At 51.5% G+C, this 285,238-nt stretch overlaps 3 protein-coding genes, 2 long non-coding RNA genes and 1 other non-coding gene across 55 annotated transcripts in view; 2 read left to right on the top strand and 4 right to left on the bottom strand.

Annotated features, from left to right (window-relative positions):
* Window positions 1-80,276, bottom strand: part of Ece1 (endothelin converting enzyme 1) — a 102,140-nt gene extending 21,864 nt beyond the window's left edge. For 2 of the 5 annotated variants that reach the window (XM_087551457.1, XM_087551455.1), the window contains exons 1-7: window positions 31,929-32,225; window positions 24,192-24,333; window positions 18,402-18,614; window positions 9,769-9,890; window positions 7,842-7,988; window positions 7,242-7,307; window positions 5,810-6,001 (exon numbers count right to left, since the gene is read on the bottom strand). In XM_087551457.1, the coding sequence (XP_087407583.1) occupies window positions 5,810-6,001; window positions 7,242-7,307; window positions 7,842-7,988; window positions 9,769-9,890; window positions 18,402-18,614; window positions 24,192-24,333; window positions 31,929-32,201 (1,155 nt within the window). In that variant the 5' untranslated portion in view covers window positions 32,202-32,225. 5 annotated transcript variants of the gene reach the window in all.
* Window positions 80,277-80,457: 181 nt separating this feature from the next.
* Window positions 80,458-107,873, top strand: LOC134487019 (uncharacterized). 7 transcript variants are annotated; one of them, XR_015621258.1, is made up of 5 exons: window positions 81,123-81,220; window positions 98,015-98,236; window positions 99,087-99,216; window positions 107,111-107,252; window positions 107,620-107,873. It is a non-coding gene; the product is annotated as an uncharacterized LOC134487019 (long non-coding RNA). The 7 variants fall into 7 exon arrangements; XR_015621260.1 differs by lacking the exons at window positions 81,123-81,220; window positions 98,015-98,236; window positions 99,087-99,216 and adding exons at window positions 80,747-81,109; window positions 83,180-83,360; XR_015621261.1 differs by lacking the exons at window positions 81,123-81,220; window positions 98,015-98,236 and adding an exon at window positions 80,890-81,109.
* LOC120103369 (U4 spliceosomal RNA) lies at window positions 102,539-102,679 on the bottom strand. The gene has a single exon (XR_015621520.1). It is a non-coding gene; the product is annotated as a U4 spliceosomal RNA (small nuclear RNA).
* Window positions 107,874-129,217: 21,344 nt separating the features above from the next.
* Window positions 129,218-152,191, bottom strand: LOC148006116 (uncharacterized). The gene is made up of 3 exons (XR_015621269.1): window positions 152,126-152,191; window positions 150,340-150,524; window positions 129,218-131,693 (listed from the first exon to the last, which is right to left on the bottom strand). It is a non-coding gene; the product is annotated as an uncharacterized LOC148006116 (long non-coding RNA).
* Window positions 151,500-206,565, top strand: Alpl (alkaline phosphatase, biomineralization associated). Of its 5 annotated transcripts, NM_001429380.1 has the most exon segments (13): window positions 151,500-151,578; window positions 173,877-174,021; window positions 187,044-187,192; window positions 192,047-192,166; window positions 192,638-192,753; window positions 193,718-193,892; window positions 194,999-195,174; window positions 198,296-198,439; window positions 200,129-200,198; window positions 201,327-201,461; window positions 204,283-204,474; window positions 205,017-205,136; window positions 205,613-206,565. In NM_001429380.1, coding segments are annotated over 11 exon segments (1,575 nt in total). In that variant the 5' UTR covers window positions 151,500-151,578; window positions 173,877-174,021; window positions 187,044-187,131; the 3' UTR covers window positions 205,879-206,565.
* Window positions 206,566-218,674: 12,109 nt separating this feature from the next.
* Rap1gap (Rap1 GTPase-activating protein) lies at window positions 218,675-283,614 on the bottom strand. Of its 36 annotated transcripts, none has more exons than XM_087549413.1 (27): window positions 283,505-283,614; window positions 263,994-264,029; window positions 243,180-243,273; window positions 237,276-237,311; window positions 236,496-236,543; window positions 235,677-235,715; window positions 235,153-235,338; window positions 232,224-232,327; window positions 231,907-231,985; window positions 231,480-231,533; window positions 230,595-230,678; window positions 230,309-230,409; window positions 230,056-230,185; window positions 228,946-229,101; window positions 228,614-228,685; window positions 227,994-228,080; window positions 227,582-227,719; window positions 225,984-226,115; window positions 224,110-224,187; window positions 223,154-223,263; window positions 222,354-222,467; window positions 221,211-221,334; window positions 220,530-220,632; window positions 220,406-220,444; window positions 220,163-220,266; window positions 219,959-219,999; window positions 218,675-219,653 (listed from the first exon to the last, which is right to left on the bottom strand). In XM_087549413.1, the coding sequence occupies exons 4-26, from the start codon at window positions 237,291-237,293 to the stop codon at window positions 219,991-219,993; spliced, it is 2,109 nt and encodes a 702-aa protein (XP_087405539.1). In that variant the 5' UTR covers window positions 237,294-237,311; window positions 243,180-243,273; window positions 263,994-264,029; window positions 283,505-283,614; the 3' UTR covers window positions 218,675-219,653; window positions 219,959-219,990.
* Window positions 283,615-285,238: the final 1,624 nt, after the last annotated feature.

Raw genomic sequence — 285,238 nt, 5'->3', positions numbered from 1 at the left:
CTTGAAGAAGTAGAAAATATCAAGCAGATAAAAAAAAAAGTGAGTGACACCTAAGCTGTCAAAGTCCTTTCTGTTGGAAGAGTCAGGTGACACCATGATGTCCCCCTGTAACATCAGAGCAGCACAGCACACGGTGAGCTGATTAAAGCTCCCAGCCAGTTCTCAGCCAGGGGCTGATTTGAGCCATTGGTTGGTGAGTCTTCCCACCAAGGCTGACTGTACTGGGCTGGAAACAGCACAGTGGGCGGCCAGCTAGTGTGTCACAGTACATCCCTGCTGCCCAGCTGCCTGGGAGTAAGAGAGATGCGAGCTGAGAGTGAGCAGACGTGAAGGGGTCTCCAGCAGGAATCAGCTTGGGGATTCAGATCCACCTCACAAGCTTTCTCTAACTTGGAGGAAACCTCTCGCCTCCCAGAGCTGCCTGCTTTGTCCTCTGGAAATGGCCCACTGTACCAAGCATCCTTGCCCTCTGGCTTGCCCTCCCTGCCCTCCTCTTGGCAGATCCTCTGTCTCCAGGTGACTAGGAGGTTGAAAGATACACTCGTGAGATCTTAGGGTCGCTTGATGACAGGATCCTGTGGCCAAGATCCCGGGAAACAGATGTGTTTACAAATGTCACTGCTCACATAATTTGTGAGAACCATGTGTCACTGGAACTCTCTGACAGAAATATCAATGGTGAAAACCACCAGGGTCTCTACACAACCTGTTCCTATAGGGTGAGCAGATGTTCCCCTCCGGAAGTGCCCTGGCTCTGAGGTAAGGAGGTTTGATGAACGCTAGGGTTTTTAAATTTCCAGCCTCAGGTCCTTCGCTGATTCCTAACTTAGCGTGCTTCCACGGAGATGACTGTTTTAGTCGACTGGGCCATTCTGCTGTGACTCAGTCCCCCTGAGGGCACTGGTGAGCTCTATTTTCCACACTTGAAGCCAAGGAGCCCTACTGAGTACCAACTAACTCAAAGAGCCTTGGGAAGTGAGAGAGGGCAGCAGTGTGGCACACATCCCTGGCACTGGGGAGGCAGAGACAGGAGGAACACGAGGTTTGAGCCCGTATATAGACCCTGTCTCAAAATTACCAAGGTCGAGAGGGTGATATCTCGTTTATGGCTTGAGCTCATGCAGGGGCCGAAGCGGTGTCTTCTGGGACACGTTAAAGCTCTGGACTCGGCGGCACTGCAGCTGTGGCTGCCTGCACAAGATCAAGGCAGTCGACGCTCCAACATGGAGGGAGGGGCTCCCAAGCCCCCACCCCTAGCTGGGGAGGACTGACTTAGGGAAGAGGGAGTCAATTTTCTTTAAGGCTTTGATCCTTAGTAGGTCGACCATGCTCCAGTGGACGATCCACCTCTATGAGTACATGGGCAGCGCAAACTAGACTTGATAGGTTATTTAAAAAAAAAAAAAAAGGATGGCATGAAGTTGGTGTAAGTGAAAGGTGGATGTGGGAGGAGCTAGGGAGAAGCAAACTGGATATGGGAGGAGCTAGGGAGGGGAGCAGAGGATGTGGGAGGGGCTAGGGAGAGGAGAGGTAGATATGGGAGGAGCTAGGGAGGGGAGAGATGGATATGGGAGGGGCTAGGAAGGGGAGAGGAAGATGTGGGAGGGGCTAGGGAGCGAAGATGTGGATATGGGAGGAGCTAGGGAGACTAGGGAGAGGAGAGGTAGAATTTGATTAAAGCACGTTGTCTAGTCAGTCATGGTGGCACATGACTATAAGCCCAGCACTTGGGAGGCAGAACCAGGTGGATGTCTGCGAGTTTAAGGTCAGCCTGGTTTACATAGCAAGTTCCATATTGTGTAGACTGAGGCCAGCCTGTGTTAGTTGTATAAATGTCTGGGTCTGGAGAGGAGTCTCAGTGGGAAACAGAATCCAGGCTGCTTTTGTAGAAGAACCAAGTATGGTTTCATTGTGCCCATGTCAGGCTAGTAGGTGTGCATAACTCCAGCTCAAGGAGCTCCAACTCCCCCTTCTGGACCCTGAGGGCAATTGCATGTGTGCACATTCAAAGGGACACCCATGTATGCACACAATTTAAAAGTAATAAAAATAAATCTTTAAAAAAACAAACTGAGGGGGCTGGAGAGATCGCTCAGAGGTTAAGAGCACTGACTGCTCTTCCAGAGGTCCCGAGTTCAATTCCCAGCAACCACATGGTGACTCACAATCACCTATAATCAGGTCTAGTGCCCTCTTCTGGCCTGTAGTTGCATACATGCAGGCAGAAAGCTGTATGATGTATACATAATAAATAAATAAATGTTTAAAAAAAAAAAGAGCACTGACTGCTCTTCCAGAGGTCCTGAGTTCACTTCCCAGCAACCACATGGTGGCTCACAACCATCTGTAATGAGATCCGATGCCCTCTTCTGGTGTGTCTGAGGACAGTGATAGTGTGCTCATACATGAAATAAATAAATCTTTAAAACAAACAAACAAAAAGAAACAAAACTGAGACTGGGTTGTGGCTCAGTGGTAGACCAATTGCCTAGATGTACAAGGCTCTGGGTTCAGTTCCCAACACTGGAAGTAAAGGAGAACAAGAAGACACTCTAAACCATGGGGAAACAGGCAGAGGAGGAAGTTTACTCCCCAGTGACCTTTGACCCAGAAGTTCCCATGAAGGAAGGGAACAGTGTCTGCAGAAGCAATGCTGGATGTATATAATTCATTGAACACAGCCTCTATTCTGGGCTAACCTGGAGCCATCTGATTACGGCAGCTGGGCCAGCCGAGGACCCTATACTGAAGCTGGCAGTGCCTTTATTCAGGGTTTGGAAATAAAATTAATTGTTACTATTTTACTGCTGGGGACCCAGGTAGCACTGCTCGTCACAGAAACAACCATCAACATTTTACCTACTCACTCCTCTGTGCCTAATCACGTCAGGTGGGCGGTTGGGGAGAGAGGCTTAGTCCAGCCTCGTGGGGCTCAGGGCTTCCCTGTGGTTAGACATGTTTTCTTGTACCTGTCTATCTGCCCAATTCTCTTGGCTAACACTCCCTAGGAGCTACTCTACAAAGACTCCGAGAGTTAAAGTTGAAGAATCACTGTCCCTTGTGTACGCCGTTAACCTCTGTGCTCCCACCCAGAGTAGGACTCAGGGGATGGGCTTCTTTCCTAGGAAGGAGACTGAGGCTTAAGGGGTTGGGTCATGTGACCCACATCAGCTTGAGATGGAGTAGGGCAGTGCCATGTTCTGAGCCCAAGCCCAGGCTAGCCCTTGTAGGCTGCTCCTCTGAAGGACCCTTCTCACGCGAGTACCAAGGAGCAATGGGTATGTAGAACCAACTGTCTTTCTTCTCCCTTATTCTGTCTTAGGATAACTCAAAAGTTCAGGGGAGAGGAGATAGATGAATCTGGTGACCACTGGCTGATGTGCTCAAGGGCTACCGTGCCCCCTGGGCATCAGTTGCAGAATCAGACTACTGTGGAGCCACCATGGTAAGCCCCGAGAGGCTGGAGCAAACTAAATTATGCCATGCAAGCATCCCCTCAACCTTTTAGCTTCAGAGCAGAAAACAGTGCCAGATGGTGCCCGGCACACTACCTGTCTCCATAACAACCGGTTGGGCACCACTTCCCCTGGGAACCTGCAGGCAGCTGGCAGCTGCGGGAGGCCTGAGTGGGGTGTGGCACCTCCTGGGACCCTTAGCTTAAGTGGGCCAACCATTCAACCTGAATGCACCCCTAGCCTTTCTTGCCTGGCTTCTCCTTCTCAAAGCCTTTAGCAGAGAGACACTGACTGCTTCCTATGAGGCAGGCTAGCTGGTGTGTGTGTGTGTGTGTGTGTGTGTGTGTGTGTGTGTGTGTGTGTAAGAGCAAGCCCATGTGCACTGAAGGAAGGAACCTGTAAAACATAGTGTCCCTTCTTCAGAAGGGACAGACAGATGGGAGGACTATGGAAACATGGTAGTGAAACTCTGAAACAGACATGGTGTCCCTCCAGGGGTGAGAGCAAGGCTCAGTCAACAATGCCACCTGACAGAGGTCCCTCTCCCCTTGTACCTGTCTATCTGCCCAATTCTCTTGGCTAACACTCCCTAGGAGCTACTCTACAAAGACTCCGAGAGTTAAAGTTGAAGAATCACTGTCCCTTGTGTACGCCGTTAACCTCTGTGCTCCCACCCAGAGTAGGACTCAGGGGATGGGCTTCTTTCCTAGGAAGGAGACTGAGGCTTAAGGGGTTGGGTCATGTGACCCACATCAGCTTGAGATGGAGTAGGGCAGTGCCATGTTCTGAGCTTAAGTGGGCCAACCATTCAACCTGAATGCACCCCTAGCCTTTCTTGCCTGGCTTCTCCTTCTCAAAGCCTTTAGCAGAGAGACACTGACTGCTTCCTATGAGGCAGGCTAGCTGGTGTGTGTGTGTGTGTGTGTGTGTGTGTGTGTGTGTGTGTGTGTAAGAGCAAGCCCATGTGCACTGAAGGAAGGAACCTGTAAGACAAGGCTGGGGGTCTAAGACAAGGCTGGCCAGCAAGGCAGATGGAAACAGAGAACCCATCAGGGCATCAACTGAGGATCCCTGAGCCCCAAGCAGCCACGAGGGATGGGGGGAGGCCTAGAAGGGGACTGAGTACAGAGCAGATAGTAGACCTCTAGCTCCCTCACACCAATCAGGTCTGAGGGGCAGTTACAACCCAAGGGCATGTCACAGTCCGGGGAGCCAAGCCCGAGGGCCAACCAGCTCCTCTGCTACTCGGGAGCCTCTGGTCCTAACCACGGCACTCGGCTGCCCTGCTCAGAAAAGGCTGAGATGGAGCTCAACTGGTAGAACACTAGCCTGGCATGCAGGAAGTCCTGGGTGTATCCTCATCCCATTAAAAAGTAGTGAGCCGGGAGGTGGCGGTGCAAGCATTTAATCCCAGCACTTGGGAGGCAGAGGCAGCTTGGTCTATGGCATAAGTTCCAGGACAGCCAGGGCTACACACACAGAAACCCCATCTCAATAGAACAGAACAGAACAGAACAGAACAGAACAGAACAGAACAGAACAGAACAGAACAGAACAGAACAGAACAGAATAAAAGGAAGTGACGTGGTGCTGCACACCTGTAACCCCAGCACTTAAGAGATAGAGGCAGAAGCTGGAGAGATGGCTCAGCGGTTAAGAGCACTGGCTGCTCTTCCAGAGGTCCTGAGTTCAAATCCCAGCAACCACATGATGGCTCACAACCATCTGTAATGCCCTCTTCTGTTGTATCTGAGGACAGCTACAATGTACATTATATGTACTAAGTCTTTAAAAAAATTAGGGGCTGGAGATTTAGCTCAGTGGTAGAGCGCTTACCTAGGAAGCGCAAGGCCCTGGGTTCGGTCCCCAGCTCCGAAAAAAAGAACCAAAAAAAAAAAAATTAGAGAGGCAGGAGGACCTGAAGCTCAAGGCTATATGGCAAGTTCAAAGGTGGCCAGTGAGATGTAACACCTCCCTCTCAAAACAGTAAAGTAAATGAAATAAACTCTGTAGGGTTTTTCATAAAAAAAAAAGAAAAGGGAAGCACTGTGGCCCACATCTCTGTCGTGCTCCATGTGCAGTGCTCCGTGACCAGGATGGGGAACACGGTACAGGAGAGGGTGGAAATATTACATCCGTGGGAGTTGTGATCACCGCCACAGTCTTCCTACCCTCGTGGTCTTTACTGGGTCAAAGGTCTCTCCCTGAGCCTGTCTTTCCATCCATGACCAGGCCTTCACGGATGGAAATCCTTATCAGGTCGCTTCAAGGGTCTGGTAAGGTGAGTCTGCAGCTTGGGTCCCCAGAGCTTCCATTGAAGCCCAGCAGCCGACGCATCTCGACGGGCAGCTTACCTGCAGCTCAGCAGCCGTGACTTTGTGGTAGATGAGCTCTTCATCCCGGCGCTTCTCCTGGGGGATGGTGATGTTGGCCAGAGCGGTCTCAAAATCCAGGATCTGCTGCATCTGGGGCCGGATGGAGTCCTCGTCCCCACCACCCAGCAGTTTCCCCAGCTGGACCATGTAGTTCAGATAGCCAGTCAGTACCTGTGGGATCAGCTCTGTCAATGGCGGGCGCCTGCGGTCCTCTGAGCTAGAGGAGGGCAGAACAGGCTGCAGCCCAGCACACGCAGCTGAAGGTTCTACCCAGAAAACCCACATTTTATTCATTTCACTGCGACAGGTCTCACTGTGTGCCCTGATGGGCCTAGAACTCACAGATCTGCCTGCCTCTCTTTCCCTAAAGGTGCGTGCCTGGCTTGCTGAGACAAGGTTTTACTCTAGGCTGGCCTGGGACTCAAGGCCACACTGCTTCACTTCCTCAATGCTGGGTTACAGGCTCGTGTCAAGCCAAGCTTCTGAAGCACAGCTTCCAGTAGGGTGCTGAGTCTGTCCACTTCAGCCCTCAGGGTTAAACTGAAATGCTTGCACAGGTCCTAGGGTGGGATTGGTGGCGCTGCTACTCGGGCTCCATCTCTGCTCATTCCAGAATTGATCTTTGTGTGCGGGTGCGCACAAGCATACACACACACACACACACACACACACACACACACACTGACTATTAGTAGGTACACACTCCATGGTGCGTCCATACAGGCCAGAGAACAGTTTTTTGGACACAGTTTTCCATTCTACTTTTATGCGGGTTCTGGAGATCTAACTCATGTTGCCAGGTTTGTGGCAACCATCTGCCTGCTAAGCCATCGCTGGCCCAATTTTTATTCTTAGAGTCGGCTCTGAGCCACCTGCCAGTGTGTGTCCCCTGATCCGATCACGTTCACTCTCTTTAGCTGCCCCTCCACTAGCTGCTAACTGCATGAGGCTGAGCCTCTAGCTGGGTGATCAGTCAAGTGAGGTTTGCCTCTCAACAGAGGTCCCTGGGGATCATCTCCCCATCATTGGGAACTGGGTGGGCACAGGTGGAATAATGGAGCTGGCTCTGGGTGTGCGACACACTTAATGGCTGTGTGGTTGGGAGCAGTCACTGAGTGTCTCTGAGCCTTACAAGGCAAGGTAAAGTCTTATCAGTGGTGAGGCCCACAAAAGGCCCAGGACCTACCAATGGTGGCGGGTGTCGCCACTGTCTTTAGAGAAGGGAGAAATGATGCCCCTTGTGCCTGCAGTGGCTGACTGTGATGCTGGACATTTGGGGACACCCTCCCCTGCACTCCCTCCCCAGGGTTGTCTGTCAGCATTCAGGAAACTGAGTCCTCTGTAAAAGCCAAGTTTTTGAGGCGTCTGGGATCTCCGCGTGTGCACAGCGGGGTAGACCGGGCAAGCTTACCTTTTCATTTTCCGTCTTGTTCAGGTAATAGTCTCTGGAGGGCAAGCCAAGGCCGGACTGGTCCACCTGCAGAGGGAATGGGTGAGCAGGGAGCGGGGAGGTTCCCTGCTTGTCCTCTACTCTCTCTGAGACAAATGCCAGCAGGAACAGAAGCTGAGAGCTACCAACAACGGTACGTCCACCCATGGACCAGGGATGAGACAGGCACGTTTCCCAGTAAGGGAAATGGCAGCTACCCTGAAGAACTGCAGGGGGAACTTGTGGAGACAGTGCTGGTGAAGAGCCTTCTGAGAGTTGGTGAGGGAGGGGAAGAACATTCCAGAGAGCTAGCACAGAAGCCTTCTGGTCCCATCTTGACATACCTCACTTTAGGTAAGAGTGTTATACTGTGTTTGGTTGACAAGGAAATTATAGTTCAGAGAGGCTGAGCCATTTGCCTAAGGTCACACAGCATGGATGGGTGAGGCGAGGTGAAAGCAAGGAGAGATGGACTCAGATCCATTGCAACCAGAGCTACAAAGGTCAGGGACTGCGGCAGGGGAGCAGAGGGTGTCACCAGTCATGTCTGGGAGGTCATATCACCTCCGTGACTCAGCCTACCTGGATCACATTGCTGTTGGAGTTCTTGGAGTCGGCACTGACATAGACAGAGAAGAAGGGTGAGGTGCGGTAGTGCGCTGTGACCACCTGCAGCGTGTCCTGGAAGTTGTCCTTGGCCCAGGGTCCTGTGATATTCCAACCTCCGAGCTGTGGGGAGAGAGCAGACGTGGTATGTTCGTGAGCACGTGTGCATGGGTGCGTGCGTGCATGTGAGTGTGCATGCAAGTGTGAACAGTGTGAGTGCATGTGTGTGTGATGTGTGTGTTTAGGGATGTGGGTGGTGTATGTGTATATGGGGGTGTGTGGTGTGTGTATGTACATGTGTGTGTGGTGTGTGTGCAGACATGTGCAAGAGGTGTTTGTACGCATGACTATATGTGTGTGTGTGTGCTTGTGCGCATGCATGTGTGCACAGGTGTAGGCATGTAGCTGGTGGATGGTGCACATGCATGGATGTGGGTGGTATGTACACATGGGCATATGTACACAGGTGAGGGTAGTGTGTACATGTGTGTGTATATGCAGGTGTGGATGGTGTCTGTGCACATGTGTGAGTAGTATGTGTTTTCAGGGGTGTGGGTAGTGTATGTGTGCATGGATGTGTGTGGTGTGTGTGTATGGACATGCGTATATGCGCACATGTGTGTGTGCAGACATGTGAAAGAGGTGTTTGCATGCATGGGTGTGTGTGTGTGCGCACAGGTGTGGGCATGTAGGTGGTGGATGGTGTACATGCATGGATGTGAGTGGTGTGTATACATGGGTGTGTGTACACAGGTGTGGGTAGTGTGTGTGTTCAGGGGTCTGTGTGGTGTGTATGTATATGTAGCTGGTGTATGTGTGTGTGTTTGCTCAGGGGTGAGCCTGTGCTGAGCTGGTGTGAGAGCCCCAGGCAAATCACAGCCACGTGCTGTCGACCCTGGAGCAGTCAGTCCTCTGAGCTCTTTTTTTTCTTTCTGAGATAGGGAGTCTCCGTGTAGCCCTGGTTGTTCTGGAACTCACTCTGTAGACCAGGCTGGCCTTGATATCCTTAAGTTTGCTAAGAACACACAAGGTTGCTGATTCCAAGTGACTAGAAGGGAGATGGACGGAGACTCTGCCAGGGACAGAGTTTCCTGAGTCTCATAGAACTCCAAAGGTGTCTACAGGGAAAAGGTTGAGAAGCCACAGGCGTCTTATGCTACAAACTGGTAATGAGCGCCTGCCCCACAACCACGGAAGCCTGAGTCTAAATTCCCAGCACCCACAATAAGAGCAGGGTGCAGCCTCAAGAACGCCTTATGACCCCAGTGCTGTGGGGAAAGAGGATTGTGGGGCCTTCCTGGTTATCAGCTTAGCTCCATGTTCAGTGAGGAGACCCTATCTCAAGGGCATGAGGAAGAGATTGACAGAGCAGGACTCCTGATGCCCTCCTCTGGCCTCCATGTGCCCAAACACACACACACACACACACACACACACACACACACACACACACACTAAACACACACACACACACACTAAACACACACAAAACAAAGAAGAAACAGATGAGCGACTTATTAATAATCAGTTAATAATCAGCAGGGTCCTCCTCTTGCAGAGAACTATTCCAATCAAGAGTCTAGGGTGCTTCAAGACTCACACACCCCTCTACATACTCACAGGACTGGAGGACTAGTCAATGCAATCCCTGCCCCCCACCTAGACACACACATGCGTCTCCCCAGCAGATGCAGACACACACCCTATACCATCCACACAGACAGATCCGCCCACACAGAGCCATGCACACACATGCTCAGGCAATCCCAACCCCCGCAGCAGACAGACAGGCTCTGAGTCCTGGCTGGGCATGGTGGCTGGAGGTATGAGGTGGGGAGGAAGCTGGAGGGGAGGGCAGGAAGCTGATCAGAGGGAGACTGGGGCCATCCACTGGAACACCCACCTTCTCAATCAGCTCCATCAGGGGCTTGGCCCGAAGCTCCTCGATCCTAGTTTCGTTCATACACGCACGGTAGTACACTTGCGCCTTTTTCTCTGCCTCGCTCGCGCTGGCCGTGGAATTTTCTAGAATGCCAAGAAATAACAGAGTTGTGTCCCAACTGGGTGATTTCTTCCTGGATTCTCAGCACTCCCAGCTGTACAAAAGTACCACGGCAAATTACTGCCCATGGAGGAGAAGCCTTGTCCTGGGGCTGTATTCAAGCGCCTCTGTGTCCTGGGTTTCTTCCCTCTGTAAGATGACCTCACAGATGTGGCAATGTGTGCTGTGCTGCATAGTTTTGTGTCAATTTGACACACGCTAAAGTGATCTGAGAGGAGTGAACCTCACTTAAGAGAATGCCTCCAAAAGATCAAGCTGTAGGCAAGCCTGTATATAGGGCATTTTCTTGGTGGGTGGGGTCACTCCTGAGCTGGTGGTCCTGGGTTCTTTAAGAAAGTAGGCTGAGCAAGCCATGAGGAGCAAGGCAGTAAGCAGGACCTCTCCATGGCCTCTGCATCAGCTCCTGCCTCTAGCTTCCTGCCCTGAGTTCCTTCAAATACAAAGCTGAATGAACCCTTTCCTCCCCACACTGCTTTTGGTCATGGAGTTTCATCACAGCAATGGTGACCCTAACTAAATCAACCACCATGTGGCCCCAATCCCTTGTCTGGAAGGTGGGAACCCCGCCTGGGTTTTCAGCTCTCTGATGACCTCACCTGGGAGTAAAGGCAGGAATCAGAAGTGGTTTGAAAGAGTGTATTCATTGCCAACTGACTTCCCGGCTTCCTCCTGAGAGGGCTAGATGTGTTTGCCAGACTTACAAAGGGCTCAAAGGGCTGTTATCCATTTTCCACCCTGGTGGCTCAGGCTAGGGCTGTATCTCATCCTACTGTGATGGGGGCTTAGAGCTGCTCAGGTACTCACGAGACTCCTGACTCCTACCACCACCACCTCTTCCTCCTCCTCCTCCTCCTCCTCCTCCTCCTCCTCTTCTTCTTCCTCTTCCTCCTCCTCTTTCTCCTCTACTTTCTCTTCTTCCTCCTCAGCACCAGAGGTACATACTACCTGCTAAGGCCACAGGCCTGAACATATGGCCTAGAAGGTTCTTGACGCACCCAGGGTAGTCATACCTCTTTGTGCTGCTCAGACCCCCAAGGAGTCTACTATGCACTAAAGCTGCTGTCTGATGTCTGAGAAAGTGTGTGTGTGACACACACACACACACACACACACACACACACACACACACACACGAGAGTCCAGCTTCAGGGTAGACTCTGTAACGCTGTGGCCATTTTTCCTCCTTTTACTTTAGTTTCTGACCTTGAAGCCTTTTCCTCTGTCTCCTTCCAAGATCTCCCCAGACCACTGTCCTCTGTGAACAAGTCTCTGGTGGGACTCTGTGCTGTCATTCACCAGGCAGACATCAGAGGCCGACTCTGTACCACATACTGTGTAAGAGTTGGAATACCGGGGGCTGGAGAGATGGCTCAGCGGTTAAGAGCACTGACTGCTCTTCCAGAGGTCCTGAGTTCAAATCCCAGCAACCACATGGTGGCTCACAACCATCTGTAATGAGATCTGAGGCCCTCTTCTGGTGTGTCTGAAGACAGCTACAGTGTATATAATAAATAAATAAATCTTAAAAAAAAAAAAGAGTTGGAATACCAAAGGCAAGGCCCCTGCTCCATGGGGCTTCTGCACAGGACCCTGTGAGAATCTGGCTCAGCTCCGAGGCCTTCTTGGAGGCTTCATTCCAGGGCTTCAGCACACTGGGCATGGCCTGGAGGCCAGACACCGGGTTGCACGTGAAGTTTTACAGACAGACATGGGACCTGCTTCTTGAGTCCAAAAAAGCTCATGACATCCCTCTGGATGGGATACGCACAGAAAAGCCTGCATGGTCAAAGAAAGTGATGGCTCTGCCTTCAGTGATGAGATCCCCGAGGTGCCACCATGCTCTGATTATACACTGCTGGTGTCAAGCCCAGGGCCCTGCACAGGCTAGGCACTGCTAAGCAGTCTACCAGCTCAGGCACTTCCCCAGCTCCAGAGAATATTCCATGCAAGCGGGGTCTCAGACAGGATGGGGTAGGGGTAGGGGGGAAAGGACAGTCGAGGACCAAGGAAAGGAACATAAAGGGACAAGTTTTCAGAAGAGAGAGAGTCCTTGTCACAGGCAGGTGATGCCAAGGGCATGAGTCATTTCCTGGGAAAAGTGTGTGTGTGTGTGTGTGTGTGTGTGTGTGTGTGTGTGTGTGTGTGTGTGTTGCACCCGTGGTTTTCCGAGACAGGGTTTCTCTATGAGGCCCAGGCTGTCCTGGAACTCTGTATCAGAGTTCCACCTGCCTCTGCTTCCCAAGTGCTGACGTGAAAGGCATGGTTCCTGAGAAGTCTCAATGAGCTGCTGCAGCGCTCACCTCCAGAGAGTCCCATTCCCCAGCCTCACCAGACATGGCTCCAAGGCTGTCACTGATCAGAGTCTCAAAGCCACAGAAACAGCCTACAAATGGGGTAGGCATAGCCAGGGCCTGGTGGGATGGTGGGAATGGAAAAGACACATGCACACACACACACACACACACACACGCACTCACACACGCACATGCACACACGCACACGCACACACCCCTGGAGACCCTGGGGAAACACCTGGGAGCCCTGCAGGCCCCAAGGGAGTGAGGGGAAGAGGCCTCTTGTAGAGCAACGGTGGAAACAGAAGAGCCCGAGACTCAGGCTGGAGCTGCGAAGCAGGGATAGGAAGGAGGGAGAGGGCTCCACACCCAGGGCCTCATCTCCATGGCCACGCCTCCTAGGAGCTCGGCTCTTAGAAGGGAAAGCAGAACCACCAGGGGACAGTCAGGCCCCAGAAACTTTCTCTCACCATCCATACCTGGCTCTGGCCATGACCCTAAGGGGCCATGGCCAGCATCAGAGGCGGAACTCTGAGCTCACGAATGAGCCTGGCATCTCAAGGCCACCGAGATAAAAGACCTCGAGACAGGCTCCCCAGGACAGCCTGGCTGTGCTGGTCACAGTGTGTTCTGAGTTCCAGCTAGAGGCCACTGACTGACTCCCTTTCCCTGGCATCTGGAGGGAGAGAGAGCACTTGCTTCAGGGACAGCTGCTCTCTCGCCCATGCTAGGAGGCCTCCCGGACCAAGCTCAGTTTCTGCGGCCATGTTCCTGGCTTTTCCACAGCTAATCGTTCAGCTCCCAGGGTTGGCAGCTGCTGGGCTGGGTGTAAGAGATGCAGGGGCAGTGACAAGAGCATCTTGGTACACGCTGGGATAGAATGGGAGGAGAAGCTTCAGGTTAGCCCACAAGGATAGCCAGAAGAAGCCCTTGCTCTCGCTTCAGGCTGAGGGGTGAGAGCAATGAGAATCCAGAATAGGGTTCTGGCTGGCCTGTCTGCCTCACGTTCTGTATCTTAGCAGTCTTTGTGTCTCCTGGGACCAGGCACACAGTAGGTCCTCAATGGGATGTGCTACAACAGCAGAGGGGTGAAAGCAGTGAGAATCCCAAGCAGGGGCTGTAGCTGGCCTGCTCACCTCACATTCTGTATCTTAGCCATCTTTGTGTTCCCTGGGACCAGGCACACAGTAGGTCCTCAATGGGATGTGCTACAACAGCAGAGGGGTGAGAGCAATGAGAACCCCAAGCAGGGGCTGTAGCTGGCCTGTTCACCTCACATTCTGTATCTTAGCCATCTTTGTGTCCCCTGGGCACACAGTAGGTCCTCAGTCCCATGTGCTACGACAGCAGAGCTGTTCATGTAGAATAAGGCAGAACGTCATGTCTGGGAGAGGGAGTGATGAATGAAGGGCTCTAGCAGGTCTAAACATGGCAAACATGGCACCAGCATGGTTTGCCCATCCCCCATCCCCCATTCCTCTCCCTCGTTAAACCCTTAGATTGCATTCCTAAAGCAAGCCCCCGAAGTCTATTCCCTTATTTGGCCACCGACTCCTTTCTGAGACTAAACACTAAGATCCAACAATCAACATTCAGTATTTGTCCACCCTGGCTAACCTGTCCAATCAGGACCTACCAACTTATCCTAGCACAGACTTTCCCCTTTCTCTTCATAGAAAACAAAACAAAACAAAAAACAAAAAAACAAAACAAAAAAAACCCCATCAGTCTCCCCCACAAAAAACCAGAAAAAAACAAACAAAAAAAACCAAAAAACATCTGCTGTTGCTGCTTGCCGTTTGCTTTTGTTCAACCCAGAGCCATCCCTGCTGCTCGCCCCTCCTGGGTAATAAATAAATCTTCTTTGCGTTAAGAATTTGGCATCTGGGTGTGTCCTGTACTGTCTTCAAGGGGCCCCAACCCCTAAAATAAGGCCAGTGCCAGGCTGAGATCTATAAGGAGAGGAAGGGAGACAGGATGTATGGGCGCCATGTGGCATAGGCATTCATATCTCTGCCAGGCTTCTCTCACCGTGTGCTAGTGTTGCCCTGGTTGGGGCAGAAGCTCCGAGACAGCCTGAGGCACATCACCCTCCTGCTTCCTCCTCATTCAGGAGCAGCTACGACATTGCAAGCTCCAGAGGGACCTCAAGTTAGCCGTACAGAGCTGGGGAGTTGGCTCAGTAGGTCCAGTGCCTGCTATGCAAGCATGAGGCCCAGAGTTCAAATCCCCAGCACGCTGTGAGAGCTGGGAACAACTACACAAGCTTGTAACCACAAGGCTGGAGGGCAGAGGTGGGGGCATGGAGGAGGTAGACCCCTGAACTAATGAACTCTGGGTGTGCACATGTACACACCTCTGAAATGCACATGTACACACATGCATACACCTGTGAAATGCACACACATGCACACACCTGTGGAACGCACACACAAATGCACACACACACACCTATGAGATGCACACACACATATGTACACCTCTGAAATGCACATGCACCCAATGCACACACCTACAAAGCGCACGCCCGCACACATGCACACCTTTGTAAAATGCACATGCGCGCACCTGTGGGAGAACACAAAAAATGGCTGCCTGAGTGGTACTTTAATGGATCAGGTGAACAAAGACAGGTCTTGGGCTAGACAGGCAGAGAAGGGGTGAAAGGCACTTGGAAAGTGAAGGAAAGAAAGCTGAACTCTGAGCTTGGCTTCTTCGACAGCTGCTACTACTGACTGGGGTGTAAAAGCCCGGAGAACATTCTAGTGGGAAAGGAGACCTCTCGGTCTCTAATGGTGTAGAAATCATTTGGCTACATGGGACCAGACAACAGAGTTTCCAATTGCCTAGTTACTTCCTTCCAAGGACCCCATGTTCCAGAAACTCCTGCAGTCATTTCCCCAAAGCCCCAGTGAGGAAAGACAGCACACGTTTAATCGGCCCTCTTTTTCCTCTGGGAGTTTTTCTTGGATCTCTTTCTCACATCGCTGCTGGTGTTAGGAAGCAAACGCCCAGGCATCCAGGGAAGCAGAGGCTGCTGAGATGGGGCTGCAGGGAACCGGGTGCCTGGGAAATCCTCAGGCTCCTGGGCTGCCACAGCATTGTCTGGGCAGAAGCATGTAGGACCTGGAGTCTCCGTCAGGCAAGGCCAGTGTTTGTTTTAGATAAACCACAGACTGCTCCAGGCCTCAAGAGCTCCATCCAAGAAGCGGGAAGAGGGGCTGATATGGGAGGCGCCCAGCTCTTTAGGACAGCACCATTGTCACTTCCTGGTGCCGAGTGCAGGTCAGGGGTCAGGCCCTGCACTGTATCAGACAATACAGGAAGATGGATGTGGTGTTACCGGCCAAAGAGAAGGAAAGGGAGCCCAGGAGAGGGAAGGGACCTGCTAACAAAGGCAGATGAATGAATGAGCGTGCTGGAATCTAAACCCAGGCATTCTTAAGCCTCCCTGAGAAAGTGGACTGGCTCTCAGCACGTGGGCGTGGCCATGTGTGCAACTTGTCATAACATTTCCCCACAAGCGGCTCTTTCTTGGATCATACCCAGTGTACAGACAAATGACTGGGTAACTCGTCCAAGGTCACATAAAAGTGGCGGGGGCCAGGGCAGGCCCTCTAGTCTTTCTGTTTCTTGTTCCTTCTTGCCAGTCAGTGTGCTGAAAAACCAGGCCAGAAGACAGTCCACCCACCCCCACCCCCAGCCACTAAGCGGTCCAGGCCCCACCTCCCTGACTGAACCATCAAATTCACCAAAACCATTCTTCAATGGAAGTGGTCCACTGCTGTGGACACTGCACCAGGGGGAAGTGTTTTGTAAGGCAAACAGAGGGCAGCAAGGGGAAACCGAGACGGTAACATCGGGAAACTATAATCAAAATGGAAACGAGAAGACATAGGACTGTACAGTTCATGCCCAGTGACCAACAGAAGCTCAGCTCAGGAGACTGGAATGTTCCATGTTCTCAGAGAGACTGGTATGAGGGATACAGAAAGGAAGGGAGATAACTAGCCACCCCCACTTCCCCTGTACACTACCCTGTGTAGCACCTCCCACCTCCAGCTCTGGTTCTGGGGGTGGACCCTGGGGCTTGTGCGTGCCAGGCGAGCGCTCTTCCCCAACCTCTCTCCCCAGCCCCGATAGCTAACTGTTCTTTATGGAATCTGTGATGCTTCCATGGTCACGATAAGCTTGCGTTAAATATCGTCAGGATCGATCCTTGTTTTGCTTTTGAGAGCGGTTTTCATACAGCCCAGGCTGACCTTGGACTTGATGTATAGCAAAGAATGGCTTTGAACTCCTGATCTTCCCAGATAACTGGCCCAAGTCATCCTGAGACACAAGATAGTCTATGATTTTGCCTTCCTCTGAGGCCTCGCTGCATCCTTGCCAGTGACCTCTGTCATCAGGCAGCTCGGAGGCCCCTCTGTCATCAGGTAGCTTATGAGGGACAAGACCACATAGAATTCACACAAAGACACCAGAAGGGCAGCTGTGTTTCTCTGAACTGAGGTTGGGCCCCATGTTCACCCCTAAACCACTGTAAGGAAGTCTACACTCACGGTGACCACTCACAGTGACCTTCTGTGTCGGATGGCACTGAGAGTCGGGTTTGACAGAGCTGAGAACTGTGGCGTACAATAGACTCCTGGACAAGCAGCCACAGTTTGTAGGGGACTTATTTGGCGTTTGAGAACCCTGTAGTGTGAACCTGATGCCACCAGGCCCTACTGGTTACCCATGTCAAGGTCTTGATTGGTTGTTACTGCACAGGGTGGATCCTACCATCATCCTTACCTAGAGGGACAGGGTAGATAGGAAGTCATAGTCCAAGACTGGAGGCCACTCGCTGTGGACCTGACAGCGTAGTGGGGGCAGATAAAGCAAGCAGACTCAACCTGCATCGGATGGGCTGAGGGGTCCTGCTGAGGAGCTGCTGGGGCCTGTGGGGGAAAGGGTGTGTAGGGAGCCTAGCAACAGCCATGGTCTGAGGTTGGAAAAGGAAGGCGAGGTGTCCTTAACCCACTTGCAACTGAAGGACTTGGCTGCCTGAAAAGCAGCTGTTAAAACCATTTCCTATCTCCTGAGACTTCGTTGTCGCTTAGAGAGGATCTGCCCTCTTTTAAGCAGCTACTTCTGTGTCACTTACTCCTCAGTATGATGAAGGGCTTTAAAAAGCCTGACAAGCTAGATGTTATACCTGTAATCCCAGCACTAGGGAACGGAGGCAGGAGAATTACTTCAGGTTCGAGGGCAGGCTGGACTACACAGGGAGACCTTGTTTCAAAAATCCAACCAACGGCCAAGACAGAGTCAAGTATTCATGAATCTAAGTGGCATCAGTGACCGATGGATTAATAGATTTTTCACTCTCTGGCCTTTGCCCAGTTTTGGGAGCCCCAGGAGAGGGAGCTGGAAAGGGTTTCTGAGATCACTGGTAAGGATCCAGCGAGGGATTAGAGGAAGGCAAAATCGCAGGTCAGTACATGTGGTCCAGCACATGCTGGGACTCCTGGGAGAGAAGACACTGGGTGGGTAGGATCTTGTATATTAACCAGGAATATAGCAGCAGGCAGGACAGACTCGGGAGTCTAAGCATGGACTCCACGGTCAAAAGAACTTTGTACAGTCTTTTTCATGGCTGATCACCAGGAGATCAGTTCCTATAGAGTAACGGACTCTCAGATTTCTCTTTCCTTTTTTCTTTTTCTTTTTGACATAGGATCTCATGAAGCCTAGGTTAACTTTAAACTGAACTTTTGATCCTCCTGCCTCTACCTCCCAGTACTGGGATTGTGCTGATACCACACCCGTTATCACTCAAGCTGGGGACTGAACTCGTGGCCTTGTGCATGCCAGGCAAGCATTCTTCCAACTGAGCTATGACCCGTGCCCTCTGTGACCCCATCACTGATCAACACATACAGTCTGAGCTGGAGTGTCTGATCTCAATTCTTTTTACTGAGGATACTACAAGCTCAGCCAGTGCCAGCCAGGAGTGGAGTGAGCTGTGCCCTGAGAGTCGAGGTTTGAAGCTGTGTACTCTCTCAGTGACAACCATCCCACACATGCTCTTCTGATCTCATGTTGCAAACGAAAAGGCTAAAGCTCCGAGTTAACCAGTTCACTCCGGGTCACACGGTAGGGGACACCACCCTCCCCAACCCCTTTGTCACTTACCCAGCAGATGCTTAATGATGGCTTGGTTGTGCTCCCAGAGGTTGCTGAAGGTCCCCCAGCGTGAGTGACCGTCGGGAACGGGGTTGGCCTTGATCCAGCCACCACAGGCGTAGCTGAAGAAGTCCTGGCAGGGGTCTACCGTGGGGTCCATGGAGTTTAGGATGGAGCTGGTCACTGAGACACAGGCCTCAGTCAGACATACCGGAGGCGTTCCTGAGGGTCAAGGACAAGAGGCCAATGAGAGGTGAGCAGTGCAGGTGGCCTGAAGCCCAGGTGTCCAGGGGCCAACGCCCCACCTGGCCCTGACTTAGCCGGGTGGCTACCAGATCCCTCATGGGATACAAGTTCAGTAGATTTAGAGTCTCTTGGCACACAGAACTTAGGTTAACTGCATAAACTCCCTTCCATGGCTCAAAGAACTCAGCACTAAGCCAATTTTCTCTCAGTGATCTTTCCTTCATGACAACTTCCGATCTGATGTCAACGGTTCATTTTCCAGTCCGCACATTTATATTTTCAATAAAATCAACACTGAATCTTTTCCAGGTTCTGTCTGCCTGCCTGCCTGCCTGCCTGTCTGTCTGTCTGTCTGTCTCTCTCTCTCTCTGTGTATGTGTGTGAAAGAGACAGAGAGCGAGAGAGAGAGAGAGAGAGAGAGCGAGAGAGAGAGAGAAAATATTGTACAATGTGCATAGCCTACATGTACATGTGTGTTCATATGCCATAAACACACCATACACATGTACGCATGCATACACACGTGCACACACATGCACAATCACACACAATTAGGGCAGAGAATACAGCTCAGTTAGTAGAACCCTGGATTCAGTCCCCAGTACCACGTAAATCAGAGCGCGGTGGCTCAGGGCTGAAGTCCTCACTTGGGAGGTATAGGCAGGAGGATCAGAAGTTCAAAATCACCCTCGACCACAAAGAGTTACAGGAAGGTACGTGAGACCCTATCAGAAACAAAAACCCCTGAAACAAGATTATTGTGCTCTTGGCATTTGAATGGAAAAGAATCTTTTCCAAGGGCTGGGAACGGACCCAGGCCTTGCACATGCCAGTCAAGTGCCCTCCCACTGAGTCACAGCTCACAGAGAGCCTTTCTGTGGCAGGAGTGACGGTGCCACTTACAGGAACACTACATCAGATCCCCTTAATCAGAGTTGCACACCCAGGTTCCTGGCTGCCAATTCCTGGCCACCGGGGAAGGCCAGAACCTTATGAGGGCAGAGAGAATGTCTGCGTTTGAAAAGGCCATTCACTGTTAGGATATAACTCCATATTTGGAGAGAGGAGAAATAATACCTATTGTTTTTACTCAGTAAACTGCAGGAAGTCAAGTCTGACAAAATCTTGTCTGGAAATGCCTACAAGACAGACACACAGACAGACAGACAGACAGTAAGGGGACTTGGGCTTGAAAACAACACGAGGTGGTGGCGCAAACCTTTAATCCTAGCACTCGGGAGGCAGAGGCAGGAGGATCTACGGTGAGTCTGTGGTCTACAGAGTGAGTTCCAGGACAGCCAAGGTCACACAGAGAGACGCTGTCTTGAAACGCCCCCTCACCCACAAGAAAAAAAAAGCCAACAAAAAGCACCCCCCTCCCAAAGAAACAAAACAAAAAACCAAGCCAAACCACATCAAATCAAGCCAAATATCTCTCGCCCATGACGAACTTAATGTCTACTTGATTGAGTAGTGAGTGGTTTGGGTCCCCAACTGACCAACTGATAGTTCGTGGCCCCCTTGTCTAAGTTCCCTGCTCCCTGGAAACCTTAGGCCCTCTCTGTATTCCTTCCTGTCTTGGGCACCTGCAGCCCTATCGTGGACTGTGCTGTGTCACAGCCATCTCCCTGTCTAGTTTCCTGTTAGAGGGTGAACGGCTTTCACACGTCCTTTCTCCAGCTCTGTGCTTGGCATCCACTGTGCAGTGGGTGTTTGTGGAGTGCATACATGTCCCGCCGAATGACTGAATGAAAGTGTCTTAAGACCCAGCCACCTCCTGGAGAGGTAGGTGGTAAATAGCCCTTTGCTCTGAGACACACGTGATCGGTGAGAAGGCAGCAACCAGCTCAGATGTAAATTACTCATCCGACAATATTTGCCCTCAGTGTCATCCAAGAGGCTGGTGTGTGTGTGTGTGTGTGTGTGTGTGTGTATGTGACTGTGTGTAAATGTGTGTGAGTGAGTGTGTGGAGTGTATGTGACTGTGTGTGTGAACGTGTGTTTGTGTGAGTGTGTGAGTGTGTGTGAGTGTGTGAGAGTGTGTGAGTGAGTGTGAGTGTGTGAGAGTGTGAGTGAGAGAGTATGTGTGAGAGAGTGTGAGAGAGTGTGTGAGTGTGAGTGAGAGTGTGTGTGAGTGTGAGTGTGTGAGTGTGAGTGAGAGAGTGTGAGAGTGTGAGAGAGTGAGTGTGAGTATGAGTGTGTGAGAGTGTGAGTGTTGAGTGTGTGAGTGTGAGTGTGTGAGAGAGAGTATGTGAGTGTGAGTGAGTGTGAGTGTGTGAGTGTGAGTGAGAGAGTGTGTGAGTGTGAGTGTGAGTGTGTGTGAGTGAGAGTGAGTGAGTGTGAGTGTGTGTGAGTGTGAGTGTGTATCTGTATCTAAGTGTGTACTGTGTGATGATTGTGTGCTGCACAATCTATAGGAGTCAGTGCTTTCTTCCTTCTACCATGCAGGTTCTGGGTTAGAACTCATGTCACCAGGCTTAACAGCAAGCGCCCTTACCCACTTAGCCTTCTACCCGAGCCTTACAATGCATTAAAATGATTCGTAGAACAGGGGTAGGGAAAGGAATTAAGTCAGTAACCCCAGAACCCATATACAAATAAATGCCAGGCACACACTTGTAAACCCGATGCTGGGAAGATGGAGACAGGAGGACCCCTGGGCTGGCTAGTGAGCTGGTGGAACACAATAGGTAAGTTCTGGGCCAGCGAGAGACCCCATCATAATGGAGGTGGAGGTGAATGGCATTGCGGTGGATGACATCCAAGGGCTGTCCTCTGGCCTACTCACACGCACATGACCCTACACACACTAAAACAAAACAAAACAAAACAAAAACCCAACTTCCAGCTAGAAAGATGGCTCAGTGGTTAGAGCACTGGCCGCTCTTCCAGAGGACCTGGGTTCAATTCCCAGCATCCACATGGTGGCTCACAGCCATCTGCAACTCTAGATCCTAAATTCCAGTATCTTCTTCTGACCTCTGCAGGTACCAAGCATGCCTGAGATTCCCAAACACACAGGCAAGATGCTTGGATGGATAAAACGAATAGATTTTTTTAAGTGTTAAAAACAAATAATAAAGAAGCCTTCCCGTGGGGTTGGGGATTTAGCTCAGTGGTAGAGCTCCGAAAAAAAGAAAAAGAAAAAAAAAAAAAGAAGACTTCCCGGAAGAATTTTGTGTTAGTTTTGCTGCTGTTTAGAAAGCGGCTGCAAACCTCTGGGAGGGGAGGCCTAAGCAGGGAGGCAGGTCAGAATGTCCTCGAGGGCCCAGACTCTGCTTAGAGGTGGGTCTTCCAGAATTGTCTGAGGAGCTGCTCTGCCTGGCCTGGTGTTTACTCAGATGCGGCCAATGTCAGGGCCTGCAGATGCATAATGAGGTTCTGCCAAGACCCAGGCGGCAGCTGCTTTTACAGGTGGTGCACGGGTCACCTGATCCTTAGCCCAGCTCCACCCTGAGGCAAGAAGGCCATTCTGCTCCTAGGTCTGGACTCGAGGCAGGAAGAGGAATGGGCCAGAGACAGACACTGGAATCTGCCTACACGAGTCCCACTTGGTAGTAACAACTGCTGTTTGAGATCTGGGGATCAAACTCACGTTGTCAGGCTTGGTGACAAGTAGCTTTAACCACTGAGCCATCCTGTCAGCCCCACGATGCATTTTATTTGGGGGCCGTCCTTTGGGAGCCCTCTTTGAGTCCTTGGGGAGCGTGTTAGGGTTCTTAAGGGGAGTCCCAGGGCAGCCTGTTCTCCATCCTTGGGCCAAGAGCTGGGCAGACAGTTCTGGGCTCACCCTGCCTGGCTGGATGCTCTGAACTGAAGCTGAGTCAGGATGGGGAATACCTCACTTGTGCTTTGTTGATGAAGTGGACACGTGCACATGCTCACACATACACCTCCACACTCACACGCACACACAGACGCACAGGCTTGGTAGAGAAAGGCTGTTCCTGGTTCCACTGTTCTCCCTACGCCTTTGGCCACCCAGCCATTTCCTCAGCTTCTACACACCCATGGCATTCAATGCTGGTCACAGGGTTGAAGGCCCAGAACTAAGTACTTAATCAGTAAAGTATGAGTTCAGTGTCTCTGAGCCAGGCACACTTGGAAAAGCATCTCTGTAAACCATTAGTCAGCCAGCTAAATTATCAAGCAATTATTTCTCAAGCGCCTTGTAGATACGTAAGCCAGTCACATAGGAAGCACGAACTGTCTGAATAAATGACTAAGTGTCCCACGCAGAAAGGGCATGTGAATGAAGCCCTAGCCCTACCTAAAATGTCCCCCATCCCATGTCAGGATAGCTGCCCTCAACCAGCTTCATAGTGGAGAAGGCTCAATGCGGCCATTATGCTGGGGTGAATCACAGTCAGTGGGTGGGACCACCTCCTTCGGGGTTTCTCTGATTGATAAGAAAGTAGATAGTCAGTTGTGGGCAGGAGACTTGATCTACACTTGGATCCATTCTTCCCAAATCCATTCTTCTCGTGACCCCATCATGATAGTGGGGTCAGAGGAACCCATCAGAACAGAGTCGGAGGGGCCTATAAATGCAGGAAGGTTAGAGGGACCCACCATGACAGCAGGGCCAGAGGGACCCACCATGACAACAGGGCCAGAGGGATCCACCTTGACAACAGGGCCAAAGGGACCCACCACAACAACAGGCTTAGTGGGCACATTATGAGAGCAGGGTCGGAGGGACCAGCCATGACAACAGGGCCAGAGGGACCCATCGCAACAGGTCAGAAGCAGCTGGTATGTGACGATCCAGTGTGGAGGAGAGCCATGCATGCAACAGAAACACACGAAGGCTCTAGGGCATGAAGTGCAGGCCTTCCGGGGTGCTGACATGCGCTGGAAGTGAACCCCGATTATAAAGAGAGGCGGGGCCTTGGCTCTGGATTCCTCTGAAACCTGGGGACCTGTGAGCAAATGCTACCTCTGCACTCAATCCCCCTGGCTTGCAGACTGGGGTGAGTCAGTCACAGGGCTCCAGGGAGGAAGAAATAAGTTGCATGTGTGAGGAGAGGTCCACGGGAAGTAAACGGAAGTCATCACTGCTGTACTTGAGACCAGGGAAGGCAGGTGCCCATGCCTTCACAGTAACAGATCCAAAGCTAACTGAAAGGTCTTTGGGGACACCAGATACACAGGTCATTAGAGCCATGCCTCAATTGGGCACTTCCCCCACATTCAGAGGAGAAACAGGGAAGTCAGTTCTGGAAATTAAGTGCCATCTGACATAGCCTAGGAAAGCTTTGATCTCATGAAGTAGTCCAGGCTAGCCTTGAAAGCCTCATCCACCTGCCTCAGTCTACCAGGGTACTAAGATTATAGGCTTGAGCCACTGCACCCAAATTTGTCCTTCTGATTTCAAAACCTTTGTATCCCTCACTCTACCAACCCATCTGTCTGGACCCTGAACCCTGAAGCTTCTCTCTCTCCGGCTTTAGAGGCCAATCCCGGTTCAAACAAGGACCTCTGCCTCTTGCACGGAGTGACAGAGCACGACGAATGATGGTTAAATCCATCCCAGTTCCCAGATGCACCTACTTGTCCGGTACTGGATGCCTAGGGCTGCCAGGCAGGCCACCAGCCCTGCTGCCAGAAGCGTCACCAGAACCACCAGCCGCTTCTCCACCGAGGTCCGAGCTGCCCAGCACCTCTGTCCACTCCGGGGGCTGCGGAAGTTCACCTGCAGGGAAGAAGCCAAGAGGGGCAGCGAGACCGTGAGACCAGGGCCCTTCTTCCCCAAGAAGAAGGAACTCCACTGCAGGCCCAGACCCTGGGGAGGCCTCAGGCTGCCCATCTGTCTCAGGGGTGGTCCAGTTCCCACAGAATTTGCCCTAATCCAGGAAAGGAACCACCGCCCTGGCCAGTAGCTTCAATTTACTCTCGGACATCAGCGCTAGCAGCTCAACTCAGGCGGGCTTGTGTTTTCTGTGTTATCCGATACCGGTAGAAGAAGAAAAAAAAATCTACAGCTTTTCTATTTCTCCAGTAAGGAGCTCAAAAAAAAAAAAAAAAAAAGAAAAGAAAAAGAAAAAAGAAACAGGATGTTTGGATTTGAAGGCATTCAGAGGGCGGCCAGCTGGGCCCTCCTCAGAGCCCCCGCATCTACAGAGCCAGAGACAAGCATGACAGGACCACAGCCTTGCCCTCTCCCTGCAAGTGGGGACAACTCAGCCCATTTGGTCCTTCTAACCCTCTCAGGGCTGCTTTGCTACTTCTCTTCGTACATACGATGAATCGGAGGTGCCCGGTCACTTTCCTCATAGCTGAATGGGTAGGGCTGAGGTAGGAAGTGGATTCTAGAGCCCACCAGAGGGTGAGACGCTGCTCTTTAGGAGAGGGTCAGGGAAGACTAAAAGCTCCATTCACGAAGGTTCTCTAAGTGTAGCGGAATGTGCCAGGCCCCTGTAGTCTGGCTAAACAGGAAAGAAAGCACAATGAGGGGAAATGGAGGGTGTAGCAGGCCCTTGGGGGCAGGGGACCGGAGGGGACAGGCCCTGCACTCAGGACCCTCAGCTCATGCTTTTCACGCCCAGAGCCAGCACGGAGGTGGGGGTGCAGGAGGCCTCTTCTGTTCCAAGAGGAACTCCCTGCAAAAGCCAGCAGGGGCACAGGACAGGAAGAGACTCCAAAAGGTGAGGCTGTTCAGTGACGTCACCCTGTCCAAACATCTGGGTACCAACTCAAGAGGGAGAAAGTGGAGTCCTTTGCTCTGAACTGCTCACAGCCAGGAGGGAAGGCAGATAGTGAGCAGATGGGTGGACTGGAAAGGTTTCCTGGAGTAGATGTCTGGGTTAGGTGTGGACAAATGAAAGGGGATGTGTGCCAGGCATGGCTCTGAGAAAGAACAGGAAATCCATCCCAAGGACTGGAAGAGACGTCACTGAGGCACCGCCCTTCAGAGTGGATGAGGAGGAAGGAGCAAGAGCAGGAAGGAACAAGAACAGAATGGAGTCCTTAAGGGGTCCCCAGCATACCGGGGGACCTAGGGATACCCAACTCTGTCTCGCCACATCCCACAGAGATGTGCAGAGGGTGTCCCCCAGAGCAGGTCAGAGCCCAGCAGGCATCTTGCGACTGGCCCACGAGATCTGAGATGGGTTAACCTAGGGAAGGGCCATCCTGGGGTACCTCCTGGGTGCTAAAAGGGAAAGCGGAACACAAGACGAAAAATTGGGATCTAAAACCAAGAAAAGGATGCTGAGGACTTGAGGCCTTCTGTGAATGCCAGGGGGGTGCGGACCCCATGGTGGTAGCTGGGAGGTGGGGGAGGGCGCTGGCGCTGCCTGAGGAAATCCCTTCTGTTTACTTAAACAGGAAGAGGTAGAGGTTTCTAACCTGTTCAGAGACAGCCTGGGACACATGCTCCCATAGACTGACACCCTTCGGCCATCGTTTATCTTACTCAAGTTTACCTCAGGTTCTGGCGTAGAGAGAGGTCCCAAGGCCTTCAGCCAGGTCCAGCCTTGCCAGGGACACTGACATCAGTGCCCCTTCTCGTGGTTGTCCTGCTCCAGGACTTGTCCCAGCCTTTCTCTTTACCTGTGACCTCTCTGGCTGACGGTTACAGCTCAGTTAACAGAGCCATGGAAACCCTGGTTTAAGAGGCTTCCTTTGCCTGAGGGAGCTCTAGGGAGCAGCTAGGACAGACTGTTTCAGCTTTGGGGAAAAGGAGGGAAATGCCACTTTGGAGGGACACTGGAGTGCTGTGGTGAGTGGGATAAGGAGGCAAGCAGATACAGAGACAACAGGGAGGTGAAGGAGAAGGAAGAGGCGGCAGATAAAAGGAACCCGGAGGGGTTGGGGATTTAGCTCAGTGGTAGAGCGCTTGCCTAGGAAGCGCAAGGCCCTGGGTTCGGTCCCCAGCTCTGAAAAAAAAGAACCAAAAAAAAAAAAAAAAAAAAGGAACCCAGAAGGAAACAAATGACTAGTGACCTGCACGTGTCTGACGGCTGACTTTTCTTTTTTCCTTTTTGCGCCGTGCTTGTGTGAGCTCCAGAGGAGGCACAGCTAGTGGGGGCTTATGGGGCAGAAGTGACAGCACAATGAGACAAGCATCTCCCCAGATTGCCCAGGTCCTGCCCGTGAGGCCCCACTGACCCCAGAGAGAAAACAGGCAGGCAGGGACATCACTGTTCTATGTCAGACTAAGTGTTGAATTTAAACAGATGGCTTCCGCTGTGGATTAATTTAGAATGAAGTCAGAATGGAATTAAAAAGTCTCAGTTCCCACTAAGAACTGCAAACGAGATTTGAAAATGGGGTCAGTAACCTTTGCCATGTTCCCTGTTTGACTTTCGTTGCTGGGCCAAGCGCTCCTGGGTTTCTGGACAAGCCTTGTCTCTGAGGGGCTAAGGGAAACAGGAGCAGCTCCTGGGGGCAGCCATTACCTCAAAGCTTCAGGCTGGCACCAGAGTGAGCTGGGCGAATCCCAGTGGACGGGTCTGGGTGGTATCAGGGTACCATTCTGCCCCTTCCCCTGAGCCCCACCCCCAACACCTGCACCCTGGGGAGGATCCCACGAAATGAGGTCACAGGGAATTGTGTGTTTTCATGTTTTCTTTTAGAAACGAGGGCAGGCTAACCGTCGGAGACGAGGCTGTGGTGGCTTAGAGGGCAGTAGCTTAGAGGTGGACATCCCAATTCATCTTGAGAGAGCTGACTGGGAAGTGGCTGTTGGCCAAGGTACAGAGCTGATAACCCAAAGGTGGAGTTAGAGCCACTTTGGACCCTCAGTCCATTGGCAGGCTTAGAGTTATTTAACGCTGTCAGGTGGAGTCAGAAAGTAAGGGGTGGTGATAGGAGAGCGATGCCCTCAGAGGGGAGGGATGAGGAACAGGAAGAGGGATGGAACTAGAGACAGCAGCAGAAAGGGGGAGACAAGAGTGGGAGGGAAAATGCAGAGGTATCCAGCCCTGGCGTTCCCAGGGTTTGCAGAGCTGCGGAACAAAGCCCATTACAAGAGAGGATAAATATTCAGTTACAGAAGTGAGTGCCTGGCTCACCTAGGCTTACACCAAAAAACGAGTTCTGCAGGTGAGGAGGGGTGCCTGCCCCAGGGCCCAGGAGAAGAGCCAGCAGCACAGGGGTGGGAACCAGGCTAAGTAAGCTTTCAGAGTCTAAGGGCCCCCGACAACCTGGCTTCATGGGCCAGCAAACAGGGGTTGTCTGCCAAAGCGCTGGCTGAGATGCCACCCCTTACAGTCCAGAGGGTTCTGTGCCTCAGACTCAGCCTTTCAGAGGAGGCAGAGCGTGACAGCTCAGCCTCGCAGGGGGCCCCTGCCTCCGTGGGGGGTGCCATTTTGGGCAAGTTCCTTCCAGTAAAGTTTCCATGAGGTAGACTTTTGGCTGAGACCATAGGGTGAACCCTGAGCAGAACTATGATGTCTCCCCAAATGTCCCACCTGACACCTGCCCATCCATGCCTGACCCTGAAGGAACGGTGACAACCTTTAAGAGGAATCAGTCTTGGGAAATATTTGTCTTCCCAAAGGAATAGCCAGCTCTCCAGCATGGAGGAGAGGAGACCAGCCAGGACGCTGAAGGGTGCACAGAGGCAACCCCAAGCCTGTCTCCCAACTCTAAATGCTAGGAAGCTGGGGTGAAGTCCCCAGGTGTCCGTGACCACTTCAGATTCTAGAACCCTCTGCCCAAGAGTCTTACGCCATGACTGGTGTACAGAGCTGAAGGTCCCATCCTGCAAGGGGAAGTTGTTTGAAAGTCTTAAGAGGGTCTGTCCTTCAAAGCACTCCCCAAAGACAGTGCTCTGCAGACAGTAGGAAGGTGAGGGTCTCAGATTTTTGTATCTCAGTTTTTCCTGCTGCTTAATTCCCCCCCCCCACCCCGGAAGTAACCAGATGTGTTCAGTAGACAGATGTAGTTTCCCAGGCTGGCTGCAGGTGTGATCGCCAGTATTTTCCTCAAGCTACTGCAATCGGTGTGTGTTTCTGTCTAGTGTGTCTATGTGTATTTGTCTGTGTCTGTGTGTCTGTGCGCCTTTATGTGTGTCTGACTGTCTGTCTGTCTCTGTCTCTCTCTGGTATTTATAAAGAAGAGCTTAGGAGGGAAAATACTATTTTACCTGGGGCATCACTGAGGTATTAGGCACAGTAAGCATCTGTAACAGCTAATTCCATTTTCAGAGCACTAGATAGACCTTTTCTTTTTTTTATTTTTAAATCATTATTGCCTCATCTGAATCTTAGCAGCAGCTCTGAGAGGCGGCTTAACAGCAACAATGCATCTTGTAAAGAAGGCCGTATGGGTGAGGTGCTTTTGGGTCTCAAAAGCTCCTGACCGACTGACAGGGCCACATAGCTTTAAACTGTGTGCTCAGAGGGTTGGAGCAAAGAGCTCAGCAAACAGTGAGCCCTGGATTTGGTCCTCAGGCCTGCATACAACAGAGTGTGGAAGTGCATGCCAGGATCCCCAGGGTGTGGGAGGCAGAAGAGGGATCATAAGTTCAAGACCATCTTTGGCTACACAGTAAGTTCATGGCTTGCCTCAGCTATAGGAGACCCTGTCTCAAACAAAACAAAACAAACAAAACGATGACAATCAACAAAAATGTAACAAAATGCAAACACACAGGCCAGGTGTGGTGGTGTGACGGGGAGAACAGTGGGGGGATTTCAAGTCGAAGGCTGGGCTGGTTTATAGAGTTGAGAGTCTTCTCAAAAAAAGAATGTGGGGGTTGGGGATTTAGCTCAGTGGTAGAGCGCTTGCCTAGCAAGCACAAGGCCCTGGGTTTGGTCCCCAGCTCCGAAAAAAAGAAAAAAAAAAAAAAAAGAATGTGTGTGTGTTTGTATGTGTGTGTATTCAAGGCAGAAGCTGGCAGAGCTCATGTTAGCAAAGGGTCCTAAGTTAGATACATCCCCCCAAAATACACACACACACACACACACACACACACACACACACACACACACACACTTAAATATATAAAATACTAGAACTCATTATTTATAAGTGGATTAGTTTCTTTTTAAAGCCTCTGTGTGGGGCTGGGGATTTAGCTCAGTGGTAGAGCGCTTACCTAGGAAGCGCAAGGCCCTGGGTTCGGTCCCCAGCTCCGAAAAAAAGAACCAAAAAAAAAAAAAACCAAAAAAAAAAACAAAAACAAAAACAAAAAAAGCCTCTGGGGGCTGGAGAGATGGCTCAGCGGTTAAGAGCACTGACTGCTCTTCCAGAGGTCCTGAGTTCAATTCCCAGCAACCACATGGTGGCTCACAACCATCTGTAATAGGATCCAATGCCCTCTTCTGGTGTGTCTGAGGACAGTAACAGTGTACTCACATACATCGAACAAATAAATATATCTTAAAAAAAAAGCCTCTGTGTATGTGTGTGCATGTGAGTGTGTATGTGGGGGGGTGCGCGCGTGTGTGTGTGTACAGTGTGCATGCACCTGTGTGTGTAGATGTTGTTAGAGAACCATTTCCAGGGTCTTAAGCATGCAAGTCAAGCTTCCTTACCAATGAGTCATATCCCCAACTCCTTAAACCCTTTTTTTACATTGGTCTTAATTGGCCAATAAAGATATAAAACATTTATACTGAATTAAAAACCCAAAAGACTTAAAGCGTTAAACTATGAGAGAACTCTGCCTCATAATACAGCCAGGTCTGGTGTACACATCTGTAATCCTGGCACTAGGAGGTTAAAGGTCTGGAATTAGGAGGAAGCTTGGGTTATAATGGAGAGGGGGAGATGGGAGAGGAGAGAGTAGGGGAAGGGAGGGGAGGGAAGGGGAAGGAAAAGGAGGGGAGAGCAGGAGACGGTGGCTCTTAGCAGAGTGAGCCACCAGCTAGCTGGTATTTACTCTGGGGAACTCATGGAGGCTTGGAACAAGACCTGCAGGGCATCCACAGAAACACCCCCAAATTCTCATCAACCTTCCTGCATTTTCTGCATAGACAGGCAGCTTGCTGTGGGGACACCAAGACTGAATGAGGTTCATCCCACACAACAAGGATGCTTCATCCCCTTCCAGTGCCTCAGCTTTGGCACCTGTGGTATGGGTACCACATGGCTACTGGCCCTTACCTCATGGGTCACAAAACAGTGACGCCACCGTCACTCCATTTCCCTTATCCTACCTTACAGATGAGGCCTGAAGAGAGAGAGACAGAGAGAAAGAGAGAGGGAGAGGAGGGGGGAAGAGGGAGGGGGAGGGGTAGAGGGAGAGAGAGAAATACATCTGTGCTCTGGGGATGTTGCAGGGAGGGGGCCACATTCCAGTGAGTGACTCGGGGACATTTGGGAGAAGAAGCTGGCTGAGAGCCCCTGTACTCTTATGTAAGGCACTAACCAGAGGACCCAAGATTGGAATTTCCACCATCCTACACCTGTGCTTGACAGGAGCTGAGCCTGGTATGCTGAGGCTCCCCTCCTGTGCACAGCCGTGAGATAAGTTTTGAGTAAGTGACCTTCACAAGGTTCCCAAGACTCTTCTCTATCCCACCTTTGGCCGAGACAGCAGAAATCCCCTTGGTTCTAGCTCACCCAGGAATGGTTTCTCAGGAGCTGGGTCACACAACTGCCCTGGGTGTTCCTATTCAAAACCTAGCTTACCCACCCATGTATAAACCTTACCCAAGTTCTGGCTTGGCCAGAAAGCTCTGCTCCAGGCAGAGGAGAGGAGAAAGTCTGGGCACACCCCACCCCACCCACACCCCCGTCAAGCCAGAGATTTGATGTCACGTCAGTTTCTGGAGATTCCCAGAGGGGCAGACCCTAAAGGGAAGAAACCAGGCTTCCTCTGGAGTAAGCTGATAAATGACAGAGAGGACAGAAGGCCACCCTACTCCCCACCTCACCCCACCCCCCCTCCCCGTTAACTGAGGTAGTCAGAGAGAAGAGAGAGAAAAAAGGGGTAATGTTTCAGAGTTAGGACACTAGGGAGGCCGGACCCCGCCAAACTGAAGCTGGGATAGCTTTAGATTGTGGGTGCTGGGGGTCCCTATAACCCCGAGTGAGTTCCTCCCCATCACCATTCCCACCACCTTAGGCTGTTCCGTGAAAAGTTCAGGGCAGGAGAGTTCAGGGCTTCAACTCTGCATCTGAGTTGTGGCCCAGGTCTTGGGATGGATGGGGCTGAAAGTGGGATGGAAGCCAGCCTCAGAGCACCGCTGCACAGGAAGGGGTCCTCTGGGACACAGCTGCTGGGTGCACGACCCCATCATCTCCTTCCCCTATGGACTGATGCGGGGAGGAGACGCAAGACTGCGCATGCCCGAACCGGGACACTGCTGAACCAACAAGGGTCAGAGTTCCTACCTGTAGGCCATTGGGGTACACATCGCCCTCGGAGAGTGAGTCCACCAGATCCTCTTCGTCCAGCGTGGCCCGCTTGTAGGATGACATCTGCAATGCCAAGTGCAGTACGGACTCCCTCAGCGTCTCCATTGCCCAAATGGGGAAGCGGGCCCCGGCGCCCCGCCCCGGCCACCCGAGATCAGCCCACGGATGGATGGCCCTCCCCTCGCGCCACGCCCGCCTCACCCCCAGAGCGGCCAGCGCGGCGGCCAGAGGCGGCCACACGGTCCGCATGTTGCACCCCGCGACGCCCAATCTGGGTCGGGTCCCCTCGAGCTCCTGTCTCCACGCGCCGGACTGCTGGGGGCGGTTCCCGCTGGGAGGTGGGCGTGGCCTGCTAGGCACGTGCCTCTCCCAGGCCTTCCGCGAGAGTTGGGGTGGGGTAGACTAGCTGGCAGGGCAGAGCCTCATAGAGGTTTCTTTCACAATGAGGTCCCCAATGGAAGGCTAGCACGGAAAGGTAAAGCCAGGAAACACCCCCGCCCCCTCCGCTCATCTCGGTTCCTTTTCCCTCTTAATTTGGGAGTTTTAAAGCCTGAGTTCTGAATGAAGTTCACACGATTCTAAGAAAGTCCTCTGACAGGATGAAAACTGCTGAGTGAATTTGGAAGTCTGCCACCCTCCCTCAAAGGACATAGCCCTCCCATACACATCCAGAATCTTTGCTTCATGGGCCAGCCAGATGGCTTAGCCAGTAAAGTGCTTGCATTTAAATCCGGGCATCTGAGTGCATCTCCAGGATCCATAAGATGCAAGGAGAGACCAAGTCTCTCCCACAGGTTGACCTTTGCCCTCTACATGTGTTTTAAACATACACTCATGGATATGTGCGCGCGCGCGCGCACACACACACACACACACACACACACACACACACAAATAATGATCTAAGTTCTAGCGAAAAGGGGGGAGGGCATGGCTGTGCACATCTTTTCATCCCAGTACGTGGAAGACAGACATGCAGATCTCTGAGTTCAAGGCCAGTCTGGTCTACATAGTGAACTCTTAAAAAAAAAAAAAAAAAACGAAGTGGGGGTGGGGTGGGAATCATTGCTTTGGACTGTGTTGGGAGATGTGGCTCAGTGGTGGCCCACTCCCTCAGTTTCATCCCCAATATAGCAAAAGCAAATAAAACCTCATAGCTTTGGAGCAGAGCAAAAGTCATGTTACTTTAAACATACTTTAAAGAAACCCAGGTAGGTAAAGCCAGGTTTCAGGAGTAGAGAACTCTTTTAAGTGTCTCCTCCCTTGTCAGGGGTATCTCCCGTGACCACCATCCAGTGGTCTCTGACAGGGACGATGCACCAGATATCTCCTCTCCCACCTAGGGTCCCAAAGGTCTAACCTAGTTTCCCAAAAGGTACCAGTCACTTGTATTAAGTCACTCAAACACTTTCAGTTTTCTAAAGAGACATTTCTTTTCTCTTTTTTAGGCTTTAAAAAAAAAGTGTGTGTGTGTGTGTGTGTGTGTGTGTGTGTGTGTGTGTGTGTGTGTCTGTGTGTGTTTGTCTAGGTATCACATGCATGTCTGTCTGTCTAGGTATCACATGCATGCATGTCTGTCTGTCTAGGTATCACATGCATGCATGTCTGTCTAAGCATCATATGCATGCCTATCTGTCTGTCTAGGTATCACATGCATGCATGTCTGTCTGTCTAGGTATCACATGCATGCATGTCTGTCTAAGCATCATATGCCTGCCTATCTGTCTGTCTAGGTATCACATGTATGCATGTCTGTCTATCTAGGTATCACACGCATGCATGACTGTCTGTCTGTCTAGGTATCACACACATGCATGTCTGTCTGTCTGTCTAGGTATCACATGCATGCCTGGTGCCCATGGAGGTTACAATAGGGGACTGGATCCCTTGGTAGTGGAGGTGGGGGTGGAAACTTAACCCAGAGGAGCAGGCAGTGCTTTAACCACTGAGCAATCCCTCCAAAGCACCATTCCTGCTCTGTCCCAACTTGGCTCTCACTGTTGGGCATATATGCAAGAGAGCCAGTGTGGAGGGGTGAGGTGGTTGTCCCAGGCAGGGGGAGGGGCCAGTGAGGAAAGTGGCTCCAGAGGATTCCTATGCTTGGACAGCTCAGCCGAGCTTGAAGAACCATTGAGTTATCCCCAGGACTCTCCCTCTGACAGCCCACTCGACCACCGCCATAGTCAACCAGCCATTCTAAATGAAATTCTCATCACACTACCCCTGCTTCAAAGGCTTCTGTGTTCCCTAACCTTTTGCCAGGCTCTGGGCTGCCCATTTCTGACCTCCCCCTTCAGATGTGACCCACCAAGGCCCCAGATCTCCCCTATGGCTTTCATTTAGATCTGCAGACAACTAAGTTGCTCATTCTTAGCCAAGTCCTTTGTAGCTGCTCCCTCCCTCCATCTGGAACATTCTTTCCTAATCTTTGCTCCTCCCACAGCCAGTTTCAGACACTCAGATTAAAGGCCACCTGCTTAAATGTTCAAATCACCCCAAGTAGCTCCCCGAATTCTCTTACAGCAGCCTTTTACTTCCTTATAGTTCTTATCATCTGTTAGGTTTGGTTTGGCTTGGTTTGGGAGGAGGGTCTAATCATGTAGCCTACGTGAGCCTGGAACTCACAATCCTCCTGCCTCCACTCTCCAAGGTCTGGGAGGGCAAGTGTGCACCTCTACATTACATCTGCCAGCACTCAGTTAATATTTTGGGTGTTTATTGCTTGGTGCTCTCTCTGAGAATCACAAGCTCTTCCTACAGCTCCTGGGCCCTTGTGAAAGCCTCCCCATCTCCAAGCATGGAGTAGGGGCTTAACAACACTTCCTAAGCTGAATGGTGGAGCCAGTAGTGTCGAGGCCTTGAAGTGCCTTCAAATTCCCGTGGAAAAAAAAATCTGGTGTTTAAAAGCGTTTGCTGCTCCCTTGCAGAGGATCCGGGTTCAGCTCTGTAACTTCAGTTCCAGAGGTTCAGATGCCCTCTTCTGGCCACAACAGGCACTGCACACATGTGGTGCACTTCATGGTGGGTGCTGGGAGCGGAACCTGGGTCTCTGAGAGCAGCCAGTGCTCTTAACCACCAAACTTAACCAAACTCTTGAATCTTATGGCCCTCTCCCCAGTGGGTGGAGGAGTTCACTCCAGGGGAGAGAACCATCTAAGGGTTTTCCAAAACCAGAGATTTGGTTACATTGACAGGTGCTAATCAATCACCAAGGAAAAGAGTTCTGGTTTCCCCCAGCACCTCCCCTGGGACCTAGGAGGACCAGGGAAGTGAAGACCACTGCCCCCTATTTTGTCCTCTCAGCCTGGTACCCTTTCTCTTTTATAGGTTTTCTTGGCCCCTCTCACGCAGAACAAAACCGGAACTATGGGAAACAGCTGGCGGTCAGGTTAAACAATGGCTCCTCCCTCACTTCCAGTTCATTTCAGAGACTTCTCCTTCTGGGAAACCTCCTGACCACTGACAGCATCTACCTCCCACTCCCACCCCCATCCCCCACCCCCATGTGTCCCTCCAGTCTCCTCCCCATGCTGCCTCTCTAAACCAGGCATCTCTTCAGATAGGGGCGTGCTGAAAACAGAGCCTGCTCTACTCCCTCAAGCGCCCAGTCTGGGGCCGTGGCCTCTAGGTGCTTGAGCAAAGGTGCAAATGGACAACCACATCCCATCCACCCCACCTTGGCTATTAGTGGCTAAGTGACATAAGAGGACCAAGTACCTCTCAAGCGAAATAAACATTGCAGAACGATTTTTCAGCCCACGAAAGCCACGCCCCATTCCTGCCACCCAAGCTAGCCCAGCAGGTGAGTCTTCCATCCACAGAGAAAGGGGCGGTGGTAAGCAGCCCCTTCACCTACTGGGTGTCACTTAAGATGTGTCTCTCTTGTTTCAGAGCCCTTTGGCCCTCTCAGCCAACATTTTTATCTCTACTCAAATAGATGACCGAGGGTCAGGGAAGATTCACCCCTCCAGTGCCCTGGCTGGACTCTGAGGTAGCTGGAATATTAGCTTTCCTACCTACCTGCAAACCAACCCATTCTGGCTTCCTTAAGCTGTCCCCCAGGAGGCCAGGCCACATAGCAAGTCAGTCAGGATCAGAGTCAGATCACAAGCCTGCCTCCTGGATACCAGGGTCTGTGTTCTCTGTGGCAGGCACAACTACTTCCGCTGGGCACTTCATGGAGTCTGGATGCCCTGGGAAGACTAGGCCCTGGGCTGGTGGAACGGCCAGGGCTTGCTTTAATGGCCTCATTTGTGGTCATACGGGTGCCACACCCTGCCAGAGCCTCAGGAAAGCAGAACTGCTTTATGGGGAGCCCCCCCTCCCCAATCTGGGCTGCATCTGGGCCTGGAACTCACAAGAAGGGCTTGGCTGAGATCAAGAGCGGTGAAGTGGGAATGGCTGCTCCCTATGGAATGTGGGTCCTGGGTCTCCAATGCCCAGCTGTACAGGGAAAGTGACAAGAACCAGATGAGATGGTGGCAGACCTAGAAACTCTGCGGTGGCCATCATGGGTCTGGGTAGAGCACAGGCAAGACAAAGATGCTCTCATGTTTCTGATGACAAAGGCCTGGTGGTACCCAGAAATCCCACGGGCCCCAACAGCTTGAGTCACTCACATGGCTCTTGTGGTTGGTTTGCCCAAGGCAGGGATCTGTGGGGAATCTTGGAGCGTGTCGGGGGCAACAAAGAGAGTGGAGTTCCCAGCCAGGGCTGGGAAGCCACACCCTGAGCTGTTTTCACATTCTAAGTCTCCATTTCTCCGGGGGCGGGGCCCCCCTCGTGGCCGAGCGCCCATCATTTATCTCTGCCAGCAACAGGCTGGGATACGTGAGATGTTACGTGTCACCCAGTACACGCTCATTCAACAGGCGTGAAGATGGAGCCTGCCAAAGCGCTCACTTCAAACCTCGGCCACCTTCTGGCTGTGTGAGCTTGGTCCAGAGACTGTCTCTGTGCTTCAGTTGTATCATTTGGAAAACTGGGTTATTAACATGCTACACACACACACACACACACACACACACACACACACACACACACACGCATGCACGCACGCACACACACGAGTGTTGCGATACATAATGAGGTAACAGAGATAAATGAGTGCTTAGATCAGGGCTGGCTCCACGGCAGGTGTCTGTGTTATTTGTATTGTTGTCCCACAGCATGTGTGCACATGTGTGGGCGCATTCATGCGTGCACATGTGCATGTGTGTGCATGTGCGTGTGTGTGCATGTGTGTGAGTGTGTGTGTGTGTGTGTGTGTGCATTGAGCCTATGTGAGAAGGCACATACACTGTCTTAACCAAAACAATAAGCAAATATAACTGACCAAGGCTAGCGATAGCGCTCAGTCATAGAGTACCTGCCTTGCATGTCCAAGGCTTTGGATGATGATGATGACGATGATGATGATGATAATAACAACAATAATCATTATTATTATTATAAGTGATAAGCCACCCCCCAAGTCACTGACTCTAACAGCACCTAGGTCCAAGGTTCCTTTATGGCTTAATCTTACTCATGTCTATATGATCCCTTTGCGGGGCCAGTCCTGGGACACCCATTTCACAGGTTTGGAGATGGAGGCCTGCCAACGAACACAATTAAGACTGGACCTCGAATTCTCCTCATCTTCTTGAGGCCTCTCTCTTCCTTCGTTCCTCCTTTTCTTGTGGCTCCTCACCAGGGACTAGCTCTGAGCCAGGCTCTTTGGAGGTCACAGGGCACTCCATCTGAGCTATGGGATAGAGGGCTAGAACCCAGTAGGTTGGGGAAGAAGAGTTGGCTTTGAGCCACCAAAAGTTCTCACGGCGCCAGCATGCGAAGGGAATGGGGATGTTGTGCAAGAGGCGGAAGAGGGGTGTGGGGTGGGGTGGGGTGGGGTACTAAAGCCTAGGTCTAGGGAACCACCCAAGGTTAGAATACACAGGGGAGGTTGGCTCCCTCTGAGACACACGGCAGCCCTGCTGGAGAGTGGGTCACTGTGTTCGTGTACAGTATGACAGTGACTACGCATGCCCCCTTGGCCCCTGTTGACTTTCGGACCTCAACCAGGAAACCACCCTCTCCGGAGGCCCAGCAGGAGGTCCCCATCAGTCACCTCTGGTTTCCAGTCACAGCCCCAGCGGCTCAGCTCCCCCAGAAAGCCATTTCTACTAGCCTTCTAGTCCCTGAGGCTCATCTCCTACTGAACTCTGGGTACAAAGATGTAAATTTACCGACAAGATCCAGCCCGTCTCCTGATAACAGACTAACTTCCTGGGGGTACAGAATGCAAACTGCCGACTGGCACCTTCACAGAGGACGGCCAGGCCTGGGCCACCTTTACCATGGGCACCAAAGCAGCTGACAGTGGCTCCCCTCAGGGTCTCCTGGGTTTAGGTGTGCAAGTCAACATGGACCAACTGGGCATGTGTTGTACCAGACTCTTAGCATCTCTCCTGCTTCACTCCTCACAGATCCACACCCATGCACACAGGAAACAGAAAAACACAGGGTCCAGCCGTCTAACACACAGGTTCCAAGCCTTTGCATGTCCACAACCAGCTAACTCCTCAGCTCAAAACTCTTCCTCCAGGCAGCCTTCCAGGGCTTCACCAGGCCCCCTTTCCGCTCCTCACAAACCTGCCTTCAGTGTCTCAATCTAAACACAGCGTGGCTTTGGTATCTCAGTCACTTCCTGTACTTTGGGTTTCATCATTTCATGGGGATGGGAGAAGGACCTAGCACGCAGGGTCGTTATGTGTGCTGGGCTAAGGAAGGCGCTCAGTTCAGAGCCTAGCAGGAAAGTGGCATTCAGTCACTGTCCCCTTGCAGGTGGCATGCTGGGAAAGGGTCAGCTCTTCAGGAGGGTAAAAGGAAGACTATGGGTAAAACTAAAAGGGTGTCCACACAGTGGGTGTTCAAATAGAGGGTGCTCACACAGGGGGTGCTCATACAGGGGGTGCTCACACAGAGGGTGCTCACATAGGGGTGCTCACACAGAGGTGCTCACACAGGGGGTGCTCACACAGAGGTGCTCACACAGGGGGTGCTCACACAGGGGGTGCTCACACACGGGGTGCTCACACAGAGGTGTTCACACAGAGGGTGTTCACACAGGGGGTGCTCACACAGAGGGTGTTTGCACAGGAGTGCTCACACATGCCCAACAGCCACACATCTGGAAAAACCACTGAGTCTGGGTGCCATCCCTGGGGGTTCTATCACACAGCAGACATTTCTACCACAAGAGCAGCCAGCACCTCCCGCCTTCCCTCTTCCCACCTGTTTGTTCCTGTCCACCTCAGGCATCATCTCCCAGCCTTCTCCGAGCACTGTGCACAAGGCAGAGCAGGGAGCTAGCCCTGAGTCCAGAGTCACAGACAGACACCTGCACCTTGGTGCTCCAGCACCCTTGTGAGGGACAGCCAGGCTGTGTCACAGGCTGAAGAGGCCGAGGGTGCTGGAACAATTTGCTGATCTAATCATGTAAAACTCAGGACAAAGCTAATCTGTCTGGTTTAATGATATTTACAACGTGACTGACCTGCTCCATAATTAGGTTCAACCAGGAAGCAGTCTGTGGAAGTGGTGGTAATTAGTATTTGTGTTACCCTGGTGGGCAGGCTGCGGCTGGGAAGAGGAAGAAACCGATGGGACGGGAACTTATGCACACCCAGGTTTCTGAACCCTGAGACAACCAACTTCTGTGGTCGTTCCTGTCAACCCCGACTGAGGTCAGAGGTGGGTACAAGTCCTTCTCAAGGTTGAGAAGGAAGCTCAGAGAGGCCCATTCCCTTGCCCAAGGACACACAGCCAGCGAAAGACAAACGTTTCTTAGTCCTCAGGCAGCAAGTGATGACTAAGGTGATGGCTGGGGGACCAGAAGGTGACATGGTGACATGACAGATCTCACATCAACTTGCCCTTTAACACAAACAGAGGTGCTGGAGTGACTGAGGGTGTGGCTCAGTTGATACAGGCTTAAGAAGCTCTGGTTCGACTCCCAGAACAGGACAACAGATACTGTAGTGCACCCCTGTGAGCCTACACGCGAGTGAGGGGATAGGCAACAGGAGTAGAAGTTTAAGGCCATCTACAGCACCATACTAAGCTGGAGGCCAGAGGATATAAGGGACTATCTTAAAGAAAAGAGAGAGAGAGAGAGAGAGAGAGAGAGAGAGAGAGAGAGAGAGAGAGAGAGAGTCAGTTCGGGGCTGGAGTAATAGTTCAGTGGTTAAGTGGTTAAGAGCACTGCCTGCTATTGTAGAGGTTTGATTCCCAGCACCCGCATGGTGACTCATTACCATCCTCCAGTTCCAGGGGATAGAAACCCTCCTCTGGCATCTGCAGACACCAGATACACACGTGGTACACAGACATACATACAGACAAAACGGTTGTAGGCTTAAAATAAAGTAATTTAACACAAAATTCAGCCAGCATCCAAAATATAAAGGCCTAGGAAAGGTGGCCCAGGAGGATGAGAAGTTCAAGGGTATCCTCAGCTACATAGAACTGGAAGATAGCCTGGACTAGCAATATAATACCCTGTCTGAAATGAACAAAAAGGTCCGATGAGGCCCGGTGTCTCTTTTATGGGGAATTCTGGAATGCAGATTAAGCTCCACTGAGCTAGACTGGGGACCTGTCTGTCCCCGTCCTTAAGAGACCACTGCCATTTCACAGCCACCTCACAGAGGTTCTGTGAATATGCACTTTAAGCTGGGCCTTCCTTGCAACCTGTCAGGATAGGCAGGGCTCTTTCCATTTCACAGATTGAGAAACCGAGGCTCCAAAAACTTCAGAGTGAGGGGACACAGCCAGCGTGAGGTCTTTCCCAGACCACAGCATTGGCACCCAGCATTGCATCACAGTTTTCTGAGAGGTAGAGCCCTGGGCCTAGCCTCTGGCCCATGCCCCAGGCTGGCACTGACTACCCTGTATACTTCCTTCCCACCAGCTACCACCTCTAGCCGTGTGACCCTGTGCCTCTCAGAACTCTGGGTAGAGAAGCCAGGCATGGTGGTGCACACCTTTGATCCCAGCACCCGGGAAGTAGAGGCGGGTGGACTTCTGAGTTCAAGGCCAGCCTGGTCTGCAGAGCGAATTCCAGGACAGCCATGCCTACCTAGAGAAGAAGCCCTGTCTTGAAAAACCAATAGTTAACAAGAACAGTTCTGGATAGTGATAACATTGCACATCTCAAAAGTGAGATGCAAACTGGGAAATTCAGTTTAAACAAAACAAACAGCAAGCGCTTATTCAGCACCCACTGGATACCCACCCACTCAGGGACTCGAAGGCAGGCTAGGGCCACGGGGACACATCTGCTAGCTCTTCCATCATCTTCCAAAAGCTAGAGACTACAGATGTTTTTCTCCCTGGAGGACCCACAGACCCTGCAACAAGGACTCTGGAGTGAGAGTCGGGATGGGACTCCATTTTTAGCACTCCTCTGGGACGCAGATGGTTACCCTGCCAGCGATCCTTATCCTCTGCTTCTCCAGGTAGCAGGCTTGTCTCAACACATCCCCGGGAAGTGTGGGTGCCCGGCCCCTAGCACCCCTGAGGCAGCAGCACATCCTGGCCCTGTCTGATTCCACCCTTGCCTTCCTGGGCTGGGCCCCACTTCATACCTCCCGCAACCTCTCATCAGGCATCTACCAGGCTCCCAACCTCCTCGCCTCACCCCACTGCCATTCCTGCACTGCTAAAGTCGGGGTCCCATCACCTGCCTGCTAGGAAAGCACCCACATGAGAAATGGGTCCATGCCAGGGGCGTCTCAGTGGGCAGGGTTCAGGCCCTCTCAGGCCTCTCCAGGGACACAGCACCTCACTGGCTGGCAGAGCTGCCCCTCAGGGGGCATCACCACACAAAGAAGCATCATCTTCCCTGAATCTTCAAAGGAGTATGGGTAATGGACAGGAAGTCAGTCCCTAGAACCTTCAGGGTTCAAAACATTGGTCATCCTGGGACTTGGTCTATAGCCCGGGCCAGGCTCTCAATCCCTGCCCGTGGCTAAGCCAGCTCAACTGTAAGAAGGATTTATTAGAAGTCATTACAAGGATTAAATGAGTTCACAGGACAAGGACCTGAGACAAAGGAAGGAAGGGCTGGACCAAGTATCAGCTGTTCCTGTCAGTGCCGAATACAGGCTCCCATTCACTGCCAGCTGGTCAAATCTGGCCTTCGGACGTGTCAACCTTTTTAAAATACCAGCACAGAAAGGGTTTTACATTAGAAATCAATATTTTAAATTTTTTTCTCTGTTAAAAAGAAAACAGAAACACAGGAACACTGCTAGGTCCCCATTCTCACGGAGCTGAAGGACAGATGCCTTCAGTGTCAGGCCACAGGTCCCCAGGGCATCACGGCCTGGCCTCACTCCTCCCAGTTCTGAGGTCCAGGCCTGGTGGCTCCTTTTCACCATGTTGGCGCCATGACACAATCCAAAGAGAAAAGCCGCCTCCTGCTAGGAGCCTCTCTGTCAAATGTGGGAAAATGATTCACGTGAGGCTTGAAGCCAGGCCAGCTAATCAATGGTGACTGATGCTCTGGAAAGTGGTAACATCAGACTTCCTAGAATGGAGCAAGATTGAGAACTGGAACATTCCGGAAGTGTCCCATCTTGACTTCACTGCGGTGTTTTGAACATATGTGTGTGCTTGTCGAAATACATCCCGCTGTCACCTGCAAGTTTTACCCTGTGCAAATGACAGGCGCCTCCGTAGAAAAGAAACGGGTAGGGAAGCCTGGTGGGGAGGGGCTGGAGGTCCCAGCAGGGCCTGAGTCCTTTGGGTGTGAGGATTCAGCCTGTTAAGTGCGACACAGACGGGTGAGCTGTTTCCCCGGCAATCAGTTGGCTCTCCTTGCCCAGGGCAGGCCACACGGCAGAGATTGAGACCCAGAGTGTAAGGCTGTGAATGGTTGATCTTTGAAGAACTCTACAGACCCAAGGTGTCCATAGCAGAAGCCATCAACTGCATGTGGCAAGTTAAGTGTGTTAAAATGGGGCTAGGGATGTCACCCGGTTGGTAAAGTGCTTTGTCTCGACTCCAGGGTGCTGTGCATCCCGTCCCCAGGACCATGTAAACTGGTGGAAGTGGGGTACACTCAGAAAGTAGAGGCAGAAGGACCATCCTCAGAGATAGTGAGTTCAAGGCCAACCTGAGACCCTGTCTCAAAAAAATCTTTTTAGGGGTTGGGGATTTGGCTCAGTGGTAGAGTGCTTGCCTAGCAAGCGCAAGGCCCTGGGTTCGGTCCCCAGCTCCAAAAAAAAAAAAAAAAAAAAAAAAATCTTTTTAAAGATTTATTTACTTTATTTATATGAGAACACTGTAGCTGTCCTCAGACACACCAGAAAAGGGCATCGGATCCCATTACAGATGGCTGTGAGCCACCATGTGGTTGCTGGGATTTGAACTCAGGACCTCTGGAAGAGCAGTCAGTGCTCTTAACCACTAAGCCATCTCTCCAGCCCTACCCCACCCCCTAAAATTTTAAAAATAAATTGTTTTGTTTGTTTTATTTTGTTTTCAAGACAGGGTTTCTCTTCTATGTAGCCCTAGCTGTTCTGGAACTTGCTCTGTAAACCAGTTTGGCTTCAAACTCACACAGATCCTCCTGCCTCTGCCTCCAAGGCGTGTACCACCACCACTGCCTGACTATTTTTGCTATTTTTTTTTTAATTTCTAAAAACGATGCATTTTTCTTTCATTTTTGTGTGTATGCCCATGTGCCGGCTCCCATTCTTGGGCATGGCCAGGGAGGTCAGAAAAGGCATCAGATCCCGGGAGTTACAGGCAGTTGTGAGCCGCTCTATTACACCGGAGGGTAAAGCCACTTCTGGCCCTCACCACTGTGGGGTATCCAACAGACTTGTCCCTCAGGCGTCGATGACCTCCATCTAGGGGTAACGTTATACCTCCCCCTCCCTCCTAAGACTGTGCACAGCCACTCATGTTTCTAGGGTGCACAGGGGCTAAGAAAAGCTTGTAGGAGAAGTGCTACGTCAGCAGCCCACCCCAAACTTGTAGAGCGGGGAGGCACAGGAGCAGTGTGAGGGCCAGTGGGGACGTTTCTATTACTGAGGGTGTGGAAAATGAGTGGGTGGTGGAAAACAAAAAACCCAGTTGCTGAGCACAGGGGAAGCTCGCACCAGCCCCCGTGCCCGGTGGTTGGAATAGGATCTGGGAGCAGCGCTGAACAGCACCAGACACTGCCGTGGTCACACCGGGGCAACCGGAAGCTGCGTCCATCTTTAGAGAGGTTTCTCTGCCTGGAGGGCTACGGTACCCCCATCGGGACAGGCGGAAATGAGCCCGCCATAGAGGCTGCTGGGAATAGAGACCTGGCAGAGCTCGGAGCTCCTTACAGTCAGATGGATCTGTCTCGCCGACTCCACTCAAACCTCCTCGGAACCTCCTCAAAGCACAAGAGGCTGGTATTCAACTGCTCGATCACTCATTCATTCATTCATTCATTCAGTCAGTCAGTCAGTCAGTCAGTCGTCCTGCCCCTGCCAAGACCCAGGAAAGGAACCTTTTACTGAAAGTGAGTCATCGAACGAGACACAGTCCTCACTCCAGGCACAGGAATGGTGTGGGAGAAAAATAAACAACGTGGCTGAGACAAACACATCGGACCATTTATTCAGTGCTTGCTGGCTACCAGCCAAACGCTCCTTGCCAAGTGCTTTAAATGCTCCCATTAATCCTCAGCAAAACAGCGGTACATATCCTTACTGATTCTCTTTGGGAGCGGAGGGGACCTGAATGATCCAGCCCTCAGGGGTGGGGTTGGGATCTAAAGCCAGGCAACAGGACCCCAGTTTGAGTTCCCGAACTAACAGTGTGCTGGTGGCCTCATGAAAGAAAGGACAGCAGGGAGGGGGGTCAGGCGGGTGTAGGGAGAAAATGGCAACACATATGGACACATTGTCTGAGACCAGAAAGACCAGGATGAGTCAGGAGAAGCTTACTCCAGGCCCTCTGAAAGGCAAGGCTCCTGAGGCAAGAGAAAGAGAGTTTCAGGAGGCGGGTCAGTGTCAGTACGGTGGGGTGGGGAGACCCTGAGAGAAAGCCCAACCCTGTGGGGCAGCCCAGCCAGAGATACAGTCAGGAACAGACTTCCCTGTCAAGCTGCCTGCGCCTCCCACAATGCCCTCGTGTCAGCTTCCTCAGTGCTAAGAGCTCAAAGCTGAGCCAACTTTGGGTGCAGGGTGACAGCCCAGCCAGGTGGTCTTTGCTCCTTCAACCTAGGCTCTGCCTTTCTGCAGAGTGCAGTATGTGTCTCCCTCAACCCTGTCCAGTTGTGGCTATGTGATGCCAGCCACCGGCTTTAGCATTCCTATGTCAGGTCAGCACCCTCTTCGAGGTTGGGCCACCTGGAAATTGTGATAGGGCAAGGAGGTGAATGCTAAACCCAGAGCACTTCCATTTTCAGAACCTCAGTTTCTCCCTCTACACAGGAGGTCAGCAGCTCCTTCCTCACAGGGCTTCTGAGGGAGAAAGGACCCTGTGGGTAAGGTGCAAGCACAGTGGCTGCCTCTGAGGGCTTTGGGAAATCAAAGTTTAAACATCACTGGCGTAGTCTAAGGACTTCAGCCACACGAGAACCCTGGGGAGACCTTACCATGAACTGCAAAAGCCATCCTGGTTACCTACCCCCACCAGGTTTGAGGTCATGGATTCTTCATACCTCAGCAAAATAACCCACGGCAGGAAGTGGGGAGCTGGGACCCAACAGCCAAGAGAGTGAACCGCATGTGCCCACGCAGACGGGTGCTCTGAGCACTGGGCTCTAGACAGGAAATAGAAGGAGAGAGGCAGGCCTGCAGCATGGAGGTAATCAGGCAGAGGAGAGACCCAGTCTGCTAGAGGTGGGATCCCACCTCCAGTATCTCTCTTGCATGCTCAGTGTTTTCTTCTTTTTTAAAAAAACGATTTATGTATTTTATTTATGTGTATGGGTATGTGGCCTGTGTGCACGTGCATGTCCGGTGCTGGTGGGATGGATCCTCTGGAATTGGAGTGACAGACGGTTGTGAGTTGTCAAATAGGTGCTGGGAATTGAACTCAGGACCTCTGGAAGAGCAGTCAGTGCTCTTAACCTCTGAGCCATCTCTCCAGCCTTGCTCACTGTTTCTTAAGCCTGCAGCAGGTCCCCGTTTGTGTCCTCAGGAAGTCCAGAACAGGCCACTTTGTAGAAAGCTGGCTGGCCTGCTCTTGGTAAGGAGCCGTGACCAAGCCCTCTTACCCATGAGGCACTGGTACACCCTCCCCTTTGGGACACTGTCTCCTTCCCTGGAAGGAGCCTACGCATATGTGTCAGCATAGGGGAAGCGTTTCCCAACAGCGTCATCTGAAGAAGACCTGGATCAAGTCCTACCTGATGCCTGATCCTCTGTCCCATCCCCACAATGTCATCAAGAAGTCTGCAAAGAGCCAGCTAGAGTGGAGGTTATGTCCCTTTTCATACCCGAGGGTCCCAACTATGGAGGCTTCCCAAGGTCCTGTGCCGGAAGCTCTTGGCCTATGCAGCAATGGCAGACAGCTGTTGTGATAGCGGGCCTGCCGAGGATGATGTCTGGGCGGCAGCGCGTGAGCACGTGAGCGCTCATCCACTCACCCGTCCATTCAGGCTGCCTTCCGAACAGTTCACAAAGAACTGATTATCCTCCCAGCAAGCCGGGACAGTGGACACTTATTTTGGCACTTCATAGGTATGAGAACAGGCCCGAAATGCTTAAACTGCTCACTCGGGGTCCCACAGCTAAACTTGAACTCCACACAGCTTGGCTCCCCCGCCCTCACCCCCACCCCTGAGTCTCTGTTCTTAACCAAGAGTGGGATGTGAGCAGACCCAATCCAGCCCAGAGTTCCGTCCATGTCTCCTAGTCTGGGTTGCGGGGTGATGGTGGTGGTGAGGCTGCTATGCCCATGGCTGGGATGTGATGGGGAAGTAAGCCGGAGAGCTGGCCCCACGAATTCTCTCAGAAGGAGAGCAGGACAGTGGGGTGCAGTCCTAGTCACTCGCCAGTCCAGGCCGACATGGAGCTGGTGCCAGGCTCCTGCCAGGCACCCTGCCATCCTGCAGGCTCTGATGTGATAATCTCCTGTGGTGAGTGATGGGCTTTGGCTAGGCCCCGCTGAGCCCTCTGCGGGAGGCTGGTGACTTTAAGAAGCCCTGGCTGGTAGCCCAGCTCTGGAAAGTTTTCAGCAGCTCCAGCTAGGGAAGCTCTGAGCAGGTGGGAGGGGGGAGTGTGCACTGAACGATGCTGTGTGTGCAAACGGGAGAACACAGGAGCCCCGGGGACCTTGTGCAGCGGCCAGGCCTCGGCCTGCCCTCCGTGCCTGGGCACCTCCCGAATGCTTTTTTTCCCTCTCATTCAAAGGCTAAAGCCTGTTTACAAGGGAGAGGTGGAGGCTCAGCCAGAGAAAGAGTCTTCCCTGAGGTCACACAGCCCATCTGCCAGGCTCCATGTCCAGGACTCTGTAGGGCCTCCTGGACCTCGCCTGGTTGGCCTGTCTCTGACCTGAAGGGTTTCTGGAAGGCATGCCAGACAGGGGTAGGACCCCTCAGTTTTCCCAGCCCAATCTCAAACACCCTTTTCCAGAGAAGGGATCTTCCTTGGTGACATTTGTGAAGGGGGACACAAAAGCCCAGGAATGCATACTTAAGTGGCCTGTGAGGCTGAGGATGGGGGCTGAGGTTTCCATTGTCCCCCACTGACTGGAGCTAAGATATCAGGTCAGTCGGGCTTGGAAGCTTCAGTGACAGAAGCCGCTTGGCTCTGGAGCAGAAGAGACTCTGTAGAGCCAGCGCTGGAAGTTAGGGCTTTGCTAAAAGAGGAGTCACAACGAGTGACAAGAGGAGCAGCTTTAAGTGAAGATTGGGACCCAGGGATGCTACCCTCCCCAACACCCGCCTCCCAAGATCAGACACCCTGCCCAGTAGGGGGGCCAGCCAAGCTCACTTGTGCCAACCCTAAGACCCTTCTCCCTGCCTGGGCTGAATGAGTCCAGGAGAACTCGGGTCAGCCAGGCCTGATCTGTGTGCCCTGCTCTGTGACAGTGGGGATGGAGTCCAATATTGTGTTTGGCAGCCTAACTACTAACACGGGGTGAGTTCCCAAAGGGAGGGAGATGATGCTATTGGTGGAGAGGATGGGCAGGGAACCACACACAGTTGGACAGAATCAAGTTCCTCTTGTCATCCGTCCACTGCAGAGCCATCCATAGACACCATGGTGCTGCTCGAGATGACTCTGAGACCCTTCTGCTTGCTCCCAAGAGCAGGGAGTCTCAAAGGGTCAGGTTCTGGTCACCTCAGACACCCTTTCATCCCCCACCCGTGCCCAATTCAGGAGAAAATCTTAGCTTGGGGTCTTCCAAGCCCTGGAGCCTCTTCCCTCCATTCATTCCAGAGCATTCCAGAAACCCCACACGACAGGAAGAAGGCTATGTGGAAACAGGAGACCGGCCACCGTGTCCCATGCAGAAGACGGGATCTAGGCTCAAAACAAGCTTCCTCCACTGATACCCTGCAGCCCCGGGCATTCTGGGAGTTGGAACTCTCTGTCCCTGGGCCACTGCTGAATTCTCACACCAGCAGCTTCCTCCTGTGCCACACACATGTGGGCCATCCACAGCTCCGTTAATAAACATATCCGTCCTGTGCTGCCTACCCAGCCACACCGTGAGCTGGCTTCATGTGTTCTCACAGACGTGTGTCATAGATGCAAGAGATGGGCACACAGCTTGCGGGACACTAGAAAGCGAGACTGTGTAGCAGATGAGTGTGTCATTGATGTGCACAGGCTGCTGACGGCCTGCATTTAAATCCTGACTGTCACCTGCTGCCTCCGTGACTTGGGCAAGTGATGCCATCTTCCTAGGTCTGACTCTTGGTTTTTTTTAGATGTTCATTTAGGCATTTTGGGGTGTGTGTGTGTGTGTGTGAGAGAGAGAGAGAGAGAGAGAGAGAGAGAGAGAGAGAGAGAGAGCTGAAGACACCTTGCTGGAGCCAGGAGTCACTCTTCTACCCCATGGGCAGTTCTGGGGAGGCCACCAGCTTTTGCAGCAAGTGCTTTTAACCCAGCCAACCGTCCTGTGGGACTTGCGTTGTTTGTGCTCATTCGCTAGTTTGGAGATGGGGGGTTTCACTGTAGCCCAGGCTGGCCTCAAACCCATGTTGCTCCTCTTACTGTAGGCTCCCAAGTGCTGGTGACAGGCATAAGCCACCAGTTTGGGCTTTTTTTTTTTTTCCTTTTGGAGGCTGGGTAGCCCGGGATGATCATGAACCTCTAGTCCTCCTTCTTCTACCTCCCAATCACCAGCCCGGGGAGCGGGGTCACTGGGCCTGTTTTATGTGGTGCTGGGGATGGAGTATGGGCTTTGCCCATGCAAGGCAAGCACTCTACTAAGTGAACTACGCCTGCAGCCTGTGAGACCTTTCTTGGCCAGAGATAAGAATCCCACAGTCGCATCTTCTGATGAAAACAGGCTGCTGTGAACAGGCAACGTGTTAGGTACTTGTGCTGTTCATTGGATCCCCACACACCCAGAAATCAGTGCTGTCAGTGACCCCCAAGTTTGCCGACCTACTCTGGCAAGAGAGACTCAGAGCCAAGTCTGCGTGGCTCCAAACGCCCGTGTCTCGATCTGCTTCCCTTCCCGACCATCCCATCCATGAGGCAGAGCCTCCCCGTCAATATGAAGGGCTGGTCCCGGCTTCGCACAATGCCTAGGCCTCTCGAGACACCAAGGCTCCAGCCACACTGTCAGCCCCAGCCAATCAGAGTGGATCCTCAGTCAAATGGGCTCCTGAACTGCTGTTGCCTTGGTGACCAGGAATGTCTGCCTCAGGAAGCCCACCCAGGCTCCGCATCCCAGCAGGTCCCCAACACTCCACCCACCACCACCACCACCACCGTGACACATGATCACATTGGGTAGGAAAGAGCCCAGAAGGAGAGGCCTTGGAGGGGCTCCGTCCTCCTAACTGCAGTGGAAAGAGGGCTGTATTGGCTCAGAGGACTTATCTTGGCTCAGAGTGGTCCCCAAGTACAGGAGTTTGAGCGAGTACTAGGCTCAAAGAAAGAGATTGGGAGTGAGCGCCAGGCTGGGCTTCCTTGAGAACCAAATGCTTCCCCAGTCTTTGAGGAGGAAGAGCTATATGAACCGTGCCGTGGGTCCCTGTGATTGACTGCTCTGTGGCTCTGGACAAGTAGGCTCACTGCTACGAGTACACTGGGCCTGGCAGAAAGGAATGTGAGGACCCAGGAAGAGACACACCAGAATCAAGTGCTGCCTCCCAAGAGAGGCACTCCCAGGACACTTGCTTGTGATGCTGGATGCCACCGTGACCACACAGGAATGTCCCGGCCAGAGAGATGTAGCACAGAGAGCTGGAATGTACTCTTGAGTTCAACCTGAGGACTGCAGAGAACACTGTTGGTCTCTGCAGCATGGCATCTAGAATAGCAACAAAAGCCACTGCCCGAGGGGTGACTCAGTTCTGAGCCAAGCAGGTTCTAACGCAGCCACCCCAGCAAAACCTCTTCGAGGCACAGAGAGGGTAAACACCCAGCCCAAGGTCACACAGCTGGTGTGAGGAGGAGATCACGGGTCTCTGTAACAGTTAGGCACTATGGGACACTGCCAAGTGAAGTGTTCTGGGAAGGGTGTCTCCGCCTGGGATACTCACACAGACGACATTCCCAAACCCCCTCTTGGGTCCCCGAAATGATGGCTCTGTAGGCACTCAGCCTGGGGTTCCCCTCCCCTCTAGGGCTTGGCTCTGCTCAGCCCAGTTCCAGAGCCAATTTGCAATTGCATAATGGACAATTAGGAACAAGCTTTCTTCTCTTCCAAGGGAGCAATCAGCCTGACGACCAGCAAGGACAGAGCAGAGAGGACCCAGGAAGCTTGTCCCCTCGTCCCTGCCAAGATGGAGAATCCCTCTCCTGATCTAGCCTAACTGGAAAATCAGGGCTCACTAGAGTGCTCCCCCGACTTCTTATCTGCCTCCTATCTCCCCTCTAGGAAGACATCCTGACAAGGCTGGCCCATGGCTTTCCTGTGACACTGTGACGCTGTGTCATCGGGGCTGTCTGGTTGGTGACGTCTGGTCTGTCCCGCCTGCCCCACTGTGATTCCTAACTATTTAGGCACCATGATGAGAGCTAACATTATGCTTGCTAATTCTACATCAACCGGCCACTCAGTCACTCCACAGTCTCACTTCACAGCAAATGGCCACACACAGCCAGCAAACAGGGCAGCTCAGACTGCAAGCAAGGGATTCTCATCATCAAGCTTCAGTCGCTGGCCTGGTCCGAACCTCTGCAGTTCCCTCTGCACCAATCCCAGACACAAGTCTCCCCAACGCCCAATCAATTCCCCGCAGTCTCCTAGGTCAAAGGTGACCAGCCAGCTGGCTCCACTCAATCTAACAACTTCCAGAACACTTCAGAGAGCCCTGCACACTGACTTCTAGGCCACCAGGCATCTAAAGCCTATCTGGTTCCCCGGCATCCCCACCCATCTACACAGCAGCTTCAGGAGAGAAACAGCAGACCTGGGGGATACAAGAGAACGTGAGGGAGGGGAGGAAGGAGAGGGGAGGGTAAGGATTAACTGTTCTCAGAGGTAGGAAAGGCTCTCCTTTCAAAAGTTTAGGCAAGTCCCTGAAAATGTTCTCCAACATCTGATACAAATCAATCAATGACCAGATGCCCGTACAGACCAGACACCGTTTCTGGGTGCCGTTCATCACCGGCAGATCGGAGCCTTCCCCAGTTCCTCTCCCTAACGCATACCTATCAATACGCATCCCCTTGGAAGCTGCCACAGTCACCAGGAGCCAACAGGGAAACGTCAGAGCAGCAGAGGCTGCATGGACCCCAAGGACAGCAAATGGACACAACTCAGACCCAATAGTTAGGGGCAGGCCAGAGACAGAAGTAAACAGCCTGTGGTCTGTGACTCATGTGCCTTGCGTTTAGTGTACGAAGCCACAAACACCCAGGACAGGAGATTCCCCAGCAGAGGGAGTGGCGAGCCATGGGTCCCCAGGGCCACAGGGGTGTATCTCACTGTACAGTCTGGAAAGTCCTATTTCAGAGGCTGATGGCTTCTCTGCCATCCCGTAGTTTCACTGAGGTCTGCACTTTTGGTGGATCTCAGGTACCTTGCTATACACACACACACACACACACACACACACACACACACACACACACACATGGCTTTGGAGGGAGACACATGTGGGGTCTCTTAAAAAGCACAGCGGGCAAGGGCTGGTTCCACAGGCTTCAGATGAAAGCCAGGCCCAGCCTACAGTGATTACAGTGATGTTCAGCTGGTGACATGCGAGGCCTCAGGGTATTGGGCAGTCTTGGCTTCCCCGTCATGGGCCTGCAGTGTCTCCTCCAGCCCTGCTCCACATCTCCAACTTCTGTCCCTTACCTGGGGAGGAGCGTCCGGACCACACAGTCCTTTACCCTCAACAGACTTCCTCTCTACTCAGGCCTCCCTTTGCCCTCCTGAGACTCCGCTAGTCTGGACCCAAATCAATCACCTTGGCGGTATGTCCACGTCTCCGGCTAGAGTAGGACTATTCAAGCAGGCGCTGCAATGGCCCATGTCCTGGCTCAGAGACAGACTTGGATGGGACCCGAATATTCTCCAGCCGAACTGGCACCAATGTCACCTCTCTCAGCCTGAGGTGTTTCCTGGACATGTCCAGATGGCATCTGGGTCCGGGTCCCGTCCGTGCACAGATCAAATGTGACCCTCAGCTCTGCCACCGCCCTAGTGGGCTCTCTGTGGAACTGAAAGGTGACCAGGGGAAATGTGGCAGAGCACAGTAAACCTCAGGTCTGGGAAGAGAGGAGCAGAAGGCCCTCATGGAATGCCCAGTGCCTGAGTCACTAGAGGCTGTGCTGGACACACGTGGGGGGCTTATGTTCCCTCATCTAAACTCCAGCTTTACCTGAACTAGTCCGTGAGTCTCTCGGGCAGACTTTCCTTTTCTAGGCTTCAATTTCTGCCCACCTCATGATGGGTGGGATGAGATCTAATGTCCACCCACTCCTTTTTTTTTTGAGACAGGGTCTCACACTGTAACCCAACGCAGCCTCAAACTCACCACCATCCTGCTTCAGACCCAGGGGTTAGCATTACAGCTAAAACCCCAATTTTTGAGAACTTCAAGTTACTGAGCCTGTCTGAGACCCAGTCCACACACCTAGGCTGCCAGAGTCGGTGAGATCTTTCTTCCTGGTGGGAAGAAAGAAGGCACAGGAAGCTTCAGAGACACGAGCTGTTTCCAGACAGTCACCCCTGCCAGATCACTCTGTGGAGACCAGACTGGCCTGCATCTGACAGTCACCCTGTCCCTCACCCTGTGACAGAGAAGACTTCGCATGAAGTCCTGTGGCAGAGCACGCACTTGCCCGTCATACACAAAGCTCTGTGCTTCAGCCCCAACACGTGAGTAAATGATCAAAACCAATTTGGTGAACCTGGGAGAGCGTCCACAGCAAGAATCAGAGTAGGCAGATGGAGAGATCCCTGAGGTGGGGGCGGGTGGTGCTGAATAAGGGTTGGAAGGAATTCAGTTTGCCTGGGAAGTGGCTCCGTGGAGGGAGGCTTGGGGATCCTGTCTGAGCTACACGTTATATTCATCCTCTGCTGTGGTTTAAATGTGTCCCCCCAAAGTTTGTGTGTTAGAAACTTATACTCCAGACTCACATTGGTGTAAGGATGTGTGTGGCCTTTGGGAAGGAAGTCACTGGGACCGGATGTGGCCATGAGGGCGGTCGGGGCTTCGTGGTGTCATTAGCAGCTTTCTCAGAAGAGGAAGAGAGGGCCAAGTGTGGTGGTGCACGCTTTGAATCCCAGCACTTGAAAGGCAGAGGCAGGTGGACCTCTGTGAGCTCAAGGCCAGCCTGGTCTACACAGCAAGTTCCAGGCCTGCCTGGGTGACACGGTGAGACCTGTGATTCTGTCCTCTTGCCCTCTGGGAATCAATGCCCTGGATCATATATGAAATGGCAGGAATGTCCTCACAAGTCAAGCACTGTGTTCTTGAGCTCTGCAGCCTCCAACACAAATAAACCTCTACTCCTTATAAATGATCTGGTCTCATTTATTTTGTTATAGCAACAACAACAACAAAATAGAGTCCGGGAAAACCAAACTTTGTGGTTTTCAATGGAATTAGGTTAGCACAGCTAACAGTAATTTGGTTTCTACATTAGCTAAGTAAAACAATAAACCAGGCCACACAGTGTACACTGTTTGCAAATGGCCAGGCACATGAAGTGTACGGTAAATGTCAGCTCCATGGCACCTTCTCATCCATTCACCAGGACACCCCAGTGTCAAACAAGGTACAAAAAGACACTGGCAGCTGGTCCCTGGTTTGCCTTTGTCCTCCACTGAGCTGACAAGTGTCCGGATGTTTACCCTAGATGGTCCAGGGCTCCCTGCCTGTCCAGGACAGGCTGTATAAACACATGTGGTCCCACGGCGCCTGCCATAGGCTTCCCACGCACACACCACTCACCTCCAGGCTGGCCTCATTTTTGTGGTGCGCCTCGCCCAGTCAGACACTCTGCCTGTAGGCACCTGCTGTGTCCTGCTGGTCCCTGCAAGATATCCTGACCAGGTCCACGATCACCTCAGATAAGGATGAAGTGAGAGAGCTGAGCTCTGCCGAGCCACAGGCTGGGAGGTTCTGCTTCCACATTTATAAAGTGGGGGTGACAACAGAGTTAGCCCCAGAGAATGGTGACCCCGAAATGATGTAATATGGCAAAAGAACTCCAAACAGTGCCTGGCCCAAGGAAGGAGCCAGAGAGATAAGAGTGAACAAAATGTATTATTGCTTCGAGAAGAGCGAGTATGGCCAAGAAGTCATGGAGACACTGAGAACACATCCTAAGTGCAGTAAAAACTCACAGCTAGACTATGCCAAGCACTTCCCTGATGACAGCTCACCAACTACGTACAGCAACTGTAAAAAGGAAGCCTATCTCAGAGAGGTCAAGTCACTTGTGGGGGGGTCACACAGTCCCACCACATCACGATCCTGTAGAGATTTGTTTCTGGGGCTTCCTGCTCCATAGCTCTTTTCATTCGGAGAAATCTCACAGGGGCCCTGCTTCCTCCAAGCCAGCGGTTCTCAACTTGGGGGTCACTATCCCAGGCTGGGGTTGACCGACCCTCTCATAATGGTCGCCTAAGACCACCAGAAAACACAGATATTTACATTACAATTCACAACAGCAGCAAAGTTACAGTTAGCAATGGAAGTGATTTTACAGTTGGGGGTCACCTCACCATGAGGAACTGCATTAAATGGGTGCAACATTAGGAAGGCTGAGAACCACTATTCTACCCCATCTGGATAGTGGAAGCTTCCTGAAGCCCAGGGCTCAGCTGTCAGACCATCCTAGGCCACTGCCTGAGGCCTGCCGCTGCTGGGTCTCTTGGTTTGGAAAGAGGAAGAGGGATGGCCGCCTTCAATCACATCACTCATACATCCACGTAACCCTCATAGCCACCCAAGGCCACAGGTGTTATTGGACCCTCTGACAAGGGAAGAAAATGAGGGCCCAGGAGACAGTCACTTGCCCAGGGTCAGGCCAGGGACCCAGCTTAGCCAACAGGCTGCTTAGATGTCTCCTAGGAGACCCAGGACAAGGACAAAGATGCCGGATGGTGGCAGGACACAGTCTTCGGGCTCCTAAAGAATCTGTACAGCACATAAAAGGGGTCTCCCCACCGGGAGGAGAGTCTCTGAGATAGACCCAGAACCTCCTGGGAGCCAGCTCTGACCCATTCCCTGGACAACCTTCCTAAGGACAAGATACTGACAGCAGTTTGGGTCAGGCGTGGGCTCGAGGTGCCAGCTACCATCTGACTCCATTTTCTCAGAATTTCATTTTAGAGAAGAGAAACTGAAACTCAGGAGCCAGGAGTACTCATTAGGACCACGCCGATTAGAAGGTCCAAATGATATCCATTGGCCGTGTTCCCCCCTCTCCCTGGAGACCCCTGAGTGTGGCTCCTGTGACTATCGGGCAGCTGGGACAATATCCGAGGTCAGGGTTAGCTCCCTGTCTTAATTACCCTTCCCATCATTGTGACCAAACACTTGACAAAATAAACTTAAGGGGGAGAGGTTTATTCTGGTTCCCAGCTTGAGGGTATGGTCTGATGTCGCAGGGAAGTTGGGGCGATAGGAGTGTGAGTGACCAGTCACAGGGCACAGAGAGAGAGAGAGAGAGAGAGATAGAGAGAGAGAATGATGATGATGATGCTCCATTCACTTTCTCCTTTTGGTTCAGATTGGGACCCAGGGGACCCACATTTGGGGTGGAGCATCCCATCTCAATGAACCCAGACTAGAAACTCTCTCACAGGTGTGCCTGCCTCCTGGGTAACTCTACATTCTGTCACACCCCATCGCACGCAGGAGGAAACAGAGGCTGGCTTGAAGAAAAGTCTCAGGGTGACTTTCCGTGAGGTGTACAGGGGATGTGTTGCACATAGATGAGCATGGGCCACCCCAGGGCTCGGGGAATGTCCCAGGCTAACTGTGGATGCTCAGTGACGCCCCACCCACCCACACACACACTCTGTCTCCCGACAGGACCTTCTCTTTCTATGTCATGGACCCCCCAGCAAGGAAGATTTGATAGCCCTTTGCAAGCTGAAGCCAAAGCATCCACCCTGTGCACAGTTGCCACGGAAATACCAAAAGATGCTCCCAAGGTGAGTGACCAGTTAAGTCCTCTCACCTAGTCAGCACATAAAGCAGGCAAGGGCACAGACTGGGACTGTGCCAGGTCCCTTCATCCCACATCTCCCATCCCAAAGCCTTGGGACGTGTGACAAGGATAACAGGCTCCAGTTGGTCCGGGACTAATGGAATAGCAAGAAGGTAGCATTTGTTCTGGGCCCCAGTTGTTGAGAGTTGAACTAAGCAACTACCCAAGTGAGTCAGACAGAGGGGCACAGAGATAAGGCCAGGCGCTGCAACACACGGCAATAATCCAGCACTTGAAAAGCAGGAGGAAGTAGGAAGATCTAAAATAGCTATCCTTGGCTGTATGACAAGTTTGAGGCTAGCCTGGACTACATGAGACCCTGCCTCAAAAACTTCAGTAACTTCAGAGGACCTTCTCTGTGTCCTTCACCTCTAAGACCAAGAGAAGGGCACCTCCCTGGGCTCACTCCTCATCTGCAAAGGCTGAAGACTGGTTATTTGTGCCTTACATGATCCACGGTGGCTTAAGCAAGGTCACAGCTATGGGCTATGGATGCAGATGCTTAGGGAGAGGGGAGCATAACTCACCCAGAGCACGGCACCATGCTGTTTTGGAGGAAGTCAGGTGAGCTGATGATGGTTTATGAGAATGAACAGCTCTCAATCCCACCCAATGATGAAGCCAGGCCAACAGGCTGCTCCTGTTGCCCATTGGTCCAGGTGGGACTGGGAAGGGCTGATCATGAGGATATTAGCACATCACTGACTAGAAGACAGAGTGGGTGGGGACAGATTAGATGGGGCAGGGCAATCAGAGAACAATGCCTATGTCCTAGGGCAGAAGTCAGTGGTGGACAGTGGGGCTAAAGCCCAAGTTCCTGGGATGAGAGAGAAGGCTGGGCTAATCTGGAATAGGGGTTTGTTAAGGAATCTTAGCAGCCTGGGGCCATGGGTGAGGTCAGAGAGAAAGGAATTTTTCTGGCATCCTCACGGGGAGCCCTAGGAGTGTGCATCTCTACTTCATGTTCTCCCCCAGAGTGACCGTACAAAGCAGCTGGGTCTGTCTGCATTTTACAGATGGGTAACACAGGAGCTGAAGCTTCAGTCCTAGGTGTTCAAGGCCACACAGTGGGAAAAAACAACCCACAATTCGTCCTTCCCTTCCCTTCCCTTCCCTTCCCTTCCCTTCCCTTCCCTTCCCTTCCCTTCCCTTCCCTTCCCTCCTCTCCCCTCCCCCCCCTCTCTCTCTCCCCCTTCTCTTCCCTACTCCAATCTGTGCCACTCCATATATTCGGGTGTTTTATTTACCTTTCTGAGAAGTTTCTTATGTCCCCCAGGCTGGCCTTGAACTCCTGACCCTCCTGCCTTCACCTCCCATGTGCTGGCATTACAGATGTGCACCGTCACATCTGGTTTATACCACACTGGGGATGGGACCCACGCCTTTAGGCATGCTCAGCAAGCCCTCTACCAACTAAGCTACATCTTCCTTCAAACCCTCTTCAGGGGTCCCCTACTGCTCGGAGAACGAAGGGAAAACTCTCAACTCTGGTCTTCAGTCCACGAGAATCTCAGGCTCTGACCCTGTCCCCCTGCTCAGCCTCATTTCACAAGCTGCCCCCGCCCTGGTGACACTGTGTCCTAGTGACTGTTTTTGCTTTGTCTTTGCCTTTGGACAGGAGAAAGCAAGCTAGATAGCATCCCCACATCTGTGGAATGTGGAATCCAGGGTTCCAGGGCAAGAAGTGAGAAAGGCATGACCCAGGCAAAGGGGGGGGGGGGGGGCGAGAAAGCTGAAGCTGTGTTACAGGACTTCCTGTCTGTGGGAAAGACTGAGGCTCTCCCTAGGGTAAAAGGCAGCAAGAGGGGTTTTTAAGCGGGCGGTGTGGCCTGTCTAGGTGTAAGTGTCAGAGATACAGGGGGGTTATGAGGAAGAAAAGCAGGCGGGAACAGGTTGAGGCTCCTCCTTCATCCAGGTAGGCGTGTGGCCTGGCCTAAGCCAAGTACTAAACAGGTACAGAGAAGGGGAGACAGAACTGGTGGGAGTGGGTCACAGATGGAGAAAAAGGAGCTTCTGTGGACCCCTCAGATCCCACATTGACGATTGTCAAGGCTACACGCAGCGAAGCTGCTGCCAGGGCCAGGGTGTGGGCAGAAAGGTGGGCAGAGAGGAGCCTTCGCCAGGAAGATATCATGGACAGGTTGAGGGACATTCCCCCAAACCACCAAGGCTGTGAAAAACAAGACAGGTTTGAGAGATTGTCACAGCCAGAGGAGGCGAAAGGAGAGTGACAGGCGAATGTCACACGATATCCTGACAGGATTCTAGAAGAGGGGGATGTGGTGAAAGGCCGTGCATGCAAAAGCCTGTACGAGTGTACACTAAGTCTGGTGCAGAAATGGAGTGTCTGAGGTTTGACTGCTGCGCCTTGAGAAAGCGGGTGAGCCTCATCAGGAGAGCTGGGAGAGAAGAAACTGGACGAGTGTGCACATGTGTATCTTCCAAAACCAAACGTTCATTTCTTAACGCATAACGCAGGTTTCCTGGTCTCAGGAACTAACAGCAGAGAGAAAGGGAGGCGGGTCTGAGTCCTACAGGCGGCACAGAGGGATTGGGCCGAAAACCCCTGGCTTGGGGTTTTCTCTGGGACTCAGGAGTTGAGCTCATTTCCAAAACCAAGAAGGCTTCCTGTGCTTTCCCCAGGTGCCTTGGGGTCAGAGATATGACCTGTGCCTGGTGGACTGGGGGACACAGCGAGAGCCTTGGCTGAGTCTCCTTTCTGTCTAAAAAGCCTACTGACATTCCACTCTCAACATCGGCTTCAGATTTTTTCCGGTCTAAGTGCTCGCTCTGTGCCCGAGGGCAATCCCGTGCCCTGCTGTGAAAGCAGAAGTAGGAAAATCGAGGTTGAAGCCTGGGGGGGGGGGAGCAGCTGGTGCTGAGCAGGGGGAGCAGGACTGAGGTGTACCTGGCCCTTACCCAGGTTCGACACTGCCGGCTGCTCACAGCTACCTACCCATCCATCGCTCGTGTACACACTCATTTCTCCCAACTGCTCCTTCTCTTTAAGGATTCCTCTTTCTATTATTTTAATTGTTTGAGACTGGGTCTCTCTATGTAGCTTTGGTTGTCCCAGAAGTCTTTATGTAGAGCAGGCCGGCCTCGAACTCGCAGAGATCTGCCTGCCTTTGCCAACCAAGTGCTGGGATTAATGGTGTGTGGTGCCACCGTACATACCCAGACTGAAGATTTTATTCCCCCTGCTCTGAGGACTGAACTCATGGTCTTACCTTTGCTAGGCAATCAATCAGTCTACCACTGAGCTAAATCCCCAACCCCAAGATTTCCTTTTCTATTTAAAAAATATAAATTTTATGAATGTCTTGCCCTTATGTATGTATGTGTACCACATTTGTATGTGTCTGGTGTCCACAGAGGTCAGAAGAGAGCATTGGATCCCCCGTAACTGGAGTTACAGATGGTTGTAAGCCACCGTGCAGGTGCTGGGAATCGAACCCAGGTCCTCTGCAAGAACCACAAGTACGCTGAACCACTGTGGCATCTCTCCAAGCCCCGCAAGAATTGCTCTTTCTTTTTATTTACACAGGTATGTATGGGGTGGCCCTCAGAGACAGGAGGCATCAGATCCCCTGGAACGGTGCCCTGGATCTTCGAGGGCTACCATGTGGTTTCTGGGAATTAAACTCCAATCCTCTGCAGGAGCAACAAGTGTCAGCCACTTCTCCAGCTCCTCCCTCCAATGACGCACTTCCTCCTCTTACACTGTTTATTCATTGTGTCTGCACATTGTGTCTGTATACATTGTGTACCACGGTGTGTATATGGGAGCTGGAGGACAGCTAGCCAGAGGCGCTTCTCGTCTTTCACAGCAGCTTCCAGGGATAAAACTCAGGCTGTCAAGCTGGTTGACAAGCGCCTTTGCCTGCTGAGCCATCTTGCTGGTCCCCTAGTTACTGATTTTGCAGATACCCGCATGCCTACTATGTGCCAGCACTGTCCTGAGTGGGCTCCACAGGGGACAAAGCAGATACAGCCCTTGCCTTCATGGGACTTCCATGCTGGGAGGAGGTGGCAGAGAAGAGAAATAATACAGTCAGTTGTGGTGAACACCAAGAAGAACTAAACGGGAGGGCGCCAGACAGGAGCCCAGTGGCACAGGCCTCTAATCTCATTTCCTCAGAGGTGGAGGCAGGAGCATGGCAGTGTGAGGTCTGCTTGAACTAGAGTGAGTTCCAGGCCAGCCCAGGCCACTTAGTGAGACTCTGACTCATAACACAAAGTAAAAGAGGGCTGGGGCGGGAGCTCAATGGTAGAGTGCTTACACAGCACCCATGAGAGCCTTGGTCTCAGCTCTTGCGCTCTCTCTCTCTCTCATACACAACACTCAGTCACACAAACACACTTATATACACATATACACAAACAGACTCATGCAAACATACACACTTACACAAACACATACATACTCACACATACACCATAGTCTCACACAAACACACATACTCACCATACATACATATACACACAAACATGCAAACACAAATACACATAAACATACAAACATGCACTCACATAAACACGCTCTCACACAAACACTAACACAAACACACACACACAAGCACACATACTCAAACACAAAGAAACACACACACACTCACATACATCCATACACAAACACACACATCCATACACAAACACACACAAATACACATACTCACATACATGCAAACACACATGCACACTCACACATCCATACACAAACACACATACTCACATACTCACATATATGCAAACACACACATGCACACTCACACAAACACACAGCATGAAGGGAACAGAACCTGGGAGGTGAGGGCCAAGTTTGAATCCATGCCCAGAGAAAGCCTCTCTGAGGTGACCCCTCTGAGTATAAGCTCAAAGGAAATAGCTGCTGTGCAGATGTTTTCACAGCTGTGACTGGCGCTCACTTCTCCTGCCTTACAGATGAGAAGTGGGGAGGTCTGAAATAAAATGGCTTGTTTCAAGTTACCTCGGAAATGCCGGGGACCATGGACAGGTACTAGGCTGTACCCAGGCCTGGAGCCTGTCGCTAGGGACACTGACGCAGCCATCCTTGACTGCCTGACATCCACCTTGCTTCTCTCCCTCACAAAAGCCAGATTTCTAAAGTCCCACAATAATCATGGGTAAGAGGGTATGGAAGGACCAGGAGGAGGAGGGGGCTGGGGAAGGCATGGTCAGGCGTACTGTTAGCTCACTCAGGTTTAAGAGAGTACAAGGATGGGAGTTCTACATGCCCCTATCCTAAGGATCTTAGGTGGTCAGAGGAAGGGGGAAGGATCTATGCCCATCAGCAAGCCCACAAGACAGATACCATCCATGGAGGACCAAGGAGAATCCTTATCTACTCAGCCCTACCCAGTCCTGTACAGGCAACCGGATGCCCTCAGAGCTGGCAGCCACTGGCACTATCAGTTCTGGCAACAGTGGCCCTACTGTCCTTCCGTGGGTGGCTGAAGTGTTCCTCAGAACTGAGAATCAAGTTTGAAAGGAAACCAAAGGGGACTGTCCCTACCCTACCCTTTCCCCTCCCCTCTTGCCATATAAAGGGAAACATCTCCTCGTTAGAAAAATGACTCATTTTCCTCAGAGGGCTAAGTCAGGCTAAAGGGACTAAATCCATTCTCCACCCACCTCAAGCTGAGCTGGCTCTGGGCCTCAGGAAGACCGAAAAGAAGGAAGGTACAGAGAGAGAGAGAGAGAGAGAGAGAGAGAGAGAGAGAGAGAGAGAGAGAGAGCTGCCTCGACTCTTCCGCCCCCACCAACATCACCTGTGACACTGGGTGATGCTCAAACTGCTCGATTAGAACTGACTGAAGAAAAACTCCTCAGGACTTTCCCGAGTGAGTTCTGTGGCTGACTCACAGAGAGAGCCGGAGACTGCCCGGCATTCACAAAGCACCAAAGAGGGAAGAGTCTTCCACGGTTTGCAAGTTCCTTGGTGGAGGGCCCACGGTCCCAGGAGATCCCAGGCCCAAGAAGTGCTGTGTTTGGGAATCTGCTTTCTGAAAATGCACATTACGGGCAGCTAATGGCCCAGTGGTAAAGGTGCTTGTTAAGCAAGCCTGATGCCCTGAGTTCAAGGCCTGGAACCCACGTATAGACAGAAGAGAACTGTTTCCACCACACAAACAACACATAATCTTTAAAGCCTTTTAAAATGCAGTGGTCAGGGAGCTGTGGCATTGGCTCACCGGTTAAGTGCGCTGGTTGCTTCTTACAGAGCACCTGAGTTCAATTCCCAGCACCTACATAGCTGCCCGCGACCATGTGGAACTCCACTTTCAGGGGTTCTGATATGTTTGAACGTATGGGATGCATGAATATACATGCAGGGAAAACATTCACACACAAAGTAATATAAGATAGATACATCTTTTAAGCCAGGTGGTGGTGCCGCATGCCTTTAGTCTCAGGAGACAGAGGCTGGCGGAGCTCTGTGAGTTCGAGGCCAGCCTGGTCTTCAGAGTGAGTTCCAGGATAGCCAGGGCTGCTTGAAACCCTTGAAATACCAAATAAATAGATAAATCTTTAAAGAAAGGAAGAAAGGAAAGAAGGAAGGAAGAAAGGAAGGGAAGGAAGAAAGAAAGAAAGAAAGAAAGAAAGGAAGGAAGAAAGAAAGGAAGAAAGAAAGAAAGGAAGAAAGAAAGAGAGAAAGAAAGAAAAGACAGCCAAGGGCATTTTGTAAGTTCTTCCTACTCATTAGCTAATACTGAACCTTTCGAAAGATCTCTCTGGTGACCCACCATGTGAATATGAGTAAGCACAGGATTGCCCACTTGCAAATGGCACAGCCCTACCAGGGGCTCCCTTCCTCCCTTTCTCCTTCCTGAACGCAAGTATGTAGCCAGGACATAGGCTGTGTCCTTTGGGAAGTCCCTGTCATTCTGAAGGAGAAAAGTTAACAGTCACTGTGGAAGAGCAGGTGTGCCCTAAGAGCTTGGCTACCTTCTCCCTCAGCGCTGAACTTAGGACACACCCCCACCCTCCTTGCCACGCCCCCATCCCCACACTCCCCACCCCCATTGGCTACCAGGCAGCCTTCTCCTCCCACTGCCCTCTCAGCTGTGGCCTTTCTGAGACCAAGCAAAACATCATGGGATGCTCCCAGGGCTTGACAAAGCAGAGAATCATTGAGAATCCTGCCACCTCTTGGCTGTGGCACTTTGGCCAGTTCCTTCACCTCCCCCGGCCTCGGTTTCCTCGCGTAAGTATGAACACAAGCCAGGCGGTCTCCGTTTACTCAGGAAGCCGAGGCAGGATTTGCTTGAGCCCAGGAGTTCAAGACCATGCCATGCATTACAGCAAGAGCTTTTTATTGGGAGGGGGTACAGTGGGAGCCATTTCTTTTGGGCTATCTCTATATGGAACGAACCAATGTATTTGCTACTCAGCTCGGGCTTGGCTCAGAGATAATGCCTAATAAATCACGTTTCCATTGGAGCAGACAGAGAACAAGACAGGGAGGCTGGTAAGGACAAGTGGCATTAAGGGTCCTGGCTCCTGCCTTCCTGGTGCCTGGTGAGGTTCAAGGACACCTTGGCTTCTCCGTGGAGCCATCTCTGTCCACCCTCTTTGCAAACTTGACATCCTTTGCCCCGACGCAGTGATTCCCACAACAGAGCCATTTAAATTTGTGTCCCCTGGCCCCCCAGGGTATGGGGACATAAAGCTAGGGGACACTGAGCCTTTGGTGTTCTTCTTGCCCCTCAGCCTCATCTCCCCGCCCCCCGCCCCCTCCCCCCAGTCCTCAATAGCCAACAATAGCTACTTCCCAAGCCAGTTGCCAGGTACAGTTCCCTGAGCAGAAACACTCCCGTGGTGAGGAGGCGAGTCTTCGGAGTGGGGGGTAAGGCAGAAGAGGGATTGGGGGTTGTTTTCTGAGCACTTACTAAGCATTAGGAATACAGGACCTGGGAGACTGAGGGAAGAGCGGTGATGGGCTCCAGATGTTTAAGCAAGTAGGGAAGGTGGTTCCCAGAGCATGGGAGCTGTGTCCAGGGACTGGGACAATTCCAGTGGCTAAGGGACAGCGGCCTAGAGACCTGGTGAGTTAAAAGCGGGGGTGTGTGGGGGGATGGGGGTGGTAGGTGCAGAGAGAGCTGATGCAGGGGATTTCCAACGGTTTGGCTACTGCGGGAAGCAGGTAGAGGCAGAGTCCCAGGTGAACATTCTGATAAATGGGCCCAGAGATAACACTGACCAAAAAGAGGCAACCCAGAAGACAAAAAAACGGGAACACAAAAGTAGCTGCCGGGAGCTTCCAGCTCAGATTCATCAGATGGGGGACTGTCTTGGCTTCTGAGGAGACCCCATAAATCAGGGACCCAGACTTTAGCCCTGCAGCCCCCTTCTGTGACAGAGATATCCTTACAGACCCCTAGGACCCCTTCCCATGCCCCAGGGAAGGGCTTTTTGAGCACTGTGGATCTAGTAGCCACCCCCACCTCTTGTGGACCTCCCGGGTCCCAAAAGCCTGTGTCTCTCCAGGGTCACAGAGGTCACGGGAAAGAATTTGGAGGTCAGAGTGCTGCCCCGCCCCCACTGGATGCTTCAAAGACAGAACCTCAGCAAAGCAGCCTTGAAGTTCCAGGCGCCGCAGGCATGCAGGGGGTGGGGTTGGGGTGGGGGGACAGCCGCCAGAGGCCTGGAAGAGAACTCCAGAAACGCAGCTGCCAGCAATGAGGAGCCCAGTCAAGGTTTGGCTGGAAGGGCTTGGGGAGGGAGCAACTTCACCCAGCATCTGGGCTCTGCTGCTTTGGCTCTGGCACCAGTGTCTCACACGACCCTTGCGGGCTCTGTACTGTCTGTCACCTGTCAAAGCAGTGGGCTGGTTCTCAGCCTGTCTCCATCAATCACGACACCCCGACAACTCCATCCCTCCATACCTGTTGCCTCTCCCTCCTCTCCCTTGCCAACCCCAGGCATGACCCCCCCCCCCAAGCCATCTCCACCCAAGGGCCTGAATGGGCCTGACAGAAGGTAAGAGAGATCTTGGCACTAACTCAAGGGCAACTCCACTCTGTCAGCTACCAATGTTGCCTCATCCTTTCAGGGCTTACGTACGACTTTTGGCATGAAAGAAATAAAGTTCGGCTTGAATGTACACACACAGTCCTGCGGCTCCACATTCATTGCTCTGGGGGATTAGGGTCAAAGCTCTCACCTGGATTTGGTGGCTCCGCAGGGCCCCAACCCCTGGCCACCTCCTGTTTTCTCACCCTTGCTGTTGATTCCATACAACGATACTACGCAGGTCATCCAACCTCACGGCTTTTACACACATGTATTCTCTTGGCCAAGACTTCTCTGTGAGCCATCTCTTGTTGACACTTACCTCATTCACCCTACTTCTCCAAGCAGGCTTCTCCCCTCTGGGAACAACTCTTCCACCTGGGGACAGCATGGCTCCTCAGCCTTTAGACTTATAGCACACGCTGCTCTTAATCAGACAGCATATGTCTAGCTCGTAATGTGTGCTCAATAAACGGTAGGCACCATCGCTGTCGTGATTTATTTATTTATTATTTATCTGCATGCGTTTGTATGTCTGTGTAAAGGACTCAGTTCTCTCCTTATACCGCCTGTATCCCAGGCATAGAGCTCACACTGGTGTGGTGACAAGCGCCTTTGCCCACTGAGCCATCTTGCCTGCCCTTGTCTGACACCACTGGTCTCCCTAACAGCAGTTGGCAACTTGGAGCCTCTCATCCAGAGCTTCTAATGCAAGGAGGCAATACGGTGCTGGGAAGAACGTAGCCTCTGCAGCTCAGGGATGCAGGTTCTAATCTCACGTCAGCCACTCTACTAGGTACATTTCCTGATGTTGAGATCAACTGCCGGGGGTGCAGGGGAAGCAACATAAGGGAGGCTTACAGTTCAGGATGGGATACAGGACTCAGAAGGCTCAGTGGTTAAGAGCATGCATTGATCTTGCAAAGGACCCGAGTTCTGTTCCTAGCACCCATGTCAGGCAGACATCTGTAACTCCAGCTCCAGGGTGAATCAACATCTCTGGCCTCTGTGGGTACCTGATGCAGTCACACACACACACACACACACCATGGTGGGGAAGGCAGGAGGCAGGTGTCGAGGGACACATGGCGTCTAGTCACACTGTATTCAGGGTCTGAAGACTGGCTCAGCTTTCTCTTTCTGGTTCAGTCTGGAACCTCCAGGCCTTGGAATGAATAATGCTGTCCACGGTCAGGTCAGGCCTTCTCACCTCAGCTAATCCAGGGTAGAAACTCTCTAACAGATGTGCCCAGAGGTTAGCCTGCTAGGTAATTCTACGTCTTCTCACGTTGACAGTCAGTATTAAGTATTGCAGACACTTTAAGCTGGCTTTGGGCACGCTGCCCAAACTCCCAGAGACACCATTTCCTCCTCTGATTGAGGATTCCCAAGGCTGCCGTGACTGTTTGAAAGAGAATCTCAAGATTCCCCAACCTCTTTACATTGATTTCCCCAACGGAATGATATTCTGATGGTGGAAATGACAAAACGGAATGCCAGGGGACAGTGCTGGGTCACCCACAAACAGCTGTACCAGGTGGAATTTCCCAAGTGAATATCTGCCACCCTCGCAAGGTGAAACTCAAGGAGTCAGCTGGAAATGCAGGTTTCTGAACCCCACTCAAAACCTAATGAGTCAGGATCTCTGGAAAGCAAGTAAGGATTGCCCTGGTAGCCAGTATCCCTCTTGGTGGCTCTCCCACACACCCGAGAACCTGGAGAGCAATGCAATACAGTCTGTTTCCATGGCCCTAAAATCTCAGGGTGGGGTGGCATAGGCTGACACACTGTCACTAGAAAGGTGTGTAGGGCTTGTCACATCCCAGGCTGTTCCTACCAGCTTAAAGGCAGGACACAATCTTCAGAGTTGGACCTGTCCGTGTGCAGATTCCAGTCCTTCCACTCGCTTAGCCTGTGAGGTTAAACATCCACTAAGAGCAGCCTTCCCTGGGTCTCATGGCAGCTAATGACCTCAGAGTTGTTGCTATGCGCAGAGGAGGCCCTGGTTGTGGGGCAGATGGTCCCCCAGAAAACAGAACAGGAAATGCTTCTCTGCAGGCCTCCCTGCATCACCTCAGTAGCAACAGGCACCCTGAGGATGGAGTCATGCGTCCTGGAGACATCCCAAGTTCTAGGCATCTACAGAGGCAGAGACACTCCCTGGTGGAGGGCAGAAGTTTACCAAGAGAAAGCAACTGTCTACGGCTCTGTGGAGAGGCCAGGACATAAGCTGTCACATCTCCAGGAGCAGAGGTGCAGGGCAGTGGAGCTGACATGCCATGTGGGTGACAGCTCAGACTCTGCAGCCAGGCTGTCCGGGTTCACTTCCGGCTCTGCCACTCCCAGCTCTGCCCGACTGGTACACTTCAGGAGCAGCTCCAACAGCAAGTCCCCGGGTCCAGTTAGCTGCCCCATTCCTCTGGTTCTTTAAAGGTTCCTGCCCACACGCCCACACAAGACTATGCACCATCTTCTCTGCTGGAGTGTCTAGCTCTCCCACAGGCCTCGCTTGTGCTTCCTGGAGAGCTCAGATGCCCGGCACCAGATGTTAGTTCTGTTAGAATCCCACCATTGTCTGCCTTCTGAGTCCCCTTCCTCCCCCTCCTAACTACATCGGTCCCAATTCCCATTCCTCCCTCTGATGCTGCCCCCGAATCTGTAAGGGTTCAAACTTTTGGATTTGTTTTCCTGAGGGTCTCAGTTTGCTCATCCCAGAGCTGTGCTGAAGAAAGACTTCGGGGGACCTACTGTGACTTTTCTCCCGGGGCAGATGAAGCACAGAGTTGCCTCAGGAGGATGAGTGTGTGTGTGTGTGTGTGTGTGTGTGTGTGTGAGTGTGTGTGTATACGGTGTGTATGGTATGTGGGGTGTGTGTGTGTGTATGGTGTGTATGGTGTGTATGGTATGTGTGTGTGTGCATGGTGTGTATGGTGTGTATGTTGTATAGTGTGTGTGTGTGTGTGTGTGGTGTGTAGTGTGTGTGTGTGTGTGTGTGTGTGTGTGAACTGAAGGAGAGTAATAACTAAAACACATGGTGCTTAAGAACTTCAACTGGAGACCATGAGAAGGCTCAGCCTCCACACACAGGCACACGCACAAAGCACTTGGACTCTGGAACCAAAACACCCAAGTTCAAATCCAGTTCCCGGAACTAGAGAGATGGCTCAGTGGTTAAGAGCACCGACTGCTCTTGCAGAGGATCCAGGTTCAGCTCCCAGCACCCACATGGCAGCTCCCAACTGTCTGTAGCTCCAGTCCCAGGGGATTCAATGCCCTTTTCTGGCCTTCTTGGACACTGCACATACCTGGTGTATATACCTACTTATATATACACATATATGTGCATATATACATATTATATACATACCTACATGCAGGCTAAACATTCATATACATAAGATAAAAATAGATAAAATATTTTAAATCCAGTTTGATCGCCTTCTGGCTATGAGAGACCAGTAGCCCTCTGTGTCTCAGTTTCCCCAACTACAAAATCGAAACGATAATAAGTGTCTTCTATAGGCTGATGGGAGGAGCCAGGAATGTCTACCACAGCATGCTTAGTCCTGTGCCTGGCACCCTGCAACCCCTCAACAGAATCCATATTATCCCAGAACTGTGAAGGTGGGTGACCCCCACAGAAAGAACAGGGCCCTGAGGGAGAGTCACTGGGCAACCTCTCAGTGCCTCCAACCAAGCCCCAAGCCTTCTCTGGAGTGACTCGGCCTGGCTGTCCTCATATCCTTTCTGTCGTTGTGATAAAACATCCTGATGAAAAGCAATCTAGGAGAGAAGGGTTTGTTTCCACTCAGAGGAGACTGAGCAAGAAGGAGAAAGGAGGGGAAGGGAGGAGGAGCGGCCATAAGAGGAGATGGACCATGGGCGCGTGGCCAGGAGAAACAGCAAGGGACACTTGGCTGGGATGTAGGTTAGAATAGCTCTAAACTCTGTCCAGCCTAGGCTGACAGCGTATGAATAAAATGCCAGACTTTTATGTCATTCGTAGGGCCTACCTAGAATATAGAAACTTAGACTCTCTAAGACGGGCCGACCTCAGGAATCTCCCCACCCCACCTACCCACAATCCCTCAGGACTGGAGAACGGCACGAGAGCGACTGCAGCCCCTTCTGGCTCTTCAAAAGACTTAAGACAGGGCCTTGGGAATAGAGTTTGCCTTACGAGCCAGAAGAACTGGGTTCTACCTCAGAACCCACACAAGAAAAGCTGTGGGCGGGGTTGACTGAAGACTCTTGCAGAGGACTGGGGTTTGGCTTCTGGCACCCCTACCAGGCGGCTTAGGACCACTTGGAACTGCAGCGCTAGGGGATTCAGCGCCCTCTTCTGGCTTCTGTGGGCACTGCATGCAATGGAATACACAGACTATGGTAGGCACATAGAAGACAGACAGACAGACAGACAGACAGACAGACAGACAGACAGACAGACCTGTCTTTAGTTAAAGAAAAACTGGGCATGGTGATGCATACATGTAATGCCCAAACCAGGAAGTCAGAGACAGGCAGATCCCTTGGACTGGATGACCAGGGGTACTAGCTGATGTGCACACACGTACACACTCACATGTATCACACATGTACAATACTTAGGACAGAACCACCGCAGCAGCAAATAGTTCCCATTATTATTTTTTTTTCTTTTTTTTTCGGAGCTGGGGACCGAACCCAGGGCCTTGCGCTTGCTAGGCAAGTGCTCTACCACTGAGCTAAATCCCCAACCCCAATAGTTCCCATTATTAAAGACTCATCCTGTGCACCACCTCCAGGCCTGGGAACCTGTCATCCGTCTGCAGTCATGCCACACAGTGGAAGGTGCTAGCACTCATCCTAGGCCAGAGATTCCCATTCACCAAAGGACCCTGGCTGGGACTCTGTGACAGAGGTGAAACCCTTGCCTGTGGGCCCCAGAAGCGACACTCTGAATAGAAATAACACAGGATCAGGGATTGTTTAAAAGTTTGGTGTACACCTGTGTGATATTGATGGTGCACACGTGTGTGGTATGTGTGCAATATACGTACATGCTCCCATGTATGTGTGGAGGTCAGAGAAGGACATCGAGTGTCCTACTTTATCAGGCTCCAACTTCCCCCTTGGGGCAGGATCTCTCACTGTACCTGGAGCTAGGCTGGTAGCCAGCAAACCCCTGTGACCCTCTTATCTCTGACCCTCACAGTTAGGAGTGTGGCCACGCCCATCTTTTTTACATGGTGTTGAGGATCTGCAGTCAGTCCCACATGCTTGAGCAGCAAGCACTCTTATCTACCGAGTTATTTCCCCCAACTCCCTTTCTATTCTTTGTCTCCCCAAGAGGAAGTAAGGCAAGAGGGCGCCTACATTCCATTTCCAGAGACTTCTGTTGAACTCTCTTGCCCTCTTAGTTTCCCTCAGCCTGCCCACTGTTCCTAGAAGCCTGGAGGAAGAAGTGCCAGCCAGGAACCACAAAGCCACAGAACTGCCTCCAGTAGGGCTGTAGTCGAGGGCACACAGCTGGTGTCCCTTGACCTCATTTCTCAGTAGACAGGGGACGTAGGCTCGGGTCCTCTGGGTTCCTGGGAGCTGGGTGGTGAGAACTGGGTCACTGGGAGAATGGCAAGGCTGAGCTCAAGGGTTGGTTTGAGGTGGGTTTGTCCAGCCAGTGACGACACCAAGCCTTCCTACCAGGAATGGTGGTCTAGGAGCATTCTGTATGGCCACCTCTACCCTTCTCCACCCCTACAGCAGCTAAAACCCAGCCTCAGAGGGGCACGAGCACAGCCACACCCTTAGGTCAGGACACGTCTCTTACTGGATGGGGTTCCTCTGCCTCTCTCCTGCCCCCTACAATCTATCTGACACATAACAGCCAGGGCTTTTCTGAAACAAACCCAAAGGAGTCACTACACTAAAGATCTCTGGGGACCTGGTATCACTCTTAGAATGAAATGCCAATTCTTCACTTCCTGTCCAGATAAGGGCTCCCCTGACCAGCCCCCTTCCTGTCCATCTCTTCCTATTCCCGCCCTCAATGCTGACACTCAACCATGTTAGCCTCCCTCCACTGCAACTCCACTGTACCATGCCAAGTCTCTGGCCCCGGCAGATTCTGTGCGCCTATTTCTCCTCCACGTCTTTACCCTGATGCCCTCCTCCCAACCGTCCTCCTCTGGCCACCAACTAGAGCCTCTACATCTCGGCCACTCTCCCAAGTCCCCCATTTTGCTTTCTTCCCTCTGACGTGACGTCTCTGGCTGCTGGCTTTGCACATGGTGTCAGATTTCCCCCTCACTGGACCTGAGCTCCTGGCAGGCTGGGCGTTGATGACCACAGAGATCTTTGGATGAGGTCTTATAACTCTGTAGGTGAAGACCGACTGGACTGCCCAAGGCCGGAGCCAGGGAGTTGTAGAACACACACCCAGGCTGGCCTGATGCCAAGGCTGTCTCTTCTAAATCTGCTCGGGTGGGGCAGATGCAGGAGGAGGCCATCAGGAAGGGGATCAAGGGAGAAGAGCCCATCTTCTCTCCTAGGGCCTTCTGTTGAAGTTTAGGGCAGCTGGGATTGAGGTTATCTTGGCCCAGCCCTGGAGGTAGGAAAGCCCTATGGATGGAAGCAAATAGATCCCTGAATGAGGGAGACCAATGATGGAGACCTTCAACGTGATGCTTGGCAGAGAGTGGAAACCCAGGGTCAGGGAGGGGAAGGTATGAGGCTAAGCCATACGGCCAGTAGCAGGATATGCCCAAGGGTGAGGGGTCCCCTCCAGGCCCAGGACCCCTTCCCTAACCTGAGGAACACCAGGTAGAGTGGAATCTAAATCTGATAGAATGCAGCTCAGGGTTGGCCAGGCCTGGAGGGTAGGGGCGGGGCTGTGGAGGAGGAGCCAGGGCCTGAGACAAACAGGCCCTGGAAGCAGGTTCTAAGCCAAGCACTGGGCTGGTGACAGGGAGGGGAATGGTATGCTCTGAAACGGAACACCCACGTCAGAGGACGGTGTGGCAGATACACAAGTCAGACACGTATGGACACGATCAAGAATGTCATGCTGGCCCCAAACTGAGAGCAGCCCAAACATTAGTCACAGATATTTACACGTTTATCTACCCAACAGGACACAACTCAGCTTAACAAAGAGCAGATTCTAGAACAGGCACCAGGAGAGGTCCCTCAGAGACACTTGGTGGTGACCAAAGCTGATGGGAACCAGGCCCCGAAGAGCTGTCGGGTGTTAAGAGTTGACGCTGTACAGACACCCACAACCAAACAGTGGATGGAGCTCGGGGATTCTTACGGAAGAATAGGAGGAAGGATTGTGTGTCCCCAAAGGGGACAGGAACTCCACAGGAAGACCAACAGAGTCAACTAACCTGGAGTCTGAACCAACGACCAAAGAACATACACGGGCGGGACCTAGGCCTCCTCACATATATGTAGCAGATGTGCAGCATGACGTTCATGTGTGAGGGGCTATCCCAAAAGCTGTGGCCTGCACAGGGGATATGGTCTACAAGCTGGGCTGCCTTGTCTGGCCTCGGTGGGAGAGGATGTGCCTAGCCTCACAGAAACTTGAAGTGCCAGGGTGGGGAGAATACTCAGTGGAGTAGGGGAGGGGGAAAGGACTGGGGAGGGGGTGACTGGGAGGGGGCAGTGAGGGGGATGTAAAGTGAATAAGTAAAAAAAATTAATTAAATTAAAAAAATAAGATTTGACACGGGTAGGGCTGGAAAGATGGCTCAATGGTTAAGAGCACTGAGGTCCTGAGTTCAAGTCCCAGCAACCACATGGTGGCTCACAACCATCTGTAATGAGATTTGATGCCCTCTTCTGGTGTGTCTGAAGACAGCGACAGTGTACTCATAAAATAAATAAATAACTCTTAAAAAAAGATTTGACACTGGTAAAGTTCACACCAGGCAAAGGGGCAGCCTGCCTGTGGTGGGGAATGATCGGTGGGCCTGCGTGAGCTGCAGAATCGGCACCTACCTGGGTCCAAACGTTATGGACTGTTGAAAGCAGGCCGCATGTGCCCTGGGACCACTGCTCACACTTATGGTAGCACAAGATCTCTGTCCTAACGTCATCTAATCACAGTTGGGCATAGACAGGTGGGCTCTATGGAGCCCCTAGATTCCCCAGCACTGAACTGGGCTTCTGAAACAGGATCTGTTCTGACTCTTGAAACTATTGTCCAAAATGAGTCCCAACGGTTCCACATTAAAGAGGAAGCCAAGCTCAGAGAGAAGGCACAGAGTAAAACGTTGACATAGCAAAGAGGGTCGGAGCCATAGCTCAGTGGGTAGAGCGCTTGCCTAGCATGCACGAAGCCCTGGGTTCAATCCCCATCCCTGCATAAACTTAATGTGAGACTTCCAATCCCAACACTTATGAGGTAAAAGTAGGAGAAGTAGATACCCAAGGCCCACTTCAGCTATACAGAGTGATCAGGCTACATCAGAATGATCTAGGGCAGCCTGGGCTACATGAGACCAAATCTCGATTGTTAATTAAATAATTAATTTTTATAAAGAGATGAAACCAGACTGGGAGGTGGTGACACATGCCTTTAGGCCTGGCACTTGGGAGACAGAGGCAGGCAGATCTCTGAATTTGAGGCTAGCCTGGTCTACAGAGTGAGTTCCAGAACAGCCAGGGCTACACAGAGAAACCCTGTCTCAAAAAAAAAAAATTAGGTCCTGGGTTTCCTAGACTCCAAGACCCACTCCTGAGACTCCAGTCCCCAGGGCCCTGTTTGCCCTGTCCTACCCTCAGAGGCTTTTTGCCTTAGAGCCCGCCGGAGCCACCTGCAGTCCCTTCTTCTGTGGGCAGACAGGACTGGACAACTCATGTGCTCAATGGACTCCATTCTGCAAAATAATTGCTTAGGAAATGAGTCCTTTCTCCCTCCCCCACGAGACGCCCCTACCCTCTGCACCCCCTCCCAACCACACATCAATGGGGTCACTTCAGTCCTGGACCTCAGCCCCATTCATCAGGAACTCTAGCTTCTGACTGGGGTGGGGGTGGGGTGTCCTCCTCAAACCCTGGCTTTCCAAGCCCAGCGCCTGGCCCCAGAGCACTGGGAGGCCTTGAGGTTAGAGTCCCCACCCTTGGCACAAGCCAGCATCGGGATTCGGAGAATCATAAAACATTTCTTTGGAATAACAAGGGCTGCCACAGCCGTGTCTCCATCTTTTCCAGAGCCAGCTCTCTGCAGAGCAGGCCCTCACTGACCACCCAAAACAGGGGCTGTGCAGCCCCCTCCACAGGGCACAAGGCCAGTACTCAAGGATCACATGAAATAGGCCACTGTCACCTGACAGACCCACACATGGTCAAGGCTGGGCCCAACGTGCTCACTGCTCTGCAGGAGGTGCACGAAAAACGGCCGCTGACTGTTCCAGTCGTGTCATTTTGCAGATGGGGAAACTGAGACCTGGGAAGGGAGAGCGTCTTAGTGGGGTCTTTGCACTTGGCCTTGCTTCTCCTCATCAGCCTTGTCTGGGGCACCTGCAGGGGCAGCAGGTGGGAGGGGGAGGCTCTGGCTCCAGGCAGAAGTAAATATTGACGGCTGTGTTTACACTGTAATCCGAGTCCTCCTGGCTGCCGCCCACACCCACACCCACACCCGCACAGCCTTTGCACCCGAGCCAAGAAGGCTAAGGAGCGGGCCAGGAGGTGGGCTTGGAGAAGCCTCTTCTGGGCCGGGGGCTATGCCACCTACACACAGGAGGCATTGGGTCAGAAATCCAAGGGCACCTCCAGTCAGGGTCCTAGGCAGTGCCAGACTTGGAGTGATTGTCACTAGAGCCAGAGAGATGGGAGTTCAGATTGGGGTCCCTTTCTAGCTCAGCGCTCATCAGCGGTAGGACCCGGGAATACAGAGCAAAGGTGGTTTTGTCAACAAAACAAAAACGAAACAAACACCAGGCCACCAGTCTTTCAGCCTGGCCAGCACCCTGTCCTAGAAGCCCCCAACAAGTCTTGTTGCTCTCTATCTCCAAGGGCTTTCTCCGGGAAGGCTAAATGGAGTAGCAGCTAGGGGCCAGAGTCTTTTGGTGTCCAGCTCAAGCCCTCAACTCCCAAAGCAAACTCTGAACATCTGCTTTCAGATGGAAGGGAGACTCAAACCGTCACGTGGTTCTCCCTGAGGGCGTCTGCTCTGGCCAGCTGCCAGACACCAGCCTGGGCACACTGTGAGAGCGAGAGCGAGCCCAGAGGCCAACCGCCGGTCCTGCTTGCCTTGCCTGCGCAGCTCCTATGCCTGAAGCCCCGCCCCGGTCCCACTCAAGCTTCTGTGTCGGTGGCGGCGGTGCTCAGACCGAGTTTTTGGTTTTCACCATGTACTTCTGGCAATCCTCTCGCCTCTGCCTCTTCAAGGTGGGAGTACAGGTTTGTATTACAAATCCGGGCTCCACTCATTCATCCCTCCCGCTGTGGCTTGAAGCTCGAAGACTGCAGGTCTCACCGAGCCTCTGAGGATAACCCCGGCCAGGTTCCTCATCCCCTCCCCACCCCCACGTCTCCATAGCAACAGGAAATGCGCCTGTCACTTCCTGCCCATCGGCTTGCCTATCAGACTGTGGCAGAGACCTGTCAATCTCAGTCACACTGACCACAGTCCAGAGGCTCGTGCTGTCCCGAACTGACTTCTTGGATGCGTGCACTGACGATGGGTGGCCAGGAGCACACGGTCACTGAAGTGGACCCTACGGAGCAGACATTCAAAAACTATCTATTGGCTGATGGTTTCCCTCCTTGTGGGCACCTCCTGTTCTCCAAGCCCTCCACTCCTGAAAAGGTGGAAGTCTCCGTGATTCCTAGAAACTGGGCTCATTCTTTCCCAGAAGGCTAAAGGATCGTTCTTTACTAAAAACTGGGGCAACACAAGCAAACCATTACTGAGTGGCTACTCAGCCATGAACAAGAGTAGAAAACATGAAAAATCCAGTATAACCCAATTTCCAGGACAGGCCTGCTGCCTAGGGCAAGGTGGTTGTGACCATACTCTCAGAACACCTCACCTCCTATGTTCAAATAATAACGCCGCCCTTGTACTTTTTTAATAATGTCCACATGTTTCTATGTCAGTACCCTCACGATAACATCCTCAAAACCAGAAAACGTCTGTCTGTCCCACACGAGAAAGGAAGCACAGAGAGGGTGGATGCCTGACCTAAGGCCACACAGCAAACTCACGGGACACTGGGATTTAAATTTGGGCCCTGAATCTGGTCTTCAATCCCCATCCATTCAGCAGAGGCCCAAACACAGTCACCCTCCCCTGTGTGGAATGTGGAGGACTAGCTCCCCGAAATGCGGTAACCAGAACAGTGTGGGAGTTTGAGCTGTCTCCCCCTCAGCCCCGCTGCCTGGTTAGTCCTCTTAGCACCTGGCAGGCTCGCGCCTTCTCCACACTGCCTAGCTCTGTGCCCCTGGACCTCCTCCTCCCCATCTCTGTCCCTGCTGCTGGGTGGTTTGAGGACACTGGAGGTAGGAGATATAAAAAGTCTCTCGGGAGCCTTCATCCTACAGCTTGTGCTGAGGGCGGACAGAGGGAGGAGTATGCAGAGGTGGGGGGGTGGGGGGGGGGCTTCCGACAGGAGGTCATTAAGAATATTGCTGATTTTCTGCCAAGAGGTTAGGGACCTGGGTGGAGAGCTGGGAGTACCAGGGAGATCCAGCGCCAACAACAGGAAACAGCCTGGACAGGGTAAAGGAACCCATCAGGAACCTGGGGGACAGAGGAAAACTTGGGATCTCTGCTGGTGGGGTGGGAAGGAAACTGGATTTACCATTCAGAGTGGAAGAAGCCCTGAATGCTGGCCCCTCTTGGGAACAATGGCAAGAGAACCAGCATTAGGGGAGCCCAAGGAGGCCTGACGTCAGCCCTCACCTCACCCACTCACAGTGCATCAACACTGTGCGTCAGCAGACTACATTGGGCTGCCGCCTCCCTCCCCAGGCAGGCCAGTAGAGGCCTCTATTCTAGGTACCCCGCTGTTTCCCATGCCTGCCTTGTCCCCTCTTGCCTGTTCCCACATACTTGTGGTGAACCAGCCCTTTTCTGGTCCTGCACAGAATAGTGGCCTCACACCTCTGGTCTGATATCACCCAGGTTCCCCCTACGTAGAACATGTTTTCTTATTCAGATTACATCAGCTAAATGACTCTCCCACCTCTCCGCCAGAAGGGAACACTTGCTGGGCATGGCATAACTGACTCCCTAAAGGACATGTCCCTTGGTCTGAGGACATTTAGGGACAGGTAGAAGCCCCGATCACACAGTTTGGGTCTCTTCTTCTTGCCTTGTACAAAGTCTGGCAGAGAACAAGACTTCCTATAAGTCTCCGTTAGACAAGAAATAGAACACTCTGTTTAAATCACCATCTCCTAAACAGGGTAAGTATGAACATGAATGGTTCTTTCAGACTAGCAAATAAGTTGGATGGTTAGCAGAACTTCCCAAGGTTGTAAAAGAAAGCAAATGGTGTTCGAGCCAAATACTCTCACTTGGATTTATCTCAACCTGATCCCCACACCAACCCGAGAGATAGGAACCATTATCTATCTCTTGATGGGGAGAGCGCACAGTTGGGGATATACAATCTGACCAAAGTCCCTGTGGGGAAGTGAAGGAGCTGGGATTAGAACTCAAATCTGTTCGAGGCCAAAGTCTAAGGTCTTTCTGGAGGGCTGGGAAGCTTTTCAGGTCAGAGACGGTTCAGCTAGTTAAAAGCAGTTGTTGCTCTTACAGACAAGCCCCAGGGTCAGTCCCAGGCACCTAGGTCATGGCTCCCATTACTCCAGTTACAGGAGACCCAACCCTCTCTTCAGCCCTGCACAGGGACTGGGCACACATGCAAGCCAAACACTCATACAAACAAATTTTTTTTTTTAAAAATGCTTTTAAATGTTCCCAGGGCAGAGGGGTTGTCAGTTGGTTTGTTCAATCTCAGGCTGCCCTTGGACCCAAAATCTGCCTGCCTCGGCCTCCCAAACACTTCGATCAGAGCATTCAAGACCACATCAGACTTTCTGCTGCTTTGTAAGAAGGAAAACGTCCTCTCTGTGAGCAGCTCAGGCCAGGGTGGGGTACAGAAAGAGGATGTTTGACTTCGAAGTCTCTCCCTATTTTATAGCTCTCCCACATCCTCAAGCTTTCAAACAAGAGGTGACCATTCCCTCGCTGTGAAACTACCCAGGCAGGCAACACATGCCTGGGAGATTCTTAATGAGGGAAGTAAGTCAGGTCCAAGATGATCTCTGGGCACATTGTGGGGGTGGGGGGCGAGAATTAAGTCATCTGGCTCTAGAGAGACAAATCATGTCTCACGGGAAAAATGCCAGTGGGTAAGAGAGAAAAGGGGTGGGGGGGGACTTAATTTCTGATCAGACAAGGGTTGGTCCTGGGGCTGGCGCTGGAGCATCTCCAGCTCTCAACATGGTGCCCCTCCATTCCTCAGTGAACCCCTCAGGCTTGGAAGGGACATCACAGATATAGGCAAATCCCTGAGACCCAAAAGCAGAGAACCCAGGCGGATCGCTCTCCTCAGGTCACACAGGGTGTCCTGGATTCAGTGCACACGGCAAGAGCCCAGCTCTAGGGGAGGCAATCAGGTCCGCAGGGAGAGAAGCAAATGGGTGTGATGGAGAGGTGACCTGAGGCCTTGGCTCTGGGCCAAAGTCAACTGGCCACCCCAAAGCTCCCAAAAGCAGCCAGGTCTGGATTGGATGGATGTCAGGCTTGAGGCTTGAGCCCCCCAAAAAATCCTCTTCCTCAAGGACCCCTTTACCCTGGTGCTTTTGCCCACAAGAGGCAGCACTCGGGCCCTCCTCTGAGGATTCATTATTGGGAGATGCTGGGAACACCAGATAACCCTCGGAACCTCATGCTATCCCCTCCTCTCTGAGCAATCCCTCCTCTTCCCGTAAGCCTGGCAGCCACTGCAGGGTCAGTCGTAGGAGAAAAGTGCCCACGATGTCTAAAGCGTTCTCGAATCCCAAACTCACTTGAACTATGCGGGGCGTGAGCTCAAGTCCAACTGAACCCCGACGTCTCTGAATCGACCCGGCCTAGCTGCCCACGGTCTCCACGCCAAGCCAAACCAAGCTCAGGGATTTGCACACCCCAAACCTATCTCACCAACTGTCCCCCCAAATCCAGCACGCGATCCCGAGTCTTCCATGCCAGGAGCCGACCAGCAGCCCAGAACTAAGGTCCTCGCAGACCGGACACCCCCCAACTCTCGCCCGGGTCCAAGCTAGCGAACAGCGGGACGCGGGCCTCAGCAGCAGGGGACGCCCAGCTCGCCACGAACCAGCCAGGATGCCACCGCCGCGCGGCTGCCGGGGCTGTCGGGGCTGCGTGGAGCCGCAGGACGTACTCACCATCGCTCGCGGGCTCCGAACGGCCGGGCTTTGGATGCACCTCCCGCTAAGGCTCCGGCTCCCGGTGCTCTGCGCTGAGCTCTACGCTCCGACCGCACGGCTAGCTGCCGGGGCGGCGCGCGCGGCTGGGGCGCCCAGGCCAGAGGGCGGGGCCCGCCGCGAACCAATACTGAAGCGAGGGGGCTGCGGGCCCCAAAGAAACAACCAATCAGGCGCGTAGGTTGGACTCCCCCCACCCCGCGGGCTCCTTAACCCTTGGTATGCTGGAGCGCTGGATACTCTAGCTGCCCCGAATACCGGTGGGTCCAGTGGTGAGGGCTCGAACCTCCAGCTTAATCTAGATCTTGCTGGGACCCTCGCTAGGGACAGACGGAGCCTGTGTCAGGCCCACCTGTGCCCATTTCGGGCTCTGGGAGCCTAAGCGACCTTTGTCTCCTGCCTGGCGCCTGCAACTGTAGTATGACCCTGGGCGCTGCAGCTGTGGGTGTGTTTGTGTGCAAGAAGGAAGAAGGGCAGAGAGGAGGAGACAGAAAAGGGGGAAGGGATGGATTTCACATGCCTGTGTGTTTATGTGGAAAGACAGAAGACTATATTTGGGGATTAGTGTGTGTGTGTGTGTGTGTGTGTGTGTGTGTGTGTGTGTGTGTGTGTTTACCCGCGCAGGCGCGCGATTCAGAGAGGGGCAAAAGAAAAAGAAGTGGAGTGGAATGGATGCCCAGAAGGCTGGGCACTTACACCTCCAGTAGAGAAACTTTCTCCTTATGCCTGCTGCCCAAGTGCAGAGAAGGGAAGAACAGGAAACTATGTACTGGGTGAGCCGTGCATTTGTGACCTGTTGAGCACACATGTGGGCGTGGCAGAAAGAGTCTTTGTGCCCCTGCTGTGAAAGAGCAGACGGTAAGTTCCGGTTAGTTCCGTTTGGTGTACATGTACATTCGAGCATGCAGTTGAGAGACACGGCAGAGATTTACCAAAACGTTGTGGATGGCTCAGTTTGAGTACAGAGAGGTCAGTGTGGCAAATATGTGTTTTTGTTTGTGTGACTTTGTTGTGTGGCTGGTTTGTTTTTGTTTTTTAAGATAGGCCTCAGGGTTGGAGAGATGGCCAAATGGTTAAGAACATGTATCGCTCTTACACGGGTAGGGGGAGTGGAGGGTCCCAGCACCAGTATGGTAAGGCTCATAACTGCCTGTAACTTCAGCTGCAAGGAATCCAATGTCCTATCCTGGCATCTACAAACACCGGCATTCACATGTGCACATACTCCACCCCAGGCAAATACATACACGTAATTAAAAACAAACAAATTGCCAGACAGTGGCGGTGGCCTTTGCCTTTAATCCCATCACAGAGGCAGGTGGATCCCTGAGTTCAAGGACAGCCTGGTCTACAGAGCAAGTTCTAGGACAGCCAGAGCCTCATAGAGAAACCCTGTCTCTGTCTCAAAAAACCAACCAGCAAAAGAAACAGAGATGGGTCTCAGTAACCTAGCCCAGGCTAGCCCAATCCTACCACTACCTGGAGTGCTTAAGGTTACAGGTGTGCCCACCATGCCCCACCTAATTGACTCTGGTCATTCCTTATGTTTGTATGATACCAAGGAAAGAAACTAAAGTATAAGGGATGTAAGATTTGTGTTCAGAGACAAAGACATCCTGGAGGATTTGAGATGGTATTTGGAGGGAAGGAAGGAGGGAGGGAGGGAGGGAAGGGAAGGGAAGACTTGGGAAGTCTTGCCTACCATCCACAAAGAGGGAATGAGGAGGAGAGGGCAGAGTGGCTGAAGATAGTGGTGGGTTTGGGAAGAGTGGGAAAAGCTGGATGAAACCACCTTTCAGGGCCTGTCCCTGAGTGTCCCTTGACACACCACAGAAAGGAAGGCCAAGCCGAGGGTTTGGAAGCCAAGGGGACTGTCTGCTCTTCCTGTGTGTCTGTGGAATCTTGGTGGAATGGGGGATCCATGGAGTGGACAGAGTGCTCCGCAGCCCCCGCCACTTGGCAGCACTGAGTTTCCACTGTGGAGGTACAGGGGCAGGCAGGAGGCCCCAGAGTTGGTCATCGGCAGCAGCAGGTAGGATTCATGGGCAAGAGGCAGGCTGTGCTGTGTTGTACATGCGTGGGCCTCAAAGATGACTGTGTCTGACATGTCAGAGCTCATCTATGGAACACGCAACCTATACATACCACCAGCCCTGACCCATGTCTTCTCTTTCTGGTTTTGTTTTGTTTTGTTTTTTGGCTTTGTTTTGTTTGCTTGTTTGTTTTGTTTTGCTGCGTTTGAGCCATTCCTTGTATAGCAGATCATGGAAGGCGTCTTGGGACTTCTGATCCTCTTCCCAAGCCCAGAGGTTACAGACACTCACCACCATGCCCTGCTTATAAGGTGTTGACTTTGTGCATACTGGGCAAGCATGCTACCAACTATGCTTCAGTCCCAGGCTGGCTGGTTTCAGCTTTTTGGCTCCTCCCCAAGTGACTTCCCAGAAGTCTCAGTGTGCCACTTGGAGAGATCTCTTAAATCCAGGAAGGTGCGAAAGCCTACCCAGTTACCCCAGCTCTGTACTTGTTAGTACATGGCTATAAGGACTCTCTCCTCTCTGAGCCTTAGTTTCCTCCTCTGTGAAAAGGGGTTCCAGCCTGTCTCATTCTACCACTGGGAAAGCTCTACTGAGCATGCTCTGTCGCCCGCTACAAAACCTGAAGTCCACTTATTTACTAAAAAATTCAGAGGTTGTGTGTGGCGACACATGCCTTTTATTCTGGCACATGAGAGGCAGGGGCAGGCAGACCTCCGTGAGTTCACAGCCAGCCTGGTCTACATCGTGAATCCCAGGCTAGCCAGAGCCACAAGGTGAGGCCCTTATTAAATAAAAAAGAGGCAGAGAATTGAGGACTGAGCAGAAGGAAGCTGTGCTGTCAGAGTCACATTTGTGTCTGCTTTTTTTTTTTTTCCTTTTCTTTTTTTAGGAGCTGGGGACCGAACCCAGGGCCTTGCGCCTGCTAGGCAAGCGCTCTACCACTGAGCTAAATCCCCAAGCCCCGTTTGTGTCTGCTTTAAAGGGGGGAACAACTGACGGGTATCGCAGAAGCTTCTGGTCTGCTCTGTGACGTCATGGCTTAGGGACAGACGCAGAATGAATGTGCTCAGGTAGGAAAATGACCTTGCGCAGTCTCATAGCCTCTCTGTGTGTGTCCTTTGTTCTCCAGGACAATCCAACAATAAATTTCAAAAGGGTGTGGCGGTGGCACAAGCCTGCAGGCCCTGCACACAGGAGGTAGAGGCATGAAGGCTAACTTAAGCTATGTAAGCTAACCTGGGCTACACGAGATCTTATTTTTAAACCAAAAAAGAAAAAAAAAAAAGGAAATGGTTAAGTCTCATGACCACGTTTTTGCCCACACATACTGTAGACATCCCGGAAAGTTCTATCACTGGAGCAAGACATGGGCCAGCATAGCAAGGTGTGGTTCTAGTTCTGCAGAGATGGGGAGAGGGCCTGGCAGGATGGCCCGGTGGGTAGGGTGTTGGCCACCAAGTCTAATGACTTGAGTTTATTCCTGGGAACATACGTGGTAGAAAGAGAAAACGGATTCCCACAAAGCATTCTCTGACCTTTTTCCATGTTCTCTGTGACATACATGTACACACACACACACACACACACACACACAGATACATGGACACACACAGACATACAGACACACATAATCTCACACCATACACAGAGACATATACACACACTCACACACACAGAAAGACATACAGACACAGAGAGAGGCACACACACATACTTTCGCGCCATCAAATCATTCTCTGATCTTTTTCCATGTGCACTGTGACACACACTTGTGTACACACACAGAGACACGGACATACATACATACACACAGAGACTCCCATTTGCACACACATACACTCACATACACACTTTCACACCACAGACACACAGAGACACGTGTACACACACGGGCACTCACATACTCTCACACCACACATGCGCACACGTGCACACATGCACACACACAAACACACAGACACAGTAAACACATACGTACATAAGAAGGCAAAGGAGAGGGGCTGGGGATTTAGCTCAGTGGTAGAGCGCTTACCTAGGAATCGCAAGGCCCTGGGTTCGGTCCCCAGCTCCGAAAAAAAGAACCCCCCCAAAAAAAAGAAGGCAAAGGAGAGGGACTGTGTCTGCCCCGTGCTTACAGAGCATGTGGATGGGACAGGATGTGTCGCCTGACAAAGCTACAGTTGGGCCAGCACTGAGACCAGGAGTAGACCATGGAGATTTCCTGATGCCATGACTAAGGCCTGTCCTGTAACACCCTGCTGATCTAGGGGAGGCCACTCTGGTCCTTACAGAGCTCAACTGCAGCGGCCGGTGGCGGGAGGGAGTGTCACTGTGAAGAGCTTCTGGCACCCCGAGCATCACCCGGGGATCTTGAGGTCCTCTCCTCCAGAAGGCTTTCTGAGAACTCAGGGATGCCGAGTGTTTTACCGTGAGCCGGACACATATCGGTGGGCTGGTGCTCTGTGGGGTCGGCTAAACAACTCTGTCAGCTCTGAAGTGGAGAGACTGTGATTCAACGCTTCCACATCGTCGCTGGTGAGAGAATAAAAGAAAGCAGCCAGTGTGCCTCCACACCAGCACACGCCTGGAGCCGGGCACTTGGGAAACAGAGGCATGGGGATCAGAATTTCAAGCTCCGGCTCTGAGAGGTGGCTCAGCGGTTAAGTGGCTGCTTTTCCGGAGGAGCCCGGTTCTATTCCCAGCACTCTCTGATGGCTCACAACTGTAACTCTGGCGCCCTCTTCTGGCCTTCGTCAGTACCAACAAAACAAAATTAAGTTGGATGGTGATCGGCACTGGGGAGACCGAGGCAGGAGGATCTCTATGAGTTCAAGGCCAGCCTGGTCTGCACACTAAGTTCCAGGACAGCCAGGGCTACATAATAGAGAGAACTTAGCTTGCATTTTTTTCTTTTAAAATAGCAGAGACTCCATCCCCCTAACTGCTGAAATGCGTGACTTCCTTACTATGCACCCAGCACTGGGCCAGGTACTTTTCTTTACTTTTCTTTTTTTTTTCTTTTCTTTTTTTCCGGAGCTGGGGACCAAACCCAGGGCCTTGCACTTGCTAGGCAAGCGCTCTACCACTGAGCTAAATCCCCAACCACGCCAGGTACTTTTCTGTGAGAATCCATTCACATCTACAGTAGCTCAATGAATATGGATGTCCCCATTTCACAGATGAGAAATCGAGGCTGGAAAGGTAAAACCACATCTTTAAGGCCACACATGGGAAAGCTGGCACGAAACGACTTGTGTATTATTTTTAATCTGATAAATGTATTTTCCTACCTTTTTGCGTGAGATGCTTCATGTCCTCTTTTTGCCTGGGTGGGGATTCATAGTAGGGGAAGGCAGGCCTGTGCCACCATGTGGCCACCTTCACAGCCCTCTTCTGCATCGTCTCCATTCTCTGCATTGAGCAGCTAGTTGCAGCTGGGAGCTATGGGTTTGTCATTCCGCCGGGAGAATTGAGTTCAGTTTGCTGGAGGAGTCATTGGTGAGACCCTTACTGTGTTGCAAACAGCCCAGAGCCACTAAGTAACCGAGAAGGCTGAGAAAGCAAGCAGACCAGGGAGTATCAGGCCCGTGGGGGTGATGTGGGAGAGTAGAGTTAGCAGGCAGGGGGGACCAGAAGGGGTGGCTTGGAACATCACCTCCTCTCGTGCCCTCCAAGACTGAGGACAGCAGCCTTTAAATAGGACCCTGCCTGGTTGAGGGTCTAAGGATGCTGTTCCAAGGAGCCAAGTCGTCCTAGAAACAGTCTAGCAGAATCCCGTGTATCAGCCTTTTTGTCTCGGCTGCTAGGAAGTTCTTAGACTAGTTGTCCCTTTTGATCTCAGTAACTAATTCAGTCTTTATTGATTTGTTTGTTTCACGTAGCCCAGACTGGCCTCGAACTCCTAAACCTCTTGCGTTTGCCTCCCTGGTGCTAGGACCACAGGTGTGTGGGCCCACCACCACTTCTTTAAATCTTTATGTGTTTATTTCAGTGGGAGGAAGTGCCAGGCCTTCGAAGCTGGGGCAAAGAAAATGCCAGCAGCTGAGCGTCAGGGAGGGCTGGAGAGTTCACCCTGGGCCATCCATGGACGACTGTGGTTAGAGCTTTCGTGGAAAAGGAGCCTCAGAGGCAAGGTGAAGCCTGGCAGTCCCAGGGCCGGGCAGGGGCTCCACTGGGAAGCCATTGGCTGCTGCTGTGGCTATGGCTCCAGACCTTGGGCTGAGGAGGCGTTTGGAGAGAGGCACCAAGCTCTGCGCCCTTGAAACAGAACCAGGTTTTTCTGCCTGCTGAGTCCAGAGCATGGGAAAGGTCAAGGCCACCCTGCCAGTCCCAGCCCAGGGTGAGGGCTCAGGGCTTCTGGCAGGACTGTCATCTTGGCCAGAGTCCCTAGAGCTTGAGGCAGACTGGCTTTGTTTGTTTGTTTCTTTGTTTGCTTGTTTGTTTGTTTTGAGCTTTCCTATATCTAGGCCTCTGAATCTTGCAGCCTCCCTCCATTTCCCCATCTCTGTCTTGTCCCTCGATGTTGAGCTCCAGACCCCTCCCCTTGTTTCTTTTCCTTCCTTCTCTTCCTCTTTCCTCTTTCTTCCTTCTCCTCCACTTCTTCCTCCTCTTCCTCCACCTCCTCTTCCTACTCCTCCTCCTCTTCCTCCTCCTCTTCCTCCTCTTCTTCTTCTTCTCAGGTGCCCAGACACCTCCTCTTTGAGACAGGGTCTCACTCTGTAGCCTGGAATTCTCAGGATCCCCCTGCCTCAGCTCCCCCGGGTACTAGAATTAGAGGTGAGCACCACAATACAAGTTAAATCAGACTCCTTGCTCCCACTCACTGAACTGACCCAGGGAAGTTGCTTTACTCTCAGGATTTGGGCTCTAAGTTAAGAGTGGTTATCTGCACTCCAGAAGAGCGCTTGGAAGATGAGGTTGACTTTAAAAATGGGAAAGACGGGGCTGGAGAGATGGCTCAGCGGTTAAGAGCACCCGACTACTCTTCCAGAGGTCCTGAGTTCAATTCCCAGCAACCACATGGTGGCTCACAACCATCTGTAAAGAGATCCGATGCCCTCTTCTGATGTATCTGAGGACAGCTACAGTGTACTTATATATAATAAAGGAATAAATCTTTAAAAATGGGAAAGACGGGGTTGGGGATTTAGTTCAGTGGTAGAGCGCTTGCCTAGGAAGCGCAAGGCCCTGGGTTCAGTCCCCAGCTCCGAAAAAAAAGAACCAAAAAAAAAAAAAAATGGGAAAGACGCACCATAAAGCCATCAACCAAAGTTCATTCCTTGTATCTGAGAAAGAGACCCTGGATACAGCCATTCCTGCTGCTGACCCCTCTGGATTAGTTTAAGCCTGCAGCTTAAGCTACAGAAACAGCAGGGCGTGGCCAGATGGTCTTCAAGCCTGCATCAAGCCTCAGAGCCTTTGTTGAAGCTGTCCCCTCCTCTAGAAAGCCCCTTCTCTCAGCTGCTAGCTGCCTGAGTCAAGACAGCCCCCACGAGCCCTTCCTGACCAAGTAGATCTAACAGGGAGCAGGTCGGGTCCTTACCCACCTCAGCTCTCCTCCGTGTGCCCTACCTTGCCAAGATGGCTTCCTCTGGGGGTTCCTCTGCCTGACCCCAATGCTGCAGCCCATTTACAGGCCTGGCACACAGTGCTCCAGAAATGTCAATCAAACTCTTCTCTGCAGGGACTATTGCCTTATGCTTCATAGGACCCCCATTTACCAGAAAACACCCTGGGGGGCCAGATGGGTAGATGCATACCACAGCTCCATAAGGCGTGGCCCTGGGGTAGGGAGAAAGCTATGAAGGATCTCCAAGCCTCACTCGGTCTATTGGCTGTGAAATGAAAGGCTGGGCCTCCAGTTTTGGGACCCCACTGGTCCCTTTGCACCACCTGGAGAGCTGTGAGAAGTGCCTGATGGCTGATCCATCCTGGCCAAATGACTCCTAATCTCTAGGGAAGAGGTCCCAAACCACAGAAGACCTCTGGGGGGCTTTCATGGATAGAGAGCACAGAGCTAGCTCTAGGTAGGAAGTCACTCTTCCTGGCAGGATGCAAAAGACCAGGACATAGAGCTGTGTAGAGGATTCTGGTCTTGACCTACCCCTTCCTTTCCCAAGCCTGGAGTGGATGGCCTCGTTCAGTGTGTTGTAGGTCACACAGCTGGAGGATGGCCTTGTGGGCTTTCATCCAGTTCTGTTGCTAGAAGCTGCAGGCCCTTGAGGGAAGGTCCTGGGCAGGTACAGGAGTAGGCAGACAGGTCTCCTCTCAGCCTGGAGTTCTACCTTCCGGGTTGGCTAATGCCCCTGTGTCCTGTCAACTGTGCTGAGATCCCACGGCCCCGAAGTTCTCCAACGGCATGACTCACCCTTGCTCGGGTTGCTGCTGTCTGTGGAAACACCATGAGGTCATTGTATCTCAGCCACTTCCTAGCCCAGCACGTGCCCGAACACCTCCGCTGCCCACTGAGGTCCAAGCCCAGTTGTGGCAGGCCACAAAAGACATGTAGTCAGTGAGTATGGAATCCTGGGCTGCGGTGGAGCAGTGCAAAGCACAACCCTGGGGAAACCGACACCAGACATGGACAGACCCCACGTCCAGTACTCACCCCTCATTTGTGTGCGGTCTAGGGACAAACCCTCAGCTTTCCATGAGCCCTACAGGTGGTGTGTGTGGAAAAGGGCTCACAGCCAAGTGTGGTGACACATGCCTACCGCTTAATACCTGAGAGGCATAGGCGACGGGATCAAGAGTTTGAAGCCAGCCTAAGCCACAGAGTGAGTTCTATTTCAGCCTGAGTTACCTAGTAAAAACCCTGTCTCAAAACCAAAAGGACAAAAAGTAGAGTTCATGGGTCCAGCAAGACTGGGTTCCCACCGGGCAAGCCCAGAGAGGCCAGCCCTCACCCGAGCTGCCTCACTTCCTGCTCTATTAGGTCTTAGTCCACAAGGTATTACTTCAAAAAGGTCCTTGTGTGACCTGGGGAGGGTCCCCTTCCTCCAGCCACCTGACCTCATGTCTTTACTGCGCTTACCAGAGTTCACACTTAGTTGTTATTTTGTTTTTGAGACAGGGTCTTAAGTATCCCTGGCTGGCCTTGAACTTGCTATGGAGCCTAGGATGACCTTAGAAGCCTGATCCTCCTGCCCCATCTCCCAAGTGCTGAGATTATAGGTGTGTACCACTGCGCTGGATTTTCTTTTCTTCTTTTTTTTTTTCCCAGACAGAATCTCTGTATGTAGCCCAGGCTGGCCTCAAACTCATCATTCTCCCACCTCACCCACCACCTTAGCACACACAGTACATAGCCTGCCTTGATCACAGATTTTAAGTATACGACTCAATGATTTTTTGAGTAAATTCCCAGAGCTGTGTAACAGTCAGAACAATCTGTGTGGGGAGTGTTGATATCTCCCGGGAACTTTCCTGCTTGCTTTCTTGCTGTCACCAGGGTCTGGGACACAGACACAAGTGCAAGCATGCACACATGCACACACATGCGCACGCACACACACACACACACACACACACACACACATACACACACATCCACTTTCTGTCTCCACGGTTGTCCCTTTTCTAGAAGCTTCTCAGAAATGGACTCTGACAGTTTGCAGCCACCCCACCTCATCTTCTTCCCCTTGGTGTGTTGGTCTTGACTCCTGTCCAGGCCATCCTGGGGCCAGTGGTCTCCCTGTATAGTGCAGAGGTAGTCTGCCACAGTCACGGTTGTTTCCTATTGCTCTCTTGAGCTGCGGGTGTCAGCTGTTTCCATTTCTGCCTTTACACTTTTGGGGTGGGGAGTGTGCCACACAGCCCATGGGGGATGTCAGGAGATAACTTGGAGGAGATGGCCCTTTTCTTCTACCGAGTGGGTCCGGGAATCGAACTCGGATCATCAAGGTTTTGTAGCAAGTCCCTTTACCTGCTGAGCGTCTCCCTAACTTCTGGCTTTTGTCTGCGGAGGAGTGCTATGTCACAGCTAAGTTTGGCCCTCGTGGGGACAGAGAGTTCCATTTCAATGGATACCAGGAGTGGTTTGCTGGCGGCACTCGACATGTGTGCTTGATGTCTTGGGAAACTCTAAACTGTCCTCCAAGGTGGCTTCTTTGTCACAGCAGCTACTCCAAGCAGTGAATGAGGCGGTACCACATCTGTGATCTACCAAACTTCCCAGGATTCGGGCTGAGACCCAGGAGACCGTTAGTGCTCAGCACAGAGAGTCGGTAGGAGCTGGGGGAACAGGACAGCAGTGAGCCCTTTCTCTGAGCCTGCTGGCCACAGCACTTAAGAAACTCCATGTCATACAGGGAAGCCCCTGTCCCCTGGGGCCATGACATTAAGCCATCAGAACACTTGCCTCATTCCAAGGCTGTGATGATGGATGGCTCACCCCTAAGGACTCCGTGTTAGCTGCTCCGGGTTAACAGTTCAGGGAAGGAATGATTCTTTTTGGCTCATGATTTTCCAGGCTTTACTCTAGGGTCTTTGCTCTGTTCTTCCAGGCCTACAGTTAAGGAGGGTAGCACGGTGGCAGAGACTGCTTATGTCATGGCAATGGGGGGGGGGGTAGAGAGGGAGGAAGGGGCTGGGGACAGATGTACCCTTCAAGGGTACATTCCTGCTGGTTCCCTTTTCCCACCAAGGCTCTACCTCCCAGGCTCTACCACCTTCTGAAGGGGCTGTCAGATGATTGGACAGATCGGCTGATCTGAGCCACAGCTATTGGGATCCAAACATCTCTGCCACAGCTTCCCCTGTGTGTGCTGCCTTGGAGACCAAACCTTCCACCTATGTGTCTGGGGCAGGAGCATTTCATATCCAAATCAAATCAGGTCTGCCCTGCCCTTACTGAAATATAGTAATATGTGCTCCAGTATGGTGCCCTCCTGGAAGACGGTGAAGCATTTACCCCAAGTGGAATGGGACATGGGTGACTTATTTAAAAGACATGTCAGCCGGGCTGGAGAGATGGCTCAGTGGTTAAGAGCACTGACTGCTCTTCCAGAGGTCCTGAGTTCAATTCCCAGCAACCACATGGTGGCTCACAACCATCTGTAAAGAGATCCGATGCCCTCTTCTGGTGTGTCTGAAGACAGCTACAGTGTACTTATATATAATAAATAAATCTTTTTAAAAAAGGGGGGGGGTTGGGGATTTAGCTCAGTGGTAGAGCGCTTGCCTAGGAAGCGCAAGGCCCTAGGTTCGGTCCCCAGCTCCAAAAAAAAGAAAAGAAGAGAAGAGAAAAAAAGACGTGTCAGAGACTGTCCACACAGAGTCACCTGTGTGGACTATTCTTCCTGTGCCTTAGCACTGGAAAAAAATGAAAGGGGGCGTTTCCCAAATGAAATGGCCTCTTGTCCTTTCATTGTGAGTCCAGGGACAATTCATTATATCCCCCTCGCTGCTTTGCCTGAGAAGGTGTTAGAGCAGATTTCAGAGGACTAGAAACTTCTGGAGACTGGAGTCGAGGCTGCCGACCTCCAAGCCAAAGATCCTGCTCAGCGGACTTAGGGTGGGCGGAATGGAGATGTAACATTCTCAGCTTAGAATAGTTTATAAAATGTTCCCCCCACCACCACCACCACCAAGGGCTAAAGAATTGATTAGGCAGTTGGCTGAGCTTGCTGCTCTTTCAGAGGTCTCCGGGTCAGGCAGCCTTCAATAGCCTGTAACCCCAGATACAGGGAACACACTGCCCCCTGCTGGCCTCCACGGGTACTAACTTATGTGTACCATGTGGGACACGTACAACACAGGCAGGTCCACACACATACAGATACGTTTTTTGGGGTTTTTTTTTTCTTTTTTTCGGAGCTGGGGACCGAACCCAGGGCCTTGCGCTTCCTAGGCAAGCGCTCTACCACTGAGCTAAATCCCCAACCCCACAGATACGTTTTTTAAAAATTTACTCAGGGTTGGGGATTTAGCTCAGCGGTAGAGCGCTTGCCTATCGAGCGCAAGGCCCTGGGTTCGGTCCCCAGCTCTGAAAAAAAGAAAAGAAAAAAAAATTCACTCAAGGTGATTTTATTGCTTGTGTACACAACAGGATTTATGCCACTAGAGCAAAATCTGGGGGGGATTGGGGATTTAGCTCAGTGGTAGAGCGCTTGCCTAGCAAGCTCAAGGCCCTGGGTTTGGTCCCCAGCTCTGAAAAAAAAAAAGAAAAGAAAAAAAAGTTCCAAAATCTGGGGACACACATACATTTTTCAAAAGTTTTTTTTTCCAGTGATCTTTGTTTCCTAGTAGTACTTTATTGTGGATGCTGCAAATGTCAATGCCGGGTGAGGTTTGACTACATAGTGAATCTGAGGCCAGCTTGGCTCACACTCGACCCTGGGCCTCTGAGCATAGCTGTGAGGGATTGTAGTGATTATGAAAATCGATGTGGGAAGACCCATCCCATCTATGGGTGGCATCATTGGGATCCTGGACTGTGTACTTGGAGAAAGCGAGGTGAGCAGCAACAAATGTTCACCCTTCTCAGTTCCCTGATCATGGATGCGCTGTGACCGGATGCTTCACATTCTAGTTGCCTTGACTACCCCTCCACCACGAACTGTACCTTGAACTTCAGCTAAAATGAACCCTTTCTTCCTTCAGCTGTTTTTTTTTGTTTGTTTGTTTGTTTTCCTTTGGTTAGGGTGATTTATCATAGCTTCACGAAAAGAAACCAAGATAATTTGCTTCACAAAACAGTTTGCGTGTGCGTGTACATGTGTGTGTATGTGTGTGAGTGTGCAGGTGTGCGCATGTGCATGTGTGTGCAAATGCATGTATGTGTGAGTATGTGTGCATGTTCACATTCGTTGTGTGTGCATGTGTGTATATGTAGATACAGAATATTCCTTCACAAAGATTGTAATAGAGAAAAAAAGACACTAATTCTGCCTATTGCAGCTGTGTTGAGAATTTTTTTGGCAGAGCCTCTAGAGCCATGATAAATATTTCGATGTGGTATATTTATTGAAGTTGAGAAACACTTATGAGCCCTACCACTGAGCAATTTATTTTATCTCTTTACCCCAGAAAAGTGCATCTTCCAGACATGTGGAAGACTCCTAGCACAAAGCCCAAGTCACGGTGCACAGTCAATGGGAGTGACTCACAAGCCCCTCTTCAGGGGACTCTTTGTCACACAGTCTTGTGAGTGGCATACAGACGAACAGACTTGGGTGATGTGGGCCAACATGAGCACACACCTACAGTGGCATGCCACACTCTAAAAACAAGGTGACAGGATGCATGCCATAGGACACCATCATTTAAACCTGAATGACTCTCAGGAGGCAGGTAGATCTCTGAATTCCAGGCCAGCCTGCTCTACATAGTGAGTTCCAACACCGCCATGGCTACACGCTGAAACCCTGTATCAGAGACAAACAAAAACTTGAATGGAGCTTAGCGTGCAAACTATGTGATGGAGAAACCTCTAACTGAACCTAAGACTGGTCCATTCTGGGAAGGGGTCAGAGGAGGGGCTGTAAGGGGCTACCCAGGGGCTTCAACCATTTCTGACAGTTTTTACTTTAAAAGGAAAGAGACAGCAGGTGTGGCAGCATGTGTCTGTAACCTTAGCAGGGGCAGAAGGATCAGAAGTTGAATGTCAGCTTTGGATCCATAGCAGATTTTGGGGTAGCCTAGGCTATGTAAGACTCAAGGGCAGCCTTGGCTATGTGAGACTCAAAAAACTAGAAAAGAGAGGAAATGAGTTGAAGGAAGTCTGTTAAGATGTGAAGCTGTGTGGACCCTGTCTGTACATGCGTGTACACTAATGTTTTCCATGGTCTTTACATTTTGATGATAGAAATATGTGCATGGAGGAAGCCACACTCAATAACCATTCAGTTGATCATTGTTGCTTCTGAATGGCAAGGTCACTTGTTAGTTTATCTTTTAAAATATTAATATGTATTAGTTACATGTACCAGGTTCCGTTAGTACATTTGCATATGCAAATATCGTGTATTTCCATCCCATTTTTCTCCCTCCATGACTCCCTCTCTTCCCCCCACCAACTCCTGCTGATCCCCTTTTCTCTTAGTTACTGTTCTCTTGCTGTGAAGAGACACTATGACCGAGGCAGCTTACAGTGGAAAGCATTTAACTGTTGGCTTGCGTACAGTTGCAGAAGAGGGGAGACTGTGGCCATCAAGGTGGGGAGAATGGCCACAGGCAGGCAAGCATGATGCTGGAGCAGGAGCTGAGAGCTTATACCCTGCTCTGAAAGTTGGGCAGAGTGGGCATGGGCACTGGCTCTTAAAACCTCAAGGCCCTGGGACACACCTGCTCTACCAAGGCCACGCCTCCTAATCCTTCCCAAACAGTTCCACCAACCCAGGATCGAGCATTCAAAGATATGAGTCTATGGGAGCCATTCTTGTTTAAACCTCCACACCTTCCTTTCCCCAAATAGTCTCCCTCTCCTTTTATATAATTTTTTATAACTAAGTGAACTTAACTAGTTTCTTACCTGTGTGTCACCTTAGCAGTGACTGTAACACTGAGGGAAATTATTCTCCCGCCTTCTAGATTATTCCTTTTACTCCTGTTTTTTCTTTCTGCTGTTTAAAGATTTATTTGTTTGTTTTACGTATATGAGTACACTGTTGTCGTCTTCAGATACCAGAAGAGGGCATCAGACTCCATTACAGATGGTCGTGAGCCACCATGTGGTTGCTGGGATTTGAACTCAGGACCTTTGGAGGAGCAGCCAGTGCTCTTAACCGCTGAGCCATCTCGTCAGCTCTATTTCCTTTTTTGTTTAATTTTTTCTATTCTTTTTTTTTTTTTTTTTTTTTGGAGCTGGGGACTGAACCCAGGGCCTTGTGCTTGCTAGGCAAGCGCTCTACCACTGAGCCAAATCCCCAGCCCTTTTTGTTTAATTTTTAATTTACCTGCATTGCCTGTGTGTGTGTCTGTGTGACGGTGTTGGATCTTAGAGTTACAGAAGGTTGTGAGCTGGGATTTGAACCCAGGACCTCCAGAAGAACAGTCAGTGCTCTTAACTGCTGAGCCATCTCTCCAACTTCTCCTCTGTCTTCACTCACTGTGTAATCTTGTTTTCTATAGTGAACACGTGTAACCTGTGCACTCTTTTAAGACATAAATATATCTGAAAGAGAGATGGGGGAGGGAGGAGGAGAAAGGAAGGAAGGAAGAGAGAGAGAGAGAGAGAGAGAGAGAAAGAAAGAAAAAGAAAAGAAGGGAAGAAAGAGAGGGAGAATGGGAGGGAGGGAGGGGGGAGGGAGGGAGGGAAGGAGGTGGGAGGGAGGGGAGCAAACTCTGCACAGCCAACAGGGGCACAGGCCTGGCGATGTAGAATCTGCCAGAATGTTGGTACAGGACAGGGAAGCAAGGGAGAGGTCAACACACCACAAAGGGAGGGGGAACAGCAGCAACGTTGGACTGTGAGTACCAGGCCAGAGAGCTGCATTTGACCTTGTCGGCCACAGAGCCTCACACTGGTTCACGTCTCTGGAGAACCTCATGCAAGTCCGAGAGAAAGGCCTCCACTGGGGTTTTCAGATTGAAGGTGTTTCCCCATAGTTTAGGTTAGCAAAGGCCCCTGAGCGGACCTTGCTCCTTCACAACAGCCCAGTTCACTGCCCGGAACTGCCTGTCCTGAGCCGCTCTGCTTGGCCTCATCCCCTATTGGAGCTGTCTTGAGTGGATGAGGAAATCGAGAAGTGGGACTCAGGGCGGCTGTCTTCTCCAGTGTGGTGAGCTCAGCTCCAGGGCTTGGGAGACGTTCAAGGGCCTGGAGGATGCTTCCAACTTGAACTAAGAATTTCAGTGTTGCTAAAGTAACCACAGACACCGAAACAACACGCTCCCAACCTGTGACCAGAGATCATTTCAATTGCAAATTGTAAGAATAGATGATTCTATGAAGCAAAGCACTCGTATTTGACGCGGGGAGTGCTATGTTTGAATACATTTCATGAGAGAATAGCCTGTGAAGGCTGGCACACACCAAGGGCCTTTGATGGTCCATGATGGCTCTATGTTTAAAACAAGAGCAGGGCTGGGGGCGTGACTCGGTGGTCAAACAGGAGCCTAGCGGAACACATGGGAGGCCCTGAGACAGGAAAAGCAGAACAGAATAGACAGGAACGGAAGGACAGGCTGTGTGCAGCTCAGGAGAGGACGGACATACATATACAGCAGGGGATACCATGGGGCAAGCCCATGCGCTCCCCAACCCAACAGGCAGGAGCAGGTAAACTGAATCAAACCCAAGGGAAAGCCAAGACCACAGAAACATCACAGCATCTCAGACGTCAGGAGTTCAGAGTCATCCTTGGCTATAGAGTGACTTCCAAGCCAGCCTGGGCTACATGGAACCCTGTTTCAGGAAACAGTAATACGGCTGGGCAGTGGTGACGCACAACTTTAATCTTGGCACTCAGGAGGCAGAGGCAGGCAGACCTGTGAGTTTGAGGCCAGCCTGGTCTATATAGTAAGTTTCAGGACAGCCAGGGACACATAGAGAAACCCTGTCTCAAACATACATACATACATACACACACACACACACACACACACACACACACACACACACACAGGGGGGCAATAATGCTGGGGTGTGGTAGTGCACATCTTATCTTAATCCCAGCACTCAGAGGTAGAGGCAGAGGGATTACGATCTAACCTGGTCTATATAGCAAGTCCCAGGCTGGTGAGACCCTTAGTGTAGGTGGGGTGTGCCCCAGTGGGCCCACCACAGATTTTCAGTGCCTCCAAACTCCTTTGTACATAGCTAGGTGTGACAGTCACAGTGTTATAGTTGCGGACAGTGTGAATGTCCCTTGGTTTACAGATAAGTGAGTAAACATGGCTGGGAAGGAACATTACTCACAAAAGGCCACTCACCGGATGACTTCACCCACACAAAATGTCTGGGATAAGGAAGCCGCAGAGGCAGACTGCAGATTAGTGGTAGCCAGGATTGAGGGGGGTCAGGAGCACTGCAGAGAGGGTGGGGAAGAAGAGGGGAGATGGAATGCTCTAGAATTAATGGTAATCCTTTTGTAACTTTGTGATGATGTAAGAACCGAATGGTTCACTGAGGACAAACATGCCCAGTTTGTGGTATGTGGATGATGTCTATAATCTTTAAAAGGTGTGTACACACACACATCTCTAAGCAGCCTTATTTACAACAGCCCCCAGACAGAAAGAACCAAATGTCCCTCCCTGATGAATGGGTAGTGAAAAGGTAATCTGAACATCCAATGGAATATTACTCAGCAATGAAAAGGCACAATGTAGCAATCCAAGATACAATGTAGACGGCCCTTGAAAATGTTACATTAAGTGAAATAAACCAGATGAGCAGATGCCTCTAGAGTGAATTTATATAAGGAGTGGTGGATGAACAGCAAGATGGCTCAGCACTTAGGTGCTTGCCACCAAGCTGGACCACATGGCTTGGGTTCTTGGGACCCTCAAGGAGAGAAGTGATTCTCCCGAGTTGCTCTCTGACTGGTCCATGCTGTGGTACAGGAGGGGCCCCTCGTAAGTAAAACGGTAATGAAAAGGTATCAATTGTCTCCAATAATAGGTAAATCTGTAAAACGGGGGGGGGGGGTGGCCTAGGAGGGGAGAGGGAAAACAGAGAGCGGGACTGCGAATGGCCTAAAGTGTCTTCAGGGCGAAGGCTCTGAAACTCAACTATGGCGATGGGTCACAAGGACAATGTGTTGTTTGCTGAAAATTATAGGTGAGTCCACGCTTGGTGACATACATCTGTGATCTCCTCACTTGGCAAGGGGAGGCAGAAGGCTCTGGCGTTCGATGTCATCTTTTACTTCATAGTTTGATGTCAATCTGGACTACATGAGACCCTGGATCAAGCCCTCCCCCTCACACAAAGAAAACACTGAAACTGTAGATGAATGAATGAATGAGGGAGAAGAGGAAAAAGCCAGGAACTTTCTCACAGGTCTGGGTAGAACTGACTCCATAAGATATCAAATTGGGGTTCGAGGACAGCCTGGTTTACAAAGTGGGTTCCAGAACAGCCAGGGCTGTTACACTTAGAAACCCTCTCTTGAAAAACTAAATAATAATTATTATTATTATTATTATTATTAAAGCAAGTTGGGGTGCAAGCTTTTAATCCTAGCACTCAGAAGTCTGAGGAACTCTGTGAATTCAAGGCCAGCCTGCTGTATCCAGCAAGCTCCAGGCCAGTCTGGACTAAATGGGGAGATCTTGTCTCAGAAAATAAACTAACAAACAAACAGGACACTCGAGTTGTGAAGCTAGGATCACTTTTTCGTCTCTTTTTTTCTGGTTTCCTACTCTTCTCCCTTTCCAAGTCTGAGAATCCAAGAAGAGACCCACACTGAGCGGCAGGAATGGACGATTGGCTGCTGGAGTGGAGCACGGCTGCCCTCTGGTGGCGACCTGGAGTGAGCCCCTGGGAATGGCACGTGGCGAGGGCATTAGCGAGCTGGGGAGAATGGAAGAAACTTCTAGGTTTCTGGTGGAAAGAGACAGAGACAGAGCAGGACATCAGGCACACTGCTTTGGCCTCTCCACCCAAACACAAATACAACACACACACACACACACACACACACACACACACACACACACACACTCACTCTCACACACAATGCAATTCTGATTCTGGTTGGTTTGGAACTTCGCTAAGAAGATAAGGCTGGCCTTGAACTCACAGAGATCTGCCTGCCTCTGCTTCCCAAGGGATTAAAGGCATAGGCTACCACTTGCAGTCCCCAACTGTTTTGTTTGTTCGTTTGGTTGTTTTTTGCTTTTAAATATAGAAATACAATCAAGCTGGAAGTCCATCTGCCAAAGCTACGGTATGGTGGCTTTTCTGTTTTAAAGCCAAAAGTCATGTCCCTGCTTGTCTCTGGAAGCCTAAGACGTCTTGGAAGCTGAGACAGAAGGATGGTGAGTTCTGGAGAAAGTATTTTTTTTCTGTCCTAAAACAAAACAAAACAAAACAAAACAAAACAAAACAAAAACTGCCTTATACACCTGTAATCTCAGTACTCAGAAGGCTACAATACGAAGGTGGTAAGTTCAAGGCCACCCCGGGTTACATGGTGAGACCTTATCTCAAAAAACCATGGTCATCACAAAACCAAACAGCTCAAAGTAACATAAAGTAAGAATAAACCTGAAACTAAGCAAAAAGGAGTCTCTCCTCTCCCAGATGGAGTTGGGTGTTGACTTGCTTAGGGCAGACAGAGGTGGACTATAGGGAAAGTGACCCAAAGTCCTGGTGCTTGGGCAGGGTGGTCTGTCACCCCTGGCAGTGTGCCTGCCTCCCACAGAGGTCCATCTGGGAAAGCCATTCAAGATGTTTGCAAGCATGGGTGTGTGAACCTTCACTGTCACAGTGCCAGCAGTTTCAAATGACAACTGGTCACTTTTGGGGCTCTCCTCTGGAACCTGCATAGTATGCCCTCGAAATCTCCACGGAAGTTAGAGGAGCAGCAGGATCGAGGACTCACCCAAGTCTTCCCAAGGCAGAGTGTCTTGCCAAATGGTTACTTAGCCTGCTTGGGAGAGTGCATGGAGCCTTACATCCCCACCATCATGTAGACCTGAGAGGTGGAGGCAGAAGGATCATAAGTTCTCACGCATCCACAGTTACAGAGTGAGTTTGAGGATAGCCTGGTCTACCTGAGACTACGTCAAAACAAGAATAACAACCAAGTTTCTAGGACACTTGAACACACAGACACACGAATATACACACACATACACATGCGTAGACACCTCCACATACACACATACCACACACACATGCACACACACAAAACACACATGCTCATGTGCATACACAAACACCCACACTGGGGAGATATTAGTCAGAAAGTACTTGCCTCGTCAGCACAAGGAACTGAGTTTGATCACCAAAGTCCACATTAAAACAAAACAAAACCAGCAACAACAAGAAAACACAATCCAGGGCGAAATAGATTCACTATCTCAAAAATTAGGAAGGGAAGGAAGGAAGGAAGGGAGGGAGGGAGGGAGGGAGGGAGGGAGGGAGGGAGGGAGGGAGGGAAGGGTGTGGAGATCCACTCTTGTTACCCAATCCCAGTGTTGGGAAGGCAGAAACTGGTGGGTCCCTGGCTCTCCCTGACCAACCAGTCTGGCCTATTTGGTGAACTCCAGGCTAAATGAGAGATCCTGGAGAGAGGGGAAGGGAGGGAGAAGGATAGGGGGAGGGGGAGAGGAGGAGAGGGGGAGGGAGAGGGAGAGGAAAAGGGAGAGAGAACACTGGCTGGATCCAGGCCCCCCACACTACGTAGCAGATGTGTAGTTCTGTCTTCGTTTGGGTCCCCCAACAAATGGAGCAGGGGCTGTCCCTAAAGCTATTGTAGTCAGCAGAATATGTTCCCCTAACTGGACTGCCTTGTCTGGCCTCAGTGGGAGAGGATGTGCCTAACCCTGCAAAGACTTGATGTGCCAGAGTGGGAGGATACCCAGGGGGACCTCCACCGTCTCTGTGAAGGGCAGAGGAGAGAAGGGAGGGACTGTGTGAGAGGGGGACAGGGAAAGGGGGCAGTGATTGGGATGTGAAGTGAATAAAAAAAGAAAGAAAAACAAAAGAATTAGTGGAGGGGGAAGAGGAGGGAAGAGGAAGGAGAAGAAGGAGAAGGAGAGGAGAAGGAAGAGGAGGAGGAGGAAGTAGAAGAGGAAGAGGAGGAGGAGGAAGAAGAAGAGGAGGAGGAAGAAGAGGAGGAGGAGGAGGAAGAGGAGGAGGAAGAAGAGGAGGAGGAGGAAGAAGAAGAGGAGGAGGAAGAAGAGGAGGAGGAGGAAGAGGAGGAGGAGGAGGAAGAAGAGGAGGAGGAGGAAGAAGAGGAGGAGGAGGAAGAGGAGGAGGAGGAGGAGGAGAAGAAGAAGAAGAAGAGGAGAAGAAGAAGAAGAAGAAGAAGAAGAAGAAGAAGAAGAAGAAGAAGAAGAAGAAGAAGAAGAAGAATCAGGAACAAGAGGGTGCCCTCTGGCCTCCATACACATGCACATGTACATACCCACACATGTACCCGTGTGCCAGCCTACCATGAATACCACATACGTGTCACACAACAGAAAACTGCTGTGTACAGACAATAGGTTGTCATGCCTGAACAACAACAGAACCGGAGATGCTGACATGTATGGGTCCTGTGCCTATGCTCAGGGTGAGAAGCAGTGTGCACACAGGACCATATGTTCCTGCTCAAGCCTATTTCCTGTTGTTTGTTTGTTTTATCTACAACCATCATGCATTGCTTCTGTAATACAGGAAGAATGGGAGCTGGGCCTTGTGCCCAGGCCCGTGATCCTCACTACTTGGGAAGTTGAGGCATCAATTCAAGATCAGCAAGGGTTATAGAGTCAGGGGTGTGTTCAAGGTGATCCCAGGCAACCTAGTGAGACTCCGTTTTGAAATAAAATTAGAAGAGGAAGAAGAAAAGGAGGATGAAGAGAATGAAGAGGAAGATGAGGAGGAAGAAGAAGAGGAGGGGAAGGGGGAGGAGGAAGAGGAGGGCTGCGGTACAGCTCAGGGATGATGCTCTGACCTGGCCTAAGTGAGGCTCTAGGTTCAGTCCTCGGTATTGGAAAAAGGGAAAAAAAAGTGCTGAGGGTGGTGGTGCACACCTTTGATTGCAGCACTCAGGAGGCAGAGGCAGGTGGACCTCTGAGTTCTTCGCCAGCCTGGTCTACATAGAGAACTCCAAGCCACCCGGAGCTACATGGTGAAATCCTGAAGAAAGAAAGAAAGAAAGAAAGAAAGAAAGAAAGAAAGAAAGAAAGAAAGAAAGAAAGAAAGAAAGAAAGAAAGAAAGGAAGGAAGGAAGGAAGGGAGGGAAGAAGGAAGGAAAGAAGGAAGGAAGAAAGAAGAAAAGGAAAAAGAAAAAAGGAAAGAAGGAAGGGAGGGAGGGAGGGAGGGAGGGAGGGAGGGAGGGAGGGAGGGAGGGAGGGAGGGAGGGAGGGAGTTAGACAGAATGCCCTTCCAGGAAAAGGTGGATGACTTAGGTACTACATGTAAGGTGCATGTTTGTGTGTTATGTGTGTAGATGCCAGAGGACAGAGAAGGACATCAGATATCCTGATTTTTGCACCCTCCGTAGCATTGGGGGTACAGACATATATGAGGCTGTATCTGGTTCTGATATGGGTACCAGGAGATTCAAACTCAGGATGCCATGATGCTTAGGCAGAAAATCTTTTTTTTTTTTTTTTGGACATCTACTTTTAAACAAGCAATATTCAGTCTCCGTAGAGACTGTCAAAAATTGCCAATGCCGACTATATTTCAAGTCGTCATGGCGGGGTATTGGGAAAAGTTTTCAATTAGCAATAATCGCGTCTCAGATAAACCTCATTGGCTACGATACTGCCACTGCGCAAAGCTTAGGCAGAAAATCTTATACACCACCACTTCCCAGCTGACGTCCCTCTTCCTTTCAAGACAGGGCCTCTTACAGGCATGGAAGCCACCAAGTAGGCTAGGCTGTTTGGCCAGTGAGCCCCAGGGACACTGGTGTCTGCCTCCAGAACACTGGGATATATGCCAGCATGTCCAGATTTGTACATGTGGGTGCCTCAGGTCCTTGGGTTTGTGGGATGAACACTTTACAGACAGAACTGTCTCCTTGGCCCCTGGATGCTACTGCGTTTATGTCCTGTGTATGCACACTCTGCTTTCATGTATTTGTTAGAGCCCAAAACAGGGCATAGGATTACCTAGAACCGGAGTTACAGTTATGACCCACCATGTGGGTACTGGGAATCGTACCTGGGTCTTCTAAAAGGGCAGTCAGTGCTCTTAACCACCAGGCCGTGTCTCCAGACATACCACTACTTCTTGAAGCGACTCACTATGTGGTCAGATGGAAAGGCTGGGTTCGCTCACTTTATCCTTCTACTATGGTAGGTAACCCCACCCCCCCAGCCCTGAGGTCCTAAATGCTCCTGAGCAAGCACAGATGTGTGCCCACCCAGGAACAAATCAGGGGGACGTGTCAGAAAACATCTGGAGGAGTGAGGGATTGCAAGATGAATTGTGTTGGGAGAAAGAACAAAGCTACTTCAGAAGGGTTGTCATCATACTTGACCTGTCCTCAGGGTCATCATGTGGCGCCTCCCTTGAGTTGAGCTCTGACAGTTAGGAGCTAACTGGATGAAGGGAGGGGAGGAGGGAGGTCCAGGTGACCAGTAGAAGTAGAAGTTCTGGGGCAGTAGGGAGATTGTGGATCTGGCCATGGTGCTGGAGTGCCTAAGAAGCAGAAGCAACGGGGGCCAAAGTATGTGGCCTTGCAGGCTGCACTAAGGATTTAGATCTTGATCCAGAAGAAAAATGACTGCCCTCTGTGTTTCAAATAGAATGAAGTCACAGTCAAGTGCATCAGTCTGATGCTGTGTGGTGAACATACTGAATGGGAACTGTTGGAGACAGTGCCAGTGTTGGGAACTGGTTCTAATGCCGTCTTATTTCAGATCCCAAAAGCCACACTTTCCGACCTGAGGATCCCTGCTCCCAGCTGCCTTCAATTGAAAGAATTGCCATAGAGGCAATGGCTGGGCAAGGAGACGGGGCGGGACTTTTAGATTGTGTGGGCAAGGGACCAAGAGAGAGGAGGAGGAGAGAGAATATCCAAGACTCGAAGGCAGAGGATCAGATTTAAGAGCTGCAGGAGAGAAACCATCCAGCAATGTAGGTGGAAAGGGAATGTGGCCCTATGGGGAGAGGAGAACTTCCCAGAAGGTAATAGGGCAGCAAAGATAAAATATAGATTTAGAAGGTGCTAAGCCAGGAATACTGGAGGGAAGTGTGAGCTAGCCATAGGAAGGTTTAGATGTACCCAGCCATTGAGCTCGTCAAGGCATATCAAAATTAGCTGGTGTGTGTGTGTGTGTGTGTGTGTGTGTGTGTGTGTGTGTGTGTGTGTGTGTGTCTTTCACTCGTGAATCCAGAGAGGTCTTGGGTGGGCACAGCACATGCTTGATCCGCCAGGAGCTAACATGGTTTATAACTAATTCACTACAATAGATGGCGCCTAATGTGAGGCAAGAACTCACTATGAAAAATTATTTAGAGATTCTCGGATGTAATACACACACACTCTGTTGTTAGTTCATGATTTGGGGAGAATTGGCTTCTTAGCAGGCTACAGATTTTGTCACGGGCGGGGGGATTTCTTCCTGCAGTTTGGAACAATACAAAGAGTTTGGGCTCAGAGGCGCTGGGAGCCACTGCTGTGCAAAGAGACAGGCTGGTCGCTCGGAGGCAGAGAGTCAGATGGTTGATGCCGACTGATTCCTACCTGCAAATAATCAAAGGACAGAAACAAATAAAAGTTGATTTAATTGTTTTAAAGATAGAAGGGAGTGTAATGACAATTATTTAAATGTTCTTAAATGGGGCTGGAGAGATGGCTCAGAGGTTAAGAGCACTGTCTGCTCTTCCAGAGGTCCTGAGTTCAATTCCCAGCAACCACATGGTGGCTCACAACCACCTATAATCAGGTCTGGTGCCCTCTTCTGGCCTGTAGTTGCATACATGCAGGCAGAAAGCTGTATGATGTATACATAATAAATAAATAAATGTTTAAAAAAATGTTCTTAAATGGACCTGCAATAAAAAATCCAGGCCTTTGATCTCAAACGTAGGAAATAGAGACAAGGAAAATGAACAGAATGCATAAGAAAAATGCTTTAAAGAAAATTTGAAAAAAACTATGCCGAGGTAGCTCTGGGAATCTTTGAACATGGTCTACTTGCAATTTCTAAGATTATTCAGCCTGATATGACTACAATTAGAGCCTCAAAATAGGCTTATACAGCAAGTAAAAGGGAATTTATTTAAAAATTAAATAGATAGATGAATAAATACTTTGAGGCTTTTGATCATAATTTGTAGGTCAGGAGAAGGGGATAAACTTATCTGACAGATAGTGGAAGCTTATGTTAAATCAAGTTATATAAAGAGATAGGGGACATATGTATCCATTGAGATATTAATCCCCATAGAAGGGGGATTTAAATATAAATAAATAAATAAATTGATCTCATTAAGGTCGGGACAGGAGATGATGAAGGAACTGTCTCAACAGATAATATTTGTTTAGATTGGGGTTGGGGATTTAGCTCAGTGATAGAGCGCTTGCCTAGCAAGCGCAAGGCCCTGGGTTCGGCCCCCAGCTCCGAAAAAAAGAAAAGAAAAAAAAATATTTGTTTAGATTGTTTTAATTGGTTTGATTTTTTTTTTAATTCTTTTTTTTCAGAGCTGGGGACCGAACCCAGGGCCTTGCGCTTGCTAGGCAAGCGCTCTATCACTGAGCTAAATCCCAACCCCTGGTGGTGAGATTATTTTTTTTTTTTCTTTTTCTTTTTTTTCGGAGCTGGGAACCGAACCCAGGGCCTTGCGCTTGCTAGGCAAGTGCTCTACCACTGAGCTAAATCCCCAACCCCGGTGGTGAGATTCTTATACTACAGAATGAACAGCTTTGGCAAGATTCATCCTTGGGATGATGGAATGATCCGCTCGTCCAGCCCCCTCTCTCCTGAAGCTGTTTCCAGGACAGCCTCAGGAGTAACTGATAATTCCAGATGACCTCGCCTCATCCAACCTTCCAGACGGATATAGTCAGAACTTCAATCAAGCTCTAAACCTTCCAGACCTGCAGAGACTGGATAACAGATGCTAAAACTAGCTTTCTTAAGTCTGACCAAGTTTTCTAATTTTCCTACCCCTCCCTGCCCCTTTAAAGAATTTCTCGTCACGCCTATTCAGCAGGAAGATGTTACAGAGGGTCGTCATTCCAATCTGTTGGGTTTGGGTGTCTGGTAATGGTTATTTTATAAATTATAGATAGGTTGTCATTTTAAGGGATGATTTGGAAATGGTCATTATTTTGAACAGGAAGGAAATAGCTGGGATGGATTATTAAATTTATTCTTAAGCAAAGTGATAAAAGTTTTTATAATTGATGCAAATTGAAGTTATAATTTTATACTGGTATAGAATGTATAGATTGATACAGATTTATCATTGATATAATTTCTTTTTTTTTTTCTGGAGCTGGGGATCGAACCCAAGGCCTTGCGCCTGCTAGGCAAGCGCTCTACTGCTGAGCTAAATCCCCAACCGATATAATTTCTTATATTGATACAAAATTTGAAATTAATATTGTTACACTTAGATAGGCATTGTGCCTATGCAATTCATCTAAGAATACAAGGTTTAGATGCAGTCCTTCTAATATCTGTCACTACAGACTATTTAGGACGATTGAGTAGTGCAAGTGAAGGGCCAGGTAATAAACTCCTGGTTATATTAGATTCTGATCTAATTATATTAAGATGCTTTCTACAATATTCCATTAGAAATAGCTAAGAGTGGTTAATGTTCAACAATTCAGATTACATAGTCTTTTTTTTTTTTTCAGAGCTGGGGACCGAACCCAGGGCCTTGCGCTTGCTAGGCAAGTGCTCTATCACTGAGCTAAATCCCCAACCCCACATAGTCTTTATATAGTCTTCAAAAACATCGGAAATCCACAGAATATGACATTTAATATTAATTCATTATCAAAGATCATTTGATTAGGGACATGTCTGCTCCTGACAGTACCCACTTCTTGGTCCAAAGAAGAAATTGATCATCAAAACCTCCACATGGAGTTGCTCCAGCTATGGCAAAATAGCCTCTGGACAAAACTTACCTTATTCATCTATGGACAAAAAATATAGCCCAAGAGAGGACACATGATGTGGGATAGTCAACAGCTCAGCTCTGCCAAGACGGAGTAAACAATCCCTCATAGTTCCTGGTTCATTTCAGAGTCTGTCAGATGGTTCTGGGCCAGAAGGCTGGCGACTGATACTCCAACGTTTTGAGGAATGAGGGACTGTCCGAGTAGTCATCTGTCTCTACAAATTGGTTAAGTTTTGGAAGCTATGGTTTGTGCTCCCCATATCTTCAGGTAATATTTAATTCGTTCTCAGATTTCTGATGAAATTAAAGACTAATTATCATCTCATACTCAAACTCATGCTGGTCAACATTGAGGATGATGATATAGAAAGGGTGGTTTTCAGATGGTAATATGAATTCAAGTCAGAACATAATTCAGATATAAAATTATAAACTCTTAAGTTCAGGATAAATAGTAGAATACTTTATCTAATTGACAAATATGATAGATGAGATGTTAATTATATAGCATACTTTGTAATTTACATAATTGCTATGGTTATGTTCAATTTGTATCTGAAAGAAGAGCCTTTTTAAAATTTGAACAGAAAGGAGGAGATGCTGGGAATTGGTTCTAATGCTTGGTTTTATTTCAGCTCCCAAAAGCCGCACTTCCAGACCCAAGGGTCTCTGCCCTCACCTGACATTGATTGATAATAAAGACTTGCCATGGGCTGGAGAGATGGCTCAGCGGTTAAGAGCACCCGACTACTCTTCCAGAGGTCCTGAGTTCAATTTCCAGCAACCACATGGTGGCTCACAACCATCTGTAAAGAGATCCAATGCCCTCTTCTGGTGTATCTGAAGACAGCTATTAGTGTACTTATATATAATAAATGAATAAATCTTTAAAAAAAAAAAGACTTGCCATACAGCCAATGGCTGGGCACAGAGATAGGGCATGACTTTTAGACAGAGGGATCAGATTTAAGAGCTGCAGGAGAGAAACCATCCAGCAATGCAGGTGGAAAGAGAATGTGGTCCTATTGGGGGGAGGGGGCTGCCCAGAAAGTAACAGGGCAGCAAAGAGAAAATATAGATTTAGAAGGTGTTAAGGCAGTGGGGAGGTTTAGAAGTGCTCAGACATCGAGCTAGTCAAGGTATATCAAAATTAGGTGGTGTGTGTGTGTGTGTGTCCCTCCAGGAGCCAAAATGGTTTAATTAATTCACTGCAACATGCCAGGATGCCCAGGGCTGCTATGGAGACCGTACAGGGGAGGCTTGGGAGAGATGCTGAGATGGGTGGGTAGACCATGGTATGGATGGATGGATGGATAAGGGCAAGGGAGAGAGAGGTTTTCCTGATGAGTACTGGGTTTATGGTTGGAGTAGTGTGTTACCACGTGAGATCTCAGTTGACAGGCCGAGAATGAGGTGTGTTTACGGTGCCCATGAGGATACAAGTGCAAGCAGCTGGATGCCCCTCTTGGGGTCAGAGGAAAGGCTAAGCCAGAGTGAGGCCTTAGTATCCCTGCAGGATTAACAGGTGGTTGTACCACCTTGAGGACCGCAGCACACCCCTGCTGTGGAGGTACCTCACAGAGGTGGCATTCATGGGAGAGCTGCTAGTACTTTTATGGCCACCCCAGGAGAGAACAGGATGGAGGGGAGGGTCTGAGACAGGGTTGGGGAGTGCCAGTGCTCTTCAGAGGAGGCTGAGAAGTAGAAAGGGGGGGTAGCGAAACCAGGTGGAGCTCTGACCATAGAGGATGCATCTGGGGGAGGCTGAGGGCTGCCAAGGAAGAGGTCAAGTGTGCTGAGTCAGCAGAACATGGGCTGCTGGGTTAGGGAACATCTGGCCAGCATGACTTGGCAAGCATGGGGCAAAAATTCAGAACAGCCCGTGCTGAAGGAGAAGGAAACAAACAGGCAGTCCTCCCAAAAGCTAGCTTGCCTTTTTTGCCTTTTTGCTTTTTTGCTCTCTCTCTCTCTCTCTCTCTCTCTCTCTCTCTCTCTCTCTCTCTCTCTCTTTCTCTCTCTTTCTGTATTTATTTATTGGCATCAGGTACCAAACTCAGGGTCAGTACTCTACCATGGACCTATATTCCCAGATTTCCACCAACCCCCACCCCAGTATAAGACAGGGTCTCATATAGTCCAGGTTGGCACTGAATTTCATATGTAGCTAAGGATGATCTTGAACTTCTGATCCTCCTTCCTCTAGAGGGTTGAAATTTAAGTAGATGATAGACAGACAGATGATAGATAGATGGATGGATGGATGAATGGACGGACAGACAGATGGATGGATAGATAGATAGATAGCCCAGTTTTTGTTTTTTGTTTTTTTTTTTTTTGGTTCTTTTTTTTCGGAGCTGGGGACCGAACCCAGGACCTTGTGCTTCCTAGGCAAGCGCTCTACCACTGAGCTAAATCCCCAACCCCTAGATAGCCCAGTTTTGCTTGGGGTTCAGAACTGCCCCCAGCTCCTTAGAAACTGAAACTTCCCACTCTCCCAGAACTCTATTCCCAAACAGCTTGCCTGCTCTTTTCTACTCCCAGTGGGGCACCTTCAGTCTGTCCACACAGCACAGAAGGCTCTCTGCACTAGCATCCTGCTTCAACATCCCTTCCTGAGACAGCCGTGGTGGCAACCCACCTACAATCCCAGCCCTTGGAAGGTGGAGGCAGACAGATCATAAGTTCAAGGTCATCTTTAACTACAGAGCCTCCGAAGTCCATCCTCCCAACTATCTGTCCCCCATAGCCTCCCCTAAGCGCGCGCGTGTGTGTGTGCGCGCGCGCACACACACACACACACACACACACACACACACACACACCCCCAATCCCTCCCAAGTAGCTCCTCTTGGAAAATAAAAAAGCGAAACAGAAGAGCCTACCTTGCCCTGATCCAAATTGGAACTGTCTGCCTATTCCCTTAAGAAGAAAATCCTTAAGGGAGAGGGGGCAGGGAATATAGCTCATGCCATAACTCTGTTGGTAGACGCTTGCCTAGTGTGCATAAATCCCAGAACCATATAATCCAACCATGGTCAGTTTATCATCTATCTACCTACCATCTATCTATCATCTATCAACCTATCATCTATCTACCTACCATCTATCTATCTATCATCTATCTACCTACCATCATCTATCATCTATCAACCTATCATCTATCTATCTATCTATCTATCTATCTATCTATCTATCTATCTACCTACCTATCATCTATCTCTTTGTCATATTGCCAGACTAGTCTCTAACTCCTAGCTCAAGCCATCCTCCTGCTTTAGATCCCTGAGTAGTTAGGTCTACAGGCACAGGCTTTGGCCCTAAATGCTCTGGTTTTTATTTTGTTCTGTTGTTTTGTCTAGCTCTATCCCTTGGTAAAGTGGCTTTATCTTAGTATCTTAGTTTCCAACCTATAAAAGAGGAGACAAACACAGCCCCACTCGTTATAGTTCTGGTTCCTGGATCTGGTCTGGTCTGGCTATCACCCCCCCCGCCCCGCCCCCCATGTTGAATGTTGGGAAGGGTGACTTAGTGACCTGGAAAGCTGTCGTTGTTTATAACAAACTGACCAGCAGGGGCAGCAGATACTCACACAGGGAGCACCCGAGCTGCCTTGAGCTGTGGTACCCAGAGAGCAATGCTGGGGACAGGGCTGGAGTCGCCACCTGGCCGATCAGGAATCAGAGAGTGGAACGGGAGTAGGAATGAGACAGCTTACCCTACCCCATCCCCCAACCCAGACTGGATGGAGAGCGACCAGGTCCAGCCCACGGCATTTGAGCCAGAAGGGAGATAAAAACCACACATGGCGAGGGTTCAGGGGCTCTCTGGAGCGGAGAGCTTGGATGAATGGGGCAGGGAGGAGAAGGAAGCCACTTGTCCAGGGACTGATAAGACAGAGTCTAGGCTGAGGTGTGGGAGGGGCTAGGGAATGACACAGGCTGGCAGGGCTACCTGGGCTGGGGGTTTATTGTTGGTATCAGGGAGTAGGGCACAGAGGAGGGGGAGGGGCAGGAAAGGGGAACTGGGAGCTGCCAGAGACCCAGAGCCTTCCCTGTAGTATACGGCCTGCGGAGGACTGGGAGACCCTGGGGACAGTGGCCCATCACATTTAGCTCCCTTGGCCAATTCCCTTTCCTTCTCTCTTCTGGTCCCTTGTGGTCCCTCCCTGTCATCTCAGAAGTCCCAGAGCCTTCTCTCTCAGAGATGCAAATACATTGCAGACCACAAGTAGTCTCGCTGAGCTCTCAGACCCACAACAGTGACAACATGCAAGGTGGCCCGAAGCGTCTGAGGGCCCACGATTGCCAGGGCTGAAGAGGTTCCCACATTCTTGTACCCAATGCCACATTTTGCGGAGGAGGAAACCAAGACAAAACTCCCCTGTGGCCTGGTGAGACCGTATTGGAGATGCAGCTGTTCTCCCCCTCAACTCCCCTATGGACGGCATCATACATAGATAGCCAGGCTGTGGCCAGCGCTACCTCAGCCTGGAAAATCCAGGCTCATGACACCTTCAAGGGGAGACTTTTAGGACAAAAAATGTTGCCACGCCTCCTTGGGAGCCTATAAAATCCCACGTCTCAAATCTAAAGCAAGGGGTTCCGAATAAAGAGGGTGTAGTTAACGTCTTTAATACGACAGGGCAATCTTACTTTCGAAACTGAAATCAAACTTGAGGGAAGGCAATTATGAGCTCTTCTCCCGCTGTACACAAAGGTGAGAAACATCGGCAAAAACAGCAGTTAGCGCAATCCTGTGTTTATTTTATTTTTTAAAGCACCACCAATTGGGGCTTATCCTGGATAAGGAGGAAAATTAACCTTCAGAAAATGCAGCCGCTAAATTCTCACGTTAATCAACGGGCTAAAGCAGAAAAGCCCCGAGAGCGTCTCCGCTCAGGCGCATGCTCAGAAGGAAGCTGTTCAGAAAAGTCACACCTAATTGCAGTTTCAAAATCTTTAGTAAACCAGGAGTAGGAAAAGAAAAAAGAAAAAAAACTTATCAACAGTTATAACGGGGCTGGACACATGGCTTAGTAATTACAGCACTGGCTTCTTTTGCAGAGGACCTGGAGCCAGCACCCACATGGTGACCTGGGTTCAAATCCCAGCACCCACAAGGTGGCTCACAACACTCTCTCTCTCTCTCTCTCTCTCTCTCTCTCTCTCTCTCTCTGTGTGTGTGTGTGTGTGTGTGTGTGTGTGTGTGTGTGTGTGTGTGTGTGCAGTGCTGAGGCAGGGAGGGTCCAGATTCCCCTGGAACTGGAGACGCAGATGGTTATAAACCACCATGTGACTGCTAGGAATTGAACCCAGGTCCTCTGCAAGGACAGCTGGTGCTCTTACCTGCTGAGCTATCTCTGCAGCTCATTAACATACATATTTTTGCAGTATTTGGCATCAAATCCAAGACCCTGTGGCATGCTGGGACTGAGCTTTACCCCCAGCCTAAATATCTTTTGTTTGATTTTTCTTTTGAGGGTCTCATTATGTAGCCCAGGCTGACCTTGAATTTCCATTTTGATCTCTTAAATATTGATTGTACAGGTATATTATATGGTGTGACTCAAATATATATTTTATTAATATCATCATCAACAACAACAACAACAACACCATCATCATCAACAGGGTCTCACCATGAAGCCTTGGGTGTCCCAAAATTCCCTATATAGACAAGGCTGGCCTTGAGCTTTTAGTGATCCTCCCTCCTCTGTCTTCTCAAGGCAGACACTGCAAGTGTGCATTTCAATGCCCAGATCCCAAATATATACTTTTTTGTTTTTCAAGACAAGGTTTCTCTGTGTAGTGCTGGCTATCCTGGAACTCTCTCTGTAGACCAGGCTAGCCTTGAACTCATGAGCTCTGACTGCCTCTGCCTCCCAAGTGCTGGGATTAAAGTTGTGCCCCACACCACCCAGCCAAAAATATACTCTTAAAGAAGACCAGGAACATCTGAAAGATGCCCAATATTGTAATTACTAATTCGCTTTACTCTCAGGTTCTTGCTGACGTTATGAAAAAGTGTAAGGGTGGGAAAATAAGAGGCAAAATGGTCATTACCTACAGATTACATAGTTACCAACACAGAAAAAAACAATACAATAATTACCAGATCAAAGACCCACTTAGAAAGCTCTTCCATGGCAGCACAAGTAACTATAATACACAAAGGAAAACAGAGAAGTGCCCAGGGGGGTTGGGAATTTAGCTCAGTGGTAGAGCGTTTGCCTAGCAAGCACAAGGCCCTGGGTTCGGTCCCAGCTCTGAAAAAAAAGAAAAAGAAAAAAGAGAGAGAGAGAGAGAGAGAGAGAGAGAGAGAGAGAGAGAAGTGCCCAGGAACTGACTAACCTCTTTCTTCTCTTTTTAAATTCCTTTCCAGAAAATTCTAGTCCTAAAGTTGTCAGGTGGGCATTTGTAAAGAGGGTTGGTCCTCCAGTAGAGAGTCTGGAAGCCTGGTCTGAAAGAATGGTGGCCAGGCAGGATGGCAACAGGGGATTCACACTCCCTAGTTCCTGCCACCAAGAAGGGATGAGATCCTGGTTCTTGAATACTGTTCACCACCAAAGGGCCCTGGTCTCCATGAACAAATGATGGATCAAGATTGAGACAGAGAATACAGAAGGTGACCTTGGGTCATCTTGCATAAGAGAGCAAGAACGTGCACAAAGAATGAAAGGGTTAGCAGTTGATGGCAGCTAGGGGAGGGAGGGTCAGTTTAGTTTAAGCCTGCAGTCCATGGTAGGTTGACCGTGCTTCAGTGGATGACCCACTCCTGGGAACACATGGACAGTACTAACTGTACTCAGAGAGTTAATAAAAAACAAAAGGAAGAAAGGAAGGAAGGGGGCTGGAGAGGTGGGTCTGCAGATGAGAGCAGGACCAAGCTCCTGGCACGCACAGCCATCTATAAATCAAGATTTAGGATATCTAGTGCCTTTTGGTCTCTGTAGGCATGCGCATACACATAGCATATGTGCATGCATGCCCATGCACACACGTGCACACACACACACACACACACACACACACACACACACACAATAAAACATTTTAAAGGAAATAAGAGGACCTTGGAAAGGGATGAGTGGGGACCCAGGGGAAGTTGAAGTACTTCGCACGCACAAAGTTCTGAAAGAATAAGTAAAAAAATGTTGTATAGGGGGCTGGAGAGATGGCTCAGCGGTTAAGAGCACCGACTGCTTTTCCAGAGGTCCTGAGTTCAAATCCCAGCAACCACATGGTGGCTCACAACCATCTGTATGGGGATCCGACGCCCTCTTCTGGTGTGTCTAAAGACAGCTACAGTGTACTCATATACAAAATAAATAAATAAATCTTAAAAAAATGTTGTATAATAATGAAAAAAGAGACGGCTCAGGGGTTAAGAGCACTGGCTGTTCTCCCAGAGGTCCTGAGTTCAATTTCCAGCAACCACATGGTGGCTCTCAACCATCTGTGATGGGATTTGGTGGTGTGGAAAGAGCACCTATATACATGAGATAAATAAATAAATCTTTAAAAACTGATGGGGCTGAGTTATAAGAAAAGATCCACGGGGCTCTCGGCTGATGGAGACTTGGGGACAGGATTGATAACGATAGGATTAGGTTGAACAGAACAGAAAGCTAGGAGCCTGGTTGCAGCTGGATGAGACTAGAAGAGGCAACGGACCCATCACATAATTCCAGGGCACCACGCCACAGGCCAGGGAGACGGCTCAGTCATCGAAGTGCCCAGTGAGTGGGAGGACACAGGGTTATCTACGGTGGCCATGGGAAGAGCCATTGTGGCAGTGCAGATCGGCAACCCCGGGGAAGAACCCAGGGCTCTACAGCCAGCCGAGCCTAATCAGTGGGCTCCAGTTCAGTGAGAGACCCTACCTCGAACAAACCGAGAAAGTGGAAGCCATCTGAGGAAATACTACTCTCTGGGTCCCATACATACATGCACATGCACAGACCCACAAGAACATGCATATAAAACACACACACACACATATACACACACATATGCACGCGCGCACACACACACACACACACACACACACACACACACACACACACGATGAAGTTTTTTAAATGGTGGGATGAAACAATAAAAAGTAATTAAAAAAATAGAAAACCGGGGTCCGTGTTGAAACAGGGTGAGAGCATGGTGTCAGAACTTTAAAATCATCCCACGGAATAGTTTTAAACACCAAGGAGAAAGGATAATCCCTTGGCTGAGCCCGTCAGGTGCTGTGCCCATCCAGTGATTAAAGCAGATACAGTCAGCGGTGGGACACACAGAACGCGCCCTCTGATAGGAGCCGTGGGAACCAAGTAGCTCTCAAGGGCCGGGGTTAGAGGCAGGCATCACCATGCCCTGCCAGATTCCTCGGGTGATTTCTGTTTGGATCAGCAGGTTAAGACACTTGCCACCTACCCTGATGACCTGAGTTCAACCTCTAAGACCCACACAGTGGCAAGACAGAGTCAATTCCTGCAAGTTGCCCTCCTATCTCCACACTTACACACACATGCCCACAAAATCAATCAAGAAAAATACTTAGGAAAAATATTAGTTTTCAGGAAGTCGAGGAGTTTCCGGGTTTTTTTAATCTTTTTCTTTTTTTTTTTTCTTTTTTCTTTTTTTCGGAGCTGGGGACCGAACCCAGGGCCTTATGCTTGCTAGGCAAGCGCTCTACCACTGAGCTAAATCCACAACCCCATCTTTTTATTTTTTTTAAACATGTATGGGTGTTTTGTCCAGATGTCTGTATGCCTATGTACCACACGCATGCAGTGCCTGTGGAGGCCAGAAGAGGGCGTTGGACCCCCTGAAGCTGGAGTCACAGATGGCTGTGAGCTGCCACATCAGTTCTGGTAATGTCCTCTAGGTCCTCTGCAAGAGTAGCTCTTAACCACTGAGTCATGTCTGCAACCCGAGCTCCTGGTAATCTTGTGATCGTAAGCATCGTCAGGATAATTTCAGTTTTTAAAATGACTCAAATGACATCTTTTCTTTCCTTCAATTTATGTAGGTGTGTATATGTGAACGCAGGAGTTGTAGGGATTGCGAGCTCCCTGGTGCGGAGGCTGGGAATTGAACTCAGGACCTCTGGAAGAGCAGTGTGAGCTCTTAACCACTGAGCCATCTCTCCAGCCCTGCCTGACATCTTTTCAAGAAAACATGCAACTTTCACCAAAACAGCATATACTAGACCATGAAACACACAGACGCACGCACGCACGCACACACGCATGCGCGCGCGCGCACACACACAGAGAGAGAGAGAGAGAGAGAGAGAGAGAGAGAGAGAGAGAGAGAGAGAGAGAGAGAGACTGAGACTCCTCCCTCTCTTTTAATCCCTGGCTATGAGGAGAGTGGTTTTGCCCTGTGTTACTGCCAGGAGGTGCCTGCTTGACTAAAATAGGAGTCCAACCAGTCACAGACTGACACCTTTAAAGCTGTGAGTCAGGACGGACCTTTCCTCTTTATAAGATGACTCATTCCTTCAGCCATTTGTTATAGGAACAGAAAGCTAACTGATACACACTGAACAGCCTGGCATCAGTTCAGGTCACCTTTGTGGTGGCTGCTTTTATTATGTTAATTTGGCTCTCCAAAATTGTTTGCATGAAAATCCGCACAGCTGCACGGAAGACAAGGTTCTGATTGGTAAATAAAGTTGCCAGCAGCCAATGGCTGGGCAGGACAGACAGAGGCGGAACCTTTAGGATTTGCGCGGGTGAGGGACCCGAGGAGAGAGAGGAAGGAGCCATGTAGCGGCCATTGTAGGAGCTGGGGATGGCGGCCCCAAGAGGACTGCCGGACTGGGTCTAGCGCAGCAAAGATGGAGTATAGGATTCAGTAAGTAATAACTTGGGAATATCAGAGGGAGGTGGAGTAGCCACATGGACGTTAGGAAGTAGCCCGATCGGCAACCCAGAACATTGGGGTGGGTAGTGAGGAACGCCGGCCACCGGGATCAATTTATGTACTTAACTGGGCACTACTACGTACATTTATCCATGAAATCAATTTGGGAAATGTTGTATAGCAGTTTCTCCACAATTAAACCCTTCTATCTTAGAGGAAAACACACACACACACACACACACACACACACACACACACACACACGGAAAACTATAGTCATGACCATTTTGTTGTTGTTGTTGTGGCGCCCTAGACTAGCAGCCTGGTCGTCAGGATCCCCTAGTCAATGGATGACCTATAGTTTCGTCAGGGGACTCTGCAAGGTGAAAAGCTAGAGTAGTTTTCTCTACAGTCTTCTATAGTCTATCACATCCGGGAGCCCACCCCTGCCTCCTGTTATGAACACCTGCTTTTCAGGGACCAGGAGATGGCTCAGCGCATAACAAGGCTCACCGCCCATGCTGACAACCTCAGTTCCATCCCTGGTGTTGTGGTAAATATTAATTGGGGGTTTATTTATTTATTTATTTATTTATTCTACGTATGGGAGCACACTGTCGCTGTCTTCAGACACACCAGAAGAGGGCATCAGATCCCATCACAGATGGTTGTGAGCCACCATGTGGTTGCTGGGAATTGAACTCAGGACCTCTGGGAGAGCAGTCAGTGCTCTTAACCACTGAGCCACCTCTCCAGCTAATTGGGGGTTTCTAACCCACCCTTGGTCATATAGTTCCCAAATAAAAGACACAAAAACCTTTATAACAAGCCTTAAAGCACCAGAGCTGGGCAGATATCAACTCTGTGATACAAGTGGCCATGTACCACCTGGGATGCTCTAACAGCAACTGGCTGGCCCTCATGGCTGTTCTTATGGTTCACCTAACCCATGGGTGTCTTCTCTATTTCTCTTCTCTCTTCCTGGTCTCTTCTCAGACCCATGCCTGGAACAGAAGCTCTGCCTCCCTCTCTTCTGCCCGGCTATATTGCTTATAGGTATCTTTATTCAATCAATAGTTTTGAATTAAGGAGCAAGGTTACATAGTATCATTTGGTGTAAGTGAGGAGCTGCTTTTTTTTTTCTTTTTTTTTTGGTTCTTTTTTTTTTTGGTTCTTTTTTTTCGGAGCTGGGGAGGAGCTGCTTTTATGGGGCAACCACATCTTGAGAAACCAGTAGAATACAAGCAGCATCAGACCAACCCAGTACACCCTGGAACCTATGTGGTGGAGAAAGAGAAAGGACACCCACAAGTTGTCCTCTGACTTCCATAAATACACCGTGGCCCCCTCAAAAATAAATAAACAAAACAAAACACACACACACACACACACACACACACACACACACAAATGTAACGATTAAAAGTCATTTGCTTTGTGCTTGGACCAGAGCTAAGATCCTTCTGGAACTCCAAAGGCTATCTCCCCTTCTCAGTTTTTTTTAAACAGGTGCTTGGTTCAGGAAAACCAAGTAAGGAGATACAAAGTTACACTTCTAATAAAGCCCAGAGCAAACTTTACACACAACACTTTAACTCCACCATCTCTACCCAACCATGTCTCTTTAGGGCCAAAAAGAGCAGCCCGCCTTCTACACATAACTCAGCTGAGACAGAAGGTACAAGGAACTGGGTGGTTGAACAATCAGAAGAAACCGTTGGACAGTGGTCTGGAAGTTGCCAAAGCACTTGAACTGTCATGGTGACGAAAGGAAGTTCCTGAAGACTATCACCCCCATCACCGCTTTCTTCACCACATTTGCTCTCTGGGTTTGCATACCCCAGCACTGGCTCCTAGAACTTTCTCTGTGAGAAAGGGACCCTTAGGCCTGCATGGCCCAGGACTGTGACCACTGGTCCCAGGAGGCTACTGGACACTTAAAATGTGGCTATTAATGGGGGAATAGCATCTTTGTGGCATTCATTTTTAATTAATGTAAATTTATGCATAAATCATTGCCTGTGGCTAGTGGCTTCAGTGTTGGACAGTACAGCTGTGTGACCTGAGTTTTTCTAAACCACATCGAAAAGACGCTACAGACCGATGTCGGACACATTGCCCTCAAAAGCTTAGGTTTCTATAGTCGGATGGGGACCCTTTCCCTGTCTCACCACACTCAAAAATTTATCCCTAAAGATCTTTGCACAGCTTCTTAAAATTTTTATATCTTTATTTTTATTGTATGACTGTGTTGCCTTCATGTATATGTATTTGCTACTTATGTGACTGGTTCCTGTGGAGGTCAGAAGAAGGAATCAGATCCCCTGGAATTTCTGGTGGGGGAGGGTTGGGCACTGGAAATCGAATCCAGGTCCTCTGCAAAAAGCAGCCCATGCTCTTAACCACTGAGCCATCTCTCCAGCCCCTGATCCTCACATAATTTATGTCTCCAGTGTTGGGAACAGTGTGACAACGATAGACTTCCTTATAGCACAACTATTAATACTGATATTGATAATATCAATATTATCTATTAAGATAATTTACAGCCCATAAAACTCATCCATTTAAAGAATAATATATTATATATTAGAATATATATAAAGAATATAATATATAATATATTATTCATATATAGGCTTTAAGGATATAGGAAATTAAGGATAACACACACACACACACACACACACACACACACACACACAGGGTGTTTGCTGCTCTTGAAGAGAACCCATGTTTGGTTCCCAGCACTCGTGTTGGGTGGCTCACAACCGTCTGGAACTCTGATTCCAGTGGATATGGTCCCCTCTTCTGGTCTCTACAGATAATGCATTCATGTGCAAACACACACACACACACACACACACACAATTTCAGATAAAATAAATCTTTAAAAAAGAGGGAGAGATTACATTTCTAGGCCAAGTGTGGTCTAGTAAGACCACATGCCTGTGAACTCAGCATTTGTGAGGTGGAAGCAGGAGGATCAGGAGTTCAGGGTTATCCTTGGCTACATAGCAAGTTCAAAGCTAGCCTGGACTACATGAGACCCTGTCTCAAGAAACCAAAGAAGAAGAACAACAACAAAAATAGAGTTCTACACGTTTTTGTTATTTTTACAGAGTTCTGAAAACAGCCCAGTTGACGTGCAGACATTTTTTTTATCCCCTTGAAAAGAAGCCCAAGCCACTGGCTGTGTCTCCCCCTTCCCTCCCTAGCCATCTCCTCCTGTCCCCCCCCCACCCCAGGTAAACATAGTCTGTTCCTGACTTCATGGGTTTGCATGTCCCGAAGAGTTTCCCTTAATGGACTCTCTGCCTGTGAGGTCCTCAGGCTCTCCCTCTGTCTGCACGTTTTTAAGGTCCATACATTTTATAGCATGCATCTGCATCAGTGCTTGAAAAAAATTACCTGGAGGTAAGGGCCTGAGGGTGTGGCTCAGTACCTGCCTAGTGTTCGCAAAGTCCCAGGTTTCATTGCCAGCAAGGCACAAACTTGGAATGGTGGCACAGGAGATGGGAATTCAAAATTTAAGGTCAGCTGGGTTAGGTGCCCTCTTAGGGTTCCTATTGCTGCAATGGACCATGACCCAAAAGCAAGTTAGGGAGGAAAGGGTTTATTTGGCTTATACCTCCCCATCACTGTTCATCGTTGAAGGAAGTCAGGACAGGAACTCAGACAGGGCAGGAACCTGGAGGCAGGAGCTGATGCAGAAGCCATGGAGGGGTGCTGCTTACTGGCTGGCTCTCTGGGGCTCACGCAGCCTGCTTTCTCATAGAACCCAGGACCACCAGCCAAGGGATAGCTCCACCCACAATAGGCTGGGCCCTCCCCCATCAATCACTAATTTTTTTTTTTTTGGTTCTTTTTTTCGGAGCTGGGGACCGAACCCAGGGCCTTGCGCTTGCTAGGCAAGTGCTCTACCACTGAGCTAAATCCCCAACCCCAGCCACAAACCTTTAATGCCAGCCCCTGAGACAGAAGCAGGCTTATCTACATATCCACTTTTAGGCCAGCCACGGTCCTAATTCCAAGGTCATCCTAGGCAACAAAGAATTGGAAACCAACTGGGTGAATTGTTTGAAGCCATTGATGAATTGTTTGGCGCTATTCGAGCTCATCGAGGAGCTGGGCAGCTTCTGGTCCTTTTCAGTCCTCTCAGCAGGTTTGTCTCCGGGTCCTCCAAGGCCCGTCGTTTGGGGCTGGGCTCCCCAACTTTAGTAGGGAGGACAGAGCAGACTGAGAAGGGAGGCGCTGTGCACTAAGAACATGTTTAGGTGGTCAGCTGGAGGGCGAAGCTTTCCCAGCAGAGGGGAACACTGATTATCTGTAATCCATAAGAGTTCGAGCAGAGGGAAAGAGGATTTGGGATCTCTGCCGTGGACAGGAAGCTCACTCAGGGGCTCCAGTGTCCCGCCTCAGTTTTCCCCATTTGTTTCGGCTGGATGCTTTGAGTTCCCAACTTGATTCTATCTTGTTCTCTCCCTCCCCACCCCCCATCTCTTCCGCTGTTTATTCTTTCACTTTGGCTTGCTGTATACTTAATAATTCACTCATTCAAAGCCGAAAGTGTGGGTTCATAGATCATTCTCTGGGCTGTTCAGAACACCCAGGGTACGTGAGATCCTCTCTGAATTAAAAGCAACAACAAGAAGAGTCCTTTTGGAGGTGAAATTCACCCAACACAAATTTGCCTTTTAAACTACTTTACAGTGTGTACACATAGTTCAGTTACCTCCAGGCGTTTCCATTGGTGGGCAGCAACTGTCTTAGGCAATCCTTGCTGCTATAACAAAATACCTTAGACCAGGTAATTTATAAGCCACAGCAAGTCTTGGGTCAGGCACAAAAATCGCTTTGGTGTCTGGCAAGGACCTGTTTCTTACTGGTGGTAGTTTCTTTAAGTCTGCAATGGCAGAAGGAAGCCAATGTCTCCTTCAGACCCTTTATTAAGGGTGCTAAAGCCTCTGTCTTAGAATGCCTTTGTCTGCCCCAGAAGGCTCCCTGCTCTCATTAAACAGTCACAAAGCCCCATCCCCCTGCTCTCTGCTCTGACCGTGAGCAGACTTTCTTCCTTTTGGGCCTAACGTCCTGCCTCACACTGAGTACAAATAAAGGTAGCATGACTTTTTTAGGCTTGACTTCCTTCCTGGTAGCACAGTTTTCAAGAACTTTCCAGCCAAAAGTTCTGGTGCACCCCTGCAATCCCAGTGTCTGGGAGGGAGAGGCAGGAGTTCAAGGTCGTCCTCAGTGACAGAGGAAATCTGAGGTTAGCTTGGGACCCTGACTGAGAATACACAGTCAGAAAGATCTTTCCCCGGTGTAGCAGTGTGCTTCATTCTGGATAGCACACTGTAGTGTGTGTGTGGTATGTGTGAGAGTGTGTGTGAGTGTGTGTGTGTATGCGTGTGTGTGTGGCGTGTGGTATGTGTGTGTGTGTGAGTGTGTGTGTACCACCTTTTACTGTTTCATGAGCAGACGGACAGGACATTTGAGCTGTTTCTATCCCTTGGCTGCTATGAGTGGCGTTGCTCTCAACAAGCCTCCTTTAGCCTTTGGTTTTGTGTTTGCATCTTTGAGACAAGTCTCCCTTATGTAGCCCAGGCTGGCCTTGAACTTGTGAACCTTCTTCTTCACCCTCCTGAATGCTGGGATTACAAGTGTGCACCACCACCATGTCTGGCACCAGTACATTACTGTTTAAACCAATGGTTCTCGGGTAGAGAACTCAGTGGTAGAGCGCTTGCCTAGCAAGCGCAAGGCCCTGGGTTCGATCCCCAGCTCCAAAAAAAAACCAAAAAACAAAACCAATGGTTCTCAAGCTTCCTAATGACTCTTTAATAGCGTTCCTTATGTTGTGGTGACCCCCAATTATAATTGTACTACTGATAGGAACCATAATGTGAATATCTGATATGCATGGTATCTGATATGTGACCAACCTCAGCCCCCCCATCTCCCCCACCCTTACCCCCGCCAAAGGGGTTTTGATCCATAGGTTGAGAATAACTGCTTTAAATGTTTGTGTGAACTCTTTTTTTTTTTTAAGATTTATTTGTTTTTTGTGTGTGAGTACACTGTAACTGTCTTCAGATACACCAGAAGAGGGCATCAGATCCCATCACAGATGGTTGTGAGCCACCCTGTGGTTGCTGGGATTTGAACTCAGGACCTCTGGGAGAGCAGTCAGTGCTCTTAACCACTGAGCCATCTCTCAGGCCGTTGTGTGAATTCTTTTTTTTTTTTTCTTTTCTTTTTTTTTCGGAGCTGGGGACCAAACCCAGGGCCTTGCGCTTGCTAGGCAAGCGCTCTACCACTGAACTAAATCCCCAACCCCCGTTGTGTGAATTCTTGATGGTCCATCAGGAGTGGTGACACTGGGCCACAGGGCAATCAGGTCTTTCAGATTCTGAGGAACTGCAGCCCAGCTGTCCTGGGCTCTGAGTTACTGGCTTCCAAGCAGAGATGGCTTCCCACCTCATAGGACTTCAGTTATCGCCATCCCACAGTGGGACGTTGTTCATCCCACCTTGGTCTTCATTTATATTTCCTGGGGGCTAAGGGTGTCGGTGTTTACCCACCATTTGTATATCTTTGGAGAAATGTTTATTTAGCCATTTCTCCTTTACCATCATTCGGATGCTGATGTGTTGAGAGCAAAGGTCAAGAATCTCAGGTTGCCATCAAATTTACTACGTAGCTAAGGATGACCTGGACCCCCTGACCTTCCTGCCTCTTCTTCCCAAACACTAGGATTATGGGACGTGTTACCTCACCCATCCTGAGATTCCTCCACATATTTTAGATACTAGTCCCTTACGAATAGCTCTATTTTTTTCATTTTTATCTTTCATGCTGCTGGGCCACATCCCAGCCTGTAGAGCTCCTGAGATCTATTCTATAAACCTTTACTCTGTGGGCCTTGATTTCTGTGTCCTCTGCTGCATGAGAATTTTTTTTTTTTTTTGGTTCTTTTTTTCGGAGCTGGGGACCGAACCCAGGGCCTTGCGCTTCCTAGGTAAGTGCTCTACCACTGAGCTAAATCCCCAGCCCTGAGAATTTTTTTTAAACTGTGAAATGAATGCTTTAGATTTGTTGTACAACTAATTCATGACGAATTACCACACGGATTTGATATGTTCCTGAGGACCGGGGTTTGTCGATGACTTCAACTCCTTTACCATACATTTGTTTAAACTTAAAAAGCTCTCTGTCCAGATACTCTGAGCCAGTATCAACAGGTCCTCCAGATGCCTGTCACTCTGATTTGTATTCTCTTATCTTGTCCACGAAGAGTTTCTGTACAGGATCAAGTTCCTTATTAAACGCCACAGCTGTAACACCTTAAACGCACAGAGACTGCTGACCGAAGGACAGAGGAGAGCCTGACGATCCTCTGAAGAATCGTGGTTGAGTATCTGGTACGGGTAGGAAGCGCCTTGAAGAGAGTCTGCGACCAGACGCCTCCGCATGAGAATTTTTAATGTCAAAGAAATTCCCTTTGTCGACTTCCTGGTCTGTAGTCAGTTGCCTCTGGCGTCATATGTAAGAACCCATTTCTACACCAAAGTTCACGGTCAGTAGGCCTTCTGTTTCTTTTCTTTTCTTTCTTTCTTTTTTTTTTTTTTTCAGAGCTGGGGACCGAACCCAGGGCCTTGTGCTTGCTAGGCAAGCACTCTACCACTGAGCTAAATTCCCAACCCCAGGCCTTCTGTTTCTTGCCTAGAACTTTATGGTTTGACTTCGTACATTTTGGCCTCTGATCTCATTTCAGTCAAATGTAGCATAGTGTGTTAGTTAGGCTTTTTGTCACTGTGACAAATTCCCAAGGGAAGGATTTATGCCAGTTTCTGAGGCTTCCTGCCAAGGCCAGCCGGATTTATGCTTTCAGTATGGGGCAAGGCAGGGCTCCAGGCAGAGGGTGTAGCAAGACTGCTCACTTGTTGGCTTCCAGGAAGCAGAAAGAGACAAAGATACTTGAGATAAGATACAACTTCTAGGCCTGGTGGCTGTGGTGAACACCTTTAATCAGGTGTTCAGAGGTAGGATGAATCTGTTCGAGGCCAACCTGGTCTACAGAGTGAGTTCCAGGACAGTCAGGGCTACACAGAAAAACCCTATCCCCATTTTCTACACAGCCCTGGCTGTTCTGGAACTCACTCTGTAGACTACACTGAGCTTGACTTCACCAAAATTCACTCGTTTCTGCCTCCCAAGTGCTGGGTTTAAAAAGCTGGCGTTATCAATGCCTGGCAAAGACTCACTTATTTTTATTTTATGTACATGGGAGTTTCCCCCGCATGTATGTTCGTGCACCGTCTGGCTTCCTCGTGCCTGCAAAGGCCACAAGAGCTAGTCAGATCGCACGGGACTGGAATTACAAATAGTTGTAAGCTGCCATATAGGTGCTGGGAATTGAACCTGGGTCTTCTGCAAGAGTAGCCGGTGCTCTTAACCATTGAGCCATCTCTCTAGCTCTGTATCTGATCCAAAACCCTTTCAATGACTACTCCTCCCCCAGTTGGGGATCAAGTGTTTAACATACAGTCTTGTGTGCGTGTGTGTGTGTGTGTGTGTGTGTGTGTGTGTGTGTGTATGTGTGTGTGTGTGTGTTGAGGGGTAGGAGAATCATGTCTACACAATAGCACACATGGTGTGAGACAGTGTTCCATTTCATCTCCTGCTAAGTCATCTCACTGGCCCCAGAAGGAATTTTTTTCTTTTCTTTTTTTTTTTTAACATTTTTTAAGATGAATTTTTAAAATTTATTTTATGTATATGAGTACATTGTAGCTGTCTTCATCCACACCAGAAGAGGGCATCAGATCCCATTACAGATGGTTGTGAGCCACCGTGTGGTTGCTGGGAATTGAACTCAGGACCTCTGGAAGAGCAGTCGGTGCTCTTAGCCGCTGAGCCATCTCTTTAGCCCCCCTGCACTCCCGAAAAAAATCTTAACTGGACTTCCTTACATAACTAGGATGGAAGTCTGCAGGAATCCGTTGTTACAAAGCCTTTCTCGAGGGACGTCTTCGGGTAGGCATGGACACTAGACACCAGGACAATCCAAAAATAAAACCAGTCATACCTTACCTTTCACCTAGGGAAGACTTAGCGTCACCCTTCCTCCCCACCTTTGCTTGGTGCTGCATGAGGATCCGGTGGCATCTATGCAGCGGGTTGTCCCTGAGTGGCACCGTGGACACGTGCAGCTCCCATGAACTTGTGTGTGGGTGGTTAATTTCCAGACCCTGATTGCTGGATTCAAGTCAGAAGAACCACTTACATGCATAAATTCTCTTCCTCTGCCTGCTCCTCTCCCTCGTCCTCCTCCGTTTCCTCCTCCTCCTTCCGGCCCTCCTCCTGGTTCCCTCCTGATCTCCTGCTTCCACTTCCTGAGTGCTAAGATCATAGATAAGCAGCAGGGGCGGAGCCCGGGGCCTTGTGAACAATGGGTAAGCGCTCTACCATCTCTGTTTACACCCTCAGGCCCTTCAAAAAAATTTTTTTTAGGCGTTGGAGACACAACACAGCGGTAGAACACTTGCCTGGCGTGTGACAGTCTGGGACTCAATAACCTGCATAAGGGGGTGGGGTGGGGGAAATACAAGACAAGACTAATGCTCTCAGGGACTCAGGATTCTAACAACCAGATCCTACAAGCTGTCCTCCACCTTTGTGCGTGCTTGCATATGCACCTAATATACATATGCAATAAATAAATAAATTGCAATAACATTTCTTATAATTAACTGGAATTGAAATTAATATTTTTTTTTGTTTTTGTTTTTGTTTTTTTGGGGTTTTTTTGGAGCTGAGGGCCGAACCCAGGGCCTTGCGCTTGCTAGGCAAGTGCTCTACCACTGAGCTAAATCCCCAACCTGAAATTAATATTAATATACCATAATTACAAATGAAATGTAACAAAACAAATTAAACAAAAAAATTTTTTTAATGTTATTTATTTATTTATTTATTTATTTATTGTCAGTGAGTGTCCAGAAGAGGGCATCAGATCCCATCACAGATGGTTGTGAGCCATCCTGTGGTTGCTGGGAATTGAACTCATGACCTCTGGAAGAGCAGTCAGTGCTCTTAACCACTGAGCCATCTCTCCAGCCCCCAACAAAAAAAAGTTTAAATTTTTTTGAGCAGGTTTAGGCTTGTCGCAGGGTGAGTGCAAGGGACAGATTTCTCATGTGCTCCCCGATATGCATGCGTGCGCACACGTGTACACACACACACAGAGACACCCCTCTCTTTTATTCCCAGCCAAAGTGACACATCACCTCCCAGTGTCCAAAGTATGCAGAGGGCTCGCTCTTGCTGTGGCCCACACTCTGGGTCTGGACAGGCATCTACCCTTGTGCTGGTACGTGGAGCCGTTTCTCTGCCCTAAAGCTGTCCATCCTCTCATCTCTCCACGCTACTTCCACTTCCTGCCCTGCCAACGACTGATCTTTCTTACTGTTTACATAACTTTGGTTTTTTTCCCCAGAACATCACAGTTGGCACTCTGTAGAAGGTGACATGGCCACAGTGTCAACTTTCATGGTAAGATAGAGTAGAGGCTCTTTCTGTGGCTTAACGGCTAATTGCTTTTCCACACTGAATAATATTCCATTGTCTGAAGGCGACGGCCATTGTATGGCACGGTGACTGGTTGCCGCCGGCTGAAGGATACCATTGGTTACAGTTCAAAGCTCCTATAGACACTCGTGCACAAGCTTTTGTGTGGACTTCTCAGCTCCCTGGGCTCACTGTCAAGGCCCTTTGGGTTGGGCCTTCAAAGTATGTTTGGGTTTGTAAGAAATGCCAAGTGGGGGCTGGGGATTTAGCTCAGTGGTAGAGCGCTTACCTAGGAAGCACAAGGCCCTGGGTTCGGTCCCCAGCTCCGAAAAAAAGAACCAAAAAAAAAAAAAAAAAAAAAAAAGAAATGCCAAGTGGGGGTTGGGGATTTAGCTCAGTGGTAGAGCGCTTGCCTAGCAAGCGCAAGGCCCTGGGTTTGATCCCCAGCTCCGAAAAAAAGAAAAAAGAAAAAAAAAAAAAAAGAAATGCCAAGTGGTGTGTACTACATATCCTTGTCAGAATCTGGGTGTGTGTGTTGTCAAGGCCTGAGCAAGAGGAACGATAAACCTATTGAGAGCTCACAGAATGCAGCCTAGTACCTGATGGGTGTGCTCAGAGAGGCAGAGCCCTGAGGACTGCCTCAGTTTACCCTGACCTGTTGAAACTGGCCTTTGACAGTGTGTGTATGTGTGTGTGCCCTTGCTCACACACAGTGCACACACATGTGAGTACATATTTGGCTATATATATATTCCTATGTACACACTCATGTCTTTGTACATGTGTGTACATGTTCGTGTGTACACGCTCATGTCTTTGTACATGTGTGTACATGTTCGTGTGTACACGCTCATGTCTTTGTACATGTGTGTACATGTTCGTGTGTACACGCTCATGTCTTTGTACATGTGTGTACATGTTCGTGTGTACACGCTCATGTCTTTGTACATGCGTGTACATGTTCGTGTGTACACGCTCATGTCTTTGTACATGCGTGTACATGTTCGTGTGTACACGCTCATGTCTTTGTACATGCGTGTACATGTTCGTGTGTACACGCTCATGTCTTTGTACATGCGTGTACATGTTCGTGTGTACACGCTCATGTCTTTGTACATGCGTGTACATGTTCGTGTGTACACGCTCATGTCTTTGTACATGCGCGTACATGTTCGTGTGTACACGCTCATGTCTTTGTACATGCGCGTACATGTTCGTGTGTACACGCTCATGTCTTTGTACATGCGCGTACATGTTCGTGTGTACACGCTCATGTCTTTGTACATGCGCGTACATGTTCGTGTGTACACGCTCATGTCTTTGTACATGCGCGTACATGTTCGTGTGTACACGCTCATGTCTTTGTACATGCGCGTACATGTTCGTGTGTACACGCTCATGTCTTTGTACATGTGTGTACATGTTCATGTGCATACACACATGTAGAGGCCAGATGTTGACTTCATTGCCCTCTACCTTATTTTTTGATACAGGGTCTCATCGTTGGCCTGAAGCTCTCTGATTGGCTAGAATGGCTGGCCAGTAGGACCCAGGGACCTTCCTAACTCTGTTTCCTTAGGCCAGCCTGTTCTACAAAGTGAGTTCCAGGACAGCCAGGGCTGTTACACAGAGAAACCCTGTCTCAAAAACCAACCAATCTAGGGGATTTAGCTTAGTGGTAGAACGCTTGCTTAGCAAGGGCAAGGCCCTGGGTTCCGTCCTCAGCTCCGAGAAAAACAAAACCAACCAACCAAAAAGATGAAAGTGTTCAGGCCAATTTGAGCAACAGAGTGGTGTTGTCTTTTTTTTTTTTAAGATTTATGTATTTATTTTATTTCTATGAGCACACTGCAGCTGCCTTCTGAACACCAGAAGAGGGCATCAGTTCCCATTACCGATAGTTATGAGTCACCATGTGGTTCCTGGGAATTGAACTCAGGACCCCTGGAAGAACAGCCGGTGCCCTTCACAATAGGGTGACATTTAAGAAGTCTCTGAGTCCGACATGGGGAGATGGCTTGGTCATCTCTGATCTGAAATCAGATCTTCAGCGTAAGAACAAAGAGAAGCCAAAGTTTAGAGGTCACCGACTCGCCAACATGAAGGTTTTCCTTGGCTCACGATTCAGGAGCTGCAGTCAGGGTTGTCCAGGGAGACAGAACTGATAGACTGAATCTGTATTACTCCATATCTATGTCTAGACAGGATGTATCAGAGTGGCTTACAGATGGCGGGCCAGCTTTTACAAGAATGTCTACCCATGGGAAGTCCAAGCACTCAGAAGTTGCTCAGTCCATGGGTGTGGATGTCTCAAGTCTTCAGCAGACCTTGGAATCCTGAAGAAGCAGGTTCTAATGCCAGTGAAGAAATGAACTTGTCATCGAGGCTGAGGGCAAGCAGACGGAGAGCAAGCTTCCTGAGTTCATGTCCTCTGTATAGGGGGACAACAGAAGGTGTGGCCCAGATTCAAGGTGGATCTTCTCACTTCAAAAGATCTGGATTTAAGGTGGTTCTTCTCGCTTCAAATTAGAAAAAAAAAAATACCTCACAGATGCACCCAGCCTCTTGGGCTTTAGTTAATTCCAGATGTAGTCAAAATGACAACCGAGAACAGCCACCACCACTCCACCCCTTGTCAACTTGACGCACCATCATATCCCCTGTGTCATGCTTGATTTCCAAACAAAAGTAATAACCCCAGCTCCTAATTATGCCTGATATGAGATGACCATTTCACATACAGTCACAAACACCTTTAAAATAGGTGACAATGTTCCTTTAGAGACATTCCTTTAGTATCTCGAAACTTAAATATAATTACTGATATTCTCTCAACTGACAAACTGACCAAAGAAATCACATATATCTGTACTAATAACTCTTCACAGATCAGTCGTAATCCTCATTTCTGCAACTCCCTTCCTCTCCTGCCTGTTCTCCATTTCCTCATCCCTCGGAAGCAGTGCAACAGGTCTTGGCTCTTTGGCTCTTTATGTGGAAGGTCGACCCATTCCTTCATTCCTGACCAGTCTGTGCCTTTGTCGTCCTGCCCGGATTAGGCTATTGTAGTTTCCCGTTGACACTGATCACAGGACACGGTTGTAGCAAGAGAACCCCGAAGGTTCCCCTGCAGTCCAGACATAAATCTCTCTTAGCTCCATTGTGAAGACGCAATCCAATTTCCCCTTGGTAATCTGGATCAATCACCCCTCCTAACACTGGTATTCCTTTCTTGGTCTGTCAGCTAAAGGCGTCACAAGCCCAAAGTGACAAGGAAGTCAGAGCCTCCAGTTCAATGCAATGTTTGTTGTGGCTCCTGGCAGGAACATTTACTCCTCTCTCTGGTTCCAACACTTCTAGGCCAACAGAACTGAAGGTTTTGGGAACAGAATGACTCTAGCTATGTAAATCTAGCCAGCACGGGAGGCTTCAGTCCATAGCCTCTTGTTGTTCTGTTGCTTTTGGACCATGGTAAATTAAAGCCCAGGAGAGAGGCGACAATGTCCCACTAGGTCCTACCTCCCAAAGTTTCTACTGCCTCTCAGTACTGACACAGGATGGGGACAAAGCCTTCAGCCTGTGGACTTAGGGGGACATTCAAGATCTAAACTAGAGCATTGGCTTCTCAGCACGAGTGTGACCGATACACAGTGTGTCCTAAAAGGGGACAGCAGTGTCATCCTGAGACAGCCAGAAACCTCACAACCATTCTGTTGAGGAGCTGGCTGCCTGGTGGTGATGGAGACAGAGGGGATGTCAGGATTCAGCCCTTTGAAGCAATTAGTAAAATTACCAGGAGTTGGGGCTGATCTTGGACCTGAAGAGAGTGGAATGAGGAGAGCATGCAGGTGTAGGCCTGGTCTGTGGACTGAATGGACTCTACCCAAGAATGACAAGACTGAGACGCTAGGGGGTGGCAGGCTTTAGATAGTGATTCTCAACCTTCCTAATGTTGTGCCTGTTGACCTGTTGATACAGTTCCTCATGTTGTGGTCACCCCCTGTGGTGGAGCAACTATTTTTGGCCGGAAGGGAGGGGTACTGTTAGGAGGTGTGGCCTTGTTGGATCAAGTGCATCCCTGTGGAGGTGGGCTTTGGAAGTTGCCTCCTATGCTCAGGCTCCATCGATTGTAGAAGAGAGCTTCCTCCTAGTTGCCTAAGAATGCCAGTCTCTCCTGGTGGCCTCCTGGATGCAGAACTCTCAGCTCCTCCAGCACCATTTCTGCCTGGGTGTTGCCATGCTTCCTGCCATGATGATAATGGACTGAGCCTCTGAAACTGTAAGCCAGCCCCAATTAAATGTTGGCCTTTATAGGAGTTGCTTTGGTCATGGTGTCTGTTTACAGCAATGGAAATCCTAAGACACCCTTCCAACCATAAATTATTTCATTGTTACCTCAAAACTGAAATTTTGCTACTGTTACGAATCACAGTGTAAATGTCTGCGACCCTAAGGGAATCAAGACCCACAGGTTGAGAACTGAGAGCCTTATTTTGAATTAAGAGGCTCAGTTTCTGCAAGGGATAAGGTGGCTTTCGTTGCTCAGAACACCTGTACTTCCGGTGGGGGAGGGGCGGGCGGGGCGGAAACCCTCCCTTGCTGGAAACCTTCCCCCATCTCCCATGGAGGTGGAAACACAGCTCCATACACTTAAGAATGGCATTAAGAACCCTGTAGTGTCACTCCCAATCTTGGGGTGATGGCGACAGGCAGGTCCTTGAAGCTCATTGGCCAATGAGCTTAGCCTAGATAAAGTTCCAAGCCAATGAAAGGCGTTGTCTTTTTTTTTTTTAAAAAGGTGTTACCTGAAGACATCTTAAGTTGTTCTCTGGCATCTACATAGATGTGCACACACATGTGCGCGCGCGCGCACACACACACACACACACACACACACACACACACACACACACACACACACACACAGACTTAACAGATTTATCTGAAAGGCAAGTGACTTTCCTCAGGCTTATCACAAGGAAACTGAGGTTCAGAGAGGGAAGTACTTTTGCTCACCCACACCCAGCTGACTCCAGTCCCAGCTGCAGCCTGGCCCATTGCTCCAGTCCCCTGGGGATGACACATGAAGTAGAAACCCAGAGAAAGAGATTGAACCTGGTCCTGAAGCTCCCCAGGGTGAAGAGACCCCACAGAAGGTCGCAGCAAGGCTGGATTTTAGTGCCCTAAGCACTGCCCACTGCGGGGGGCGCTGTAAAACTCCTCAGCTAGGGAAACGGCTGGAGCCTGCTGCCTACGCTAGGTGCTGAGTTTCTCAGAAGTCCTGGGAGAAGTGACTACAGGGGAACATTTTTTGAACTGTGGGTATCAGTGCTGTCAGTCTCAATGGGGCTTTGCACGAGCTCCCAGGGTAGGGATGGATCACCGCTCCTCTCCACAGGGATCAGAGTCAGGGGAGGGTGAAGTAAGGAGACCCTTCACCCCCACATCCGTGATTATGAGATCCTAAAAGCCAGCAGCAGGTGCTGCTCCCCAACACACAAGACCACAGACTACACCCCCACTCCATTAGAGGTTGCGGGTCTCAGGGTTGGCCTGTCAGAGCCTCCTAGGCTGTCCTCATGTTCGAGACCACCCCCCACCCCACCATGCTGTGCAGGGAGCATTCACTCACTTGGCGCTCTGAATTTACAAGATTCGGGGAGACACTTTGCAGGGTGCTCACCGCCTCCCTTGCTGCCCAGCACAGACCCAGATAAGCTCTTAATGACCCCAATTTAGCAGGCCCAGGAGGGTTTTTCAGTGTTCAATTTTCTCTCCTTCCTTCCTGAATCAACACGCGGTCAGCGCACCGCTCCCCGCTTTCTGCTAAGAGCCCGCTCTAGGCAACAGATTGGAGCTGGAATTTACTAATGCATTTTGTATTCATGGAAACCCAAGCTCACGATTGCCTTCTATTTATAGCAAGTGAGATTGGCTTTCCAGTTCTTATTTAATTCTAAAATAAATCTATCGGTTTTTTTTTTAAAGCCATCAGAAGCAACACAGCAACTAAGCGTTGGTTCAGGTGATGCGGAGAAGACACGCCAACCGCAGAGCCTGGGAAAAACAGCTGTCTAGAATTTGAAAGAATTTTCTAGAAGAGGAAGTGCATCACCTCCCACTCAGTGTCACAGACTGGAACTCACTTCTTTCCAAAATACTCCAAAGATCAGAGAACTTTCCTTTTGGCCTGTGACCAACTGGCAGAGACCTGTTGGGATCAGGGAGGAATTAACAACGTGGGCATTGTTTTCAGGGGATGCTTCCTGCCTGCTGCCCTGGTCCCTAGGAAATGAAAATATATAAACAAAATCGCCAGGACTCAGTCAACATTGGTGGGTTTGAACACTGTCTCACAGTACTGGGCTCAACATGGTTCCAGGGACAGTGATAAAGCAGAAAAGGTCTGAGAAGGAAAGGGTATGCACGTATGTTTGTATGTATGTTGTGTTTGTGTGTAAGCATGTGTGCATGCATGCATGCATGTATATATGCATGTGTGTATGTGTGTGCATACATGTATATATGCATGTTTCTATGTATTCATGCATGTCTGTATGTACATGACTGTGCCTATGCATATGTGCATCTGTGTATTATGTATGTGTGTATGTGTTTTATGTATGCACACATGTATATGTTTGTATATATGTATGCATGGATGTATGTACATGCTTGTGTGTATGTATGTGTATATCTGTGTATGCTATGCTATGTATGTATGTGTGCATGTATGTGCATTGTATATGTATGTGTGCCTTAGTGTGAGTGTGGAGGTCAGAGGACAACTTGCAAGAGGCTCATTTGTCCTTCCATTGGTGGGTCCTAGGTCCACATGAGCCATCTTGCTTACCTGGCACACATATTTGCAGAGTGATCTCTAACAGCTGAGAGAGGGTAGGGTGAAGGCAGGAGAAGGAGAGGGATTGGCCCAGTCCAAGAGCTGCCGATGTACCTCCTTGTGTGGAAATGTCTGTCTCCTGTCTTTGTGCTGTCAGACTTCTGGCCAGTGAGTCAGGAACCTCTCCTGCTCCCCACCTCCAGCTGGATTGTCTGACTAGTAACTCGAGTTTGTTCCACACGAGCCCCCTTCATGGAAGTGTGGGAGATCTGGACAGAGAATGTGTTCCTTCACAGGCACAGAAGATGGCTAAAGAATAAAGAATACAGTGAGGGGGCTAGAGAGACGGCTGGGCAGTGAAGAGCCCTTGCTGCTCTTGCAGAGGACCTGTGTCCCATTCCCAGCACCCACATGGCAGCTCACAACTGTAGTGGCAGTAGTTCTAAGGGATCGGATGCCCCTTTCTGATCAGCAGGCACTGCGTGCACATGTTATACTTACATACATGTGGGCAAAACATTCATAGAAATAAAAATTAAAACAAATAGAATCTTTTAAAAATGAGTGATGAACGGGGCTAAGGGATATAGCTCGGTGGTAGAGTGGTCCACTAGCTCATAGGTAGCCTTGGGTTCTATCTAAGTCTGCTTAAAGGCAGATATGCTAGCACTGGAGAGGCAGAAGCAGGAGACTAGAAGTTCAAGGTCATCCTTGGCTATATAGTGAATCTGAAACCAGACTGAGATACCTGAGACCTTATTTAAAAAGGGTTGGGGGCAAGCCCAAGGCCCTGGGTTCGGTCCCCAGGTCCAAAAAAAAAGGGTTGGGGGACCAGGATGGGCTGCCATCAGCACACACATAATGGGAGACTTTCTAGACCAGCAGCAGGCAGGGCAAGGCCCCATACCTGTTCAACCTTGTCCTTTGAGAAATCAGGAAATACAAGTTCACAGTTACCTGTGGCTCTCGTAAAAGACTGAGTGAGTGCATGACTGAATTATGGACTTGACCTAGTACATAGCAGGAAAGGAAGTCGTTATCAATTTGGAAGAAATCTTTGCTGTTGTAAGAGGAGAGGCGGGCTTGCAGCTGTGTCTCAGGGGACCTGCGTGGTCTCCGCAGGCTTGGAGAAAAATGGTAAAAGAGAAAATGAGACTCGGGTTTTCAGGTGCTTAATCCTTAAGGGCTGTCATCCACCCAGTTCCTCTCCTGAATGGACTCAGCCTGTCTCTCTTTCCCTTGCCATGTCACAAGGGAAGAGCCACCAAGTATAGGAAAATGCTAGTCTGCCTCCAGGGACAAACCGGCCATCTATCTGTATCTTATATGGGAGATCCTCCCAAGCCACTAGAACAAAAATTCTAAACAAGAGAAAATGTATTATCTTCCTGGTTCACAAGCCCCAGACTTCTCCAAGAACAGCATCAAATGCCTGATAGCCTTCCTGTCCACGGCAGCCTGCATCTCCCCACCCACAGGGTCACCATTTTCTTTCCAGATAAAAAGTCTTAGTTCTTTTTCTTCCTCTTCCTCTTCTCCTCCTCTCCTTCTCTATTGACTCAGGTTGTTACGTAAATCCAAGATGGACAGGGAACTTACTACATAACTGAGAATGGCTAGGCTGGCCTTGAATTCCTGACATTACTGCCTCCTTCTCCCTAACGCCGAGGTTGCAGGAATCTTGGACTCTTGTTTTTATAATCGTCCCTTAGACAAGTCCTAGTCTGGTATCTGTGATAAGGCAAGGCAGAAGAGCAGGGCACGTGTCCTTTAAGCTGAGGCCGATGGGCTGTCTCAGTGAAGGAATGGGCGCCTGGTTTGAAAGTGGCTTTCTGTATCCAATCAAATGCAGAAGCACCGAGATCAGTATTTGGGGATAGTGTTTTTCAGAAAGCCCTGCTCACGCTGTGCTTTGACATGTTTTGACCAGCCTGGCTCTGAGGCCCGGACAATCCTCCCTGGCTCCTGCCCGTAGGATACAGTGCCCACGCTCTGAAGTTGGCAGCCACACGATCATTTCTACCGACCTTTTAGGGCAGGTTACCATCGGCTTGCTCTCTTCTGGCAGAGGTCAGGCAATGCGGGGACAAGGATAGTATTATGGTGTGGACCAACCACCAGAGTGTCCTTAAATGGCTCTGAGCATGCTTCAGGCTCAGGCACCACCTCCTGCGTCCGTGTCTACAGGGTCTCCCTCAGGAGAAGCACAGGGGTAAGTGGGATGTGGCTTCTCCCTCATCTCCTCCTATCTCTCCCTATACCTGTCACTGCACGTAGGCTCCCTCACATTCCCGCAACATTGATGAAGTGGGATGTGGCTTCTCCCTCATCTCCTCCTATCTCTCCCTATACCTGTCACTGCACGTAGGCTCCCTCACATTCCTGCAACACTGATGGTTTTATTACCCTGCCCACCCGTCTCTCTGAAAGCTGCTTCTCCCTCTTACAGACTCCTTTCTAACTATACACACTCAGTCATACATAAATGCACATGTATAAAAAAAATTAGCCCTTGGCAGCCAGGTGTGGTGGTCCACGCCTTTAATCTCAGCTGTCAGGTACAAAGGCAGGAGGCTCCCTGTTAGTTTGAGAGAAGCCTGGTTTATACAGTGAGTTCCAGGACAGCCAGGGCTATCTAGAGAGTCCTTGGGTCAAACAAACGAAACAAGGAAACAAAAAAACCCCACCACTGATAACAACATTGGCAGCTGGGATCACCCATGGAAACATGCATTTGCCTTTCTAACCCTGAGTCAGCTCACTGTCAGGTCCCATCCGGTCTCCTGAAAATGCCATAACTTCATTTTTCTGTACGGCTGAGTAAGATCCCACTGTGCATAGGTCCCACAGTTCCTTCATCTGTCCCCCGACTGAGGGACATCTGGGCTGATTCTACTTCCTGGTTACTGTAAATACAGCATCAATGAGCAATGAGTGTCTCTGCGGTAGGATATAGTCATCAAGCATATTCTTAGGAGTGTAACGGCTGGGTCATAGGATATGACATATATGTATCATATATCATATGTACCATATATCATATCATATGTATCATACCATATAGCACCATATATATCATATAGACCATATCATGTATATCATATCACATATATAATATCATATATAACATACATCACACCATATATCATATACATCATATAATATCACATACATCATAGCATATATAGCATATCACATATATATCATTATACCATATTATATATAATATATCATATATCATACATATCAGTTATTTACATCTATAATTATATATAGTATACACACACACATTTGTTTTTTAAAGAAATCTCCACTTTAAGTCAAGCATGGTTGTGTACCCCTTTAATCCCAGCACTCAGGGGGCAGAGGCAGGAGGATTTTTGTGAATTTGAGTCCAACGTGGTCTACAAAGTGGGTTCCAGGACAGCCAAGGTTATACGGAAAAACCCTGTCTCAAAACAAAACAAAACAAAACAAAACACACACACACACACACACACACACACACACACACACACCCTCCACTCTGATTCCCACAGAGTCCACACCAGTTTACACCTTTGCCCGCAGGGAATAAGGATTCATTTTTCCCTATGCCCCTGACAACACTTGCTGTCATTTCTTTTTCTGAAGATAACTAATCTGTCCGGAAAGATGGATTCTGAAATCAGAAAACCAGGTTTGATTTGCACTTCCCTGATAGCTAAGGATGTTGCAAACTTTTAGAAAATCTCCTGCTTTTTCTGATGTATAATTTTTGTAACTTTTCGAGTCACCTTTTCTGGGCAGGACCCTTTTTGGTCACTTGAAACATCAGGGTGGAGGAGTTTGAAGACTGAGGGAAACGCTTAGGAAGTTAAACCCTCCTTCTCAGGTCCTCGAAGTGGAAACTGGAAACGGGAAGGTGAAAAGGTGGGGCTTCAGCTACTCTTGCCTCAGTTTTTCCCTGTGCTCCCATTTCCCCAGCCCCAGCAGTGGGCTCTGCTTCCTCCCTGGATCAGCTTGGCTCCAGCACATAGGAGACCCTGACTTGTCAACTTTCGGACACCCTCTTAGTTCAGGCTCTGATTGTAGACATGGTTGGTACACTCTTCTTTTTTAAAGATTTATTTATTTATTTATTTATTATGTGAGCACACTGTTGCTTTCTTCAGAGACACCAGAAGAAGAGGGCATCGGATCCCATTACAGGTGGTTGTGAGTCACCATGTGGTTGCTGGGAATTGAACTCAGGACCTCTGGAAGAGCAGTCAGTGCTCTTAACCTCTGAGTCATTTCTCCAGTCTCTGGGTACCACTCCTCTTTGTGTCTGGGGACAAGTCCAGGGAGTGGCTGGACTTGTTGGCAGTGTGGTGGCAAGGCCACAAGTGCACATCTTCATTGAACAACAAAAGAGGAAGTGTCATTTGTGACCTCAAGAATGTGGATGATTGAGTCTAGTTTAGGGCGTTGCACTCCAGTCATAGGCCAGTGCCTCATCTCTGGTTGCTGCCAGGTTGGCATTGCATAGCCCCATCCAAATCCATGGTTGGCTGTACCAGGAGTGGGATGTGACCCAATTGGGTCAATCCAGTTCTCTTTCCTGGGCTCAAGCGTTGTGATCCCTTGATGAGGTCACAGGGAGAACCCCAGGGAAATCTTGTCAAGCTACATAAAGCCAGAGAGGAGGAAACTGGTTGGAAGGAGCAGGAGAGCAGGGCCTTGCGCTTCCTAGGTAAGCGCTCTACCACTGAGCTAAACCCAGGAGAGCTTTTCAAATGCTCTCCCAAACCTTTGTTACTGTTGACAGGTGATAAAACACCGGGAGTGCCAGCTACTAAATCCAAGGGCTAGCCTGTGCCCCGTATTCTTCCAAGGGATTCAGAGGCACAGAGTGAACCACATGCTCAAAAATTGTTCAGCTAGTAGTGTCCCGTTTGAATGTGGCCTGTCACTGGGAACCCTAGATGTTCAGGGCCTCCAGTTCATTCTGGCTTACTCCAAGCCAGCCAAGACTAGAGGGGCAGCAGACAAGCAGTCTTCCCAGACTACTCCCACTTCCTGGAGATGAGGAGAGAGTGCCACATACCTTACCCTATCCCTGCCCTGAACTCTCCAACCCAGGGGCCTTCCCTATATAATCCATATATAAGACCACTTTGCTTGTTTCTTCTCTCTGGGCCTCTGGGCTGCTGCACCTGACTCCCTCTCTCCCCTCTCCCTTCCCTCCCCTCCCCCTCTCCCCACGTAGCTCAGGGTCATGTCCACTCTGGACTGCCTCAGATGTCCCTGCCTCTGACTATGTTCTCTCACATGTTTATGATAAACCTCCTCCCCCACACCTAGGAGCGGTCATGTTCTTGCTTTTTTTTTTTTTTTCTATTCAGAAAGGACCCTGGGCCAGCTGGAAGAATGGCAGTTGAGTACTTGACCTTTCACCCCTTGTGACCATCAAAGTTCAGGGTCACTTATTGGCACTATTTGGATAAGGTTTGGGGGTCAATTAATTATGTGAGTGCACTGTTGTCTCTTCAGAGACAACAGAAGAAGAGGGCATTGGATCCCATTATGGATGGTTGTGAGCCACCCTGTGGTTGCTGGGAATTGAACTCAGGACCTCTGGAAGAGCATGTATCTCAGGTCAGCTTTAAGATCTATAGCAAAGGATGATCTTGAACTCCTGATCCTCCTGCCTCTACTTCCTGAGTTCAGAGTTTTCAGGCATGCGCTGCCAAACTCAGTTTATGCAATGCTAGAGCTCAACCAAGACCTCGTACATGCTAAGGGAGCACTCTGCCAGCTAGCCTGTCTTAGTTACTGTCCTATTGCTGTAAAGAGACACCCTGAGCAAGACAACTTTTATAAAAGAAAGTTTTGTTTGTTTGGTTGGTTTGGGTTTTTTGTTTGTCTGTTTGCTTTGTTTTGTTTTCCAAGACAGGGTTTCTACGTAGTGGGTCGGTCTGATGTGACTTGTATTCTAATGCTAAATTCCGGTTCCTCAAGATGTGATCACAGATCCTCATGTATTCTAAGTGATGCCATGCGAACTTTCTCCCCAGTTTCTCTGGTCAAGAAAAGGCTAGAGCCTGTGATTGGGCAAGGAAGGGAGAAAGGTGGGACTATAGGGTCCAGCGAGGGGTTTGCAGGTAGAAAGACAGAGGAGAGAAAGATGGATGTCTTAGTTAGGGTTTTATTGCTGTGAACAGACATCATGACCAATGCAAGTCTTATAAAAGACCACATTTAATTGGGAATGGCTTACAGGTTCAGAGGTTCAGAGGTTCAGGCCATTATCATCAAGGCGGGAACATGGCAGCATCCAGGCAGGCGTGGTGCAGGAGGAGCTGAGAGTTCTACATCTTCATCTGAAGGCTGCTGGGAGAAGACTGGCTTCCAGGCAGCTAGGATGAGGTTCTTATAGCCCACACCCACAGTGACACACCTACTCCAACAAGGCCACACCTACTCCAACGAGGCCACACCTCTTAATAGGGCCATCCCCTGGGCCAAGCATATACAAACAATCACAATGGAGAAGAAGCCACCACGGACCAGAACTGCATAGCTAGGAGAAATAGCAAGTAACAAGGGACCCACAGCTGGGGAGTAAGTTAGATCTGCCCAGTCTAGGCTTATGGCTTGTGAATAAACACCTGGGTTGTGTGTCTTTTATATGGGCTGGTTAAGATTGTAAATTCACACTACATTTCTCCGTGTAGCTCTCACCTCACTCTGTAGACCAGGTTAGCCTCAAACTCAGAGATACACCTGCCTCTGCCTCCCAAGTGCTGGGATTAAAGGTGCACATCACCACTACCGGGCAAAAGAAAGCTTTTAATTGGTTTCAGAGGGTTATCCATCATCATCATGGTGGGAAGCAGGCAGGTAGGAAGCTGGACCTTTATATCCTAGTCTGCAGGCAGCAGGCAGAGAGAGAGAGAGAGAGAGAGAGAGAGAGAGAGAGAGAGAGAGAGAGAGAGAGAGAGAGAGAGAGAGACTGGGCCTGGTGTGGCCTTTTGAAACCTCAAAGCCACCCCCAGTGACACATCTGCTTTAACAAGGCCACACCTCCTAATCCTTCCCAAACAGTTCCACCAGATGGGGATCAAGCATTCAAACATGAACTTCTCATTCAACTCACCACACAGCTCTATCTGAGGCCCATGAATAGATCCTTTCTCTTGGAACTAGGGTGCCAAGGCCAGGAGCCTGTTAGCTGCTGCTGGCCGACCATGTCTTGGCCTTCAAGCGTCTGTTTCATTTTCTCTGCAGTGGGGACCATGCTGGCTATCAGAGAAATAAATGGGATGTGTGTCTGGGCAGAACGCTGCACAAGACTGAGAAATGGTGTATGTATCCCATGGTGCAATTCTTTTAAAGTTTTTCTTTTTTTTTTTTTTTTTTTGGTTCTTTTTTTCGGAGCTGGGGACCGAACCCAGGGCCTTGCGCTTCCTAGGTAAGCGCTCTACCACTGAGCTAAATCCCCAACCCCTAAAGTTTTTCTTTACTGTATAAATTAACTTTAGAAAACTATTACCAAGGTGTTCCATGGGGCACCTGTATGTATTGAGGTTGCAGGCAATTTACCTTTTCTTTAAAATAATTGGGGACTTTTTGGGTGTGTTTTGGATGTATGTTTACACATGTGTGCAGAGGTTAAAAGAGGGGTCAGGTCCTTTGGAACTACAATTACTTATGGTTGTGAGCTATTAGGTGGGTGCTGGGAACTGACCCTGGCCAATCTGCAAGAAATGCTCTTAACTGCTAAAGCACCTCTCCCACCCCTACGATCCTTCTTTTTGCATTTAAGCTTCCCCGCCCGAACAGAGTGACTCACACATTATCTTAGTTGGGGTTTCTATTGCTATGACTGATAAAACGCCATGATCAAAAGCAGCTTGGGGAGGAAAGGGTTTATTTCAGGTCATGTCCCAGTCCCCATCTGTCACAAAGGGAAGTCAGGGCAGGAACTCAATGCAGGAACCTGGAGGCAGGAACTGAAACAGAGGCTATGGAAGCATGTTGCTTACTGGCTGGCTCATCCTGGCTTACTCACCCTGCTTTCTCATAGCGCTCAGGACTACCTGCCCAGGAGTGGTACCACTCACAATGAGCTGGGCCCTTCCACATCAAGCACCAATCAAGAAAATGCAGTACAGACTTACCAGCAGGCCAGTCTTATAGAGGTTCCCCCCCCAATCAAGATCCGAGCTTCCCAGATACATTTCTAACTGGTGCAAAGTTAAGAACCAGCCAGCCCATATGTTTAAAAACATGTTGGAGCTGGATAGTAGTGTGTTGAGGTTTGGTCTGTTGCTATGTATTGTAGACTGGACCTCCTCCCCAAGGTCTTTATTCCAGGAACAAAGAGATCCTCACGTATACCAAGCGATGCTATGTAACCTTGCCCCCGGGTTATCCCTGATAAAAAAGCCTATAGCTTGTAGCTGGGCCAAAGAGAGGTAGGCAAGGCTTCAGTTCCCTCACTTGGTGTCTGAAGCACAGAACACAAGGGGAGAGAGAGGAGACTGAAGAGAGAGGAAGACATCATGGGGTAAGGGATTGTGAGAACGAGCCATGAGGGCTGGCCAGTCAGAGTTAGAGTGGCCCAGGCTGAACATGACAAGTCATATCTCTGGGTTACTGATTGGGAAGTAGACAAAATAGCTTAGTGGGTGGATGTCTGCCCAGCTCTAGTGCATTAAGGCTTATTATAAATATGAAAGTTTGTGGTCTTTTATCTGAGAACTAAATGATCAAAGGCATGGCAGAACCCCTCAACTGAGATTAAATACCTACTACGATGGTAGTGTCTCAGGCCTGCCTTTATCTCTGTACTCTGGAGGCAGAGGCAGGCGGCTGAGTTCAGGGCCAGCCTGGTCTACAGAGTAAGTTCTAGGACAGCCAGGGCTACACAGAGAAACCCTGTTTTGAAAAAACGAACAGGGGCTGGAGAGATGGCTCAGCGGTTAAGAGCACTGACTGCTCTTCCAGAGGTCATGAGTTCAATTCCCAGCAACCACATGGTGGCTCACAACCATCTGTAATGAGATCTGGTGCCCTCTTCTGGCCTGCAGTCACATATGCAGGCAGAATGCTATATGTAAAATAAATAAATAAATAAATATTTAAAAAGAAAAAGAAAAAACGAACAAATGAAACAAAAACAACAACAACAACAACAGCAACAATAAAAAAAAGTTGAGCTTTGTACATATAAAGTATGGCTATTACTTTTTTGGATATTTTAGGGCAGGGTCTCGTGATCTCAGGGTAGCCTTGAACTCAGCAAGTAGCAGATGATAGATTTAAACTCTTGGTCCTCCAGCCTCCAGCCCACATACTGTGATTACAGGTGTGCACCACCACAGCTGGTTAATACATTGCTGGGGTATGAACTCGAGGACCCCGTGTGAGCTAGGTTAGCACTCTACCAACCACATTCCAGCCCTCTGGTTTGGATTTATTTTATTTTTGATACAGGATCTCATGCCGTGGCCAAGGCTGGTCTGGAAGTCACTCTGTGGAGCAGTCGGGCTTTGGAATTCGTGGCAATCCTTCTGCATCAGCCTCCTGTTTAAAATATTGTTATTTGCCTCCAAGTAATTTTCTCTGGCAAATATAGAATCTCACCGAAGCAAGAGAGTGGAGAACTGTCTAACAGCTGAAGCTACTGTGTGTGGGCTTCCCCAGTACCCACGTTTCTCTTCTCGTTTAGGGGAAAATGTGTGGGCAGGATCTGCCCATCTCCCTGGGTGGGCCAGCACCGGCCTACATAGTTACTGCGGTGACTGGTTAGGAAGCCATGGAGGAGCTAGAAGACTCCTCCAGTCCAAACTTGTATTTTTTTAAGGCAATAGATTAATTTTTTTCCTCTTTCCTTACTCTCTTCCCTCCTTTCCTATCTGTCTGTCTTAAATGTATTTATTTATTATTGTATTATAAATAATAACTTATATAATAAATGCACAATACATAATAAATAAATTACTGGGGCTGGAGAGATGGTTCAGTGGTTAAGAGCACTGACTGCTCTTCCTGAGTTCAATTCCCAGCAACCACATGCTGTCTCATAACCATCTATAATGGGATCTGATACCCTCTTCTGGTATGTCTAAAGAGAGCAACAGTATACTCATATAAATTTTTTTAAAAATCTAAAAAATAAAAAAGTAAAAATATACTTATTATGTAATTATATGCTTATATAAAATATTATTAATGATAAATAATGTAATAAAATATTGTTTATTATTGTATAATTATTGCATTTATGATATGATATTCATGTTTATGAGGGCATGAGATTGCCATGGTACTCAGGTGGTCAGAGTTGGTTTTCTTCTTTTTTTTTTTAAGATTTATTTATTTATTCTATATAAGGTCACTGTAGCTGTCTTCAGACACACCAGAAGAGGGCAACAGATCCCATTACCGATGGTTGTGAGCCACCACGTGGTTGCTGGGAATTGAACTCAGGACCTCTGGAAGAGCAGTCAGTGCTCTTAACCACTGAGTCATCTCTCTAGCCTCTGATTCTCTTACTTTATGTTGGTTACAGGAATTATTACCAAGTGAGCCTTCCTTCCATTCTCCCTTCCAGTCTCTTTCTTTTCTCTTTGTTTCTTTGTTTCTTTTTTGAAACAAGGTTTCTGTATGTATCCTTGGCTGCTCTGAAACTTGCTATGTAGAGGAGGCTGGCCTTGAACTCACAGAGATCCACCTGCCTCTGCCTCCCAAATCCTGAGATTAAAATCCTTGCCTGGCTCTTTTTTTTCTTTCTTTGAATGTGTGGTATTCAAGTCTATATGTATGCATGTTTTCGTGCACACATGAGTACAGTTGTGTGAGCATGTGTTGTGTGTTCGAGGGCACGGAGGCCAGAGGTTGACATTGGGCGTCTCCCTCCATTACTAGCTACTTTGTTTACTGAGTAACTTTGTTTACTGAGTCCCCACTGCTTTATTACTGAGCCACCTCCTGACCTCAATCTTATTTTTGAAATATTGAAAGGAACTACCATGTGTCCTGAGACCTCACCTGGTTGGAAACAGAGAACTAGAACAAGAGAAACTGGGTCCTGAAAACATCAAGTCACCCCATTTAGTGAGCAGAGAACTTCCTTAGTTTTTAAACCTGTTTAAGGAGTTGATTTTTTTTTTTTTTGTTATTAAGGACAACTCCCTACTAAAGAAACTGGGAACAGAAACAGTGTAGCACGCTACAGGCTCTGTCATGCCCACCTTAGAGAGCTGTGGAAGTGGGTACCAGAAGGTGAACCCGAACTGGGAAGTCAGCAGCCCCACACAGCTGACAGAGGATGCATTAGCTGCCCTATAGCCTGGCGACTGTGGGATTCAAACTTGTACGTACATAGCTGGCTTGTGGGGAACTTTAGTATTCTGGGATGGTCAGCCACGTTTTTTGCTCATTGTTAACTGCCAGCAAAAAAAAAAAAAAAAAAAAAAAAAAAAAAAAAGCAGCTCCGTCTTTGAGCTGGGCTTGTGTATGTTGGGAGGAAAATGAGCTTTGTTAAGAGGGAGGACTATCACAGCCTCAAAGCTGAATTCAAGACCTCAGACTATATTTAGAAGCAAATGCTGGGAGGTAGGAGGCTTAGTACATCAAACAGCAAATCTAGGCTCCTCCCAGCAGTCCAGTTAAGCCTTTGTTTAACAAGGAGAACCACCTCCTGGTCTCGCTACACTAAGAGGTGGACAATGGGCCAGAGGCCAATTAGTGGTGCTCTTTGACCCCACCTCCAACCCCTTGCTAGAGGTCATCTGTGATCACCATGAGGATGAGGAGATTCACAGACCCTAAGGTCATTTTCTTTGTAAATAACTTTGTAAAGATTTATTGTGTGTGTGTGTGGTGTGTGGTGTGTGTGTGTGTGTGTGTGTGTGTGTGTGTGCATATACCTGCAGATGCCAGAAGAGAGTATCGGATTCCCCTGGAGCTGTAGTTACAGGTGGCGGTAAGCCACCAGCACTCTGTGGCAAAACGGCAAGGAGAAATGGGAAAATTACTTGGGAAACTTACGGGCTGGCCAGCTTGGAGTACACAGTGTGCTATGGACACTAACTATGACTCTCCCTCAACAAGATGGAAAGAGAGACCCAATTCCCAAAAGTTGTCCTTTAACCTCCACAGGTATGCCATGACATCTGTGCCCGTGTATGCGGGCTTGCTCCTCCCCCAACCCCCATTCTAAAAATGTATATTGCTACTGCTGGGGCCTGCCTGGGTACATGCTTAACATGTGTGGCCCTGTCCAATCCTCAGGACCAGCTGTATGTATGTAAGTAAAGCTATCCCCATTCTGGTCCATATTGAACTGCCACACTTAGCAGGAAGTGATGTCCCACTCAGAGGAGCATCTGCACGGCCCATCTCCTATGGATTCAGGGAAGACAGAGCCATGGCGGACAGACAGAGATCCTTCCTTGGCTGTCCTGCACACAACCAAGCCCTCCCACTACTGATAAGAGGGTACTGCTTTCCTGACTTACTGTGGCAAGGGCCAGCTGCTGTGGCTGCCTGAGTCTGCCCTGGCCTCTGGAATCCGGCTCCTAGAAGGCTGCCTTGACCTTTTGCTCTTGGCTTGCAGCCTTTTCGGGGCTGAGAGTAGGAAGCAGTGTGCTCCCTCTCCCAGCTTGGAGTCCTGCTCACAAGTCCCTTGAGAAATAAGGACAAAAATGGGCACACTGTTTGGTAGACAATGAGGTTTTTCTTACAGGGCGGGCTCCTCTGGTCCTTTGTCAGAAGGACTTCCTCACAGGGCAGTTGGGGCTGGAGGACAGTCTGTGGGCCAGGAGCTGGGAGCAGGGCTGACATGCTGGGGCCTCGGGCTGGGGAGTAGAGTTGTTATGTGTGAAGGGACTGGATGTGGGTCTGCCCATGATAGAGAAACGGGATGAGCGAAAGAAGCCAGAGATGAGATTAGCTAAGTGAGGGGCTGAGGCAGGATCAGGTTAAGCTTAGGACGGGTTGAGATTTGGTCCTGGGAGGGTATGTTACATACTGTGTAAGAGCCGAGGTGGTAGACGGATTCTCCTTCCTGTCTGAGTGTCCTTGGACAGCTTTCTCTTCTCTCCCTTGGGCAACTGCTACTGTTGGCCCCTCTTCAGCACACCGGGATCTGCTCTGGCTTCCTGTTCTGGTCATCATAGTTACCAAGTAATCTATTCATTTATGATGTGTATTGTTTCTGTCAGCCGACTCCTGAGAGTGCCCCTCCCCTTCACCTTGTTAGCGTGGGGCCGCACTTCCTCGAGCAGCCTGGACCACATTAGGTATCTAATAAACCTCTGTGGAGTGCACACAACTGCTAGCCTGTCCTAGCGGAGCTGAATGCTTCCTCCTTTGAAAAGAGAATGGAGTTAAGGATGTAGCTTAGTTAGGGGACCGTTTGCCAAACAAACGCAAGGCCCAGCACTTCATAAACTGAGCAAGATGGCCTCTTCCTGTAATCTCGGCACTTGGGTGGTACAGGCAGTAGATTGGGAGTCTAAGATCATCCCCAGTGGGGCTATGAATATAGTTCAGAGGGTAGAGTTCTCACGTAGCATCCATGAGCCCTGGGTTCGAACCCTAGCCGTATATACAGATATGTGTTAGCACATATCTGTAATCCCAGCATGCAGGAAGTGGAGGCAGAAGGACCATCCTTGACTACATATCAGATTGAGGCTATCCTGGGCAACACAGTGCTTACTCACTCTCTCTTTTGTTTCGTTTCGGTTCGGTTGGTTTGGTTTTGTTGAGACCAGGCTGGCCTCAAACTCAAATATCTGCCTGCCTCTGCCTCCCATGTGTTGGGGTTGAAGTCGTGTGTCACCGCTACCCAGTAAGAACCCCCCCCTCGGGGGCTGGAGAGATGGCTCAGTGGTTAAGAGCACTGACTGCTCTTCCCAAGGTCCTGAGTTCAAATCCCAGCAGCCACATGGTGGCTCACAACCATCTGTAATGGGATCTTATGCCCTCTATATAATAAATAAATATTAAAAAAAAAAGAACCCCCCCTCCTAAAGAGAGGGTTGGGGAGAGGTGTTAGAGAGGCTGCCTCCATGGTTACAAAATGAGTCTTATTGTGTCTTATTGTGACGAGAGCTTTGAATCATGTGGACAGGCACAAAGGAAGTGTTCCTCAAATGACAACTCACAGTGGACTTTCCTTTCCCAACTGTGAATTCCCCATTCTCTATGTAGGGCTGCTCTGAGCAGCCTGACTCACTAGATGGAGTCAGGAACCCTACAGCAGGCCCCTCCTTCGGGATCTCCAAGTTCATTTTCATACTGAGTTGAAGGCGGGGCCAGAGGGGACCCAGAGAGTCAAGAACTGAAGCTTTGGTTAGGCCTAAGCTTGAAATATAACCATCACACCTGTAAACATCTACGAGAGTTCAGTCTTTCCTACCCCCACGGGCCACACTGCCTCTGTCAGTCGTCCCTTCTCCTTTGTCCCTCTCTGTCCACTAAGGTCCCTACTCTAAGCTTTGGACTCCTGGCTCTTACTTGAGCCCTCTATCCCCACACCATCCGGTTTTTTAAGACATGGTCCCTCTCTGCAGTTGTTTGGTCTTGGATTTGCAATCCTCCTGCCTCGGCCCTCTGAATATTAAGATTATAGGGGTGCGGGTCAACTGAGCCGTGACTAGGAAACTTGGGTCTTATTTCAAGCAGGGAGCTCATGGCATAGAGTCAATGTGGACAAAGAGGAAGGATACAGAGCTCTCAGGCATGGGGGCTTGGAGGTTGACTGGTTCTGTTTGCCCATTTCTTTCATCTTGGAATTGTACCCTGGAGACCATGTATGAAAAGATGGTGTGATATCTATATAAGGAGCTGCTTCCATTCACTGAGCAGGCCAGGCATCCGGACCAAACAGCTGCAGGGAATCTGGGTCTTTTTTTTTTTTCTTTTTATTCAGAGCTGGGGACCAAACCCAGGGCCTTGTGCTTGCTAGGCAAGCGTTCTACCACTGAGCTAAATCCCCAACCCTGGGAATCTGGGTCTTAACCAGAGATACTCTGTCAGCTTACCAGCCGGCTAGGACAAGGCTAGGGCAGGGGGTGGTGTGGATTCGGGCTCCTGATGTGAAGGCCTGGCCTCCTCCTGGCTTTTAGGCAGCATCAAAAGTGGTACCCAGGGGTTGGGGATTTAGCTCAGTGGTAGAGCGCTTGCCTAGGAAGCGCAAGGCCCTGGGTTCGGTCCCCAGCTCCGGAAAAAAAAGAACAACAACAACAACAAAAAAAAAAATTGGTACCCAGAGATCAGGGAAGCAAGGCATGCTGGGAGACACCATCTCAGTTGATTGCTTACTTCTGTGCTGAATCTGAGACCCAGGGTCTCGTGCACATAGGCAAGTACTATACCCCACTGATTACATTCTTCAACTGAATTCTGGAGGGTCAGAGACCAACAACAGGGAAAGTGTGCAGTGAAGAAGGTGGGGGGGATGGGGAGTGGGGAGGGGGAGATAAGCAGCCACACCAATCCCTTGGAGAGCGCTTGTGATTCTCCATGAAGACAGAATGGTCTCTCACGGGGCAAACCAGAATTGCTCATTCCCAATGGATGGTATTGGGGGCCTGGGAGGTGGGGGAAGTTCATGGTAACAGACAGAAACCGTCCAATTCCTGCCGCTAGCTTCAGCTTCTCAGCTCTGCCCATGTTGGGAAGGAAGACCTCCTGTGATGCGGATGTCCCTTGGCACACAGAGGCTGATATTATCTCAAGCCTTTTGTAATCCCGAGCCGTTTGGCGCTAGCAAGCAATTGCCAAGCGCTGTGTTCTGAGCTCACGGCTGTCTTAACTCTCGGCTTCTTATAGACAAGGACGAGAAACGTCCAGAGCTTCATTTGTTCATTGCCCCCATGACTTTTGCCACCGTGACCTCACTACGAAATACACAAACAAAGGAGTAGTTGATCCAATACTTGGGTCTCACTTTGTAAAAACATAAACTTATTTCTTAAGGGAAATTTTACAGCACTACAGTAAATAAACAGAATCAGTTATTAAAATGCAAGACCAAAGGGAAACAAACCCAGGCATTCTCGGTTTTTGGCATCAGACTCCGGCTCTGGCCCTGAACTTACCAATGAGTCATACGTTGTCTCTGGGCCTTGGTTTTCCTTCTGTACATTGGGCTCAATGGTAGATCTCATATAGAAGAAGCCCGGACCTACGACGGAACTTGAGGCTAGAATTGGTCAATCCTGGGGCATAGGCGCTGAGGAAGATGGAGTTCAGGGATGCATGATCCTTACTTTCAAATCTCTGGCTGTTGGGGATTAGAGACACAAATAGTTTCAGTCAGCTTCAGTAGCTGTAAGACCTTCCTCTTAGGAGAAGGATATGAGAAGGGATTCAAACGGTGGTGACATTCAAACCGACCTCCAGGAGTTCACAGCAGGAAATGGATCAGAGACTTCCAGAACCCAGACTGGCTCTCACGGGAAGGGAGGTGATGGCCCCTGGGGAATGGAGTGAGGCCTGTAAGCACCCAGCGGTTGCCTTTCCTCTCCCATTGATCTAGAATTTGTTTCCTGTGCATTTTCCCAACACGGCGGTCTCTTATAACTCCCTCAATAACGGGAAGCAAGGGAAACCAGGGGATAGTGTCTGCCGGTTATAGAGCCTTGGGCAGCCCTCCGAGGTCACCAGAGCAGGCTTGTGGGCCTGGACAGTCTGTCTCCACTGCCTGGGAAGTGGTGTGACCCGGGCAGGTCCTGGGGCCTCTGACTGGGACAGACAGAATGTCCTGAGTCCCTATTTCTGAAGGCATTAGGGAGGGAAGGCCCTGCCGGAGGGATCTCCCTCTGCTTCCTACTGACTTCGCTAAGGGCGAAAAAGAAAGTGGCTAGGAAAGGGGTAAGGGTGAGAGGCTCAGAGGCGCACATGGTTACAGACAAGGATGTCTAGGCAGAAAGATAGAGACTTAAGAGAAGCCAAGTGGATTCATAGACGCGCAGTCAGGCACAGGAAAACAACCATCAAGGGACAAACATTCCTACAGAGAAATCAAACCTAACGACACGCCAGCCCTGAGGCCAGGATGAGCAAGGCGGGCTAACCTGCCTGTTGCAGCCCTACGGGCCGGGTCGAGGGCCGCGCTCCCGGCAGGGGGCGCCCTGGCAACGCAGAGGCACCAGCCTGGGGCTCCGGGTGCGGGCCGGGGGCGGGGCGGCCGGGGGCGGGGAGGCCGGCGGGTGCTCGGCCGGGCCGCCTTCATAAGCAGGCGGGGGAGGTGGCCGCCAGAGTAGGCTCCCGCCACGGCGCTCCTTAGGGCCACCGCTCGGCGCGCCGGGACAGACCCTCCCCACTCCTGCCTGCAGGTAAGGAAAGCATGCTGCGCCCGCGGCTGGTGCGACTCTCACGCGCGCGCTCCGCCGGTCCCGTAGTGACTGTCCCAGCCACTGTGGGGAACGTGGAAGGTCAGGCTCCCTGGGGACTCACGACCTCCCGCTCCGGACCCCGCGTGCATCTCTTGGGGCCTGGCAGGATGACGGTCGTGTCGCCCGCGGAGCCGCTACTCAGGACCCTACCCTGGTGCTAAGCACCTGCTCCCGGTGCCCACGCGGCGCCGTAATCCACAGCTGCGCCCTTCGTGGTCCCAAGCCACTCTGTCCCGTTGGTGTCTAAAGTAGTTGGGGAGCAGCTGGGAGAAGGCACGTGCTGAGATCTTTGGCGGGAGAGATCGGAGACCGCAAGCTAGTGTCTGTCTGGGAGCGGGGGAGCCCAGGAAACGGAAGGAGCCTGCGAACGGCTCCGGGCTGCGTGCACGTGAGAGTGGGGCTGCTGCCTTGCCCTGCGTGGGTAAGAAAGGGTTAAAGGCACAGGCACAGCGGCAGGACCCAAGGCAGAAGAAAACCTCATTCTTACCCCACATTGTCCATGGTAATCCTTTTCAACACTAATGGGCCTGGGGAAGGAGGCCTTGCAAAGGACTCTGGGTATGCCTGTGAATCCTGATTAAAAGAGAGGGCTGGCGCGGTGATGCTGGCAGTCTGGAGGCTGGGGATCTCAGTGAGTTCGAGGCCACTCTAGCTATCTAGGGAGATTGGGTCTCAAAGTCATGCATACATATATATATACACATACATACATATGTGGGTACATGCACACATGCATACAAGAGAGGGATGCTTGCTTCTCAGGCCTGGAAGGAACTTTGGCTCTAAGAAGAACTTAAAGACCCCCTCAGGCAGACTCAGATTCTCAGTCTTGTTGAGAATTAGTGAGGAGGACACTGTTTATTGAATGCCTACTATGTGCTAAACACTGCTTTGACACCTGACAGAAATCTCATCTACAAATAGGGACAGTGAGTTTTAGACAAGGTAAGTGATGTCAGGAATTGAACCCTGTTGCCCATTCTCCGCAGCCCAAGAGATGAAGGAAAGCCCCTCTCAGGTTTCCCTTCATCCTCCAAGCCTCCCTGGTCTTCCCAGCCAGCTCTTTCCTCTCCAACCTTAACTCCTTGCCCATCTCCTCTCTGTCCTTTTCCCTGTCCTGAACTATCTCTGATTCCGTTGGGGGAGAACACAGCTTCTCAGAAACCTACTGGTGGAGTGAGACAGGTCTAGGCTGGTTGCCATGTCCTGTCTGTGACAGTCCCATCTATATGTTAGGGCTACAGTGAACCAAAAGACCGGACAGGCCAGAATGGTGGGTGTCTTTTATCCACACATCCTTACCAGGCATCAGCTGTGTGCTAAGAGGTGCCAAGAGTGGCACTGTCAACACCGGGCCCCCCATCCTGTTGAGGTGAACCTTTGCATAACAAATTCTTTTCAGGCTTTGAAAATTTGAGTGTCGCACAGTAGAGTCAAGATGAAGTAGTTCCCAAAGAAAGGGATAAAGGTATCACACCGTGTCACAGGGAGCAGCCAGTACATGGTCCTAACGAGATGGGGCATAGCTGTGTGACCAGGGCACAGCTCTGGTCTCCCTGTGTCTCGGATTCTCCTTGAGGGTATACAGGAACTGGAACTCATCGTTCTGTAGACCCTCTGGGTAGGGAGGGCACTGTACAGCTTGCAACGTGTTTTGCAGGTTCATGTGCTATAGAAAGCAATGACTGTCCCCCACTCCAGTGTCAGCAGAAATTGCATCAGAGTGTACAGGGTTATGTCATTGCCTCTGAACCCTGCGATCCCGTCAACCACCTTTGTCCAGGCTCTGCCCACTCCCTGATGGGCAGGAAGCACTCGGCCTTCCTACTGTTACTCAGATGTAGCTCCTCCCTCCCGGACTGACACAGCTCAGCCCGGGAAGGGAGCCTGGAGCTCCAGGCTAGGAATAACCCAGGAATCTCCTACCATCCACCTCTACCTCATTGTCCATGGAGCAACCCAACACCAAACCCTTTCCTGTTCTATCCTGCAAAGACAGGAGATGCTATCCTTTCCCGCATGCGAAGAAACCTCTTGAAGGGACAGCTTGAAGGGACAGTGACTTGCCCTGGGACATATACAAGCCACTTGGGGCTCTGGGGCTGGGCTTAAGGACCTACAATTTTTGGTCCTGTGATAGGTCCAGTGATCTCCCTGCCAGAGCGTCTGTGGGCTTCAGGCTTCTGGGGGAAAGGGGACATGGGGGTGAATCCAGGATGCAGAATCCAGGGGTAGAGTTTAACGTTCTCAGCCTGAAGTTTATCTGACTGGGCATATTAAGACAAAAACCCTGAAGCTTGAGAAGAAGCCTTATGGGGAGCAGGCAAGCTGGGCTGAGAACTTGTGCTCAGAATTCTCCACTTGGCCACAGGAATGCTGACTGAGCTCCGGAGCACAACAGCCCATCGTCACTGGCACACCAGGGCTGGGCTGTGTGGTATGTGTGTTATTTTGGCTCCCCCCGCCCCCCTCCGCCTTCTTATTTCTGGAGCTGTGCTAACCTTCGGAAGACAGTGGGAGACGGTAGATTGAAAACTCATTATCTGTACTGCTGTGTGACCCTCGACAAGCTTCTCTGCCCTCGGACCCTCTGTTTCCTCACCTGTGATGTGTCGTAATAAGCATGGGTACCAGTTGCTGAGGGCCGGCAAGATCATAAGCAGTCTACCAACCTTAGGCTTCAACTACCTGGGCTGTAAGAGTCAATACCTTAAGCCGGGCTGTGTTGGCACACGCCTTTAATCCCAGCACTTGGGAGGCAGAGGCAGAGGCGGGTGGATCTCTGAGTTTGGGGTCAGCCTGGTCTACAGAGTGAGTTCCAGGACAGCTGAAGCTATACTGAAAAACCCTGTCTCCAAAAAAAAAAAAAAAAACCCAAAATCAATCAATCAATCAATCATCAATCAATCATCAATCAGTACTATGGTTCCAGTTCTCAGCTGGGTGACAGGAAGCAAATGGCTTTCCCTCTCTTGAGTGACAGCTCACAGTGGTCCCCAGCATCAATATCGATTGCTCCGTGGTCCAAAGAACATGCCAGAATGCTTTCTCTATTTATCTGCCTTCTCACACCCCCTGCCCCAAGATTTTGTAATTGCTCCCAGAAAAAGCCGGTGCTTAAAGTTTCCCATGCTTCAAACCCCAGCCTCGATGTGGCATGAAATCAATTGTTTGCATTTGATTTAACTTCTCAAAGGAAGGGGTAACATTTGAGATGAGAGTGGGGGCTGCGGGGGGTGGGGATGAAGTTGAAGTAGATGTGTTTTTGTTTAACTGGAGGATGGTGGTTAAACCACACCCCCACACCCCTGTGTTATTACCATTGCCCCTTTTGAGTTCCAGTAACCAAGAACTAAGAGTCAGGTTTCTCTAAAAACTGTGGTCTTTTCTGGCTGGCGTAGACAACTTGCTCTCCCATAATTATTATTATTATTGTTATTATTTTTATTATTATTTTTTTGCTTTATGGTCATTGGAGGGGACTCAGAGATGTCTAGAATTGTAGGCTAGCCAGGCTCAGCCCCTGGCTGTGTCCATTGGTAATTTTGAGGCCCAGAGAGGAAAAGTAGCTTGCCCAGGGGCACACAGCTGTTTACGCTCAGCCTCCTGCCTCTTTGGGTTTTCCAAAGGTGACCCTCCCCCACACTCACACAAGCCATGCCTCTGGTGGACTTGGCGTGTTGGCGTGTCACTTCCATGGTGTGTCCTTAATTTACTGTATTTATTTATTTATTTGAAACAGGGTCTTATGTAGCCCAGGCTGGCCTTGAAACTTGCTATGTAGCAAAGGATGGCCCTCAACTTCTCTGTTCCTCCTGCCTTCACCTCCCGAGTTCCGGGAGTACAGGTGTGTGCCTCCAGGCATGCTTTGCATGCTGGGAATAGAACCAAGAGCTTCATGCATATTGGGCAAGCAGTCTACCAACTGAGACACATCCTTGGCCCCAAGCTTACCTTTGTTTGAAAAGCTGTACCCGCTCAAGAGAGGATGAAGACGCTGTGGGTGGTGGGAGAGAACTTGGACAAGTCCCCTCCTCTCTCTAGCCTCAGTTTCCCCATCTGTAAACCAAGATGCCTGAGGAGGAGAGACGATGGGATTCCCTGAACCTTGGAATGGGTCAGGTATGGCCTACTGTGTGTGGAAAGCCCAAGGCCTAAAGGGATGGGGCGTGGAGGTGGGCAGGAGCAGGAGACTTGGCTCCTACACTGAGTTAAAAGCTTCAATTTAGTGTTGTTAAACCCCGGGTGGTTTCGTTTTACATAAAAACACTGGTTTCTGGCTTCTCTGGAAAGATCAGAAGATGTAGGCTCTGCAGGGCCACGCCTCTGCCTGACCACAAGGACCGGAGCTGAGAGGCAGCTGCTCCAACCATTTAGCTGCACTCCAGTCGCTTGCACAGCCCCCTTGCCAGTCAAGCACAGCCTGCTGCTCTGTTGAGTTTGTCCTTTAGGGGCAGAGTTAGAGAGGCATCATATTTGAATGACTATGGAAGGCTGGGGCCAGCCTGCAGGGGGCTAGGATGGGATCATGGATACAGTCCAGACAGCTCTAGATGCATCATTGAAAGACACTGGCTAGGTGGGGAGCCTCTTCCTGCGAGCCTCTTCCTGCCTATGTGGAATCTAGGGGCTCCTGAAGTTTGGGGGATGAGGCACCATTATCTACCTGTAGACATTTAGCCCATTGGACCTGCCCGAGACATCCCTAAGCTCTGGAGCTTGAGCAGCACAGTGAGAAGGGACTTCTGTGATGTCTGTCACCTCACCTCACCTCACCTCATGTCCCATCACACGCCGGACCTACAGCCAGACCCACAGCTTTCTTCTTTATCACTTTGCTGGCACTGAAAAAGCCTTTGATGACAGATGCATGGCCTCAGTTGGAGTCTCAGAATCACTGCGTGGTCTGGAAGGTGGTTTGGAGGCTGTGGGGTCTGCTGGATAAATATGAGGTCCTGGAGATGGGGGTGGGGTATAACCACTTATGAGCCCCTAGGTCTGCACAGATAGGCTGTCTGGGGGATGCAAAGTGAACTTGGGGACCTTAATAACTGAGAGTTGTATCAGGTCTGTGCACCTTGCAATTGTAGAGGTTGACATAACACTATATAATAATATTATAGATTATGACATAATAAATATGTAATATGTTATATGTTATATATAATATTTCAATCTACCCTGAGCTCCCAGCACCTATGCACACCCTCCCTATTCTCCCCTCTTGCTGCTAATGAGACTCAGAGGTTGTGATTTCTGGGCAGAGCCCCGTCCTGGTTGTGGAAAGGCCTGGGAGGTAGCTTCATGTAGGAAGACCAGAGAGACCCTGTCGTGGGCTCCCCAGCCTCTTGCACATCTGTAACCCCTGACTTTTGTTATTTTTCTGGGTTTGACACAGAGTCTCACAGCAGCGGGGAGGGCCCCACACTGTTGGCAATCCTCCTGCCTCAGCTTGCCAATATTGTAATCCCATCAACCTCACCTGGGCTTAGGTTTGAGCCAGGTCCTCGTCCTCTCGGGTGTCTGGGTGGAAGAGTAAAGTTCTGGCCTTTGCCTGGTGGTCAGAGGTCTGCCAGTGTTTTCACAGACCTTTAGAAGTGAGTCTTCAAGGGCCAGAGCGAATTGCTTTTATTTGGAAAACCCTAAATGCGACCTTTGTGAAGATCTACCCAATGGATTTGTTTTATTTTTTGCAGGGCAGGGACTAGGACTGAGACACTCATTCTTGCTAGGTCAGCCCTCAGCTGCTGAGTTCCACCCCAGCAGCCGCTTCCTTTGTCAGTAGCACACACGTGTGCATCCTCAGATGAGACGTTTTCCCTTGGAATCCCCACATCCTCCTGGCTGCATTGGCCAAGCCCATCTCCCCTCCACCCCCTACCCCACAATGGCTTACCTGACTTCTGCATAGGACTGACACACCTTTGGTGCTAAGTCAAAGCTGTCGCATTAGTGCGTCTTGAGTCCCGCTCCCTCTCCCAGACTCCTTCTTTCTAGGCACGTCCATTGCTGCACTGCTGTGCCTGTCCAGGATACAAGGAGACCATCCCCAATGCTATGTAAACTGGGTGTGGTGGCATGGTGAGCCCAGCACACAGACGTTCAGGGTCATCCTTAGCTATATACTAAGTTTGAGGCCAACCTGGGTTACATGAGTCTGAAGAAGGAAGACAGACATGAAGGAGGGAAGGAAGGAAGGAAGGAAAGAAGGAAGATGAAAAGGAAAAAAAAAGAAAAGAGACCTGGTGTAGGCCTATAATCCCTGTTACTCAGGATTATAAGGAGGCAGGAGGATAAATTCAAGGCCGGCCTGGGTAATAGGTGAGTGCCTGTCTCAGAATGTTGGGACTTAGCTCAAAGATAGAGAATGGAAGACTTACTTAGCCTATGTGCATCCCGGGTTCAGTCCCCAGGAACACACGCCCTCCACTCGTCCATTGTCTCTAACTGCTGATGACACATTCATGTGGTCCCATGACAGCCCTGAGTATTGAGGACCAGATTCCCCTCACTGGGAAGTGGGAAGTAAAAACCTACCTATTCAAGTTGCTTTCTTCCCTGAGTCATGAGTATTCTGCCTTCCCGGAAGAGCCAGTTTCTTATTTATTTTGAAGTAACAAAGTTCAGTAGCTCAGTTTCTGGTAAGCATGGCTATCAAGTGTTACTTTCTGTAACTTGTTCAAACATTAATGTTCCAGACATTATTTCTTGTAAATAATATGCTTTGTGCTTTGACCCATCCCTATACCTAATTGTAAGGACTTATTCTGGGCTAGAAGTTGGACCAATTACTTAGGCGTCTTTATTGTATTTAACTTGCTATTTTGTCTCAGAGATGGATGGTATGTAACTTTCTGAAAGTCACACAGTTCCAAAGTGTTGGCACCATTGTGCTTAGGTTTCATTCCCCGTCAGACTTGCAAACTGATTGAAATCTTTATGTTTGGATGCAAGTCCGCAGAAGATGACACTATTTTCTGTTGAACCATCTGCCTCTGGGATTTGCAACATAGGATTGGGATCCCCAAAAGGAGGGGACCTAGCACCACCGGGAATTAGTTCTGCATCAGCATCTGCTCTCTCAGACAAATGACTCTCAGCCTGGCCACACCCCTTCCTGGTCCTGAAGGCCCTTGCAGTCCTAGGAGGAATCACCCTTAGCACCCAGAGGGCGTGGATCTGAATACCTGCTAAGTAGCCTTGGTTTTGTCCTTTTGTCTCCGTAGTCTCAGTTTCTAGTGTCTTTCCTGAAAACCATCATTCATGCAAATGAGATTGGGCCTTAGGACCTTTCTAGTTCCTTGGTGACACAAAGCTGACTTGCATGCTGCCCTGTCCCTGCCCTGCACCTGTGTCAGACATCATTAATCAACCCCTGCTCTGTATCCCGCTGAAATTCCCTCCACTACAGCATAGTACTCCATACAGACGTGAGTCACTAAATGCCAACTGGCACACGGGAGGAAAGGATAGCCCAGAATCAGATTAATTTAGTGATGTCGTGGACCAGGAGTGGGGAAACAGGGCAGGTCCAAGTGGGGCAGGCCCAGGTGGCATTGGTTCAAATGTCATGGTGCTCCTCAGTCAGAGTTCTGGAAGAACTAACTGTGAGGTAGACTGTGCCTGAACTGGCTTTTGATGTGGTGTGAGATGTTTTATGGGGCCACAGCAGGTCCCCACATTTAGCCTAAAGAGGATTTCTGGTTTGTAGGCCTGGTAACTGCTTTGGTTTAAGTAAGAGGGGTAAAGAAGGGGCTGTTTCAGGCTTTCCTGGAAAGAGCTAAAGGTTACCCTCTCCTCCCTAATAACAGTTGTTGTTATTAAAATCTCGTTGTTATTAACTATCGGCTGCTCCTGTCCAGAAAGAGCATACCAAACCAGCACCAACATGGTTCTACGTGGTGAGATTTAATGGAGGAACAAGACAAGGGGAAGGGGCGAGAGAAAGAAGAGAAAAGACGAGGGCAGAGGGAGTCTGCCTTTTATTTGGAATGTGATGTCAAAATTCCCAGGTGGAGGTGGGAATTGAGCCCAAAGGTCTTCTGGGAATGTATGGCCGTTGCCATGGCAACAGTGACCATCTGGTGTCCTCCTGAAGGCAGAAGGCAGAAGGCAATTCCTAAGACCAACAACAGCAACATAGTAACAATAATAGTAACAGAGAGGAACACCTACCTAGTGTCTCATCCACCCGCCCCTCTGTTAGCCTTGCCGTTAATTGTAAGAACAGCCCAGGGCTCTAGCCAAAAACCCACTCAGGGGGAACATGTTTGAGACTCCGGCTTACTTCCCAGGCAGTCCTGGGACTGCCAGCTTCCGTGTTAATGCTTCCTGGGTCACTAATGAGGTGCCGTGCTTGGAATTCAAGGCCTCGTGCGTTCTAAGAGTGTGCTCCATTATAAAGCCACAGCTCAGTCCTGACTCCTCTGTGGACTCACAAGGGGACCACTGCGAATGGGAAACTGCGGCTCAGAGAGGGAGTATGGTAGGCCAGGGATCACACAGGGAGTGCCCGGCCTATTCTTTCGGCCTGGGGTACAGGAGTGTTGATTTAATGTGAGTGTGGTTGGGCCTGCCCTAGTTCCTGTATGGATGCATGCCCGGTTTATTTCAGTCCACCACACAAGATGAATTTGCCACTTTAACACTCTTAGCTGTATTCCCAGCCTCTTACCATCAAGTTTTAAAACCATTCATTCTCCTCCTCTTCCTCCTCCTCCTCCTCCTCTTCTTCCTCTTCCTCTTCCTCCTCTTCTTCTTCCTCTTCCTCCTCTTCCTCCTCTTCCTCTTAACAGGATCTTACTATGTATCTCTGACTGACCTGGAACTAGCTATGTAGATCAGGCTGGCCTTGAACTCATAGAAGATCTGCCTGCCTCTGCCTCCGGAGTGCTAGAATTAAAGGTGTGCCACTCCCCATATTGGGTCTTAAAGTCATTTCTTTATGAGTTCAGAGGATCCTTACAGACATGTTGCAATTTAAAAAGAAGTAATTATGTGGCTTTTGAGTGTGAATATTTTGGATGACAATGTCTTGTCATAATGTCAAAAGTTTGGTCATGCCTGAAAGTAATGTCTTCATTTAGCAAGAGGGGAAAGCAAGGCTCGGAGAGGCAAGACAATATTAAAGTCACCCTCCAATCTAAGTCAGGAGCCCAGCCGAAGACCTTCTCAGGCAAGTCCCCAGCTCTCTTAGCCCTGCCCAGGTTCCCTGCTGGGCCTGTGGTGCCTCCAATATTAGGCTAGACCATAGTCAGAGTTCTTGAGCCTGCTGGGTAAGATCTGTTCTCACACGGGTGCCTGACTTCAAGTGTGAGCTTTGGGAGGGCAGGGCCTCACAGAAAACACTAAAGAGAACAAGAGCTTTGCACTTCCAGGGAGCGCCCCTGGCAGGCTTCCCATAACCTGTCTGCCAACTCTGCAGCCTAAGGACCTGTGAAGACTGACATTTCCAACCTAAGCCACTCCTGGCCTCACCCTGGCCGCTCTTCTCAGTTCACTGTGGTCTTCCTTGCTCCATCCATGACATAGGCTCTCCATAGCCCTGGCCTGTCCATTGAGACTTAAAGGCAGGAAGAGAGAGAACCTAGGAAAGCCTGGGAGACAGCAAGACTCTGGTTTGTCAAACCAAAGATGGATGGATGGATGGATGGATGGATGGATGGATGGATGGATGGATGGATGGATGGATGGATGGTGTGTCGTGTCAAACCAAAGATAGATAGATGGATGGATGGGTGGGTGGATGGATGGACGCACGGATGGACGGATGGGTGGAGGATAATAGTGGTCCCAGAGATCATTTGCTGAGCCCACCTGTGCCCACTCCCGGGCGTGTGGTAAGTATTTCCTACGTACTTATTAGAAGAATAAATATTTGAAGAATGAAATCCCACAGAGATTAATTTTTTTAAAAAGTGACCTTGAGGGTTGGGGATTTAGCTCAGTGGTAAAGCGCTTGCCTAGCATGCGCAAGGCCCTGGGTTCGGTCCCCAGCTCCAGAAAAAAAAAAAAAAAAAGAGAGAGAAAAAGAAAAAAAAGTGACCTTGTATGACTTTTGGGTCTTGGTTCTTGCGCACTGATTAACTCCACCATAGGTCTGGAGAGCAGTAATTGATGTATACATTGTTTAAAATACAGTCGATCTTGAGCCCAGCTTTATTCTAAGCCTATCACAGGCTTATGATACTTATTCATTTATTTCTCGCAACTGAGGCTGAGAGAGGTTGAGCACCTATTCTCCAGGCCAGACAGTTGCTATCGAGCACAAAGGTTGGCTCTCCGGACTATCCAAAAGCTGTGTGTGCTCCAAGGAGCACAATATAGGAGCCCCTCTCCCCTTTCGGGTCCCCTAAAGCAGAGCCACACCCCAGATTCAAGAGTTCAAATATAAGAGCGTGAGGGTGTGAGGGGCGCACTCCAGCTGCTCTAGACAGTGTAACTCCTCCAAGAAAAACGCACTCCCAGCCCAGTGAGAAGCACATGGTGGACCTTGTGATTTTCATTGGAACAGGCAGCAGTGGTAGGCTGGGTAGAGGCAGGCAGAGGGAGCCCATCCGAAAACCAGGAGCGCTGTCAAAAGAGAAAGGACAGAGGTCCTGACTTGGCCGTCACAGCCGCCCTGTCATGTGGTAGGTCGGTGTAGTAACTTAGTGACCCCTCATTGCCTCTCTCGGTCCTGTTGCTGTCACTCTTTTTGCTCACATGCTGGGCCTTGGCCAGTAAATGGTGGATGACTGGTAGACCTGGGTGTGCACTGCAGTTGTTTGGCTATGACATCTGTCTGGAGGATTCTGGGTTCTTCCTGCTGGCTTCCTGGCACCTCACTGGGCTGCTGCCCTCAGGCAGGAAGGTCCAGGTAAGAGCACAGTCAGGGCTCCGAGTAATACATACATGGGGGAGGGAGGGGAACAGTATCCTCAATTCTGTGATGCCCCTCACTTATATTCCTGGAGACTGGGTCCAGAGACATTGTTAGAGAAGACAACAGACCTGTTACCTCTCTCCATCTGGGGCAGACCCAATGTGTCAGCTCCTAGGTTCCTTGCACCACCCAGAGCTGACAGTGCAGAGAACTGCCGTGTCTTTAAGCTGGGGAAGGAAGGTCTCATAGTCTCAGGGTGGGTGGGGAGTCATGCAGAGGGTGTCACACAGGAACCCCAAAATGCCCAGGGTTGTGGGGCTGGCCAGTGGTGGTGCTGGGATTTGAACCTAGACCTTGGACTTCTTCTGGTTTCTGGGTTAGTTTGTATCAGTCTGGGAAGAGATACTATGTCTCCCTTGGAATGTTTGGTGCAGAGCTCCCAGCAGAGCTCCCAGCCTGACTCTCCCTAATCTGCTTTTTAGTGTTGTGACTCTTGAGAGCTGTTGGCCACTAGAGCCCCCACACTGTGCCGGCTGCCGAGGGCTTGTCTGTCCTTTCTCCTTAGCTTCAAATGTCTCCAAGATGTAGGTTGTGGAATCCCTTTCGTCAAAGGTGAAAGAACACAGAGCAAGGGAAGGGATACCTCCAAGGTTATGCAGCTCCAGAAATGTTAATCCAAAACTGAATGCCAGCAGCCTGGCTTCAAATTCTAGGCAGGGCTCACTCAGAGCCACTGGAGAATTCTCTGTGGACCGGATGCCTGATCCCTTGAACCTGTTACTTCTTCAGGAGCCTCTTAAGGGGAGCAGGAGTTGAGCAATAAGCAGGATTACAGCCTACAACACTCCAGGGAGTACTGAGCCACCCCCTGACCCAGAGCTGACCGGCAGAGTTTATCTGTCCCCAGGGACTCCTGGTGGGGAAGGTGGAGACCCCATAGGGCAATCCTGGTGTTTCCAGGTCAGGGGGAGAGCACTCTGGAGTCTGAGTGGCTGGACAGGCCCAGCCTCCAGCCAGGGTTCTGGCCTTGGGCCTGATTCTGCTGAGTTTCTGTCTCTGGCTTCCAGAGCTTTCCTGGGCTGAGGGAATCTCCCTGCAGTGACTTATGCAAGATTTTGCTCTCCAATTTCCTCCTCCGCTATGGGCTCCCAGGCTGTGCAGGACTGGTTGCCCTGCTTCCCTGGGGTGGGGGAAGTGCACCCTTTCCCCCGGGGCAGCTACCCCATCTGAGTAACCAAGTGCTTCCCCATGGCTCTTGGCCAGGCAGGGCTCACAGTGACGACCTTAACCAGCCTCCGTGTCCTGTGGCACATTCCCGCCACCTGGGGTAGACTCCAGGGGAAATGTCTGTTCCAGCGGCTGTGGCAGCCTAAGTCCAGAGGGTGCCTGGGACAGAGGCAGCCCTGCTAGGTAGGGCTTTGTCCCTCTCCACCTGGAGAGCCTCTCTGCTAAGAGGAAGAAGCAAAGCACCCTTGTCCCAAGAATTTCCTGCCAGGGTGGTATTTCAATGGCCCTTCAGTGGCTGCCGGTGTCCTGGTACTTGTGAATGGAGAGAAGGGAGAAGAGTCAGGAGGTAGGGAAGAGGAGATTTCAAGAGGATCTTCCTTTAGCCAACCAACAAACATTTATTTTTATATATTATTTTGCTTATTAATTTTAAAATTTTGATTGTATTATTTCATATGCGTGGGTGTTTGGCCTGCATGGGTGTCTGTGACCACTTGTATGTCTGGTGTCCACAGCGACCGGAAGAGGGTGCTGGATTCCCCTGGAACTGGAATGACAGATGGTTGTGAGCCACCATGTGGGTGCTGGGAATTGAACCCAGATCCTCTAGAAGAGCAGTCCGTGCTCTTAACCGCTGAGCCATCTCTCCAGCTCCTAGTTTTACTTTTTTGAGAGACAGGATCTCTAACACAGACTGGCCTCAAACTCATGACGTAGCTGACTCTGACCTTGAATTCCTGATCCTCCTGCCTCTACTTCCCTCCGTGGCTCACAGGTATGCACCACCCACACTTGGCTTTTGTGGTACAGCAGATGGGACGTAGACCCCTGTGCGTTCTGGGCAAGTCCTCTTAGGTGAGCCACATCCCAGCCTCTCCACAGACTTGTCTTTAGCCCAGTGCCTGTGAGGCCTTGGGGTAATACATTCATTGCAAGCAAATGTGGCCTTCCCATATGGGGGGGAGTTGACCAGGTCCAACAACCTATGCAAAACCAGAGCTTAAGATGGAGGAAATAAGAGAGGCCACCTAACCAGCCTGTGGCAGTGTAAGCAGAAGGGCCCTTGGGGAAGGTGGCCTTTAGCCTACAAGTCTGGTTTAGGAGCCACAGTAGTGCTTGCCTGAGCTGCATCTCCTGGGAGAAGACAGAAGTTAACAGTTTATAATTGGGCTGGAGAGATGACTCAGTGGTTCAGAGGTCCAGAGATCCTGAGTTCAAACCCCAGCAACCACGTGGTGGCTCACAACCATCTGTAATGGGATCTGATGCCCTCTTCTGGTGAAGACAGTTACAGTGTACTTATATATAATAAATAAACCTTTACAAAAAAACAGTTTATAATCAATCGGAGCAGAGAAGACAGGGAAAGGCTTATGAATGATTAAAGGACTCCTTGGGCTGAGGACTCTGGAAGGGCAAAGGGGGAGGGTCTGGTGACCTTTGAACTGGAGGGTGAGCAAGAAGGAGCTGCACAAAGACCTGTACAGAGAGTGTTCTAGGAAGTCAAGAGCAAACCCTAAACCATACGAAGAAAAGAACTCAGGCATAGTGACACAGGCCTTTCGAGGTGGCAGCCAGAATATCAGACATTCAAGGTCATCCTCAGCTGTGTAGTAAATTCGAGGCCAATTTAGGTTACAGAAGACCCAATCTCAAAAATACCTCAGAAACAGAACGTAAGGGAAGAGAAATTGGCCCAGAGGTCGGAGGGGTGGAGCTAGGGGTGATGTCAGAAAGGTGGGTAGGACCTAGGGCACGTATGTGGCTTTTGACCCAGATGGATGGCGCATGAACAGGACCTGCCAGGGGACTGCAGAGGTCAGTGGCCTCCTGCTTGTTAGTGGCCCCTTAACAATGGAATAACAGTTGTCCCCTTCAGGTATAGGTGGGACAGCAAGGTCCAGGGAGAGAAATGGTCCACAAAAAGAGAGATCGGACTAAATCTAGACCTCCTCACACCTACCAGTCTCTTTCCACATTGCCTCACTCGCTGGGCCGAAATGGCTGCTAAGCGTTTACCGCAAGTTGTGTCTGCTTTGTTCATCGGGTGGAGTGTGGGATTTAGTGACCGGGCCTGGGATCTGTGTGGTGGCTGGAGTGAGCCTCAGAAACAGCGAGAACAGCATGATTATGAATTCCTAGGATTGCTTGGGCCTCTCTGAGCCAGGATGAGCAGCAGACACTTCTTATGTCTGCCTGGCATGGTACAGATACGTGCTGAGGGTCCCTTCTCTGTTTCTTTACAGACCAGGGATCTAAGGGTGGGCTAATGGCCCACCTGTCTCACTCTTCTCCCTGCCCTATAACTGAGTTGCTTGCACAGATAAACTCATGTCTTTTTTTTAAAGGAATTATTATGAATTTATGTTTTTTAAGATTTTATTTTATTGTATGAGTACACTGTAGCTGCCTTCAGACACACCAGAAGAGGGCATCAGATCTCATTACAGATGGTTGTGAGCCACCATGTGGTTGCTGGGATTTGAACTCAGGACCTCAGGAAGATCAGTCGGTGCTCTTAACCACTGAGCCATCTCTCCAGCCCTAAACTCATGTCTTAAGGTTACTAGTGCTGCAATAAAACACGAAGACCGAAGCAACCTGGGAAAGAAAGGGTTTATTTAGGTAACATTTCCACGTTGCTATTCACTGAAGGAAGTCAGGACAGGAACTCAATCAAACAGGGCAGGAATCTGGAGGCAGGAGCTGATGCAGAGGCCAAGGAGGGGTGCCTGCTTACTGGATTGTTCCTCATGGCTCGCTCAGCCTGCTCTCTTACAGAACCCAGATCTACCAGCCCAGGGATGTCACCACCTACAATGGGCTGGGCCTTGACACATCTATCACCAATTAAGAAAATGGCCTAGAGGTTTGCCTACAGAAGCATTTCTCAATTGAGGCTCCCTCCACCGATGACTTCTGCTTGTGTCAGGTTGACATAAAACTAACCAGCACTGCTTCACTGTTAAGCAACAGCCTTTCCTGTCTTGTCCGTCCCCAAGATTCCACATTAATGAAGACATCACAATATAAGACAACTTACAGTTCTTCCTCTCCTCCTCTCTGCTCTCATGCCCTCTTTGTCCCTGTCCCTCCTCTCCCCATCCTCTCTCCTTCCCTCCATGTGCTCATGGCTGGCTTTTACTTATCCCCCCTTCTACTCCTCTTCTCTCATTAAACCTCTCCATGTGGAAACAAAAAACTACAAACTTAAAAGGTCCCACACCTTTACAAATTCAAACACGTTAAAAGGGGTCTCATTAAAAGTATCCAGTCTCTTTAAAAAGCTAAACTCTTTTGAAGAAGAAAAAAAGGTTTAAATTAGTCTTTCAACCGGGGGCCATGGAACTAGCCCTAGTTTTTGAAACAGTGTCTCATATAGCTCTGGTTGAGCTCAGACTCATTGCCTAGCAGAGGCTGACCTTGAACTCCTGATTCTTCTGTGGACACCTCTCCAGTGTGTTAATGTTGTGTACTCATAGATAGATACCATGCACATGGCTTCTCGTCTCTCATCCATTTTTCTATATATGTATGCTTGTATGTGTGCATGCATGTATGTATGTGTATGGTGTGTGCATATTTGTTAGTGTGGGCATGACCGTGTGTGTGTGTGTGTGTGTGTGTGTGTGCGCGCGCGCATGTGCGCACCTGTGTATACACACATGTGGAGGTCAGAGGTCAGCCTCAGGTGTCTTCTCAGTCGCTCTCCACCTTCGCTATTTGCGAGAGGTCTCTCACTGAACTCATAGCTCATAGACTGGCTGGCTGGTAAGCTTCAGGAATTTTCCCATCTCTGTGTCCTCTCCGCCGGGGTTGCGGTATGCACTGTCACTTCCTGTGGTTGGTTGGCTTGCTTTCCAGAGGGGTCTGGGGATCTGAGCTCAGGTCCTTATGTGGTGCAGCAGGCATCTTCCTCACCGAGCTCCCTCCCATGCTCCACTTGAGAGGTTAGTATTTAGAACCGTACGTATAGAGGTATGCATCTACAGAATACAAGTTCAACCTTATGAAATGGAAAATCTAACTGCTCTCTCTCATTCTTCCATGGCTGAGGCTGTCATATGTTTGCATGTATCATTGTGACTCATTCCTTCTCTTCTGTATTATACCTCCCGTGGATGACTATTCCCACAGCATTTATTTATTTATTTGATCTTGCGCTAAGGATGGAACCCAACGTTTCAGGCTTGCAAACACTCCTCCCCGGAGCTATGCTCCCGGATCGTTGGCTTTGGTCCTCAGGCTGTTGCTGATGTGGAAGGAAATCCTGATGAACACGGGGAGGTTTGGGGATGGGTAAGATGGGTCCGGCGGTAAAGTGCTCGCCACACGAGTTTGAGACTCTGAGTTCGAGTTGGGAGCTTGTGTAGAAAGTGGGGCTCGGTGATAGATGTGTAATCCAGTGTTGTGATCATAGTGAGAGACCCTGCCTCAAAAGAGACCTCAAGGGGGCTGGAGAGTTGGCTCAGCGGTTAAGAGCACTGTCTGCTCTTCTAGAGGTCCTGAGTTCAATTCCCAGCAACCACATGGTGGCTCACAACCACCATAATCAGGTCTGGTGCCCTCTTCTGGCCTGCAGGCATACACACAGGCAGAAAGCTGTATGATGTATACATCATAAATAAATAAATAAATAAATAAATAAATAAATAAATAAATAAATGTTTAAAAAAAAGAAAAGAGGCCTCAAAAGAGAAAGGTGGAGAATGTGAGAGAAGGGTCAGTTGGTAAAGGCATTTACGACCAAGCCTGAGTAAGGACAGGGATTCAATCCTCAGATCCCACATTGTGAAAGGAGAGAACCAACTCCTAAGAGGTGTCCTACACACACACACACACACACACACACACACACACACACACACACACACACACATGAATGCTCACACGAGCACACAAATGTGTACTTACACTGGGTGTGCTAGGTTCTTGAACTCCATATGGGATTATGTGATCTTGATTGAGATTCTCGTCTGTGCTGGGACCACAGTGAGCACTGATGGCTGACGTCGTGCTGGTATGGACCCCAGGGCTCTGTGCATGCTGGGCAAGCACGCTAGCAACTGAGCTCCACCGCTACCCTGACAGCCTCTACAGGGAGCTTTTGAAAGGATCTTAATTTGCGTTTGGAGTGCATTAAATGCTTTTAAAAATCATGTTGAGATGCTCGAGATAATTACATGGCTTTTCTTGTTTGATCTGTTAATGTCATCCATCGCATAAAAGACTTTCCCATGAAGCCTCTGAACTCATGCTCCTAGGACGGACCTAGCTGGGGACCCGACTGGTTTTGCTGAGTGTGTATTTAGCTTGCGCCGGTGACATATTGTCTAGAATGGTCCATCCCTCTGGGCTTGAGGGCTGTGGTGATCGTGGTCACCATACTAGATGGTTGGGTTTTTTTTTTTACTCTCCAGCTCTGCTGAAGTTCGAGTAAAATCAAGAACAGTTGTTTCTTGAAATTTGGTAGCATTTACCGATGAGGTCATCTTCGGCGGGTCTTTTCTTTGTGGAAAGATTCTTCACGTGGTCTCGGTTTCTTTATTTAGGTTCTTTTACGTCTGCCTATGTCAGCATCGGTAAGTTCTAGTTTTAGGAGTGTGTGCATTTAATCTACATTTTAACATCTGTTTACATAAAAGTTTTAGCATTTTCTCGTTATACTTCTCTTGTCTGTGATGGGACTCTGTCTCTCTGTCTGTCTGTTGGCCTTGCACATGCTGAGTGCGAACTCTGCCATTCCTTTATGTTTCTGAGATGTATTCCTGCCTGTTGGGTCAGAAGCCCCTTCCTCTATTGTGAGGTTGGTCCAGACGGCAGCAACATATCATTGTTCATTCATTCACTTGCTTTTGGATCTTTCCACCATCTGGTCTGGGCTGTTACAAGTTAGCCACCTCTGAATGCTCTCATAAGGATTTTCACGCAGATAGACTTTCATTTCTTTGAGTATTTAGGGTAGAATTGCTGGTCATGTGATACATATATGTCGATGTCATGAGGTAGGGCAAAAACCTCTCCAGAAGGCATGTAAAGTGGTTGCAGTAGCATCTGCCTCCAGTATTCCTACAGGGCGACATGAACTGGAACAGAAGAATCCTTGGAAGCTCACAAGCCGGCTGGCCTGCCTGGTGCTCACAGTGACAGTGGAACCCTGTCCCAAACACCTGAGGCTGTGACTGGCCTCCACTCGCGCACAAGCAGAAACACACACACACACACACACACACACACACACACACACACACACACACACAATATAGTGCTGGCCATGGTGGTACACATGTGTAATCCCAGCGGTCAGGAGGCAGAGCTAAGGCCCACCTTGTCTACACAGAGACTTCCAGGCCAACCAGGGCTACATAGAGAGACCCAGCCTAAAACAAAATTACAGGGCAGGTAGTGGTGGGGCACACCTTTAATCCCAGCACTCAGGAGGCGGAGGCAGGCAGATCTCTGTGAGTTCGAGGCCAGCCTGGTCTATAGCGTGAGTTCTAGGATAGCCAGGGCTACATGAGGAAACCCTGTTTCAAAAACCTGTTTCTTACCCCACTACACCCCCAAAAGCTGCAGTGCTGTTGTACGCTTCTGTGACCAATGTGCATTATTTGGAGTCCACCTTTTTCATGGGTACTATGTTTTGGGGTGAGGGGATAGGCTTAAATTCTATCTTCAGCTTCAACAAAAGGACAGACTATACTCAGGTCAGTTTGACCTGACAGACTTTGGTCAGGTCAGTTCCCTCTGCTAACACCTCAGGCATGACTCTTACTTTCTCACCTCAGGGAGGAGCCCAGAGGGACAAGGGCCATCCTCTCCTTGAGTCAGAATCCTCCCTTGTCCAATAGGGCATGCGTGGGGTGACTGTTATGTAGGGTGACTGTGTCTGTGGGTCCCCTTCTCCTTCCTGTGACCCCACACATCTTTGATATTGTCTAGGCTGCCCGTTCCTAAGGGTGCCGGCTATGGTGGTCCAGCAACAGGGAGTGCATGTCCGAGTGTACGGGCCTCTTGGTGCAAAAGGAGAGCTGAGAACAGCTCAGTCTGCCTTCCGCTCTGAGGACATGCAGGCCCTGCTGCATCTGCAGGGGGCTTCGGTCTCCTCGAGAGTCGTCTGAGCCTTGTCACGTTATCTGGAGTCGGCTTCCGTGTGGGAATGCAGGAACCACTCCTATCGTTTGCCTGACCGCTTTATTTACCTACTTATAAATTTATCCATCTATTTATCTATTTACTTTGAAGGCAGGGTCTGATATGACCCAGTCTGGTTTCAGGCTCTCTTTCAGATCACTCTATAGCCAGGGACGACCCGGAAGCTGTGATTCTCCTGAGTGCTGAGATTGCAGGCACGGACCACTGCGCTCTGCTTGCGTGGCCCTGAGGAGCCAGCTCAGAGCCTGTTACACGCTAGGCAAGCGCTCTACCAACTGAGCTACACCCCCAGCCCCCCACTGCTCACTTTTGACCAAGGTGTGCAGGCCCTGGCCTGCCCCACCACACCCAGAGCACAGTGACCTGATCTCCAGAGCAGAGTCACAGGCACTGTGGAGCCATCAGCCCTGATCCCTAGCTCAGTCTAGACGAGACAGACCTGCGCCTTTATTTAATGAATCTGCACTCAGAGCCAGGATAGAACCCAGGGCCAGTGCTCCCTCACCGAGCTGTGCTTCGGATCCAGACCTCGAATTTTCTGCATCAGAAACATTACAAACACCGGAAAAGGTGAACATGGGCAAATTAAACCAGAACGAGAGCCCAGTTCTCTGTAATCCCAGCTCCCGTGAGCGAATACAGAGGCTCAGGTTCACATCTGTAATCCCCACACTTGAGAGCCCAAGGTGGGAGAATTAAGAGTTCAAGACAGGGCTGGAGAGATGGCTTGGTGGCTAAGAGCACTGACTGCTCTTCCAGACGTCCTGAGTTCAATTCCCAGCAACCGCATGGTGGCTCACAACCATCTGTAATGGGATCTGATGCCCTCTTCTGCTGTGTCTGAAGACAGCGACAGTGACTCATCTACGTAGTGAGTTTCAGGCCAGTCAAGGCTATAGAGAAAGACCCGGGGTTGGGGATTTAGCTCAGTGGTAGAGCGCTTGCCTAGGAAGCGCAAGGCCCTGGGTTCGATCCCCAGCTCCGAAAAAAAAAAAAAAAAAAAAAAGAACCAGGAGAAAGACCCTGTCTATATAATAATGTAGCTATTCTGTCTTAATAATATTAGAACACCACGCGCACACACACACGCACACGCACAGAGTCAGTCCCCTCCACAGTCGTGACACACACTGGATCATTCAGCCTCTCCAGTCCCTCATGGCCTCTGGGCCTTTGCACCGGCTGCCTACCTGCTGTTCACTCAGTCTTTCTTGCTTCCTGACTCCATCACCCTGGCAACAGAGACCCTGGGTGCTTGTCTCCTTTCTGTGTGACTTTGTAAAGGTCACATGATCTCTTTGGGGGAAAAGCCTGAAAACCTTGTGTTGAGTGTCTCCTGAAGCCTCAGCGGATTCACGGCAAACTGTTTGTGAACTTTGGAGTTGGAGACTTTAGACCTAGCCCTGCTGCTCATGCTGTGTGACCTTACACAGGTCCCTTCACCTCTCTGTGTACCCTAAAATGAGGATGACCACATGAGTGCCCTACGTCAAAGCACAGGTGGTATAGCTCAGTGGTACAGTGTTTGCCTGTCGTGGGCTAAGGCCTTGGGTTTCATTCTGACAAAAAACAGGAAGTAATAAGACGGGGCAAGCACTTTCCACATACATCCTATGGACCGAGCCTTAGAGTGTACACTTCCTCTACATCACGTCTGTGGGATGGGACGGGTACCACACCGGGCCCCATGTCTGCCACCTCCAAGACCAAGATTCTTTTTCACCCACACCAGTGCTGGGAAGACTACCAGATGAGCCCCAATGGGAAGCTGGTTGGAGGTTTCCCATCACATGTGTGGTCCAGCCGTGTGCCCAGTAGGCCTCAGGCAAATGCATTTTCAGTGATGGGCCAGAAGTTAATGTCAGAGACAGAACAAGAGTGGGTTGACAGGGCTCACACGATCTGGGATAGAGCCCAATGGGTTTTGAGGCTTATGGAGTGGGACGGAAGGGTGGCCCCAGAAAAGGAGGTCCCCAGCCTGAGCTAGAAGGATGGGCTGAGACCAGAGGGAATGCCAGGGGCCTCACGAAGCTGCTTACTCTGCATTGCCTGGGCTTGTGGCTCTATTGCCTGGGTTTGTGGCTACGCCTCTCTGCTTCAGTTTCCTTTTGTGTAGGTGTGAGTGCAGTGTCACAGCGTGTGCTGTAGAAATCTGCAATATGGGCTCGGGTGAGCCCTTCTCTGAGCTGGCCTTCCCTCTCCTGCTCTTCTCTCTCTTCCTGCATCACAGTGACCTGGCTTCCCTTCCGCAAGGTTCTTCATTTCCTTCTCAGTTGACTCAGCCCTGATGGGGGTCTGACCTATTCTATTGACCCCCCTGGTGGGCAGTAGCTGCTTAATGAACTTCAGCCCAGGGGCCATTGTTTAAATACCACCTTAGAGGTCCCAGGACGCAGGGGGCGGGGCACTGTGCACATCTGTTCCTTTTAACTTTTAAAACAGCCTTGAAGGCTGTCAGGTGGAACAAAGTACCTCAGAGGCTGGCCAGCCAGCCTCATCCCTGCCACCCAGTGACCAGGGGCAAAGGCCCTCGGCTTGGGGCCAGGAACATCTGGGCTGTAGCTAGCTAGTCCTGCCCCTCTTCAGCTCAGGGACCTTGGGCGAGTCCTGTCACTCCTGTGCCTCTGTTTTCTCCTCTGAGATGGATGTTTTACAGTTCTGTACCAGCGACTCCCTGGGGACTGACTGACCACTAGACTGAAGGGCCCAGTGGACAGACAGACACTTTCAGGCACAGGGCTTTTATCAACACTGATGTTAAATGGAACCCATACCTGGGGGGAAGCTGTGTGTCTCTAACTATCCTACCGGGGAATTCAGGATTTTCCCAAAAATTCTTTTCCCCTCCCTCTCTCACCTACTCTCCTTCCTTCCTTCCTTCCTTCCTTTCTTTTCTGACATGGTCTCACTATATATCCCTGGCTGACCTAGAACTTCCTTTGAAGTCCAGGCTAGCCTTCAACCTGAGCAATCCTCCTGCCTCTGCTTCCAGGGTAACTGGGATTATAGACACGCATCGCCATGAACAGCCACGGATCCCACATGTGTGCTCACACGCAGTGCGTCCGCCCACCTTTAACTAGTTCGCCCCGTTTCTTCCCTTTGGTGGAAACAGCCATCTGAGCATGACCAACCAGGTATGATTGTTTACAGTGTAAGGAGCTGAGAAAAAACCTCTGGCCTGGAGTTCTGAGGGCAGAGTCTGGGCTCCAAGCAACAGAAAAACCAAAGCAAACATTAGGAGAATGAACTGGCTCCCATTCAGAGGCGAGCTTCAGGCGTTCCTGTGTCCAGGGTCCAGACACCAGCATCCAACTCATGGGTTTTTCTGTAGATTTCTAGTCCACCACACAGACTGTTGTTCCCCTCAGGTGCCCCCTCATTTCACACCCACGGTACCCTGCCATCCGATGGAAATGGTCCCTGCATCTGCCAGTTCCCACCCCGCAGCAGTCGAAAGGAGTGGGTCTTCCCCTGCTGGGAAGGAGAATGAACTCAGAGCAGCTAGATGTGACAGCAGGTGTCACCAAGTCACCATTGTAGCAACAGAGAACACTAAATCCTGTCTCATAAACTGACATTGGAAACTTGGTGGAGCGGTCATCCCTGTGCTAGGGGTGGGAGGGCAGCCTGGGGTAGCCCCTGTGGCTCACTCTCTCTCTCTCTGCAGAATGGTAACCACAGAGGAGTGGACTAGGGTGGGAGGGAAGTCTGGTGGGATAGTGCCCCCAGGACACAGGTCACATTCAAGGCAGGAGGAGCTGGAGGAGAGCCTACATGGTCTGAGGTGTGCTTTCTGTCAGACAGCCCCCCTGTCCCCAACCCAGGCTGAGCCAGGGGACTCAGTTGTCATGGGGATCCCATGTCACAGCCCTAGTCCATGAGGAGACAGTCCTTTTAGATACTAGGGTGACAAAGGCATTGCATGAGGGGTCTACCAGGCCGGAGGGGCTCCTGGTTCTCCCACACCCTGCAGTGTGAGCCATGAGTTCCCTCTACTCTTGGTCCTGAGAGTTCTGCCTACATAGGAGATGGTATAGAAATCTTCTAGCACATAGTAGGCGCCCTGTGGAGACATTACCCTCTTCCTATTAGTTGCTGTGTGTCCTTGCCCAGCTTACTTCACTTCTCTGTGCCCTGGGAGCAAGGACAGGAGGATCCACCAATCAGAACCGTGCTGGCTGACTTGCTGCCTCTGTCACAAAGGGTGACAGTGTTGTTCTCCTCGTCCCTTGTCCTGTCGAATTCCCATTCCTACAGCTCTATGGCAAGAGCAGTCAGTGTGACCATTGCCCCAGCACAGCACCATGGCTTTAATTTTTTGAGTCAGGAGCTCAGGTAGTCCAGGCTGTCTTTGAACTGACTGGATAGCGAGTGCTGGGATGACCTACGACACCATGTCTGTCTGGATTAGGTCATCACCAGCCGGGTGTCCCGCCTCTCTCACCCCCACTACTAAGATCCTCAAACACCCCAGTTTGCTGGGAGCCTGACAGCTGGTCATAAGCTCGATTGGAATGTAGAAAGGATGCTGTGGGGCCCAGCCGCCAACTACCAGCATCTGTGTGCTCCCTGCGTGTGCCAGCTGGGATTCTGCTTGTGTCAGGCCCACCCAGCGAGTTACAAGTTCAAGGCTAGTTTCCATAGTCAGGCCCTCCTCGCCTCCTCCTTGGGGTTGTCTGGGGGACTAACCAGATCCTCCCAGGGGAACACAGCCAGGACAGAGCTGGGGGTGGGGAGGGCATCTGAGAGTCCTCAGAGGATGGGCTGAAGCTGGGGATTGTGGGGAAAGTAGGGTCAATATCCTGCCCAAATCCCAGAGGGATTTCCACAGCCCAGCTGGCTACAGGTGCTGGGTCAGCGACCTGGACCCAGCCTGTCCAAGAAGTGACTCTACCCCTTTCTCAATGTGTGACCTCTGGCAGACCTCATCTCTCTTTGGGGTAAGGGGAGCCCCTCCCCCAGGAGTCTAAGAGAAGCATGACAAAAATGAGATTTGGGAAGCGAGCGTCCTGAGTCATGGTATCATCCAGTCCCTATTGCGTATGCATTGTACAGAACATGTGTAACATTTCCAGTCAGTCAGCTTGGACCTTGAGAGGACATCCAAAAGCAAAAAACGCCCACACGGAAGACTGAATTCTGACATGGTTACTTGCTGTTTGACTCTGGGCAAGCTACTCAACCTCTCTGCGCTCACTTTTCCCATCTGTGGAATGGGAAGAGCTGTAGTGTTTATCCTTCAGCCTATTGTGGGGTTAAATGAGTTAATAGAGGTAAAAGTAGCCCTGGCTAGCTTAGAACTCATTATGTAGACCAGGATAGCTTTGAAATCAGAGAGATCAACCTGCCTCTGCCTCCAAGTTCTGGGATGAAAGACAAGACACCATCATGTTCCACCTACAAAGCTCTCCCTGGGCTAGCCAGGGCTTCCCAAGACAGACCCTGTATAAGGTTGGGACGGGGCGAGGAAGGAGTTTTCTCTAATGCTATGGTTGATGTGTTCTCCTCACACATCAATGTGCTTAACGTAGTTTCAAAACACCGGCATCACCACCCAGCCTTGCAGACCCCCTTACACCGCTAACCCTCGCCTCCCGAGGGAGGAAGCTGCGTCAGTGTGCTGTGTGGCCCTGGAAGGTCATGAAACTTCTCTGTGCCTTTCAGTTTTTGATATTAGGATGGGACTGCCCTGTTTCCTGGTGGGGGTGGGGACGTGAGAGAGTGGGACACAAACTGGGTACAGCCCAGAGGGGGCAGGGCCCTGAAACACCCCTCAGAGATGCATGGCCCCCTTCAACCTCTCCCATGCTTAGCTTCCAGACCCATAGGCAGGATGTGTCCTCTCCATGGGTGGGAGGAAGCCTGTGTACCTATAAAATGATGCCCTAGGCCGTCCACCTCCTACCTCTCCTCCCACTGTGGCCCTAGGCCCAGGCTACAGCCCATGAGGCTTTCTGGTGTCCCAGTGAGTGAGTCTCGGATAGTCCCAGACCTCATGCCCAGCGCCTTCTGATTTCCAGTTCTGGTAGCCACGCCCTGACTTACGAAATAGAGCTGGTGACAAGGGTGAGGGATGGCACAAGCCAGGTCCTGCTTTGGCTCCCTCAGGGCTACTCCAGGCCTCTCTGTCCTCAAACAACTGCTATGTGCTTGGCCGCTGCCCCTGACTGAAATTCCTCGCATCCTGCCTCTCAGCTTCAGATCGTGCTGACCTTGCCACACTGCCAGCCTCACCGGTGACCTTTTAGATCACCCTTAGTTTTCTGTTCTGTAAGACGGGGAAGAGCGTCACACCGCCTGGGGCTTGTATCTTCCCAGTGTGAATGGGACAGGACAGGAGATGGGGACCTGTGACCAGCCTCATCCAGATGCTGAAGGTTGAGCATTCTAGTGCAGGATAGACCATTTCAGCCTCAGGTGAGCAGGCATGTGGGCAAGCTATATTTGCGTGTGTGTGTGTGTGTGTGTGTGTGTGTGTGTGTGTGTGTGTGCAGGCATACACTACCATTCGTCCACCCAGCTCTCCTCTGTCTCCCTCAGTCTCTCTCCCCACTGCCCTACGTTCCTCACTTATTGCCTTACAACCCCTCACACCTGCCGGTCCCACGTTCAGGTTGAGCCTTTGCTGCAGGTAAAATGGCCAGAATCTTTAGGGCAGCCCTGAGTCTCTCTTAGACTCTTAACTGACCTGGTGCAGGAGGGGTGAGATTTCTCACCTCAGGGTATCCAGCTTGCGGGGCAAAGACAAGGTTCACCCCTGCAGCCTGGCTCAGGGCTACCCTCACGCTGCCAGGCTGCCTCTTCCAACACCCACTGTTGGCTGGGCAGGCCTTTTCTGGCTGCTGCCCCGGCCTCTCCAGCCACAGACTGCCCAAGGGCAGAGACATTTGAGCCACATTAGGAGGTGATGCCTGGCTGGGCCTGGGGTGGCCAGCTGAGCTGAGGGGAAAGTGCAAAGGGAACAAGAAGAGTCTTTGGGTGGACTTCAGAGAACTTTCCAGAACAGGGAAGGCAGTCTACAGCTGTACTGAGCGTGGCTGAGGGTGTTCTCTCCAAGGCCTAAAGACCCAATACTCTCTCTCTCAACCTTGTGCTCTTATGCCTGTTTCCTGCCAAGAAGGGATGTCATCGCTGGAGACCTGAAGCTTGCTGTGTCTGGCTTAACCTCCCCCCATCTATGGAAGTCCCTTTTGGATCTGACCACAGCCCGCTCTTATCAGAGCGTATTCTTTCCCTGAGCCCTTCACGGTGGCCCTAAATAACTTCCATCAGTGAATGAATAATGCCCTGGCCAGAAAAGACTGTCATAGACGCTTGACTTGGTCGAGAGACAGGTCCAGGTCCCCTCCCAGGCACTGCAGCTAAAGCCTCAGACTTCCTCGGGCCGCTTGACACAGTGGCTGCTGTAAACACTGTCTGCCTTCCACTTCCTCCAGTCTTAGCATCAGAGAGAGCTCCCCAGTGCCTGCTGACAAGGGAGCTACTCCAGCTGCATCTTCTTGCCGGCCTGGAAGGTGGTTAGTATCACTAACTTCCTGAATGCTGGGACAACGGGCGTGTTTGTCAACTTGAGGTCAGCCATCCTTCCTTCCCCCCCCCAACCCCCGCCCCAGTAAACCCATCTTCCCCAGTGTCCCTGTAATCCTGCCCACTAAGTCTCACAATGTTATGCTTTACGTCACGGTATAATGTAGCAGGAGGGAGCACCTCAGCAGACCCCACCAAGATGTCCTCGCCCCCCACTCCCCAGGAATCACACCATGCTGATAACCATGCTGATAGGCCTAGCATGAAGACTCTTTGCAGGAGAAGGAAAGGGAAGGGGGTCTGAAGAAGAGGAGGACTGAGAAGTACAGAAAGAGGAACATGTGGGAAGCGAGAGCGAGAGAGAGGGGGGGGGGTAGCTGAGCAGTCCCAGGTTGGCTCGCACCTGGCAGCGGGTGATGATGTAAGCTGTTGCTAGGTTCCTGGGAAGAGCCTAGTGGGGCCCAGCAGTAAGAGGAGGCAGATAGCAGAGCAAGGACCACTGTGACTCTTTTGAAGTTTCATTACATTTTTATTTATGTATTTTGTGCATGTCCGTGCGTGCGGGGGCTGAGAGACTCGGGGACTCCAGGGTTCCTTTCTTTCGGAACTTTACTGAGTATTTATTAATTTTCCGGTTTTGGGTTTTCTGAGACAGGGTCTCACGGAGTCCAGGTTGCTTCGCTGTGTAGAGTCTCAGCTTCTTTCGCTGTTGCTGTGATAAAACATCCTAACAAAAGCAACTCAAGAAAGGAAGTGTTGCTAGGTGGTGGCACACGCAGCTGATCCCAGCACTCAGGAGGCTGAGGCAGGCACATCTCTGAGTTCGAGGCCAGCCTGGTCTACAGAGCAAGTTCCAGGACAGCCAGGGCTAGACAGAGAAACCTTGTCTCAGAAAACAAACAAGCAAGCAAAGGGTTAAATTTAGCTCCCAGTTCCAGACCCTGAGCTTTGTGGTGGGGAAGTAAAGTCAGCAGGCTCTGGAAGCAGCCAATTACATTAAGCCCCCAGACAAGAAATTCTTCCTCCATCATATCCAGGACTCTGGCATGGGAATGGTGTCACCAGATCTCCGAAATTCAATTTAATCATGATAATCCCCCATGGGCACACTCAAAGGCCAGTCTCCTGGGTGATTCTGGGTGAGTCTTTGACAACACTAATCATCGGCAGTAGCCGAGGATGATCTTGAACTCCTGACCCTTCTGCTTCCCCCTCCCAAGTACTGGAATGACAGGCGAATGCTATCACGCCTGATTTACGCTGTGATGTGGGTGGAGCCCAGAGCTTTCTGCATTCTAGGCATGTGAGCCATACCTCTGGCCCCTTTAGCTTTATTTCTCCAAGTGCCTGGCACATGATAGGTGCTTCCTACCCTGGCTGTTCAGTAATCTCACTAAAACCTAGAACAGAGTTGGGCCTTCAGCAGGCGCCCAGCAAATGTTCTGGAGGGAGGAGTGAATGAACAAAGTTGAATGAATAGCACCAGGCAGCCCTCCCCAGGACTGGGGTGGGGGAGGGGAACATTGTGGGCCCCATCTCATCCTTCCTGCTAATCCCAGGAGATTAACTGGGGAGTAAGGTCAGGTTACAGCCACTGACCTCAGGCTTCAGAGCTGGCGGTTTTGTGTGGCAATCACATCTACTGCACTCTTCACTCCAAGATGGCCCTCCTGTCGCCCACTCTGGACTTGGTGGTCACAGCGGTTGGTAGCCTCCTTCTGTTCATGCTGGCCCTGGGCCTGCTATGTTTCTTCACCTGTCGCCTAGCCAGGCCACTCAGGTAGGAGACCCTAACCTCTGCCTCTATCAAGTGCCCTGCCTCCCCCAAAAGATGGGCACTAGTCTCTCTCTTGTCTCTGGTGGGGAAACTGAGGCCAGAAGAGGGTCATCCCCACCCTGGAGAAGGAAATGGCGGAGCCCGCCTGCGTATGTAGGTGCTTGTCAGCTAACTGGAGCCCAGCTAAGTTCTCTGAACTGTCTTGTGAGGTCAGGAGAACCCGTGGCTGGGAGGCCGTGTTGATGTGACCGAGTGCCTGGTAATGGCCGTCTTCAGTCCTGCCTTTCAGATTGTCCTGGCTCTATGGACACCAGCCGGAGATTGGCGTTCCGCCAAACACTGGAGCCGCTGCCTCAGTGCCATTGTCAGGGGCCAGGCCCAGCCTCGAAGCCTCTCTTCTGGCCTGCCAAGTAGCAGCTCCCTCACCCAGAGCCTCAGCCCAGCTGGAACCATGCTTGTCCTAAATAATCAGATCACGTAGCTGGAAGCCTGGCAGAAAGGCCAGGCTAGGCAGTGGGAGGGGACTATGCCCCAGCATCCACTGAAACAATGGGTAGTGGGGAGCCAGGACTCCCCAGACTGGGCCCACCAGAGTCTCTCACCCCAGGCTGCCTGAAGCCTCTGAGGTAGGGAAGGGAGGAAGCTGAGCAGAGACTGAAGGGTTTCCTAGGTTCCTCCGCTCCGGGTACTACACAGATTTATCTCCCAGTCCGGCCATCTCAGTGCCAGGCCTGAGCCCAGAGCTCAGCATCCAAGCCTGAGCATCTCGTAGACTTCAGGCTCAGGGTGCAAAGACCTTCATGGCCTGGGTCTGCAGTGTCCAGGAACCTCAGACGAACCATGCAGGCTGCTGGTACCCTTTGAGTAGGACCCCTCAAATCCTTTGTTTCAGATGCTAGGTGCAGAGAGAGTGGAGTGAATGTTTTCTCAGGCCACAAGTGCCACACCTCAGTTTCCACCCCTTGTCCCCTCCATCCCTGTTCCCTGCATCACTCACAATGTTCGATCCTTCGTGGTCCCACCTCAAGCTCTGTCCATGCTGCATGTTTGATAGCTACTTTTGCTAGGACTGATACATCACAGTTGTAGACTGAGCGTCACATTACTGACTATTATGAACAAGAGCTTGCTGGGTAATAATACGTCAAATGTTACAGAGAATTTGCCGTGTTTGTTCATAATGGTTTCTGTAAGGTGCTTTAAAAAAAAAAAAAAAGATTGTTTTTTTTTTATGTCTATGGGTGCTCTGTCTTCAGACACCAGAAGAGGGCATCAGGTCCCATTACAGATGGTTGTGAGCCACCATGTGGTTGCTGGGGATTGAGCTCAGGTCCTCTGGAAGAGCAGCCAGTGCTCTTAACTATTGAGCCATCTCTCCAGCCCTTCTGCAAGGTTTTGGTTATGGCTTTCGCCCATTTTGCCAACGTAAAAAAAATCCTTTTGGGGGCCAGAGTTGTAGCCTAGCCTGTGTGAGGCCTGGGGTTCTATCAAGAAGCAAGAAAGAAAGTGGGAGATGCAAAGAAAAAATAATAAAGGAAGGAGAAAAAAAGAAAGAAAACCCTCAAGTTCTTTTCAGCCTGGCTTTCTGCGTGCTGCCACCGTGTCTCTTATGCCTGTCCCCTTTCAGGCGACCTTGTTGAGTCTCATCAAGGTTGTAACAGACACCCTTGATCCCAAATGTTCTACCCCTAGCCACGACCTGCCAGTCTCGAGTCTGTCCTTCCCAATGACACCTCAAACCTGCCACATCAGACCCAAGTCCCTAAATCATCCCCACAAAATCCACTCTACCTCACACTTCCAAATGTCACCTTAGTGTCAAAAGATGAATTCTTGGGGTTGGGGATTTAGCTCAGTGGTAGAGCGCTTGCCTAGGAAGCGCAAGGCCCTGGGTTCGGTCCCCAGCTCCGGAAAAAAGAACCAAAAAAAAAAAAAAAAAAAAAAAGATGAATTCTTTCACCCTATGATCAGAAACAAGGATAGTGTGTGTGTGTGTGTGTGTGTGTGTGTGTGTGTGTGTGTGTGTGTGTGTCCTTTCTGTCCCTCCTCACATTAGAAGTACCAGCCAGTGGAGTAAAGCAAGGGGGGACAGACAGTGGGAAAAGTTACAGGGCTAGAAAGGAAAGAGTAATACTTCTTAAAAAGTCATTACATTTTATTTGCTTAGTGTTATGAGTTCTGCGTGCGTGCGTGCATGCGTGCGTGCGTGCATACATGTGTGTACGTGTGCATGTGTGTGTGTGTATGTCTATGCATGTACACGTGCTTGTGCAGAGGTCAGAGGAACCTTTCAGGTATCAATTCTCTTCTCCATCCTGGAGTTCTCTGGGATCGAACTCAGGTTGTCAAGCCTTGGTGGCAGGCGCCTTTACCCACTTAAGTCTCACTGCCCCTTAAACTCTTGGTAAATTACATGTTTGTCTACATGGAAAATACCAAGGAATCCCTACATGCACACATGAAGTTTAGAATTTAAGTTGGTTTAGCCCCTATATTAATTTAAACTTACATTGATTTTGTGTGTGAGACAGCGTGGGTGCACACATGCCACAGTGCATGTGCGAGAGATCGGGGGACGACTTGCAGGTGTCTCTCTCTCCTGCCATGTGGGTTCCAAGTCATCAGGTGTGGTGGCAAGCACCTTCATCTGAGGTCTCACCGGCTGAATTTACAGTGCTGGTCACGTGGTGCTAGAGGACCAATCAGGGAAGCTGGGTTTGGCAATGGGGACTGCTTGATTACAAGGAGACCATACAGGCTTAGGGGGCCTCCCCAATCATGGCAGCCTCGGAGGACTCTATTCTTGTGTCGGACTTCAAAGCCTTTGCTTTATACTTGAGGAAATGGAGGGGTTGGGGTTACCATAGCAATCTTGCCGTTATTTCTGGAATCAAAAGCCCTGTGGTCAAGGTTCAGCTTTGCCACCTGCTTGTTCGTAAGCACAGGCTAATTACGTCGCCTCTCTAAGCTGTGGTCTTCTCATCCGTCTCGGGAGACGGTTGTTTCCTCTTTCCTTGCTGCAGAAGTTCCTAGGGAGAACCCCAATGGAAATCCCATACCGGACCGTCTCATGTTGACTGCGCTCCCAACCCCTAACCCACATGCAGAGAAGCCCCTGTCCCTAAAGCAAGGGACTGTTCCATTTCCAAGCTCCGCCCACAGGAGGCGCTAACACCTTGACAGTGAACAGAGCGCTCTGCACCTCAGAAGTCCCATCGACACGCCTGTCTTATTTCGCTCTCTCTGTACCTCGTACCAAAAAACAAAGGATGAGGGGGTCTGCCCGTGGGGTGCTGCATCCTGCACGGCTGTGCCATAGGGGTCCATGTGTGCTCATGATTCTGCCTCAGCCACACACTGGGAGGGGCACGTGAGGCTCTGTCAGCTACAAGTCCTCTGCAGTGTGTGCCGGGATGGAGACAGGAAACAAGAGCCAACGTGGAGAAAAAGGGGCAGCCGGATGCTGCTCAGCCATGGTGGGTGCCCAAACGTGTATCCAGCGACGCTCTTCTGATAGTCAATGGCCACCTCAGTCTCCCGGAGGAGCACAGATAAGCGAGTAGAAACCTTAGACCATTGGTTCTCAACCTGTGGGTCTCGGCCCCTTTGGGGACCATGAACCAGACATCCTGCCTATCAGAGACTTATATAACATTGATCACAGTAGACACTTACAGTTTTGAAGTAGGAACAGAAGTGGTTTTATGGTTTGGGGGGGTCACCACAACACGAGCTGTATCAGGAAAGTGGAGAGGTGGCTATTATAGTGGCTGGGATGGACCAGGAAAGCGTTATTTTGAAAACATGGAAGTGCACACCAACCACTGGGGCAGTGTGAAGTTGAGGGAAATGTGTTAGAGTTCATCTGAAAGAAGTGACTGCTGGGGCTGGAGAGATGGCTCAGTGGTTAAGAGCACTGACTGCTCTTCTAGAGGTGCCGAGTTCAAATCCCAGCAACCACATGGTGGCTCACAACCATCCGTAATGGGATCTGATGCCCTCTTCTGGTGTGTCTGAAGACAGCGACAGTGTGCTTATATATAATAAATAAATCTTTAAAAAAAAAAAAAAAAAAAAGAAGTGACTGCTGTTAGAATGGTGGCTTGTCCGGACAGATCACACCAGGCCAACACAGTTCCTTGGGAGAGGTTTATTGTAGGGGAAAGGACAAAGGGAGCCATGAAGAAGAAGAAGGAGAAGAGAGAGGTCAGGAAGGCTTTACCTTTTATTTGGACCATGATGTAACCACACACGTGACACTCAGATAAAGGTGGGCAGGTAGACCAGATGGACACTGGGAGTGTATGGCAATTCCCATGACAACAGGTGCATAGGTCCTTTTGTGGTCACATGGGGTGATATCATCACTGGATTTGGAGGTGACCTGTGACCTGTAAAGTCAGTTCCTGATGTCAATAGTGGCTTTATATTTTATATTTATACACTGTGAATAATATTATAATACAGTCATAGTTTATGTCAACTTAATGACTTTCTGATTTTAGGATTTGCTGTGAAACTATTTGGCATCTAAAGTAGAATAAAAATTGTAGACACCAGGTGGTGACAGGCTATACCTTTGATCCCAGCACTTGGGAGGCAGAGGCAGATGGATCTCTCTGAGTTCCAGGCCAGCCTGGTCTACAGAGAGAGTTCCAGGATAGCCAGGGCTACACGGAGAAACTGTCTCAAAAAAACAGAACAAAAAATTAGATTTTTTTTCCTCAGTGGGCAAAGCTCATGCTGTGGGGATGGAAACTTGGATACAATGAAAAAAGCCAGACACGGTGGTGCACGTCCATAGCCCTAGCACTGGTGGGAGCATGGAGACAGGAGGATGCCTGGGGCTTGCCATGCAGACGGTCTAATACCACTTTCAGTTGAGAGACCCTTCTGGAAACCATTATGGAGAGCAATAGAGATGTTGACCACTCAGTGTCGACCTCTGGCCTCTATAGATAACGTGCAGTCCACATACATGCATACGAACACACACATATGGTGTGCACACAATGTTTTTAACTGTGTATGTTCATGAGTGTGGGTGGTGGGAGTAAGTGGACTGTTGGATGGTGTTCCATTTGACCTGTGTAGAGGTCGGGTTCTCTCCTTCCACTGTGTGGGCCCCAGGGATCGATCATCAATCTTGGTGCAAGCGCATTTACCTACTGAGCTACCTCCCTGGTCGGAAAAAAAAGTTTTTCAAGTTTAGCAATCACCTGAAATAGACCTCAGAGTTAAGTAAGGTTAGACACTAGATGGGGGACATTTCCTCCCAATCCCTAACCACCCTTCCCTCACCAAAGCCTTACCTCTAAACTACCTTATTCTGGGGGCAGATTGGTGGCTTATCCGTCCTTTCTCACCGTGGAATTTCTGTCATTTCTACTATTTCCCATAACAAATGGGATAATCACATCCTGGCTTGTCCTGACCCGGTAACATTATTTCTAACAAAACTCTCGATATTGGAATCCGCTTCTCCTCCGTAACATTGATACCCAGTCGTGTGGACGTCCTGTAGCTAGCTGCCCCTGGGGCTGTCCTGTGTGGCTGCAACAACACGACCCCAGTTAAAAACAGGCCTAAGCTATTCGTACACTGATTTTAGGCAACTTGGAAACAAATTTACAAGAGGAAATAATTATTCCTGGTCTTGCCACCCAAAGCAAACCGCCAGCTAATGTTTGCTGTGTTTCCTTCAGTCCTAAATTCCTTCTTTTAAAAAAAAATATTTTTAGGGGTTGGGGATTTAGCTAGGTGGTAGAGCGCTTGCCTAGGAAGCGCAAGGCCCTGGGTTCTGGGTTCTGGAGCTGGGGACTACCACTGAGCTAAATCCCCAACCCTAGGGGACAACTTTCAAAGTCAGTTCTCTTTTTCCACCTTAGGCTCCAGGCATCAGACTCACATCCCAGGTTTGTTTGGCCAATACTTCTCGTTGCTAAGCTATCTCCCAGCTCCAAGGCAGAATATCTCAACAGATACGCCAGCGCAGACACTATACACATGGCCAGGGAGGCCCTGGGAAGCTGCTTAGCATGGTAATCATCAGGGACATGCAAGCTCGGATCAAGGAATCTGAGCCAAAGTTGTCCACCTTGTGTGAGGCCTTGGGTTTGATCCCAGCACTGACCAAAACAAAAAACAATCAAACGGAACAAAGACAAACAAAAAGCGGAAATAATTTTGGCAAAATGAAGTGAAATTCTTAAAAAAATAAATAAAAAATCAAAGCAAGTCAGCGTCTGAGACATTGCCCTGTGATCCCAGCCCGGGGAACACATAGACAGGAAGATCAGGGGTTCAAGGTTATCCTCAGCCAGTCTGGGATACATAGATACTTTTGCTTATAATCGCTTACCCAAAACTGGTAAGTCGTCGGAAAGAATGGGGCGAATATTGGTGTTCTGGGTACAAATGTCCTTGTGAAGAAACTCCGGTTCTTTTATCCCTGTCTTGTGAGGCACAGGGGTGGGTCAGAAGGCTGTGGACTCAGTTGTAGGCTTTACTTCCTGATGCGTGGTCTGTGAGCAAGCAGAGCTTCCAGAATTACAAGAGCCTCTGGACTAGGCCTAGGTCTGGCTGGAGCACAGCCCTCCAAGGGACCCCAACTCTAACCCCTGTCAAATGTGCAGCATAAGAAACCTGCCTGAGGGCAGGTCGGGCACCCAGCAATGCATTCTTGCTTACACAACTGTTTGCGTGGTTTTCTTCCCAGAATGGTGGCCCAACAACAGCTTTTCGGTAATCAACACGTTCTTACTGAAAAAAATCAAGGAGCAAAGCGGGGGAAGGAAGGAACTGCCCCAGGGTTGTGAAACGGGCCTTATTTTCTTCTTTTCCAACTTCTAGGATCGGAACGTCAATTAACGGCTGACACTGCCCCCCACCTCTTCCCACCCATCTGGGCTCCAGCGAGGAACGGATCTCGGGGTACACCATGATCTTGCCATTTTTAGTACTGGCCATCGGCACCTGCCTTACCAACTCATTTGTGCCAGGTAGGACTTCGGGACTCAGGTGGAAGGAGAGGGTGGGCAGGGTCACGTGAGCGTGTGGTCCCGGTTCAAGGTCATGGACCTGTCCAAAGTATTTAAGAGCTGGGAGCCAGGTGCTCAAAGCAAGATCCCATGGCTTGCTTTTGGACTGGTCTTCATTGCGAAGAGTTAAATGCATGAATGTGTGTGTGTGTGTGTGTGTGTGTGTGTGTGTGTGTGTGTGCATGCCCACGAGTGTGAGTGTGTACCAGATCCCCTGGAGCTGGAGTTAAACGCTGTTGTAAGCCACCCCACATGGGTGCTGGGACCCAGCTCTGGTTTCTGGTAAGAGACACATTCTTAACTGCTGGCTGGTCAGTGTTTCTATGGGGGAATTTCTTTGTTTTACCCACCGGAAGCATTTCTACAATGTTTTACTTTGTTTAACACTTTTTTTTTCTTTTTTTGGAGCTGAAGACCGAACCCAGGGCCTTGAGCCTGCTAAGCAAGCGCTCTACCACTGAGCTAAATCCCCAGCCCCTGTTTAACGCTTTTTACACCTCAGGTCATCCACTAATTCTAGACAAGTTCTTGTACCAATGGTTGATATACTCTAAACTCAAACCTCCAGCTAAACTCGGGCTGTCTCTTCCCTTCTATCTCTTGCTTCAAAACCACACTCATCCCATTAGCTTCAGCTAGACCTGCGTCTGCCCTGACACCCCAGAGTTCTTCTACAGTTATCCTTGCTTACCCCCTGCCACGATTCTCCTCGTAAGTCCTTGTGGGAGCTTCCACTCCTCTTCTTGAGGGTAGGGCCTGGTTTTAGTCGCATATCTTTTTTTTTTAATTTTATTTATTTATTATAGATGAATACACTGTAGCTGTCTTCAGACACACCAGAAGAGGGCATCAGATCCCATTAAAGATGGTTGTGAGCCACCATGTGGTTGCTGGGATTTGAACTCAGTACCTCGGGAAGAACAGTCAGTGCTCTTAACCACTGAGCCATCTCTCCAGCCCCTTAGTTGTATATCTTTCTCGGCACTTCTTTTTCCCCCCTGCATGTATATCTGTGTGTGTCAAGTGCATGCAGTGACCAGGGGAGCCAGAAGAGACAGGCATTGGGTCTCCTAGGACTGGAGATACAGACAGTTGTGAGCCTCCGTGTGGGACTGGGGTCCTCTAGAAGAGCAGTCGGTACTGCTAACCACCGAGCCACCTCTCCAGCCCTCCACCTTATTTCTGAGATGGGGGTCTCTCACTGAACCTGGAGCTCACCTTTTTAACTAAACTGACTGGCTAACAAGCCCCAGGATCTCTCTTGTCTCGGTTCCCCAACACTGGAGTTACAGGTGCATGACCCTGGGGACCTGAACTCGTGTCACCGTGCTCTCATAGCAAACACTTTTAGCCCTGATCTTTCCTGGGGCTTTTGTATCCTGAGTCAGCAACAGGAGCCGAGCCCTCCTTGGCTCCAGCCATCATGTGACTGAATGTCTTCCTTTCCCTCCATGAAGAACCTCAGTTTCTCCGTCTGCCTGGGAGCTAACATCCCTCCTCTTTGGAGCCATGGAGGGAGTACAGGGACTGATTCAGTATCTGACTGAAGTCTGAGCGCACAGAACGTTGCTTCCCCCCCTCTTAGAGGAGTCTCTTATTTTAACAGAGGAGATAGGCAGAGCGTTTGCTCCAACGGTGGTGAGAGTCTCAGGCCAGCCTGTTCTCCAGGGTCCAGGGAGGCCTGTCCATAGGAAACCAGGTTCATCTAGACAGAGTTCCTGTCTCTCAGCACCCACAGTCCACTCAGATGTGAGAGATGAACCCGAGACAGAAACGGGAGAGAGAAACAAAACCTACCCCACCCAAAACAAAAAAACAAAAAGCAAAACAACAACAACAACAAAACCAGATAGGGCTGGGAAGACGGCTCAGGGGTTAAGATTACCGGCTGTTCCAAAGGATGCAGATTTAGCTGCCAGCATCTACATGGCACATATAGGGCACCAGACACACATGTGATACCCAGACATACGTACAGGCAGAAAAGCAACAGATGAGAAATATCCACAAACACTTAACAATTCAATTCTCATTCTCCTTCTAGCTGCTTAAAATACATTCTGATTAGTGTGTGCATGTGTGCACGCATGGGCACTTGTGTGTTCTCATGGGAAGATCATGTATGGGTCAGTTCTCGGCTTCTACTTTATGGGTCCCAGATATCAGACTCGGATCAGATAGCGTCTTGGTAAGCGCCTTTGCCCCACGAGCCACCTCATTGGCTGTGTTCTAGAAACCCTCCAAGGAGAATGCTATGTTGTTACACTGCCTGGTTCCTATAATTAATTATAACTCAGAATAAAGAGCACAAATCTTAGATGTCTCGAATATATAATGTGTGTGTGTATGTATGTATGTATGTATGTATGTATGTATGTATGTATACATACACACACATAGTTTGTGAAACCACTGCCCAGATCAGAGGGACATTCCTAGGCACAGGGCAGGCCAGCTCCTCAGTGCCCTTCCCAGGAACCCCATCCTGATGCCAAGTGTCATTCAGCATGTTCTGGAACCATGGGAGTGGATTCATGTAATAGGTTCTAATCAGTACCTTAGGACATAATGTCACATCCTGGGCATTGTCCCTGCCGTTTTTCCCCTGAAATAATGGTCTCCTGGTATCAAGTCATCCAAACCATCATTGCTTAATATTGCCAGCTCCCTGGTAAGGAGGTTGGCTTGGTACTGACTCAGCCCTTCTTAGAAACAGACTCTAGAGTCCTCATCGGATTCCCTATCTAGCAGAGAGACCAGTTAGAATGTCGGCGGGACGGGTATTGAGAAAGATCGTGGACATGGGGCAGACTGGCGTCAGTCAGGCCCGGTGTCTGCCTGACTGCTGTGGTAATGGGCATGTGGTTAGAACCGGCTGAAGTTCTTCAACCCCCAAGTGGCACTCACGTAAATGCTCTGTGACCCAGGGCATTCTGGTGTGTGCAGGGGAGAGGCGAGAACCAGCCAGGTTTACAGAACCAGTGATTTAAACCATTGACCCAGGGGCTGAGGAGATGAGGGCTCAGTTGGCAAGGATCTGGGTTTGTGAAAAAGCTACTTGTAGGGGCATATTCTTATAATCCTAGGCCTGTGGGACTGGAGGGTTCCTGGGGTTTGTCATTTAGCATAGCCAAGTCAATGAACTCCAGATCCAATGAGAGACCCTGTCTTAAAATCCAAGTGGGTCTGTTACAACTTTAAGACCTCCGTCACCAGTTCCCCCTTCTGGTCACCTAGGCCAGAAACTAGGACAAAGAACTTACCCAGTGCACAGGGGTGGACAGCAAGGCCCAGGCCTCCAGCTTCCCCTGGGGGGTGCAGGCTCTACTGTGAGGTTTGAAACAAGGGGTTCCAGAAGACGCTTCTAAAAGAGGAGGCCTGGAGCTTAGAGGTGAAGACAGCAGGCAAGTTTTGGGGTGCAGGATGCAGGAGAAGAGGGCTGGAGGCCTGGCAGGCCCACGACTTGAGGTGGAGTGTAGTGCCCCTCCCTCGGCTGTGTGTAGTAGCCATTGCTTGGTGGCTTGAATGTCCTCATTCAAGTAAAGCTCATTTTTCTCTCTCTTCCCTTCCTGCTAGAAGAAAGTGACGCCCCTCCCACGAGGTGGCTGAGAAGCCATAGCTTAGGGTGCTCAGAACTCTTGGCACACAGGCAGGGTTCCATGCCTGGACCGAGAGACTTTTCCTGAGGGACAAGTGTATATCGGGACAGGCCAGAGCGTGTGACCTTATCTCTGGCCTCAGACATACATTGTGTCCTTGGACTGGAGGCTTCACCTCTTCTGACCTCTGTCTCTACCTCATCCTGACCGAAGAGAGAGGCTTTGAAGGAGGCATTCACAGGGAGCCTTCAACCTTGGGCTTCCAGTTCTGTGGGAGGGTCTAGTGGGGCCAGGGAACCACAGAGAGGAAGCCTTATAAAACAGTGGAGACCCTTCACCAACTCCAGAGACGGAACCCTAGCAATCTCCTTGGAATACGGGGATGTAAAAAGGTGAAAGGGCATCTTTGGGCCTTCTCTTTGAATCCGGTCACTTCCGGAGTTAGTGCAGTCCTCAAAAACACCCATTTGACAGGTGAGGAAACTAAGGCTTGGGGAAGTGATTTGCCCAGGGTACCAAGGCTATGGATTTGATTACTATGAGAGACAGAGACAGAGGGAAGGAGGAAGAGGAAGAACTGTAGGTCTTATTGTATCCCCAAACTCTGAGATGCTGGCCTAAGTGGGGACAGTGAGTGTTAGAGTGAGGGGTGATGGAGCCCCAGCCCATTCCTTCCCTGCTACCCCAACAAGGGTGCCTTGTGTAAGGCATTCAGCCAAGGGCTAGGCTTGCTTTCCAGCTCCGTCCACAGGGTTCTCCCCAGGAAACCGCTCGCCTGCTGAACCTGCTGTAATGAATAAGCCAGACAGAGTTTACCAGTGATGTAGCTGGATACCACTAGGGATGTCTGTGCAGAGGTTAAAGATTTCCCTGCTAACCGCTTGCTGGCAATGGCTTGCTCACGGCTGGAGAAGGGCAAGTGTGGGCTTTGCAGGGAAGTCTGTCTCTGTCAAAGTCTGAGTCTGTTCACGCTCTGTGTCTTGGGGAGAGTCACTTGGTGTCTCTGGCCTTGGGTTTCCTCGAATGCTGCGATGCGCGAAGATGCCAGTGTCCTTGGGGTGGCTTACAGCATTTGCCTGGAACCTCTTCACAAGCCTTCACTGCATCCTCCATGTGTAGATCATCTCAGCGCCCCAGCAATGAGCTGCTGGGGTGTCTACTCCTGGGGATGGGTATCCCATTCCCCGCCTTGCCAGATAATCATCTGTCTCTGCAGAGAAAGAGAAAGACCCCAGTTACTGGCGACAGCAAGCCCAAGAGACCTTGAAAAATGCCCTGAAACTCCAAAAACTCAACACCAATGTGGCCAAGAACATCATCATGTTCCTGGGAGATGGTGAGGCTAGGATTTGGGTGGCCGAGGGCAAGGATGCTGGGAGTGGGGTTTGGGGGTAGTGAGGCTAGGATTCGGGGGCTGAGGGCAGGGATGCTGGGAGTGGGGTCTAGGGCAGTGAGGCTGGGAATTGGGGGGCTGGGGAGGAATTAGGCTAGGAATGGGGGAGCAGGCAGCCTTGAGACTGGGGTCTTTGGAACCTGAGGCAATGGGTTGCTGGAAAGTGTGAATCCCAGTGTCAGGTGAAGGACCTTGTGGAAGAGGGCTCCAATAGATAGATTAAGAGAAAGGGACCAACCTGTCACCCTGAGAGTATAAAAGGACAGAGAGACTGTCCGGTGACACTTCATGTCCTTCCGCCCACTGCCCTGGCTTGTCTTAGCACAGAAGGGAAGAGCTCTGGGAGCCTGAGAAAGCTGATTAAAGGGCCTGAGAATCTGAGTTCTCTGTCCATTCCCCCCACCCACCCAACAGGTATGGGCGTCTCCACAGTGACAGCTGCCCGCATCCTTAAGGGCCAGCTACACCACAACACGGGCGAGGAGACACGGCTGGAGATGGACAAGTTCCCCTTTGTGGCTCTCTCCAAGGTGAGCTCTGTCCCAGGTCCACTCTCGACCTGGTGAATCATAACAAGGTCATCAGGCCTCCTGGGTCCCATGGTCCCACCGTGAAAGCAGGACAAAAGCAGCCGTCCTTTCTGCCGTTCCCAAGGTTTCTGACGGCTTTTAGTTCATCCATGTAGAACCTCTCGTGTGTATGACATACCGAGGAAAAAGTGCTCACAGTGCAATGTGAATCTTTCCCAAGCTGCTGGTGCCTGTGTAGCCAGCGCCTGACTGCTGTAAATGCCCATGGACTGGCTGTCCCCTGAGCTGGCGACAGCCGTGTCCTGTCTTTGTCTCTTCCTCCACTGACAACAGCCACCGATAGCCACCATTGATTGCTTATGTCTGATCTTGTGTTTTCTGTAAACAGAGTGGGCCTAGTTCACACCTCCCAGGTTAGATTCCCAGTGTGAATCATTCAACACCCTCCGTGCTGTGTGAGTGTGTGTGTGTGTGTGTGTGTGCGTGTGCGTGTGCGTGTGCGTGTGCGCGCGTGTGCGGATGCATGTAACAAGCACCTCCTAGCCACCCAGAGTCAGGTTCCTGATTTTTCTAGGGAAAGGCTGTAGTTTCTGGATCTCTGGTGAGCTCTCAGGCTCATGGGGGCCAGGGAGGTAGGCCTGCCTAGAGGATTTCCCTGGGAAGTCTGGACATAGTGATGACTGTTTGTAGGGGCAACAGAGAAGACAGGCCCACTCTCCCCTCCCCTCAGGGACATGTTCTTTTCCCTCTGCCGGACTTACCTGCTCGCCCCACCCTTTCTGGTTCCAGTCCCAATACTAGGAGAGAAACCCTGAGTTCTGCCAAGGCATAGGAAGCAGACAGCTTAGTCAGGTGACCTTGGGGTTCTGGGAGCCCTCCATGTTCAGTGGGTGTCCCTCAGATGGAAATGGAGGTAGGGTTGCCATGGTGAGTGCCCACCCCCTGACTCTTGCTCCCATTGCAGACGTACAACACCAACGCTCAGGTCCCCGACAGCGCGGGCACTGCCACTGCCTACTTGTGTGGCGTGAAGGCCAATGAGGGCACCGTGGGAGTGAGTGCGGCCACTGAGCGCACGCGATGCAACACCACTCAGGGAAACGAGGTCACGTCCATCCTGCGCTGGGCCAAGGATGCTGGTGAGCCATCGCAGGCTGAGTCTGTGACTGTCTGGATCGCAGTCTCCTCGTTCATGCGTGGTTGGGTGGAGTCAGGCTGAGGAGCCAGGGGACTCCTCCTGAACGGAGGAGTCTGCACGGAGCGCCTGGGTCTGTGCACTTCACTCCAGACTGCATGACATGAAGCCCATGCGGGGTTTTGAGAGAAGGACCAAGCCAGGGCCAACCTGCAGAGGCTCAGGGTGATATTCCTTTGTTAACCTCTCTGTGCTCCCAATCGGTTATATTTATATGCACGTACCTGCCCAGTAGCTATTTAGATTCTCAAATAAAAGAACACACACACACACACACACACACACACACACACACACACACACACACACACACACACACTGGTTAATTTTAAATATGCCTTGACTAACTCAAAGGCTGGGCAGTTCTAATCCTCCACCTGGCTAGCATATATTGCCCTCCAGTACACCTGGCTCAATCCCTTCTAAATCTAGGTTTCGTCTTTGCTGCCCTGTTACCTTCTGGGCAGCCCCTCCCATAGGGTGGCTCCCCCTTCCCACCTACATTTTGGATGAACTTTCTTCTGCAGCTCTAAATCTGATCCGTCTCCCTCAGAGACATGGTAATTCTCCTCCTCACACCTCCCGGTCTCTAGTCCACGCAAATTCCACAAGTCCTGCCTCAGTCTATCTGCCTCTTTATTGATCGATCAAAAACCAATTGGGGACAAGGACCTTCAGCATTTGGATACGTAGATTCCCGATTTTGGGGGAGCCAGAGGGAACCGGATTAATTCAAAGCATTAGAACCAATCCCCAACACTCCTTCCTTCTGCCTCAGGGACTTTGAAGGCAGGTGGACAAAGCCCTGCTCTCTGTCTGACGTCCCTTTGGGGCCACCTAGGTCTTCCTATAGGCATGAGCTCCACAAGTTATAGAAGGAGGAGAGGACCCCAGACTACATCTGCCTTCATGTAAATCAGGGAAACTGAGGCCCCGATAACCAGAGAAACTGACGGGAGACTATCTATGGCGGGGGAGGAGGGGAGAGGTAAGTCTGTAGGGACAACCTTATCTACAAGGGGTGCTAACCTCTCCTGTCCCGCACTTCAGGGAAGTCCGTGGGCATCGTGACCACCACTCGGGTGAACCACGCCACTCCCAGTGCAGCCTATGCACACTCGGCCGATCGGGACTGGTACTCGGACAATGAGATGCCGCCAGAGGCTCTGAGCCAGGGCTGCAAGGACATCGCCTATCAGCTAATGCACAACATCAAGGACATCGATGTGAGTGGAGCAACAGGCACAGGACGCAACGGGGTGGGGGACAGGGAAGTGCTGGTGGGGGCCTCAGCCCCAGGATGGCCTGGGAAAGGGTTGGGCACCCCACATACCTGGGAGAGCTCCCAACGCATTAAGGGATTTGTGGTTGGGACAGGCAGCCACTGTAAGGTTTCTCTGCGGTGGGGCTGAGGTGAACTCTCGTGTGGCTGCCATGCCTGGAGTGCCCAAGGATTACTCCATAAATTAGAACCTGATGGTGCACCCCCGCTCACACTATCACTGACACACACACACACGCACACACACACACACATACACACGCTCACGCACACACACACATGCACATACACGCACATACATACACGCACATACACACACGCACACACACACCATACACACACACACGCTCACACACATACACGCACATACACACACATGCATACACACATGCACACACACACACACACACGCTCACACACATACAGGCACATACACACACATGCATACACACATGCACACACACACACGCACACACATGCACATACACACGCACACGCACATACACACACACACACACACACAGCATGCAGTGACACTCCCGAGCAGTACTCCATGACACCCCCCACACGCACTCACCGTATGGTCTTAGGGGATGACCCATGCACAGAGTGGCACATGCCTGCACATAGAGCTGACATGTCCAGAAAACAGCCAGAGCATCTTATGCCTTTCCCACCCATACTCTACCTTTTGCTAGCTGTGTGACCTGGGGCTGTTATTTAACCTCTCTGAGCCTCCCCTTGGACAACCCTTCTGCCCACTGGACCCGCTCCAACAGCTCACTGGAAGAACTAAGTAAGAAAATCCCAGTTGAGTTTGGCACAGAGCCTGGCCCCCGGGAGTGCTCAAATAACAGCTTGATGTGTAAAGCCACCTGTCCTTGGTGCTCAGACATCAACACCCAAGCAGGTTCTTACTTGCAGGCCCTCAGCTCTTGGGGACAATTTCTGAATTGTTCTTTCTCAGCTATGAGGGTTGACCATGACCCTGAGCTTGAAGTATGGGCCCAGTGAGGCTCAGAGAAAAAGCTCCCATCCCTCTCTCTCTGCTCAGTGTCTCAAGCCCCCAAGGCTCTCTTTTACAAGTAGCAGGTGACAGAGCTGCTTTCAGGACACTGGTCCTGTTGACTCCTCTTAGGTAAGAGCCACTTGGAACACAACACCCCACCCCCGGCTTTATCTCCACCTTCCAGACCTCACTCCCGCCCCCTCCTTCTTCCTTCCATTTCCCACCCCTGGGCCCCACCCACAGGCTGCAGGAGGCCAAGATGAGATCATGGGGAGAACACTGGTCCTACCTTGAGGGGTGTGCATGCGTGGGGGGAGCATGTGAGGTGATTACAGTAACTCTGTAGCCAGTTGGGGTAGGAGCGGCTGAGGCAGGGAGAGGCACTTTGGGACAAAAGCTTTGGAGACAGTGAGTGGGGCTGGGGTCTCCTAGAGCCATGAGAGCACGAGCCAAGGAATGGCTGGGGACTTCCTAAAGCCCTTCTACCCTCACTCCCCCAGCTGCATTTGCCCCTGTCACCGCTACCCAAAAACTCCCCAGACCATCCATGAATCAAAAATCCTGGTGTCCACTCTGAAAATAAATATGTTCTGCTTTAGAGACAGACAGAGAGAGAGAGAGAGAGAGAGAGAGAGAGAGAGAGAGAGGCAAACCCAAACCCCAAAGGCAAACAGCAAGTCTGTTATTTGGAGGTTTAATGAGCCCGTGTGAAGTCCCTGCCGGGCTGGGAACCATGCGATCCGGGCAGGAAGATTGGGGGCTTCAGTTCCACTCTGAAAATGCCAAGGGGTCAGGTTCTGTGGGAACAGGAGAAGGCGCCAGTGACCTGGAGTCCTTTCTCCCAGACCCAGTCTGAACTATCCAAGCTCCTCGCCACAGGGTGGGAGTAGGACCCTCCCCCCCTGTCCGGCTTCATTGTTCCCTTCTGGAGGGACACCTTCCATAGTAGAGACCATGGCAACACTGCATGACTGCCTTTCTTCTCTGACTTGTTATTCCCACTTTACAGACTAGGAAACTGAGGTCCTGTAAGATCAAAGAAATACACCCTTGGTTGCCGAATAGTAGAGTCAGCTCTTTATTTCAGTGTCCTTGGCCTTCCTGGGTACCCATGACTGACCCACATCCACGGCCAGATCTCTCTCCTTATCCCCTAGAACTCCGGTTTTGCCATGGGAAATAGGAGAGAGAGAGAACTTTGCCCCATCTGGAGACGGTGAATCTCAGGTGTCAGCCAGGGGCAGCAAGATGGGCTGGTGCCCACGGTGACAGAAGGACACAGTATGGTGGTCACCATGGGCTGTGGCTGTTATGTTCTTGGCCCCTACTTTAAAAATAGTTAGGACTTCAAACATGGATTCCCTAGGAAAACAAACAACCCCGCGTCCATCCGTCCGCCCTCGCATGCCAGCCACAGCGGATAAAATTAGCCTGGCAGGAATTTCACAGATGTGAGGCGGCCCGTGTTTGCCCAGGCAGTGGACTGGTTCCCGGCTGGGCTGCCCCGAGACCTCCCTGGCCGAGGCCACTCACTGTGGGAGAAGACACCCCCGGAGTCTCCATCCTTGGCTTCACGCAAACAGCAGAGCACTTGGGGGGCTTCTGGTAGAGGAGCAGTGCCTTCTCGGTTTGAATCTTATTGGTGCCATACACCTCTGTGCAGCTGAGGGGCGAGAAATGACTTCTCTGTGTCTATAGGGAGAAAATGCAGACCGCTTCCCTGGCACCTTGGCTAGGAGATTGAGTGAGTTAATCTGTCTTACTGGCTCAGAGCCCGACACGCAGCTAATAAGCTTTCCTTCGGGGGTAGGGGATGTTAGCTACTCAGGAACACTAATATTCCACCCAGAAGCCCCAGACCACAGTCCTGCTAGGTCAGCGATTTTATCTCTCCATTCTGAGCAAAGAGAGGCTGAGGGAATAAGGCCCAGGCCTCACCCAGCTGGGCATTCGTCCACACCTCCACCCAGACTCTGGTGTCTGCTTTCCAACCTGGGACCTCTGGGGCTTCCGGACAATTTAGAACCCTGGGTGTGATGGTTCCTTTGTCCCTCAGGTGATCATGGGTGGCGGCCGGAAGTACATGTACCCCAAGAACAGAACTGATGTGGAATATGAACTGGATGAGAAGGCCAGGGGCACCAGACTGGATGGCCTGGACCTCATCAGCATTTGGAAGAGCTTCAAACCTAGACACAAGGTAAACCAACGGCTGCGGGTGGGCTCAGCTGTGGGACCATGGACCGTGGGATCCCCCATCCATGTATAGAATGTTCTCTGCCAGTGAGAGTGCAGAAGTTCCTTTGTTTGCTCTACTCCACAGCCCTGTGACTGACAAGACACCCCTGCTCCCTGTAGGATGGGCGGCACCAAGGGGGATGATGACAGGGTCAGGGAGTCACTTGGATGGATCCCAGACAGGCTGGGCACCTAACAGGGAATGTCATGTGCCTGGATGGCAGGAAGTTGGGATCTGGAGGCAAGCAGAAGGGCTACAACAGAAGCCCGGGAGAAATGGGAGGGCGTCGGCATGCAGCACTGAGCAGATGACGGGAGAACAGGGCTCTGTAAAAGTGGCTGGCTAGGGCTGTAGGTGTAAAGCCCAGAGTACATGCCCTGGGCCAGGGCACCCGTGGGAGGAGAGGGAGTCTGGAACAGGGTTATGCCAGGCTCTGGGTCCTCCAAGAGGCCTCTGGCCCTTTAAATCTGCTGCTGTGGGCCAGCCGAGCAGCTGGGTCTGGAAATGACTGTGGTCAGGCCTGAAGACAGTGGGGAGCAGCCTGGCAGCCACTTTGATGTCACTCTGGGGTTGGGTTTCTCAGGGTTCCATGGGGTCCCCAGGGAGGCTCGCTGGCATAAGAGGCTGAGCTAAGAAGAGTAAAGTGGGCAAGGCTGGGGACAGCCCCATGGCTGTGTAGGCGTTGTGGGAGTGAGGGACTCTGTTCTCTTTCCCCTCCTGGGGCAGCTTGGATAGGCAAACCAAAGAGACATCCTCCTGGTCTCGGATGTCACGATCAGGACCAGCAAGCCATCCTTCTTCCCTGGGGACTCTGTGTAGACTCCTGGCACAGGCAGGGGCCTGTACCTACTGCCATGAGCCCTACCCAGTAAGAGTCACTGTCGGATCCCAGATTCGGGCATCGATAAAGGAGCTAGAAGTGGTTCTCAGTAACCCGGGTGTGCGTCCTCATCTGTGTGTCCTCATCTGTGAAGTGGGGACAGTCTTAAGAGACTGCTGTGAGTGTTGGATGACACAGCAGGGCCCTGGGGACCCAAGCTTAAGTCTTCATTTCCTCCCCCCTCCCCCCAGAGCAACCTAAAGGATTGGAAAAAACCACCCCCAAAGCCACTGCCTAGAGGAAGCAAGAGCTGTCTTGAAGACACGCAGCAAATTCCCCACAGTGCTGGGCCCACAGTCCAGGCTGTCTCATTCTATGTTCTGGGGGAGGCAGTGTCTCCTTTATCCCCCCCCCCCCGCAGATGGGATTCCCAAGGCACAGACCTCACTCCCTCCTGGCTCTCCAGAGACGTCCAAACACCACTCATTCCCTCTGTAGGCATTCAAGCTTTCTGTGACCTACCCTGTGACACCCTTATGGGGAAAGCAATTCCCTGTCCCAGATGGATCAGTTCCTGCTTTGCCTTCTGGACCTCCAAAAGGGTGTCCCCTCCACTAGGAAGCTCTCCTTGATCAGTCCCCAGGATCCACATATGCCTGGGTTGTAGCCAATAATCTCTGTCATTTCTTGAGTACAGAGACCATAGGAGCTCAGGGCAGGATGTTAAATGATGCAGGGGAGCTGAACCACCCTGACTCTGAGGCCAGCTGGGGCTTTTCCTCAGCTTTCCAGGCCTGTGCTGACACAACCCCTCCCACCCCACCCCCCAGCACTCCCACTATGTCTGGAACCGCACTGAACTGCTGGCCCTTGACCCCTCCAGGGTGGACTACCTCTTAGGTAAGTAGAGAAGGCGGCAAGCCCACGGCTGCAGTAGTAGGAAATACATTCCAATTGCAAGGCCTTCCAGGGTGCAGAGGGAGGAAAGGCTTGGTTTGTGGAGTTAAGCTGTGCGGGAGTCGAGCCCCAGTTGGCATTCAAAAACCCAAGAGAAGGGAAAGCACACAGCACACCAGGGCAAAAGCAGCCAGGCAGCTTCTGCTGGTCCTTGGGGTAACCCCTATTCCCTAGAGAGTAGGGGCCACCAAAAAGAGTGGGCACTCTGGAGCCTAGTGGCTCGCACCATCTTGGAGGTCAGCTCCCACTGGTGCGAGGTGGCATGGCACAGAGGCTGCACTGGGCTCCCTGGAGCTGCTTTTTGGCCGTTGCATGGTGACAAGGTGAGGGATGGCTCTCGTGGGAGTAAACTGAGGGCAGAGAGCTTAAGAGACAATGACCCCTGTGTTTCTGCCGCTTCACTGCACAAGCCACTGTGCCCTCAGACCTTACCTATAAATATGCACGTGCTCCTTTTGCCCCCACTGAGTCCAGTCTAGAGTTCACTGCCTCTTGGGTTTGAGTCGCAGATCTGCCCTTTCACCTGCTGAAAACAGCAAGTTGTTGGGCCTTTTGTAGCCGCCGCCCCCTTCCCCTCCTCCCCTCCTCTTTCCCTTCCCCTCCTCCTTCCCCTCTCCTCCTTCTCCTCCCCTCCTCCTCCTCCTCCTTCTCCTCCTCTGCGAGTTGGGCCCTGTGCCCCTGGTAAGGTGGCCTGTAGGCCCCATGCTCCTGATGAGGTGGGCTCTAGGGCCCCCTGCCCTTGCTGAAGTGGGCTGTAGCCCCCGTGCCCTTGCTGAAGTGGGCTGTAGCCCCCGTGCCCTTGCTGAAGTGGGCTGTAGACCCCGTGCCTCTGGTAGCACCTTGCCCCTAGTGGAACGGACTGTAGGCCCCGTGTTCCTGGTGAGGTAGGCTGTGAGGAGAATAAAAACTGAATCCATTGCTGGATCCGCAGAGCCTCCCAGGTAAGGCCCCTCCTAGATTTACTCCAAGTTGAGTGTAGAGGTTTTGTATCCTCTGTGACACCCTGGGTTCCTTGGGGTCTTCACAGCAGGCTCGGGGCTCTTGGCACCCATATCCTTCCCACGTTTACAGGTCTCTTTGAGCCCGGGGACATGCAGTATGAGTTGAATCGGAACAACCTGACTGACCCTTCCCTCTCGGAGATGGTGGAGGTGGCCCTCCGGATCCTGACAAAGAATCCCAAAGGCTTCTTCTTGCTAGTGGAAGGTAGGAGGTGACGGAGACAAACCTTCCAGAAACATGGCGTGGGTTAGGCGATGGAATGGTTCAGAGAACTGCCAGTTTCGGGGTGAAGAGTGGAGGTGGTGGATTCTCCCAGCAAAGACAGTGAGAATTCAGGGGAGGGGGAGACTACCTGTATACCATCCCAATCTGAGAGGGCTTCCTGGCAGAGGAGAAGCCATCTGCCTTTGAGAAGACTCTCTCAGGCTTAGCTATGGAGAGCCATCCAGCCTGTGAGTGTCACCCATACAAAAACAGTTCCACATGCTCTGTGGCTGTCAGAGGCCAGGGAGGTGACATTGGTTCTTGTCCACCTGCTACCATCCATGGCTATGGGAGCTTCACCAAGCATTTTTGTAAAATGAGGCCAAAATTTGTCCCCTGTCCTAGAGTGGTGACTTGGCCCCATCATTCTTAGAAGAATAAAGCAAGGACTAAGGATTGAGGGAGGCGGTTCAGTCATCTCCCTGGTGCCTGCTACACAAGCACGAGGACCTGAGTTCAGATCCCAGAACCTTTGTGGAAAAGTCAGGCTCTGAGTAATCTGGCACTGAAGGGGTGGACACAGCTGGACCCCTGAGGCTTGATGCCAGCTAGCCTAGCTGACTCCATAACCATCAGGTTCAGTGAGAGACCCTGTCTCAAAAATACGAGGGTGGAGGGGCTGGGGTGATGGCTTCGCAGTTAAGACCCAGCTCTTGCAGAAGACCCAAGCTCTGTTGCCAGCGCCCATGTTAGACAGCTCACAACCACTTTTAACTCCGGCTCTAGAGACACTGTACAGGCCCAAGAGCCTGGAATGAAGGTTATGCCAATTATCTGGGCACCGAAGCCTGGTTAAAAATTGTGGTGAAAATACTGAGCATAAATTTCTGGCCAAAAATACAATCTAGGGTGTCAGACACCTTCTGGCCTGTGCAGGCACCCCAAACATACATACATACACACATACACATACACATACACACACACACACACACACACACACACACAGAGACAGAGATAGAGAGGCAAAAAGAGAGACAGAAAAAAATAGACAAACAGAGAGAAGAATAAAACTAAACCAGGCAGTGGTGGTGCAAGCCTTCAATTCCAGCATACGGGAGGCAGATCTCTGAATTTGAGGCCATCCTGGTCTACAGAGTGAGTTCCAGGACAACCAAGGCTACAATGGAGAAATCCTGTCTCAAAACAAAACAATAACAACAAAACAATAAATAAGTAATAAAATAGCTTAAAACTAAATAAACAAAGGGGGAAGGTGATTGAGAAAAGACAAGTAGGGGTTGGGGATTTAGCTCAGTGGTAGAGCGCTTGCCTAGGAAGCGCAAGGCCCTGGGTTCGGTCCCCAGTTCCAGGAAAAAACAAAACAAAACAAAACAAAACAAAAAAAACAAAAAAAAGACATGTAGGCACACACCCACGTGGAGCCATGCACACCCAGCACCCAGTAGCCAGCAAGTACACAAACCCTGGGGAAGCAAAGAGTTAACCTTATTCGTCAGTGTTTCCATTGCTACCATTGTAATTACAATGTAGCCAAACCAACAATAGGAGGTAACAGAGTTTCCAGAATCTTCCAGAATTTCTACAACCCTTGCCCTCTGTGGTCCCTTGGGTGGCCCTGCTGAGGTAGGCATAATCTTATCCCATGAAGACACATGGGCATGTCTGCACACACAAACACACACACACATGCACACACACACACGCACATGTCCCCAATATACACTTACCCGCTAAGGCCCCTCCACCCTCCAGAGGCCAATGGCCTCCTGCCCAGCTAGGCTGCCTTCTTGCCAAGCCCTGGGGTTCCCACCAGCACAGCGGTCTCGGCCTGGCCCCAAGCAGGCCTCTGATCTGAGGAAACGCCAGGAACCCGTGGTGGTGAACACAGGTCCCCTGGGAGTGGTCCTCTTTGTGAACAGGGCCAGGCCAGCTGCTCCCACAACCACAACAAAGGGAAGGCCAGCCTGCCCGCCCGGCCAAGCCTGGCTGGCTGGCCGGCTGGCCATGAGGGTGAATGAAGTTAGTGGAGAGGGAGCACCCCTTGGCGCCCCAGCTCATGACCCTCAGAACTGGGAGTGACCACTAGGTGGCATCCTGCAGAAAGCTAAGTACTGCATATTTCTGCTCCAAGGGTCCAGCATTATGGGATTCAACCTTCCATTGGCCTTTCTGGAAGCCCACTATGACATTGCCCAGGCACTGGGGACTTGTGCCAGAGAGAAGTCCTCATGCATTCTGCGCATAGGGATATGTTCATGGACGAAACAAAGCTGTGGGCTTTGGAATGGGTTGGACCTGAGCCCCTATCCAGTACTCCCATGGGAATGCCACTCCCCCACGCTTCCTCAATTGCTGCACCGGAGACACCCCCACTGCCCAGGGTTGTCTTGAAATCAAACTCGATGCCTCTTTGTCGTGCCAAGCTCACAGTGGAGACTCAAGCATGCTCCCCCGCCCTTCCCTCCCTTTTCCTCTGCTGAAGGTTTCAGCCACCCCTTAAAACAGCTAAAGATGCTGAGCAAAGAACAGGGGCGTGTGGGAGAGATCCAGGCTCTGAGCCTGTGGTTCTCCCTTCTCTGTGGCCCTGTTCTCCCCACATGATCTGCCCCCCACGTTCTCCTTGCTTGCCCTCTGAAGGCTGCTTGGCTATGAGATGCCCGAGGTGGGCCTGGCACAGGGAGTCCCTGGTGAAGGTCGCTGTCATCCCCTATCAAGGAGATGTTACTCCGATGACAGTGTCCTGGGGCCTGTGAGGGCCCTGTCGCCTTATGGGAGGCCTTTGTCTTGATGTCCCTAGGAGGCAGGATTGACCACGGGCACCATGAAGGCAAGGCCAAGCAGGCGCTGCATGAGGCCGTGGAGATGGATGAGGCCATCGGAAAGGCGGGCACCATGACTTCCCAGAAAGACACGTTGACTGTGGTTACTGCTGATCACTCCCACGTTTTCACGTTTGGTGGCTACACCCCCAGGGGCAACTCCATTTTTGGTGAGTAGGCCTGGGGTGGGAAAGGCACAAAGTAGCACCTGCTGGGATCCTACAAAAACCGAGGAAGGTGGCAGAAATACTGGGAGAATAAAGGACAGCCAAACACCAGGGCCGTGGGTGGGTGTGTAGAGTAGGACAGCAGAGAGAGAGACAGAGACAGAGACAGAGACAGACAGAGACAGAGAGAGAGATGGAGGGGGAGGGGGAGATAGAGACAGAGACAGAGAGATGGAGAGGGAGGGGGAGAGAGACAGAGAGAACAGAGAGACAGAGAGGAGAAAGATGGACAGACAGAGGAGGGAGGGAGGGAGGGAGGAAGGGAAGGAGGGAGGGAGAGATAATTGGTGGCATGGGAGAAAAGAGATAATTGGTGGCATGAAAACGCCTACCTGGCATTTGTATGGTGACTTCGTGAAGGTAGCTTTGCCTCCTAAGGAGGATACCAAGAAATATCGAGCCACCAACCTGGAGGAGCTTGATTAGGGGGTTGCTGACCAGGCTGCCAGTTCCCCACTGTGACCTTGGGCCCCTTCCCTGTGCAGGTCTGGCTCCCATGGTGAGCGACACGGACAAGAAGCCCTTCACAGCCATCCTGTATGGCAACGGGCCTGGTTACAAGGTGGTGGACGGTGAACGGGAGAACGTCTCCATGGTGGATTATGGTGAGACCACAGAGGCTGGGAGGGCAAAGGGTCTCTTATCCCTCAAGGCTGGCCTGATGTGGTCTTGGTGTAGTCCAGATTTGAGTCAGAACCTTAGTTTGGACTCTCTTCTGATCTTTAGTAACTTTGACCTGGGACACCTGATTTCTTCATTGAAAGGCTTTTGCCTGCTGGGGACTTTACCCTGGAAGATGCCATAGGTGTTATAAGCCTAGCTTGGTGCCTGGCCTGTGTCGGTACCACATGTGCTTTATTAGGTGAATCCGCTGTAAAGGGCTGAGAGTGTGGTCTCCTGCGTGAGGCAGACTTGGTTTGGAGCCCGTTGTGTCTGGTGAAATGCTTTCCCTGCTTGCTGAGCTGTGGCTTCCTCTCCTGTAAAAGGTCCTTCAGGCCAGTCTGGGGGTGAGGAAAAGGGGGTATTTCTCTCACGGCTCTGAGGTTCAGGCAGGCACTTAAAAGATATTTCTGACCTACAGCTCACAACAACTACCAGGCCCAGTCCGCTGTCCCCCTGCGGCACGAGACCCACGGTGGGGAAGATGTGGCGGTCTTTGCCAAGGGCCCTATGGCTCACCTGCTTCACGGCGTCCATGAGCAGAACTACATCCCCCACGTCATGGCGTATGCCTCCTGCATTGGAGCCAACCTTGACCACTGTGCCTGGGCCAGCTCTGCGAGCAGCCCCTCCCCAGGGGCCCTGCTGCTTCCACTGGCTCTGTTCCCCCTACGCACCCTGTTCTGAGGGCCCAGGTCCCACAAGAGCCCACAATGGACAGCCGGCTCCCCTCCCTTTGTGGCCTGCCACCTGGCCGCCCACACTCAACGGGGAGGCCCAGGCAACCTCGAGCAGGAACAGAAGTTTGCTACCTGCCTCACTTCCGCCCGGAACCCTCCGTGGGTCGGATTCCTGGCTCTGCCGTTGTTTCTCTATTCACTGCCTTTTGGCCAGCAGGGTGGGTTTCTCTCTTGGGCCGGCAGGACACAGACTGCGCAGATTCCCAAAGCACCTTATTTTTCTACCAAATATACTCTCCAGACCCTGCAACCATCATGGAACATTCCAGATCTGACCTTCTCTCCCCTACCCCTTCTCTCTGGAACACTGGGTCCCATAGTCACAGCCAGTCCCTCAACCCAACCCTCCCTGGAGGGAAGACCAGGTCTGCTCAGGGTGAGACTCCCAGGAAGCCACCTCCGGGGTTGGCTGTCTACCCAGGGTGGCCAGGCTGGGAAGAACAACCCAGCCGGACAGGACGCACACACTCCCCACCCAGCTCCAGAGACTCGCCAACCCTTCACTGAAGCGACTCCCCTGTTTGGAATAGCAAAAAAAAAAAAGAAAGAAAAAAAAAGAAAAAAATTTTAATTTCTCTTTTTGGTGTTGGTTAAAAGGGAACACAAGACATTTAAATAAAATGTTCCAAATATTTCTGAGGCCAGAGCTGAGTCTTTGTGGTCAGTGGGAAAGAGACCAAAATAGGCCCATCACTGAGGAAAGAACTGGACTCAGGGTGAGGGCATGTCCAGCCGAGAGGCCGGGGCTCCTGTCAGACAAGGGGGGGCCTCACCACTCACCAGCTGTGATCCACTGTGTTTTTCAGTGCCGCCATGTGTAGCAATGAGAGACAATCTACTCATAGGTCAGTGTGAGAATTAAAAGAGGGGGAGTCCTTTGTCCCTAAACCTTTATACTCACAAAATACACCGCATAGCCCAGCGAGGTGTAGCTGCTCACTCCTGCCTTAGTCAGCAATGCCGAGCAAATGCCAGGCACTGTATAAAGGCTCAGTAGTTGCCTGGCAATGGCTCAGTCAGTGAGAAGGCTTTGCCCATTGAGGCACTGGCCGCCGAGAACAAGCATAACAACTCCAGTGTGATCCCCAGAACTCATGAAAAAGTAGGAGGAAAAAGATCACTCCATGGAGTTGTCACCTCCTGCCACCTCCCACACACACACTGTGGTGTATGCTTGCTCACACACGATTATACTAGAGGTTCTTGGTGAATCCGGCGGACACACGCCTTCCCTTGCAGGCCTCTTAGCAGCCTAGTGCATAACGCCGCCGTCTGGTGGGATTGCTACAGACATTGGGGTACAGAGTCCCCTAGATTTGTTCCGCTTGCCTCAAGTCCGTTTGCTTGTGAGAGTGAACACTGGCCCCTGCCTATAACCAATAACTATGGCCTGTACTAGGCTCCCCCTTGAGGGAGACCTCCCCATCACCCACTTTATGAATGAGGATCACCCACAGTGTGAGAGGTGTATGATTGTCAAGGTCTCCCACGTTGCGGACAGAGACTTGACTCCAAATTCGCTCGATGCCAACGTTCCTGCACTCAATAACATCATTTATTTGTTTATGATACATTTCCAAGTTCCTGCCCACTCAGTCCCGGCCAGTGTCTCACAATTCTCACCACTTAAAACAGGAGCCAAAGGCTTCACACCAGTTAAACGGGAACTAACACCGAATATCTGGAGTGGACTTCTTTTGGGTCTGAAAGGACAGTGAGCAATTTTTTTTTCTTCTGAGCTTCCTAGCAGTCAAGGCAAAAAAAGGGAAGCACAGCTAAGCGGATGCTAGGCTTGAAAATTCAATTGTATGCGTTCTGTCCAGGACAGAGCTCTCCAACTCGTCTTGAACTGGGTACCACAGCGCCTTGAGATATTAGCACAATCCCTTTGAAACTTTTGCGATCTCTCTGAACTGTCACTTAGTAGTTCCTTACATCCACATGCTTTTAAACATCCCCCAGTTCTGCCTGCAGTCTACCCATGTAGCTAAGAGCATGATTACCATAGGGACTGTGTGTGAACCATGGCTTTGTGTCTCGGCCTGAAGCGGGAATGAATTATCGAACTGAGAGCGAGTGGAGACAGAAAAAGAAAGAACGAGGGAGGGGTTGGGGATTTGGCTCAGTGGTAGAGCGCTTGCCTAGCAAGCGAAAGGCCCTGGGTTTGGTCCCCAGCTCCGAAAAAAAGAAAAAAGAAAAAAAAAAAAAAGAAGAAGGAACGAGAGAGTTAGTTGTGTGATGAGGCCACCCGGCACAAGAGGTAGACTTCAGAGTCACCCCCAGGGTGTGGAAGAAGTGGAATGTTGATTCTCCATCTCCCTCCCTGGCTAAGGGCTGTATCACAGACAGATCACGCCGAGCCTCCATCTTGCTTCTTGAAAGGTTGAAACCCCCTAGCGAGTACTGGAATCAGGATCCTAGAGAGGACAGACACATCTGCTGAGTAAGCTGTGGGATGTGCTAAAGCGGGGAGCATGGCTGAGTCAGAACCACAGGGGTCACACCTGTCTCAGCCCTGTAGACTGGGGCAAGGTCTTGCAGCCCTTTGACACCCCAGCCTAGCACGCTGTGGGCACTGAAGTCCCCAAAGTGAACATGCAGTTAGTTCTTCCTCTTCAGGATGTTCTCCAAGACATCCGGATGCTCACACACATCATAGGGCACTGTCACCCTGGCTGCTGATCACGTGGGCTATGCCTCCCAGTCTAAGCCAGAGATGTCGGCAGTGGACCCACCTCTGTCCCCAGCAACCACACTGATTGTAATCAGCATCTAGTGGCTCACAAGTCTCCTTGTTCTCAGGTTTCTCAGGCAAGGACAGAGATGGACCGGCAGGTCCTCTTCATAACACAGTATGTGACTCTGTTTCCATGTCAACACATGGGTACACTGGCTGAGAGGCATAGACCCAGGCTCTTCCCACCACCGCCATTCCATTTGGGCAGTATCTTCTTAGTAGAGCCAGTAAGCACCCTGATTTGCCACCTGAGCGTTCTTAGCCTCCGCTCAGAGTTCATTGGCAGGAATTTGACACGTGACCCCAAGTGCAGAGGGTGCTGGGAAATGTAGTTTTTTAGTTGAGCATCTGCCTCATACCAACAAATCAGGTTCTCACCCTTAGCATACTAACACTGAGGAGCAGGTGATGGAAGTGGAGGCTGGGGTAGCAACCCTGGCTTCTGATCAGGAGATTTGGGGCGCGGGGGAGGGGCAAATTGCTCCCTGCAATAGCTGAGGGAGGGGGCTGGGAAGTTTGAGGGACAGCTCCACTAATTCTCAAGACGCTCTAGATGTTGTGGAAGACTTGAGTCTCTGGCTTCTTTGGAAGAGGGTCCTGTCAGTAGCTTAGCCATCATCTCTGGTATCCCCCTATACTGCTCTCAGCTCCTTCAGAAGCCACCGTGGAAGCTGAGAGTTTGACACTTGACTCACAGATACCACGTGCTGCACCTGGGTGACCGAACAGAGAACAAACCCACTGTCCACAAGTTCTTTCTTAGCGACACCACCCCAGAGTAGGGAACACGAAGAGTAGGGGGCTAGGAAGGAGGCACCTAACTAGTTGGGTGATCGAGGTGGTGGGCAGAGGGCAAGCAGGACAGAGAAGATAGCTCATGGAGTGAGACCGGACATGGGGAAGGCTTGGGCTTGGGGCCTAAGAGAGTTCAGAGGCAGTGACCTGGGAAGAGTGGGTTGGGCCGCAGGACTCCCGGTGCCATTTTGAGAAGCCTGCTGTTGCCCATGAAGACCCTGGGGGCATCATGATCAATACCACTGCGGAAGCATCCTCTCAGCAGCCAGTTTTAAGGAAATTTCTATGATGCTGGAGGCTGGGCGACCACAAGGAGGCTGCTACAACAGGCCGGGCGGGGAAGTCTAGGCTGTGGCTGTGGGAGCGAGGTGGGAAAAGCCCCAGACATGACTCTCAGCAATCTTGCTCCTGGTTATTGAGGAGGAGTTTATGCCTGTACCTGAGTGGTTCAACTTACCAAGTGCCCCGAGATCAAGAACAAAAGTCAGCAAGAGACCTATTGTGTGCCGTGCGCCATACTAAGTGCCCTGGACAGGACATAGAAGGGAGCTGCTGCCTAGAGGACACACTTTGCACAGCCGACTCACCATCATCCTGAGTGGTAGACAGTGTCACTGTCACTTACAGATGGGCAAGCTGAGGTTCAAAGGGCATGATAGCCCGCTCCAGATGTAGATGGTTGTAGATGGTCGATACCCTGCTCCCTTGCTCCTAAGGTGTCAATTTATCTAAGGACAAGGGCCCCAGCCCCATAAACCACAGGACTGTGGGTTCCTTGGGGAGAATTGGGGGAGAGACCCAGACAGCAAAGTTTGTAATTACCCCCTGAGCTAAACTGAAGACCTCCCACTGGGATGTTCCCTGGGGTGGGGGTGGGGTCATGATTAAGCACTTAGGGGAGGATTTGGGCCCCCTAAGTGGCTTCCTCTGCTACTATCCTGGCGCCAGGTCCTTTCCCAGTTCTTCACGGTTGTCCCTGTGGCCGTCAGGGAGATTGGACATGAAACCTGACGTTGTAGAACAGGCTAAGCTGTGGGAACATGGGAACAGGCTCAGCGCACAGTAGGTCTGCAGCCCAGCGGGAACACACATGCACTCATAAGTATTCCCAATTCCAATCAGCAATTCCCATGTTGTATCCTGGGCCTCAGGCACTGTCCCTTAGCACTCTGACACGCACGGGCCCATCTTATTTTTCACTAACCAGCCTCGGAGGGCCACGGGCTATTAATCCCATTTTACAGATGAATCATCAGGATCAGACAAGAAAGGTCATAAGCTATGGGAAATCTCAGCATCAGCGATGGCTAGAGCCAAGGGCAAGACTAGAAGCTTAGAGCACAGGCTTTAAATTTTTTTAAGCTAATTTATTATTATTGTATTCTGCAAGATTTGTAGGTGTGATTATGAATATAGGTGTGTGTGTGTGTGTGTGTGTGTGTGTGTGTGTCAGTGTGTGTCAGTGTGTGTCCGTGTGTGTGTGGAGGTCAAGAGGCAAGTTTCAGGAGTGTGGACAACAGTGGAGGCTACTCTGTAGCTGGCAGGCCCTTGTGTCCTCAGGGCTGGGGATGGCACTGGCTTGGCATGGAGAGTGGTGGTTGGTGGCTGGGTCACAGACACGTTGGGGAGCTGAAGCCAGCAGGGCTGCCTGGCTCAGGGTATGGGGAGAAGAGGAAATAGCAGAATCAGGGGCTCCCCCTAAGTTTTTGGTCCAGGGCCTGGGTGGATGAATGTGCCATTTATGGATATAGAAGACCAGATTTGGGGAGAGTAAGTAGAGTTGGGTTCGGGGCACAGTTAGATGGTGGCACACACTGGACTTAGGGGTAGAGAGGCTGAGTAAGCCGTCAGGAGAGCCTGGGACACAGGGAGAACCCCAGTTGCCCACAGGCAGGTATGCAGAGGAAGTGATTTGCCCAAGGTTCCAGAGAGCCAGTGGCCAGGCGGAGTTCATTCCACTCCAGGGCCCTCTACTCTGAGAGGGTTAGGAGAAGAGACTTGGATGGGTATACGTGTTAACAGCCTCAGGGGTAAAGAAGCCCTGAGAAGGAACTCAGAGACAGATCCCTCCAGCCTGGGCCACTTGCCACCTACACTCGGGCTGTCCAGCTAGAACAGCCTTTTCTGAGCTGTCCCCAGCCTGGATGGCTGGCGGACATGGTGGTACGGAGAGCAAAGCCTAGGTCCAGAGAACATAGAGCTGGAGTCAGGTTGTCCACAAGCTGGACTTGACTTTGCCATCAGCTCTATGGTGGGCATCTGCCCGGGCCAGCTCAGGACCTGGGTGGAAACCATCCAACTATGACGCTCCTGGTATCTTCCTGGACTTAGGACCTGGGGCCTGAAATCTCTCCTGGCCACTTGCCTGATGCCTGCCTCTGCCCACCCCCAGACCTCAGGACCCCTCCAGGTCCCTTTCAGCTTGGCTCTCATCATGGCTGCTGCCCTGAGGCCAGGACTGAGGCCTCCCTGGCTCCTGCCCAGACCACCCAGCGCCAGGCCCTGGCGGAGCCCGTCAGGGCTGGCCAGCCGTGGTCTGGCTCCGCCTGAGGGGCTGTGGCCTGGGAACCACTGGCTGTCTCCTTGGGAAGCGGCTGGGTCTCCAGAACAAACATGGAACCACAGGCTCCTCTCCTGCCCACCGAAGAGGGAGCTGCTTCTGGCTCCTTGCCACACCCCACTCTCCAGGCCTGGCTCCCACTTCTGTGGGGGATGGGTGAGTGGGGGAACAGAGTGGTGAACTCAACCCTGAAAGGGGAGGGGGCAGGAGGGCTGCCTAGCAAGAAGAGGGCAGATGGGTCTTCGTGACCAGGGGGAAGGGGCAGATGGCAGAGACAACTGTGAATGGAGAAGGCTGTGGTGGGAATACAAGTGACCTGAGATGCCTCGGAGACCCTCAGGAAGGTTTCTATGGACTGGGCGGAGCTCTTCTGAGCTTCAAGCCAAGAACAAAAGCTTTGGAATCAGACAAAGTTGGTTTCAAATGCAGACTCAGTCACATCCAGACTCAAGGGTCTTGGGAAATTGCCTTTGCCTGTCTGGACCCTCAGTTTCTCCCTTTACACACACACACACACACACACACACACACACACACACACACACACAGTGACAGAGTCCCTGTGTCACAGAGTGATGGACAGATCACAAAGTCCCCTAGACAGAAAATACCCAGTCCATGGCATGGCACAAAGTGTGGATCCCCTAGGGACATCAGCCGCAGTCCCATCAAGGCCCCATAAGAGGCAAAAACAGGCCCTGGGGGGTCCTGGTCCTTGTGGGGCAGGCCAGGACAACCTCGGTGAATCACACAGCCCGGGGAAGGTCACATCTGACTACACTCGAAGCTGCAATTAGAGTCCAATTTAAAGAAATGCCTGGTTCGTCCGTCCCCGGACAGGTGTGATTACGGGCTCAAAGCTAACGTGTTACCAACAGGATGACACAGAGGACCAGACCAGGCCACAAGGGTGTCTAGCCCAGCCCCCGCCCTACACTTTGGGAGAAACAGAGGCCTTCGGTGAAGGAGGGGGCCAGGCTCCAGCCCCTCACTGCAGGGCAAGAGGGTGACACCCTATACTCCCTTCAACTCCTACTTTCTGTGGCATTTGGATGATAAGGTGCGCCAATGGCACCCCCCATGCCCAAGGAGAGGGGCATCTTGGAATCAGTAATAACCATAAAAACCAAAGGCTTCCCCATGTCCTCTTCCCAGGGACCCAGACCTGATCGTCTAAGTGAGCTGTGTCAGCGGTTGTCTTTGGGAACCCCGCCCCTATCCCCAGGCCTGCATGCCTCACTGTCCTCACAGACTCTAGGCAGGAGCTGCTAATGTGAACCCCATTCTAGGGAGAGGAACACTGAGGTTCTGAGTCCCCAGGGTCTTGGGCACAGAGCAGGCTTGGATCCAGGGGCAGATCTGGGTGTGGCACAGCACAGGTGTCCCTGGTAGAGTCGGACACCTCGCTCTGAGTCCCTTTAGGAGGAGGCCTGGGAAGGGGGCTCAGGGATGAACCGTCCCAGTGGGTGGAGGTGGTGAGCGAGTCAGCAAGCACAGGAGTGTGGTGAGAGGATGGGGTGGCTGGGCAGGCGAGCTGGTGAAAGGGTGGGCTGAGGCACAGGAGCTCGGCGGGTGGCTGGATGTGGAAATGGATGAATGGGTGAGTGAGTGGATGAGTGGGTGGATGGAGGGATGGACAGATGTGTAGGTGGATGGGTGGATGGACAGATGTGTAGGTGGATGGGTGGATGGACAGATGTGTAGGTGGATGGGTGGATGGACAGATGTGTAGGTGGATGGGTGGATGGACAGATGTGTAGGTGGATGGGTGGATGGACAGATGTGTAGGTGGATGGGTGGAAGGATGGATGGATGTGTAGGTGGATGGGTGGATAGACAGGTGGATGGGTGAAAGGATGAGTGGGTGGATATGGATAGATGAGGAGGTGACTGTGTTTGGAGATGAATAGATGCATGAACGGATGGATGGATGGATGGATGGATGGATGGATGGATGGATGGATGGATACGCTGTTTAAGGGGCTCTGTCTTGAGAGGTATAAGAGGGAAAAGGGGGGGCTGGAGAGATGGCTCAGTGGTTAAGAGCACTGACTGTTCTTCCAGAGGTCCTGAGTTCAATTTCCAGCAACCACATGGTGGCTCCCAACCATCTGTAATGAGATCTGATGCCCTCTTCTGGTGTGTCTGAAGACAGCTACAGTGTACTCATATAAATAAAATAAATAAATCTTAAAAAAAAAAAAGGAGAAATAGATCTTTCTCCAGTTCTCCTCTCCAAAGAGACCCAGGGATGAGTGGACAATGGGATTATGGTTGAAACCTCAACCCCAGGCACAAGGGCCTCCAACACTCTGGACCTTAGGTGTCCCATGGCTGGCTCAGATGCTCCCTAGGGAACATAGAACAGTACCTCAGGTCTGTTCCTCCACTTTAGAAGGCAGAGTTGCCCTGCTTCAGGCCCTTCTCCTGCACCACTGACCAGAGCTGAGCGAGCTCTGGGACACAGTGGGCTGGGGAGGAAGAGCCCTTAAGCTTGCTGTCTGTTCGCAGGTTGCGCTGCCTTAGGAGAGCCCAGGGCTGGAGCCCGTGCACCCTGCCTTGGCTCTGGGGACTTTAGGAGCAGAGTTCTAGAGCCCTCTCCTGGCTGGGTGGCCCACATCCTACGGGGATATGGTATGAGGAGTCTCATTCACTTAGCATTTATGGAGGACCCACTGTATGCCCACTCCTGGGGCTCAGTGGAGAGCATTGACCCTCTCTGTTGTCAGGTGATTGTGCCAGGATGCCACGTGACCCCTCACCATGTCCCCATTTGGAAACTGAGCCCTCCCTCTGGTCAGGAACTGAGCCTCTACCCTCAAACCAATTTGTAGAACTGGCTGTCCCTGAGAGGCCTCCCCTCACTCCTAGGCCCCCAGGCAGAGCTGCCAGATAAAACACAGGGCGCCTAGTTCACTGTGAATGTCAGGTAAACAGGAATCATTTTTTGCTATAAGTATATCCCAAATATTGTATGAGGTATACTTAGGCTAAAAATGAGTCTGTGTTTACCTGACATTCAAATTTAACTGGGCACCACATGTTTTCTGTTTGCCGTCTGCCAACCCTCGCCCTGAAGCTCACTGGCACCTGGCCTGGCCAGGTGGTCCAGCTTGTGCCCAGACTTGGCCTCTGCATGCCGGGCCTAGCTCTTGTCAGCCCTAGGACTCCCGTCCTCCATTCCAGCTGGACAGCCACCTCTACCGGCCTGCACAAAGCAGGTTCTGGACAGTCAGGTATGTTACATCGGCAGCTGCAGAGAACAGACCTGGAGTGTGAGAGACACAGTAATGGAAGCTCAGGAGACCTAGAAGCAGAAGACCAGGGTGGCCGATGGTCCAGGGTCCGAGAAAGAAGTTGAGCTGCAGTGGGGGAGGGTCTGTGGCAGAGGGAAGCCTGGGCTCCTGATCCCCAGGGTCAGGCCTGGGTCCATAGGCCTTAGGAAGCAACTTGGGGTGTGGAGTAGGAACCCCTCCCAGGGGCACACATAGGAACATTCAGGGCTTCCCAGAAGGGCCCATGGGGCAGCCAGAGTGGCTTTTAAAATTAGCCTCGCTCACCAGATCTATTTATTTCAAGAGGCTCCATCCTGGGCTGTCCCCTCAGGCTCATGGAGGGAGGGAAGGAACGACAGACCTCAATATCCCAGAGCCCCTGGCTGAGCACCCCCTGCAGCCTGAGAAGCAGGGAGTATCCAAATTCTGGTCTTCTGGCACCAAACTGGGCCTGCAGCCACTGCTTTGGCAAAGTTGTCCTAGAGTTGGCCATAGATGTCCAGGGGCACTTTTACTGTGGGGGTGGGGGTGGGATGGCATAGACGTGGATTCTGTACCATGCTTCATGCATCACGGCTCCTTCTAGAGGTATGACATGTTTGGGACCATAGTTGGGTTTGTCCTGTGTTAAGGTGACACTTGGAGAGTCTTACCCACAGGGATCCAGGGATGCCAGGGGTGTGATTTGCCCCCACTGTCTCCTGGGAAAAAGTTGCTGTTTCCAGAACCCCAGGTTATTTCTAACAGAGCCAGTTGCTTCCCGGAGCTGGTGACCCCCGCCCTAGCCCTAATTCCAGCCTGGAGTTGGTGTCCCGGCTTGCCCTCCCCACCTCAGAATCCAGGGTAGGCACAGAACTGGCATGGGGACAAGAGAAACAGCACTGTCCACTTTGATCCCATGCATCCTCGGCCTCCCTGAGCCCCACCTTGGGGCTTGAGAGTAATGGCTTGGGCTGCGGCCTGGAGGCTTCTTCCTGTATGGAGGCTGGTGCAACCAGGCAGGGAGGGTTGGAGGGGCTGGCCAGGGGTTGTGCTCCTAGCTACTCACCTGTGCTTTCCCCAGGGCCCTGCTGCTCCAGCTCAGCTCTGGAGTAGATCCAGAGGAGCGGGTACACCATTGAGCAAATCCCCATGAAGGGATGATCAGCCAAAAAGTTTGTGGTGGTGAAGCTTAGGGGAGCATTTCCAAAGGTGCTTCCTCTTCCTCCTCCTCTTCTTCTTCCTCTTCCTCTTCTTCCTCCTCTCCCTCCTCTGCTTCTGCTTCCTCCTCTTTTTCCTTCTTCCTCTTCTTCTTCCTTCTTCCTCTTCTTCTTCCTCTTCATCTCCTTTGTCCTCTTCTTCCTCTTCCTCTTCTTCCTTTTCCTTCTTCCTCTTCTTCTTTCTTCCTCTTCTTCTTCCTCTTCCTCTTCCTTTTTCCTCTTCTTCTTCCTCTTCCTCCTCATCTCCTTTGTCCTCTTCTTCCTCTTCTTCATTCTTCCTTCTTCCTCTTCCTCTTCCTCTTCCTCTTCCTTTTTCCTTCTTCCCCTTCTTCTTTCTTCCTCTTCTTCTTCCTCTTCCTCCTCATCTCTTTTGTCCTCTTCTTCCTCTTCTTCTTCCTTCTTTCCCTTCTCCTCTGCTTCTACTTCTGCTTCTTCCTTCTTCCTCTTCTTCCTCTTCCTCCTCCTCTTCTCCCCCCCCCTTCTTCTATTTTTTGTTTTTTTGAGACAGAGTTTCTCTGTGCAGCCCTGGCTGTCCTGGAGCTCTCTCTGTAGACCAGGCTGGCCTTGAACCCACAGAGATCTGCCTGCCTCTGCCTTCTGAGTGCTGGGATTAAAGGTGTGCACCGTTACTACCCAGCTTCAGCTCTACTTGTGTGGAGCCAGCCCACAGGACAATGTCCTCTGGTCACAGGTCAGACCGTACCATCTGAAGGCTTAGCAGTGGGGCTGTCCGTGGTTACCTTTGCTCAGAGACTATGACCCACCATCTCTGTTCCTGCCCCTAACCTCCCCTCCGTATTATCTGAGCCTCTATAGCTCCAGCTGCAGCAAGACCACCATGAGGCCTCACTCCCTGAGCTTCATACCAGAGACCACAGGAGAGGAAGTGGAGGGACAGGGGGCCAAGCTCACTAGAGAATGAGCTCAGAGCCAGTGCCCAAGAAGCTCCATGCTGGATGAGGTGACTGCAGGCCTCAGGCAAGAGCAGAACACACTGTAGAGCTGAGCTAGTGGAATATGGGGTGACCTAGGAAGGGGAACAACTGAGCCAGGGAGCCTTGGAGCCAAACCCTGCTGGTCAAGGCTGGAGCTGGGGTATGAGTCATGGTCCCTGGGTGGCCTGAGGCATCCGTGGGTCATAGAAAGGCCCTGTCAAGAAAGGCATGGTCCATCTTGGGAGCCTAAAGTACCCTCAGCATCTTTCTCAGAAGGTGAGAGTGAGGTAGGGGTACCGAGGTTCTAGGGAAGCTAAGATGGTTTCTCCCTCAGAGCTCAACTGGATATCTACCCCCAAGGCCACTGTCCCATCCATGAATCTCCCGTGGTTCTTTCCCTAAGGAACCCGCCCCTCATGACTCCACCAGCCAGCCGGGCCCACCGGTTCTCCATTAACAGCCACCAGAACTCTAAGTGTGTCTCTCCACTGCCTTCTGCTTGAAGTCTTGGCCCTGGGCTTGGCATTCAAAACCATGAGGTCTCTGGCCTCACCCCCACCTACCTCCTTGTCCCCTCTATGACCGTCCTCACTTTGGACCCCTTCCAATTTGAGGTGCACTCTCTTCACACACAGACCCCTCTCACCTACAGCCTCTACCTCCCCCACCCTTTCTGCCCACCCTTTTACCCTTAAGCCTGTGGCTACTCTATCAGCTCCTGAGGTTGGGACTTTGACCTCTTCTCTGTCCCCGATGGCGATCCTTTGGTGCCCCCTAGTGGCCATATAAGGGAAACGGGATTTGCAGGACATGAGAAGGGAAAGGAAAGCGCCAATTTTCAGTTGTGTGTTGGCCAGACTCTATGTCTGGTGATTGTGTGAACCAGCTCACTGGATGTTCACAGCCCCTAAGGAGATCACAAGCTCTTCCTGCTCCTCTGACAGGAGAGAGATGGAATTCCTTACCACCAAGCTAAAGAGAGATGGTACCAAGGCAGACTTCAAAACCACACATCCTCCATGGGTAAGGGCACGTGGCAGGTACGAGGTGGGAGAGTTGGGCCATGAAAAGGAAGCCTCAGTTGGTGTTCACAGACCCTGTGGCCTGGTGGCCTTGGAAGCACCGCACCCCGACTTAGGAGCCTCAAAGGGGACAGGTTTATTCTCTACACCCTGGGTCCTGCAGGCATCCATCTGGAGTGTGTCTAGACAGGGTTTACACAAAGTCGTTCTCGACTCTAGGTACAATAGCGATAAATAGAATTTATTTTGTACAACCCTTACTGACATACATGTGGCCACGGGGCTTCCAAAGTAGGTGTTGGGGCTGGAAGTCTCGCCTTGGGCGTGGCTCCTAAGAGTGAACAGATACACACAAGGACTTGGCTCACGGCAGCTGTGCCTGGCAGCCCCCTCCACAGCAATAGTGGGCAGGGGATGTCGAGGTCTGGACTCCAGACCAGCTGAGACCCCCTCAACCCAGTACGCCCAGGAGCGCGGGGTGGCAGGGTTAAGCTGGGTGCTGGATGAGGAGCCAGGGATGACCCTATCCCCGGCAGAGGATACTTGGCCATCCATCGTATGGAGACAGTGAAAGGACGTTGGCAGCTCTGTGGTAAAGCTGGGGGACTCAAGTTGGGTGATGGGTACAGCAGCCCCGGCCCCTCAGCCCACCTGGGGCCTCAGGAAGCAGTCAGCGTGATAGGCGGTCCTAGGACAACGACCCCCTTTTGGGGCAGGTGCACGGAATCTGTCTTCAGTGATCTCTGAAATGCTCTTGTCCACTTGCGGCACAGATGCCCAGAGAATGAGGGTCTCACCGCGGAAGCCACACAGGACTCTGCCCAGTGCTCATCGGCACACCCCGCACCTGCTGCTTCCACGGTGGGGTGCGCGCATGCGCACGGCGCTCCTTCTCCTTTTCCTACCCCGTTCCCCATGGCTCCAGTCGGGAACCCGGTGTGACGGAGGCCCCAGTGGGGGCAATCCAGGGCCACAGTCCCTTCCTACACCCAGAGCTCCAGCCTGGAGTAGGGGTGGGGTGATGCCAGCAGCATCCATCCATTCGAGAGCTCTGGATGGCTCCGCCCTGCGGAGACAGCCCAGATGGGTGGGCCCAGGGCTTGGAGGGAGGGGCGCCAGGGGCTGGGGTGGTGGCTGTGGGGCAGAGGGCCAGCTGCCTGGATGTGGTGCAGCATCTTCTTGTGCTTCTGAGGCCTCGTCTGCAGGGAATGTGGGACAAGAGACTCAGAGGAAGAGGGCAATAGCTTCTCTCAGGCCATGGGCATCCCCAGCTCTCCACATGTTCCATGGTCGCCCAGTTCCTTTTGGGTCCATCAAGTCCCCCAACAACTCATAGGCAGAGGTGAGGCAGCACTGTGTGCCCACTGCACAAACAGGCAACACAAGGCCTAAAGGCATCGAGACTAGCCCAGGCCCACAGCCACCGAGGCCGGAGAGTCCCGCCCAGCCCGGGGCCTCTCATCCCCTCCTCTAGCCCATAGGATCCAGGCAAGTACGAGCTGACCTGCTCAGTCCCGCCTGCTGATGAGATGGCAGCTAGCAGCCCTGTGGAGACAGATGCAACCAGAGGTGGGGGCAGGAGACACAGGAAACCAGAAGTCATTGGATGAGCCCAGTCCTTCTGGCCTAGTGAGGTATCTCAGCCATCGGTCCCCGGGTCCCTGTCCCCAACCCTCTCTACCTTCTCCCAGGAGAGATCCCCTCATACCATCTGGGGTGTGTGCTGCTCAGATGTTTCCAGTTGGATCTTGATCTCGGGACACGCAGGGTCCCCCGACTTGACGGCGTCTGGGTGGGGTGACCGTGTGAGGCCTGGGAAGGGGGGCAGGAGGGAGCCACCTCACTGACCAAGAGGAGGCACCAAGGAGATGCAGGTATGGATGGGTGACTGGCACTGGGGTTCCCCCACCCTGTCAGGCCCCTCCCTTAGGGATCATCACCCTCAACTCACCTCCCAGGTACCCTCTATTGTCCTTTGAGGCCAGTCTACCTGCCCGAACCACCGCCCCATGTAAGAGGCTGTCCCATCAAGTTCCCGTGCTTGGCCCCGCCCCCTCCCCAGCACAGCCTGGTACCTGGGGAGCTGCCCCCGCTCGTGGTGCTCACGCTGTCGTCCAGCCATGTGCTGTAGAGGAAGGAGTCCCGCTTATGGGGCGTTCCTGAGGACGACACGCTCTCCTGGGGAGGGGGGGGAGGTCAGCCCCACCCACAGCCCACCCCACCCCCATCCTTTGTTCAGGCAACACACATCTGCAGATGTTCTCCTGGTCTGGGTCTCAGGGATAGAACAGACCGGGAGCCTGAGCTCAGAGAGCTTGAAGTCTCAGAGGCCCACAGACTGTGAAGGCCCCTGAACCTCCACTCTAGAAGGCCAGCAGGCAGGGCCTGTGTCTGTCAAGGGACACAGGACAGGACAGTTGCAGGTACCCACTGGAAGTATGTTTGATGGAAAATGGCCAAGGTGCTCAAGGTGAGGGCCAAGCCAGAGGGAGGGGAGGAGGCAGGAAGACGAGACCCGCAGGTGCAAAGGCCTGAGGGTGGGGTCAGCCCACCACAGTTAGGGACTGCAGAGGAGCTCAGAGTGTCTGAGGAGGTAAGAGACAGTGTACGAGGAGTGTCTGGGCCCTCAGGGGTCTGTCTCTGTGGACAGCACTGGGCAGCCATGGAGGGCTAAGAGCTGTCTGCATCCCCAGCAGGTTGGGACACCCTTGCCGCCTGTGCCACCTCCCCGGGGCCCTGACCCCTCTGTGTCTCACCATGCCTGTATCATCTCCATCCACGCCCTCCGTCTCCTCCACCACGCTGGTGAAGCTGCTGGCACTGGAGGAGGATCTGGAAAAGCCTTGCAGCACTTCCGTTCTCTGGGCAGCCGACTCCACTCTGCCACACAGTGAGTGCCGAGAGCCATCAGCCGTGGGCACTGCGCCATATTCCCTGGTCCCCGCCTTCCCCGAGGGAGCTTGGCCAGGAGCCAAGCAAGCACCCCATGACTACCATTACAGCTCATCCAGCCTCTTAGCTTCCACGGGCTCCCAGTGAAGCCCTTCCCAACTCTGTGGATAGGTCCCCCCCCGTGCTTAAACACCCTCTCGGGACTCCCCATCTGCCCCCAGGGAAAGTTGGATGCTTTGCCTTGGTGCTCAGTAACTGTGAAGCTCAATGCCTTGGTCCCCTGAGACAGTGCTGCTGTGGGACCCATCTCACGGGCCTGGAAGCAGGAGGAGGGTGGTACTCAGCCTGGAGCCCTCACACTCGGGGTCTTTGTGTCTCCTGCCCAGAGTCTCCCCTATTCCAACAATTCCACAACCCGAATTTGTCCCTGTCACACTTTTCTGTCTCTGTTCAGCTCATGATGGCCCCTCACCCCACCCCCTGGCAGGGACCAGCCCAACAGAGCAGCAGCCTCCTTAGGCCTCCCTGCCTCTGGTCCTGCCCACTGCCAGCCTCTCTTAATAGCATGTTTAAAAGCATTGCTCTTTTTACAGACTTTTGTCCCATTTAAGATAAAACTCAATGCTCTCACATAGCCTCCAAAGCTATGAGCAGGTCTCTGCCTACCTCTCTGACTTCGTTGCTACCACTGCCCAATGGGCACAGTCCCTCACACTGCTCCAGCTACCCGTGGCCTTTCTTTCCATCCATCTGGTGTGCCTGGGCGGGGCTTGACCCACTAAGGAGGCCTCATTCCTCCCTGCCATCTCTCTCTGCACTCAGCGCAGATATGGTTTGCTAGGTGTATTATCCGGGCCAGCAGCTCCTTGGCTGGCTGTGCACACAGCTTGCAGCTGTGTTCCAGAGCACAGAGTGGGCACAGCATTCACGAGGTGCTCAGTGGGACATCAGGGAACAAAAAGAATGAGAGGCCCTCTCCCCCAAGCCCAGTTCACCCAAAGCCCTACCTGTTCTTGGTCGTGGGCATCTCTGGGGAGCTCTGAGTAGATGAGTTCTCCGACTTGGGCTCCTGAGAGACATGCCCGCTGTCTGGGGTCTTCTGGCCAGCTGGAGGGCTCTCCCTGTGGAGCACATAGGGGCAGTGGGGGGAGGCCCAGGCTGTGAGGGGTGGTCATGGGCATGGTGTAGCTTTAGAGGCCAACCCTGGCACAGTCCCCATGGGCTTTTTAGCCAGCTGGCTGGTCCTTTCTCTATCCATAATGGCCTCCTAACGGATGGTCAGCCAGGTTATAGCAGGCCTTAAACCCTGGATTTATGTTCGGAGCTCAGGGGGTATGAGAATCTACTGGCCGCTGTCTTGTGTTCATGATGAGGAACCTGTACAACAGCCCCAGGCTGTTGGCTCTTTTCCTACCTCACTTTCCACACTGTGGTGAGTCTCAGAGAAGTACAGTAGCATAGCCCAACCTACAAAGCTGCAAGAGGGTAAGGTCCTCCTGTCTGCTTTCTGGGCTCAGCCGTGCCCACAGGCATTCAGAGAAAACGCCAGCCCCTCTCCCTGCTTGCCCCTGCTGGGAATGTGAACTTGATCTGTAAGGTGCTGGCCCAGGGAACCAGTGGAACTGCTCAGTGTCAGATAGAAGTAGTTACTCCTAAGTGACCGCCGTCACTTGGAGGGGTATAAGTCAGGATAGGCGACACGCTGGCGCCCCCTGCAGATCGGAGTGGACAACACACCAGCGCTCCTGCCGGTCAGGGTGGGAGGCGCACCAGGCTTCCTGGTGGGTCTGGTTCCCACTCAACCCACCTCTTCTCCTGCACCTCCTGGATGTTCTCGATGCCAATGGCGCTGCTGCGGCGTGAGCCAAATGGACCAGACTTCTTCCTTGTGGGACTCTTTCCAGGGACAATCAGGGACTGTGGGGGAGAGACTCTGTCTCAGTGCCTACCTGCCTTGGATCACCAGTGGCCCCACCTCCCACCAGGGCCCTGCCACCGCGCCCAGAAGCCAACAGGTTAGGAGCAAGAAAGGAGAGAAACTGTGCTTCCCGGAGGACTGCCTGATAGACGGGCAGGCCCACAGAGGGACGGGGCTGCTCCGGAGAACACTCAGCAGGGCTGTGCTGGACATTAGTCCGAGAGAGGGAGAGGGCAGCCACTGGGGTCAGAAGGAAGGACAAATCCCCAGACGGCCCCACCTCTTGCCCCTGGGCCTCATGGGAGCTGCAGCCTAAAAGTAGTAGTGAGAAAGCAGTGGCGCAAACCCAGCCCCTACCAGGGCACCTCCACCCTCAGGCGTCAGACTACCTGGGGAGGCTCTGTGCCCCAAATGGGGACATCCCCTTTTACACACACTATGGCGGGAAGCATGGGGAGGTAGGAAGTGGGCCCTGAGGAGGCATGAAGGGAGGGACAGGATCTGCAGGCAGCTCATGGTAAGGAGGGGACACGGGGATAGGGAGAGATGATGCTTCATGCAGAACCGGCAATATTGGGAGACGTGCAGCTGGGCAGAGAGTACCAGATCCCAGCAAGGACCCAGTCAGGGTTCCAGGGGCCAGGCCAGGCGAGGGCCAGAGTCTCCTAGTGAGGAGATCTGGCCCAGGTCCCAGCATCACCAGAGCCGTGGCACTCTGCCCTGCACGCCCTTAGGCCTGTCCCGGGAAGGGGGCAACGTCCCCAATATGGCCTCCGTCCTGAGAGCGAGCGGAGAACAGCGCGTGCAGGCAGCTCCGGAGCCGCGGCCCCTGGATGGATGACAACCTCTTCCACAGCTCCTATGCCTAAGGCGCTGCCCCGGCGTCCGAATCTACTCGCGCTTTTCCCGGGAATAAGCAATGACTGGTGAGGGGCAGAGAGGTAGAGAGAGAGTGGTGGGCAGGGGCGGGGGTGGAGGGTGGGAATATGAAGAGAAAGAAGGAAAGGGAGAAACAGAGGAGGCAGTGGCAAGTGGGGACGGCAAGAGCACAAGACATGGGGAAGACAGAAACCGAGGGTAGGGAGGAACAGTGGGGCAAGGGAGGTGAGGCAGGTGGAACGAAAGGGGGTCCAAAAAAGGAAACCGAGGGCAGGAGGAATTGGAGGGGGCGGCAAGCGGACAGGGTAAGGAAGGATTGGCAGGTGTGGAAAGGAGGAGGAAACAGGAAGAATAGGGAAAGGAAGCCACGTGAAGAGAGGGAGAATCGTGCGAAAACAAAAACAGAAATGGGTCTGGTTACTGCCACGGTGGTTGCTGCTGGCCTGACCCTAACCCGGGGCCCCTCCACAGCCACCCACGGGAGGCGGGGCCGCTCCACAAGCAGGAAGGGAAGGGCTGAGAACCTGGGTTGGGGAGAAGTTGGGCCAGGTTCTGGATGTCAACGGACTTGGTGGCCACTGGACAGCCAAGCCTCACCTTGCTCCCCTGGCCAGACCAGACCACACGAGAGATGGTAGGGAGAGGGGAGACTCCCGCCACATGCACAGTCTCACAGCACAAAGCACAGGGCTTGGCATGCAGACAGCAAGCAAAGAATGTGTGGCTGGGTAGGTGGACAGGCGGATGGACTGATGGATATGTAAGTGGGAGGATTATGGTTGGACAGACGGACCAGTGGGTGGATTGATAGTTAGATGGGCTGATAAATGGATAAATGCATAGGTGGGCGGATGGGTAGATGGATGCATGGGTGGGTAAGTGGGTGGATGTCTGAGAAGGTAAGTGGAGTGGGAGAGGGGCAGAGCGATGCATGCAGTGTCTGGGGTAGCCACTAGATGGCGCAAAGCAGCTAAGTTATGATGTAGGCTTGTTGAATTCCCTGAGTATTGGGGGTGCAGACTCCCATAGAGACTGGCAGACAGTAATCAGTGACCGGGTTCACTTAGGCAAGCCCACACAGAAGCCCAGTTCCAGACACACAAAAGGCAGTCACAGGCATTGAGGCCCAGGCTGCTGCAAACACAGACTAGCATACGTCCTAAGCATACGTCCTGAGAGACAGCATTTGTCCTGATAATCAGAGCTTAGCACGCATCCTTTGCTCCCACGGCAGCCCAATTCCTGACACACAGTATGTACTCACACAGCAACCTAGGGCTGGGGCACACAGAAGGTGCTCACAGAGTTGGCGCCCACACAGAAGCCCATTTTTTTCAACAAACAGTAGGTGCTCACACAGCAGATCAGGGCGGGGCACATAGTAGGTGCTCACGAGAACTCAAGTCTGGGCTCACAGTAGGTGCTCATAAAGTACATGTCCACACAGCAGCCCAGGTCCTGACACACAGTGGATGCCCATAGCCTCACACACAGAGGTGCCTCCAGAGACTTAAGGCTTGACAGTAGGTGCCCACAAAGCAGCCCAGTTTCCAGCACACAACAGACAGCAGGTATTCAGTAAGGACTGGGACACAGAGGCTGTAGAAAGTCACACCCAAATAAACAAAGGGCCAGGAGGAGAAGGCCAGGGGCTTGAGGAACAGTATGTCCCGATTGGGGTACTTGGCCCCGGAGAGCGGTATCTACATCAAGTCCAGTGCCCAGGGTGAGCATGGGAACAGCAGGGCGGTGGGAAGAGGTAAGGCCAGGCCTCAGGAGGAAGGGAGCACCAAGGGCCCTGGGGAGGAAGGCGGGTCAGGGAAAGTCTGGGGACACTCACTATGCCAGCTGCCTTGGCCAGGTCCGGGTTGTTGGGGGTGAAGCTCCCACTGTGGCTGGTAGACACGGTGTTGGGTTTCTTGTTGCTCAGTCCCATGGCATCCATGGACTGGCTCCGGCTCCGGATGACCCTCTGTGGGAGGAGAGGGGGGCATAAAGGAGGCATGGGCTTCCTGGGGCTTCTTACCCTTGGCAAACCTTCAGGAAACATGCATCTTGCCCCTTGTCACCAATGCCATTCTGGGTGACCCTTTGAAGCATCAGCTGTGTGTCACGCTAGAGGCAGGTGAACAGCGAACTTCAGCTGTGTCACCAGCATGTTGAGCGTCTCATGTGGATGTCATGAGGAGAGCAGACAACACTAGGCATGTGCATGGCTGGTCGTGCTCACCAGGGGCCCTTCAGGACCCTCTCAGGGTCCCTTCCCTCTGTCTGTTTTTTTCCAAGTGTTTCCTCTACATGGTGGAGCTGTCTGATGGCCACTTTAACCAGGAAAAAACCCTAGGCAGAGGTGAGCCTGAGGCCCATGGGGCCAGATCATATGCCTTTCCCTGCAGACTCTGTTGCCTTAGGAGCACACTTGGACCTAATCCAGGGTCCCTACTTGGCATCAGCCAGATGAGAAACCCCTGGACCCTGCTCAAAGCAAACATTAGACCTGTGTTCAGTCCGTGGGTCCCTGACTCTGGCTGGTGTCCTTTGTGGACTACTAGATTAATCTTCCTATAGAAGCCCACAGTTCCCACTGTGGCTGAGCCTGGGTAAGAGTGAGGCCACCTCCCCGCTGTGGACCAAGAGGAACAGAGAAATCACTGCGCACCACCCTGCAGCTGGATGAGTCCAGGCCCCATCCAAAGGGAATCAGAAGCCCCCCTCCTCTGCCTACCTCTAGATTGTCCTTGATATGGTAGGTGGGCAAGATTTTACACCCACAGGATGCTCGCCTAACTGCTTTGCAAATAATTCAAAAGCGTTTGAGTGTGGTGAGCTGTTATGAACCCCCATTTCCCTACTCAACAGATAGCTGAGGTTTGGAGAATGCTCACGCTAAGAGGCAGAGCTGAAATGTAAACCCAGGGACCCCGTGCTCTTAGCTAAACCACAAAGTACCACCGAGGTCACACAGTGAGGAACCCCTGCAATGTCACCCAAACAAGACAGACCTCCTCCCCTCAAACCTGGCAGCCACAGCCCACAGCACCACTGCTCCTTGCTGATCTAGAGAACTCCAACCTTTCGGGGTGCTCCCAGACAGACCCAGAGCTCCTCCAGCCATTAACCCCATCCCGAATCAGAGCCCCACCTCATACTCTTCTTCCTCGCTCAGAATACCCAAGGCACAGAGCACATCTCCAAATCTCCATGCACCCGAAAGTTTAGGTCCACCAAGCTATGTCTTCAACCCTAGCCACACTTGCAAGCCGAGACACAGCCCTCAGCCAGACCCCACCTCCAGCCACATGTCTCTCACAGAGACACCAGACTCCACCTCTGGGACTAAGACCCAGACCCATCCACAACTGAGCTGCCTGTTGCTATCACACCCTACTCCTGCTCCACGAGCCCTGCCCTCCAGGGTGGAGTCCCGGGCCCCCTTACCTTGAAAGACTCGAAGAAGCCACCCCCACCGCTGCCATTCTCCATCTTGTCATCGTCACCACCCAGGCCCATCATGGACTGGCTGTGGATGTGGAGCTCCTCGTAGAGTGTCTCCAGAAGGGCAGCACGTGTCCGCTCCTGTGGGTCAGCCATGAGAGACCCCAGAGATCGAGTCCCTGCCTGGGACCCCAATCCCGGCTTCACCTTCAGGAGCTTTTCCTGCAGCTGCACTGGCCTCCCCAATCCTCCAGCTCCCTCCTTTTGCGTGAGTCTTCACCTCCCACCCGGTGCATGTGGACCCCTACCCTCTCTGCCTCTTGCTTGCCCGCCCCCAATCAGCACCCCGTAGGCCGAGGTGTGAGCATGCCTTTTCCCTCCAGGGAGGGTGTCCGTCCCTCCAGGCCACGTTTACCTCCAGTTTGGCAAACTTCTCTGCTTTGTAGCAGGCGTACTCAGCGTTGATCAACTTTGTCAGAAGAAATTCCTGGAACTCAGGCCCCTGGGATCCCCCCCAGCGTGGGGGAAGTGAGAAGAGGGTCAGGTGACCATTTAGCGGCTGATGGAAGGTGAGTCATGCTGGGCCTCCCAGAGTCCGCTCTCTAGCCTGGCACCTGTGAGGGACCCTGTACCCCTGATGGGAAACCCCTAGCTGCGGAGGGCCCATTAGAACATGAAAGCGGAGGGAGGGGTCAAACCAAGGTTTGCCATGCGTCTCCTGAGAGGTTGGCAGAGACGTGTGTGCCCCTCCCCCACACACATAGAGGAAAGGCAGTCAAAGAGGAGAAAGGACGCAGTCAGCTAGGAAAAATGTAAGGCAGCCTGTGGTGTAGGCTGAACCTTGAAGAATAAGTCACGGTGTTTATCCAGACAAAGAGAGGTAGCACCGGTGAAGGGTGAAAAGGAACCTAGATCCTCAGTACACAGAGATGCTTCAACTCCTCCCCCGCCCCTCCCACTCTGATCCTGCCCTCGTGATTGGGGGGGGGGGGCGAGGAGGGGGAGAGGAGCGGGACGGACAGGGCTGCCTCTTACCTTCCTGAACACAGCAGGATCTGGGAGGGGAGGCCCGAAAAAGGGCACATCGTCTCTCGCGGTGACTGAGACCTGAGAGGAAAGGAAGCTGAGTCCGTGGGGTCACAGACCCCTAAATCAGCTCCTATCCCGTGGGGTTGGGGAGGATCTGGGACGGCTCAGTTTGGGAACCTTTTAAACCAGAATTTCAGCTCCTCCAGCTGCTGCCCTGAGTTTGCCGGGCTGAGGAGGTGGGGTAAGACCAGACCAGACCAGACCAGGAGGTAAGCGGCCCCTCTAAGGAGTCCTCGCTCCTCACAGCCAGGAGCCCTCGAAGGCTCCAATTTACCCACCTTGTAGAGGGGGCCATCGGGGCCACCCCCCTCTGCCTGCACCACCACATAGGCATGCAGGAAGTTGGAAGCAATCATGTCTGGCACGAAGGGCGTGTTTTCGTCCTGGAAGACCACAGCGACGATGTCGTTCCCGATGTGCCGTTTCCGCTGCAACTGAGCACAGGGCCACAAGCCTTCATAGCCTGGCCATGTAAGGTGTGGGCAGGGGTACCCGGAGGGTGTAGGGCTGGGGGGGATGGAGCAAGCAGAGATCACATCCAGGGATGAGTGTTCTCTGCCCACCCCCAAAATAGCAAAACTTGTCTTTAAAACGATTCCGGTCTCCTTGATAACCTCTGACAGATGAGAAAATGGAAGCTGAGCCTTCCAAGGTCTCCTGATGCCCTCAGGGACTTCGACCCAGGTCTCACCTCTCAGCCCTTCCCTATCCCAACCCTATCTCGGCACCTCCAGCCACACACAGTCCATCACTGAACAGTGAAGTTAGTGATGCTGAAGTGGAAAATCAAAGAAAAAAAAAAAAACCGTAAAAGTAATCGTCTCCTTCATCCACCAGCACCTTTTAGCACTCTGGGCTGGGGGAGCAGAGGCAAGCAGATGGCCTGATGGGAAAGTTCCAGATGAGGGGAACCGAATTTTGAATGTAGGTCTAAGAACATGCTTGAACTCCCTACTCTTCCTGCGTGGGACTCTGCACTTCGTTCTCTTAGCGACTTGACAGCCTGTCACTTCACCTTAAAAGCGCTTCCTAACTCCTGGCTCTGCTCAGTCTCGGGACCCCCACATGACCCCACCATGTCTTTTGCTCCTCACCAAAAAAAAGAAAAAAGCTCACCCAGGCAGGGCCCCCCCCCCCCCCCCGCTGCGTATAATTTACTGGAGTTGCATTCCTACAGTAGAAGCCATTATCACCATCACCTCACAGAGGTAGCAGCCAAGGCTTTGCCTCCTCCCCTGTCCCACCTATAGCCTGCCCCAGGGGGAAGGGATCAATTCCATATCTGCAGCACAGGGCCACACTGAGTCTGGTGTGATGGATGCTAAACAGACAAGTAGATGGGGGTCACAGGTGACTGCAGGAAACAGGTAGATGGGTGCCCAGGCTACCTGCTGGGCGTCCCCTTCTGTGTATGGCAGCTTGGTGGACACATGAAACATGATCTCCTTGTTGCGGAAGTTGCAGTAGACGGACTCGGTCCCGGTCTGCCCGTGAGTCACGTCCAGGCCTCCTCGGAACCTGTCCCCAGGCCCCCAAGGCCATGGCTCAGTCTCCAGCTCCAGTCAGGCCTCCATGGGGCCAGGACGGGGCTCCCTCCCTGCTCGGGGACATGGTCAGAGCAGTTCTTCTTCTGGGGCTTACCCCTTGAAATCCTGCAGTTTGACTTTCTGGCCCAGAAACTCGAGGAATTCCACAAAGGCAGGACTTTCCTCGTTGGTGCTGAACAGTTCCTCCTCGGATGTCTGGAGACCACACACGTCACATAGCTGCAGCTTGGGGGGGGGGCCTCCCTCGGCCCTACTTCCTCCCAGAGAGTGGCCTCGAACAGCCCAGGTTCCTGGGAAACTTAGTGCCCTGGCAGGTGACAGGTGAGGTGGGGTGGGGTGGGCCGCAGGGCCGGGCCAGGGGAGGGGAAGGGTAAACACACCTGCCCCAGCTTCTGATAGATGACTCCGAACTTGAAGTTATTGCTGATAACATGCTCGTCAAAGGTGACGATGAGTCTGGAAGCCTGTGGAGACCAAGGGTCGAGCATCACAGTGCCTGCTGCCCTGGGCCGGGCACCACACTACCATCCTCGTAAGCAGAGACTCCACCCTTCCCCAACCCCTTGCTTTCAAAGGCTTCAGCAGTTTGCCTCAGGTCAGCAGCCTGCAGGCCTGCCAGGGTTAGGCCTTGGCCCTCCCTGATCCCGTTGGATTTCCAAGTTCTACCTTGAGCCCTGCCTGTCATGGCCGAGGCCGCTCCCATCCGCTCTAGGATGCCCAGTTCACTCCCTGACCCTTGGGCAAACCTCCTCATGCTCCTAGGCATCCAAAGTCTGACCAGCTGGCCGTGGGGCCTTGAGAGGAGGGTTGAGAGGGGGTCCCTCCTCGCTTTGAGCCTGTTTCTCCCACCAGAACCAAGAGGTGGGGCTTTACGACGTCCCTTCCTTCACCTTTCGGGACCTCAGCCTGATCAAAGACCCAGCCAGGAACCCCCAGCGTCTCTCAAGGCCATGACTTCCAAGGCTTATTATTTCAGGATTGTCACAGATGTCACCAGAGCCAGCAGCATGGGGCTGTAAGTGCTACGAGGAGGCACTTACGGAGCTATAGGGGTTCTGTCCCCCTGAATCCCCTGGAAGGCGAGGGCCATGAACCTCCAGAGCACAGACCATCCTAGGAAACTGTCCAGATAGCACTGACACTATTACACACTGTGGGTGATGTAGGGCTGTCAGGGGCAAGCGAGAGGGCCTGGGGGACATGCCTGGCCATCCAGAGTACCAACAGCTGCCACCCATCCTTGGTAAGCAAGCCAGGTCAGGTACCTTAGGATAAAGCACGGGGTAGAATCGATCCACGTTGACATCTTCACATACCAACTGCAAGAGAGCACAGGGAGGGCCGGGAGTTGGGCTCAGAGAGAAAGGGAGAGAGACTTCCTGGGTCTTGGTAGGCCAGTCTAGGGAAGACAGCGGCAGAAAGGAGTGGGGACCAGCTCTGCTGGAAGCAGGAGGGGCTAATAAAAGAATAAGAGACCTCACTGCTGCTCAGAGTGGAGCTCGGAGAACTGGGGACCCCTGGGATCTGTGGGTGCTGTAAAGAGAGCTAGAAGCATATATGCAGGCACCCAGGACAACCCTGAGCAGTGTGCACACTGGCTAGAACCAGGTAAGAGGCTGCCCGTAGAGGCTGCGGCCACATGCAGGCTCAGGGATCCCGGAAGTGCCAGATCCAGGATGCTCATGGCCTCACCTTTGCCATCTGGACCACGTTGGGGAACTCGGTGAGGCAGGAGATGGGGATGACATCATGGTAGGTCCGACACTTGGTCCTGGGAAGAGAAAGTAATGCAGGTGAGAGACTGAACGGTGGGAAGATCTCAGGGAGACCGGGGAGTGGGGGGCACCGAGCCTGGCTAAGGCACGACCGTGCCGTGCGACCTCAGGCAAAGTCTTGCTCCTCTCTGGGCCTCCATCAGGAAGGCCAGTACATCGAGCAAAGCACTCGAACTCTAGACCTCGGTCCTCCCTACTGTCTTGGGCTCCACCCTCCCCCCCGCCCGCCCTTACCTAAGCAATAGCCTCAGGTGCTCTTGATCCCCGATGACATCATACTTGAGCGAGAAGACCAGGTGGCCGAGAGCAGTGTCCAGCGAGTAGTAATTGAAGTGCTCCTGTGGTGGGGAGGGGGGGGAAAGTGAGGGAGAAAAGTGGCTTCTGGAAACCCAACTGAGGTCCCTCACCAAACAGCAGATGCCGAGGTGACAAAAGACTGCATTAGCTCCACCCCTTACCAACCAAGAAAAGCGGGAGGGAGGCCACCTATCCTAACGGGGCAGGCGAACCAGGTGTTGAAGAATGCCTGTTGGCACCTTACGCCTGTATGTGTGAGTACTGCCTGGTTCCTGAGTACTCAGCAAGCACTCAATGAGGGAAGCCAACCAGCCAGGTGAGGTGGGGGATACCTGGCCAGAAGGCCTGGGGAAGCTGAAGCAGGCGAATCTGAGTTCAAGGCCAGCCTGAGCAACACAGGGAGACTTTGTCTTAAGAAAAGAGAATGAGGGGATGAGGCTGGATGCCTCGGCAGGTGAGAGCATGTACCAGACTTCTGATTCCAACAGCCATGTGAGGTGGCCGTAACTCTAGGGCCAGAGGATCCAGCGCCCTCTCCTGACCTCCACAGAATAAAGGGAGTAGGAAAAGAGGGAGGGGTGGAGGCCAACCAGCTCAAAAGAAACGGAAATTGAAGGGGAAAGAAGCCTGAGCCGCTGACTGATTGCCCAGCTGTGGCTCAGTGGCCCCTGAAGCCGGGCCCGTGAGAAACAGGAAGTGAAGCATCCTAACTGACCAGGCAGGTTTCTGCCCTCCTGCCTCACCTAGAGTAGAGTAAGCTGGCAAGACAGTCGGCAGGGCACAAGGGATACCTATGACAAGAATGGCACCCCTCGATGGTACCAAGGACCAGCACCTTTTTAAAGGGGGAAAACCTTAAGCCCAGAAGTGAGAAGCCCCAGCCCCAGCCTGGCCCTGGGCTCCCCCTGCTGGCCCAGGCCTGGGAGTGGAGCTGTTCAGCCACACCCGCCCTGAGAGTCATCCTGGAAGCGAGTCTTGTTTAAACACGAACACTGCATTTGGAGGCAGGGTGTAGAGAGAGGTGGGGCTGGTGGTGGTGGGGTGCCCTCAAATTTGCAGTTCAGGAGCCAATGAATGGATCTATACCAGGGCTCCTCTAACCCCTGGCCTGGGCACAGAGTGAGAAAACCCCCAAACCCCTAACACTGTCCATTGGCGAGTGGCCAGGAGTCCTGGGGCTGGGAGTTCCTGACAAGGGCAGAGGAGCCCTAGAGACGCAGTGGAAGATGGGCTCAGGTTCTCTGGAAATTGGTGCCTAAGGTCACCATCAGTGACTCTTCCTGCCATGATGTGTTCCCTGGGCACTGCTTTCCCAGCTACCCCACCTCCGTCCTGCCGACCTGACCCCAGTCACCACACCTCCTCCAAGCGCCTCCACCTGTACCTTAGTGTCTACTGTGCTGAAGACCCCTACCTCCACCTAGCACCTCCATTAGCAAGCTTAAGAGCACCAACTACGTGCCAGGCTCGTGATCTCCGATTCCTAGACAGAGCTGAGAGCACTGGACAGTGGGCACTGGGGTCTCCCTTCCTCCCCCGCAGGCTCAGCTAGGAGGTAGAATCCTGCTGGGCCCAAGTGAACTGCCCCACCCACCCCCAACCCAGATAGCACTAGTATTTCCTAGACGTAGTTAGTGCCCTGCGTCTACACTGAGACCACATACCTTCCCAAATCCTGCCAGGGATTTCCATTATGTGCATGTGTGCACACATATATCTGCCATCCCCTGGCTTCAAGCCCCATCTTCCGGCTCAGTAACTGATCTTGCCCGAGTCACCAGGCGAATTTGAGCTTCCTCTTCCCTAAGAATAGGGAGAGCCTTGCTCTCAGGGTGGCACAGCAGACAGGTGTGGCGGCAGCTACCGCCAACCGTGTGTCTATTACGTGCTTCACAAGCGCTTGCCTTACAGCATTTTTTACAGATAAGGAAGCAGTTCAAAAAGGTTAAATAAAACACCCAAGATAACAGCACAGACCAACAGACGGAGGCACCACTGGGTACTTAGGCCCTGAGGCCTCAGAGCCCGTGAGATAACTCTTCCGTTTTCACGGCAAACTGACACCATGCCGGTGTAGAACCTAGGGTCCCAACACAGAGTTTCTCTCAACTCTCTCACCCAGTAATTTCTTTCATTGTGCTTCTGGGAAACAAGGTAGGCCTTGAAGCTCTGGTGATTCTCCTGCATCAGACTGCCAAGTGCTGTGATTATAGACACGCATCACCCTACCGGGCTCACCTTGGAGAGTTCTCACCTTGCCCAGCCACCACTCAGCAGAGGGTCACCCTGGGTGTCAGATATCGGGTCTGCTCTGAGACCATGGTGACCCCCCGTCCAAGTCAAGCTACGACACCCCTGTGTCTCCCCAGCCTCCTGGCTGCCGAGGGCCAGGTCTGGATCGATTTTATTTGCTGCTCCATAGCTGGTGCCCAGGGCAAGACCAGGTATACAGCTAGCGCTCACTATTTGCTCACATGAAAAACAGTTTCCGATGCCATTCAAAACCGCCTACTACGCAAGGCCCTGGGTTCGATCCCCAGCTCCGAAAAAAAAAGAACCAAAAAAAAAAAAAAAAAAAAACCGCCTACTAGCATCTTCTCATTAAGGCTTCCTGGAAAGCATGTGAGCGAGACGCCATCACTGTTGGTTTTACAGACCAGACGGGGCAGGTAACAAGGTAACCCAGCTAAGGCGCAAACCATGGTGGGGGCCTCTTCTCTTGACAGCTGTGCCCAACTGCCTTCACAGTGAAAGAATGAATGAATGAAGCCACGGGACACCCCCCGGAGACTCAGAAGTCTGAGATGCCTACCTAGCCACGTCCCCTCCCCCAGGGCCCGGCCTCTCACCCCAGCCAGCCGCTCACCTTGCCGAGAAAGTGCTTCCGGTAGATTCTGGCTGTGGGGTTGCACTCCAGCTTGACCTTGGTGGTGGGAGACTGCAGCGGCTCTGTCTCGGGGATACTGCTGATTTCATGGTTGGTGCCTTCAATCCAGTAGCCCCCAAACTGGGGCAGCAGGATGAGGGGGAAGGGCCCTTCTCGCCCCAAAACCTAGAGGGGGACTCGGCTGAGAGCTACTCCGCAGAGCACCCGTTAAGGAACCCAGGGCAACCTCCCAACTCAGACCCGGGACTATTAAGCACTACTGGATGGCCCAGGGCTATGAGGAGGTCCTAGACTTTCATCCACCCCTCTGGGGAAGCTACTTGGCTCCGCTCCTCTCAGCACTATGCAAAAGATGAGGGAGGGGTGGGAGTGTGGCCCAGAGGCCTCAGATTCAAAGAGCCGTGGAACCCTCAGAACCAGAAAGTGGGTCTCCAATGGGACAGTCTTTCATGAGGGCTTCCCTGGGGTCGTGGTAAGGGTGGATGTGGGGCTCAAGCTGGTACCTCATGGACACTTGGGTAGGGAATGTAGTCCTCCTCCGTCTGCAAAATTTAAACAAGCCAAGGGCCAGCTGAGGTGGGGCTTCACCTCTCACAAATGCTTGCTCAAGCATGTGTGTGCACATAAGCACACACACACACACACACACACACACAGTTCCAGGTTACTCTGAGGCTCCCTGGCTCTGATATCTTCAGAAGCTTTCTTCCAGGGACAAAGGATGCCCCCTTCCTGCCCAGTCTAGCTCAGATGCACCTAGGCAGTAGTCCGAGTAGGACTTTATAGCTGACATTCCTACCAAGCCCCTGGGTGGCATCAGTCTGAGGACAGCTAGCTCTGAGACTCCAGCCTTGAATGAAGCTTCAGTCTCACAGCCCAGCACCCCGCCCCCCCCCCAGCCCTATAACCCTCCCCTAGGTCCAGCCACATCTTCTAGGGAGAATTCTGAATCAGAGGTACATGGCTATCCGAGGATCTGTGATTGCCCTTGCCCCAGACAAGAGCTGAGTGGAGCAAGGCTCACAGGCCAATGAGTAAACACAGACATTTGATGACAGCCACCTTTGTGGCAACAAGGGCTTCAGCTTTAGTGCCGGGTGGCCTGGAGGGGCAGGTGCTTTCAGTGGTGCAGGAGGCCAGCAAAAGCTAGCTTTGAAGGCTCTTGCCAGAGTCAGGGCAAAGGCTCTACACGCTGCTAAATTCCAGGGGCCAATTGCCCTGTGTACCTAGGGCCCAGGATTGGCACACAGTGGGACGCTCTCCAGAGACCCTACCCAGCCAAGTAGGGTGTCTTGTCCCAGACTGTGGCCTGGTCCACCTACCTTGAGGGGTGGCGGGAAGGAGCATCGTTGTTCATCCATCCTGCTTCCCTGCAAGAGAAGGGATGCTGTTGTTACCCTTCTGCCCTGCCTGTCACCAGGAGCCCTCCCTGAGCTGAGGGGAAAGCCCTAAGAGAGATTCTCATGTATGTAGGGGCACTTGCAGAGCAAGGTGCTGGCTGGCTGGCTGGGGTCCTCGGGCCTCTGGCATCCTCTCTGTAATGTGCGGAGGGATGGAGGGACGTATAGCAGCAGGGAGGGTCTGGGGGCTCTCTGCAGGCACGCAGGTGCTGCTAGGAGTGGGGGCAGGCAGGGTGGTGTACTCAGGCCTGTTGTGTGTGTGTGTGTGTGTGTGTGTGTGTCTGTGTGTGTCTGTGTGTGTGTGTCTGTGTCTGTGTCTGTGTGTGTAGGGAGGGAGGGGGCTAGTGCATCAAGATACATGGGTGAATTCACCCAGGTGCAAACAGGCCAGGGCTGGGAGGTGGAGGGTGAGCAGGGGTGAAGCAAGGGTCAGGACTGCACCCCAGGCTGCCTGGCTCATTAATCCCTTCCCATCTATCTCCTCCTCCATCCTGCCTGGGGTTCCTGCAGAGGAGCCCACCAGGACTCTGATGAGCTGGGTGGGTATGTGTGTGTGGGGGTGGCCTGCTGGGGACCCTGGGAGCCCAGAAGAGTTCACAGTCAGAGAGGAGGCAGGTGCCTAACGCTAGTCCTTCAAGGCTCTGCAGAGGGGACTTCCACCCTTAGCCCAGGCAGCTCTAGGGCTCCCCGGCCAACCCTTACCTGCATCTTTTCAATCATCTCAAACAGATCTGTGTTCTGCAACAGAGATGAGAGAGTGGGGTCAATCCCGAGGGAGGTGCGACTGATACTGTTAAGTCTGGGACAGGTGCTAACCCCAGCTTGCCTGGTCCTCTCAGGAGGTACCAAGAAGGTGCAACCGAGACTTTGTGGGAGGAGCTTTGTACAACTGACCCTCCCGAGTTTGGCCAGTTGCCTAGTGATGTGAGCCCAGAGCCCAGCTCCTGGATCTCTGGCAGATGCCCCAACTCAGTTTGCTTTCTGCAAGGAGGAGGCTGTTGTTGTAGTCTCGGGGAAGAGATACCTTCCTCTCTGCGGGTGCAACAATATCAGTTCTGGGGTTGGTATATGAACCCCTGAGAGCCCCCAGGACCCAGCCATAGAGCCAAGCTCCACCAGGCATGTGGGGAGGGTCTGTGGTTTCACCAGCACCCAGGAAGACAGCCGGGCCAGCGATGCACCCTCAGCCCTCAGCCCTCTCTATAAGAACTGGGGGCTGGGGACTCTTTGGGGAGAGATGCTGGATTGCCACTGTCTCTTCACCTGCACGTGGTCTCATATGGACCCTCCCCACCCCCGCCAAGCACAAGCCAGCCTGTCCAAGGCCAATCAGGACACGCACAGGGTTAATGCAGCGTCTGGCAGCTGCTTGGCAGCGTGGGCCTCTCCAGCGCCAACTCCCTTCTGAGTCTTCCTGGAAGGCAGCATCCCTACCGGATGGAGGCTGTCGATTGGGGGCCGGGCCTGGGAAGCCCCCAGAGTCTCCAGGCCAGCCTTCCCTCCAGCCCTTCCAAGGTTCAACTCAGGTGGTTCCTGCTGCCGAGGAGGGGCCATCTGAGCTCACACACATGTGCTAAGGTTGTGAATCCAAGGAACTACTCTCCATCTGTGAGACACACACTCACAGGCCTCTACACCATGATTTGAACAGGGTGCCAGGCATATCTTTTGTGTATCAAAACACACGCGCGCGCGCACACACACACACACACACACACACACACACACAATCCACATGGAGTCTGTGCATAGCAATTCTTAGAGATATAACCTAATACACACATACACATGTTGGTGTCCTGAGTCACACACAGCACACACAAAAGTCCATTTACCGGATAGTCACACATGTGCACACACACACCAACGCAGGCTTGAACCCCAGTAACTGCACACGCAAACACAGGCATTCTCCTGGCTGAGACCAGGGCAAACAGTGGTGCGTGTGCAGGATCAGCCACGTGCTCAGGGAAACAGATGCAGAATCCCAGGCCCCGGTGCCAGGGTCAAGGCATCAGTGCAACAGGGCCAAGCCAGCATCCCACATCGTAGACAAGAGTTCTGAGCAAAGGAGTCAGGCAAGTGCTAGGGTCGTTAGACCTCATGGAATCCTGAGTATAACCACCCATCACCACATGTGCACAGTGTGAAGGTCACAAAACCTCACCCCTTATGCACACGCTCTGAAGCCCACCTACAAAACAAGACCCAACCTGTAAAGTCCACTTCGGTAGTAGCCAGGAGCCCCTGAGCCATGGGCACCTGTGGCCACACCCAAGCACTGGCAGTTTGGCAGATAGCATAGACATACACCTAGAGTCCAGGAAGATAAACACATCTGTCAGTGTGACAGTGTCATAACAGGGCCACCATCCTTTCAGGGGCAGGTGGACAGTCTCTGACCTACCCCTGCTAAGGAGACCCAGCTATGGGCTGAGGAAGAGAGGAGACCCACTTAAGGTGACCAAACGGCCAGTCACAATGAAACACCACACACTGCTGCACCAGAATCACCACCATATAAACACTGACACATGGCACTGTCACCCAGAGTGTACACACACAGCAACAAGTAACACCCACAGTTACAGCCCCACAGGCAACAGCAGACGCCCTGACACATGGCAAAGGAAGGTTGGGAGTGGTGTGGCCAGAAGCCGGACATCCCACCTGGGAAAGAGCCACCAAAAGTTACCCTGTGATACTTCTGCGCCATCTGTGTGGGGAAGACAGCAGAAGGTCCCAACAACAGTTACACACACACCCAGTGTCACTGCAGCCCATGGCCACAGTATCCCCATATCTGACCCAGGGGCAGCTGTGAAAAACTGCCCATAGGACTGGGATGCTCCGTGTAGTTCGGGTGTCAGTCCAAACACACACACACCATAACGGGGTTCAGGTACAGCCTGCCAGACTCTGGGTAGTAAGGCTGAGTGATGGCCCTGGGTCCCCAGTCGGCCAGGCCGCCCCTGCCAGGGTCCTCACCTGCCAGCCGGCCCCCGCCGGCAACGAGCCCCTCCTCGGACGGCCTTGGGGCGCTGGGGGCCGCGGCTGCGCCATCCCGAGCCCCAGCCCCGGCGGCGTTGTAAGCCGGCCCGGCCCGGGGCCCCGTAGCCGGAGCTCCGCGCTCCTGTCCCGCCGCCGCTGCTCTGCCTTCTCTGGGCTCACCCAGCCGCCGGGCCCGAGGGGGCGGGGCGCCAGGTGCGGGAGGCGCGGAGGAGGGGCGGGACGTGTAGGCCACGCCCACTCGCGGGAAGGCCCGGCAAGTGGCCCAGGACACTGCGCCTGCGCGCAGGAAGCCTTAGGCACTTTCTGTTAGCAGCTGTGTCTTCCCAGACTGGAGACCCTGCCTCTGGGCTTCAAGGACACGGTTCTTGGGACAGCTGTGCCCAGGGAATGCAAGAGTCCCGGAGATGCTGCTTTACTTGAGCACTTCCTTAGCAGGACCCTTTGCGTGTCTCACCATATGGCCATAACCAAGGAGGTACAAATGTCTTCACTAGACAGCTAGGGAAACCATATTCCAAGAGGTGCCATAGCTTATCTGCTAGGAAATCCAGGGACACCTAGGAAGGCGTGGAGCTGCAGTCTCTGGCACCTCTGTTGGCCCAGTTCACCATCTGTAAATTACAAGGCTGCTGAAGTCCCCCTACTTGACACTGCTGTCCTTGTGTCTTGGGCGGGTGCAGCCACTGTACAGCGAGGATAGGCCCCAAGACAGATGCTGGAGAAGTCTGGATGCTCCAGGGGCAGGGCTTTCCTCCAGCGGGGGGGTTTAGACCTCCTACAACTTCCCAGAAGTGCTGTCTACCACCCTCTGTCCCCAGGGCTGGGGAGCTCCTGAAAAGAAGGCAGGCAGGCAGCACTTTCCCTTCTCTCCCAGACCTGGCCCAGGGTCAGGTTTGGACCTAGAGAGCCAGTGGGAACACCAGAGATGTGCATTCCAGACACGGAGTAGCTTTGGCTTTAATAATTAACAACAGCAAATATTGATTTACACAACCACTTCCAGGTCTGCATGCTTCCGGGCACCCATCACAATGCAGCCAGAGGAACATCCTTTCCCACAGCGGCCCTGGGGGAGGCCAAAGCTGCTCACATCACCAGCGATATGTAGGCCAGGTAGAGCGGATGCTGTGCATGTATCTAGCTCCTTGTCTGTGTGCGTGTGCATCTCCAAGGTTAATTGTGGCTCTACCTGACGTGCTGCCCTTCTGTAGCATAGAAGTGCGGGTGGGTAGGAAGCGATGGGCAGGGATGCCTAGGGGTGTTTACTGTCTCCTTTATGTGATCATGAGCCACTTTGAATACAGTACAGATATATGTCTGTCTGTCTGAATGTGGCCTGGCCCCTGGCTAGGGATAGGCAGGCACATGGATGCAGATTTTAGAGTCCCTGAGTCCTGCAGAGAGCGACTCAGAGTCTATTTAAATGTGGCTCCCCAAAGAGAAAAAAATACCACCCCTGCCCAGCCCTAGGAACACAGCAAGGCTGATTATTTCCAAAGCAATTCCTAAGGCATTGCCCAGTGATGACCAGGCAAGATCAATAGAGAAGACACTCTCAGCCAAGAGATGGTGGCACACACCTTTAATCCCAGCACTCAGGAGACAGAAGCAGGCAGATCTCTGTGACTATGAGGCCAGAGTGGTCTACAGAATGAGTTCCAGGACAGCCAGGGCTACACAGAGAAACCCTGTCTCGAAAACAGAAGAAGGAGGGGGAGGAGGAGGGGGAGGGGAGGAGGAGGGGGAGGAGGAGAGGAAGGAGGGGGAGGAGGAGGGGGAGGAAGAAGAAGAAGAAAAAGAAGAAGGAGGAGGGGGGGAGGAGGGGGAGGAGGAGGGGGAAGAGGGGGAGGAGGGGGAGGAGGAGGAGAAGGGGGAAGAGGGGGAGGAGGGGGAGGAGGAGGAGGAGGGGGAGGGAGAGGAAGAGAAGGAGGGGGAGGAGGGGAGGAGGAGGGGGAGGAAGGAGAGGAAGAAGGAGAAGCAACTATGTTATTGGTGGGACTTGTTCTTAGGTACAGGAAGGTTACATGCCCCTCAAACTGGTTCCAGTATCATTATAAATATGTACCAGTATAGGGTATTGAGGACAACTGGAGAGTATCCCAGGCAGGTTCCCTCAGCCCACCAATAGCCTGCTGGGAATCCAGATGAGTCACTCTGGGGAGTTGGTTTCTGTGAACTGTGATAGCAGCTCACAGAATGAGTCCTAATTTGGAGGAGGGGTTCACTGTGGGGATGTGGTGGCCTGAAACTCACGGTCTGCGCTGGATTAGCACGATTGGAAAGTGGTAGCCAACTGGGTGGAGGCCAGGAGGCTGAAGGATAGCGGCTTACTGGCAACAGAAGGGCACACAGAAGGGTGGCAGAAGGCTCAAGGCTCCAAGGATGTGCTACATTAGCCTCCCTTCCAGTTGAAACAGTCCCATGGCCAGGGGGAAGCCTCACTCGCAAACCCAACTGCTCAAGAAAGTGACTGCCATCAAGTTGCATTTTCTGAGGGCTCCTGCAGCCTTGTCCAGGGCTGCTGCCCTCAAGGGAAGGCAGGAGAAGGTCTCAGGAAGTCCTTATGCCTCTGATGGCATCCCTGCTTGGGATCTCCATGGAGATCAAAGTCCTACACACAGAAAACATTCCTTAGACCTTCATCCTCCTGGCCTAGGAAAGGTGTCGATCCTTAATCTAGCCCAGAGCTCTAGAGGAGGTGTCCGGCAGATCCTTCGGACTGTACGACCTTGGGGAAGGACCCTTTGCCTCTCTGAACGTTTGGATCCTAGTTGGGAGCATGCCCTCCTGCCTGATGTTGATGAAAGGGCCAGGTGGCAAGGTGACTTGTGTGTGAGTTTTAGTCCTGCCATAGCAGGGGTTCATTTCTGTACACTGGAAAGTCCACAAGCCGCACACTGGCCAGAAAGCATCAGCCAGTCCCCATACCACAGCATCCAGCCTGTAGCCCTTTGGGCAAATAGCATCTCTGGGCTTGCTTTGGAATGACCATGGCCACATCACAGAGTGATTAACTGAGGGGCAGAGCAGCCCTCCATGCCAGACATTTAATACTGTGCAGTGCCACTCGAAAGACCCTCCTGAAACACCAGCTCTTCCTGGCCCCTCACATCCTGCAGAGGCTGTTGAGTAGTTCATCTCATGACCTGGGCATGACATCTGGGGTATAGAGTATGTGTCCTTTACGTTAGATACTAAGCAGGTACCTGGCAAACCTTGGCTGTTGATAGCAACAGAAAGGTTTTCACCACAAGATTTGGAGCTAGAACTGGCCTGGGCTACTGGAGAGATACCTTTCATCGAATCCTGGTGCGTGTGGTCTGGTAAGCAGGGGCTCTTATCACATTTGGACTGTAGTGGGGACAGATGTGGCCATGATGATACTGGAGAGATGGCCAGAGCACACTTACGCAGACCCCGGTTCGACTTCTGAGACAACACAAGCCACCCAACAGCCAGGAGCCAAGTCCTTTTGGGGACTAAGCCCCCAGGCATTGACCTAAATATTTTACATTTTCCCAATAGTCATGTGTAGGCATCTCCTGGCCCTGGCATGTTGGGGGCAGACCAGGGCCATAGGTTGGGGTCACTTACCTTAGGGTAGGGTGAAGCAGGGTGGGAGGGAACTGAGTCCACTAGTAACACGTTCAGTGTCTGAGGGAAGCTGTGTTTCTGTCCATCACTCCTCCTGGAAGAGAAAGAGGGTCTGAGGTCAGGGAGAGCCCCAAGTTAGGAGATTTGGGATCTTGGGACAGACGAGTCCTTTGAGAGTTGGGAGAGCAAAGCAGGTGGGAAGGGCTATGAGCCCTGTAAAAGGAAGAACAGGAGGGCTTCCTGAGCAGGGCTGACAAGCAGGCTTCTCTTCCCAGAGGTCAGAGTTATGGACCCCCAAGTTCTCTACCAGCTCTCCAGCCCATTCTAAAGATGGGAGACGGAGGTAGAGACAGCAAGCATTGCTATAGAAGCAGGAGCTATCGGAGTCCCCATCTCTCTGGGTCCCTTTCTGAGTCTTTAATGGCCAGCACCTTTAGGACTGCTATTACTGACACCAGTGAGCACCACACAGTGAGCGCACCGTGGCCTTGAAGCATTTCACTGTCATACTTCCACTTCAGGACATGGACCGGAGTGTACACAGAGGTCACCCAGCCAGCGCACAACAGGCCGCTGCCCATGATCCATCGGACTCCAAGCCTGGACAATGTTACACCCACAGCCCTTCACAGACAGGGGAAAGGTGTCAGAAGGGTGAAGTCAGCGCCTGTCTCCCGCACAAGCCCGCTGAGTCCACCTCCCACATCAAGAGGAAGACATGCCCATTGGTTCCCGGATTCGAGGAACCTGTGGCCTGGTGAAGCAGGCCTGGCTTCTGTCGTCGCCTGAGGCCAACCTGACATGGCTACACTCCTGCCCTGGTTCCACCAAGGCAGACTAGTCCAGAGAGAGTGAGTCACCTTCCAGAGGAGCTTCAGTGGCCTGTGGCAGGCTTGAGTCAGGCACAGCAAGGTAGACACACCCAGGAGAGGGAGGGCCCATATGATCCCGGCCCGAAGGAGACCCTGGCAAGTTCTAAGCTCCTTGCCTCTCCCTGGGTCATAGGAACCAGCCTCAGCCCTGCTTAGCAAGGTAACTCCAACTCCCTCCTACGGGTGTCAACCCTGCTTAGCACAGGGGCCCCCCTACCTACCCTCCGGGTCTGTCAGCTTCTTACAAGGTTTGCACTCTGACACTACTTGACTCAAAAGGCAGCAGCCCTTTACGACCATCGCATCAATGGCTACTGTGCCTTGAGTCCACAGCGCAGCAGCCCTTCTGGGCCTCGGCCTCTAAAACAATTCATCACCATGACTGGGCAATCATAGGTATTCTTCACGCAACAAACTCATTCCCAAGTAGGACCAATAGAGTATTTGCTGACTGATGGCCTTACTGGACACGGGCAACAGGAAGCCATGGAAGTTGGTGAGCAAGGGAATGCATGAAACATAATTTCTGTCAACACACACATACACACACTGTACTGACTGACAGTGAGGAGGGGGATGGGAGGCATGGGTGGAAGATTAGACAAAGGCCCAGGGAGGTGTCCTGGTAGATTCCACTCTGCCCTTAATGTGCCGGAGTCTGGAGTTACTTATTCTCACTCTGTGTGTGTGTGTGTGTGTGTGTGAGAGAGAGAGAGAGAGAGAGAGAGAGAGAGAGAGTGTGTGTGTGTGTGAGAGTGTGTGTGTGTGTGAATGTGTGTGTGGTGTGTGTGAGAGAGTGTGTGTGAGAGTGTGTGTGAGTATGTGTGAGTGTGTGTGTGAGTGTGGGGGTGTGTGGGGTGTGTGTGGGGTGTGTGAGTATGTGTGGTGTGTGTGTGAGTATGTGTGTGGTATGTGTGTGAGTGTGTGTGGTATGTGTATGTGAGTATGTGTGTGAGTGCGTGTGTATGGTGTGTGTGTGGGGTGTGTGTGTATGTGTGTGAGTGTGTGTGTATGGTGTGTGTATGTGTGTGAGTGTAAGTGTGTGTGTATGGTGTGTGAGGGTGTGTGTGTGTGAGTATGTGTGGTATGTGTGTGTGTGAGTGTGTGTCTTCATCAGTTGACCTCCATCTTCTTTTTTGAGACAGGAGCTCTTGATGAACCTGGAGCTCACTGACCTGGCTATCCTGGTTGGCCAGTGAGGCCCAGGCATCCTCCTGCCTCTGTCGCCTCAGAATTTTAAAGACGTGTGCCATTGTGTCATCTTTTTACCCTGGTGCTGGGGATCTGAACTCAGGTCCTCACGCTTGCCCTGCAAGGACTTTACCTACTGAGCCAGCTCCCAGGTCCCCTGCCGACCCCCCTATTTTACAGACAAAGGAACTAAGTCCCCAGCAAGTGTGGACTCCAAGGTTCGCTGTCTTGACCAATCACAGCCGGTGCCCATGGAGTGTAACAGAAAAGGTGCTTAGTGGCCAGGAAGCACTGATGAAGCTGGAGCAAAGCTCTCAGTGGCTGTCCTGGGATCCACTGGCTGCATGTGATGGTGGCTTCCACAGCCACGTTCAGGAAGTGGTACCTTCTGTCTACCCATTTGTTGGCCACAGAATCACGTTTTGACCGCTGAGGTCAGCCGGGTAGCTATTCCTAACAGAGCAACTCCTCCTCGACTGCTTCCTATGTCCGGGAGAGCTGCAGAAGAGACCTTTCACAGCTGTGGGGAGACGCTCCAGCCCCATCTTCCTCCACTTAGGCCCCGCCTCCACCCCTCACCTCCTTGCCCCCTGCTCACTTTTCTTACTCCCCCCCCCCCAACCCAGGGCCTTGCGCTTCCTAGGCAAGCGCTCTACCACTGAGCTAAATCCCCAATCCCCTCACTTTTCTCTGTTGGCCAGAGTCCTGTCCCTCCCGCAGCAAGATGATTTCTCTAATAAGCCACAGCTGGGTCCTAAGGGCTGGAGAAGCCAGGGGTGGGACTAGGGCAGGGGACATCCTGTCCTCAGCCCTGAGGGATGGAAGGACAATCTTAACAAAAGCCTTATAGTCTAACGAGGTAGCGTTCTGCAACTGCCCACTTCCTACATGGTCCCAACTGAAGTTGAGAACAGCAGACATCTGCACCCAACTTTATAATGTCCAAAGTCAAAATCTAAACTGACACATGTGGCCCAAGCCTGACAGAACCTTCCCAGCCTGAGGGCTGAGCGCTGCTGTGGACAGCTGAAGAGATGTCAGGATCAAGGGGCAGAGCCATCCACATGGCGTGTACGAAGGTAAGAGAACAGCTCAACTTGTAGGAATTGGTTCTCCCTCCACTATGGTCCCAGTAATCAAACTCAGGTCCTCAGGCTTGGCCGCAAGCTACTTTACCCGTGGAGCCATCTTACTTACCGGCTGGGGTCCTTTTTAGAGAAGACACTAAAACACTGTAAGATTTATTACTGACTGGTCCAAGGTCATACTCAGTAAGTCCAAGACCATAAAACTCCTGAGGGTCAGGGAGAAGGAGTTATCTCTTTAACCACGCAAGACAGCGCCTCTTAACAAACAGTAGTGGCTCATTTAACCCTCATTTTTTTTTTTTTTTTGGTTTTTTTTTTCGGAGCTGGGGACCGAACCCAGGGCCTTGCGCTTCCTAGGTAAGCGCTCTACCACTGAGCTAAATCCCCAACCCCTTAACCCTCATTTTAACAGCAAAGAACAGACTTGGCCTCCCCTCCTCCTCTCCTTCCTTCCCCCCTTCCTTCTCCCTCCTCCTCCTCTCCCCTCTGCCTTCTGCTTACATGTTTCTGCTTCAGCCCTCATTCCCGGCATCCTCTAGCCTCTCAGCACCTCCCCACCATCCTCACGAAGTTGACCTTCTAGGTCTCTCCTGACTCATCTACCCCACCCTTGTCTCTGTTACTCTGTTTACACGGTGGTGGGGTAGTTCCCCTGAACTTGACCCCTCCCCACTTTTCCAAAACTCTTCCTGACCCCTCAGACCCCAACTCAATTCAAATATTTCCCATTCTTCCAACCCCAGCAGCCAGGGGAAGGGGCTCTGCACTGCCAGGTGCCCCCTTTGGCTCCTACAATTCACACAGGAGGTCTCCCGCCAGCACGGCAGTGGCTCAAAAATAAAATGATGTGCGTTTGTGTGCGCATGAGTATGTGTGCATGTGTGCACGCATGCGCTTGCGTGCTACAGGGTATGCAGAGGACAACACGCAGGCATTGGTTTCTCCTTCACCATGTGGGTCCCAGGAATCAAACTCGGATAGTAAGGCTTGGTGGCCAGCTCCTTTACCTGATGAGCCATCTTGTTTCCCCAGCCCTTCCTCCCCCCACACACAAAATGGCTTTTTGGGCTGTGTCTCTATCAACCTTTCATTCAGATGAAAAGATAGAAACACAGAGACTTCCTCTAACAGTTCAACATCACACAGCAGGAAAGGACGAGGCTGGGGTCTGACTCCACTACATACATCCCAGCTCTCTATGAGGAGGTCCCTCCTCCTGTCAACTAGCTCTCTGCCCACAGCGATTTTACCTCAGCCCTGGGCTCCTACACACAGTGCTATGACCTTCCTATCTCCGGTGTACACAGTACAATCCCGAACACATGAACAGCCTGCAGCCACAGAAGAGGCGACTTGCTCTGTGTCACAGGGAGAGCCAACCTGAAGTCTGGGCCAGGCATACTCTAGAATGACCTTCAGCTCCTGCGGCTGCCTGGTCGCCAGCCAGTTGGCCCAGTTTCTTCACCTCTTGGTGGTGTGCGTCTTTCTCTGAGAAAGCGTAAGGCAGGGGTCTAGGGGACAGGGCCCAGGTCCTGACTGGGACGGCTGGAAGCTGCTGCAGACAGCTCCTAGTTTCTTGGCAACCGTTCTGCATCTCTCTTATCTCCGCATCGAGGTAGTAATAATAATCGCACAAGCGGGGTGGGGGCGGGCTCTGCGCTTTCCAAAGGTTTCTTTGCTTTATCCTTTGGTTTATCGGTGCTCTAGGACTCTCACCGGAACTGAGCCGGCAGATAAGGCACTGGGCTGAGGTTCCTCATGACTAGAAAGGCAAACTGAGGCTTCGGGAAGTTGAGGCATCCCTTGAAGGTGGCCCAGCATTCACTAGGAGATCAGAGGTGAAAGCTCAGACTCCCCCACAGCACACCCCTCAGGTCTGGACACCTCACAAGGGTAGGACGACCCCCAGAGATCTTACCCCTCAGCTCTGGACACCACAGAGGGTAGGACGACCCCCAGAGTTCTTTCCTGGCTGCACGGTGGGGTCGTAGCTGGGTCTGAACACTTCTGGAAGTACCAACAGGCGGAGGATGAGTATCAGGCTCCTCCCCAGGGTACATTCCCCTGTGACCCAACAGGAGGTTGGTGGCAGGACCCCATCTTTTCTTGAATCTCCAAAGTGAGAGCTGAGGAACTGTCTGCGAAGGGCTGCCTGCCTATAAGCCTGAAGCAAGCAATGATTCCAGGCGCCCCAGGGAGGACCCTGCCGATGATCCCTCCCACCCTGCCCCTTTCGTGCCCCTCTCCTTGTCCTGCCCTGAGGACACCCACCTGGCACACATGGGCAACCAGATACAGTAGTCAGGAGAACTGTCCAGCTAATGAAGGCTTAGGAAGGAAGAGACAGAGGGACTGAGACCTCGAGGGTGCCGGCCAGCCTGTGCCTGCCAGCAGGGACTGGGGGAAGGGCTTGTCAGCCAAGTCCTTCTGCCCTCCTGGTAAGTGGGAAAGGGGCACTTTCCCAGTGAGAAACAGGTTTGGAGGGCCATGCCCTCCAGGGCCCCAGTCTTTCAGCACGGACCTGAGAGGACTCTATTATAAAACAGAAGCCAAATGGCTGCCCCGAGAGCTTCCCCCACCCAGGGGGCACAGAGGCCCATTGTTTTCAGAGCTCAGCCATCTGGCACAGACCTCCTCCATGCCCCATGCCCTGCCTGCCCATCCCTGCCTGTGCCCAGGTGCCAGGAAATGTGGCTAGGCATAGCCAAGTGAACAGGTTTCAAAGCAAGGTGTGTGGGGGGGGGCGGTAGGTAGGGGGTTTCTGTCCAGGCGGAGGCAAGCAGATATAGGCCTGGGTGATTCCACATCTGGCTTCTCTCCTTAGGTACCTCTGACCTCATGGCAATTGGAAGGGAGCATGGGGGTGGGGGTGGGGGAGGGCCAAGAGCCCCTGTTGACTGTGATGTCACTTAATCCTTTAAGGACAAGCCTGTGGTGGCTGCCACCGCCACCACCCAGTTTTGAGATGAGCTCAGGGTCTCCTGACTTGGGGCTACAGCTGCTAGAGCCCCCATAGAACATGTAGGTGAGAGGCCTTGCTCACCAGTGGACAGAAAGGTGGCACATGGGGCCTTTACCATGTGCTGGCTGAGAGCCCAAATACCCGGATCCCGGAGCTGGGCCAGGCAGTGGCCTCCTGAGCAAACAGCAGGTTGGCAAGCCAGAGAGGAGGTCACGGACTGGCCCCAACCTGGGGTGCTGGTCTGCCCGGCTCAGGTAGCCTAAACTCTGAGCTCCGCTGTCTCCCAGCTCTCCTGGCTCTGAGGCATGGACTCGGCTCTCATAGTATATAGGAAGGAGAAACCACACATGAGAGGTCGTGGGCACAGGGACCTGTCCTGCTGGGGACATCTGCTAATGCAGCCTTCCAGTTGACATACCACCATCCCTCCCCATGGGCCGCTGTATCAGCTACCCAGAAATCCACTGGCAGGTAACACAATCCACTCTACCTGAAGAAAACCACAGTCCCAACAGATAAACAAGGCACTTGCCCACAGTGACACCCGAAGCTTACACCTTGTATTTCTAGTCCTTGCCCACACCGCCATAGCCATAGCAGTGTACCGTGTGCCAGCTCTCTCAGATGGACCTGCCCACCCCCTAGACACAAAGCCAGGATGGCCAGGGTGCCCTTTCCAGCACCCACAGGCTAGAGTTCCATAGCTGCCTACAGTCTCTGTGTCACCTCACCCACCCTTGACCTATTGTCCTAGCCTCTGCAGCCCAGGAGGTCCCCTTTCTCCTAACATTCCTGTGCTCACTCACTCCGTCAGGGCCCACACACAGCCACCACCACCCCCCTTCATTCCTATGGTTGGTCATTTATCCATAGCGCATGGCTCGCCGCCTGCTCGGAGCCAGACAATGGTGCTAGATGTTGGCAGGGGGGCAAAGGTGGGTGACCGCCCCCCACCCCAGCAGATCCACAGAGATACCCAGATTCTCTGGCTGTGCCCAGAACCCTGATTTTACCAGCAAGATGTCCAATTCCATAACCAAGGCCTTATTTAGTCCACCCCTCCCCCTCTGCACCAGCCCTGCTAAAGATCAGAGTTGTCACCTCGAGGGCTCCAAGCTGTGACAGAAACTCCAGGACAAGGTCACCGTCTCCTGACTGAAGAAGACAGTGCAAGAGGCCCTGGTTCTGTCCGTACATCAGTGACTATGTAGTGATCTCCATAGAGATCTACCACCTCTCTGAGTTGGAGCCTTGACGTGGGACATTGGGTCTCAGGTTAGATAATTCTAAAGTCCTGCTGTGAGGTCCCACAGGTAAATGGAAAGACAAGAAGGTGGTCTCCCAAACCCTGGAAGGAAACCTTTCCCTGAGGAGAGACCTTAATCCCCTCAGAAGTTCTTCTCTGCTCCAGGCCTCAGTTTGTTTTTTTGTCTGCAAAATGGAATAATAAATACCTACTGTGCAGGGATGTTACATGTAATAAATTAGGTGTCCTAATTATATGTATATCCTGTATGTATATGTATATGTATATGTATATGTATATGTATATGTATATGTATATGTATATCCTGACTAGCCTCGACCTGAGTATACCACAGGTACTTATAAGTTAGGGGCTCCAGTGTGAGTAGGCTCTAGAAACAAGCCACCTGCATTTCTTTTTTTTTTCTTTTTTTCGGAGCTGGGGACCGAACCCAGGGCCTTGCGCTTCCTAGACAAGCGCTCTACCACTGAGCTAAATCCCCAACTCCGCCACCTGCATTTCTAAGTCTGATGACTGCTTTGTAATGTTGGGAGAGTTATTGAACCTCTATGAGCCTCGGTTTCCGCACCTATAAAAATCAAGCGGAAGAGGGGCTGGAGGGATGACTCAGTGGTTAGAGCACTGACTGCTCTTGCAGAGGACCCAGGTCCAGGTCCCAGCGCCCACATGGCCGCTCACAGCCATCTTTTTCTAACTCTAGCTCCAGAGCATCTGATGTCCTCGTTTAGCCTCTGGGGGCACTGCACACACACACACACACACACAGAAACAGACAGACAAATACTCATTCACATAAATTTTTTAAAGGGTTTGTTTGTCTTTTTTTTTTTTTTTTGGAGCTGGGGATCGAACCCAGGGCCTTGCGCTTCCTAGGCAAGTGCTCTACCATTGAGCTAAATCCCCAACCCCTGTTTGTCTTTTTTTAAAGATTTATTTATTTTTATTTATGAGTACATTGCAGCTGTCATCAGACACACCAGAAGAGGGCATCGGATCCCATTACAGATGGTTGTGAGCCACCATATGGCTGCTGAGATTTGAACTCAGGACCTCTGGAAGAGCAGTCAGTGCTCTTAACCGCTGAGCCATCTCTCCAGCCCCCACATACATTTTTTTAAAAGGTTTTTTCCTTTGGTGTTTTGAGACAGGATTTGTCTGTGTGTAGCCCTAGCTGTCTTGGGATTTGCTCTGTAGACCAGACTGGCCTTAAACTCAAAGAGATATTCCTGCTTCTGCCTCCCAAGAGCTGACTAAATGTGCCTTTAAAAAATTCCCAACAGAATCAGGGAGAAGAGCTGGAGATGTAGCTCGGTGACAGGCTGCTTGCCTATCATGTGTGAAGCCGTGGGTTCCATCACACACACACACACACACACACACACACACACACACACACACACACACACTTAGAATTTAAAGGAAGGATAACAACGGTGTCGGTCTGTGAACATTGGTAAATTAGCCCTTAGAAAGTGTGTGGTAAATGAGAAGCTGGACCCTCCCCTTTCCCCGCCTGTCTTCTTTCTTTGCTGACAACGGGCTGGGCTCTGTTCCAGAAGGTAGATATGAGCAGCCAGCTGGGTGGGGGATTGGTCCCCTGGACAGTAAGGCAGGGCAGGCAGACCTGGACTGCAGCTGGAGACCAGAGCCGCAGAGACAGAGGCCTGGGCAGGACTTTTAAAATGTCTACTCCCCCCACTCCCAGCTCCATAAGACCTCCAAGGCCAGAATAAATCCCCATGGCTTCCAGGATTTCTCCAGATGCACCAGGGCAAACAAGGTTTAACCCTCTCCTAGCCAAGAACAAATGACACACGCTTTGGTGTGGAGACTCCATTTCTACTTTCTCTATAAACATGCACAAGGGTGCACAGAGATCTGGGAAGTCGATGCAGCAGGGTTTGCAGAAGGTAAAGTCTGGAAGGTCCCCCTTAGCAGGAGGCCCCCCTGAAGGAGGCTGGTGGGCAATGGAACATTCAGGATGGTTAAGCCCACCCACAGCATTCCACAAAGGCAAACGACTCCAGGTCTGATGGCCCAGTCCTCGATCTATCCTTCTAAAGGCTGAGATAGGAGGGAAAGGCCCAGGCTAGTCTGGGTAACTTGGTGAGACCATGTTCCCAAATAAATGTAAACGGATGGAGTTCTTGTCAGAGCATATGTGGCTCTGGGTTTGGCTCTCACCACCATAATAAAGCGAATATCTCAAGGTACATACAAGCCATGAAGAACTAGGCAACAGGGGTAAAGCAGGCCTCTGGTTCCAGTGGTTTAGGCACATTAAGTAAACAAAGAGGGCTGGCTCTACCTTTAAATTCCAGTACTTGGGAGGCCAAGGCAGACAGTTTTTTTGTGAGTTCAAGGACAGGCTAGTTTATATAGTGAGTTCCAAGACTACATAGACTCTGTCTCAGAAAGGAAGAAAGAAAGAAAGAAAGAGGGGGGGGAGTGGGAGGGGAGGGAGGAAGGAAGGAAGAAAGAAAGAAGGAAGACAGACAGATAGAAAGAGACAGACGGGAAGGCCAGACAGACAGAAAGGAAGACAGAAAGACAGAAAGAGAGAAAGAGAGAAAGAAAGAAAGAAAGAAAGAAAGAAAGAAAGAAAGAAAGAGACAGATGGGAAGACCAGACAGACAGAAAGAAAGACAGAAAGACAGAAAGACCAGACAGACAAAAAGAAAGACAGACAGAAAGACAGAAAGACCAGACAGAAAGACAGACAGAAAGAAAGGCAGACAGACAGAAAGACAGAAAGACCACACAGACAAAAAGACAGACAGACAGAAAGACAGAAAGACCAGAAAGACAGAAAGAAAGAAAAGAAAAGCTGCAATAAAAATATATAATTTTCCTAAAAAGTCAAAACTACATGGGAATGTCCCCACAGTTTGTGTCTAAGAAGCAGGATGGGGTTCCGCCCTTTTCTGTGACACATTTTTCTACTTTCAATTCTAGTGAGACCCGTGTGTGCTGTCGCATGAATCTCCAGGTTGGCACATGCTAGACAACCATCTACCACTGAGCGATAGCCTCCGCCCTTTCTGAGGACTTAGTATTGTGATTGAAAAAAGGGGAAAAGTCAGCCATAAGGGGTACACAGGCCCATAATCCCAGCACTTGAGAGGTGGGGGCAGGAGGATTGAAAGTTCAAGCTCATTGTTGGCTGCACGGTGAATTCAAGGCCAGCCTGGGCTATATGAGACTTTGTCTCAACAAAGGAATTAAATAAAAAAAGCACTGACAGCCCATGAAAGCCCACCTCTTTGGGAGGCAGAGTCAGCAGCTAACAGGCTGGGTGGCTGAGTAGCAACAATTAGACCTTGCTTTTATACTGATTGACACAGTGGCTCACATTGTAGCCTGGCTGGCCGGAAACTTACAGACAGTGTAAACCAGGCTGGCCTTGAACTCACAAGGATCTGACTGCTTCTTTCTCCCAAGAGCTGGGATTAGAGATGCATGCCACCTCTCCAAGCACCCTACCTTTCTTAAAACAAAACAAAACTGAAATCATTGTTTACTGGGGGGGGGGGGGGCACATGCTATCACGACATCACGTACCTGTGGAGATCAGAGGACAACTTGTGGGATTTGGTTCTCTCCTTCCACAGTGTGGGTTCTAGGGACCAACCTTAGGTTGTCAGTCTTGGGAGTCTAGGCACCTTCACCAGCTGAGAGGCTCCCCAGCCCCCACCATGTATTTTATGAAAAAGAAGAGTCACGTGACCCCAGTCCTTCCTGTCTGCCCCTTGCCTGCAGCCTCCAAGCCACTGCCTGGGGGTCCCCTGCAGGCTGACCACTCTGAGTCACTCAGCACCACTTTTGATCCTCACGCCAGCTTTGACGTTCAACAGAATCAAGACTCACATCAGCCTCTGTATGTCGTGAAACTCTGGGATACGACTAGCTGGCAAAAGGCTCGGTAGACTGGCATTCCTCAGTAGGTTAGCAAGACCCGGGCTTAGACCGTGTGGGCAGAATGGAGATTTCTTAGCCACAGAAGACAAATGTGGGTTTGGAATTGCAGATACAGAAGAGTTAACAAGGAATTGCAGATTATTACACTGTGGATAATAAAAGGATGTGCAGGAAGCATTCCACAAATAATCGGATAAAAGAAAGAAAAAGAAAAGACCAAGGGAAAGACTGTCAGGACCTGGCTCCTTTGCCTTCTCCAGTCACCTAGGGACACTGACCCAGGGCGATCACAAGAGCCAGCCACTCACCTCCCTGGCACTCTGCACACTTTACCTGAGGGTGAAGGAAGGATATTGGTGTCACAGGAAGCCAACTCTGCCTATCTCATTTGTAAATGCAAACACAGGCTCTATGCCCAGCTGGCCGAAGGTTCGTCCTACTGCACTCCCACCCTAGAGACCTCCCGGCCACCTGGCTGGCCCAGCCCCCTCCCAGAGCTCTGAATGACTTGGTGTCAATCAACTTGTTTGTGCAAGACTTTGGCCTTGAAGGTCACCTGTCCCCGTCTCAGGGAGAATAGCAGACCAGCCACTCCTGCACAAGAGCAGAACTAGAGGTCTGGGGGCCCCCAGTTCGGTTCCTGGATGTGCCAAGATCTGCGTGTGCGGTCTGTGCCTCTGAGCCTCACTTTTCTCCAGTGTGCAGGGGTGGTAGCCACCCCACCCTGCAGGTTCATGGGAAAATTCTCAGGCAGTCAGCCACCTCATGCACAGGGGCTGAGCCCCAGGAGCCAGGCTGTTTACAGTGGGTGTGTCTGTCCCTTCTGAGTTTTGGGTTCCCTGCAGCAGTCGAGCGGGGGGGGGGGGGGGCGTGCAGTACAGGGTGGGAAGTGGCTGGGTGTGCACGACAGGAAGTGGAGGTGGCGGAGAACGCTCTTGTGTCTGGGGCATGCGTGGGCTTGGGAGCCAGTGTGCTCACATGGGATTGTGCCACCCACCGGCCTAATGGCTTCACTCTGTGTGAGGATGAAGGTACGCTGCCTCACGCGGCTCCCATCTCCCCTTCAGAATGGTCCTCCTTCCCCAACCATTGTAGCTCCCAAGTCCCTGGGACACTAAACAACTCCAGGTCTCTGCACACACCCTGGGCCAGGTCTGCCCTTCTTCGGTCTCTCCTGAACCCCTTACAAACCAGGAGAGGGGTCCCACTTAACAGCCTGCCTCAAAAGCCCCAGGCCAGGCCCACAGAACCTTGCTACCAGAACTTGCTCAGTGCACAGTGACCCAACGGACGCCCAGCTTCTTGGGTTATCGCCTGCTGTTCAGTGAGAGGTGTTCCTGTGACCCCATGTTCACCACACAGCTGTCTGCTACGGCAGCCTGTGCCGGTGAACTCCGGAGCTCTGTGGGTACACGGGCACCAATGCAGGAGGCTTCAAGGGACCTCTTGCCTCGTGGGCATCTGGCTGAAGGCAGAGGACTGTCACCAAGCTGGCTGAGGTAAGAGACAGGGACATAAAAATCTCACTTCTGACCCCTATAACACAGCATCTGCTATCTAGACCACCCTTCCCACAACACACTTTTCCTTGGGACCCTTCAATGGCAGGATCCTTTATATGTCTGTTCCAGACCATGCTAACCATTTGAAATCCTCTCAGTGGCCCATCAGCTCATCTCATGTCTGTTCCTCCAACCAAAGGGAAGCTGTATGAGGCTTCATTTGCCCAGTTCCCTGCAGCGTCAGGTGAATAGCCAGCTCAGGCCATGAACCTGGGAAGTATTTGCTCAATGAACTATTGGCCAATGAAAAGCCTTACAGGGCTAGGCATGGTGGCACACACCTTTAATCTCAGTATTTGGGGGACAGAGGCAGGAGGGTGTCTGTGAATTCAAAGCCAGCCTGGTCTTGAGTCTCAGGACAGTCAGAACTAAATAAAGAGACCTTGTCTCAAAAGAACAACAATGATAACAACAAAGGAGAGAGAGAGAGAGAGAGAGAGAGAGAGAGAGAGAGACTGACTGACTTCAAGGACACCTGTGTGGTGACTAAATCCTTGTTTATATATCTATGGGCATAAACAGGTTCAGACAATGCAAGCCTCTAGCCCAAACTCACACAGCAAATAGTCAGACCAGGTCAAACAAGCCAGCCCCTACTGGAGCCCAGGTGCCCAAGAATGTATGGAGATGACCTTGGGTTTACGAAGAAGTGATTTATCCACAGGTCACTCGGGTCACCAGGCAGGCTTCCCTCCAGCATGTCCTCCCCATGTTACTGGCCCTGAAGTGGGGAATCCCAGACATCCACTGTGTGAGGGAGGAAGGAAGACTCAGGTGAGAGACTCCTCGGGTCAGCCTGTGTGGGCAGCAGTAGGTGGTGTGTTCATTCACGTAGGAACTGGGGAAAGTCTCATCACCCCCAGGCAGAGGCCTCCAGGTCACCAAGCAGACAGAAGGGCCACTGTGCATTCAATGACCATGGAGAAGGAAGAGCTACCATGGTCAGGGGCAGGTCTGTAACAGGCCTTACGTTGGTCCTTGGTGCCTGTGGAATTGCCATCGGTTTCCAGCCAACTCTTGCCAGGGTTCCAAACAGCCTACTCCCCCCTCTAGTTATACGTATGCCGGCAGCTGCTTGGGGTCTGGGCAAGAGGCTTTGCAAGCATGGATGTGTGTGGTGTCTTGACTTGACCCCATTTCTTCCCTGGGCCTAGTTCCTTACTTATGTGTTTAACTCTCTCTGTCTCTCTCTCTGTCTCTCTCTGTGTGTCTGTGTCTGTGTCTGTGTCTGTGTCTGTGTCTGTGTCTGTTTCTCTGTCTCTCTGTCTCTCTGTCTCTCTCTGTCTCTCTGTCTCTGTCTCTCTCTGTCTCTCTCTGTCTCTCTCTCTCTCTCTCCCCACACATGCTAAAGACCTAACAAGTGGGGGAAACTGAGGCCCACAGAAGCTCCCTAACTTTCCAAATCCAGACTGTGGGGGCAGTCACAAGCCAGATCCAGAGTCAAGAATCTGGAGCTCAGGCCACACTGAGTACCAACAGGATTCTGGTTTCCAAAGGCCCAGAACAATTCAGCTTCAAAGAGGAGGTCAGGATAAGTCCTGGTTTGAGGATTCAGAGACTCCGAGCCCACCCCCACCTCTCAATGGAGATCAGACACAGGGCCTGGTGGGTAACTCAGCTGCTCTCAGTGGCCAGACATGGCCAAGGTTCTGTGCCCAGCACAAGCCATCCGCTCTTCTCTGCCACGATCTCCTAGAACATTCTCTTGCATGGGGCTCATACCCCACCAGACACAACCCATAATCTCTATCTCCCTACCAGTCTGTCGCGCACATACGCAGTGCCATGCAGCCCACTGTCTCGCTCATGTGCAGTGTCATGTAGCCCACCCGTCTGTCGCACACATGCGCAGTGCCATGCAGCCCATTTCCACGTTGGCTCATTGTAGTGAAATGGTCAGTGCTAACTGTCAGCTTGATAGAATCTAGACTCACCTGACTGAAGGGTCGCTGCACATGTCTGAGGGATTGTTTTCGTTGGATGGGAAGAGTTAGTTACTGTGGATGGCATTTTCCTGGCTGGCATTCTGGACCCTCTAGAGTAGGCAAGCCGAGAAGCAGGCATTCATGGTTTCCTGGTTGTGGATGGACAGCTTCCTGCTTCAAGCCCCTGCTGCCTTGCCATGACAGTCTGTACTTTAAATTTGGCCTTAACCTTTTCCTCTCTGACCTGAGTAACTCCAAGAGTCATGGCCTCTTTCCTGTCTCTACGGCTTGCCACCCTGTCCTCTGGTTTGCACAGGCTTTGACCCTCCGAGGGTTCCCCACATTAATACCCGGATTTGTCTACTTTGGCCAATAATCTTGCATAAGGTCCTGCACCCCAAGATACTAAGAGAGCCTCCTCCTAAGCCATCCACTCCCGCCAAGTGCTCAGGCACGTGACACTTGGTCTCTGTGGACTAATGAATCTTTTCTTTCAGTGCCAATGCTCACAGAGGCAGGAAACATCCCTGAAGAGCCACAGTGCAGTCATTTCTAAGTGGTCACACTGACATGATCATGGATCATGGAAGGCCCAGAGGCAAAGGAGATTGAGAAATGCTACAAAATAACTGAGTGGAAGCCAGAATGGGCATTTGAACCGGCCTTAGGGAGTTCAGAGCTTTCCTGACAGAGGGGGCATCAACAGGATGTAGGGTCAAGCCAGAACAACCAGGAACCTTGAACAGGGAGGGTGTGGGTGCTGTGCACGGGATTGGTGGCAATCATTTGCCTAGGCCAAACTGCAAAACCACAACAGTCCGGGATCTAAATCCACTGAGATAGGACCTAACTCTGGTCTCCTGAAGCTACGGGGAAGCTTCCTGACAGAAGGCATCTTTCTGAGGACCCTCTCAGGGGTCGCCCTTTTGTATAGCGTGATAGGAAGACACTAAGACAGTAACTGAGCTGGAGGGTGAAAGGGGAGCCAGGCTGCAAATACACAACCCTATGTAGGAGGAGCAGCCTCAGAGAGCTCCCTTCTCTTACTGAGCGTGTGTGTGTGTGTGTGTGTGTGTGTGTGTGTGTGTGTGTGTGTGTGTCTCCAGAACACACAGAGGCTCAGGCATCTCAGAAAAGAAAACCCTCTGAAAACCATCTAAGCTGCTTGGCATTGCAAGGGACCACTTCAAGGGGGCAGGGAGCCGCCTGTCACTGGGAACCTACGAGAAGATGTGACAGGCAAGCCAGTGAGATGGCTCAGCAGGTAAGGATGCTTGCTGTCCAGCATGCAACCTGAGTCCCCTCCCCCGACGCTCCCAGGACCCATCTGGTGGGAGGAAAGAACTGCTCCCTGACAGTTGTCCTCTGACCTCCACAAGCACGCTGTGGCGCTTTATACCCCACCCCCACACAACTAACTAAAATAAATAAATGTAATAAAATGTTTAAAAAAGAAAGGGTGACGGGTCAACCGAGGCACGGGGGGCTCAAGAGGCCCATAAAGTTACGGAAGGTAGAGACGTGTTTTTCTCACAAGGCCCCAGAAGCTTCTAGTACTCGAAGGGGGTCAAGAGCGGATGAAGTGGTTCCTTGCCAAGTGGGAAGGCTACAAGAGGTACTTCTAGGGCTGCTGTGCTGCCAAAGAGTCCAGGAGGTCGGTAGCCTTTCAGATTCCTCAAAGCCAGGCAGCTGAGACTTGGTACTTCTATAGAGGTGTGGCTGACCTATCTGAACCCCACATCTTATCTGCAGAACCCACTCGGTCCCGGCCTCTCCCAACCTCAGAGCCACCTGTGGCCTCACACTCCTCAGGTTTCCAGCCACCCGCTCCTCTCCGTTCATAGGACATACAAGCTCATCCCTGCCTCAGGACCTGCTGCTCCTAGATACCCCAACTCTTCTCACGTCTGGCTCCGCCCCTTCCTCGAGAGTCTAAACGCTAGGTCTTCTAAAAAACCTTTCAGAACTTTCTCTCCCCGCTTCAGCTTCCTCCTGGCCCAGGAGCAATACATGGCTTACGGAATCTCTGGGACAAAGCTGTGTGAACATCTACCTGTGTGAAGGGCAGTGGCTCACAGCCCAGCGCGGCTAGCCTCTTCCTTCACTTGGAAGCCCGCTTGCCTTCAATGCAAAGCAGACGAAAAGGCAGATATTGGTCCGCTTACAATTCCTTTTTCCCATTCATTTCTCAAATGAGGACACCAAGGCCCAGAGAAGTACAACCAGTCATGGCCAAACAGAGATGTCTCAACTTGTCTCATGTTTCACTGATCCCCCCCGCCCCCCCAGCATCTGGAACCCTCCCTGCCCCTACACAGTAGGTGCTTAGTGGTTGCTGCAAACTCCTTGAACACAGTAGGTGTTTAATGGTGGCTGCTGAGTCTCAGTTCTCGGAAACCTATAGGTGCATAATAGTTGCTTGAGGCTGATGGTAAATAGTCCCAGCTCCACTCTGGACAGAGAGAGAGAGAGAGAGAGAGAGAGAGAGAGAGAGAGAGAGAGAGAGAGAGAGAGAGAGAGAAGAGAGAGAGAGTGTGTGTGTGTGTGTCTGTCTGTCTGTCTGTGTCTGTGTGTACCTCAGACTCCATCAGCTACCTCTGTTCATTTACGTCTAGGTCTAGGAACTTAGGTTCCTCTCAGAAATGGCTGCTAGGATGTATTCTTGCCCCTGTGCCCAGTAGGATTCCTCACTCTTATTTAGCTGGGACAGGTGGCATTCACTGCTTTGGCCAGCTCAGTCTTGCTGTTTGCCCCACAAGGTTCCTGCCCAGAGCTGGGAGCAGGTGTGGGCTCAGGAGGCAGCTGCTGGCTCCCGGCCTGGGCTGTGCCAGCTGCCCGCCGGGGGCCTACCCACCAGATGCATAATGGATGAGGTGGCCCAGCGGGCTGAGCCTACTTGGCATTTCAGAACTGCTAACGAGGCCAGCCCTGTGCCAGGCCCTAAGACCTCTGGCTTTATGATGGCTGAGAGGAGCCACCGAGGACAGGGGCCACCACCGAAGCCCACTGCACGACTGCTCCCGTTCACCAATCACTGGCTGCCTGCTCTGCGTCAGCCACTGGCCCCGAGTTTCTGCTTTCTCTTCTTTTTTTTTTTTTTAAAGATTATTTATTTATGTATATGAGCACACTGTCACTGTCCTCAGACACACCAGAAGAGGGCATCAGATCCCATTACAGATGGTTGTGAGCCACCATGTGGTTGCTGGGAATTGAACTCAGGACCTCTGGAAGAGCAGTCAGTGCTCTTAACCACTGAGCCATCTCTCCAGCCCTCTGCTTTCTCTTCTATAAAGTGGGACTGGAGATCTACTCTGGAATAAAATAATCCCAGGGGGGTTGGGGATTTAGCTCAGTGGTAGAGCGCTTGCCTAGGAACCGCAAGGCCCTGGGTTCGGTCCCCAGCTCCGAAAAAAAAAAAAAAGAACCAAAAAAATAATAGTAATAATCCTAGGGAAGCACCTGGCACAGGCCCTGGCCACACTGTGGAGGGGACACATCTTGGTGGCAGGTGAGTCCTCCCTGTGAGACACTCATTTGGGGTGTATTTGGGGCCACTTCCCTCTCTCTGCTCTCCCACAGCAAGACACCCATTTCTGTAGTTTCCATGTTTGACCATGGTCCCATCTCCAGCAAGAGAGGGAGCCCGGTTTAAATCCACCCCACCGGCTGCAAGACATTTACCACCCTCTGGCTAAATTGCGACCTGTGGAATGCAGATCTACTCTCAGGCCTGACCAAGGCCATCACAGAAGAATGACCAGCACCCTGTAGGCTGGGCTTTGTGCTTATGCCTCCAAGGCCCTAGCTCTCAGGGCATATCAACCGCTTCTCTCACAGTTCTTGCCAGAAACCCCTGCACAAGTCCATCAGCTGCCCCCAGACCTCTTGTCCTCCTGCCTCCGTCTGGATCCACCTTAACTGGATCCCCTACACCAGGAGAATCGCACCTCCATTCTGAGATATCCACCTAGGCACTTGGTTGGCTGCAGTAGCCCTGTGGGGGCCAGAGCCCTGCTGATCTGGGACTCACAGGTATCGAAATGAAACCCTGAAGGGGCTGTGACAGAGGAGTACAGAGCCTGCCTCATACTTCAGGGTCACATGGACACACATGCAGAGCCTTGTAGAAACTCCCATCTCAACAAACGTGTTGAGCTTCGAGTAGGGCTCTGAGAAGGGACTGACCTGCCCAAGGTCCCCCAACTAGAACATGTCAGAGGCGGATCCCTCCCACACCTGTCAGCCTTCCCAATCCTTGCTCTTTCTGCTAACTGGGGAACAATCAGTAACGTGTGTGTGAGATAAACAGCCGGGCGTGATGTGGGATCAGAAAAGAACTCCCTCCCCCGCCGCCCAGCAGCTGAGGAAGGTGTCTGGAGGAAGCGTGCTAGGATAGCAGGGGAGACACATGTGCAAAACATCATGGTGGTTCCAATCAAGTGTCCCTGCTAACCAGAGACGCAGGCCATGTGAGAAATGAAGTCGTGCTAGAGAGACTGGCCACAGCTAGCAGGAGATACTGTGGGAAGGCTGCCATTTGGGATCTAGACTAGGACAGGGTCGGCTGTAGGAATGGGGTGGGGTGGGGTGGGGCACACCCAGATTAGCACCTTGGACAGCTGCTCAAGCACCAGCAGGGCAGGGCAAGTGTAACAGGTGCATCCTGAGGACTCACCAGCCTTACATCCCAGACAGGGTCAAAGCCACACAGCCGGGTCAGTTGCTCTCAGCCATGCGACCCTGTCTCTAACTCCCGGATCAGAGTACTCGCCTAAGTCAGCTTTGTATACCTGACCTCACTGGCACCTCCCTGAGGCTTAGCGATCCCTGCTCAGAGATGGAGGGAGATTTACACCCAAACACAGCTGCTGGTTCCCATCGGGTTCCTATGCAGGTTCTACTTTGGGTCAAAGTTCAGTTCTCTGTGGCCAGCCTTGGGTAAGTCACTCGTCTGCTCTGCGTCTCATCCATACACAAGCAGAGATAACAGTCCTAAAATCAGAGCTGCGGTCAGGATGACTTGAGTCAATGCATGCCAAGGGTGACAGTCACAAAAGTACCTGACAAATGGCAGTTACCGCTGTTTGAGGCTTTGCAAGGGAGCCACCCTCCGCACCTCTGTATGCATCTCCTCACTCCATCCCTGCTCTGGGCAGGCAGAGCCCACCAAATCCACTCAGCATGGCATCGAGGGCAAAGCTCAGAGAGGGAGAGTCACTGGCCCAAGCTGCACAGCGAGCCACAAAGGGAACTGGGGAGCTGAGGAAGTGGCCCTGGAGTTCGGCCTGGACACCTGAGTCCCTCCTTCCTGCTTCCCAGGGCCCTGGGCCCATTCCAGCAGCTGGAGCACCATGGGGTGTGCAGACCCCGGGAAGCCGCCAGCGGGGGGCAGGAACCTAGAATGGGGACTGGGGACACCAGGGGTGGGCTCCCACTGGCAGTCAGGGAACAGCCGGCGGGGTCATGTGATATTAGTGTCAGGGAACCCGGGAGGCGCCCGCCTGTGGGGCATCAGGTGCCCAGTGCTGTGTGACTCTCGAGGTGAGGCTCCACCTCCACCCACTGCCTGGCGCCTTTTGGTGTTGGGGAAGCTGCCGATGCCACCTCCTCCAAAGGGAGGGCGGCCTCAGACATGGGAAACAGCTTCGGGGCTGGGTATGAATGGGATTAAAGGATTTGGGGACCATCAAAAAGGCAGGATGCCTTCTGCCCAGTGAGGAGCCACACAGGGCAAGGACCAGAGAATGGGAAGGGAAGGAAATATTCGGATGAAGGCCTCTCATACACCAGGTCTGCACTCCTGAGTTTTCCAACCTCACACTAAATAGACATTTATACCCCCGTATCCCAGATAAGATAGCTGAGCTCCGGAGAAGTGGCAAAGCCAAGACGTGACTCCAAGCCTGAGCTTCAGAAAGAACTATGGGGCACCTGATTTGTCATTATAGAGGGTGGGAATGGGCTGGGGGTGCCCCCAGGGAGCAGCCAAGGCAGCCCAAATGCTCCTGAGGGTCCCCAGTACTCACCACACACTCTGTCGAGGAGAGAAGGATTTGTCCACCCTGAAACACAGTAAGTGGACAGCCCATGAGGGGACATCCATCATGGCCTTGCAGGGCGCACCAGACCCATTCCATCCTATCCTGCCCCCTGGTGGCCTGAGGAGGCACTGCTGCTAATGGTGCCGGATGTCTTCACAATCCAACCAGACCCTGAGGTCAGTTTGGACACCTGGGAAGGTGGGCTGAGGCTATGCAAGTAAGGAGTAGAGCCAGGAGATACAGCAGGGCTGGTTCTGAGCCCAGCAGAGATGGACAGTGTGATTCCATTTAGGGTCAGAGTGAGGCTGTAAGGGTGCGGACAGGCTGGGAGGTATGCTAGGTGGGTATGGCAGAGTTCCATGCCCTCTCCAAGCCCCACAGCCTGTACCAGCTCATGTTCACCCAGGAGCCAATCACTTGTAGACCTGGGCAATCCTCCCCTCACCCCAACACACACCCCTGCACTTCTGAGTTCGTGGGCTCCCCCAGACTACATTTCCCATGCTCTGTAGGCCTGGACTGAAGAAGGGTGGGTGAGCAGGGCCTTGCCCACATTCTCGCCCCGCCCGTGTTCTCGGAGAGGGCACCTTGATGTGGGGGAGCCTTGGGGGTCCACCCTCCTTCCTAGTGGGGGACCACAGGACTGGGCCACTGTTGGGAAAACAAACAACCCTTGCTTTTTGCCTGAGGCAAGCAGGGAGCAGAGAGGAAGGGAAAAACTGGACTGAAATGGTTGGGGGGGGTTGAGGGAGATGAGGGTGCTGAGCCTGGCCGGTGCTGAGCTGGGGTGCATGGAGGATCCTGATCGGGAGTAAGACTGGGAAAGTCTATACTCACATCCACGGTTACAAAGCAGACCCTGCCCTCACCCTCTAAGCTGCCCCTGGATATCATGACCAGGAAGTCCCACACTGCCTAAGCTCCTGGCTTCACTTGACAGTTAAGGCCTTAGCCCCAATAGGTACTTCTCTGTCTGCCCACCCTGCCCCTCTGCAGGGGGTCTCCTCTGAGGTTGAGCAGCCAGGAAGAGAGCACCTCCCCTACACACAGCTCATGGGACACTGACCGTACCCCCACGGCACCATACCAAACCCTAACTGTGTCCCTCTGATGGTTATGAGACCAGAATGGTGAAGGTCACACAGCCCCTTGGCTGGCCCAGGAAAGGCCACTGGGCCTAATGTGCAGCCTATCTCCCTCTGGTTTGCCAATTTCTGCTGCTGGCAACAATCCCATCCCACTTCCGAATTCCTCAGGGGTGGGTGCTTAGGGTCAAGGAGGTGACCAGGAGGTCAAGGAGATGGGCCATCTATCACTCTGCCCTCAGCTCCAGCCTCAGAGTCAAGCGATCAGCTTGTACAAGATGAGGTGGTCAAAGTGGGAGGGACCAACTTCCAAAAGCCCCAGTAGAGGGACTGCAGAGGCAAAGTGGAGCCTTCTGAGACGCTCTACTCCATCCACCTAGCCCCCTGTACCCACTTAGTTGGAGACGGACACACACACACACACACACACACACACACACACACACACACACCAGAGAGAGAGAGAGAGAGAGAGAGAGAGAGAGAGAGAACTCTTCACAGTCTCACATGCATGTTTATAGACACTGTGATCCACACTTACTCTCACCCCCACATGTGGTGCACGTGAACACCCAGCAGAGCACACGGGAGCTCACGAGTCCCGCGCACGACTTGGATGTATGCTTGCCTCGCAGCCTCCCCACCCTTCCCCACCGCGGAGGCCACCGCACCCAAGCAAGACCCCGGATGCGCACATGCACTCGCACACGGGGGCGCACCTACCCTCCATAGGCACCGAAGGTGAAGCTGCGCTTCCGGCCGCTCATGGTATCGTCGCCGCTGCCCGTCGCCAGCCCAGCGCAGGGTCACCTTGGCAACGCCGCCCCAACCCGGACCGTGTGCGCCCCGGGCCGCCCGCCAGCTGAGGTCCGGGTACAGAAAGGGCCGCTTGTTCGCTCCGGGCCGCGGGGCTTTCCGAGAGCGCCACCCCCACGCTGCCGCCCGGCCCCGTCCACAGAGCCACCTCCAGTCCTCCCCAGGGAGAGGAGCCAAGGGTGTCCCACAGGGAAAGTTGGATCAGCCTGGCCTCCAGCTGAGTTAAGGCTGAAGTGCACAGCCCATCAGCTCCGGGCCTGATGGCCCTGCGGCCTGGGGCCAACATTGTTCTGCAGGTCAGACAGAGATTAAGGGACCCTCCTGTTGTCCTGGCTGAGGCCCCCCTCAGAACTCTCCATTACCACCCTGTGGAGAGCAGCAAAGAGAGGGGAGGTTTGGAAATACACCTAGATCCTCCATGAATCCACTTTGGGATACAAACAGGGTTGAATCATACATTTACTCCCGACGCAGTAGATCTCCCCTCTATTCTGACACTCCTGGAGATATCTGCTAACAGTGGGACATAAGCCCAACGCCAGGCAATGCTCCCTCACCGCTGTCCAGAGAGGCCCCAGGAACCTTGAGTGTTTCTGTGGAGCCTTCTTCTTAGGGAGCTTCAGGGGCAGGCTAAGAGAGAGGAGGGAGGAGGGAGAGGAGGAAGGAGGAAGGAGGGAGGACGGACCACCAAAGGAACCAGGCCAGGTGGCAAGGATTTTCAGAAGCTTTTCTGTGACTGAGCTAGGATGGGACCGGCTCTCTTTCATCTTTTGGGAAATGACGGCTATGATTGACAAGGGTCTAGACTCCAGTTTGCTTCACCCAGACAGGGCCAGGCGGGACTCACAACAGTTACTGGGTGAGCTGCCCCTCCAGCCCCTTTGTTCCCTGCTCCGATAAGCCAAGGAGGCCCGAGGATGGTCCTGCAGGGTTCAGAGCCTCTTTGAGGTTGTTGAGCTCCCACCTTAGCATCTGACTCCCTCCTGGTCCTCTAGGCAGAGCGCTCAGGGTGGGGGTGGGGGTTGAGGCGATTGTGCTGGATGCCAGCTGCAGACTCTGCTGAGGAGAGACCTCCGCTGCAGGGCAGTGTTAGATGCCCATTGTGTACCTCGCGGTCAGCTAGGGCTGGGTAGTGGGGAGAGGGTGAAGCACCACAGTTATTCACTGAGGAGAGGACAACTTGTTCCCACTTCTGTGGAGCAGCAGAGATTCTCAGGTAGGAGTAGGATGGGGAAGAGAGTGAATCCAGCCTGGGCAGTGTGTATAGTGGGGGCTGCCTAGCTCTGGGCTCATCCAGGACTCCAGCCCTATCGGGACTTGCGCTACCCCCTTGAGCAAGGGCCTCGGTCCCCCTAGGTTCATTGAGGGGGCCGATTCCTGAGTGGATTCTGAATGCCCAGTTGGCAGGATGGCCAAGAAGCCACCAACATGCCAAGTTTCCCAGCTGGGCCTGGCCCAGGGAGGCCCCCCTGGTGCTGGGACAGAGGGCCCTTGAGACAGGCCATGGGGGCTGCAGGGTTCCCACCAAGGACAAAGAGCCCAGTGTGGGCTCCAGCTTCTGAGCTCTGCCCAACTGCAGCTGCCTGGTTGGCAACCGACGGGGGGTGGGACAGTCAGTGAGCGAGTTCATGTTCTCTCAGACACAGATGTGGCGGGCACTCCATGGCTAGCTCATAGCCCCGCTTAGGCCAGCAACCATTAAAAACATCCTCTTAGCCTGTGCGATCACCTATAAGAATTCGCTCTACATCACAATGTGGATGCCGAAGATTAACAGCCAAGACCGAGGAATGACGGGGAGGCCTGCATTTACATCCTTGGGGCTCTCCTAGGGGTCCAACCCAACTCTCTCATCTGTCAGCTGTGTGACCTAGGGTAAGGTGCTTAACCTTTCTGCACCTCAGTCTTTTCATCTGCAAAGTGGGGCTGGTGATGAAGGTGCTGATTATTCAAAAGGCTTGGCTATACATTAAACTGTCAATCATAAGACGCTGGGGACCTTGGCTGGCACTGTGTGTGTGTTAAGTAAAACCTTCACTGCAGTGTGATTTAAAGGAGGCTTAACTGGGTGGGTTTGCCGCTCTACCAGGATAGCAAAAATTAGTAAAGAAACTAAGAGAGAGAGAGAGAGAGAGAGAGAGAGAGAGAGAGAGAGAGATGCAGAGCCACAGAGTTAGGAGAATGAATGGGTCAGGTGTGGTAGCCATGCCTGAAAACCCAGCACTCAGGAGGGAGAGGGAAGTGCATCTCTCTGAGTTCAAGGCCAGCCTGGTCTACCTAACCAATTCCAGGACAGCCAACATTACTACCTAGTGACACCCTGCTGTCACAATAAATCAATAAAATAATAGAGCCAGGCATGGTGATACACACTTCCATGTGTGTCAAAAAAAAAGGTGGGGTGGGGTGAGGTGGGGTGGGTGGGGGTGGGGGTGCTGAGGAGATGTTCACCACACTGTCTGAGGACATTGGTTTGTCCCCAGCACCTACATGGTGGCTCACAACCATCTGTAACTCCAGTTCCAGGGGATACAGAGACCTCCTCTGGTTTCCTTGGGTACCAAGTTGCCTAGGATACACATGTATGCATACAAACATGTGCATACATACATGGAGGCAAAAACACTCACACACATAAAATAATAATAAAACTTTAAAATAGTATTGAAGAAAGAACGAGGCAGATCAGGGCTGGAGAGATGGCTCAGCGGTTAAGAGCACTGACTGCTCTTCCAGAGGTCCTGAGTTCAAATCCCAGCAACCACATGGTGGCTCACAACTATCTGTAATGAGATCTGATGCCCTCTTCTGGTGTGTCTGAAGACAGCGACAATGTACTCACATACATAAAATAACTCTTAAAAAAAATGAGGCAGATCTGTATGAGCACAAAGAACAGCCTCCCAGATAAACATAGAGAGACAGCACCACATGGGACTGGTCCTGGAGCCGCCACAGACTACTGTGACAGGGAACTCACTGTCCCCACTCAGCACAGAGTGGGTTCTTGCAGGCTGACACTGGGGGATCCCGGCTGCACTCAGCGGAATCCCCTTTCTTTGGTCTCTTACCTAGGAAAGGAAGCCACAGGCCGGGGTGGGGCTCAGTTGGTAGGTGCTTACCTAGCATGTGTGAAACCCTGGGTGCAATCTTCTGTACAGAATAAAAGCAAGGGGGCTGGGGATTTAGCTCAGTGGTAGAGCGCTTACCTAGGAAGCGCAAGGCCCTGGGTTCGGTCCCCAGCTCCGAAAAAAAAAGAACCAAAAAAAAAAAAAAAAAGAATAAAAGCAAGAACCAGGCCCACGTGTGGCTCACAGCTTCAATCCTAGTACTCAAGGGGCAGAGGCAGAGGCAGAGGCAGAGACAGAGGCAGAGGCAGAGAGGCAGGGGCAGGGGCAGAGGCAGAGGCAGGGGCAGGGGCAGAGGCAGAGAGGCAGAGGCAGAGACAGAGGCAGAGGCAGAGAGGCAGAGGCAGAGGCAGAGGCAGGGGCAGGGGCAGGGGCAGGGGCAGAGGCAGAGGCAGAGAGGCAGAGGCAGGGGCAGGGGCAGGGGCAGGGGCAGGGGCAGGGGCAGGGGCAGAGGCAGAGGCAGAGGCAGAGGCAGAGGCAGAGGCAGAGGCAGAGGCAGAGGCAGAGGCAGGCAAATCTCTATGAGTTCAAGGCAACCTGGTCTATATGTCCAATTCCAGGCCAGACAACACTACATAGACCCTGTCTCAATAAATGAAAACAAACAACAAACAAACAAAGTAAGTAAGTAAGTAACAGAGCCAGGCATGACTAGGGAGGTGAAGGCAAGAAAATCAGAGATTAAAGGTCATCCTCAACTACTTGAGACCCTGTCTCAGAAGGAAAATGGAACCTGCTCTCCAGGTTCAGCCTTCCTCTGGGAAGCCACCTCCGCTCCTAGGCCTCCTGAATCTGCAGGCAGAGTTAATTAAATGCATGCACATGTGGTGAAGATGCAGGGGTGGAGAGTGGTTCCTTCCCCAAGCTCACCCGAGGCTGAACCCTGAGCACCCAGCTCGCCTGCCTGTAACACTCCCTTCCCAGGGAACTGGAGAACAGAGAAGGGCAAGCCTCTGAAAGATCCCAGGCTGGGCTCCACATGCTACTTGCCAGGGTCCCCAACCACCTTCTTCCCTCTCAAGTTATTCCCATGCACGGATATGCTCAGGCACCGCTGGGCAGGAGGCATGGCAGTTCTGGCTGCTAGCCCTGCTCTTGGCAGCTCCTGAGTAGCTTGTCTGGAATCTGTTTCCTCCTTGGGCTTAGGTCTGCTCATGTGTTAATCAATCTCCCTCACACATGCACACTGATCTCTTTCTCTCCGGGCTAAAGGCCTAACACTGGCCTAGAAGGAATTCCACCCAACACTGAAGCACTTGAATCCTTCTAACCCAGTTACATCCATCCAGTCCCAGGAGCAGAGAATTCTAAGCTCTAAGGTGTCCTGGATAGAGGGTATCCCTGGGTCCTGGGGAAGGAAGTGTGGCTCAGTTCACACCCTCCCGGAGCTGCTGCCTGTGGTCCATCTGCTGTCCTGGTTGACATAACACACTTCCTGGAAGACCCGAGGACACACCTGTACACAAGCTTCTCCAGGTCCTCGAACACCCAAACTTGTATGGTGCACACTCATATAGATGTCTAACCTGTGGCCAGACGCCACTCATAGACCTGCTCACATAAAAGTCGTCCCCCATGGGGTTGGGGATTTAGCTCAGTGGTAGAGCGCTTGCCTAGCAAGTGCAAGGCCCTGGGTTCGGTCCCCCCCACGCTGTCAGATCTCGTGCACACACACGTGCAAAGGTCAGATGAAGTTTGCACACCCGAGTCCCAAATCTAGATGTACTCAGCTACTTACTGTGGCTTGGTTTGCACACCCACGAGGCACCCAAGACCACAGATCTGTGCACTGAAATCATACCTTCTAACTACGGTCATCTTACATTTATACGGTATGCGTACAGACATGTATATACACACTTGTGCCTATCTTACATGGCACCCAGCAAACCGCTGAGAAGAAGTGAGGTGTAGAGAGTGAACTTTTGTGGGTCAGACATGTGTGCGGCCAACCATGGCACCCCTGAGGAGTGCACAGAGGGGAGGTCAAGGCCACTGTCCTGTGGTACAGCAGGGACCCATGTACCCCCATCCCTCTACTGCCCTTTGCTAAGTTTGCCTTCCCTGTTCATTTTCAGGGATGTAGGTTAAATCTCAGGCAGGTACCCATAGCACCTGCCAGGGAAACAGGCTGACTGAGCCCTGATCCCTGATCCCTGGGTCAGGAGACCTAGATCCAGACCCCAGGTTAGTGAATCACCTGCTAGTTCCCAGGGCAAACCCCTTCCTATCCTTGTCTCTGTTGGCCTGCCTAGAAGATGAGGCAGGAGAAGAGCTCTAACCATTCATTCAAACACCCCCTTTCACGCAGCTGGCCGGTCCGGGACGCAGTGAGCTTCGGCAGAGCCACAAAACTCCCACCTTGGCTATGATTCTCAATGAGGACAACTCCGCCTCCAAGAAGCATTAGGGAAATACCAGAGGGTGTTTTTAATTTAGCAATTACTGAGAGTCACCACAGCCATTCAGAGGGTGGCAGCCAGAAGCGCTATTCAAGGAAGAGTCCCACACAAGGCAGGCTCCCGCACACATGCCCTGCCTTGCATGTGGGCACGGCCTGGTAAGCCGGCCTAGCCCCTAAGTGCTTCATACACCAGTATTGATCTGTGATTTTTTTTTCTTGTTTTGTTCTGTTGCAATGCTGGAGCTGGGTGGAACCCATGACCTTGAACAAGCCAGGCAATTGGCCTACCACTGAGCTAAAAGCCCCAGCCCTCGTGGGTATCTTTTTGATGTGGCTTTAATCTATAATGAAATTTTCTGAGGTTCAATTGCTGGAGCCATCGTGAGCTAGAGGTCAGGTGCAGCGGTAAGATTTTCCACTGTTAATGGGAAAGTCTCTGTCATAAATACCAAGGGTTTGGTTTTCTTCTGTGACTCTTGCAGTGCGGTCGCGCCAGGGCATTCACCCAAAGTGGGGATCTGTTTGTTTCCTTTACGGTGAAATGTCATTGGCTTTTGAAATGAGCTGAGCAGGCTTATTATCTAGGAGTGTTAAATCTGGAAATGAAGACGGCTCTTAGTACTCTCGCAATGCAACGCAGTTTGGGAGTCAGAGGCGGTCCCTGGCGCCCTCATCTGGTCATTAGTGGAACCGCAGTCTAGAGCAGGCAACTCTCCAGGACCAGGGACAGCGCCCCAACCCCGGCCTCCAGAGGCTCTCCAGGGTGGGGACCCTGAGCCCCCAGAGAAAGCGCCTCGAACCCCGCTGTGCCACACCTCTCCCTCCTTCCCTGGTGCGGAGGCGGCCCCACAGCCTGCCCTCACCCTTCCCTCTAGTCTGTGCCTCTCCTGGCCACAATGGCACACCTGAGCGCCACAATGGTGGCACCTGCTTTGCCGCCTACCTTGTTCCTTCCACACTTCGCTCCTCTGAGAGGATTGCTGAGCTGCACCTACGCACCCTGTAACCTCTGTGATCTCTGTAATAGGCCCAGGAGCTAGATCATGCAGGAATTGTGTATCTGCCGTGACTGATGGGGAAACTGAGGCTGGCGATGACTCCCCGAGTGCTCTTCAAAACCTCAGCCCCGTCATTCATGCTCCAGTCCAGAACAACAGTAGCTACCCACTACTGAGGCCCTGTGCCAAGCACATCTCTTGCCATCCCATAAATTAGGTCAAACTGCTGACCCCATTCCACAAGCCAGGAAACCCAGGCTCCTGGGGGGCTGAGGGGCCTGCCCGAGAGTGGGGGTATAAATGGCTGCAAATGCTCCATGACACATTTATTTACTCTGCGTTCCGAAAGAAAGCAGCTATTCTGCTCGGGTCCTCACAGGCTGGAGTGGATGGAGCTGGAACCCCACGCTCCTCACAAGAAACATGGTCTCCCTATTTGGTCAAGCTTTAGCCTTGAAAGACACACACAGTATGTACTTAATAGATACATGCTGATTGGTAGACACCTGTCTTCCGGACACAGTTCTTTAAGCAGAGCCACACAGCCTGGGCACAAAGCCGGGACACAGGACAAGGCAGAGTCCATTGTGGATAGGAACACAGACGCAAGGGCCACAATGAGCAGAGGCCCAGTTCGCATAACTGGAGGCTGATGGGGAGTCGAGGCAGTGCCCAGGGCTCACAAAGGCCTTGCACAGGGCGGTTATTTATACCAATAGCAGCAGGTGCACCCGCTGGGTCCTGCCCCATTTCTCTCAAGGGGAGGTCAGGTACACCACAGACGCTCAAGAGGGTACCAACAGCAGTCTGTGGCTGACTGACAATAGGAGAGAGGCAGCCATCATGGGTGAGGCAGAGTGGAGGGGTGTCTGGAGGTCCTGCACCTCACAGGATCCTTACTTGATCCTTACTTGAAAGGGGTTCAGAACGGTGTCCTAGGCCACCTAGGACCGGAAAGAAAGGAAAACAAAATGTATCCCTATCAGAGCACACATGGTCTAGCGCTTGGCATGAGCTTGGAACCAGTCAGACCTGTGTCTGAATCCCCTGCCCCACTACTCCTAGCTGGTGACTTAGGGTCCTTTTCACAAACTTTTCAGAGCCCAGGATTTGTAACAGTCGGCGGCAGTGGCGGTACCTGTTCCTCTTCTTTTTATTTTAAAGAATTATTTATCTTACGTACACTGGAGCTGTATACTATACACTGTAGCTGTCTTCAGACACACAAGAAGAGGGCATCGGATCCCATTACAGATGGTTGTGAGCCACCATGTGGTTGCTGGGAATTGAACTCAGGACCTCTGGAAGTGGAGTCAGTGCTCTTAACCACTGAGCCATCTCTCCAGCCCCAGCAGTACCTGTTCTTATCTCACAGGATTGTTTTTAGAACTCAAAAGTGCTGGAGCCGAAGACAGGGGGGACTGTAAATAGGGACTCACAGCCAGGCATGGCATGCACGCCTACAATCCCAGCACTTAAGGAGCTGAGGCAGGGGGATTGTAACCTCTAGGCCGGCCCGGGCTATATAGCAAGATCCTGTCTCAAAAACAAAAAACAAAACAAACGAAACAAAACGAAATAAAAAAGGGACTGGAGGGGTTGGGGATTTAGCTCAGTGGTAGAGCACTTGCCTAGCAAGCGCAAGGCCCTGGGTTCGATCCTCAGCTCCGAAAAAAAAAAGGGGGGGGGGACTGGGAGACAGCTCAGCAGTTACAGCACTGCCTGCTCTTCCCAAGGTCCTGGGTTCGATCCCAGCAACCACATGGTGGCTCACAACCATCTGTAATGGGATCTGATGCCCTCTTCTGGCCTACAGGCGTACATGCAGATAGAGCACTCAGACACATTTAATAAACAAATCTTATTTAAAAAAATAAAACAAGGGGTTGGGGATTTAGCTCAGTGGTAGAGTGCTTGCCTAGGAAGCGCAAGGCCCTGGGTTCGGTCCCCAGCTCCGAAAAAAAGAACCAAAAAATAAAATAAAATAAAATAAAATAAAACAAAAGAATAAATGTATGGCTAGTGCATACAAGCTCAGCCCTTGAGAGGCTGAGACAGGAGAATTGCCGTGAGTGTGAGACCACCTTAGGCAATGTGGTGAGACCCTTTAAAAACAAAAGGTCAAGTCGGCAAGACTGAGATGAGTGTTTAATATGGTAGCCAATAAATGTCCCGGGAAGGTTTTCAAAAAAAATAAATAAAATAAATAAAATAAAATAAATAAAATGTCCCGGGAAACCCATTTAACCTCCACTCTGGCTCACAGAGTAACTTGGGGACAGGTCTCATCCCCCCTCTGGGCCCCTTTCTCTGTCTATAATGAGGGCTCTCCAAAGGCCTGTCTCATTCTGATTTCCACGGTAGCCCAGCCCAATGGGAATGGAGGCAGAGAGGCCTCTTGGGTAGGGGCAGAGGTGAGGCTCAGACTCAGGGACTCTTCTCTCAACTTACAGGACCTGAGCTTCATCTCCCCACTGATTATCTCTGGGCCCAGAATCCCAGGCCGGAATGGGGCAGGGAATAAGGGGTGTCCTCTGACTAACCTGCCCCTCTGTCTGCAGGACCCTCCAGCCTGGAATACAAAACTGTCCTCAGCTAAGATCTGGAGAGAAGCCCATGACAATATGATCTCTCTAAGGAGTGAGTCACCCAAGGCTTCACATCCGGGTGGACCCCCTAGATCCTGGGAGGCAGCGTGACTCGTGTGGCAGCTGCTATCCTATCTCACGATGGGAGTGAGGTTCAGAAAGGTGAGGGAGGGGTCTTGGGAGTGTGCACATGACCTTGCTTCTGGGTCCATCCTTCTCCCTGAACATACCGGGCCACTGGGGGCATCGTGTGCCGTGGCTGTTACACATCCCGCACTAACACAGGCTTGGTTCTGAGATACATGTGATACAGGGGGGCTGGAGAGATGGCTCAGCAGTTGGGAGCACTGACTGCTCTTCCAGAGGTCCTGAGTTCGGATCCCAGCAACCACATGGTGGCTCACAACCATCTGTGGTGGGATCCGATGCCCTCTTCTGGTGTGTCTGAAGACAGCTACATGTATATAACAAATAAATAAATCTTTTAAAAAAAAATGTGATACAGGGCAAGAATCAGGGAAGGCTCTTGGGTGGCCAGTGAGGCCATCCTTCCTCTCTGTCAGGGGACATCCACTTTTGACATGTTGGCACTGACAGCCCGATGGGTGGAACTGATAGAAAAGCCCTTGTCCTGGGGGTAACCTAACCCCTGACCCCACCCCTGTGGCCAGAGCAAACTTTTTTTTAATTATTTATTTTATGTATGTGAGCACACTGTAGCTATCTTCAGACACACCAGAAGAGGGCACTGGATCTCATTACAGATGGTTGTGAGCCACCATGTGGTTGCTGGGAATTGAACTCAGGACCTGTGGAAGAGCAGTCAGTGCTCTTAACTGCTGAGTCATCTCTCCTGACCCCCAGAGCAAACTTCTTAGAGCGGCTAGGGAGTATCCCACCCCTCTCATGGGCACCTTTCCCTCCCTGTCTTACTTTGTACACCACAGTGGTTAACAGAGGCCGACAGAGCCCTAATTAAAATCTCGGCCTACGGAGTCACCTCCAGAGACTGTTCGACCTTTCCCAGCCCCTTATGGCTGATAATGACAGTGGCTCAGAAGTCAACGGGATGGGTCTATGGAAAGCATTCAGCACAGGACTCAGTATACTGTAAGTGCTCAATTAATGCCCCATCCAGGGTTCTGCCCCTCGGTTCATATTTGGCATCTTCTCCCAGAATCCCAAAGGCAGCCGGGCCATTTCCATCCTGCTGGTAAGGACCGCATACATTTGGGGTAGTAGGATGGGGCAAGTTCCAGACTTCTCTATCCTTAGGGACCTCAACCACCTACACCTTTCTAGCTGGAAGCCTGGTGGCAGGGATGAGGGAGACATCAGTCCTGAGGGCCCTGCCCAGTTTTATTCTCAGTGGTATTTAGAGCTTGGAGACAGGCTACAAGGTGGGAGGCAGGTAGGAGCTGGAAAAGTTAAGGCCCACTCATGCCCAGCTGTAGCCTGGGACTTCCTTAAGACTGTTACCAAGGCTGGCACGCTCTTGATTTCCAAGGTCAGGGAGAAGGCAGCAGGGTACAAGGCTTGCGAACCGCCAATGCCACCTCATTTCAGCACTCGCCTGAGTTCAGGGGCTTGGTCCACTCTGAGATTAAGAAGTCAGAAGTGGGGGTTGGGGATTTAGCTCAGCGGTAGAGCGCTTGCCTAGTGAGCGCAAGGCCCTGGGTTCGGTCCCCAGCTCCGGAAAAAAAAAAGAGAAAAAGAAAAAGAAAAAAGAAGTCAGAAGTGTCCCCCAAGTTCTAGTCCTATGCAGCCAGGCAAGGGACATTCCCAAGGTCACCCCTCCATTAACCACCTCCATCTGCCCAAGGAGGGGACCCTGGACAGGGGCACCTGCCTCTCAAGAGATTCAAGTCAAATATCAGGAGCAGGAGCAGAGGGTGGAACCCCACTGTCTGGCCTCCACTTTCTTTCCCTCTGCAAATGTGTGGCTCCTGTGGGCTTTCGGGGGTGGCACAGGTGCCTGATCTCCACCTGTTGTCCCTGTGCCAACAGCTTCAACTTCCCAGGGGTGCCTGAGAAACAGGCAATTACAGAAACACCTGCAAGAGTAACACCCCCAGGGGCTCACTCAGCAGAGCCAGTATCAACCCCTGGAGCCCTGTATCGGTCCCAGGCTTCTCCTGTCACAGATCTATCAGCAGGTTCAGAACCTACCTGGCCGCCCCCACACAGTAAGGCAGAGGCAGGGGACGAGGTGCAGACTTTCTGTGCAGAAAGTCTTGCTTCCTGCAACTCTCAGCTACGCAGGTCTCTGCCAGGCTACTGTCCTGACCCCTCACCTGCTCCAGGAAGGGAAGACCCAGCAGCCCTTTCATCTGTACTCTCAAGGAAGAGGAGGTCTGGAGGGAAAGGCACTGGGCAGCATTTGCTCAGCATAGCCAGCCGTGCTGGGGTGCTCCCTCTCCCCCGCCTGGCCGTGTAAACAGAGGTTATGTGTACAACGCCCAGTGGGCTCCCTTGTGATTTGGGGGTAATGCAGAGTCCTCGAGTTGGCATTTAAGCCAGTAATAAACCAGGGGATTTCATCACCCTTCCATGAAGCCAAATGCCCCCAAGTCGGCCTCAGTGTACCCTTTACCCCCCTCAACATGCAACTCTGATATCTCTGTCATCATGTTCCAACACCTACTATGTGCAGGGCCCCCCACTCCTCAGTTGCCAATTGGCCTTGAAGTTGTGATGTCATGAGAGGAGAAATCAAATGTTGCTACTCCCCAGCACTGAAGGGAAGCTCTTTTCTTTTCTTAACTGTAAAGTTTGGTCCGGGTGTGGTGATGAATGCCTGAAATCCCTTGCACCTGGGAGCTGAGAGGAGCATTGTGAGTTTAAGGCTAGCCTGGGCTACATAGTGAGAACTTGAAATTCAAAAGGTAAAGGAGTAGGTGATATGGCTCAGAGGGTAAAGGTGCTTGCTGCCAAGACTGACAACCTGGGTGTGGTTCCTGGGACCCACATGGTGGAGAGGGGAGGAACTGACTCCTGCAAGTGACCCTCTGATCTCCATGTGTGTGCTATGTCATGCCCACTCGCGAACACACAAAAATAAACTAATAAACAAATGTCATTTAAAAAGGAGAGAGAGGGGGGCTGGAGAGATGGCTCAGAGGTTAAGAGCACTGTCTGCTCTTCCAGAGGTCCTGAGTTCAATTCCCAGCAACCACATGGTGGCTCACAACCATCTATAATCAGGTCTGGTGCCCTCTTCTGGCCTGCAGGCATATATGCAGGCAGAAAGCAGTATGATGTATACATAATAAATAAATGTTTTTTTAAAAAAAAAAAGGAGAGAGAGGAGAAGGCAGGACAGTAAATACACTGAAGTGGTAGTTTCTTGGTTTTGTTTGTTTTTTGAAACAGGGTCTCTGTATGTACCTCTGGATGTCCTAGAATTCACTCTGTAGACCAGGCTAGCCTCAAACTCACAGATTTGTCTGCCTCTGTTTCTGGGATTAAAGGTGTGCACCGCCGGGGCTGGGGATTTAGCTCAGTGGTAGAGCGCTTACCTAGGAAGCGCAAGGCCCTGGGTTCGGTCCCCAGCTCCGGAAAAAAAAAAAAAAAAAAAAAACCAAAAAAAAAAAAAAAAAGGTGTGCACCGCCACTGCCCGGCTTATTTATTTTTGAGACAGGGTTTCTCTGGGTAGCCTTGGCTGCCCTGGAACTCCCTAAGTAGGCCAAGCTGGCCTTGAACTCCGAGATCTGCCTGCTGTGCCTCGCAAGGGCTGAGATTAAAGGCGAGAGCCACCACTGCCTAGCACTAGTCTGCAGATCTTAAAGGACTTCTCTCCAGGCTTCCCTGGTGTTTGTTTGTCCTCGGTTTCCCTGAGTCCAGAGTTATCCCGGTGACTGACTGCGCCTCTGTCCTCACATCGCTCCCAAGGGGATAGCAGATAGGATCTCGACACACCTGCTTCAAGTGGAGAACTCTGAGTTTAAAAGGGTCGGTGGCTTGTCCAGAGCCACACAGCAGAGACCAGAATTGGATTCCTTGGCTGGTGGTAGCCTTTCATCTGCAGGTTCAGTGTCTGAGCCCTGGGCCTGAGGCTTTTGCTTCTTATTTTGAGACAGGGTCTCACTAAGTTGCCCAGGCTGCCCTTCAACCCATTCTGTACCCTAGACAGGCTGTGACCCTTCGCTGCTCTACCAGGTCCAGCATTTTTCATTGTTTTAGATATGATCTCCACATGTAGCCCAGGCTGACCTTGAACTCAAGATCTCCCTCCCCTGACTTTGTCTTCCAATGTGCTTTGCTACCATACCCGATTTGATTGGATTTAGATTCTTTCTAACTCTTATCCTGTGTCTTTATTTATTTATCGGGCTTTTGGTTTCGGATATGGTCTGTCTGGACTTGAACTTGCTAGGTAGATCATGCTGGTCTTGAACTCCCAGAGATCCACCTGTCTTGGTTTTCCAAATGCTGCTATTAAATCTGTACAACACCACTATGGTAATTTTTGTAATTATTTGGGTTTTTTAAGATTATTTGTGGGCTGGGGATTTAGCTCAGTAGTAGAGCGCTTGCCTAGCAAGCGCAAGGCCCTGGGTTCGGTCCCCAGCTCCGGGAGAAAAAAAAAAAAAAGATTATTTGTTTGTTTTTATGTATGTGAGTACACTGTCGCTGTCTTCAGACACACCAGAAGAGGGCATCGGATCCCATTACAGATGGTTGTGAGCCACCATGTAGTTGCTGGGAATTGAACTCAGGGCCTCTGGAAGAGCAGTCAGTGCTCTTAACCACTGAGCCATCGCTCCAGCCCCTATGCTCATCTTTTTAAAACTTAAACAAAACAACTCCACAGTCCCTGCTTTACAGATAAAGAAATGGAGCCTCAGAAAGGGGAAGGAGAAAGGCCAAGTCGTGCAACTGGTCAACAGAGAGTCAAAATAGACACTCAGGTCTGCTCAACCTGACAGGAGGGTGGCCTCACGCTGGCAGAGGAGCCAAGGCACAACCTCATTCCACAGCGGCGGCCACACCCAGTTCACCTCTGTCCCCAGTCCTGCCGGTCTGTGTGATGCCCACTTGAGTGTCTGCTTGGCGGATGGCAGGGCCTCTACCCAGTGCTGGCGCACAGTAGGCAGATCGCATGCATGCCTGCTTTCCCATCTGACGATGTCAGTGGCTGGTGTCTCAGTCAGATCCGCCTGCTCTGTTTTGGGGTGCCTTCCTACTGGCTCCTCTCAGATTCCTCTTATTTTTTCTTCAATCACCTGCTTGCCAAGTGTCGGTCCTCAGCCCTAAAATTAGAGCCTATCTTGAAGGCTGAGAACATCCACGCTAGGAACGGGCACTACAACTGCAGCCTCCCACCCTTGGGGCCCCCTCTTTCTTAGGCCGATTCCAGAATGGCTGCCTTTGAAGGTCCAAACCCTGGTAACGCCCTGGTTAGCCTAGCACAGCCTATGGCTAGCCTAGCCTAGACATAGAGTTTCTAACCTATAGAAAGTCCCCAGCCAGGGATGCTCAGTGATCACACTGCTCAAACCGAGCCCAATTCCCCCTTTCTCATTGGCCAGGGGCTACCTCTTCACACCTCTGACCCTTCTCACTACTGAGCCAGGCCAAACTGCTTCCCAGAATTGGAGCTGGGCCCAGAGAGGAAAAATGATTTGCCTGACTGCACAGCCAGCCAGAGGAAGGGCCGAGCTTAGGCAGAGGATCAGCACTCTTAAGCTGTTTAGGGTGGGGGAATGGATGTTCATGATGGAACCCAGAGTCCCTTATTGTCTTCAACCTGCGATTGGCCTACCCAGGAGGTCTCACCTCGGCCTATCCACACACCTTTCACCACGGCTTCCCAGCGATGCTGGCCTCAAGAGGCACAGCCAGGGTAGCAGAGCCCAGCCTAGCAATAGCTGTGCCCTGGAAAGGCAGTGGATCTCCAAGGACCCTTCCGTATTCACAGTAGCTGGTCCCCAGCCCAGCCGGGAGGACAGAACAGAAAACAGAACTTGCTCAGGCTCCTGAGAAGGCAGGGGACGAAAGGGAAGCTGGGGTTGTTCTAAGCCTTCACTGGGGCCCTGTGGTCTCAGGAGAGATCTGAGGAATGGTTTCTTCGGGGGCCAGATGAAAGGTCAGTCTCAAACAACGCTTTTGGGTAAGTGTAGGTTAGGGGCAGGAGCAGGAACAGGAGAGGAAGGGAGAGACACAAGGCAGTTTCAAAGGCTGCCTTCCTATTCCTAGCTGGGTTCACAGGAAGCCAAAAGAAGGAAAAAGGTAAGGGTTTGCCGGGGAAAGGGGTTCTGTCGCCCCTGAAGGGCGATGAGATGGTTACAGCCCACACCTAGGAAGTTGGCGCCAGGCACGTGTGCACGCGTATATCCATGTGGGCCCCAGAGCGTGTCACCAGGTTCAGTTTTAAGGGCACGGGGCCTCCACGTGTTCTCTGCAAGCTCATGTCTCCTGCCAGCACACTGGAGGCCACTGAGGTAGACAAGCCCCCCAGATGAAGGCTTCAAGAAGCTCTTCTGCTCAGCCACACAGGTGACATAGCTCTTGTGGGTGGGGTCAGACAGGGTAGAGAGTGCCTGTTCCTGAGTCTGGGTCTCAGGGTACTAGTGAGTCAAACCACCATGTTTGCCTACCATGTGAGGCTGCTGACAGTCTGTGACAGCTAGAGCAAAGGCCTTGAGGACACACAGGTGGCATGGAACACAGACCTGCCTCAGGAGTCCTTGAAGGGGCTCTCTGTTCTTCAACATGAAGGTGGGGTAGGGGCAGGAGGTCCAAGGAGATAAGCACCTCAGGGCGAGGGGGACTCCTGTTGCAGCCTGACATCCCAGAGAAAGAACCCTTCCCTGATGGTAAGGGAGGCAAAAGGGGGCTCCTGAGAGCATGCCAGGCAAATACTGGGGAGAAGGGGAAGGTGGGCTTTTCTCAAATGAAGCAATGAGCTGACCAGAAGCCTGGGTAAGGGACATAAAAACCAACAGGAAAAGTAGAGACTCAAGACCTTCTCCATTCAGAGGCACCTCCTCTCCCCCACACACAGGTAGGAAAAGGCCCGGAGTCCATGACGAACCCCCCACCTGGCAACATCTCCAGTTTGGATCAGAATTGACTGTGGCCAGGTGTGTGCTTTTACTCCTAGCTTCCAAGAGGCAGAGCGGGACAGACCTGTGGCCCTACCACACTAAGTTCTGGGCCATCCAGGGCTACATAGTGAGACCTTATCTCAAAACAAACAAAACAAAACAAGACAAAACAAGACAAAACAGACACAAAACCCTGATTGTCGCTCAGCACCAGGTAACTCAGGGGTCACATAGAATGTCCTTAGCCTGGCCAGGCCTCAGTTTCCTCGTCTGTGTCAAGGGTGGCTAGGGAAGGTGCTCTCACTGCGGGTTAGTCCTCTCCCTGTAATCTTCAGGGCTGAAAGACACATCCACTCCTCCCCCAGATCCTTCCACTGCCAGGGGGCCCCCGGAGTCAGGCTGAGCTCCCATGGGGAACCTCATGGGGCAGGGGCATGAACACTCCTTCGTCCAGCTGCCCTCAGGGTTCTGAGCTTGTCAGTGCTATGAGCAATTTCTCCCCTCGAATGTCCTTAAGAAGGAGAGGTAAGGTCCCGTATTTATTGGTGGGGCACCCTACATTCAGTTAGCTCCCTCGGAGATGAAGAGGTGTTATCTCAACCCCACTTCCTCCTGGCTTCCTTCTGCTTCATACCTGGCAGGATTTGTCTTCCTACCTTTCCTGCAGCCACTAGGTGTCTGGCCCTCTGACTTTGGCAGGGAGGGGACTGAAGGACAGGGACAAATACCAATATACCATGTGAGGATGGGTTGGGGCATCTTTCCTAACCCCATCTCAGGTCTCAGGCCTGGGCTGTGACAGTCACCACAAGGTCAAGCATCGGAGAGAGATGGATACAGGGACGGACACACACACACACACACACACACACACACACACACACACACACACACACACACACGGGGGCAGGAGAGGGGGCAAGGTTTCTCCACCAAGCGGGCACATCAGCAAGGCTCCCAAAGGGCCTGCAGGGCACAGTGGTGACTGTGAGTGGATTTGGCACCAGCCCTGAGATCCAGCAGAGCCAGGGGTGGCAACAAGGACTGCGTGACGCCAGTGCCCAGCTCCGCTGTGGGTCAGGATGGGCAGGGATGCGTTCTGTACCTGGAGATGCAAGGACGTCAAGGCCCTAGCGGCTCGGCTCAGGGCGATGGCCAAAGGACCCCCACTTCCCCTGCTTAGAGGAGCCGAGTATCTCCCCTTGGGGATTCCAGGCTGGCTTCTCCCCAGTGCGCCCATTTCTCCGCCATCCCCTCCAGAGGGTAACAGGGGTGACGGAGCCTAGGACTCGGAGCACCTAAGGGTGGAACACTAGCCTTCCCCACGGCATGGCTGATGCCCGCCGGGTCTCCCGCCCTGCTGCGCCGCCATCTAGCCTGGCCGCGCCCCTCCCTGCCAGAATCCCATGCACAGAGCTGGCACTCACCACAGGCCTGGGTCGGGTTGTCCTGGGCTTGGCACTCCGGTGCCCGCGGCTGCCGCTGCAGCTCTGCCGGGACTCGCTCGCCACCGCCGCCGCCACCGCCGCCGCAGTTCGGGGAGGGGGGCGTCACGTGACCGCCGAGCGCTCCTTCCCGGCGCCGCTCCCCCATCACTGCGGAGCCTGAGCCCCAGGCGCGGGAGCGGCGGGGAGGCCAACCCTGCCACGCGCCCCTAGCTAACAGGTAGGGAAACCAAGGCCCAGAGACGCGTAGGAACGAGTTTAGGGTTGCACAGCCAGACAGTGGCAGTGCAGGCGGCTCTAGCCGACAGCCCAAGCTGTGAAGGACAACTTCTGGCCCAAGTGGGGCAAGTGGAGTGCTGTAGGGGGCACTCTTACAGGACGGCACTGCGTGGAACTAGGAGAGGCTCAGTTAATGGCTCCCTGCTTCTCCTTAGGTTTTCCCCTTCCCTGCTCCAGGCTACAGGAGAGGAGGGAAGGCAGCAAGAGGACCAAGAGCAAACCGCATCTGGGCAGAGTGACTTTGGAGGACCCAGAAAGAAAAGACTTGCCCAAGGTCACCTAGCAAGCTGGCAGCACAGGCTCTTGGGTTTGCCCACCAACGCTCATTACTCATGTCTAACAGAACGCAAGGTTCCCTCATACCCCTCCTCTCCCTGAAGCCAGGGAGAGCAGTGGTCTGCATAGGTGAAGAAAACCTGTGCCAGAGCCTTCCTGGGAGGAACAGGATCCTGACCAAGCCACAGAACATCAGAGCAGACCTATACTATCTCTGAGTCTCACTCATTGTTCTAACTGGGGAAACTGAGGCTACAAGAACTAGTGGTAGAGAGAACTTCCATCCTTTTTGTCCCATTATATTTGGGGTTGTCCAAGGTCAAGGTAGGACTTAGGAGAAACAACTCAAATCATGAATTTAATGTTTCTTGAGCACCCTCCACTCCCACTCTGCTTTCCTGAGCCACGGGAACTGCATTTCATTAAGAAAACGACCTGGGTCTTTGGCAACCCTTACACCAGCTGCTTACAGGACTTGGCCAGATTTCAGACCCCCACTTACCTCAAAGGGTATTAGAGGAAATCCCTCTTGCCATCCTACCCTAGGGGAAAAGGCTGAGCAGGGGCCATGTTCTCCCCTAGCAAGCTCTCCTCGCTGTGCGGGTGTGGTGGGGATCACAGGTCAGAACCATGGAAGAGTGGAAAGAGGGCAGAAGACCTGGAGCCTGGGCTTTTCCAGTGTTGGTGCTGCTGGTGGGGTAGTCCTGGACAATATGGCTACCACAGCTAGCTGAGGTACTGAGGAGGCTCCTGGAGAACACCCTGATGGACCCTTTGACTTTCTACAGATCAACACTCGAGGAATCAGTTATAATGGAGGAAACTGAATGAAGCTGTCCAAAGCCCTTTTGGAGAGGATGGGGCTAGGACCCTGTGGTATGGTAGTAATTGCCTCTGGCAGGGTTGATCTATGGAACCTTGGTTCTTGGCAATGCTTGGTGGAAGTTTTTTTTCTTTTTAAAGATTTATTTTTTTTTTTTTTTGGTTCTTTTTTTTTTTTTTTCGGAGCTGGGGACCGAACCCAGGGGCGCTCTACCACTGAGCTAAATCCCCAACCTTATTTTTATTTTATGTATATAAGTACAGTGTCTGTCTTCAGACACACGAAGAAGAGAAGAGGGTATTGGATCCCATTCCAAATGGTTGTGAGCCACCATGTAG

This window comes from Rattus norvegicus, chromosome 5 (genome assembly GCF_021556685.1).
Source record: "Rattus norvegicus strain SHRSP/BbbUtx chromosome 5, alternate assembly SHRSP_T2T, whole genome shotgun sequence".
In the NCBI taxonomy this organism is placed as follows: Eukaryota; Metazoa; Chordata; class Mammalia; order Rodentia; family Muridae; genus Rattus; species Rattus norvegicus.
Note: the sequence above shows the minus strand (reverse complement) of the source record. Positions and strands in the feature narration are given on the sequence as shown.

Coding starts and splice junctions, on each gene's coding strand:
- Alpl (XM_087660463.1), top strand. CDS start 187,132: ATGATCTTGCCATTTTTAGTACTGGCCATCGGCACCTGCCTTACCAAC. Junction 200,199..201,326: donor CAGGGTGGACTACCTCTTAG/GTAAGTAGAGAA, acceptor CCACGTTTACAG/GTCTCTTTGAGCCCGGGGAC. Junction 204,475..205,016: donor CAGGGGCAACTCCATTTTTG/GTGAGTAGGCCT, acceptor TTCCCTGTGCAG/GTCTGGCTCCCATGGTGAGC.
- Rap1gap (XM_087549399.1), bottom strand. CDS start 265,860: ATGAGCGGCCGGAAGCGCAGCTTCACCTTCGGTGCCTATGGAGG. Junction 243,274..263,993: donor TCTCCTCGACAGAGTGTGTG/GTGAGTACTGGG, acceptor TTTCTCTTCCAG/GAGGAGTGATGGACAGAAAC. Junction 231,986..232,223: donor CACCTGAGGCTATTGCTTAG/GTAAGGGCGGGC, acceptor TTCTCTTCCCAG/GACCAAGTGTCGGACCTACC.